The 288,358-nt window shown below is 42.7% G+C and overlaps 2 protein-coding genes and 1 long non-coding RNA gene across 13 annotated transcripts; 1 reads left to right on the top strand and 2 right to left on the bottom strand.

Annotated features, from left to right (window-relative positions):
• Positions 1-105,229: 105,229 nt before the first annotated feature.
• LOC309352480 (transducin-like enhancer protein 4) lies at positions 105,230-237,687 on the bottom strand. 6 transcript variants are annotated; one of them, XR_014161338.1, is made up of 21 exons: positions 237,419-237,687; positions 236,474-236,571; positions 235,106-235,169; positions 233,622-233,666; positions 199,320-199,382; positions 177,693-177,767; positions 161,161-161,365; positions 159,434-159,450; positions 121,720-121,839; positions 119,715-119,768; positions 119,287-119,439; positions 117,082-117,214; positions 115,977-116,170; positions 115,498-115,574; positions 113,767-114,016; positions 110,934-111,181; positions 109,355-109,502; positions 108,759-108,909; positions 108,428-108,504; positions 107,188-107,643; positions 105,230-106,068 (listed from the first exon to the last, which is right to left on the bottom strand). XR_014161338.1 is itself a non-coding variant. In XM_081880978.1 (20 exons), the coding sequence occupies exons 1-20, from the start codon at positions 237,461-237,463 to the stop codon at positions 107,536-107,538; spliced, it is 2,325 nt and encodes a 774-aa protein (XP_081737104.1). In that variant the 5' UTR covers positions 237,464-237,687; the 3' UTR covers positions 107,185-107,535. The 6 variants fall into 6 exon arrangements, 1 of the variants encoding a protein (XP_081737104.1); XR_014161339.1 differs by having other exon boundaries at positions 161,161-161,362; positions 237,419-237,686; XR_014161340.1 differs by lacking the exon at positions 177,693-177,767 and having other exon boundaries at positions 237,419-237,686.
• Positions 172,356-173,723, top strand: LOC309352571. Its single transcript, XR_014161384.1, has 2 exons — positions 172,356-173,083; positions 173,545-173,723. It is a non-coding gene; the product is annotated as an uncharacterized lncRNA (long non-coding RNA).
• Positions 237,688-263,756: 26,069 nt separating the features above from the next.
• On the bottom strand, positions 263,757-272,605 carry LOC309352448 (uncharacterized protein). 6 transcript variants are annotated; one of them, XM_081880877.1, is made up of 8 exons: positions 268,788-269,454; positions 268,273-268,634; positions 267,717-268,087; positions 266,906-267,357; positions 266,078-266,405; positions 265,769-265,831; positions 265,180-265,362; positions 263,757-265,090 (listed from the first exon to the last, which is right to left on the bottom strand). In XM_081880877.1, the coding sequence occupies exons 4-8, from the start codon at positions 266,996-266,998 to the stop codon at positions 264,966-264,968; spliced, it is 792 nt and encodes a 263-aa protein (XP_081737003.1). In that variant the 5' UTR covers positions 266,999-267,357; positions 267,717-268,087; positions 268,273-268,634; positions 268,788-269,454; the 3' UTR covers positions 263,757-264,965. The 6 variants fall into 6 exon arrangements, with proteins under 6 accessions (XP_081737003.1, XP_081737004.1, XP_081737002.1 ...); XM_081880878.1 differs by having other exon boundaries at positions 266,906-268,087; positions 268,788-268,930; positions 269,343-269,435; XM_081880876.1 differs by having other exon boundaries at positions 266,906-268,087.
• Between the last annotated feature and the right edge of the window lie 15,753 nt (positions 272,606-288,358).

The raw sequence follows: 288,358 nt of genomic DNA, 5'->3' as shown, positions 1-288,358 counted from the left end.
ATTGGAGGGGGAAACTTGTCCCCCACCAGCAGGCCCAGACAGAGGGGGAGCCATATGGGCCACTTGGCCCGGGCCTCCGATTCCAAAGGGGGCCTCGATCAGCATATTCACAATCTCAGATTTATATGCGGATACGGTTCAAGCCTTGAAATAAAATTATTTGTCAGCATAACTTTTGTGAAAATTATTTATATACTTACTTATTTATAAGACCTCAGTTATCCCCATGGTAAAAAAAGGGGGGCACATTATCTACCCGGCCCAGGCCTCTGCCTGGCTCTGCAAGGCCCTGCCCACCAGGACATAATTCCACAGCTTCACAGCATCAGTAGGATGTTCCTCAGGATTCTCAGCAGGTTTACAATGCAACGGTGTGAGGTTGGTCATGATATGCAAACTAGAAAACTTTCTTATTTCCTACTCAAAGTGATCCTGCAAAGATGCCCCCAAACCTAAAGACAGCCATTGCAGTTGCCTCAGTGCTGCTGTTATAATACTTGCTTTGGCCATCTCTGGACAAATAACCACTTTGCAGCATTCTTGAACATCTGTAGCACCCAGACAGTTATCAAGGCAGCTCTATAAAATACAATATGGAACGGCGACAGCATTAGGTGCACAATTGTCATGAAGGGTGGGGCAGGGGGGGAGAGTTCCCCTGCATGAATGCTGGCAGAGCATGTCTTAATGGTTTCTGGTGCATGAGATCCACACAATGCAGTTCAGTATAGGGCTCACGTCTATTTTACCACTGACTTGTGTCTTACATTATTTTTGCAATACGAGCCATTTTAGCACAATGAATTCTCACATATCTCCAGTAACGCAAATGCAGGATCCATGTGATTACTTCACATGCTATTGTTGTGTTGCTTGCAAAGATAGCATATGAATTGCGGCACAGGCTGGGATCTGATCACATAAGTCAGAGAAGCACATTTATATAAAATTAGTCCCATAGATTAAACATTGAAATGTTGCACCTTTGGCTAATGCCATGAAAGGAAGCAGGAATATGACTGGTGGGCACAGGGAGAGGAGGCCGCTTCATTGTCCACTGACCCCGTTTTTCTTGTATTTCTTTGATCACTGGATTATTACTATTTATTAGATCTGTGTACTGTCCTTCATCCGAATATCAAAGGATACAAAATGAGAACACAAAATACATAATAAAACAAGAACAAAAACCAGCCAATAAGCTTCTTGCCATTTGTGGCCTATTTCAGTGGCTCCTAATAAATTTTTCCATGGACCACTTGAAAATTGCTAAAGGTCTTGGTGGATTATTTTTCTGCCTGGTGTAATGTGCTATCTTACACATCACTTGGGAAGACAGGCAAACTAATATCAGTGTACTGGATAAAGCAAAGATGACCAGTGTTGAAGCAATGATTCTTCAACATCAACTTCGTTGGACTGTCCATGTTGTGCAGATGCCTGATTATTGTCTTTCAAAGCAACCACTCTATTCCGAACTTAATAATGGAAAGCGTAATGCTGGTGGTCAACAAAAGAGGTTTAATTAAAGACTGTCTCAAGGCAAATCTTTAAAAATGTAGTATAAACACCGACAACTGGGAAACACTGGCCTGCGAGCGCTCCAGTTGGAGAACAGCCTTTACCAAAGTTGTCATGGACTTTGAAGACACTCAAACTCAGGACGCAAGGGAGAAACGCGCTAAGAGGAAGGCACGCTTGGCAAATCCACACCGTGATAAACTCCCGCCCAGAAACCAATGTCCCCACTGTGGAAGGATGTGTGGATCCAGAATTGGCCTCCACAGTCACTTACGGACTCATTGTTAAAACCATGTTTATGGAAGACAATCTTACTCAGCTACGAGTGATCGCCAAAGAAGAAGCTAGATGCTGTATGATTTTTAACTGTTTTTATTGCTTGTTTTATTATATATATACTGTATGTTATTGTATTGCTATTTGATTTCCACAGAATGTGAATTTGCAACATTCACCTCCCAAGGTGAACTGGTTTGACTTTCTCTCCCATCCCTAACCAGAGCCCACTCAGTCCCACATATCTGAGCCCAGATGGCTCTTCAGCATTTTAATTTCATGCCAATAAAATACTGATAGCTTCGCCACCTAACAGTTTTTTAAAAAACAAACGAGATGCACGATTTGCACATTTATGAGGCCACCTTGACTCAGAAGAGAATTGCACTTGCGTTGCAACACATGCCAGAAATCTAGGCAAGTGCAGACACCCAGAAATGAACATGCCCTGCTCAGTTCTCAACAAGCTGCCTTCGTGCTTGATGGATTTCAGTACACATGTAAGTGTTCATTGCATTTTGATTCTGAGGGAGGTACTCTTTTTAGCCAAAGGACAGAACTCTCCCAGAAGCAATCTTCTGGGGGCCACATGGGCAGGGACAGAGGCAAAGTGGGTGGAGTGACAGATGTGACTTGTACCTGTGTACAGTTGACTGCACTCTGTGCAGGTTTCTGCACCAACGCACCTCTCCATCCTTTGCCCATCCAAGCTAGAAGCATCATTATAATTCAGGGACACAGCCCAGTCAGGCAAAAGTACGAAGAGGGCTCAGAGAAGGACCAGTGAGGAGAGTGGTCTGGGGAGAATCCCAAGGACCAGGAGGAGAGGCCAAAAGGGCTATAACCTGCCCCCAAGCCTGAGGTTCCCAACCCCTGTTGTAGAACTCAATACTTATAAAGTACATTTGAATACCTTTTACAGTGGTACCTCTGGTTACGTACTTAATTCGTTCTGGACGTCTGTTCTTAACCTGAAACTGTTCTTAACCTGAAGCACCATTTTAGCTAATGGGACCTCCCACTGCGGCCACGCCGCCGGAGCACGATTTCTGTTCTCATCCTGAAGCAAAGTCCTTAACCCGAGGTAATATTTCTGGGTTAGCAGAGTCTGTAACCTGAAGCGTATGTAACACAAAGTACCACTGTATTCAATATAAGACATATTGGTGCTCCCCTAGGCATTAGTAGAGTTCAGGACCTTTGTAACTTTCTTGGCTCCAACAGGCTACTAGGAGTGAAAACAGTAGGATTGTCACTTATGCCGCAATCCAGCTGAAAATACCCAGCAGCTCTTGAGCTGAGAAAGCTGTGGACAGCCATGCAAGCTGAGCTAAGTAAAGGACAGAATGATCTGTCACAGAAGCCAAAATGAAATGGAGAAGATCCACTTTCTGCAGCTGTGAAGTGTGAAGGTGCCAGAGGAAAAGCAAGGGAAAGAGAGGTCACACACGGGGGGGGGGGGGGGGAGTTGTGTGCCTTTCCTCCTGAAGAAGAGTCCAGCCAGCTACCCAAAGCACCAATCAAACTGCATGCTGTTAGTTTACATGAAAGACATAAGATAAGTCTTGCTGGATCAACCACAGCCCATCTTGTCCAATAATTTGTCTCTAAGAGTTATGCAAGCTTCAGAAAGTTCTACATGCTTGAGGACAAGCAATTGTTGCAGTGTGTGGAAAATACAGGGAAATCCCACCTTGCACCACCATGAGCTGCCTTCATTTTTATTTTTTATTTTTGGCACACCACAGCAAAGCATTCTAGATGTGCTGAACTGGGAGTGAATTCATTCCACGTGACACACACGGAACCAACTGGAAATCGGCGCAGGCTAAGCCATTTCCCACACTTTCCACACACTGAAACAGTTACGGAAATTGGCATCTTTTCCTGAGTCCCTGACAGCTTAATGTTGTTCTCACTTCTTGGGTTGAGAACTGTGAGTGGATTGATTGGGCTGGACAGTTTAATGTGGGCACTTTCATATGTATATTTTATTTGCTTATTTCTCACCTGAAAAAAGTCTTGTGTGTAATGACCCTGAACCTGTGGAATGCGGTTAAATGAATTAACTGGCAAACTACTCTCTTGCCAACAATGTCATACTTTGGAAAGCAAAAAAGAGGACACACACACACACACACACACACACACACACACACAATACCCCCTTTATTTACTTGTTACTTCCCGCCCCTCCTCACAGTGGCTATTATGCTTCACGACCACCCAGCACCCCACCCACCCACTCACTCACTCACTCACTCACTCACTCACAAGGGGCTTGAGGCTGTGTTATTTATTGTACATTGCGACCCAGCGTCCATCCTCTGTCACAACTTGATCTTGCAAGTTAAAAGCAGACAGAAATTTAACCCTGAAATGGAGAACGTGTCTGGGGAAAACCAAACTTGTGGCAAGCCTAATACTGATTCTACTACGTGTTAACATGCAAGGGGTTGATATACGAAGGGTCCTGCTTTTATGGCAACAAGTTGAAGCAGAAGGCCTCCTAAATCCCCCCCCCCCAGTCTTACAAAGAGTATATCATTTAATTAGAGGGACTGAAACAAGAGAGAATTTATGAAAATCTTCCAGAGCCAAGATGCTGCTGGACTCATTTTGTACATTGGCATCTGTTACTGTCACAGAAATGCATTCCATGAACAAAAATATGCCTGCTCACCATCATTTGGCAGCATGAATTATGACTGCATAATTTTACAGATGGGAAAAAATCCATCCCCATTTTTATTTGCATGTTGCAGGAAGAACAATATCAGAATAAGAGATTAGGAGGAAACCAAGAGAGTTAAATGCACCCTCCTCCTTTTTTCAACTCTAGCCACACCAAAATATGCACACTTTGTGTCTCACTGAAAGTCACTGTGGTCTAATGTACACTTGCAATCAAGGTCGCTGCTTGAAGATGTGGAAGTTGTTCCATGTGCAACAAACTGTTCTGGTGAAGACGTTGCCCATGTGGTTCTAGCCATGTTCACCACACTATTACAAGCCCTTTGAGATCTGGGAACCTACAGTAAAATATCAACTGGAATCACGTGTGGAGCTAAACACTTGCATTCACATTTCCAGGTGCATAAGAACACAGAACACATGAAGCTGCTGTGTGGCTTCTCAGAACGTTGGTCCATTTAGCTCAGTATTTTCTGTACCGAGTGGCAACAGCTCTCCAGGTTTTCAGACAAGGCCTTTCCAAGCTCTTCCTAAGAGATGTCAGGAACTTCGGACCTTCTGCATGCAAAGCACTGAACTACAGCCAATGCCCTTTAGCCATAGGTGACTATTATACCCGTGGCTGAATGTGGTGCAGTGTATGACTTAAACCTGAAGAGTTCTGGGTTCAGAGCACATCTCTACACTTAGATCACTGGGTGGCTTTTAGGCACATTGCTCGATCTTAACCCCAGCATTCTCAAAGACTGCTGGGCTATCAGAAGTAATGAATTTCCATTACATGCTACAGAAGCATAGAAATGAAGACCATGTGTAACATCTCATCAAATTGTGATGCTCTTTCAATAGCAGATGCCAGTATCCTTCACAGCAATGGACATCCAGTAACCCTATCTACGCGCACATCCCAGTAATCTTTCCAAAGCCTGCTGATATCTGTTACCAATCAGTGTTTGGATCCCGAATCTCCCTTCCATTTCCGAAAGGGTCCATGAGTCAGTGGAGCCTTCTGCTGGCAGAAGTGGGACGGCAATTTCCACTGACTGATTCTCCCCTGACAAGCACACATGCCACCTTCAATGTTCTGAAATGTCTCCCAAACCCTCCAGATTTGCAGAGGCTGCAGGGGCAGAAGAAGCAAAGATCAGTTCCTTCCTCTCTGGAACAACTTTGGAACCTTGCCATTGACTTCAAACTTGGTGTTTCTTCAAGCCTCCCTCCCCTTGGGATAGCTTATCTGGCCACTGCTCTCTTTCAGCTCAAGAGCAGCATTTCTTCATGGGTCTGGGAGGCACATGTGGGCAGGGATACAGGCAATAAGCAAATGGAGCAATAGGTTTAACTCTTATCCTTGCTTGGTAGGTTATATTCCACCCATTTTAAAAGCCAGAAGTTTCTACACACAACCTTCCAGTCTGTATCCAAGCAAGCAAGAGGCAGAAGCACTTGAGGAGAGTGCTAGTCAGGAGTGTGGCATAGGATACAGAGCTCTCTGGTCACATGTGGTCTCCAAGGCTGAGGTCCCCTCCTTTCCTTGCTCTACTTTGTTGGAAGCAACTAGGAAAAAAGAAATTTCCTGTAGCTGTCATATAGGAAGCCATGTCTCTGGCCTTAATCTCATACGTTTTCTTTTTTATTCCCTCTTACTCTGCTAATAGCCTACCCTTTGGTGTAATCAAGTATCTGCCAATTGAGCTGTTTGCATTACACAGATGTATATGCTTAGAGGAATTGTGGGATCATGGAGGCTTTGCCTCTGAAACAGAACACCAGGGGGGAAAAGTTAAAGCAGTTTTATTCACAGTAGGATTGTAAAAACTCTCTTCCCTAAAGACCATGCTGATAATTTAGGCTAAGAAAGGCAAGAAGAGTGACTCCTACCTGTAATCAATTGATTGGCAGTGCTAAGAGTTCTATATCAGGCCAAATCTGAAAAGCAAAAAGGCAAGAGAGAAATATATGGAAAGGAGAGAGAGAAAGAGGTTTATTATTCCCTTGCAGGCTATGGATTTATACACAAAAATCTATACAAGTCTAATGGAAATGCCAATAGGAACAACACAATGAAGGGAATGGCAAAGCACTAAGACAAAATGAAAAGGGAAAAGAGGATTAATTGTAATCTGTACTGTGGACAAATATATATTTAATATCTCTCATTTTACATTTCTGCTTCTCAACACACTGGGATTTCCAACTATTTCTAAGACTAATAGGCTGATGCTATCCATGTTTACAAAGAAAATCCATTTGATTTTAGTGGGTCTGAGTCCCAAAGCAGCATTCACAGGATTACAGTATCCTAAGGTTGCAATTCTGTGCGTACTTACTTGGGAGAAAGCCCTCCTGAACAACAACAACACTTTATTTCTTGTATCCTGCCTATTGACTGGGTTGCCCCAGCCACTCTGGGTGGCTTCCAATAGAATATAAAATAACACAGCAAAACACCAGACATTAAAAGCTTCCCAATACAGGGCTGCCTTCAGATGTCTATGGAAAGCCGTATAAACAGGGCCTACTTATAAAAAAGCATGCTGTAAATTTTGCATACTGGGGAGTATCATTTGGTGGTAAACTATCTAAGGTTCTGAGATGTCATCTTATTTGAGGGTTTCTGAATTCTGAGATGACACTTTCAGGGGGAAGAAAATAGGGTCACCAACTGACCAGAACAAAATGATCTAGCCTTTCTTTTGGGTTTCAGACCACTGCCAGAAAAACAAATGGGGTAAGGAAAGTTTGTGGGGTTCTCCCTCAGCATTTTTTTAGTCTCCCCCCGCCACCAGGGCTGCTTCCGCACACACTCAAGAAAAAGTGCACTTCAGAATGGGGAGAGGAAAGATGACAGCTGCCAACCAATCAGAGAAAAGGAGGTCCAGTAAGTTCCCCTTGTAAATATAGCCAAAATGCCTCCACTCCCATCCTGCAAAAGGGGCCAGAAAAATGGAAGAAACATTTTGTCCATGTCTGATTTTGGCATCCAGTTTAACAGGAATGCTGTCACTGAATTCAAGGTTTGGCCAATTGAACCCTTGATTTTTGAAAGGATTTCCCTATGCAGAGTGCACCCAGTTTCAAGGGCAGTGAAATCAACAGAATTTGCATTACACTTCACCTTCACAGACCAGGTGTGGCAGAAACATGAAGCACGCTATCTTTGGACAGTCTATATATAAGAGGAGGAAAAAACACCTACCTTGTGTCTCATACCACCTGGGAAATCTCCCTGTGCTGTTCACCACTAACCTCTAACCAAGGAAAGCAGACGGGAGGGTGAAGCACAGCAGAAGGCTCAAGTCCTATACAATGGTACCTCGGGTTACAGACGCTTCAGGTTACAGACTCCACTAACCCAGAAATAGTACCTCGGGTTAAGAACTTTGCTTCAGGATGAGAACAGAAATCGCATGGTGGCAGTGGGAGGCAAAAGTGGTGCTTCAGGTTAAGAACAGTTTCAGGTTAAGAACAGACCTCCAGAACAAATTAAGTTCTTAACCCGAGGTACCACTGTAGTAGAAATGGCCAAGAAGAATGTATGGATAGGTCTGCATAGTCCCATCTTGGTATTGGGTGCAGTGCCCAATAAAGAAAGAACAAATTCCAACTGTGTCAGGCAGGGTGACTGTTGGATACTTGAAGGACTTGGAGCAGAGGCCAATGGCCACTGGCGCTATCCCTGGGGACCCTTGGGTGCCTGGGCACTAACAAAATTTCTGTTGTGGATGCCTGGCCACCACGTTGTGCACACACTGCTCAGCCTCAGCTTGCTGCCCTCCGCTGCCCTACCTCCCCTGCCTTTCTAGCACCATGCTAACAAAGGCCCCACAGCAAAGACAGAGGCCCAACCCAGTTGCCACTGCCACAACACCAGAGACCACCAGCAGCATGCACATGCACAACATGATGCCATGACGTTATGGGGCATCCACAGTCTGGGGCCCAAGTTGGCCTCTGTCCATGGCACAAATTTTCATAAGGTTGCATATGCTAATTTATATTTATGCATGGCAGGTGCTTGGGTCTCAACAGTACTTTGCTTTGTACTCTACTTTAAAAATGCTAAAGGGAAGGGGTAGAAGATTTAGGGCCTGGCCAAGAGGCCTGGGACTTGAGTCCTATGTCCAACCTGCAGCCCTTAGCAACAGCTACCTTAATCTTCAATATACAACACCGAGTAACTGATTCAAAAGTAGAAAAGTGGAAACCATGGAACCAAGACTTCTGAAAGCAGAGGGTAGCTCACTTATTTTACTTTAAATAACAACAACGTGAATTATAAATAAGTGCCAAATACATAATGCACTCTGAGGATAGGAGGGACAATAAATAATGTTACTCAATGTTTTCAGAGAACGGCCGCTTACCTGGTCAGAAGGTTGTGGCCTGGTGTGGCAGCCTCCCCAGCTGGCCACCATCCCAAGTTCAAATTGCCCTGTCAGAGGCAAGTTGAGGTGTGGATAAAGGCCAACTGCTCATGAGCAGGTAACCACACCCCAAGATATTGTTGGACTAAACCCAAGCATGGGCAGTTATCAGGGATGATGGGAGTTGCAATTTAACAACATCTAGAGAGCCACAGGTTCCCCAACCCCTTTTTAAACAAATGCAAGTGAAGCATTTATGAACCTGCCCACAAGAGTGGAAAGAACATTCTTGGAGTTGCGGGCAGGAAACTAACCACATATTTTCTCTTAATATCCACGGGAGTTATGGAAGGCTTAGCAATTTGTTATCAGTTCTTACACCAGATTCTTCTGCAGCATCTATTTCCCTATTCAGGAGACCACAGGATAAACCAGTTCCTTTTAAAATATACCCAGCTGGGAGCACAGATGTCTTTTGACCTTTTTCATGTGGGAAGCCTCTTGCATTAAGTTTCTCAAAGGTGACGTTTTCTCTGCTTTGCACTTCTTTCCTCAAATGAGAAGAATTAAATCAGTATAACCTCTTACATGGCCTAGAAACCACAGTTTAAAACTGACTTTTCAACATTAATCCATCCTAGAGCAGGTTCAGCAACTGAACATCCTCTTAACCACATAAATTTAAGATTAGCTAATATGTTTTTGAAAGTGAGTTACACTCATGTTGACACATTCGCCGGGAGAAAATGTAGGCCTTGATTCTTATGACTGATGAAAATCCTCTGCAATCCCATTCAGCAAATTTTGCCTGGTGACCTATCACAGAGAGGTGTGCGCTTCGATCTAACATATGCTGGGGTGGGGAAAAGCAAATGTTGTGTGTGTGTGTGTGTGTGTGTGTGTGTGTACTTTTCTATCTTCAGTAGAAAAATTCCAGGTAACAGCAAGAAGAAAAAAGTACATACACACAAAATAGTGTCCTGGCCAGATGTGAAAGCCAGTAGTGACTTAACTCCTGAGGTTATCACAAATCCTATATTCTAACAGCAAGTAAGGATGGAGCTGAGCTAAAAGGGGACATGCAGGCACTGCCAGTTATCAACAAAATCCTGTGCATAGGGCTGTGCAGGACTCTCTGAAAACACCAACTATCAGCTGATCCCTAACTCTTGCAGAGGCCTGTGTGTGGCTCCTTGAAGCTCTGTCAGCTGATCATTGGAGCATCAAAGAGCCACATGCCACACAAGGTAAAAACAGGTCACCTGTGATGTCAGGTGTCCCAGCCAACATGATGGTCAGGGAGATGAAAGCTGTAGTTGGACAGCTGAAGGAGTACTGAGTAACTACTCCTGATCTATGGCCATCTTTTTATTTAAAAATTTCAAACCCATACACAAAGTTTGGACTCAGTGAGCTTAGGGGATCCTTATATTACCCTACAGGTTGCTAAATTCCTAACAGCCGTCCTCTCGTACAAGAGACGGAATGGAATGTTAGCTGATTATTGATAGTTATAAGAATTTTCTATAACGACATCAGATATTGATTTTAGTGTAGTGCAATTTTTTTTTAATTTTAATCTTAATCTTAAACTTTTCTTATGAATGGCTAATATTTGTCCTTGTGAGTTGTGAACTGTGTTATACTACTTGTGGCTTGTACGAGTCCGCTGTTTTATTTGATTTGTTTTGTTGTGTTGTGTTTCACGATGGGCGTAAAGCCGAATAAACATTTTGATTTTTTGATTTTGTAGAGACCCAGGTTATGATGGAATGAGAAAAGGTAAGTAAATCTCAGTAGGAAGCTCCCTAGCCAAAGCCTGATGGTTGTCTGCATCAGCGAAGGCAAACACCAATCCAGCTTCGTCCTCAATCTAGACATAACTACCACACTTAAACTACATTGGGCTTTTCCCTTTTTTGACAGGAAGACTGTTGTGGACTCACCAAAGTCCGGGTTGGTGGGGGGAGGGTCTGAATAATATATATTAACCGATTCCAAGAGACTTTTTAAATGACTGATTTGATGCCTCATTATGAGAGGAGGAGATGGCTAAATTGCCAAGATCAGCATTTGAATCTGTGATATATGGTTTGGGTTATCTTTGATTTGATTATCAATAATAGTGCCAGGTCTACTCCTAAGTACCTCCCCTGACTTGATCCTCTACACCTTGATAGCTGACAGAGAAGATACTTACACACTTTTTATCTAAAGTAGCCCTTTAACAAAAAACTGTTTTGCCCCTTTTATTGAACAAAGAGTTGACCTTTAACCAACAGATGCAACACCGTTCGCTTTTGTTCCAAAAGTATTTCCGCTGATGCTGGAACAAAAGCTCGGTTAATAATTCATAAGATCAGACATCCTGATTCTTGTAATTTCTTCTGACTCATCATGCTAAAAGAACTCATGCATATACATCTGGTGCGACACAACAAGCGTATTGATATCAGACAGAGTATAAAAGTTATGCCTCAGAGATTCACAGCTATAGGCTTTCACAGTTGTTTGCCCCCATTGGCTTTTAACAAGCATGAAGAGCAAGTTAATGCAAGTGTCAAATAGGGGCCCAAGTCTGTTGCAATTAAGCTGGGTGTAAAGCTCTTTAAAGAAGCAAAGTAGAAGAAAATGGGGGTTTGTTGATAGTTCCCATCATTGTTCCTGCAAATATTTTACAATTTCCATTAATTTATGGATGGGGTTCAAAAGAACACCAACTATTTCCAAGGCTTACATAATGATCCTATAATTCCATAATTCTAATTCATATAGAATATTGACATTTCCTCTACAACATGATATAAATTTCTCCATCCAGAGTTTCGTAACACTAAGCAAGCTTTACTGTTGCATAAACAACACATTCTTTGCTTGTTCGGAAGCATCATTTGCATTATCTTCTTAGATTGTGTCTCAAAATCCAGGAAATACGGCAGCCAGGATGTCTTTTTATGGAGTCTAATAAGAAAGAGTAAGGAAGATCTCCTTTTTTAAATGCAATAGCATATACTGTAGTAGAACTTCCAATCTTCTCAAATGTTCTAATAGCATAATTTAAATTCCAGTTATCTCATTCCACATCCTATGTAACTCTTGGTCAATATCATCGTGATTATTTTGACTGGCAAGATGTGTGCTACATAAATGCATTACAGTTGTAACTTGGATCTTGAATGCCTTGGCTCCTGAACAAATTGGCTCCCGAACGATCGAAACCCCAAAGTGACTGTTCCGGTTTTCTAATGGTTTTGGAAACCAAACGTCTGATGGGGCTTCTGCAGCTTCTGATTGGCTGTAGGAGCTTTCTGCAGCCAATTAGAAGCCGTGCTTTGGTTTTGGAAGTTGAACAGACTTCGGGAACAGATTCTGTTCGACTTCCAAGGTACAACTGTTAATGTAACTGACTTTTTAAGCTAAAATGGAAAATTGGGGAGAGAAAACTATTTTGGAAGGGGGGGGCTTTGACTCTTTCCTACCTGCTCCATCCAGATGAAAATGACATCCTCAAAGCTGCTACTTGCATTGGAAGATAAGCTCCCATGGATGCTAATGGGAGTTTCAAGCCCAATATAATAGCAGCAGCTGTGAGTGGGGGTGGATTTTCACTGAGTTGTTTTTGTTAAAATTGTTGCTAGAAATTGTATATCATCCTTCACCCAAAGATAGTGTGGTTCACAACATATAATCCATAATAAAAAGAGCAAAAACAAAAACAACCAATAGCCCCTCCCCCCAACACATTTTAAAGGACATAAAATGTTAATCAGTCAAAGGCCTGGTTAAAGGGAAACATTTTCAATTGGCACCGAAAGATAGGTAATGAAGGGGCCAGGCAAGTCTCCTTGGGGAGAACATTCCACAAATGGAAAAATACTGCAGAAAAAGCCCGTTCTCGTGTTGCACCTCCAGTCCTTGTGTGGAGGAGGCACACTAAGAAGGGCTTCAGAATATGATCTCGGGGTTCTGCATTCTTAGCAGGAAGGAAAGAGTACATTCCTCCCTGCTTGCAATGATTCTCATCCATTGCCCCACATCTGGCTTTTTAAAAAGTTACACTTAACTATAACAATGCATTTAACATAATGGATTGGCTCTGAGTTTGTTTGACTGCCATTTTATGGTACTCAAACTCAATTTTGAGAGAAACCAAAGTTGATAATGTTGCTTGGTTCCCATCAGAGAGGGTTAATTTTCCTTACACTGCATTTATATCCCAGCTTTTTTACACCATAGAATCCAAGACAGTGAACATGTGGTTTCCCAGGCAGTCATCTGTCAGCTTTACCAATCCCAAAAGCTTTAAGTTTTAAAAAGAGATGGGACCTTGGGATATCCCCTAGCTATCATTTGCATACCACTCATTCCAATGTTGAAATGCGTCGGCCAGAAGCTGTTCCCACCTGTCCATAGAATTTACGTGCATGGATTGGAAGGAAGACCATGTCTCTTGGCCCTGGATGTCCCCAGGTGTCTGTGTATTGATGTGGAGATTTGCAAAGCGGGTTTCTCCCTGCCTTTGTGGTTGTCAACATCAACAGGTGGCCACCAAGAGAGTACAGGGAATTATGTGTGATGTTAAGAGTGGTTAGAATCCCTGCAAATGGGGTGATCTCCCATTGCTCTATCCAGCTTGCCAACCTAGCACTTCGAAAGCATATCAGTGCGAGTAGATAAATAAGTACCGCTGTGGAGGGAAGGTAAATGGCGTTTCCGTGTGCTCTGGCACTCGCCACGGTGTCCCATTGCACCAAGAAGCAGTTTAGTCCTGCTGGCCACATGACCCAGAAAGCTGTCTGTGGACAAACACTGACTTCCTTGGCCTGAAGCGAGATGAGCGTCGCACCTCATAGTCGCCTTTGACTGGACTTAACCATCCAGGGGTCCTTTACCTTTTACCTTTACATGAATCTAGTCCTACACATGAATGGAGGGTTTAAGTGATTGATTGTTGTACTAGGCATATGCATATATTAGTGAAAATAACCCCCCAAAAAATGCATTCTATTAGGGGGTGCTGTTCTGTTTGAAAAAAATGTGTACATTAACAAAGATGTGCACTAAAATGCACATTTTTGTGAGGATTCCCCCCTCCACCCCCCAAAGTAAATTGCAAAGTGATATGGTGAATTGAATTCAAGTTTGGGAAAATGTGAAGGTGAGAGAAACCAAAATGGCAGATTCATCCATTCCTATTGTAAACCAGAGGACTATGCAAAGTCAACAGAAGTCTGGAATAACACTGGTGCAGCTGTGACAACACAGGGCTTAGACCACGCATAGAGACTTCTGCACTAAAACAGACATGCAATTCTGTAAGCATTATCTGACGTCATGGTTTTCTCTCCCCTGCTTCCTTATACCAGAAATAGTTGATTCAAGTTTTTTTTAATACAGACTGCATTCTCTGGATTGAGGTGGAAGGGGAAAAAAGATACACACAGAGAGAGAAGGGCCGATATGGTTGTGCCTCTTCTTGAATGAGTACAAATGCAGCAATGAAGAATATTTGCTTTGAAGCTGCAGAGTGAATGGGTTAGCCCCACACTATCATTTCCTCAAGTAGTATGTGCTCTGCTGGAGTACTTCTCTAAACCTTCTTAATTACTAAAGCTTGTATTTTGATCCTTCATAAATACCACCTAAAATCAATTCGTTGTCAGGCAACAGCTGCAGCATTCATCATGGCTCATTCCCTAGAAAATGGTTAATTCTAAGATATGCTAATAGCCTCAGCTTTTCAATGGAAAGATTTAATAATCAACATTTTAATTTGCCATATAGATAGATATATATTTGACTATATAATACGCCTGCATTTAAGACAGGTTAGCCTGACAAGGGCATCACTTTTGATCCAGCTGAAGGAGCCAAGAAGATTGTATATCCTCGTTAATTCCATAATTGGCATCTGGAATCTGTTCAAAAATTCCGATTTACTTTGTAACAGAGGATTAGGGTTGCATTTGGAGTTCTTTATGGTCCACAGAAGCTTGTGAAATTCAAATGTAAAAACTGTCAGTTAAACATTGTCAAGAAAAGTCCTACCTTATGCTAATCCACAGAAACAGGAGCAAGAGCTAGAGGGTATGAATATCCCACGATGTGTTTTGGTAGCTAACAACTTATGAGAGCATTAACATTCTCAGGCAGGGGTGATTGGTGAGCTTCTGAAGTAACTTAGGAGCTATCAGGCTTCAGTTTTGAACAGACTTCCAATACGGGGTTTTTTAAAAAATCAGAAGCCTCTAGTATTTATGAATTATTAATGTTGCCTTTCTGGGTTTTTCTTTTCTATTTTTTCTTTCTTTTTTTTTAGGTTTGGCTTTTGTGCGTGTGCTCAGCTGAGTAATTCAATAGAATGATAGAGACATGAATAGATATGCTAACTAGCGTGAGGGCTAACCTTTAAAGTTCGTTAAAGCTGCCAGAGAGCTTTCACTGAAATATTTGTAATTTTTATCTGAGCCGGAATATATAAATATTTTTTTGTACGCTTGGCAAGGGAGGGACGAAGCCCCCAAGGAATCAGCTTTTAAGATTTGAAAACAAGAAGAAGATGAAGCAAAAAGGATAGGTTTAGGAAGGGTGTCAATTTTACAGTCTTGCGTTTACAGGCCTTGTCACCACAAGATATTCATGTTGTGCCAGTTACCACTCTCGATTCTCATTACAATCATTGTCATCCAAACATGGTGACGAAATTTGAATATCTCCTACACACTCTCTATGCAATATAGTGTGATCAGAAAGCAAATAAATTGGTAGGTGGGAGGGGAGGAAATGTGGCGTCAGTGTGTGGGCTACTGATAGCACAAGAGTTATGTTCAGGCTAAAGATGGAAGTTAAAGATAGCAAATGCAGTTTTGACCTATTGCAAACAGGGGAAGCACAAGTAATCATTTTTAGAACTCCTTAAAAGTTTTCTTTTCTATTTTTCCTTTTGCTGGCATGCCAGAAACCAACAAATAACACACTATCCTAATTGCTTCTGTTTATGTTAACTGAAACAGATGATCGTATGGCAGCTGGAGTCCATACCTTCCAACATTTCTCCAATGAAAATAGGGACTTCCCATTCCATAATGGCAATTTTACTATTTATACCCCACACATCTTACTGTGTTGCCCCAGCTACTCTGTGCGGCTTCCAACATATATAAAAACATAATAAAACATTAAACATTTAAAAAAAAAAAAAAAAAAAAAACCTTCCCTATACAGGATTGCCTTCAGATGGCTCGGGAGTCGGATAACTCCATACCCTCCAACATTTCTCCAATAAAAATAGGGACGTCATAAGGAAAAGCAGGACATTCCAGGATCAAATCAGAAACTGGAACAGCTTCTCTAAATCAGGGATGTCCCTGGAAAATAGGGACACTGGGAGGGTTTGGGAGTCCTGTCTATATTTGATACACCCACCCAAAACATGTAGGAACATGACATGTGCCTAAAAGAAACCTTCTAAATGGAGATCTTTATCCCAGTTGGTATTGAATTTGAATTGATTTTTGTATGTATTGTTGTTGTTTTGAACTGTGAGTGGATATGTATGTTTATGTGCGTGTGCATGTTTTTAGTTATTTTGATATACAGATCTGCTAGTTTTTATATAAGTAACTGTTTACATATATTTTATTATAAAAAACAAAATAATAATAATAGCAATAATAATGCATTCTGTTTAAGACAAAATCAATGAGAGTTAAATGGAAAGTAAAGCAACAAATATAAGTTTTATCTCTGTGCAGTAAGCTAGTTTCTCACACAACCCTATCTTCTATCCAGGCAATCAAAAGGTGCTATAAGAGTTTAAGGTGTTAACAGACCTTGCAGCTTGAATGAATTGAATTGAATTGAACTGAAAGGATTGCTTACAGTTGTGGAGTTCAAAGGCTTTATTCATGCAAGATTTTTTTAAAGGATGAGTGGAAATAGGAGAGAAATAATGGATACTTGCCTGGAGAAAACAGCAAACAAAAATGGCTCCACTTTTTAGTGGTGGAGTTAACTCAGGGGAGTTACAAGCAAGTGATGTCTAGACTGCTACCAAAACAGTGTCTTCAGGTGGTTTAAAGCAACACATGCATTAACTAGAAGCTTAAGTGAAGGAAATGTATTTACTTTCCTGCAAAAAAGGACACATTCCAGCCCACAAAAGGAAGCACCCAAAAAGGGTATGAAGTAGATGTGGGGTGTGGCCTGCAGAGGATCCCGAGCTGAATCATTGTGTGAAGGTTCCCCACTGCCTAAATGTGCTGGCCCCGGGGGAAGGTACCGTGGGTGTAGGCAGAGTCCACACGAAGAGGGGCGAGGTCCAAGACGGGGAGCCGGGCGGGGAACAGGTACGCTGGAACAGGAGGCCGAGCTGGGAACTGGAACACCGGATAGTCAGGAACAGGAGGCCAAGCAGGGATCAGGAACACAGGAAGGTCCAAAGCCAACAACGACGTTGCTCCCGCAACCTGGGGCCAGGCTGACTGGGCTTTTATCCTCTTCTAAGGCCGGGGGCGGTCCCGACCCCCAGGAGCCCCGCCTCCTCTGGCCTTAAGGCGAGCACTCCTCCTGGGGGCAACCAGTTCCCTTCGCCTCTCTGCCCTAAGCCTCTGCAGATCAGGAGAGGCCGAAGGGTTACTGGGCCCTGGAGGAGGCTCACCTGTGGCCACTGAGTCGTCAAGCCCCTCTGGGGCCAGAAGGGCTTCACCTGGGGCCAGCTCCTGATGCTCTGTCACAGGTGCAGGCTCTTCAGCATCTAGGCCTTGCCCCAGTTCAGCCGGCCCTGGAGGCGGGGACTCCTGTGCAGGCTGGGATTCCTCTGGTTCATCCTCTGAATCGGAATCCCAGGCCATCACACCATCCCCCCTCCCAGCCCCCCCCCTCAACCGAGGGTCCGGACCCGGCTTGCCGGGGTACGTCGCATGGAACTCTCGGAGGCAGGCAGGTGCGTGGACGTTGGCCGCTGGTTCCCAGGAACGGTCCTCCGGTCCATACCCCTTCCAGTCAATGAGATACTGCAGCTTTCCCCTGCGGTATCGGGAGTCCAGGATGCGTTCCACCTCATACTCAGGCTCTCCCTGAACCAACACTGGCTGCGGACGGGGACGGTTCGGGTGGAACTCGTCGGGTGGGGCCACCGGACTCAGCAGGGACCTGTGGAAGACCGGGTGAACCTTCAGGGTTGCGGGTAACCGGAGACGGAATGCTACAGGAGAGACTTGGTCCACGATAGGGAACGGGCCGGTGAAGCGGGCGTCCAACTTCCGCGAAGGTCGAGAGGGGTGGAGGTGGCGAGTGGAGAGCCAAACCAGGTCACCGACGCGAAGTTCCGGCCCCACCCGGCGGTGGCGGTCGGCCTGGGCTTTGTACGCTTCCTTGGCCTGGTGCAGTTGCTCCACCAAAAGCTGTTGCTGGGACTGGAGCTCTTGAAGCCACTCCGTCACCGCCGGGACCGCGGATGCCGGCAGCACATCTGGAAACAGCCGTGGATGATAACCGTAACTGGCCTGGAACGGGGTCTGCTGGGTGGATGCATTCACCGCGTTGTTGTAGGCGAACTCCGCCAATGCCAGGTGGTCGACCCAGTCATCCTGCTGGTAGCTGCAGTAACACCGGAGGTACTGCTCCAGCACCGCGTTCGCCCGTTCCGTCTGGCCATCGGTCTGTGGGTGACGAGGCTGACGAGAGGCAGACCTCTGTCCCGAGGGTCTGGTGTAATGCTCGCCAGAACCGGGATGTGAACTGAACGCCCCGGTCGGACACCACGCGCTCTGGTAGGCCATGCAGGCGGAAGACATGCTGAAGGTACAGCTGAGCGGTTTCCTTGGCTGTGGGTACAGATGGGCAGGGGGTGCAGTGCACCATCTTGGTGAAATGGTCGGAGAACACTAGAAGGCAGGTACAGCCACGAGACGGGGGTAAGTCCACTACAAAGTCCAACGAAACCGTGTGCCAAGGGCGCGGTGGAACTGGCAATGGCTGAAGTAGGCCGGGGGGTCGCCCGGTAGGACCCTTGGCGCGCCGGCAGACATCACAACCAGCAACGTAGCGAGCCACGTCGGCCTTCAGGCGGGGCCACCAAAACTCACGACTGACCAGATGGGTGGTCCGATACCGTCCAAAGTGCCCCGCTGCTGGGGCATCATGGGCCATCCGGAGAACCTCCAGCCGCAGTGGCCCTGGCGGGATGTACAGACGGCCGTGGTGCAGCAGAAGGCCCTGATGCAGGACCAGCCCCGGATACTGTGGGCTGGACCCTTCAGCCAGCTCCCGGAGTCGTTCCTGGGCCCAAGCGTCGACCCGCTGCTGTTCCCGCACCCGAGCCTGCAGTGGTTCCGCCTCCTGGGTGGCCAGGAACGCAGCTGGAGGTAGGATCGTGGTGGGTTCTGCTTGCTGTACCGTGTCTGCGTTGTCTTCAGGTTTCCGGGACAGGGCATCTGCCTTCTGGTTCTGAGAGCTAGGGATATAGCGGATCCGGAACTGGAACCGGGAAAAGAACAACGCCCACCGGATCTGTCTTTGGTTCAGCTTGCGGGTGGTCTGGAGGTACTCCAGATTCCGGTGGTCGGTTCTCACCTCCACCGGATGTCGTGCCCCCTCAAGATGGTGGCGCCAGACCTCAAAGGCCACCTTGATGGCCAGTAGTTCCCGCTCCCACACAGTATAGTTACGCTCCGCTGGTAGGAGCTGGCGGGAATAGAAGGCACAGGGCAAGAGTGGCGCTTCAGGTCCATTCTGTTGAGACAAGACGGCACCGAGAGCCGTACTGGAGGCGTCGGTCTCCACCACAAAGGGTCGAGAGGGGTCAGGATGTTGTAAGATCGGCGCCCTCTGGAAACAGGCCTTCAACCCCTGGAACGCCTCCTCTGCCTCCTCGTCCCAGGAAAACGGCATCTTTGGGCGCAGTAGCCGGGTCAACGGGGTGGTGCGATGAGCATAATCTGCGATGAAGGTCCGGTAGTAGTTGGCGAACCCCAGGAAACGCTGTAGGTCCTTGCGGTTCCGGGGTGCCGCCCATTCTCGAACCGCTGCCACCTTCCCAGGGTCCATCTGCACCCCATCTGGAGAGAGCCGGTGACCAAGGAAGTCCACGGTCCGCTGATGGAACTCGCACTTGCTGAGCTTTGCGTACAAACGGTGCTCACGCAAGCGCTGCAGCACGGTCCGGACATGTCCCTCATGGCGAGCCGGGTCACGGGAGTAAACCAGTATGTCATCCAAGTACACCACCACGTACTTATCTAACAAATCCTGGAACACGTGGTTGATGTAGCGTTGGAACACAGCAGGCGCGTTGCATAAACCAAAAGGCATAACCAAGTATTTGAACTGCCCGTACCGGGTCCCAAACGCTGTCTTCCACTCATCCCCGGCTCGGATCCGAATCAAGTTGTAGGCCCCCCGGAGGTCCAGCTTGGTGAACACCTGTGCCCCTTGCACCCGCTCCAGCAACTCCGAAATAAGGGGCAAGGGGTACCGGTCTGGGATGGTGATTTTGTTCAGGGCTCGGTAATCATGGCAAGGACGGAGTTCCCCACATTTCTTCTTAACAAAGAGCACTGGTGCCGCAGTAGGCGAGGTGGAAGGCCTAATGAACCCACGCTCCAGGTTCTTGCGCAAGAAGTCCTGCAAAGCCTCGCGCTCTGGCTCTGTTAGAGAGTATAAGCGACTCACCGGTAGGGGCGCTCCGGGCTGGAGGTCTATGCCGCAGTCAAAAGACCGATGCGGCGGCAGCTGGTCTGCCCCCCGTTCCTCGAACACGTCTTGGTAGTCCCGGTACACGGCTGGGAGCGTGGGTGCTGCCTCCTCCGTGGGTGCGGCCGCTAGCATCTGCGACTGAGCATGGGAACATGGATCTGGGAAGTGTACGGTCCGTTTGACCCAGTCAATCTGAACGTTGTGAGCCTCTAGCCAGTCCATTCCGAGCACCAGGGGGAACCGGGGCATGGAGGCAATGTCCAAGGTTCGCACCTCCCGGTGCTGCTGGAGACACAGGACCAAGGGCTGGGTCTCCCGAGTGACGGCATCCGAACGCAGGAGCCGTCCGTCAATTGCCTCCACCTGTACCGGTTCTGGTTTGTTCTGAAGTGGCACCTGATGATGTGCGGCAAAGGCAGCGTCCATATAGGAGCGGGTTGCCCCCGAATCTACCAAAGCGTGGGTAAGAATCCAGGGCCCACCTGGAGGGTAGAGACGCACCGGTACCATGAGATGTCGCAATTCTACTGGTGAGGGCCCTTCTTGCATGGTTTGGGACCCCACGTTGCTAGGGCCTTCGGCTACCGAGGTTGGCGGTTTCCCTGCGACTGGTAGCTTCTCGGGACAGGAACGGGCGTAATGTCCACCCCCACCGCAGTAAAGGCACAGGTTCCCCTCCCGACGCCGCGACTTCTCCGAGGGGGAGAGCCGAGGTCGCGCAGCCCCGAGCGGCGTTGGCTCGACTGGCAACTCGGCTGTGGGCGTGGACCTGCTGGGAAGGACTGGCGCCAGGAGTCGGGAGTGCTGGCGGTCCCGGGTCTGGCGACGGTCCTCCAACCGATCGTCTATCTGCAGGCTCCGCTGAATGAGGGTATCCAGTGTGGTGGGACGATCCATCATGGCCAACTGGTCCAGTATCTCGTCCGACAGTCCCTCAAGATACTGGTCCCGTAGTGCAGAGTCATTCCAAGACAAGTCTTGCGCCAACAGCCGAAATTCTGTGGCGTAGGCGGCGGCTGTGGACTTGTCCTGTCTCAACCGACGAATCGCCCGATTGGCTTGGCTCTCCTTCAGTGGGTTACCAAACGCAGTCTCTAAGTGGTTACAAAACCCCACATAGTCCGTTAGCAAAGGAGAGTCTTGCCGGAGCAGTGGCAAAGCCCACTTGGCCGCCTGGTCCTTTAACAAACTGATTAAAAAATGCACCTTGGTGCGGTCGTCAGGGAAGTTCCGGGCTCGCCCCTGAATGTACAACTTGGCCTGGGCGAGGAACATGGGAAAACTGGCCTGGGTCCCATCAAATTTCTCTGGCAAGGCCACTGGGTACTTGCCTGGAGCTAGGGCGTCGGCCCCAGGATCTGGAAAGGCTTCCAACCGCTGCTGAAGCGCCGCAACCACATCGCTTAGCTGCTGAACGGTGTGGGTCAAGGCCTGGTTTTCCTGGGCCAATGCCACCAGCGCAGCCGCCTGGTCAGCCATGGCCTCTGGCTCTTCCCGAACGCACCCCAACGAAGGGGGAGTGCGGGTGTGGCGGGAGCAAACTGTGCTGGCCCCGGGGGAAGGTACCGTGGGTGTAGGCAGAGTCCACACGAAGAGGGGCGAGGTCCAAGACGGGGAGCCGGGCGGGGAACAGGTACGCTGGAACAGGAGGCCGAGCTGGGAACTGGAACACCGGATAGTCAGGAACAGGAGGCCAAGCAGGGATCAGGAACACAGGAAGGTCCAAAGCCAACAACGACGTTGCTCCCGCAACCTGGGGCCAGGCTGACTGGGCTTTTATCCTCTTCTAAGGCCGGGGGCGGTCCCGACCCCCAGGAGCCCCGCCTCCTCTGGCCTTAAGGCGAGCACTCCTCCTGGGGGCAACCAGTTCCCTTCGCCTCTCTGCCCTAAGCCTCTGCAGATCAGGAGAGGCCGAAGGGTTACTGGGCCCTGGAGGAGGCTCACCTGTGGCCACTGAGTCGTCAAGCCCCTCTGGGGCCAGAAGGGCTTCACCTGGGGCCAGCTCCTGATGCTCTGTCACAGGTGCAGGCTCTTCAGCATCTAGGCCTTGCCCCAGTTCAGCCGGCCCTGGAGGCGGGGACTCCTGTGCAGGCTGGGATTCCTCTGGTTCATCCTCTGAATCGGAATCCCAGGCCATCACACTAAATAGGCCAAGAACAGTATGACAGAGGCTCTTAAAAATATCTCTGAGAGAATCGGTTAGAGTTAGACCTAAGGAAAGTTAGAAATTTATATTCCTCATTGGCCAAGCTGGCTCCAGGTTAGGTTGAATTATTTGGGATACTTCTTCAGTTAGTAGGTGGCTTTTAGATTTGGTCAAAGACTTCCAAGGATGTGTTAGTCTCAATTTTTGGACAGTCCAGAAATTTATGCCACATTTGTTTTTGTCGGCATCGATTTCATGATCCACCAGGTGAAACCAGGGTAGCTGTCTACCTCAGAATTCAACATTCTGGTGTTTCAATTATAATTGTGGGAAGCCTATAATGCTTTCATCTTCCTGGTTTGGAGAATGGAATTTGTTCCTCTATGAGTAAGCACTAGCACTAGCTTACTCATTTTTTTCCTGTATGAGTAAGACAATCTTCATACACACACACACACACACACACACACACACACACATACATGAAAGTAAACACATATATAGCATTAAAACATAACTAATATTTCATTCAGATTTGTTACATTTGTAGCAGAAGATGCTTAGGTATTGTATTGTATTGTATTTTTGTTTGTTTAATTTATATCCCACTCTTCCTCCCAAAGGAGCCCATGCACAGGAATGTACATGTGCACACACATACACACTCATAGTATACATATATTCAGACATTCTGTACAAGCCCACAAATTAGAAAAAAATACTTTAAGAAATTAGCATCGGTTAATGTTGTATATTATCTGTTTTAAGAAGCACAATAGGTTCAACAACAGACACTGCCTTCTATGATGGCAATTTCTGTTAAAGAGCCACGGTAGAAGAAAACATCTCAGTAATTTATACAATTTTCAATTTCTATATTAGCTTTTTCACACTCACTTTGCATAAGGCAACGGGGAATTGAAAGTACAGAGATTAATTTAGGTAACAATTACCACAATTCACAATTGCATTAGCACCTATTAAGCTTCATTGTTCTGTGGAAATTTTAATGATATATCCCTGAGTGAATAAAAGCAGAAGATGATTAGAAGTAAAATTGTTTCTATGTATGCTGACAGGACTGCTGAGCATAATAATACATTTCTGAGACAACCTGTTTGGAGTTTACTCCATAATTTTATGTAAATTCCAAATAACTTCATTTTTTCCAGGTTAAATGCTAATGTGTTATTTTAACACATGGGGAGTACTAATGGACATGTATTGCCATTGATGGAGCTAGTGTCACATCAGAGTCCTGAATATCTCAAAATGACAGATATTTTGCTCCATCATTGATTTCCCCCTTTGCTCAATGTTTCAGTCTTGAGCCGGCTACAATGTTTACAGTTTTAAATAGCTGGAACCTAAAAACGGAACCAAGCTTATCTGAGACTAAAAATCTACTTTTTAAAAAATAAATCAATCAATAATACAAAATTGAAATCCAGCACATTTAGACATGCTTAAATCCATGGATTCAAATTAAATTAAAGCTGTGATGTGCTTTGGTCTGAGATTGCACAGTGGTTTACAACAGCTTGGAGTGTTTATTTTATTTATTATTAGTGATGTGCTGAAATGCCTTCTGTATTTTTTCTTGAGCATTCTGTATTCATTTATGAAGAAGGTCGCTTTCAAAATTTATGAAAAGGAAGAGAAAAATTTGGGGACAATTACCTGACCTCCTAGCCGCAGAGACACTGCTGCTTACCGGGAGGGAGAGTGGAAGAGACAAGGTGATGGGGTTGCTGCTGCTGTGCAAACACAGTGGTGCTAATATGGTGTCCCTGCTGGCACTTTTGCACACTGCTGACATCCCTCCTTGTCCTTCTCACTCTTCCCCCCAGTAAGCTGCAGTGACCAGGGCTGGCCCAATACATTTTGGCACCTGAGGCAAACCACAAAATGCTGCCCATCCCCTGCCAGGGTAGAAGGGGTGTGAGTGAAGATCTACAGTGGTGGCAGCAGAGGGTGGTGCATACTTTGGAGGCCGGGTATGCTACCCTGGTGGATCCTGACACCTGAGGCAGTTGCCTCACCTTGCCTTGTGCATGGGCTGGCCCTGGCAGTGACTCTGCCAATGGGAGGTCAGGTAAATTCGACCACTCTATCCTGCCATTCTGCTATTGTTTACATTACAGTGGTACCTCGGGTTAAGAACTTAATTCATTCTGGAGGTGTGTTCTTAACCTGAAACTGTTCTTAACCTGAAGCACCACTTTAGCTAATGGGGCCTCCCACTGCTGCTGCGCTGCCGGAGCACGATTTCTATTCTCATCCTGAAGCAAAGTTCTTAACCCAAGGTACTATTTCTGGGTTAGCGGAGTCTGTAACCTGAAGCGTCTGTAACCTGAAGCGTCTGTAACCCAAGATACCACTGTACTTTCAAGTCAAGAGGTGTTTTTGAGTGTTCTTTCCTTCACTCTGAAAATAATCTCACCGAGGTCTGCACTCTTCAGGCTTCAGCTAAAGCCCTGCAGAAGACCATCAACTCCTGCTGTGGAGAATGGAGATTGATTGTTCTAACCAGAGGCTGGAGCCCATTGCTTGCAGAAGACATTGGAGATTAGGGCCATATGTTGTGTACTATAACCTTCTCCTCTCTGGACATAAGGCCACAAAATTTGGGCCACTAGCAATCTGGGGTGGAATAAGCACATGTGTGCATGGCCAGGGGGGTTTTCAGCTAGAACTCACCAGAATTGTATTCCAGCACCTCTCGGCTAGGCCCCGAAAGTGGGGGAAGAGACCCTCCCCAGAGCATGAAGGGGATATCCTCTACAGCAGGGGTCCCCAAACTAAGGCTCGCAGGCCGGATAAGGCCCGAGGGACTTGTTTATCCGGCCCATGGCGACACCCACTGCCCACTCTTACCGACGCTGCACTGTGCGGCTGCCCACTTCCGACTTGGAAGTGCACAGGAAATAGCATATGTGCACGCATATGGGCACGAGCTCCCCCGCCCTCCAGCCCACCACGCGATTGGCGCTGGAGATACTGGCCCAAGGTGCAGTAAGTTTGCTGACCCCTGCTCTACGGACTCCAGAGAGGCATAGGCGAGCTGGAGGCACAGCAAGGCTTTGCTGAGGCTCTCCAGCCTCCCAGCTAACAGCTGATGTGTGGAAAAGATGTGCCTCAGCTGAGCAAGCCCCCACAGTGCTCTGGCTCACGGGAGTCAGAGAGTCATGGGGGGAGCTCATTAAGCTGTTCCGCCGAGGCATGGGTTGTCTCAGTTCTGTTGTTTGAACAAAACTTCACCTTCCTGGAATCTTCCATGTGTGGTTCTGTGCCCTTCAAATGTGCAATGTATGCATCATTCTGATCATCAGATGGGCAGGGTATAAATAAAAAATAATAATCATTATTATCAGCATTATTCCATTTTCTCCCCATCAGAGACATCTCCCGCATTAAAATACATAGAAGCAAGATAAATAGGATGACTCTTTGCAGCAAACAGACAAAAGGTTCCTGTCCTGCTTTACCTTTCCCACCACCCCATTTTATTCTAGAAGTTTAGATGTAGCACAAATATATAAGAAAGTGCAGGAAAATAAGTTACGAAATTAAAATAAAAGGGCCTCCTTGTGATTTCAAAAATGATCTCTGAGCTAAGTACGATAAAGAAGAAGGCAGATGCTGCTGAAATGGTAGAAACCACAAATAACATTTTTGAATTATTTCCCAAATAGGTCATCACAGCAAGAAAACAGCAGCACAATTGGAGATGCATAAATTGATCACCACATGTCTAAAACCCAGTGAATTTCTCTTATTTTTCCTGTTGATCCCACTTTAGAGAGCAGTTCAGCAAATTGCTGAGCCTGGGTCCTCATGATTTTCTCTCTCTCCAAGGTATCCCTTTCTACCAGACCTCATTTGTAAGCTTCAAATGGTTTGAAGCAGGAGTTAGTGGGCATGAGTTAGTAAAATATGATCAAACTTGAAATAGCCAGGCCTATTCTGTGGAGAGGCCTGAAATACACTTTCAAGTTCAATGCTGTAGACATATTTTTAACCAGAGTATCATGTTCATTATAAAAGGAATAAGACATTTGGCCCTTATTTGACAGAACACAGAAAAATTGTAGTCTATCATAGAATCACAGAATCTTAGAGTTGGAAGGGACCCCAAGGTCATCTAGTCCAACCCCTGCAATGCATCCATGGCAGATGGCCATCTGACCTCTACTTAAAACCCTTCAAGGAAGGAGAGTCCACCACCATTTGTGGGAGTCTGTTCCACTGCCAAACAGCTCTGACTGCCAAAAAGTTTTTCCAAGTGGTTAGTCGGAATCTCCGTTCTTGTAACACAAAGCTATTGCCTCTAGTACCCTCCAGAGCAGGAGAAAACAAGCATGCTCCCTCTTTGATGTGACAGCCTTTCAGATATTTGAAGATGGCTTTCATACCCCCTTTCAGTCGCCTCTTCCCCAGGCTAAGCATACTCAGCTCCTTCAAGCGTTCCTCGTAAGGCTGAGTTTCCAGACCCTTGATCTTCTTGGTTGCCGTCCTATGCACATGTTCCAGGTTGTCAACATCCTTCTTAAACTGTGGAGCCCAGAATTGGAAACAGTATTCCAGGTGTGGTCTGACCAAGGCAGAATAGAGTGGGACTATTACTTCCCTTAGGGACGCGGGTGGCGCTGTGGGTAAAACCTCAGCGCCTAGGACTTGCCGATCGCATGGTCGGCAGTTCGAATCCCCACGGCGGGGTGCGCTCCCGTCGTTCGGTCCCAGCGCCTGCCAACCTAGCAGTTCGAAAGCACCCCCGGGTGCAAGTAGATAAATAGGGACTGCTTACCAGCGGGAAGGTAAACAGCGTTCCGTGTGCTGCGCTGGCTCGCCAGATGCAGCTTGTCATGCTGGCCACGTGACCCGGAAGTGTCTGCGGACAGCGCTGGCTCCCGGCCTATAGAGTGAGATGAGCGCACAACCCTAGAGTCTGGCAAGACTGGCCCGTACGGGCAGGGGTACCTTTACCTTTACCTATTACTTCCCTTGATCTGGACACTATACTTCTGTTGATGCAGCCTACAATAGTGTAAGCCTTTTTTGCTGCTGCATCACACTGTTGACTTATGTTAACCTTGTGGTCCACCAAGACCCCTAGATCCTTTTCACATGTACTGCTAGTAAGCCAGGTGTCCCCCATCCTATATTTGTGCATCTGGTTCTTCCTGCCTAAGTGCAGAACTTTACATTTGTCCCTATTGAAATTCATTTTGTTAGCTTGGCCCCAGTTCCCCAATCTGTTAAGGTCATTTTGAATTCTGATTCTGTCTTCTACAGCATTAATAAGCCCTCCCAGTTTGGTGTCATCTGCAAATTTGATGAGCATCCCCTCAATTCCTTCATCCAAAACATTTATAAAAGACATTGAACAACAACGGGCCCAGGACAGATCCCCGCGGCACCCCACTTGTCACTTTTTTCCAGGATGACGAGGAACCATTAATGAGTACTCTTTGGGTTCCGTTGGTCAACCAGCTACAAATCCACCTAACAGTTACCTCATTCAACCCACATTTCACCAGCTTCCTCACGAGAATATCATGGGGAACGTTTTCAAATGCCTTACTGAAATCAAGATACACTACATTTCTCTGATCCACCATGTTTGTAATTCCATCAAAAAAAGAAATCGGATTGGTCTGGCATGACTTCCCTTGTATCGATGTCAAGCTCAGTAGTTACCTGGGTCTTCCTTTCCCCCCTTTTTGAAGATGGGGACAATGTACCCATGTTTGAATAAGCATGAGATTGTAAATATATTCTTCTTAGTTATATGTTTATGAAAGTAAAGTTCTTTTGAATATAAAGAATCTGGACATTGTATAGCCTTTACAAAGAAGCTATCAATCACCTAGAAGAGTTATTTAGCTTCCCAGCTGTAAGCTACTCTGCTACTTTGCATATCATCAAAATTTATTGTAATATACATAACAAATCAGTAATCAGTTATAAATAGAATATAGGTGGGAACTTGCTTGAGATGAGCCATAGGTTTCTCCTGATGTACTGGAGAAAATTAATCAGGTCTCACCCCCCCCCCCAAATAATTACACCAATATCATCTAGCCCAGCATCCTATTCTCCAATGAAGTCAGCTAGATTCCTGTGGTAAGCCCACAAGTAGGGCATGAATGAAGGCAATAGCCCTCTCCCATTGCTGCTTCCCAGTGATAGGTACTCAATGGCACACGGTCTCTGAACCTGCAGCCATTTCTAAACTTCATGATTGTTTCTGCTTCCCACTGAAAGCCATCTAATCTGCAAGCCATGGCTACATTTTGAGGCCCTGAATTCCATAAATTAAACATGCACTGTGTGAAGAAGTACTCTTTTTTTTTTTTGTCTGCCCTGAATCTACTACCATTCAAACTAATCTCAGTTCTACAAGCAAACAAGCAAAACAAAACTCAAACGGTTTATTCTGATCATTTTGCTTGACCCTTTCTGTGGACTTTTATAGGCTGGAGCGAGTGAGAGGGTGACAAAGATGAGCAGGCAAGAACCACAGGTTTGTGGGGGTATGGTAAGGTCCAAACAAACATTGACATCCAATATGGCTGTGCCATGTATTTGCATCACACTAATATAAAATTGGCAGGGGTGTTTTTCAGTCTCTTTCCTGATAATTCTTTGCATAGAATATGTCTTTTTTACAGCTGCTACAAAGTGAACCACTTTTTTCACCAAACTATCCAACAAAAACAAAGGTCCTTGTGAGTAAGAAAAACAACAGACAGTGGTTCCTGTGACCTTGTCAGTTGTCTTTTCATAAAATTATCCACCATAACTTCAAGATCTTTGTCTTGCTTAGCCACTAGTTCAGAGCCAAACAGTGAATATGTAAAATTAGATTATTATTTTTTGTCACAATGTTGTCTTTTGTTATTTTGCTGTCAAATCACCCAGTTTTGATCTCTCTAGAGGTCTTCACAGTGTTTCTTGATTTTCACTGGCAGGAATATCATCTACAAACTTGGCTACCTTCCTTCTCACTCCTTTCTCCAGTTAATAACCTGCTATGTCCTATGTCCTTGACCAAACTGCAGGAGGCAGTGGAAGACAGGAGTGCCTGGCGTGCTCTGGTCCATGGGGTCACGAAGAGTCGGACACGACTAAACAACAACAACAACAACAACATGTCCTGGAAAACTATGAAATAATCAAGAAATGCCTCAAGTAAGAACTCTCCTCCTCATACTGTCCATCGTCTGTAATACAGTCGACCCACAACTTAAGCACATTTAACTTGTGAGCATTCAGCTTTATGAACTTAGAAAAAAATAAAAAGGAGCATTCAAGGAAAAAATGTTTGGCAACCCCACCTACCATTGCACCCAATATGTTTTGAATGTTAACTCCCACATAAATTGCTGGTCTACTTTATTTGAAGTATTTTTTGCCTTTGAACTCACAATCAAAAGGACTAAAATTTTACAGTGCTATCATATGCATATCTATTAAGAAGCATGTGTTTTGACACCCCAACAAGGGATATTGTCATTAGGGATGTTGGAGAATTCCGATGAAAATGGAAACAGACATGGAAATTGCTGGTGTTTGTTTATTCATCCCATGTCCACAATTGGTGTTTGCGGTTGTTTTTGCTTTCAGTCTGTGAATGATAAATAAGTGATTACATTTCCCCCTATTTGCATTGTGTTTTCCTTTGCACTGAAATGAATGGGATGGAATAATGTAATGATACTGTAATATAATTATGATAAGTGCATAAATTAGATAATTTCAGCAGGGTGAACAATGAATGATTAACATAGGTCTTTGGTGGAAGATGAACTGCAGAAGAACAGAAACAGTGTTATATGTGAAGAATAGAGGGTAGAACAGATAGTGATGGTTTATTTTATCCCTTGTCATTCATACACACACACACACACACACACACACACACACACGTGTCTCTGTTTCTCTCTCTGTGTGTGTGTCCTAATAACAAGGACAGGGGCAAGGAAATAGGGAGCACCCCAAGACAATAGGGAAAGATGAAACATGAATTTTCATAAGCTAAGGGTTTTTTTTTTAAAAAAATGATATTTATTCAAAGTTTCCAGAATATATAAATACAATAAAGAACAAAAAAAGTACAACAGAAAAAAAATAAGAAAAAAGAAAAGAAAGAAAAATACACATCCCTTATTACATCTTTTCATTTGCCTGTTTCTTGGAGCTCCTCACACCTCCCTTTTTGTATTCTAACTTAATTCGTTGTTTCAGCAAATTCTTCCCATATTTCTCAATTTTTATTTAAATAATTTGTCTTAACAACCTATCTCATTAATTAATTCAACATATCCTTTCCATCTTTTACCATATTCTGTTATTCAATTTACCTTAATTTATTTTACCTTATCTTACCTTAAAAACCTTAAGATTCAAAGTTTAAACCATATTTATACATAACTCCTTAAATCCTTTCTACTAAAGCCAATTAGTTCCTTTCCAGCATTTTCCCTGATATTTCATTAATGTTACACTAATTCCATAAATAAAAAAAGGAATTTTTTCACTAATTATTATCCAACGTCCCTTCTTCCTGGTTTCGGGTTATGTCAGTCCTTTCTATACAGTCCATCCAGTCCATCAATCTGGTGATCTTATATCCGAGGCCCTTAAGTCTCTTCTATGCCCCAACCATCTCATCCTCTGTCGTCCCCTTCTCCTTGTGCCCTCCATCTTTCCCAACATCAGGGTCTTTTCCAGGGAGTCCTCTTCTTATGAGGTGGCCAAAGTATTGGAGCCTCATGAGGCTTAACAATCTACCTCACCCAAAGCCAACTTAAAAAAACAAGGGCAAAAGAGGGCACATATATTATTTGTTCATTTATATGTGTAGATGCAAACTTATAAATCATAACAACACATCACACTATAGTTGTGGGGACTGTGACACAATGACCTGTGTGCCTGCATAGTCAGCTGTCTGCTGATGGCCAACTTCAAGGCCCTTGCTTCTACTTCTTATAGTTCTTTACTTAAAACCAGACTTGGACTTAAAAGAAGGTAAAGGACCCCTGACAGTTAAGTCCAGTCGTGAATGACTCTGGGGTTGCGGCACTCAACTCGTTTCTCCGTAAAGAGTTTTTCTGGGTCATGTTGTCAGCATGACTAAGCCGCTTCTAGCAAACCAGTGCAGTGCACGGAAACACTGTTTACCTTCCCGCCAGAGCAGTACCTATTTATCTACTTGAACTTTGACGTGCTTTCAAACTGCTAGGTTGGCAGGAGCTGGGACAGAGCAACAGGAGCTCACCCCGTTGCGGGGATTTGAACCGCCAACCTTCTGATCGGCAAGTCCTAGGCTCAGTAGTTTAGACCACAGCGCCACCCACGAGACTTGGACTAGACAGCCCTTAAGAACAGAGGATGGTCCTTTGACAACCTTCAAAGAGAGTTCTGTAAAGTAAGACATGGGGCCACCTTTTGGAAAGCAACGATCAAACCAGCATGGTCATTATGGGGCTTGGAAAACTGGCCTTTTGACAGGAACAAGGCAGCAGGGAAGCAGTTCACTGCAGATCTATTAATGAACAGCCACATCCTTGTGTTGTCAGCTATCAACACTATGATTTTGATAGCACTATGAAGGACCTTATATAGTTAAAATAATTTAAGCAAAATGTGACGGACAGCAGAGCCAGACCAGAGTCTGGTGATGCAGTTCCTCTGAAACTCCACCCGAGGGCTGGAGCCTCTCTCTGATTGGCTACAGAGTCCGTTGGCCACAGAGGGGGTGGAGCCAGCACTTTGAGGGGGATATAAAAGGAGCCGTTTCTGAGGGAGCTGGTTAGATAGGGTTTGGTTTTGAGATAGGGCTAAGGTTCAGCTTAAGAGATAGGGTTTGATTGGAGTTGGGAAATAGGGAGTGAGATAAGGAGGAGAACTGGTTCTGAGTGAAGTTGAACATACCCACTGAGGAGTCTATCCATAGCGAGAGGACAGAGCCTCACAGCTTGGAGAGGGAGACCAGGTTGAGGGTCTGGGAAATGAATACAGACAGGAGTGTCCTGGGAGGGCTGAGTCTGAGTTGGGAGAGGTAGATCCTGTGGGAATTCAGGCTCCCTGGGTCTCAGTCTAGCCAGGAAGGGAGAGGTCTTCTAGGTACTGAAGACTCCCGACCCAGTGACAAGGAGTGAGGATGGTCAAAAGAGTGGGCAACTGAGAAGAAGTGCCCCCCCCCCCCGTGCATGAAACAAAGCATTAAGCTGTGAAGAAAGCTGTGTTGTAATAAAAGTATTTAAAGGAACCACCTGTCATAACAAAGTAACAGAAACTGAAGTATAACAACTGGTTTTGAGTAAAGAGAGGTTAAGAGAAGCTGTCACTGTAACATTGTGTTTAAGCCTGAGACATCCTATAGTTAAAGTAAATAAGTTAACTTCTACCTGAAAGATTGCATTTCTGGACCCACTTTGTTCCATAACCTTCTTTTTGTTTAATGAACTTTTCTTTGTTTGTTTGTTTGTTTTCTGCCTGAGACTCTAAATCATCACACAAGTCCCCCACTAGATAATATGTGGTAAATTGTAGAATAATGTGTAATTGGTATACTGTGAGGTGGTGCACTATATTTAATTGGGGGCAGTTAGCGGGAGTGGATCCACCACATTATTAATTGGTGGTATTAAGTGGTGGGTCCACTACACAAAGGATCTGAGGTGAAGGAAATAACCAAATGAAAACAAAAGAGAAGAAAGACAAGCACTTTGCTGCAGGCATCCTTTCTGCGCAGAGTGCAAACCACAGTGAGAATATCAACCAAGGCTCTCTCAGGTTGCTCTGGCTGTATGTGATGACAGACAGGCTTTGAGGAACATAGTTCAATGAGTATGTGAAAAGAGAGGCTTAAAAAAAAGATCCCCCCTTCTCAAATGGTGCTATATACTGTCTGCTGAAGGATTATGTTCCTTTTATCTTAACCTCATGCAGATGAAAAGTAACAAATGCATCATCTTCACACAGGGTTGGCAGACGTGTATATGTTGTAGATGAGATCAGCTTCACCCGACTGAGGCTTGAAATACACCTGCAAAATATATAAGCCATCTGAATAAATATAGTAGGCCTTGTGGGCTGATTCAGTTACTTTTGAGGATGAGGATGAAAACCAGGAACTCCAGCCCTATGTCACCTGTTCAGTAGCTCACCTTCCCAAGGTTTTCTAGAAAATCTCAGGGTTTCTGCATGCATTCTTAAAGAACATCAGGAAAGACCAAGGGCTGGATCTACATTGACCTTTTAAACATTATTAGAAACATTATTAGAACTACCAGACTTTTAGAAGACATCTGAAGGCAGCCCTGTTTAGGGATGCTTTTAATGTTTGATGTATCATAGTATTTTAATATTCTTTTGGAAGCCGCCCAGAGTGGCTGGGGAGGCCCAGCCAGATGGGCGGGGTATAAATAAATTATTATTATTATTATTATTATTATTATTATTATTATTATTATTATTATTATATTAGATATATTGTTCTAAAAAGTCATCGGGTATGCTGGTAAAATAAAAAAGTGTGCATGCACACGAAAGCTCATACCAATAACTAACTTAGTTGGTCTACTGGTGCTACTGGGAGGAATTTTTAAATTTAATTTTATTTATTTTATTTGGCAAAATAAAAATGTTCCTTACCTTATTTTTGCCCATTAAAACACAGTTTTCCTACTGCTGGTTCCTGGTTGCTCTGCAGTGCTCTCCGGTTTCACTATTTCTTTGTCTGTCACACCTTATTATATATTGTATTCTTTATTCTTATTGCATTGTTTACAAAATAGAACTTATCCTCTCTCAACGTATAAATAAGCCAAATGGCTTAAAGGCTGCTAGAATGTCTTATTTGTGTCTATTAAGAGCTTTAAAAAATGCTACTAATCATCTGAAAGACAAGTTTCTCTATACTCATAATAAACATAAACATTCTTGTGAAGCACCAATATAATGGCCACATGGATATTTTCTTTTGTTGCATAATGGATCACAATCCTATACAAGTTTGCTTGTATTGTTCCCCCCTTTCTGTACACCACATGGTGGTACATCATACCAGCGTGAGTTTTATGAGAACTGGATCAGGCCTATCTAATCCATCTAATCCAGAATCCCAAGACCATTGCGGTCAACCAGATGTCTATGGACAAAGCCCTTTGATGCTCTTTGCCCTCCATCAGTTGGTGTTCTGTGGCATTCTGTCTCTGATCCTGGGTACAGTCATCATGACTAGTAGCCATTATCTAGGCTAGCCTTATTCTCCATGAATTTGCCTAACCCTCCTTTTAAAGCCATTTGATAGTATTCACTACATACTGTATTGTGGTACCAAATTCCATACTTTAGCAATGAACTTTCTTTAACAGTTCTGTATCTCCCACTATGCCGTACCAACAGAGACAAATGAGAAGTATGGAGAGTCGAGGCCTTGAAGTTGCTCATCAATAGTTTGCAGCTGGACAGCAGACTGAGCAGGGAGACAAGCTTCTCTGTGTTGCATTTCCTTTTAAACTGCAGCTCTTATTTCAAATAACTGAAATACATACAATACACACACACACACAAACAGATTATTAGTGCTTTAGGGTTTGTGAAAAATGAGGTGTGGGTACTCATATATTGAGAAAAGCTTCATTGGTGCCAGCACAAAATGTGTTGATAACAATGCTGCAGGACTGAGATAAAATATGTGACAGATAAGAGTAAGTAACTATGTCCCACTGCAACCGCCTCATACACTAAGATTTTCTGTTAAGGCGCTTCTTCAAGGCCCCCAGAGCTGAGGTAAATGGGTGAAGACAAGGCCCTCATGCTACTGTTTTCTGAGCCTCCATCTAGGGATGGAGGAAAAGTCATGCAATCTGCTTTTTCCAGTGGATTGTCCCAATCTGACCCTCTCACATTTGCTTTCAGATCAGAACACAATTTTCAGCCAGATTGCACATTTATTTGGACTTCGTATTGTATTTTTCATGCACACTATTGTTCTTTTACTTTAAAATGCACACAGTTTTTTGTGGAAAATACATTGCAAAACACTGAAAAATAAGTATTTCTACATAAAAACTGTGGATTCCATGCTAATAGTGTGTCCAATTTAAATGTGAGTTTTCAATGTGTTATTTTTTTAATAAAAAAATCTGCACAAAATGAGATGGGACAGACCCATGATCGAATGTCAGTGAAACAGAAATGGAAAAGAATTAAACGGATTAGTCCATACATGCTACCAAGCAAAGTGCTATCTATTTTCCTGGGCTTTAAACACCTAGTGTATTTTTATTTTGACTACATTTCATTTTAGTGCTTTCCATTATTGTTGTCAAGTGTTATATCGATTACTGTTTCTTCATTGTTTGATGACTTTCAGCCTGAATGGTAGAGCAAATGTATTTTAATTCATTGATAGTAACTCAAAGCATTTTTGACCCCTCCTTTCATGACTAAGCTGCCAATCCAGCTGCTTATGCAGGGGGTGGGGAGTTCAGGTCAAGGGAGAAGATTCAGTCCTCCAGGCCTCTCAAAACTCCCTCCATGCCTGACCTTCACTCTTCAAGTGTTTCTGCCCGGCTGGTAATGTCTCTTGCAGGTGTGCAGAGAGAGGGGTGTGTAGCGGTGTGAAGAAACAAGACTCCTGTACAAAGGTTAAATTTACATTTGTTGCTCTGCCAACTTTTGCTCCTGGCTCCACCCACCAATGGCAGATGGTCCTCAGAAGGTTGCCCAGAAGGAAATATGGCCTTCAGACTGAAAAAGTCCAAAGCATCCACTAGAGAACTCGATGAATTCCAAGGCATTATGTCCATATGTGGGAAACCCAGAGGACAAGATCACTAGCCTGATTCTAGAGTTTTTCTAACACGTTTCCCAGAAATAACGGTAGGATATGAGTTTAGAAGACGAGTTGCATACTTTGAAGGACTCATAATATATTCTCTCTCAGAAAACTCTAAATATGCATATAGTGTGATTGTGAAAAGATTCAATGGCTGATGTAAGAAAATTCACACTGTTCAGTATGGGATCCTGGGGAGGAAATATTCAAATAAAGGACTGAAGGACAATGCTGCCTGTCCTGGATCGAAGACAATCACAATTTTCGGTTGTATAAAGCAACCTGGTCTCCAAGAGAAATTGTGAGGTGTTTGTTATCTCCAGCCTGTGTGCTACTGCTACTATGGAATGCATTATTCAAAAATCATCAAAGTTACAGTGTTTGTGTTAACTTCTACTTAGACTTCCCTGAGAGAATCAGAAAGAGGCAAACATATTTTGTCTCTTTGTCATTAGGAGATCTTTAGTCTCCACTCAGAATTACAGTTCCTAGAGTGGTTTAGCAATCAATTCCTCTGCCCAGGGAATTCTGGGAATTGTTATTCGGGAGGGATAGTGGTCTAACAGCTCTGCACCCTTACCAAACTACAATTCCCAAGAAACCATGACTCTTTAAAGCAGGGGTCAGCAAACTTTTTCAGCAGGGGGCGGGTCCACTGTCCTTCAGACCTTTTTGGGGGGGCCAGACTATATTTTGAAAGAAGAAGAAAAAAGAATGATTTCCTATGCCCCACAAATAACCCAGAGATGCATTTTAAATAAAAGGACACATTCTACTCATATAAAAACACGCTGATTCCCGGACCGTCCGTGGGCCAGATTTAGAAGGCGATTGGGCCAGATCCATGCTTTAAAGTGGTGTGGTATAAATGTATAGTCCAGGGGTATTCTATGTGAGGCCCCAGGATTCTGTTAGGCTCCTGAAACACACCCCACTTTTTCCTGCCTTCAGTCTATATTGTTCTGTGAGGTAAACAGGGAAATTTGCTGTGCCTGTAGGTACTGTTCTACCTTAGTGCTCAAGAAACCTAAAAAAAACAAAAAAACAAAAAAATCAGCCTGCTCCGATTTCTTTTCCCTTGTAAAAAAATAAATATAAGATCACACATCTTTAACAAGTCAATCCAATGTTTGTTCCAACCTAGGTGGAGTCCGTTTGTCTGCAAGAGGCTTTTTTAAAACTTTAAAAAAAGAAAAAAGGTTCCAGCATTCTCAATCTGTCAGAGGCTGGAGAGCATAAAATTCATCACCCAGATAGTTTGAAATATGATAATAAAGAAATAAGCAGAAAAGGGATAAATTCATCAAAGTGCAAGAAATATTCGAGAGGAGAAAAAGGAATTTCCTGAGGTAACTGTCCTTGACCTGGCTCTTTAATCGAGTGAAATTTCATCACTTTATCTAATATCATGCTTCATGCTTCAGGCTCCTGGCAATTCTATTTTAGTGTGGTCTAATGGGCAGCTGACACATCCACTCAGCACCAGACTGCATAATATGTGCTGACACACTGTGTGGTGAGCACCCTATTGAGAGCTGTTTATTTGTGCCTGGCAAGGAAAAAATTCATCCAGTAAAAGTCTCTTCATAACAATTTCAGTTTCAGCTTTCATGGCCTCCATGGGCTTCACATTTCAAGAGGTTCTGAAACGCTTGTCGGGGAGGGAGGGGGACGGTTGCTTATTTGGGTGGCTGTTCCATTATCTGACTTTAGGTGAGAGGTTGTGAAAGCACTGGTTATGGTTGTCTGAAACCTGTATCTAGATAGGGTAATGAAGAGTGTCATCCTAACTGCTTTGCAGGCAGCTCTCCTCAGAACCCTTGATTCAATTTGATATTCTGAGGTTAACGCATTGCATTGGGACTGAAAATAGGAAGGCGCATGAAACACTTTTATATTTATTCAGTTCAGTAAGCATGGCAAACTCATCAACAGCTATTTGTACACTGTAGGCATGGTGGGACTTTGATGTACTGATTTATGCTTGCTATTTTCATCCTGCAGTATTAGTTTAGAGTAGAAATGCTCTCTTTTTTATAAAAAAGAGTAAAAAGTAATAATAATAATAATAATAAACCAGTATGTGGAGGGGGAAGGGAGGGATAGGAAACATGGCTCTCCGCCTAACAGAGGACATTATCATAAGCAAAGCAACCCAAGAACATAAAGGCATGAGACAATAAATGATAAATGATTTCTGCCCTCCCGCCTTTAGGCAGCAATCAGTGTTTTCCCTAAAGGGAAATAAATTATTTCTTGTACATGTATGCCCATAGCTTTAGACTAACATATTTACAAATGTATTCAAACCTCAAACAGAATAAATGTGCATATGATTAATATACACAATAGAACTGTTCTGTATATTAATCTGTCCCAAGGTTTGTAAACCACATCTGCAATGTCCCTACAGGGATCCTTCCCTCCAAAGGTGTTTGCTCCTTAAATTTCCTAGATTTCGAAAAGCACCAAACTGAAAGTACAGGAAGCCCCTGTGAAGGAGCCTGGCAGAAAGAAATGTTGATCATTTTCATTAATCAAGTCCTGATCATTTTTTTCCCTAAACACTGGGGCTGATAGCCAGTGTTAATTCATACGCAGAGCAGACCCACTTAATTTGTTTCAGTAAGTCTACTCTACGCCTGCATTCAGTTTGTTGCATTACTTAGTCCCAGGCCATCTGAAGGACCGTATTCTCCCATCAAACTTGCCCAGGCTCTGAGATCTTTGGCGGATGCTCATGTCTCGGTCCTGCCAACCTCACAGGGATGCAGGACAGGGCCTTCTTGGTGGCTGCTCCCAGACTTTGGAACTCCCTTCCTAGAGAAGCTAGACTAAGGTTGCCACCTGTCCTTTAAAATACGTATTTGTTGTGCTTTGGGGGCGCAGAGTCCCCTGCTCTGTTTCAGATGCCTTTTTTAAAGTTTTTGAAGTCATAATAAATAAAAAAATTAAAGTTTGTGTACTCACTCTTGTCTTGCACAGCCTAGCTTGCTAGGCCCCTCAGAAGTTGAGCCCGCCCTCCACAGCTGGCTGATGGACGCTCCAGGCTAGCCAATAGAGCTTCTGGGTTGGGTGGAGCTCTTGCCAATGGCTCCAAGAGAACCAGCAAGACCTTTCCTGGAGCTGCAGCCCCTGAGAGCCAGTGTGGTGTAGTGGTTAAGAGCGGTAGTCTCATAATCTGGAGAACCGGGTTCGAGTCTCCGCTCCTCCACATGCAGCTGCTGGGTGACCTTGGGCCAGTCACACTTCTTTGAAGTCTCTCAGCCCCACTCACCTCACAGAGTGTTTGTTGTGGGGGAGGAAGGGAAAGGAGAATGTTAGCTGCTTTGGAACTCCTTAAAGGGAGTGAAAGGCGGGATATCAAATCCAAACTCTTCTTCTTCTTCTTCTTCTGCTTGCAAAGCTCAGCCTCACTTTGCCTCTCGCTGTGTGTTTAAGAGTCTCTTGGCTTATTTCCACCTCTAGAATAGATAGCGTGGAGGCTGCAAACAAAGGGCTTCTTGCATTTAGAGTTCTGTTGCTGAAATTGCCCGGATGAAGGGTGGTAGAAAAAATTAATAAATAATAATCCATCCATCTCTTGGCATTAAAGCATCATAACCTTCATATATTGGAGCCCTCAGGGGGATGAGGGGTCATGTGAACCCTGTTAGGATGTTGGAGGCAAAGCTCTGTGAGGAAGAGAAGCAGAATTTCTTGCTATCTCTCCCCCCCTTTCTTTGTTCTTTTTTGGCTGGCTTTCTACATTTTACCACCCCTCTGGCAGGCAGAAATTCAGCAGGTGGGGTGCATTTCCGTTCAATGTTGTTGTTGGAATGTTTGCAGTTATTGAGAGCTTCCATTTGATCATTGTAATGGATTGCTTTGAAGTAATTTCTGCATCAGGTAAAGGAATTTTTAGCCCCCAATTCCCTCCACCCTCGCCCAATCTGTCCCTTCTTTTGCCTGACCAAAGGTAGCTAGATGGGCTCCCTCCTTGTTGTCCCTCCACTGACAGGCGAAGAATGTTTTATTCCTACAGGCCTTTTGGAACTGACTGTGTTTTTAAGAAACGGCCTTTAATAGTACTGTGGTGTTTTTATTGTCTGTATTTTAATAGATCTGATTTTCATTTTGTTTTAGTTGTATTAGAGTTTAATTACTTTTTAATGATTAGCTTTTATATGTTTTGTATTTGATCTGTATTGTTTTAATTTGTGAAAGCCACCTTGAGTCCCAGTCTGGGGAAAAGGTGGTAGATTAATAATAATAATAATAATAATAATAATAATAATAGTTGTAATGCTAGCTCTTCTGTCCTGATTTATAGCATTCCATTTACACTGCAATACCTTGTTGCATTATGAAATTGGACATTTAAACTGATATATCTCCATGTCATTCTAAGTTTTAAATAGTGGGAAAGAACTTTATGCCTGTGCATCACCCCAAATTTCATTACAAAACCACAACAAAAAATTATATCAAAAAACTTCCACAATTTTCCAACTCAATGGGGTTGCAAACAGATTTTTTCTGAAAACACAGAAATAGGCACTAAACGACTCCTAGCTGCTTCTCAATTAAGGTCATTTAGCATACGTTTAAGATTGGATTTTATTGTCACAGCCTGTACTTTTATATTCAATTGTCATTTAACTCCCGGCTTTGCATATTTTTCTCCTTACAGAATGGAGGATAGTGGCAGCGGCAGTACAAGCAAAATGGTCCTTTGATTCCACTTCCCTCCATAGATGCAGTCCTCTCCTCTCGTCTCCTTCCATCCCCTTCCTCTTTGACTTCATGCACTTGTGGGGCGAAGCTTTGCTGCCACAAGTACAATCAAAATTTTCTTGCTTTGTAGGGCTGAACCAAACTGCCGGAAACTATACTTTATGTAGGGCAGATTTGAGGGTAAACCTTACACAGTACGGGTCTGTCCTTGTGGTTCATTGGAAGTTGAAACTGCCTCACATGTACTATTACGTTGTCGTCTTTATGAGGATATAAGTTTGACTTTTATTACACCTGTTTTGCAAAAGTCCAGGAAAGAATTGGAATACCATAGTTTAAAACTACTGTTAGAGGACAAGAATCCCAAGACTACATTAAATGTAGCTAAACTCTGTGCATCTGCAATCAACCGCAGGATAAATAAAAATGTTATAAATAATAAATGTTAATTACTGGGGATAAATAATAAATGTTAATTACTGGGGACACGCTAACAATTAATTTTAATTTTTATATTTAGAGCCTTGTTATATTCATATTGTCCCTTGTATTTCTGATATTTTTATGATCTGTGATATTGTGTGTGTGATGCTGGTCTGTGGCCGTATTAATAAATTCATTCTTTCATATACTTTATGTAAAGAAAGCAAAATTTAGAGGAGAACAAACATTCTTATTCTTATTCTCTTATTCATATCTTATTCTTTTTCTACCTTGCCCATCTGCCTGGGTTTCCCAAACCACTCTGGGCTGCTTACAGTACATAGAAAAACCTCAAACATAAAAACACAGGACCGACCTTCATTCTCTGCACTTCACCTACAGTATTTGTCTTAGCAACTCACACATACATTGTATACATTTTCCTTTCAGGGTCAATTCTATGCATTATTGAGCTACACATTATTAATGGATAGGGCCCAAGTTTTTCTATAGAGAACCAACAACTGTCTTTTAAGCCAAAGGTCCTCAATTAAGTAATTAACTGAGATTTTTTTTAAAGGGCTTGTTGACTTAATAATTACCAAATGAACATTAAAGACTTCTATGATCTAAGAGATTAACTGTTGTGTGTGGAACATCTGTTTGGCAGTTTTTAATTCTCTCTGCCTAATTAGAGATATTGAATATAACTTGCAGCAGTTTTTGCTACCCAAACAATTATGACTTTGCATGTAGTGGCTTCCATTTATCAAATGAATATGAATTAGTTTTATTTTTAAAGAACTTTCCAACCATCTGGTATGTGTGCTGAAAGACCAACAGTTTTTAAGTAGATCTCCCAAGATCACACAAGAACTTTAAATTTTATATCTTATTTTCAATGCAGCTACTTGGAAGCTGTCCTCCATCTGGTCATTTTCAACACTTGGTAATATAAATTGGCAAGGCTGGCAATAAAAAACAGAATTGTTTAAGACATTCTGCCTCCCTGCCCTGAAATGGCTCTCATTGTGAAAGGCCACCAACCAACTGAATGATGCTACCTCTGATGACCAGGCAGCAATGGTGTCTTTGACCTCAGAACGCCTCCCAGAGAGGAAGGGGGGGACAGGACATCTCTCTCTTTTTTTAAAAAAAAATAATTTTTATTGGTTTACAACAAAAACAAAAACACATAATAATTTCACATCCAATTTTTCACAAATTATTTCTTTTCTGGACTTCCTTCAGCTTTTCCATAAATCATCCATAGTCATTATTTAAGTTACGCATTCCTTAGGTTTGTATTGTTATTATTTAAACCTTTCTTTTTCTATTCCCTTTAAACAATACTTCTCAAATTTCACAGTGCTTCTTTAAATCCTTCTAGCGTTATCTGTCCCTCACTTATACTTTCCAGATATTCCACAAATTTTCCCCAGTCCTCGATGAACTTTTGGTCTCTTAAATATCTAATCTTCCCAGTCAATTTATCCAACTCAGCATAGTCTAACAGTTTCATTCTCCATTCTTCTATCGTCGGTATTTCCTGTTGTTTCCATTTCTGGGCCAGTAACACTCTTGCAGCTGTCACTGCATATTGGAAAAATTTACAGTCCTTTCTCTTTATCTCATTTCCTAATATTCCTAACAGAAAGGCCTCTGGTTTCTTTATAAATGTATATTTTAATATCTTCTTCAATTCATTATATATCCTTTCCCAGAAGCCTTTCATTTTCTTACATTCCCACCACATATGGTAAAAAGAACCTTCTTTATCTTTACATTTCCAACACTTATTACATGTTTTATACATTTTCGCTAATTTTACCGGTGTTATGTACCATCTATAAAACATTTTCATAACATTTTCTTTTAACGTCATACATGCTGTAAATTTTAAATTTTCTTTCCATAATCTTTCCCAATCCTCAAATTGTATATTGTAACCAAAATCTCTGGCCCAATGTATCATTACCGACTTAACTTCTTCATCCTTCAAATTCCATTCTAGTAACAACTTATACATTTTGGATAAAATTTTGAAGTCATTTTGAATCCTTATCTGCATAACCATGTTCTTTGATGTCCTTCCTAAACATTTCATTTATTTGAAAATAATGCAACCAGTCATATACATGTTCTTTAACCTGTTCATATGATTTCATTTTCCATTTTCCTCCTTCTTTAAATAACAGTTGACCATATGTGATCCAATTGCCTCTCATATTAATTTTCCTTACACTCATAACTTCTAATGGAGATAACCAGTGTGGTACTCTAGGTTGTAATAGGTTTTTATACCTATCCCAAACTTCAATCAAAGGACCTCGGAAGATGTGGTTCTCAACAGGACATCTCCTCTCATCCCTGACCACTGGCTATGCTGGCTAGGGCAGGTGAGAGTTGGAATCCAACAATATTTGGATGGTCACAGGTTCCCCACCCATGAATTGACGATGCCCGACAGTTCTCTGAATTCCCTTACTGGCGTCTCTTCACAAATATTCACTGCAAAAAGACAAGTCAGCTCCCAGTTTTGTGGGTTTCTGTTCATGTGGCTGTAGCTGCGGGACCTAACCAGATTTTTTGCCCCGAGTGAAGCCTCCAGAGGGGCTCCATTTAGGCTGTGTGCCACACTGCGTCTTTGACCTGATTGAAATAAAGCCTAATTTCACCCCTGCATTAAGGGTGCTTCCAGATGGGAGTTTATTGTAGATCTGGTACACCTTGTGACCACAACGTTCTTGCAGCATCCATATGATGTTGTAATCATCAAAATGGCAGCTCATAATTTCTTTTGCATATTGAATCCAGTTGCAAAGCAAAATATTCCCTAATTTTAGGCAGACCTAAACTGTGTGCTTGTGACTGAATGGTGCATATTGGAAACTGGTGCTACATACTGCTGAGAAGAGGGTGCCTAATTTCTGCCATATGTGTGACAGCCTGGTGGATAAACTGCATGTGTAATTCAGAGCTTTAAAATATAATACTCCCCTTTCTTTCGATTCTATAGAAATAAGTGCCCTGATTGTTCATGAGAGTGAATGTCAAGGTTAAAAATCAATGGGCAGTAGATTTCAAAAATAAAAAAAAGATCAGTGGGAGCTCTCAGATCTGTTGTGAGAGGATGTATTGAGCATCTGGCCGTATCAGCCCCACTATTTGCAAAGGACAATTAAACAAAATAGTCAGGGAGTTGTATTTGTTCACCAAAGAAAAAAGAAGAAAAAGAGGGAGGGGAGGAGGAGGCCTGGGCATTTGCCACTTAATGCACGATAACACCGTTGTTCCACTATGCTGAGAATAATAAGAGTAAATCTATTTAGCAGATTTTTGAGTAGCTGTTAGAAATGATGACATTAATAGAATCAGGACATCGTGGCTGATTTGGCAGCTACAAGAGCAGAGCAATTTTAAAATATGGAGAATGGATTGACGAACCTGTCTCCAGCTTCTCAAGCAGACAAGTGCTTATGCGATTTAGACAACACAAGAATGAAGCTGTCGATATCCAGGGCACATTTAACTTTTGTCCTTTGCAAAATTGATTACTAAAGATGTGGAAGCAATTTGTGTTGAATGAAAGCATTTGGACATGGGTCATGGATCTGAGTGTCCTAGTCAAGTAGTTATTTCCTGAGTGTCCGTGATGGAATTTCTCATCCTTTCTTTTGTTGAAGCATCAAAGACTGTGGATGGTTAGTTGCAGGAGTCTACTGGAGACCCGATGAATTGATCCTGCTAAAAATTCTTGCCTCTGTGCATAAGTGTCCATTTAAATAGTATTCTGGCCTCTGCTCATATGAAAGGTTGATACTGCTGTGGTCAAAGCTGGGGTGAGGAGGTCCATCATAATGCATTGCTCAGGCATCCAGGTCATGTTTTGTATGCCATTCTGCCTTACCTCACTCGTGATATGCTTTGTTATCTGCACTTTGCATTCCTGTGTAATACAGTGTATCTACATCTGCTTGGTGATTCTGACCCAATGTGAGTGTCCCCCGAAACAAATGTGTGTTCGTTCTCCAGTAAGCTAATATGCTCCTGTCATAGTACTGATTTCACCTTTATCTGTTCCGTCCACATATTGCAGCTACTAGAGATGCTATTATTTTCCATCAGCTCTCTCTCGTTCCTCTCACTTTATGCTGGGGCTTGTCTCATAGTCCCATTGCATGAAGAAGGAGGATTATGGAACATACTGCTTTTAATAAATGCTCTAGCAAACTATTTCTGGCCTTCTGGAACCATCTGCAATGTCCCTTTGATGCTGGTTGCATCTAGACAATTTGAGCTACTGCTGTATCTTCCAGGCATGCCTAAAATCTGATTTAACCTCAAAATGCTACTGATAAAAATGTGAATCCTCGTGAACGAGGAAATTGCAGTTATTGTCCTTTCAATAAAGCACCAGTAAAATCTGAGTGAAGACATGACCCTAAGAATGGGATTTCGAAAAGCTATGAAACAATTTAAGTGTTCTACTCTACTGTTCCTTTGATAGCAGCTAAGTCCAATTAGACATATTGAAAATCTCATCCCACATATTGCTGTGTTGGATTGTTAAGAGGGTTATAGGAAACTATGCCTGATTCCCAGAGACTTCATGGCTTAATTAATGGCTGCTTTCAAAGTACACCAAGAACCTTTAATAAAAATGCTAGAGAAGTAAAAAGTGTTATTACTTCCCATTTGTATTGTAAATGAATACAAATGCTATTGTGGAAGCTGACATTTTCACTGATACTTTCTGAATTGCTCCAAAAACCAATCCTTTGCTGTATTAAATATTTAGCAGAGCTGCGTCTCCCCACCCCCTAGTATATACACAAAAATGTAAATATCCTATGGCTGAACCTTATTCATTTGTGTTGAGCCTTTATCACGCAAGCAGAAACATAGGCCATAATGTGCAGAAATGAGATTTGCTAACCCCTGCTCTTCCCTAAGTTGACAATATTGTTGTTTACTTGAGGAGGTTTCTTTTATGAAAGTTTGCATCAGTTAAAAATTACTTTGCATGCCCAAACCACTTTGACTACACTCTCTGATCTCAAACACTCAATTTAAATGGCTTGGTGCAGTAAATATAGTTCTGCCCTGTCTTAGGTTATAAGACCAGTTCCCAGAAGACAGGGCATCTGTGTCTCTGTTGTTCTCAGCAGATGCCTCTACAGGTCAGAAAGAAGAATGTCATTGGGCTGGAATAGTTCAACCCTAACTTGCTGCCAGCATCTTAAAAAGCAGAGACATCACCTTGCCAACAAAAGTCCGTATAGTTAAAGCCATGGTTTTCCCAGTAGTGATGTATGGAAGTGAGAGCTGTCCATAAAGAAGGCTGATTGCTGAAGAATTGATGCTTTTGAATTATGGTGCTGGAGGAGACTCTTGAGAGTCCCATGGACTGCAAGAAGATCAAACGTATCCATTCTTAAGGAAATCAGCCCTGAGTGCTCATTGGAAGGACAGATCGTGAAGTTGAGGTTCCAATACTTTGGCCACCTCATGAGAAGAGAAGACTCCCTGGAAAAGACCCTGATGTTGGGAAAGATGGAGGGCACAAGGAGAAGGGGACATCAGAAGACGAGATGGTTGGACAGTGTTCTCGAAGCTACCAGCATGAGTCTGACCAAACTGCGGGAGGCAGTGGAAGACAGGAGTGCCTGGCGTGCTCTGGTCCATGGGGTCATGAAGAGTCGGACATGACTAAACAACTAAACAACAACAACAACTTGCTGCACTTCTGAGCGATGCAAGACCATCCAACCACAGTCAAGTAGTGCCAGCCAAATCTCCCAGCCGATCATTTTGCAGACCCTATGTATCAGTCTGGGGTCCCCTTCACCATATCACACCCTCCAAGGAAAGATGTCAGACCAGACCAACTGGATGGCAGGCAAAGGCTTCCTGATGATTTGGAAGTCATGTCAGGCCTGCAGAAATAGGGCCTTACCCTTCAGTAAACGAAGGTCATTGCGGTCCCAGTCCCAGTGCCTCCCCTCCCTGGCCTAATACTATGTGAGGTGTGAGAGTACAAACACAAGCAGACAACTATCTGGGTTAAAAATGGCCACAACTTTATTGATTACAGGTATAGGTGGAACTTTGGCTCAGGCATTGGGTGTATATCAATTCCATCCTCCTACCAGAGGGCTGGAACTGCTGCAGGGCCATGCCACAGTTTATAGCCTCCCCAAGATGTCAATCTACTGAGGTGGCCATCCTAAGGCCATTGGTGGACACCCTATTGCCTATCTGCCCTACGCTTGTCTTCTGGACAGGGACTTCCACCATGAATATGCCGCTGGTACAGTATTAGGTGATGCAAACTTGAAGGCTAGGATTCTACCCAACGTGACTGAGATAACATATCAGCCGCAGGGCTGATGGGAATTGCAGTCCAAGACATCTGAGGCTGAGGAAGGCTGGTTTAAATGGTCTAATCACACAAGTAAGGGCTAATCATAGGGATCTTTTCTAAAGAACTGCTGCCCAGCCAAGGGGAGGGAAATGACAATTCTATGTGAAATACTCATTGATCACTCATTTTTGTGGTTGGGTTATTTAAATGTTACCTTCACTGTGCCTGAGTCATTTAAAGCTCTTTCAACCACAAATTAGGATTGTGTGCATGAACACAGGCTACACATGCATGCACATGTCACACAGATGACTTTTACAGCATTTTGAGGGGACTTCTGAGTCAATCAGACAGTTCATTTCTTAAATGTTCATAAAGAAAATCCTGCCTCTCTCACCCTAGGGAAGGAATTATTACTGCAATCTACCATCTGAGCAAGAACATACTTCCCTAGCCAATTAACCTCAACTCAATTCCATTATTAATTTCCAGACATTATTTTTCACTGAAAGATTTTGATAAGACTTATGTCCAAGTTTCTGTGATCCCATCTGTGGCAGATATTCCCAGGAGGCCTTTCCTTTTTCAAACTACTTATGTTTTAATTTTATTTCTGATTGTCACAAAGATAATCTTAATCCTGGCCAATTCATTAAAGATAATTTTGTACAATCTCCTCTGATTTTATACACCTATTTGTAGTCAAAAGTGCTGGAGTGGGATTCAGAAATCACTATGGCATGAATTAAAGATAAAACAGATTCCTTGTCTCTCTTATCAGCAAGACAATACATATAAAACTGAAAAAGAGCGTGGCAGATTACGCTAAAGTATACGAGCCAATGTGGAGCTGTAGATGTGGAGATATATTTGTTAGATTTGGACCAGAGTGCCTCGGATTCAAATCTCTGCTTGGCCATGAAGCTCACTTGAATTTGTCAAGAAACTATGTCCCAGCCTATCCTATCTCACTGTTGTCAAGATAAAATGAGATCATTGGGTATGGGTTGCCCTGAGCTCTTCCTAGAAAAACTGGAATGCAATATTGATAAATAAGTTGTTGCTGGCACTGCTGAAGTGGACCACAGAGCTTCTCTGTTAGGACTCATTTATGATTAGCTCTATGGCAAGTTTCCTGCAGGAATCAGTGAGACCCATTTCCAAAAAAGGATTATCCATTTGTAACAATTAGTGGCACCAACTTCCAGATCTCATACCAACCTGCAGGTATCTATACTAATGGGACTACAAATCTGTGGAATCAGGGCATGTCCAGATGTTTATATATATATATAATAAATAATTTCCTAAAACAGAATGGTCCTGCTGCTGTAACACCCAGAGCAGTTTTTGCTATTGCAAATAGCAGAGTACTGGCTCACACTTTTATTTTCACTACAACTGTGCTGAAAGTACTTTGTTTTTCATGAACATTTTCAGTAAGCATGAAAAAGTCTCCACTTTTCAATATTTTGTTCTCACTGGGAAAATTTGAGTGGCCACATTACCTTGTGACAGTGTTCCTTTTCCTGTGTTGTCCCTGTTTGGGTGGGAGCATTTGTGTGAAGAATCTCAGAAGGAAAAAGAAGCAGTTAAAGGAAGGGAAATGTGATGAAGGAGCAATAATTGGGAGAAAGCAGTGCTTTTTTCTGGGGGGCGCCGGGGTATGCATAACCCCTATACATTTTGTGAATCTAAGTTTGGCCTCATTGAGGGGCAGTATTTCAGTATGAGTAGGAAAATGAGAGTACCCCTAAACTTGTTGTTGTTATTGTTGTTGTTGTGGTTGTTGAAAAAAGCACTGGGAAAACCATGATTCCCAACAGGATGGGAACAGGGAGTGGTTTTTCACATAAAGTGTTGCATATTATTAGTAGTGGTCGTAATTGGACTTCTCTAGTCACATTACACCAAAGCTTCTATGTGATGTACAATGAAAATGAGTTTAAAACATCCAATACAATCAACTACAAACTACAAAATAAATACAAAAGAGCCAATAAGAGCAAACATAAAAAGAAGGAAAAGAGCTACAAATCCGCCACCCCTAGAAGCACAAGCACAACCAATGTTGGACTGATCAAAAGCAGGAGATTGCATTGACAGCATTAGTTGATCAATGATGTTAAAATTATTAATGGTTGACAGAAACTGCTATTTGATCCCTCTTTGTGCTGAAACTTGGAGGTCATCTTTGCTCATTTTCCCGCCCTGCTGCCATCCTCTCCACTATCTCCCACGTAAGGGTCCTTCAACCCTGTGGAGCAGATTTAGGGTTTTAAAAAACATAGTATAAACACTGACAACTGGGAAACACTGGCCTGCGAGCGCTCCAGTTGGAGAACAGCCTTTACCAAAGGTGTCATGGGCTTTGAAGACACTCGAACTCAGGACGCAAGGGAGAAACCTGCTAAGAGGAAGGCACGCTTGGCAAATCCACACCGTGATCAACCCCCACCCAGAAATCAATGTCCCCACTGTGGAAGGAAGTGTGGATCCAGAATTGGCCTCCACAGTCACTTATGGACTCATGGTTAAAACCGTGTTTATGGAAGACAATCTTACTCGGCTACGACTGATCACCGAAGAAGAAGAATGGGTGGGAGAAATGCCTCAGTCTCTGATATCCCATGTGATCAGATACAGGACAGTTCATACCTCCCTCTATACATGATTCATTGATTTATATGGTGTATTATTCAAACAGAGGTGAAATTTTAGATCCAACCTCAGTGCATTGCTATAATCTGGTCTTTGAGGCTGGCAGTGGGGGAAAGCAGCGCTTCCATCTCGCTCCGTCTCACTGTTCTAGCTTGGGGATGGCTGCGCAAAGCCTGCACCCCACTGCCCTGCGGAGGCTCCAAAGGCTGTCCCCGAAGCCTGAAACCTTTGGATCGCAGCGGGATCTTTGAGACTGGCGGTGGGGGAAAGCAGCGCTTCCCCCCACCACCAGCCCCACAAGCTCGGGGAGCAGCGGGAAGACGGCTCGCCGCCTTTGCGCTGCTCCCCGACCTGGTCTTTGGGTCTGGTGATGGGGGAAAGCAGCGCTTCCCCCCTGCCAGCCCCAAAGAGCAGGTCAAAAGGAACCTGAAGCCTCCGGAGCCCAGAGGGAACTCCCGCCGCGCTCCAGAGGCTTCGGGTTACCTTCACTGAAGCCTGGAGAGTGAGAGGGGTCAGTGTGCACCGACCCCTCTCGCTCTCCAGGCTTCCAAGGTAGCCGCCTGAAGCCTCCAGAGCTCCGGAGGCTTTGGGTGAATGCACCTTGAACGCACCTTGTTTTAGAGGGGGAGAACAAGGAAAAAAAGTTTTTCCCATTCTCCCCCTCCTATGGTCCAGTGCGTCCTATGGTCCGGTGCGTCCTATAGAGTGAAAAGTATGGTAAAACAATTGGTTGGATGAAAGTTTTTATTTATTTATCTTTAGCTTTCTTTCTAAACTACCAGTTCGTTGGGGGGGGGATACCATGTTGGCATACAATAAAATAATTAAAACATCATAAAAATATAAAATTATAAAATACAGAACAAATGAGCTACACATAGCTCCAACTGAAAACAACAGAACTTCATAGAACCATAGAATCTTAGAGATAGAAGGGACCCCAAGGGCCATCTAGTCCAACCCCCTGCAATGCAGGAATCTCAGCTAGAGCATCCATGACAGGTCTCCATCCAACCTCTGCTTAAAAACTTTAAAGGAAGGAGAGTCCAACTTAAGGGATGGATAACTGGTCCCACTGACTTCAGTGAGACTTAGGGCAACTGAGTCTGGGCCCCATCCAATGTATTCCTCATGGGATAAAACCCTAGGTAAGGGCCCTCCAAATCAGTGGAAATGGTGTTGGAACCTGCTTCAGTTAGCACTCCAGAATCTGGTAATTACTTCCAGCTGAGTCACATATTGGGAAACTTCAAGCAAACAGATGTTTTCCCTAACCATCATAGTTAACATCCGTTGGCAACACTATTTTCCATGAATTTGGGCTTAAGTGTGCCTAACTCTGTGTGGGGATTGTGGCCTGGGAACACCAGCAACTTGCATTTGTTGTCCCTCCCTGTAGCCTAGAAAGCCAACCACAGCCTATACAGTCTATCCACGTTGTAGCAATTTAGGAAAAGACTTTAATTGTAAAGCTATGCCCACCCCCCTCCACAGTGCACATAACTCAGCTAAGCGACAGAAAACATATCTGAACTCCTGGCAGCGAGGCCTGTGCCCCCTTCCATCAGGAAATACGTACTGTACTGATGCAGTGGGGAAATGCATAGCTTAGGAAAAGCAATTGCATGTGTGTGTTTTCCAAAAAGGTAGACAACTGCCTTATACGAGGTGAGGCAGTTTGCCCATCTAGTCCAGTTTTGCCCACTTTATACTGGAGTTGATCTACAGACAAAGGTAAGAACATATGAAGCTGCCTTACACTGAGTACTATTTTTGTGATTATAAGCTGCTTTAAACTGTTTTTAAGATCGTGTTTTAATGTTGTAATCTGTCGTGGGACTTTAGAAGGCAAAGGGCAGGTAATCAATAAAAAGCAACACTAGTCGTCCAGCTAGTTCAGTATTGTCTACAATGGCGGGCAGCAGTTCAAGCAGGAGTCTTTGGCAGCCCAACTGGAGATGCTGAGAAGTGAACTTAGGACATTCAAGGTCCCTCCCCCCCCCCCCCCGTCCATCTACTCCAGAGACTGGGAGGACACCCCCAAAAAAAAACAGATTTGGGGAGGCTGCAGGGGCTGCGAGGGGAAAGGAAAATGATGCTTGGGCAACATGGCGGCTCACCCTCAGAGTTTAGATAATTTAAAAATATATATATAATAAAATCCCCACTGAATGTATAAAGCCTAAAAGGAAGGACACACAGTTTGGAAGAGTTTCATTTAAAAGCCAAGAGCCTTCTTACATTGACAGATTATTCTACCTTGTCTAAACACTCAGTCCTCATTTAGTCTCTTCCATGATAATATAATAACAATAAACACAGAGTGCAATCAGCAGCAGTGGCATTTCACACCCCCCATTAGTTAAGAGGCTTGAAAGAGGAAGCACCATTTTCCAAATTGCAAATGTTTGGATGGGCTGTCAAAAAGCCTCTCGGTAAATGCGCTTCCATCCAACAAAAACAAACCCTGTGCAAACAAATCAAGTGGTGCAGAAATCCTTTGCACAAGATGATAGGCGAGGCCTCCATGCTGACACTGTACGCAAGCCAAGTTTTCATGTAGTTGGATGGCTGACCTCCAACTCCTGACATATTCATTATATTCCAGCATGTTGGGCGCAGATTGCATTGAAGTGATGACAGCTACAAGACAGCCAACGAGGAATATGGGCATTCTGGCAACAGGTGCCCTTTCGCTTGTACTGGGGAAAGTTAATCTAGTTTATCATCAAAGTATATTACGTTCAAGGAGTGTCATGTTTTGAAAATTTTAGTGACAGATCAAATGGAGGGAGCACATTTCCACAGAATGTGACTTTCTCCCCCACTTTTGAAACCTTTCAGACTACTCTAGTGTTTACGCTTGATCTAGGTCATTTAAGAAGTTATCCTGCTGTTTCAAGTCATACATTACCAGTTCCAAATTTCAGGTTGTGTCTTCTGTCAAAGAGAAAGAGATGTGTATTTATAAGACGATCCATAAGGTGAAACTTCTGACTGGCTGTACAGTGAGTCAGTTATGAACTATAGAAATTGCATAGTGCCCTGTATGCATGTATCCCCAAGTACATTCCTCAGGATACCAAGTTTGAAAGCATCTTACACCTCCTCAAAATTTCGCTGAGCATATCTGAAAATGTTTCCTAGGAATAGGTCATCAATAGAGGTGACCTATGTATACCTGGGAGTCCAGGCTCAGCACATGAGATCAGTGAAGGAGTGTGTTTATGCAACTGGAGCTGGAAAAAAATTGAGCGCACCTCCCCAGTTTATTCTTCAGGTAATGGCAGGAAATAATTGAATGGCTTTATTACCCTGATTAGTGGCAAAGAAGCAGTCTGAATATCTTCCTTAGAGATCCTTAAGAGACATAGAGAAATGGATTGCAAGATAAAATGATGCAAGGGACTGAACAATAACATGAATAACAGTTGCAAAAATTCATGAAGGAAAGTTCTTAATTATACTGAAATTGATGTAAATTGGAATTATATTGAATTTTCGTATGCAGCCTGCTTAGCATGTGAGATATTTCTATCTGGCACAAGACTCTTGCTGACTGGAACGCCACCAGGCCACAACTTCTCAGCACACTAGTTGGATAACTCCAGTCCATTCCAGCTCTTGCATTACCATCTGCCCAACCAAGAACAAAATGGGGCCAGCCATAATAACAGATTGCTGGCACACTCAAGGAGTTCTGTTTGGGTGGATCATTGTGTCAAGGCAGAAGAGTAAATCAAGCTCAATCCAATTTGAACTGAGTACATCTGAAAACACTCTTACTACCTCCCTCATAAAAAAATTGTAAGTTTAATGTGGATTAGGAAAATGGTGCAATTGCAGCCGACGATTCAGCAAAGCACTTATTAAGAAAGCTAGCTGTATTCATCCACATCCCCTCCCCAATTGACTACAATGGAATAATGTTTTGCTGAGAGATAGAAAGATGTTTAAATAGCTTTCTGAACCTGGTCTTCCTTAGGAATTCAACTGTGTTAAGTGGGAGAGTGCAACTCATTACAAAGCACACATTAATGAAGAAACAGTAGGAAGCTTTTACTTGGCTTCGTTTCATAGGCATTAACAGGGCCTGCTTTTTGAAAGATGCTGATGATGAATCACCAGAAGGGAAAGCAGCATTCACCACCAAACTCCAAGCTTTCCAAGGAACAATTTTGCTGGCATCCTTTTGAAGCTAAAACATATTCAGGGGAAGTAACTTTTCTACTAACAATGCCTTTAAGATATTTTCAACAAGACTGAAAAACTATTTCTCACCCCGCCCCCGCCCCTAAACTGATCAGGGAAACTTGCTTATTTGGCAGTACTGTATATAAATATTGTAAAGAAATAAAATTAATAAATAAGATTATGGTGGCATGAAGAATAGGCTAGCCACCTATGCCGATTTAAAAGGGTCTTTCCTTAACATATATATATTTTTCCTCCTATATTGTTCTGGCTAGAAATTTATCTTTTGAATAGCTTTACACACATTTCTGTTCCAAGAAAGAAAATATATATTTCCAACCCCCGCATTTTAAAAAAGTGGCTCTAATAAAGAAAAAGATACATTTCAGGCTTCAGGAAATTGAATAGCAATGAATGTCATCAAAAGCAAAGCCAAGAAACAAACATAAAAAATTGGGAGGAAGAGAAGATGAAGCCAAGCAAAATATCAACTTGAAGGAAATATATTATTTGAGCACTTATCATGTTTGAGTAAAATGAAACAGAGGATTCTCTAAATTGAAGCCCAGTTCACTTGAGGACTGACTCAAAAAACAGCCGATTGGTGACCTATGAAACTCACTGTTCAAATGCACTTGCAACTTGACTTCCAATCTTACCATACTTTCAGAGATGTTCCTAGATTTGAGCGGTGATGCAGACCAGGGACCTGCCTTCCAAGGGAACTTCCAGCTCTGATTGCTCTGAGGGTCCCTTTCTCTGGCCGCTCTGCTCATCTCTCACCTTAAATGCATATCATCATCTTCTTTATTGGTGTCGTCTTTGTCTTCCTCCCAAAGGAGTCCAGGGCAGCAAACACATAAGTGATGAAACAATTAAAACATCTCAGAGCAATTCCGATTCAGAAACACAGGCTGGGAAAGACCTCTATTTAAAAGGCTTGTTGAAAGAAGAATGTCTTCAGTAGGTGCTTAAAAGGCAACAGATGATGTCTGTATGACGTCTTATGGGAAGGAATACCAAAGGGTAGGTGCCATGACAATAAAGGCCCCCTTCCTATATGATGTGAAATGGACTTCCTGGTGGAGGTAGAATAATTGATTGGGTGTATAAAGCATAAGGGGGTCTAGAGTTATTTTGTGGTTTTTTAAGCTTTAAAAGAAGGGACTTGAGCTGCTCACTAGAAGTGGTTTTAGGGTAGCATGACCAGTTTGGCTGCACTGGGCACCATGCTGTAGGGGTCACCACAACAATGCTGTAGAACAGAGCACTGATTTTAGCGTCTCATAGGGCGCTGCTGAAATTACACTTTCTAGAAGGTCTTCAGAGCAACACGGCACAATACAGCATCACATCACTCTGAAGCCAGGAAGTGCGCCAAGCCAGCTACACTTGTTGTAGTGGCTCCGGGGTGACATAATGCTCAATTGCATCTCATTGCTCTGAAGACCTTTTGGAAAGTATAAGCACTAGTGGAGGGGGAAGGCATAGAGGGACTCATACGGCCCCTTCTTTAAAGGTTAAAAAACAGCAGATAACATGCACTCACCTTGTGCGTTTAAGGTAAGGGGCAACCCTCCATCCTTCCCTTCTCTGTCAAGGGCCAGCTACCCACGTGTATGCTTTGATCCCACAATATTCCTAAGAGGTCAGTCACTATTACCCTAATTTTCCAGATGGTGAAAAGTTAGAGCTATAGCATCACCTGAGGCTACAAAATGGAACTGGTGGGACTATGGAAAGGGACAGGGCTGATAAAAGGAAAGGCTTTCATCCAGCTCAACTAAAAGCAATTTTCCTTGTACCCAGGAGTTACTCCTTCATGGAACTAATGTGGCATATAAGCATGGCACACATGAATCCCTGTTATGGCAACTTTTGCAGCTTGGAACGTACAGTTTGGAGCTTCTGAGATCGCAGCACATACATCCTGTCCATTTGTCTGAAAGCAATGAGTGAACTGACACTAAGAAGATGTGTGTGCTATACCTTCAAGCTGTAGTAATCCCCTTCTGAGCATGCTCCAGTTGCTTTATTCCCAAGAAATCTCCTAGCCCTTTGACCTTTGGACTCATAAACCTTCAAAGCAGTGTATTCACCTTGTCCAGTGCCCTGCTTTAGATCAACTGCAGAGACGTCTAGTCTGGATCAGTGATCAAACAGAGAGTCTGTATTTTTACACATGCCCTCTGAGCTCTATAGTAAGTACCTCCCTAGGTCTCATAGCAGGAAGTAGTCAACTACAAGCAGAGCAACAAACTGTTTACACTTAGCAGAGTGGCAGCTTTACCACATTAGAAGCTGAGAGAATTCTTAAGAATGGATTGAGGAGCATGAACAGCATTAGAACTCTTTTTCACACAGTCTTAGAACTGCCCAAGGAAAATGAATAGCGCTTCAGTTTAGGCTTAAAATAAAAACCATGGACATATGCTATTTTTGTCAGACACTGTGTAAAATGGTTGTAGCTGTTTGTGGTGCTGCTATAGTTCCCCTGACATTGACAGAGGTTAGTCATAGTAAGACAACTGGAGCAGACGATATATAATCTAGCACTGTTTGCTAGATTATATATCGAGAACAAAACAAAAGAAGTTGAAACTTGTGCAGGCTGAAGCCGTGCCTTGCTCAGGAGACTATTTGCTTTAAGATCCTGTTGAGAATTGAGGCAAAGGATGCGTATATTTGCTTATTTTGTAATGGCCATTGGTTTAAGTACATAAACTGAATTGTAGAGTATTCAGTGAAATAATGCCATAGTTCTCTACTACTGTTTCTAGAAGTGTATGAACTGCAGAACTAGTGTACAATAACTCATTAGATACAGCATGTCCCTGCTTAATTTACTTCCTGCTGGTAATTGCCCATCTAGTGAGATTTAAATGATGCCACATCAAATAATCTCTGTCTCACTATGTATAGGCATGATCACATACAGTTGGAAGATGTTAATGTTCGGGGACACAACTTTCTGTTGTAAGTGGAATGGGTTTTGATAACAAAATACAATGTGAGCATACTTCATTACAAAAATTGGGACAATTCATGAGGATCTTACAAAATTGCTATCAGGTGGGAGCAGGCAGACAAGGGGAAGAAGAAATGCCAAGTCAAATATGACAACAATCCCCATGCCACTAGTGAACTAAGACCCATTTATTTTTACTTATGGAAAATGCATAATACTATGGAGATCAGGTGTGGGAAACATTTTTTTTTTCTCAAGGGCCTGATTAAGAACCTTCCAGGGACCACATTCCAATGGAAGGTAGCGTCATAGGCAAGTGTGTATGGAGCAACGGATATGATTTTTACCTTTTGCGAAGCAAAAACCAGTTATTTCTATATCTTCCCCACACATATTTCTCCATCCACCATCTTGGCAAGCTAGAGGCATTATCACAATTTAAGGACACATTTCAGGCAGGCAAAAGCTCCTGGGGAGGTAAGCAGCCGGCCAGTTGGGGGTGTGGCCAAGAGAGGGTCCTGAGGGCCAGATAACTGGGCCTGAGGTTTCCCGTTCCTGATGTCGGTACTTTTGTGACTGTTAAATTATATATGATTTAACATAATGTATTCTTCAGCAAAACCCAAGCTAAGGAAGCTATGCACCATAATACCAATTTTATTGGGGTGAGGAGGCACTATGAAGAGAAACAAAGTAATGTGATTACTTGCAGAGAAGTATTACTAGGTTTGCACAGAGGTATTTGTCAGCCAAGAAACTTCTGTTCAGGGCTTAAAGCTTGCCTTTCCTATCGCACTATACATTTGTTTCAGCACTAGGGTTCAACAGATAGGAAGTTTGCTGGTTGTTACTGGCAATGTGCATCCATCTTAGATAAATACCCAACTGAAGCAGGCTGATTAGGAAGTACGTGAACCTCCTCCAAAGCAAAAAGGGTCTTTTCTGAATTGGTCCAAAGAGAGGTGGGTTGCTCTCAGACTAGAGAGGAAAATGGGAGGGTGTTTGAAAACAACGGAAGTTCTGGTGTTTTTAGTTCTCTTTTGCTTTGTGTGAGCTCCTCTTATTCTATTCCAGATGAATCATTTCCTAAAATCCAGTGCCTTGCATCCTAATTATTATATACTCTTACCGTTTGTTTATGCCTTTAACTGTTATTTAGTTCACTTCCCTCTAACTTCTGTGTTCAAAATTTGAAGGTCTGTGTAAATGTCAGGTTCTGTCTGTGTTCTTTGGTGTGATGATGCTGAGTGAAACTGTGTTGTGCACAGATAGATAGGGGAAGAGCATGCATGATGTTCTAGTGTGCACATTCACTACATCAGTGTACACTTTCAGATTTCACTTAAATATCCATTAAGGTTGAAGCAGAAGTATGTTACCCAAGGCAGTTTCTGGACCCGAGGGATACAGAGATCAGTCTATTTTTGGTCCCTGCCAGTTTTGCATGTATTCATTCATAAATCTGTTCCATCTGGTTTCTGCTTTAGTTTACAACTTTTTAAAAATAGAAAGTGCACAAAAACAGGTTTAAGTACTTATTTTGTCAGAAAATACACATTTTCATCAATACTTTATCTCAAAGTAGTAATTTCTAAATATATTTTGTCCTAAAATACTTCTCTTGCAATTACTTTGTGTTACAGTTTTTGAGTCATGAACAATATCACACATTTTGGAAAACTGAGAGACTCAAAGGATGAGTACATTCCAATCCATACATTAATCTGGGAGATGAGGATAGGTCTGTTGACATGGAAATTCACAGGCATCGAATTAGAATTTATCCCTGCTTCCTCTTGTCCTGCTGCTTTTCCCTGGGGAAACTGTTCTTCAGTGTTCAGTTGGAGGAAATGGCAATTCAAGATTTCTCTGGACTGAAGTTTGCTCCAATTTGGCCCTTACTCAAGGCAGAGGTGACTTCCCCCCACAAGACACTGAGCGCAAAACCCAATCGGTGTGACATTTGGTAGGCTTCATCCCCTCGTGTAGGTTGCCGTATCTACAAATTTCTACAAAAAGAGAGAATTATATCTCTTTGTTGATTTCCCCATATAGTCTAGTGAGCAGACACAAGAAGTTTCATAAGTGAGGTTCCACTTTGGATCTTGTCCAATGCAGCCTGAAAGCAGGTTTGAAGAAAAACAAACAAACCTGTGACACCACTACTTGCCTCCATCTGTACTGGTAAGGCCATCATTTCAGCATTTCATCTATTTTGGATAGTCAGAGGTGAGCAGTATTACTTATGTAGATAAAACGGCACCATCTACATTCCAGAAGGAGAACACAAGGAGATCCCTGCTGAATTAGGCCAGTGGCCCATCTAAAGGCAGCATCCTGTTCTCACAGTGGCCAACCAGATGCCTATGGGAAGCTCACAAGCAGGACTTGAGCACAACAGCATCCCCACTCCTACGGTTCTTAGCATCTAGTATTCAGAAGCATACTGTCTGACAGCGGAGGTAGGTCAAAGCCATTAGGGTTAGTAGCCATTGTAATGTCAGCAAGCTTGAAGGAACCCTGAGGTTTCCAAAGGTAAAAATCATCATCATCATCATCATTAATGGGGGGGGGGGGACCTAAAAATACACCAGGGAGGACTGAGCCTATGCAGGGGCCAAAGAATGCCGACTGACTATTTGGGTGGGTGAATGGAAATCCTGGTGGGAAGAGAGCTCTCCACGTCACACTTTGTTGCAGGTTCCACTTGTTTTCTTCTGTTATTTTGGCTGCAGTCTTAGGTTAACAATGGAGGCATCAAGTATACCTGAGCTACCGCCTCCTCCTTCTCCTTGAAGGTACCAATCAGAAAAAAAGTTTCAAATCTGAATTAGAGTGCCCTAATCATGTAGTCAAAGAATACAATAATAATCAATGAGCTAACACATTTTATGTCAGAAAACTGACTGTTTTAATTCTTGAGGTACACAACAGTATTCACTATGGACTTTCAGATCTAGCTTATTATTTTCATTGTTATTGCTTGCTGTGAACTTTAGAATGAATTAAGATCATGAACGAAAAGCTTGTTACTGCCATAATATTTAACTGCATCATAAAGTATTTGCTATTATACTTCCAAACTAAAAGCGCTGTTGATGATGTGGCAAGCTTTCATATTTTCCTGTGGACATGAATGGGCACAATGCTCTTTTTGTTCCATTAGGATTAATGGCTCTCTGTCTTTGGGGTAGGATTTTCTGTTAAAGGAATGTACTTCTGCTTCATGAAGTCTACCCATCCATTGTCTGTAACTGGTTTGTTTACATTACAGTTGGCTCAAAATCCACATTTTATTATAGCCCAAAGTCCAGTGCTTGACCTCCCCAGGTGGAGTGGCATAGCCTTTCTGCTCCTTCGTCTGTTCAAACAGGCCTTAACAGCAGGCCTCTGAGAATGGCTGCCATTGTTCAGAATGTAATCTGTCTTGTATAGCCTCTTTCCAGGGTCTGAAATTCAATGTTACCTACTTTAGCCTTCACTTTAATTGGCCTGTTTACACTCTTTGCTTTCTGCTTAGTGATTTGCATGTATGCAATAAAGAAAGGTTCTCTTATGTGCTACAGTATTCATCATCAAGTACTTCTTCAATTGCAAGAAGGTCAATGGTACTCCTTTCGTCCTTTATTTGACAAAATGAAGGGGAGTGGGGTATTATAACAGTTTCCAAGCTAAGATGTGTCTATATTGACTTCAGCAGGTTAGCATCAGAAATCAAACCAAATTAATCTATATCTTTTTAAAAAGCAACAGCAAAAAGGGACCATTTAAAATATTGTGAAGTTCGGAGAGTAATTTGATTCATTTCACATTTAAAGGTGAACCTACCTAAAGGTAAAGGTAAAGGTACCCCTGCCCGTATGGGCCAGTCGTGTCTGACTCTAGGGTTGTGCGCTCATCTCACTCTAGAGGCCGGGAGCCAGCGCTGTCCGCAGACACTTCCAGGTCACGTGGCCAGCGTGACGAAGCTGCTCTGGCGAGCCAGCACCAGCGCAGCACACGGAAACGCCGTTTACCTTCCCGCTATAAAGCGGTCCCTATTTATCTACTTGCACCCGGGGGTGCTTTCGAACTGCTAGGTTGGCAGGCGCTGGGACCGAGCAACGGGAGCGCACCCCGCCGCGGGGATTCGAACTGCCGACCATGCGATCGGCAAGTCCTAGGCACTGAGGTTTTACCCACAGCACTACCCGCGTCCCTATGAACCTACCTAATGTGCACTTTTTGAAACAATACGCAAACTGGAAGACAGGCATCCTTCAGAGTTCCCACTTTTGCAGTACAGTTAGTTCTCCAGCCAAGTAATGTAAACAAAAATGCATGAAATGGGATGAAGTGAGCACAAAAACGCATAAAAATAACTTACACAAATGCAATGTTAAGGGAAATTGCTCTGTGAAAATATAAAATTCACACTAAAATGCAGATGGATTTCATGAGGACTTTTTTCTTACAAAAAAAATCACAAACTGTTGTGTAAATGTGGAAAACTGAACTTAAGATGGGAAAAATGGGAAGGGAAACCAAAAACGACAGTTTTGCCCATCCCAAAAGTGAACCCAGGAAGAAATATTATCCAACATTGACAAGTCTCATTCTTAGTGTCTTGCTCTCACTTCTACTCAGCATTCACAAAAGAGTAGTTCTTAAGTTATGTGATGTATTGTTCTCTTCCAGTGTCAATTTCTTCTATGCTTGTTTGATTTCTTGATGATGCATTAACAGAATGTCCTCTTTCTGCTTCTTACTATGTGCTATTAGCAGTCATGCAACATGTACTCTTTGAAATCTGGCCTTTTCGGAGGAATTAAATGTGCCTCTTGCTCCCACCCGCCCCCCAACTGCATTTGTCATGGCCTTTTCTCAGATTTATGTACCCAGTAAGAGATTCAAATTAAAGGGGACATTTAGAATATGTTCTCATGGTGTTATGTTGCTAACAGACATTAATCATGTTTACTGAGAATCTAGAGCAAGAGGCTAAGGATGCAGTTCTTAGACAGGGAAGAGAGAGGGAGAGCTAAAGGTGAAGATAATTGTATCATCCAACATGGCCAGGCCATGTTGGCAGGCTGAAAGTAAGAGCAGAGCAGTCTGCTCTTCTGTCCTTTACCATGTATTTCCTTCCCCCCTTTTCCATTTTCCTTCCTAACAGCAACACCTATACTCTGTTGCCAGGACTGGGGAGGTTTTTGTGACACAGCATGGAGAGTTTGGGTCCCCCCCCCTCTCTCTGGGGCATACCTCTTTCTGCCCATCATTAGCAAGGGAGATCACATTCTACCATATGATAGGAATGCCCTCACAGGGACCATAGGATTGCAGAGTATGAAGAGAGGACAGGGTCTGTCTGAGTACATATTATACTAAATAGATCTTAGTCCACACGCAAACAGGAGTCATGGTTGGGCTTGGGACTTAAGTGGGTGAGGAAGGGGGCCTGCAGCAGTGCCATTGAAATCTCCACCATGGCCAACTCAATGCTGCTCTTTGCTTGAGGAGGAAAGCTCCCATTAGTGGCTTTGAATTGGGGACTGACCCTCCAATGAAAAGTAGCAGGTTGGGCTGAGTGACAATTTCCATCTGGTGAGGGGAATGGTTAAACTCCCTCGGTTCACCTCTTGAGGTTCCAAGTATAATTGACCTTCCTTCCTGGTCAACTCATTGACCTCATCTTCAGTGGTGTATTAAGCTGAATCTGTGCACAGAACCTTCCAAAATTCCACATAATTTATATCTGTTATTTATCTTCCCCCCCCTTCAAATTTGGTGGCTTACAACATAAATAGACAAATAACCAAGGTAAAATGCTAAAAATCAGAAATATGCTTGGTTGTATCCATAGACTATGGAAATATTATAATAAAAATATTAATAGAAATATTATTATTATTTATTACATTTATGTGTCACTTACTACTAAGCCACCATCCTGATTAGCAGCACATGCCCAGCCATGAGTATTGAGAGATAAGTCCTGCTGAATTCAATGGGCCAGTGGGGTTAGGATTCCATCTTCAGTTTCCATTTGTCCCACATTGCCAAGGAAGTTCCACATCCATCAATCATTTTCACAAGAGCTTTGCTGCCTCTAGCAGAAATGACAACATTCTGCCAAACTGCTTATCATTGGACTAATGTAGTTATCAAGTTCAAGAACTGCTTAGGTTGTAGAATCAGAATCCTGTGTGACAGGTACGTTATGAAGTACCTGTCTCACCCCAAAGAGCAAGCTACCTCTTTCATCTGACAGAAATATGAACACTGTCGATAAACACTGAAGCAAAGCAATGAACACCACAGCTCTGGCACAGGACATTCTAAACAGTCAAGAGCTTGAAATAAATTTTAAATTTTTTTAAAATGTCCAGTAGCCCCTTAGCGACCAACTAAGTTTGTTCTGGGTATAAGCTTTCGTGTGAAAGAAGTGTGCATGCACCTGAAAGCTTATATGGCCTCGGTCCAGTATACCTGAAGGAGTGTCTCTGCCCCCATCGTTCTGCCCGGACACTGAGGTCCAGCGCCGAGGGCCTTCTGGTGGTTCCCTCCCTGCAAGAAGCAAAGTTACTGGGAACCAGGCAGAGGGCCTTCTCGGTAGTGGCACCCGCCCTGTGGAACACCCTCCCACCAGATGTCAAAGGAAAAAACAACTACCAGACTTTTAGGAGACATCTGAAGGCAGCCCAGTTTTGGGAAGCTTTTAATATCTGAAGGACTATTGTATTTTAATATTTTGTTGAAAGCTGCCCAGAGTGGCTGGGGAAACCGAGCCAGATGGGTGGGGTATAAATTTATTATTATTATTATTATTATTATTATTATTATTATTATTATTATTATTCCCAGAGCAAACTTAGTTGGTCTGTAAGGTGCTATTGGACAATTTTTAAAATTTGTTTATTTATTTCAACTGCCTCAGACCAACACTGCTACCCACCTGAATCTAAAGTCAAGAGCTTGATGGCTCATTACATTTTAAAATCTAAAGGCACAGCGCTCTTGGATACATGATAAGTACTGGACAGTATTGAACTCTTCCATTTATACCACTAAAAGAATAAGCATGGTAATGCATAAATTGTTTTGAAAATACTGTAGGGATTAAGGTGCTACTCTCAATATGCCAGCAAGTTTGGAAAACTCAGCAGTAGTCAGAGAACTGGAAAAGATCAGTCTACATCCCAATTCCAAAGAAGGGCAATGCCAAAGAATGCTCCAACTACCTCACAATTTCACTCATTTCACATGCTAGCAAGGTTATACTTAAAATTCTACAAGGCAGGCTTAAGCAGTATGTGGACCGAGAACTCCCAGAAGTGCAAGCTGGATTTTGAAGGGGCAGAGGAACCAGAGACCAAATTGAAAACATGCTCTGGATCATGGAGAAAACTAGAGAGTTCCAGAAAACATCTACTTCTGCTTCATTGACTATGCAAAATAATAATAATAATTTATTATTTATACCCCGCCCATCTGGCTGGGTTGTCCCACTCTGGGCGGCTTCCAACAAAACACTAAAATACAATAACCTATTAAACATTAAAAGCTTCCCTAAACAGGGCTGCCTTTAGATGTCTTCTAAAAGTTTGGGAGTTATTTTTCTCTTTGACATCTGGTGCGAGGGCGTTCCACAGGGTGGGTGCCACTACCGAGAAGGCCCTCTGCCTGGTTCCCTGTAACTTGGTTTCTCACAGTGAGGGAACCGCCAGAAGTCCCTCAGCACTGGACCTCAGTGTCCGGGCAGAACGATGGAGGTGGAGACACTCCTTCAGGTATACTGGACCGAGGCCATTTAGGGCTTTAAAGGTCAGCACCAACACTTTGAATTGTGCTCGGAAATGTACTGGGAGCCACTGTAGGTCTTTCAAGACCAGTGTTATATGGTCTCAGTGGCCGCTCCCAGTCACCAGTCTAGCTGCCACATTCTGGATTAGTTGTAGTTTCCGGGTCAGTTTCAAAGATAGCCCCACATAGAACGCATTGCAGTAGTCCAAGCGAGAGATAACCAGAGCATGTACCACTCTGGCAAGAAAGTCCGCGGGCAGGTACCAGATGGAGCTGCGTACCAGATGGAGCTGATAAACAGCTGCCCTGGACACAGAACTGACCTGTGCCTCCATGGACAGCTGTGAGTCCAGAATGACTCCCAGGCTGCACACCTGGTCCTTCAGGGGCACAGTTACCCCATTCAGGACCAGGGAGTCCTCCCGCCTCCTGTCCCCCCAAAAACAGTACTTCTGTCTTGTCAAGATTCAACCTCAATCTGTTAGCCGCATTTGTTAGCATTTGATTGTGTCGACCACAGCAAACTATGGCAAGTTCTTAAAGAAATGGGAGTGCCTGATCACCTCATCTGTCTCCTGAGAAATTGCTATGTGGGACAAGAAGCTACAGTTAGAACTGGATATGGAACAACTGATTGGTTCAAAATTGGGAAAGGAGTACGGCAAGGCTGTATATTGTCTCCCTGCTTATTTAACATATGCAGAATTCATCATGCGAAAGGCTGGACTGGATGAATCCCAAGCTGGAATTAAGATTGCTGGAAGAAATAACAACCTCAGATATGCAGATGACACAACCTTGATGGCAGAAAGTGAGGAGGAATTAAAGAACCTTTTAATGAGGGTGAAAGAGGAGAGCGCAAAATATGGTCTGAAGCTCAACATCAAAAAAACTAAGCTCATGGCCACTGGTCCCATCACCTCCTGGCAAATAGAAGGGAAAGAAATGGAGGCAGTGAGAGATTTTACTTCTTGGGTTCCATGATCACTGCAGATGGTGACAGCAGTCACGAAATTAGAATACACCTGCTTCTTGGGAGAAAAGTGATGACAAACCTAGACAGCATCTTAAAAAGCAGAGACATCACCTTGCTGACAAAGGTCCGTATAGTTAAAGCTATGGTTTTCCCAGTAGTGATGTATGGAAGTGAGAGCTGGACCATAAAGAAAGCTGATCGCCAAATACAGTGGTGCCCCGCAAGACGAATGCCTCGCTAAACGAAAAACCCGCAAGACAAAAGGGTTTTCCGATTTTTAGCGGCTTCGCAAGACGAATTTCCCTATGGGCTTGCTTCGCAAGACGAAAGCCCATAGGGAAATCTCCGGGGACAGCGGGGAAGCGCAGCGTGCCTTCTCCTCTGTTCCCGGACCTGTATTGAAGACTTGCGGTGGGAGGAAGGCTGTTCTGAAGGCTGGCGGTGGGAAGAAAAGCCCTTCTCCCCCGCCAGCCTTCAGAAGAGTTCCCCGCAGGGCTCTCCAAGCTGCGGATAGCAGCCTGCTGCCCCTATCCACAGTTTGGAGAGCCCTGCGGGGAAGTCCTGCAGGGCTCCCCAAGCTGCGAATGTCTGCCCCGCGCGAGGGGCGCTCTGCTTAAGAGCGCCCCTCGCGCGGGGCAGCAGGCTGCTATCCGCAGCTTGGAGAGCCCTGCCAGGAAGTCCTGCAGGGCTCCCCAAGCTGCGAATGTCTGCCCCGCAGCCTAGGCAACCCTGCAGGAACTCTTCTGAAGGCTGGCGGCGGGAGAAGGGCTTTTCTTCCCACCGCCAGCCTTCAGAAGGCTGTTCTGAAGGCTGGCGGTGGGGAGAAAAGTCCTTCTCCCCCCCCCCGCCAGCCTTCAGAAGAGGTCCGGGGACAGACTGTCCCCGGACCTAGTCTGAAGGCGGTCTCCCTAGGAACGCATTAATTGATTTTCAATGCATTCCTATGGGAAACCGTGCTTCGCAAGACGAAAAACTCGCAAGAAGAAAAAACTTGCGGAACGAATTAATTTCGTCTTGCGAGGCACCACGTAATTGATGCTTTTGAATTATGGTGCTGGAGGAGACTCTTGAGAGTCCCATGGACTGCAAGAAGATCAAACCTATCCATTCTGAAGGAAATCAGCCCTGAGTGCTCACTGGAAGGACAGATCCTGAAGCTGAGGCTCCAATACTTTGGCCACCTCATGAGAAGAGAAGACTCCCTGGAAAAGACCCTGATGCTGGGAAAGATTGGGGGCACAAGGAGAAGGGGACGACAGAGGACGAGATGGTTGGACAGTGTTCTCAAAGCTACCAGCATGAGTTTGACCAAACTGTGGGAGGCAGTGGAAGACAGGAGTGCCTGGCGTGCTCTGGTCCATGGGGTCACGAAGAGTCGGACACGACTAAACAACTAAACAACAACAAGGGATTCCCACACAACACACCCTCAAAGTGCCAGGGGGGAAACCTGTGAAAGGTTTGGCTGGGTATTTTATGAGAACTGGACTATTAGAGGTCATGCCATTATTGAGCTCTTCTCTCTAGAGACGCCTGTAAAAATGTAAAACCTTTAAGCAGTCAACATCTTCGCTGCCTCACAAATGTCCATGATCAAGCTTTTTCTCTTTCTTTCTTTCTTTCTTTCTTTCTTTCTTTCTTTCTTTCTTTCTTTCTTTCTTGTTTTCACAGTGGGGGGGGGGGAGAGAAATAACATGCCTGCTCTATGTTATTTAAACGATATTTTACGTATAGATAAGTATTGTGCCAAATTTCATCCTTGAGTAAATTAATTTTTATTATGAACTTTTATATCCTGGAGAACAGTAGTAAATATAAAGGGAACATTGCCAAAGCGTTAACAACATTGGTGTTAACACGCATTGCTATAAATACATGCTTAAAGTCTGTGGCAATTAGCAGCTGACCGGAAAGATTAATACGGGGGGCCCTTTGCCCACCTTTACGGGATGTAAATTAACTCTCTTATCGATCTTGTATAAGCATAGCAATGTGTTAACTGTTAAAAATACTGTAGGGTATAGGAAATTAATTAGGGCACTAGCCTCGGAAGTCATGCTAAGTAAGGATTTGTAAGCATTTTTAAAGTGAAACTTGTTTCCAGAGGTTTGCACTGCCAGCCATAAAAGTGTGATCCTAATAAAACCTTAGGCTGACATGATAAGGCGGAAGCGGGACCCTGCAGCTGAAAAACAAATATTTGTTTTTAATGGTAGGCTGTGAGAAAATATGAACTCTTAATGGCTTCCACCTGTCTTGGTTTAATTTTTATTTTTATTTTTACTGTATGTGTAGTCTAATTATTAGGCTTCTGGTATTTGGGTATATTTGAATGTTGGGAATGGCAAGCAGAAGCTGGAAACTTCTTTCTTGTCCTTGGATGGGATTCCTGCTGCATATAAACAGCTGGTAGAGTTACAGATAGGTAGCCGTGTTGGTCTGCCATAGTCAAAACAAAACAAATTCCTTCCAGTAGCACCTTAAAGACCAACTAAGTCAGTTCTTGGTATGAGCTTTCGTGTGTGTATCTGAAGAAGTGTGCATGCACACGAAAGCTCATACCAAGAACTGACTTAGTTGGTCTTTAAGGTGCTACTGGAAGGAATTTGTTTTGTTTTGACAGCTGGTAGAGTATCTTTGCAAATTGATTTGCAGTTCTGATTAACAACGAAAGGGTGCATTTGAACTGGCTGAAGATCTTTTGTTAAATTTCAATATGTTTTACAAGTTGAACCAATACAGTCAGAAGCAAGCACCGCTGAGTTCAGATTATATTCAGGAGACCAGGCCTAGGATTCCAGTTATGCCAATTCCAATAAATTGAGTGTGTGAGTCTGGGTGTGTGTAGCAGTGGATCAGTAAAGCTGCCATCAACTGATGCTGTCATAATAAGCTGCTGCATGTCAAAATTACACCACCCAGAATAGCTGTGAAGCATCTTTCATAGAGTGGGACACAAAAGCACCACAGCAACTGTGTCCAAAAATAAAATGCAGCCAATACCCATGGCAACATATCTCGCACACAGTTCCATGTAGTAGGCTCAAGACAAAAAGACAATGTTTTACTAAAGGACAAAGAAGTTGCTTTCTTTCCCAGATTTGTTGCTGTAAAACTACAGGAACATTATTTCATATGTAGTGGGGCTACTAGCTGAATCAGCAGCAGGAGAAGTAAATCATTATTGCAAAATTATATGCATCAGCAGTGCAATGGAAGTTGCTCTCATGCTTCTGCATTATATTCATAAGTGTAATATTTCTGAGAGGATGTAATAAGTTCATTTGTTGCTAGTAGTAGGCAAGATGCAGCTAACAAATCAGCAGAAGCACAAGAGCCTAATTTTTTAAAAAAATATATTTATTAATATTTTAGAGGAATAAATGGGTTGCAAAATAAATGTCGGAAGAAAAAATATGACATATAAAGCAAAAATACAGAATTACAGAAATACAAGGAAAAAAATTACAGAATACAAAATAGGGAAAAAAACAATTAAAAACAAGTCCATCTTTTCATAGCTTAAACTTCATTTACTAAATTCCCTGACCCCCTCACACCTCCCTTTTCTGTATTCCAATTCACATGTTTAGTTCAGCAAATCCTTTCCCTCTTTGTTTTATTCTTAATCCAATATCTTAACACACTGTAACTATATATTTTCATCTATTTATCAATCTATTTTTGCGAATTCATTCTAACCTTATTGCTAAAACCAGTTCGTTTCAATCCAACATCATTTTAACTCTCATTAATTTTACAATATTTCTGCAAGTAGTCTTTGAATTTTTTCCAATCTTCTTCCACCAACTCTTCTCCCTGGTCTCGGATTCTGCCAGTCATTTCCGCCAATTCCATGTAGTCCATTACTTTCATCTGCCATTCTTCCAGGGTGGGTAGATCTTGTGTCTTCCAAAGAGCCTAAATTTTTTGGAATGGCAGGACAGAGTTTGGGATTTACTGGTAGCCAAGGCAATTGCTCACCAATTAGAGTTGCAAGATGTAACATGACTCCAACTTTCTGTGTGCCTGGATACTATTCTCTCTATCATTGGTATCTGCCCCAATACATATATACATACATGCATGATTTTATTTGTATGCCGCCATTCCACAGTGCAAACCACTCAAGGTGGCTTACAACATTAAAAAAAACCCCTAACTACAACATAAAAATAGTTATAAATAATAAATAAAACATTAAGAATACAGAACCAAACTGAACAATTTCCACATAAATCACAATATCTAAAGAAAGATACAACCCCCCCCCCAACATCTACTACAAACAACCCCTCACAACAAAACCCACCAAACAACGCCCCCAACTGAAGAATCCATTCAGCTTCTGTAGCTGGAGTCAGTCTGGGCCACGTCCCCTCAGGCCAGATGGGAAAAGCCAGCAATGCAAGGAGCAGGGTATTCCAGGACGCAGGGCCAAGATGGTCTCCAGTAGTACTGCATGCATGCCTACATATCATTTGAAGCTCTATAACTGAAAGTACACTATAATCTAGGAGTAGCCATAAGTAGTTGGAATAAATACACTTTAATCCATGGTGCACTGAAGATATTGTGGACTTCAACGCCCACCATCTTTGGTCTTCTGTATGAGCTTCCACCATGCTAGGTCTTCCATTTGAAGCCCCATGTTGATGTATCACTTCCTACTTCAGCACTATGCTAGCCCAGAGAGATGTCTTTTAAAAAGTAAAGGTAAAGGTACCCCTGACCAACAGGTCCAGTCGTGGCCGACTCTGGGGTTGCGGCACTCATCTCGCTTTATTGGCCGAGGGAGCTGGCGTACAGCTTCCGGGTCATGTGGCCAGCATGACTAAGCTGCTTCTGGAGAACCAAAGCAGCGCACAGAAATGCAATTTACCTTCCTGCTGGAGCGGGACCTATTTATCTACCTGCACTGGCATGCTTTCGAACTGCTAAGTTGGCAGGAGCAGGGACCGAGCAATGGGAGCTCACCCCATCGCGGGGATTCGAACCGCCGACCTTCTGATCGGCAAATCCTAGACTCTGTGGTTTAACCCACAGCGCCACCCGTGTCCCGTCTTTAAAAACACACATACAAAGAAAGCTACTCACCTCCCCTTCCCTCAATTTTTTGAACCCCTCCAATGCTATTGTTTTCTTTATGGAATGTGGAGAGTGACATTTTTTTAACATGGCTGCCAGATAGGTCAGCTATATTCACAGGAAGATGAAGAACAGAGGGCAAAGAATTTTGAAACTGGGAGGGACCACTAGGGGCGCATCAGAAGATGGCTGACAATAACATCTCTCCGACCCACACGAGGTAAATTGGAGGCTGTGATGGGAGTAAATAGCCTCCCTACCCCCCCCCCGGATTGTGGTGGGGGACTGCCCTTGCCTGCTGTGCCCCATACCACCCCCGAATTTGTGGGGATGGGGCACAATGCCCTCCTGTGGGATTTCGGCGCTCCTGGACGCCGTCTCTGATCCGCGCCACTAGCTGCAAGAACTTCCAAAGAAACAATTTGGATGAAGCGAATGCACATATTTCAAGGAAGAAGGGGGAATAAAGACTGCTAACAGAAGTGATCTCTGATAAAACAAGACGAGTCGGAGGAACAAGTATAAATCATGAGAAGATACGCCAAGACTCGGTATGGCAAAGGGACTGATGGGGGAGGGGGAAACTTTCCTTTCTTTCCCTTATGTGATTAAACAAGAATCCCCCCCCCCCACAAGTCAGAAATGTCATTTTAAGGACTTAAGCTGTGGATTTAAGGCTGTGTGGAGATAAACTTTCGAACCAAAGCATGTTTTAAGAAGAGTGTGGAATGTATAAGGGCTTTGGAATGACGCAGTTAAAAATTCCGTCGCCATATTGGGAAGTTCTGTCGGAGGACTTAAGTCTGAGAGGAGAAATAGAGAAATAGAGCTGTTTTTATATTGTGGGTGAAACTCCTCAGTGGGATTTAAGAACGACAGTTCTGTAATTAATGATGGAAAGAACGCTGTTATCTATGAAGGCGATGATATATGGAAACCATCTCGATTTGAGGAATGGAAGAACGGAAAAATTCACACAGGATTATTATTGGTGTTTATCAGCTTAAGGAGACTATCAGAAGAGATCATAAAGAAAAAAGAGAAAATATATGAACAAGATGTGATGTGGAAACAGCAAGATAAGACTGGATAGAATTATGAACTTTGTTTGGACTGATTTGGACATTAACGCAGTGGCAAGAAGATGATCAGAATCCCCTTCGGATCTTGAAATATGGGTTCCCTCAACAAAATTTAAAATTCGGCTTTGTAATTCGGAATTTATGTGATGTGATTTGATTTGATTGGCCGGTTAATAAAAAATAATTAAAAAAAAAGAATTTTGAAACTGTGTATGTAATATATTAACATATGGTTGAGTTAAGCTGTTCTGCTAAAACAAATGTTTTTATTTTAAAAATCAGCATGTCCTATGAGTCCGTGAAACTATTGAGTGAGGATTGTAATATTAGTACTCACGGGATCTAAGATGGTTAATAACTCTAAAAGGATTACTAGTGTTAGTACTTATTTTTCTTGGCACACTGGAATTCCAACAGTTCACACCATGAAAGTGCTTACACATAAACTGTGGACGGTTTTTAAAAAGAAAGGCTTATGCTAATAATATTTGTGATTTCTGAGCCTATTGCTGGTAGCAACCATTGAAAAAAAATGACATCATCTTTGACCCCAGCAATATGGGTGACAAATGTAAGAGGATTAGTAACTGTTTTCTACTGGGCTTTCATGCAAGTTCTTAGCTTGTCAGAAATGATTGCCTTATAAGCAAAGTGGTAAATATTAAAAAGTCTTAAGACGCTGGCAATTTTAAGAACTGCTGTTAAATGTTGTTCAGCCACGTATCTGGAAGCCAATGCCACAGAAGAACATTCCAGGGTGTTAGGGGACTGTAACATTTATATTTTCCAAAACATTTTAAGCAGCTAAAATTGTTGCCGTAATGCCATAGCTTCTTGTTCTGCCCCTTTTCACAAGGAATAGAAGCATAATAATACTCCTTCATGTTACTCTACATAATAATACTCTGGCATAGACTGAGTGTGAAAAGTGTATACAAAAGACACATCCTAGATGGCACTTCCATGTCATGTTTTCACTTCTCTCCCCATAATGTGTGATTCCCTGTGGCATTTTGGCATTGCCCGCCCCCTCTAAGAGCAGCCAAGGATGTGAAAAGGACATGGGGAAATGCATGATCTGAAATCGTCATAAAGTAAATATAACTGTATCTATTGCAAGAAGAGAAAGGGTCACTTAGCCCATAAGCAGCTGGCAACATCCTTACAATAGGCTATATCCAGCCAAGTCATACTCAGTGAAGACTCATAAAATCAATGAACATAAGTTACTTAAGTCTGTCCATTTCAGTAGTTCTGATCTGAGACCTACTAACATAGCTGTCAACTTACAGATTTGAAAATAAGGGACCAGCAGCCTTGAAAATAAGGGACCAGCAGCCTTGAAAATAAGGGACCAGCAGCCAAAATAAGGGACCTGCAGCCTCAACTGTTCCAGGCACTCCAGTCTTCCTGTCCTCCTGCAGTCTGGTCAAACTCATGCTGGTAGCTTCGAGAACACTGTCCAACCAGCTTTGTAACCAGAGGTTCAGCTGAATAGAATCTGAATCACATGCACCACAAGGCCTATGCAGCCTCAACTTAAGATGGCTCCCCGGCCTGGCTTTGCACTGCAAAGTTTGCAGCAGCACGTGCAACAAAATGGCGTCCAGCATTCAAAACCCCCCTCAGCTTGCATTAACTAGCCACACACAAGGCATTTAAACTCCACCCCCAGTCGTTCTTAGACTTCTTTTTGGGTGAGCAACACAGCCAAGCAACACAGTTGGAGCCTCCCTCCTCCCTAGCCGGCAGGGAGGGAGGGAGAGGAGCTGCTTCCTTTGAAATTTAAGGGACATTCTTTAAGGGACATTTAAGGGACATCCATCAATAAGGGACAGCAGCGGGACATGGCACTGGAATAAGGGACTATCCCTTCAAATAAGGGACACTTGACAGCTATGCCTACTAATGTCTCAGTGTGCTTTCTGGCATATAAAAACATTAAAAACATGCTAAAGAATATGGAGTTATATGCTTTGAATTTTATTTTTATTTTTTTAAAGAAAAGTTTTAACAGAGGTGGGTTTTTTAATTCAGGGAAAAAGAAACATGTACTAATAAGTTTATTTGCTTTTAGAAGAAAGAAGAAAAAGCTCAAATCATTATTTTGCTTACCACTCTTTTTGAGGGGGAGGAGGTGGGGAATAGGACCTCTCCTGGGAGTTAATATTTTGCTGCATTTTCTCTAAGTACAGTGGTACCTTGGGTTCAGAACTTAATTTGTTCTGGAGGTCTGTTCTTAACCTGAAACTGTTCTTAACCTGAAGCACCACTTTAGCTAATGGGGCCTCCTGCTGCCGCCACGCCGCCGGAGCACAATTTCTGTTCTCATCCTGAAGCAAAGTTCTTAACCCAAGGTATTATTTCTGGGTTAGCGGAGTCTGTACCCTGAAGCGTCTGTAACCTGAAGCGTATGTAACCCGAGGTACCACTGTATTCTTTTTCATTTTATTTATTATTTATTAAATTTGAATATTGCCTTTGATCCAAAGCTCTCAGGGTCGTTCACAGCATAAAAACACAAGATAAAAACACAAAATACATAATAAAAGCCAGAACAAAAACAAAGCGAACTAATAACCCCACCCCCCTCATGATATAATAATGATTTCTTAAAACATAGAAGGGTCACAGATGAGCCATCGGGGGGGGGGTATTTTTGTTTTTGTTTTGTTTTCTTCTTAAGCCAAAGTGCATTACTGAGAAACTGTCAGCTTACATACCTGATTGATTTTCAGTTCTAAAATCACCTCTGATATGACATTGCCATTCAAACAATTGGCAATCAAGTCTGAGTCCAGTTCCCCTTTCCTACTTTTTAAAACAGCTGCAGCCCTGACAGCCTAGTTGGCAATTTGATCCTAAACATCTAACTCTGCTAACTTTCAATCTAGTGAATTAGAAAAAAATATATTCTAAATATTCTCTAACTAGCAGGGTGCAAGTGACTGGGCTCAAGCAGTACAACAAATGCTTTCCCAAAAAGCCTTTGAGTTAATCCACATACGTTTCAAATTTAGGGAGCTGTGGTGTTGTTGATGGCTGTATTCTAGTGTGCATTACTTTCAGCACGTTTAAGTGCATTTAATTTTGTGTTGCATTGCAGACAAAGAGACACATTTTGAAAGTGCTTTCATTTTTGCAGCTACATTTGTTCATGAGGTACACAATCTGTAATAAGGTGCCACATCACATATATTTCTACCGGTGTTGGGGCCAGGAGTCGGCTTCACCTGCTGAGCAGCAGCCTGAAGAAACAGAAGAAGAAGTGACTCCACCTGCTGCTCATCAGTCTTCTTGCTCCTGGTGAGAAACAGGAGCTTCCAGCCTCAGCCAGTTTCTGGAAACAACATTCGTCATTCTAGAAAAGACCTTGATGCTTCTTGCAGCCTTGGACCATCAGCTTTCTTGATCCCTGGAACATCTGACTACGTGAACTGAGATACCCCTGACCTTAGGACTGGACTGGACCTTGTATACGGACTCCGCCTCCAGGCAAGTACCCCCCTGAAACTCGTCTGGTTGGCTGACTTCTCCCTCCCCTGAGCTCTGCTGTGGCTGGACTATGACAACCAGAGCCTTTTACAATCTTCTGATGCACATCCTTTGAAGAACACATTCAAATCTCTTCTCATTCAAAGCTAAGTTTAGACCAGTGAAGAAATGCCGGACCAGTTCCTCAAGTCAAATGGAAGGTTTTGACTTCAAGGTGGAGAGTGGAGTGTTCTCTTTCACCAGTAGAACAAATAAAGTCCTTGACTTCAACTACACTCCCCAGAATTATTAGAGAAAAATAATGTGCTCTGTACGTGCTTTAAAGGTATAGTGTGTATGCACTCCTAGAATTCCCTGCCAAATGCCACCCTCCAACTAGCAATATTAAATTTAATTTCTGTAATTATAAAAATATTTAAATACCATCATAAAATATCATGATTGTGTACAACAATATAAAACAATATAAAAACCATTAAAAGCTGTACAGAACAATAATTTAGATGACTGGTGGCTACAATACTGACAAATGCTGAACTTACTCATATGTAGCTAAGGCTTAGAGTCCATGTTTTGTATGGCGATGGTCCTCAGTAGCACCTCCCGTTTCAAAGGTCTTGGGTAGCAGGGCTCTGGCCAAGATCTTGATGAGCTGCTACCAGCCAGAGTAGACCAGTGTACGTAGTTACATGGGCTAATGGTTGGACACAGTGTGAGGAAGCTTCATGAACTGGCTGCGTGAGCAACTCATGGACAGTGGAGAAGACTGGGCAGCAGAAGCATTATTTGTCCAAGTCTGTGGCAAGTAAAGGATTGTGTTGGAAAAGTAAATTGTTACAGAGCAAAGAATAATCTCAACACTGGTTAATTTTAAGATGCAGTATAGCCAATTTAATATGATGACAGCTTCAACCTAATTTTCTTGCTCTTTCCATTTGAAAGGGATAAATTGAGGCACTTTTTCTTAGAATAGTTTTAAATAATTGATTATTGTTTACCAGTGTCGGGTTTCTTTTTTGATGTTTGTCACATTGTTTTTCAGGCAGAAAGTGTTCAGTTTCATAGGAGGATTGTTTTGTCTTCCCTAAATTGACATCTTTCCGTTATTTATATAAGGCAAACCCTAACCTGACTGCAGTTGATGGGGGGGGTGTCCTGTTCCTTCGTTAACATCTCTGCATGATGTCTGTAATCGTGGAGCCTCGTTAACATATTCATTAACAGTGGTGGAACCTCTATATCATGGACTTAAATAGGCCCACCATGACTTCCTAGTTGGCTTGCAAAGCCACTTGGAACAAGTCACAGCCACCTGGACTATCACCTGATGCACCTTCTACATTCCTCAAATGAAAACAGGGACATTTCTCACTCCCCTCAACTGACCCTCCGTGATCCCTCATTTTTGACCCCACCACATAGCGTTTCCTATCAGAAGAAGGGCAAGTGTCACCACCGCTACACCAGTGGGGCACAGCACACTCACTCTCCACCATCCTCAGATGAGATGGAACAATGGGTCCACTTGGACAGAGACACCATTGAAAATATCCCCACAACAGCATACACATTTCTCCAAAGAAAACCAAAGAAAACCCCCACAACACTGAACAGCTTCACACAAAGGAAAAGTAGGCAAACTATCCTCATCCCTATCCCCACAAACAAACAAACAACCACACCCTGGGCCCCCAATCCCTCTCACTACCAAGGAAATGTAATAAACGAATAGAAAGAGAACCTACCCAGTTGACGCTGACACAAAACCCCATATGTACACTATAGAAAAGAATAGAAGCCTCACCCCTCCTCTTCCTCCCCAACCTTATACTGTACTCAACACTAATGTCTCACAACAAATGTAACTGATTTGTAAAAAGGACTGTACAACCTGAAAAAAGAGACAAGGCATGTACTTTTGTAAACCAATAAAATCTTTAATAATTTTTTTCAAGGGGGAGGAGTGCTAGCTTTTACATGTCAGCATTGCAGGGGGTGGACTAGATGAGCCTTGTGGTCCCTTCCAGTTCTACAGTTCTAGGATTTCTTCCTACATGTTCAAATAGAATTGAAGTAGATTCGTATTCTGATGCGGATTTGATTACCTGTGTAAGCAAAGCACCATGGATCTACATACATTGAGCGGCATCAACTGAATCTATTTGTACACTCGTAATTTGTTACAAAAACTCCACTGACTACTTAATGTGTGACTATGGTGCTATGTGTTGAATTGTAAATATTTATTTAGGGGGGAAATATGCATAGTAACCAGAAGTAATATCTTCCCACTTTAGGTATGAACTTGGGTTGGTTTGGGGAAGCAGCAGGAGATGGGCAGACCAAGAACAGATTTATCCCATGGGATTGCAAATTGTGGACTAATTATACTGATTGTATTGTGATGATTGGTTCCAAGCAACATGGCTATACTTCAGGTGAAGACCTTGCCCTACCTAAACATTTATTAAAAATGAAGTTATTCGCATGATGAACAGGAAGCATGAGCAGAGATGAAAAATGGGAAGATGGATGCTTTATTCTCACCAATTCAAAATGGCCCAGCATATAGTCATCACTAAGAGAAAGTAAGTGACTTTCAAGAGATAGGCATCTGAACGGATGGAAGAAAAGCAGCTTGTACTCAATTTGTGTTAATGTCTGCCATCCGCATCTATTGTTTGGTGTCGCCATTGATTAAGTGCTGTGAAGTGGAGAACTTGCAAAGTGCTTCAGAATCAACTGGGATGAAGTACAACAGTTAATGGATCTGAAGCCTGCATATGCCACATCTGGTGAAGAGCTGTAGACTTATAAAAAATGACAGATTGCACAAAAGAAATAAAATATAGTGCAAGGGTAAAGAGCTTGAAAGAGAACGCTGACAACTCACAGTTAAAGAAAATGTACATTGACAAGAAAAATCTCAGGTTTCTACATAGCCAAAAGGGTAAAAGGAGAGGGGCACCTCTCAACACAACAAAACAAAGACTGCGGGACAAAGAATGAATAAAAAGAGGTATTTTAGCAAGTATGGAAGACCAGGTGCTGCAATAGCATCAACTTAGAAATGAAGATGGCCATGGCCCAAAAGGCTGGGGCTTGCTTAAACTCCCAGGTTTGATATTTGGACATTTATTGACAGATGTCCTTTGCCAATGCTCACATAAGACTATGTTACAAAATGCAAAAGGTAAGACTTTTTTTTATCCTACTGGTAACCTATCAAGACTCTCTCTCCCTCCCTCCCTCCCTCTCTCTCTCTCTCTCTATATATATATATTCTGTAGTTGGGAGAGGAGGGAGGAACAGTTGGTCTTAGAAAGTATTTAAGGCAGACTATTAAAACCACAATACCTTGTTTTTCGAAGGCCTTCCCTACTATGCAAGAAGAAGTGCACTTGATTACACCCATAAAAGACATAAACAGTCTCAGCAGTCTCTTAACCCAAATTAAACTGAGCTGAAATGCCTGATTGGAGGAGGGAGAATAAGAGATTGTGCAGCTCAGTCCAATTAATGCCCACAATGTGCTAGAAATTGTGCACAACAGAGAAGTGCCATGGTATCAAGCCATGCTGGGACAGTGGACAGCCCTCCTGACATGGTGCAAATGGCAGATAGAGTGCTAAAATGCAGCAGGCCGTGACTGTTAACCTTTAGTGGGGCAAAGACAAAACAAAGCTCCCTGAATTTATACCAGACTTGGCCAATCCAGAGGTCTGCTATAACCCATCTATCCTAGGCAGTGATGTTAAAACCCTTGCCTGACAAATCCTGAACCAAATCAGACAGATTCAGAGAAATTTGAGGATCTTCTGAGATGAACTGAGTCATCCTTCAAGGTCTCTCAAACAAAACTGAGTTGTTTCTGAAACCTTGAAACTTTGGATTCCCAGAGAATTCAAAACCCTCTCCCTTACATCATTACATTCTGCCAAGATCTCTGTGTAAGTTACGTAATGTGAGCTGCAGGGCAAGTGGGTGCGGCTTGTCCAAAATGGCCCCATGGGTGAAACAGGGAAGCCTACCAGACCTAATTAGTCTCACAAGCTGGAGGTTCCTCACTGCTGGTTTATAGGGCTGCAGCCTAAATCTCCTTTTTAAATAGGGTCTTCTTTGAACTGAATGAGATGCTGCTGCTATGAGCTCACTTCTCATCCAGGTACTGAGAAGACATATCAAAGGGGAAGGAATAAGGCAGGGTTTCATGGCTGGGTTGAAGGGCTGTATTGGAGAAGGGATTATAGGTAGCACACACCAAGGAAGAGAGAATGCTGTGGTGATCCAAAAGAAGAAGTGGATTGGGGTGGCAAAGTAAAGTTGGAGAGAAAGTTGGCTCCCAGCATTCAAGGTAAAAACACTTTCCAGCAAAACGAGATGCATGGAGAAATGAAGAGAACAAAGGAAAGTTGAGGACCATGCAGACACCCCAAAACCTGAGTACAAAAGAGTAGGAGAAAGCATGTTGCAATCAATTCATCTGAGATGGTTTTTCAAGTAGGTCTTCCTGGAGGTACATCCAAGGTCCTTTCTCACCCTAAGAGTTAAGAAACAGATGGGCTGAGAAAAGTAGTACAGGCCAGTCTGATCCCCAGTTGTACAGGAAGAGATGTCAGGAAGGTCATGGTATGCATGTATAAGCTGTATTTATTAGTCATGTAGAATGCAACTGTTTTCTGCTTTGACTGCTATGCGAACGGATCACTCAACTCATTAATCAGCAGTACATAATCATACCTAGAATCATAGAATCATAGAGTTGGAAGAGACCACAAGGGCCATCGAGTCCAACCCCCTGCCAAGCAGGAAACACCATCAGAGCACTCCTGACATATGGTTGTCAAGCCTCTGCTCAAAGACCTCCAAAGAAGGTCTAATTTGGCTTGCTGATGAAATCCCTTTGGTCTAGGGATGGACAAATCTGTCAGTTTTGGTTTCTCCCTGATTCTCATTTTTCCAATCCAAAATTCAGATCACAAATTTTCATCACTTTGGAATTCATTTATTTTAAATCTTCACAAACATTGTCCAGCATTTTAGTATGCATTTCTCCTACTACAAAATGTTTATGCAATTATACATATTTTTGCATGCAACCTTCCCTACTGTGCTGTATTTATATGTTATTTTCTCCAATATATATGCATTTTTGTACACTTCCCTCTATTATGCACATTTGTATACCTTCTCATGTTGTAGAGCTGTACTGCAAAATTCAGAGAACTGCCAATTTAAAAGTATACCTGCATTTCAGTTTGCACATTGTTATAGAAAATTGGAATGAACTTGCAGGAGATCATGGGGTCCTCAATAGGCCCCAACGGTGAAGGTGGTTCTGTTAGATTATGAACCACCTGCAAGAGTCTCCTGGTGCTGTTTTCTGTAGATGCAATAGCAGCGGTGAAGAAGGCCCTCTTCACCATTGCTATTGCCATTTAGTAGGCTCAACGTTGAGCTCTAATCCGTGTTCAGTCCTATTCAGAATGAGTTTTCCACCACCAGTGCTCCAGCCATCTTGTTTATCGCCCTCAGCTCTAAGAAACCCATGGGGCTGTCTGGGCTCCATGCAGTCGGAGAGGGTGCTTCAGAGCCAGTCAATAGCCCTAGTTAACTCTGCATTCATGTCAGCTGAGAGGCCATCTTCATGGGATAAGACATACCCTACCACTCTCTGGAAACCATTTGGATCCATTAAATGGCAGGGGAAGACCACATGACCTGGGCTGCTGCGCGTAACCCACAAGCAGCAGCAGGAACAGGTACATCTGCCATGTCCAACCAAGTCTCTGTTACAAATGCCAGATCAATTCCTCCATCCATTATCAAGTCATGGATGGCAGTGGTCTTGTGAATCTAAATATTATTTACTCTTGGCCAATATAACTCTTCATAAAGGGATATGCAGTCTAATAAAACAATTGCCAGATAAAGGAACACAAAAAATATGATACACATATGTTTTGTATGTGTGAAGGAATCCTTTGAACATGTACTTTACTTTTGGGTGACCGACATATTCAAAAGGCTCATTTCAACACACTTAATGGGACATGGTTTGTTGAGATGCATGAGAAGGGTCACAAAAGAGCTGTGGGTGAAAGCTGTGAGATGGTCAGGCTTGTGAACTGAAAGGAGAAGGTGCTTTACAAATATCATTCAAAGTTCCAAGCCTTTTACATGGAGTGTTCTAATTTGTGTGAACTTAGTACTGCAACATCTGTTTCAAAAACTTCCATTAAGTGATGTTTGCTGGCAAGCAGTAGAAGGAAAGAGTTAGCAAAGCTGCAAATATTACTGAGCTAGGAATAGGGATTTGTCTGTTTTGCTCAGGAAAATAAAATTTGTCATTTCTGCAAATCCATACTGAAATGACATTTTTATTTTGATTGAGTGACAAATAACTTCTTATGACTTTAAAGCAGAAAATTATGTGTATTCTCCTGGGTTATAAAATGCTCTCAGTGAGCATTCAAGAATAACAAATGTGCTGCACAGTTTCATGTCACATCTAAATCTATAGCAAACAAAGAAAAGAGAGGATGGCAGGGAAGGAAATTTGAAGCATTTGATAATTTAAGTGAATATGGGTATTCAGTGTAAAGAAGGGCAATTGAAAATGTAGGATTGTGAGCTTCCAGAATCACAGGGTAAAATTAAGAATGTAGGGTTAAGCATACCAAATGTTAGGGTAGAATGCAGACCTAGCAATACCTTTCAATATACTGTAGTTGGGGAATATTCCATTTTATCTGAACAACCTTGCAAAGTAGGCTGGACTGAGATATACTGCTTGGGTAAGACCATAGTTCAGTTGCAGAGCATGTGTCTAAAGGTCCCTGGCATCGCCAGATAAGAAGACTATCTATTGAGATAGACGGGCAAATAGTCTGACCTGGTATAAAGTCACTTGTGTCACTCAGATTGAACACAAGTGTTCTCCTTGGTCCCAAGCATGATACTCTGTCCACTGTCACCACACTGGTTCCAAATGCATGCATTTCAACTGCCCATATTTAAGCATAGGAAAGATATAAGTGTGAGTGCCACGAAAGAAGAAAACTGTGCACACAACTGCATCTGGCTTTGGAAAGCAAAGATCTGCAAGTTCAAATTATTCCATAACTAATAATGGTGAAGTCTCGTTGAACTGGCTGCACTCAGGCACTGAACTGTGACCCTTCAGTCTAATCCTTTGTGCCTAGCAGTGCATGCATAGAAAGCTCTAGTGCATGTGGGATTTTTTGTGAACTTCAGAGGGCTAAGCTCCAAACTCACATACCACCATCAACAGCAATGGTCACCGTTGCTCTCACAGTCACATCAACTGATGCTGCTACACTGACAAAACAGCCTGGGTTAGCCCACAATTCAGGTGCCATTTCGTTTGCTTGGACTGACTATATATTTGTTGTAAATTCTGTAGTTTCTGGGAGCAAGGAAATTAAGTTTTAATAAATTAATTGCAGTAGGATGTCATGAGCTGTCCCACTACAGTGACTCTTCGTGTCAAATCCACCTGTAAGATACATCAATTCCATACACTTTTTTGGGGGGGGGTGGGACAGGACACAGCTCTGTCCATAGGAGACAGGCAGACGATGGTGGATTGTAACAAAAAATGTTCAGTCTGGCAGGAGAAAATAGCATCTGTTTCACATCTCTATTTCTCATTCTTATTTTAACAGTCATAAACACTTCCTAAAGCTGAAAAAGAACAGAGCTGCAATTCAGACAAGGTAAGATTTCTTGCAAAGTGCATTTGGATACACATACCCAATCAAAACAAAACACATTTCATGCTGAACATGGCTTGTTGTTTTTTTCTCTCTTTGAAGCCCACAATTGTGCTGATGGATTTGCTAATTCTTTGGCTGTTCTAGCCCTGGAAAGTCTGATGAGAAAGTAAGTTCCAGGCTCTTCTAATAAATAGCTGTCATCTATGTTATATACCTGGAAGGATCACATTAGTAAGGGAATGTTTCAAGGGAAGAAAAGCAAGTCATAATAAACAAACATACGGGAACCTCTACGATCAGCAATGTAGGCAACAACTGAGCCCCAAAGGTAAGATATACAGCAAGTGTATATGTGTGAATATATTGATACACACACACATGCTCCAAGTTGCAACTGCAGCAAACCCGGAAGTAAACACTGGGTTTGCCGTGATTCGAGCATGCGCAGAAGCGGCTGCTGCTGTCTGCACATGCGCAGAAGCAGGCTGCTGGCAAATGCACCTGAGCACAACGGCGCTTCTACCAGCGAACCTTTTCGCCATAAGGACGGGCCTCAGGAACGGACTGTGGTCATGAGTAGAGGTTCTACTGTAGTTTCACAACTACTAAACACTGTCTTACTATCTAAGCTCAGAGACTCCTTTTAATAAAGTATTGCACTTGGGGGAAAAAAATGAGAGGCACAAATACAAGATGGGTGACACCTGGCTTGAGAGCAGTACATGTGAAAAGGATCTAGGAGTCTTGGTTGACCACAAACTTGACATGAACCAACAGTGTGACGCGGCAGCTAAAAAAGCCAATGCAATTCTGGGCTGCATCAATAGGAGTATTGCATCTAGATCAAGGGAAGTAATAGTGCCACTGTATTCTGCTCTGGTCAGACCTCACCTGGAGTACTGTGTCCAGTTCTGGGCACCACAGTTCAAGAAGGACACGGACAAACTGGAACGTGTCCAGAGGAGGGCAACCAAAATGGTCAAAGGCCTGGAAACGATGCCTTATGAAGAATGGCTAAGGGAGCTGGGCATGTTTAGCCTGGAGAAGAGGAGGCTAAGGGGTGATATGATAGCCATGTTCAAATATATAAAAGGATGTCACATAGAGGAGGGAGAAAGGTTGTTTTCTGCTGCTCCAGAGAAGCGGACACGGAGCAATGGTTCCAAACTACAAGAAAAAAGATTCCACCTAAACATTAGGAAGAACTTCCTGACAGTGAGAGCTGTTCGACAGTGGAATTTGCTGCCAAGGAGTGTGGTGGAGTCTCCTTCTTTGGAGGTCTTTAAGCAGAGGCTTGACAACCATATGTCAGGAGTGCTCTGGTGGTGTTTCCTGCTTGGCAGGGGGTTGGACTCGATGGCCCTTGTGGTCTCTTCCAACTCTATGATTCTATGATTCTATGATTTATCTTGCTGTCTACCACAATAGGCCAAACCACAGTGAACGCAAGGTAGACCATAGGGCTAGAATAGCATCTAGAGAAGCCCACACTATCCTTGTGTTGCTTAACAGGACTTGGACCAAAAAGCCTTTTTAAATAGAGATCTGCCTTCTGTAAAGTAGGGCACATGTCTGCCTTGCAATTATGCCTAAGGTTTCTGGCGAGCAAGTCTGGGAAAGTCACCTACACTGTTTGCATAAGGAGGAATTGGCTTGCCACTGTAACTTCCCTCATGCCATCGGCTAAATTTGCATAAAATTGGGAGAGGAGGTTGCTGTTGTCAGGGGCAGGAAGAAGCAGTTCGTAATGACCTGGGAAAGTATCAGGACAGTAGTTTTGGTGCTGGATTCTTGCCGTGCTTCTAATGAGATACAGGAATGAATGAGGCCTGTAAGGGTTCAGTTCCTGCATCTTTTAATATTTATATCCCATCTTTCTGCAAAAGAGTTTGAGGTGACATGCACGCTTTCCTCCTTCTCCATTTTATCATAGAACTATCATCCACCAATCCCTGCCTTCTGTTCCAGGCAATGGCACCACATGTCCCCTCAAGTCACAAAGGCAGGCAAAGCATGTAAATGTGTGTGAAACAGGTGTGCGCGCATACACACACACACACACACACACACACACACACACCCCTATGCCTTTGTACTCGGAAGTGCTGCCTGTATCTTCTTGTCAACGACAGCTTCACCCTGTCCAAAGAGGAAGTGAGTTCTTTCATCCAATGCCTCTGTTTTTAAGCATGATCTGAGCAGGCTCATTTACCACGTCATTCAGAGCATTGCCTTACTGGGCATTCGTATCTCTGTCATTTTCCACTAAATTAACAGTTCCCACTATCACTGGCACATTCTTATTGGAAATGAGTTCAGTATCTGACTTTCCGCATGGCAACAGCACTCCCTCGCTCTTTGCAGTGTAAAGTGCTTTAAAAGCAAATAGTTCAAAGGGGTTTATATTAGAATCACTTTCACCTTACATTGTATACCAAGTTCCCAGTTAGTACAGTCTGACATCTTGCTGTAACTTTACACTTCTCTCCGGTGTGGAGTTGAAGGCTAATGGAAGTTTAAGAGTATCATTCCAAGGCATTAGTGAGCCCGCGTTCTTTTTTAAAACAGAGGGCATCGTGGTTTGCCAGGCTTAGAATGTCACCAGAACAAGCCTTGCTTCCAAAGAGAAATTCTAGGAGTGACATACCATCCGCCTCTAGCTTCGTCACTGCAAGAAATTAAACTAGACCGTGATAGACAAGATTAACTGACTTTGTAACTGAAATTCAATTCAGTTGTGTCGCTCCGGGGGGGGGGGGGATGTCCTTCTGCCTGCACATGCATATTTTTATTGGGGGGGGGTAGCATGTTAATGAACCTGCAGAGACTGAATATGTGCAGTCCAACTCCCCTACTTGCATATTGGGATGCCTGAACAAAGCTTTGATGTCACGTTCACTGAATAGTGAACATGCATGTACAAAGACACTGTCCAATTGCATTTATTTGTCTTTGGGTTGTTGGTTGCTAATCTCATCAGGTATTAACCCTATTCTTGGCACAAGGATCAAACAGAATTATTCAATGACTTAAAATGTGTTTAATTTTCCATTGGATTATGCTCCATACATTGAAGAAAGGATGGGCAAACTGTTTTCTGTTGCTGGCCACATTCCGTCAGGGTTAATAATAATAATAATAATAATAATAATAATAATAATAAATATTTTTATTATTTATACCCTGTCCATCCTGCTGGGTTTCCCCAGAAACTCTGGGCAGCTTACAGCATATATAAAACATAATAAAACATCCAACATAAAAAACTTCCCAATACAGGACTGCCTTCAGATGTCTTTTAGAAGTTATCTAGTTCTTCTAAAAGTTATCTAGTTCTCCTTGACATCTGAAGGGAGGGTGCCACTACAAAGAAGGCCTTCTGCCTGGTTCACTGTAACTTCGGTTCTTGCAGTGGGTGAACCACCAGAAGACCCTAGGAGCAGAACCTCATTGTCTGGGCTGGACGATGGGGGCGGAGACACTCCCTCAAGGTTAATGAGTTTGGGGCAGCCCAAGGGGTGGAATTCAATGTAGCACTGATTGGGGTATGCATGGGGAGGTGAAAGGTCTGCTCACGCAACAGAACTTTCTTCCTCTCCTCTGCCTCCTCTAAACTTGTTCTGTGTTTCATCCCCCACAACCTTCCAGAACAGATTTAGGAAGTGTTGGGTGCACAGGTGTGGAGAGCGAGGAAGTCCCATTGCACATGCAGGCTTTGTTCTGCACACACCTTTTGCTGAATTTTGCCCAAAACATTTTGTTGCCTGAAGCAAAGGACAAGCTGGTGCCTTTTGCCTTAAAGCACAAAAGCGAACTGCAGTTGACTGACAGTTGAAGATTGCTTTTGCACTGTCAGCAGGTCAACAATCACCCTAAGGTCCCAGAGTAGGTCCAAGCAATGCATTAAAATCACTTGAAAACAAATTACTATTACAAGAATAGAGAGTCCTAAAACATGCAACTCAAGTGTCAAAGGCCTAGGTGAAGTGGTATGCCTTCAGCAGAAGATGAAAACTGCACCCTGAAGGTGCCAAACACACCTCGGGGGTTGGGGGTGGGAATTCCGCAACTTAGAAGCTATGACAGAGAATGTCATCTCCTGACCTACCCACCCCCAGCAAGCTCTTGAGGGCATAGGAACACCCAAGAGACCCCCTCTGCTGATCTTAACACCCAAGAGGGTCTTGAGTCATTAGGGCTTTAAACCCTAACACAAGCACCTGGAATTGTGCCTGGAAAAGAACTATTGCAGCTGTTATACAAGATCTAGATGGAACCCCAGACAGTAACCTGACCATTGCATTTTCTGCCAATTGAAGTTTCCAAGTCATCTTCACCAGCAGCCCCACAAGGAGTGCATTGCAGCAATCCAGTTTGCAAGTTACTAGATCATGGAGCACATCATTTCTGTCATAAGGGTCTGTAGCTGGCAAAACAGCCAGAGCCGGGAAAAGGTACTCCTGGCTCTCAAGGCCACCTGAGCCTCGGGTGACAGTGTTCCTCTAATCATGTACACAGTAAAGTCATACTCTGTTCCCCTAATCATGATAGAAAGAAAGTAACCATAATACTTTTTCTGTATGCACATGGGATAAATTTATTTATGAATGCTCTGTGCCTTGAGATCAAATCAATACAGGTATACTAGTGGACCAAAATGGATTTGCTAAATGAGACTAGGAACTGGGTATCATCAGTTAAGCTGAAAAATGGCCTTGGTGTATCTTTACTATCTGTCACAGTTGGATACTAGTAACCATCTGACACACACTCAGGTAACTCCCGAAAGTCAAAGGAAAGAAGTTGGAATAGATTGCATGAAGTTCATGCCCTCAGACCTGAAGGTATTGTATATCTATGCAATTGAAGGAGAGCAGATCAAAGCAGACATGTTGCCTCCTGATCACTTCCTCTCAGCATCAGTTTCAGGGGTTTGTTAAGTATCCGCTTTCTCTTTTTAGATTAGCTTGTCTGCACCTCTCCATTCTTCTACTTCAGAGCATGCACTGCAACATTCAATAGAAGTGGGAGGAGGTCTCTTCCCCCAGTCCCTTTGGTCTCTCTTCTGTATATATTTGGGCCTCTCTCACAACCCCCAGTTTTACCACATTTTGCATCTTTTTGATTACCACAATCTCAGCGTTTTTGATACAGCACTCCATATTATTAATACAGTGGTACCTCTGGTTGCGAACAGGATGCGTTCTGGAGGCCCGTTTGCAACATGAAAAGAGCGCAACCTGCAGAGGCGCATCTGCGCACACGCGGGTTGCAATTCGCTGCTTCTGCGCACAACGTCATTTTGCGCTTCTGCGCATGTGCGAGCTGCGAAACCAGGAAGTAACCCTTTCCGGTACTTCCGGGTTACCACGGGACGTAACCTGAAAGAACGTAACATGAAGTGGATGTAACATGAGGTATGACTGTAATGATGATGCCTATTGCATCAATTGTGTTCCAGGAGATTTAATCAAACTAAACTAGGATTTATTTTCATTTTTTTAAAAAAAACATGCTTACAAAGAGAGCAGCATTAGCCTTTAAGGCACCACAAGACCATTTGTTGATTTTACTTGGCAGTGGGGAGGAAACGAGGCATCCATTTCCATCCCATCCTGTGCTCATGGCAACCAGGGCTTTGTCTATTCCACTGCAGTTCAGCTTCTGCTGAAAACTGTTATTTGTCTCGCTATCTGCTGGTGCTAAAACTAACACAATTAATGACATAATTAATCTCAATGTAAAGAAAGTGTCAAAAACTATGGAGAATGTAACATAATTTCCGTTCCTGACCTCAGACAAACATGCAAAGTGTGGCAATTTCTACGCTCATTTCCATTTCCAACATCCCTAAAAGGAAGAGTAAACTTTATTTGGGGGTCGGAAGACTGTGACTATCAAAAAGAAAGCAAGAGCTAGTTTGATACAGTGTGGGGGTGGGGAGTGAGTTTGTGGGATCTGTGTGCCTACGTCGAGGTTATTATCCTTACCTGGTCATGAAAGCAGCTGCCTGTCACTGCTCAATGTTTCAGGGCCACTTTAGACAACCAAGATTCCTACATTTTCAACCTGAAGGATGTTATCTTGCATTGATAGGGAATTCCACTCACAATTTCCTTGGACCACCCACAGGAATGATGTTGCACTGTGGAATAGTGAACCCAGAGATAACAGTGCTGCTTTTGTTTACATGAATGCTTATTTCAGGATCAGAGAGCGCTAGGTCAGGAACCTCTAACCTTGATAGGAATTATTGCACACTTTGACCTCAGATTCACTCCTACGAACAAAGCTAATCTAATCCAGCTCAGAAAGATGGCACAGGGGAGAACATGAGGGCTGCATCATACATCACATTTTGAGGTGTGCACACACAAAAAACAGTTTTATGTGTACACCTACTAATGGAAGTATGACTGCAACAAGCGTGTTTGCATTCTTCAGGGAGCCAGGATTGCTTGCCAACCACCATACAATGCTGTTTTGCGGCCCAAAAAAATGAATAGATTCCAGACCTTGCTGAGTTCCTCTAATGGTAGGTGAAAAGATGTATTAAAAAGTAAGCTAATGAGCAATGATGACAAGACTCTATACGCACGATTTGCCAGCATTTCCCAGACTGGGTGTCAGATGTGAGGAAGTGTAGGCACCCTCTCCAGTTTGAATTCCTAAAATAAATATGGCAGGAACAGTTGTTGACAACTTGCCCAGGAAACTGGAGCCTTCACATGTCATCATATAAATAGGAAAACGGTGATAGCATCATCCATACTCTGCCTAAGTCACAGAGAACTGCTGATTCCTTGGGTGATTATGGGGACTGACTCAGCCCATATTGAAAGGTCACAGCTAATTTGTGGAAGGGACACGGGTGGCGCTGCTGTCTACACCACTGAGCCTCTTGGGTTTGCCGACTGGAAAGTCTGTGGTTTGAATCCCCTGTGACGAGGTGAGCTCCCGTTGCTCTGTCCCAGCTCCTGCCAACCTAGCAGTTCAAAGCGTGCCAGTACAAGTAGACAAACAGGTACCACTGTGGTGGGAAGGTACATGAGTGCTCTGGCACTCATCATGGTCCTCTGTAAGCCAGTGGCGGTTTAGTCCTGCTGGCCACATGACCTGGAAAGCTGTCTGTGGACAAATGCCGGCTCCCTCGGCCTAAAAAGCGAGATGAGCATCACACCCCATAGTCGCCTTTGACTGGACTTAACCATCCAGGGGTCCTTTACCTTTACACTAATTTGTGGTGCCCCTGTTGCTATTTTATTTTACCACTTCTGCACTATTATACCAAAGAGCTTACAATCTAAAATCAGACAGAAATGAGCATACAGACATGAAATCATAAGAGCTCTGCTTGATCAGAACAAAGTGCCATCCTGTTTTCAAACAGCTGTGAGAAGATAGCTGGGACTGGTGTACTGACTGATAGTGTCACAAAAGCATTGAAGAATTTCTGCTCTGTAGTTGTCAGGGATAAAGGGACATTTGGGGAACTCTCTTCCAGGTGAAATACCACGTTCTACAAACACCGTTTATTTTCTTCTCCTTTCTCAACTATCTCAGTGTCGCCTCTCCTGGGAAAAGAAGCAAGCAAACAAGCAAAACTTGAACATATGGGAAGTTTTCCAAAGGTGCTTGTGAAAGTAAAGGAAAACAAAAAACTAGACAGGTTTTTTTAAAAAAAATCAGAAGAATTATAGAAACAGGCATATTATACAGTACCAAAACATTGGGCCATCTAGCCTAAAGTGGTTCAAAATGAATGGTGGCAGCTGAGTATGGCTGTATTCACATGGCAGTTTATTCCATTTTCACAACTTTCCCCTAACTGTTAATTCATATCCTCTAGATGCCTCAAAAATGTCAGTACCATCCTGAAAGCCCTCTAGCCATCACTGATTCCCAAGGTGTCATGGTGTCCCCTTGAGTGGGGGAAGGGGTTGCAGCAGCAAGAGGAGGGGTCCCATCGTCTGAGAAGGGTCAGCCGCTCCCTCCCCCAATGAAATTCACCCACAATTGCATGCTGATGTAGATTAAAATGACCCTATTTTCATCTGATGAATGTTGGAAGGTATGTTAATTTCCACATTATGCATGAGCTTTCCCGTGATGTAAAAGCCACTTCTGGTGCTATAGTGAAATGTAGTGCAAGTTTAGCCCTCATTTCCTCATATTATTTGCAAATGGATTTTTTTTCTGAAGGCAAATACCACAGAAATGAGCACTTGTTCATTTGGGTGACAGAGACTGACCCCTGCAAAACTATATTCTGCTATTGAGCTGTATCTCTTCCCTAGTACACCTGTCTTGAAAATAATAAAATAATAGTTATTAAGAACACAGCATCCCAAACGCTGCAACACCTGTGCATTCATTTCTCCAATACCCCTTCAGTATTTACAGCTTTTGAACATTTCGCACATGGTGTGTTGTAGAAGAGGATTAGTTCATCCTGGCTACAATTCTTTTTTTGTTTTTGTTTTTGTGTTACTCTTAGAAATGTTGCTAATGCAATTAATGCTTTAAAAAAAAAAGCAGACGGGATCAGTGATTGTGTTTAATTGGGTTTCCACACAGCAGGATTTATATTTCCCAAGGCTAGTCTTACGTGTCTTGTGGTAACAGACTTTCTTTTGTGGATCTCTTTTTCAGAGCTGCCAAGAAACGTTTGTCCCCTGGCAAGCAGCCAGCGCAGATATTAGGCCCATTGTGAGAGGTTGCTCTCTAATGTGGCTGCTTGCTTAGGCGGAGAGGCAAATTGAAAGGTGTTCTCCCAGCACAGCTGCAGCGAATATTACTGCACTTAGCTATTGCAAGTTTGCATAGCTTGTTTTGATTAGGGACGGGATGAGCCGTGGAAGGGTCTGAAGTCTGGCTCATTTCTCCATAAGCCAGATTTTATGAGGCCTGGAAGTTGATGTCGCCAGAGCTCTTGGTGATACACAAAAGAGGAGATCCTATGCTCACCAGCAGATTGACAGAAGGGCGTAAGGATGAAGGGGAATGTTGCCAAATTCAACATCTCTCTCTAATCCAGCTATAAAGAAGAGGGATCGTGTGGTTTTCAGTTTCTCTCATGAATCATCATAGAAGCTGCCTTCTACCAAGTCAGAAAATAGAATACCAAGTCCATAGAATCAGAAAATCTTAGAGTTGGAAGGGAGCCAACAGCTATCTAGTCCAACCCCCACAATGCAGAAATCTCAGCTAAAGCATCCATGAGAGAGTACACAACCCCCTGAGAGAGTCCATTCCACTGTCAAATAGATCTTACTCTCAGAAAATTGTTTCTGATGTTTAGTCAGAATCTCCTTTCTTGTAACTTGAAGCCATTGGTTTGAGACCTACCCTCCAGAGCAGGAGAAAACAAGCATGCTCCCTCTTCCATGTGACAACCTTTCAGATATTTGAAGATGGCCTTCATACCCCCTTTCAGTCTCCTCTTCCCCAGGCTAAGCATACTCAGCTCCTTCAAGCGTTCCTCGTAAGGCTTAGTTTCCAGACTCATCTTGGTTGCCCTCCTCTGCACATGTTCCAGCTTGTCAATATCCTTCTTAAACTGTGGAGTCCAGAATTGGACACAGTATTCCAGGTGTGGTCTGAGCAAGGCAGAATAGAGTGATACAGTACTATTACTTCCCTTGCTCTGGACACTATATTTCTGTTGATGCAGCTTACAATAGTGTTAGCTTTTTTTGCTACTGCATCCCACTGTTGACTCATGTTAAGCTTGTGGTCTACCAAGACCCTCAGATCCTTTTCACATGTACTGCTGGTAAGCCAGGTGTCCCCCATCCTATATTTCTGCATCTGGTTTTTCCTGCCTAAGTGCAGAACTTTACATTTGTCTCTATAGAAATTCATTTTGTTGGCCTGAGCCTACTGCTCCACCTAGTTCAGTCTTATCTACACTGACTGACAGCAGCTTTCCAGAGTCTTCCCCATCCCTACCTGGATATCTGAACCTGGGACTTTCTGCATGCAAAGCGGACTCTCTAGTACTGAGCTATGGCCTTTCCCCAGTCATTTCCAAAACAGAATGGCTGCTCTCCTAACACACATGTACATTCCATTGATTTAACACGCAGAGAGTGACTTCAAGAGGATTTACATGCATGAAATTGGGGGTACAATGCAAAGGGACAAAACAGATTCGTCTTCAAATATGACAACTGTAGTTACATAGGCCCAGCTGTAATTATCTTCATTTTTCTTTCACATTTAAACACATTCCATTAGAACAGGAAGATTATGAATCACATCCTGTCCAGGCTGTCGAACAAGTAGTGTCAGTAATTAAAACCACCATTTTTCTAGCTCAAACAAGAATGCTTTATAGGAAGCATTAAATGTGATTGAATTATTTTATAAATGCATTCATTACATTATAAGTGTCTGCACAGAGGCTTCTGCTGCTGGGATTACAACTTACTTAATTGTGGCTTTGCTGAGAAAGGGGCAATGAAGAAAAGGGGGTTTCAAAATGTGGCGTCCCAAAGTATAGAGAGCGAACACAATATAAATTGTAAGTGGTTGCCCTTGAATATGGCCTGGCACGGGATATGATGTTAAGATTGCTAATTTGGACCAGGCGTTATGAGCACATTCACACTGAGCCTTGCCCATGTCCACTGGGCCTAATTCAAAGTGCTGGCTTTCACCAACCATAGAGGCCTCTCATTCTGAATTATGCAAGGTGGCAACAAATGAGAGGCACCTTTCAATGGTAGCCCCCAATCTGGGATGCTTTGCCTATGTTTCCGAACACAATTCAAAGTGTTGGTGCTGACCTTTAAAGCCCTAAACGGCCTCGGTCCAGTATACCTGAAGGAGCATCTCCCCCCCCCCAATCATCCAGCCCGGACACTGAGGTCCAGCTCCAAGGGCCTTCTGGTGGTTCCCTTCCTGCAAGAAATGAGGTTACAGGGAACCAGGCAGAGGGCATTCTCGGTAGTGGCGCCCGCCCTGTGGAATGCCCTCCCATCAGATGTCAAGGAAATAAGCAGCTATCCTATTTTTAAAAGACATCTGAAGGCAGCCCTGTTTGGGGAAGTTTCTAATATTTAATGCTGTATTGTTTTTAACACTCGACTAGGAGCCTCCCAGAGTGGCCGGGGTATAAGTAAATTATTATTATTATATTGCCTAAAGAGTCTCACCCAGGGTAATCATCCTTTTCTTTTTCTAGGTCTTTTAACACTGTGTACATATTTTTAACATCAGTTAACCAGTATTAACTTCATCATCTCTTGAAACTGGCGTTAATGGATACCCGCTTGAATAGATGAGCTTTTCCATTTTGATTGGCAGCTAAGAACTGGACCCATGTCTGATGTGCATACTTGTTGACCCTGCAGGGTGGCAAAAGGTGAATTGGGGGCAGGCAGCACTGGACTGCTTGAATGTTAACCTTCCCACTGGATTACAGCTGATGCCACAGTCCCTCGCTGGAACTGAAGCTTCTTGTAAATTGTTTTGTTTTCTTTATTAATAAGCTGCATTTGGCTGTTCAAATTCTTGAATCTGTTTTATTGTGTGTCACCCAGAGGCTTCTGCATGAGATGACAGACAATTTATCTATGAAAAGAGACAGCTGCAATGCTTATAGGCACCACAGACTATCAGGCCTTCTTAGGGTGGAGATCGCTACATAAAGTTAAACCTGTGTATGTGTGACGAGAAATGATAAACTTTCCTTTTATCTTGGCAAGAGTAAGTGATTTATGGTAAACTTTAATGTACTGACGTGACATACACAATTTGTCACAGATGAAGAGCTTGAACCACTTTCATGTAAACAAATCATAGCTTTTCTTCCTGGTGTCGCTAAAAGGCTGTTTGACACCCTTTGTAAGCAGTAGAGAATCACACTGGATCCCTTATCAAGTTAATCTCACAGCTGGCTTCCCACCGGCAAACCTGCTCCATTATACATTGATTTCAACTTTGAAGCCTTAACTCTCTCATATTTGCCTATTTACCTAATTGACACTGTCTGACACTCAACTCCATACATAAACAAAGCCTGCAATAAGCCCTAGCATATTTCAGTGACCCACGTAAAAAACAACTATCAGGGGCTGGAGCAAGGAAGCTAGCCAAGGGTATGGATTATAATAAGGAAAGCATCATCTGATACCTGTGTCTCCTGTGCCAGAATGTTTTCAGTCAAGTGCTATTCTTACATTAATTCACTGAGCTGGAATTTTAATGGACTGCAAAAGTCATATGACCAGCAGAAATCCAGAGTTAACAAAACCCATTACTTTAAGTGATGAATGCAGACTGGACTGGAAAAAAGACATGATTATAAATTTGCTTTACACCCACTGTCCTTGTGTTCGTAGCAAGTGTGAACTTCATGAACCAGAGCAGAAATACCTAAAGAGCAAATCCTTGTAATTCAGTTGTAATGAAATTATTCTAGTGATAGTCCATCTGTGACTAAGGCTGCAATCCGATGCACAATTACGTGGCAGTAAATGTGGCTGATCTCACTGAGATGGACTTAATAATTTTTTAGCATTTCGGTAGCACTTTTGAGTGTCCATAGCTCCACATATATTCTGCCAGTAGTCCTTACAACCATCACCACCCTATAAGGCATATCAATAGTGAGAAGCCATCCCAACAAATCAGAGAAGCCTCATGGCAAAAAGGGCACTGTCTGCAACAGACAGCTGAACTCCATCTCCCCTTTGAAGTTGCAGAAGATGGTGAGGAATGCAACCACACGCCTGCTGCAGGAAACACCTCTTTACCTCGGGTGACCTGGCGGTGGGCCCTATCGTGTTCCTGGGAGGCAGGTGTTTAGGTGTGGCCACAACACAGTAAAATGCAACCACCACAAACATCCACAACTATGTATCGAAAAACCAAAGGACATAATGCAGCAGACCATGCTACTAAAACTGTTGGGCTATGGAATCCATTTATGTGATCTTATTGAGATGCAAAGCCCCATGGAAAGCTCAGTGCTCCATTATCTTTGACCTATGACCAGGTTAGGGGCCTGAACTTTGATTTGTCTAAGATTGCAATGGGTTGTTTGACTCCAAGTCCAAAGCAGACCACTGCGTTCAAATAATTTTTGCCTACATGAAGGATGAGGGTATCAGGAATGGGACTACTGGATACTAGGTTTTTTTTTTACAGCACTCAGGGTGTTATTATCGTTTAAAGGCAGAGCAACTAACAACAAATTACAACAGCAATGTTCTTTTTGAGCTTTATTTGGCTGATGCACATATGTGCTTCTGGACACTAGTAAAGCACTTCATGAAAAGGAAGCACTATTGGAAGACTTCTTTCGGTTTCTGAACTCTAAAACACTGTGGTCTTCTCACCAGGCTAGCTGGTTCACAGCTAGCTCTCTCATCTGCTCCCAAAAAACATGCAAGAGGGCCGCACTGGGCCATGGCAATGATGGTCTTCTATGTAATTTGTCTATGGCCAGATAGGACCTATAGGTTGCCCCTTAACTAGCTCCCCATGGAAGAGTGGAATGGAAATTTCAGTTCCTGTTATGCATATCTAAACCTGCCTATGTTGCAGCAATTACTGACACTAAAATGGAGCCTTCAAGTAGTTCCGTCACCATTTTGTGTCTTTTGAAGAAAATCCCCATGTTTTATTCTGTTGAAATTTTGTGCTTTTAATATATTATGAGCTGCTCTCGGAGAACTTGCCCTGAAAGGTGACATACACATGCTGAAATAAATAAAATTAATGGAATGAGGATAATTTTGGAATTAATTTACATGGGGATACCTGAAGAAAACTTCTTATGGACTCATGACATGAAATCTAAGGTGGCTGACATAATAAAGGAGAAATGTGTGAGATGGGGGTTGAATAAAATGTGCAAAGATGCAAGCATTACAGTCCATAATAATTAGAGCTTAATTGTATGCTAAATAGGCACACCTATAATCTTTTACAGAAGCTGAAAGGTAACAATTGGCCAGCTAATGGTATTTATGGGGCAGGGAACCACTTGCAAGGGACAGTCATAGATGGCACAGATATCCTGGCATTGGTGAACTAACTAACACAGATACTATGATTAAAAAATCATTTGTTTCAATTTAACCCAACAAGTGACATTAGATTTCTAGAATTGCAATTTAGCTGCTTCACACTGTGAAGCTTTGCTCCACAGTGACAATTTTCAGGTCAGTTACACAGTGTTGCTTTGTCTCCAAAAGCTTATGCTGTTAGTCTTTAAGGACCACAAGGCTCTATGATGGTTTTTGCTGCAGAAAACCAACATTGCTACCCCTCTAAAGTGAAGTAGCCCCCATGAGATTTTTGTTGAAGGAACAAGACTAGAATTCAGCATTGCAAGTAGGATCAGACCCAAAATACAAACAGCTTCAACGAGCAGCGCAATAGACTTTGAAACTCCCTGCCTACTGACATAAGGAAGATGCCTGCACCAAACTCTTTTTGTTTTTGTTTTTTAATAGATATTTATTGAAATTTTACATAATAAAACAAATATTCCACATAAACATTTAAACACAATAAAAGGTATAACAGAAAAAACAAACAAGAAAAAAAACCATAAAAATCCAATTTTTTACTAACCATCTTCATAACCCTCTTTCCTGACTTCCTCACATCTCCCTTTTCTGCGTTCCCCTTTACACAATCAAATTCAGCAGTTCCTTACCCTCTTTCCAATCTTATTTAATATTATACATTTCAACCTACATTTCAACCTATTATGTCTTCGATTTTCCTTTCTTTTTAAATCCATTTTTACATGTTCTTTATAGCTTAATCCCTTATATCATTTGTTTAGTTTCGACATAATTTTACTCTGGTCTTTTCACCCTTTTTTCTTAAAACATTTTTGCATACTTCTTTTTACTATGTCACTGATGCCATATTATCTTTATATCCAACATCATTTTAACATTCAAACATTTTACAATGTTTTTGGAGATATTCTTTAAACTTCTTCTAGTCCTCTTCCACTGACTCTTTTCCCAGGTCTCGGATTCTGCCAGTCATTTCTGCCAATTCCATATAGTCTATCACTTGCATCTGCCATTCTTCCAGAGTGGGCAAATCTTGTGTCTTCCAATACTTTGCGATAAGTATTCTTGCTGCGGTTGTTGCATACATAAAGAGTATTCTATCTTTCTTTGGCACCAATTGGCCGACAATGCCCAAAAGGAAGGCCTCTAGTTTCTTAGGAAAGATATATTTAAATACCTTCTTTAGTTCATTATAGATCATTTCCCAGAAAGCCTTAACCCTTGGGCATGTCCACCAAAGATGAAAAAATGTTCCCTCAGTTTCTTTACATTTCCAACATTTATTATCAGGCAGGTGATAAATTTTTGCAAGCTTGACTGGGGTCATGTACCACCTATAGATCATTTTCATAGTATTTTCTCTTAAGGCATTACATGCCGTAAACTTCATATCGGTGGTCCACAACTTTTCCCAATCAGCAAACATAATGTCATGACCAATGTCCTGTGCCCATTTAATCATGGCTGATTTAACTGTTTCATCCTGAGTATTCCATTTTAACAGCAAGTTGTACATTCTCGAAAGTATCTTAGTTTTAGGTTCTAACAATTCTGTTTCTAATTTCGATTTTTCCACCTGGAAGCCTATTTTTTTATCCGAATTAAAGGCCTCTCTAATTTGATGATAGTGTAACCAATCTCACACTTTATCTTTTAGTTTCTCAAAACTCTGCAATTTCAATGTGTCTCGATCTTGTTCTAATATCTCCCAATATTTCGGCCACTTGGCCTCCATATTGAGTTTTTTCAGAGCCTTAGCCTCCATAGGTGATAACCACCTTGGAGTCATGTTTTCCAAACATTAAACACAGCTTTCCTGACAATATGGTTTTTGAATGCTCTGTTAGCTTTTACCTTGTCGTACCACAAATATGCATGCCACCCAAAAGCATTGTTGAACCCTTCCAAGTCCAAAATGTCAGTGTTCTCAAAGTTGCCAATCTTTCAGCCAGCAAAATGCTGCTGATTCATAGTATAACTTCATATCTGGCAGAGCAAACCCCCCTCTTTCTTTAGCATCAGTCAATATTTTAAATTTTATTCTGGGCTTTTTGCCCTGCCAGACAAATTTAGAAATATCTCTTTGCCACCTCTTGAAACAGTCCATCTTGTCCACAATCTGCAAAGTTTGAAACAAAAACAACATTTTTGGCAATACATTCATCTTTATAGCAGCGATCCGACCCAACAAGGAAAGCTTCAATTTTGACCAAATTTCTAGATCTTTCTTAACTTCTGACCAACATTTCTCATAGTTATCTTTAAATAAATTCAATTTTTTAGCCGTCATGTTAATCCCTAGGTATTTCACTTTCTTAACCACAGTTAAATCTGTCTCCTTCTGAAACCTTTCTTTTTCCATTATTGTCAAATTTTTCTCTAAAACCTTAGTTTTTTGCTTGTTCAATTTAAATCCTGCCACATGACCAAATTCTTGAATCAAATCTAACACCAAACTCTTTTTGATGCCTACTTGTTCAGGCAAGCCTATCCAGATGTATAGAAGATATATGCGTCATTATTATTATTTTAGGTAGTGTTTAATCATAATAAATATTTTAAATAGTTGTTTTTAACTGTTTATCATCCATAATCTTAAAACTGTATATTTTTGTAAACTACTTAGAGGTGTTGTGTGTGTTTCTTTCTTTCTACAATTGATGAACAAATAAATAATCTGGGTAGACAAAATACTGAGGCAAGAATAGGCAGCCATGAAAGGAAACTGAAGGGCCTTCAATTGTTGAATCTCCATGTCTTGCTCCCTTAGAAGTCTTACTGGAGTGGAGAACCTGTGGCCCTCCTGGTGTTCTTGGGACTCCCATCAGCCCCACTTGCATAGCCAGTGGTCAGGGATGATGGGAGTTGTAGTCTAGCAACAGCAGAAGGCAAGGGACAGATGAGATTTGGAACAAGGAGTCAGCAACTCAGCAGACACCAATGTTCAACTCTCATAAAGTCTCTTATATTCTGAGTATCTCTGCATGCTAACATGAGAGTTTGGTCTCCACAACTTTGCATCTTCTCAGAAGCTGAGCTCAAAGAAAGCGGCAACCTTTCCTCCATTTTTCACATTTTCTTGCACTTCCAAATAACCCTTTACTTCCGCTCTAAAAGTTAGCATTGGCTGGAGTTCAAACAGAGAAAACATGGAAATATTCCCCTTCCCACCTCTTTTTTTCCCCCTTGTCAAGGTCTTTGGACAAAATGGGGCTGGATAAATGTCATTTTTTTATTGTAGATGACACATGTGTGTGTGTGTGTGTGTGTGAGAGAGAGAGAGAGAGAGAGAGAGGGGGAGAGAGAGAGAGAGAGAGCTGTCATAGTGACATGGTTAGCGGCTTCCTTTCACAAGTCAGGACTGTATAAAGTGAAAGAGGGCAAGAGATTATAGTGCTTGTTCTAACCAAATTCATCAAGTCTGCCCAACCCCATCAAACGTGAAAGCACTGGAAGGCCATTGACATGGAGCCCAAGAGGTCTTTGGCAAAAATATAGCAGCTGCCAAACACAAGCTTGCGCACTCTATGATCTCTACTGTTAAATGCATCTGTCGCGCATAACATGAGCAATATGCATTAAGAATTATTTGCCTGCTTCTCCACTAAGTTAAAAAAAAATCCTTTTACCTGCCTCCACTTTCCACTTCTCCATCAGCTTGGCAAAGAGCTTTCCACTTCAGTTCCAATCACCTAAATGCAATGGCAGCCTACCCAGGAAGTCTATTTAGGATGGAGAATCATATAGTGTGGCTTGATTTTAATTATACAAAACCCTGCTCTCCACGGGAAGGGAAGCTTGATTCTGAAGGAGTCTCTCTCAGCATATTACCCATTAGTAGAATGACTCTACATACTCCTGCACTATTGTTCAATGTATTTTAGGAGTCAAAAGTGCACTACATACCTAATTTTTCAAAAGCAACCCATGATTTGGGGTGCTCAATAGAAGAGAAGCATTAAGGCAGCAGTTTTCCAAAAGTATAGGGATCCACCCTTAGAAAAACAACAACAAGGCTTTCTTTTAGTAGCTGCGTATAGATGTTACCCACCCCCAGAGGAGCCAATGTGAGGCAATTGAGCATACTTCAGAAGATTTATTTAGAGACTGTGAAATTACATAGTTACGCAGCACTCTCGAGACGCTGCACAGTTCTCTCAATATGCTTTTAAACAACTACTGATTTTCATCAATGATATATTTTAAAGTCTTATTGCTTACTTTAATTTTCTTTTAAAAACCTTTTTCTATTCACTGAAAAACCTTAGTTGAGCTTCATCCCCAATGCTGGAGATTCATTTACTTGACAAATTTTTAGCTTCATTTCCCCAGCTAAATACTTTTGCATGAAACGCCACCACACTACTGAGAAGGAAAAACATTTTCTAAGAATAGTGTTGTCCCACGGCATACATTTGAAAATATAGATATACATGGGTGGTGCTGTGGTTTAAACCCCTTTGCCACTTGGACTTGCCGATCAGAAGGCCGGCCGTTTGAGGCCCCGTGACGGAGTGAGCTCCCATTGCTCAGTCCCTGCTCCTGCCATCCTAGCAGTTCGAAAGCACGTCAAAGTGCAAGTAGATCAATAGGTACCGCTCTGGCGGGAAGGTAAACGGCATTTCCATGCACAGCTCTGGTTTGCCAGAAAGCAGCTTAGTCATGCTGGCCACATGACCCGGAAGCTGTACGCCGGCTCCCTCAGCCAATAAAGCGAGATGAGTGCCATAAGCCCAGAGTTGTTCGCGACTAGACTTAACTGTCAGGGGTCCCTTTACCTTTAAGCTCTACAACTCAACAAATTATATCACATGGTATGCTTTAAGTGTGTGATCGTACATCCCTTGGCTGGGTGTCCAAGTGGTCATAGGATGGATTGGATTTACAGCTGCAGTGTCAAATTTGGCATGAGGTGATTCAAAGGGATCCAAAGAAACATGGAAAACTGTCATATACTGAGTTGGACTATCTGTTCTGACACCTTAGGACTTCTGCCTTAGTTAAGAAATTCTACTTCTAAAAACACCTCATCACATTTGCTCTGCAAACCTTGATTTCTGCACTTTAAATTTCGCTTCAAGTTCTGAACACTATTCAGTTGTCTAGTAGAACAATATGAGGATATTTTAATAATCTCTCTGATCCCACACATTTATACTTCTAAGAGACCAAAAATAATAAAAATCCTGACTTGACTAACAAGATAACTCTATTGGCCACTACAAAGCATCATAGCTGTATAAGAAGTGAAAAATAGAGGCAATGTTTTTGACTGAATCCGCGTGAAGTCAAGTGACCCACAGGCATTCTTCACTGCAGTCAACAGCAGTTTTATGGACACATTGTAAATGTCAGGCTACGCCTTTTTTAATAATAAAAAAGACACTATAATACTGTTTCCTTGTAACCAGGACAGAAAATCTTTTGGTAAAAGTAAAAACATTTATTGGTTTTGACATTAAAAAAAACTTGCTCTGTTGGGTAGAGATGCTGTACTCCAAATACCGGAAGAAACGTGAAGTCTCGAGGGTTATGTTCAGTAACTCTTGGTTCAAAAGCAGATGCGGCAGGTGCATTATTTAAGAGCTTGTCAAATATGATCTTCTACAGCATATTTCTTCAAGCTTCATCTCTCCCACTGATTGTGAAGGGGGCACACGGTGGAAAATGTGGGACTTAGGACTTCGCCTCTACTCTCTTTTCAGTACTACCACCCACTGGCCCAAACCATATTACATACATTACATAAATGAGCAACCCATTGGAATCTTAGTTCACATGACCTTGTCACATGACAACTAATCCACAACCTTCAAAGGTATGGCTCTGATCTGACCCTCTGCACCCTGTGATGTGTTGCAGACTTAATGTAACATAGGGAGTGCAATCAAGGTAATATACTGTGTGCTATCCTTGCAGAAGGCTATCAGGCACTGTTTGCTACTTGTGATTCAGAGGCCTGGATTTAACTGGATTTTGCTTTTCAAAGCATCCCAGTTAACAGAATATAAGAAATTAAGTACACCTCAAACAAGGACATATGTGAGCTGATACAGCAATAATCAGATCCACAAGCTGAACAATGACAAAGGATATTCACAAGGGAAGGCCATGCAAAGCAGAGCGGCCTCATCGATGTTCGGAATAAAGCAGTTTGAAGGACTGCTTTATGGTCAAGGCTTTAAATTCAATGGCAGCAACAGGGCAAGATGGGACAACTATCACTTAACTATCATTGAGAGCTGATTAGCACAACCCTTAAATGTGCAATAGGCTACTTTCTGTTCGTTCTGATCACAAGTCAGCCTTGAAGAGTGCAAATGCATAGAGATGGTGAGAGTATGCCACCCAGATCATCTTGCCATTGAATGTGCCACCTTAAACAGCCCTAGAACAGTCTGACCAGTTGCAAAGTGGACTAGAGCACTCATACAAATCACTTTGCCCCAAGCAAGCTTCAATCTAGGCTGTCAACCCAGGGTTTTTTTTTTAAAGTTCCCCACACATGTGATCATGTCAATTACACATAATGCCATAGAACCAAAGGGAAGAGGATTGCATTCTTCTCAATACAAAATTATATCAGAGTTCCTGAGGAGAGAAGGGTGAGGATTGTTCTTTGGGTGTGGAACTTTACCTGCTTCCACACCCAATCGACAAAATTACAAGAAAGAGATAGAAAGGGTGGATTTCCACCACAAACCTCTATCCATTTTATACAACTGGTTTTACTGTTGTGCCTTCCCGCAAATGATGACAAATGTAAAGAATTGTTAATTTGGTGAGAATGCTGAGAATTTTCTAACAGACACTTCTAACTCCCTCTTACAAAAACTGCAATTCCTAATTTTCCCTGGGGAATGACTACTGAACCCTTTACGTTTGCAGTATAGAAACTCCCTGAAAAAGGGCACATAAATGGGAGCTGAATCCTGCAATGCTCGTGAAGTTGGCAAAAACTGCATTTCATATCTCTCTTCTGTTCATAAATGAGAAAACAGACACACATAGGTGAGAAGTTCTTTCTAACACACACACTGTTCATCGTGTAGGCTTTAAAAAGCTTTTATGCCTGTCGGTTGGGCTCATTTTTGTCACACACAGAGGGAGGGAAATTAGAAAAACCACATCTTACAAGTTACTTATGTTTAATGCTTAAAAGTTTGAATGCACAAACGATAATCTACCATTATAGAAGTACTTGTGGTCAATACAATGCATTAGAACTATGTACAATGACACAGTTTAGTATCAAAATCTTTCTACACTGTAGAGTATTACGAAACTGTTAATGACATCAAACACTGAGCACTTAACACAATTATTATCTTTTTTTTTTGCTACCACATTTGGAACTTCAATGAACAGTCCATTTCAACTTGCAGCATTAACCCATTTCTAGTATGAAATTAAGTAAATTTCTACTTACACAATAAAGATTTATCTACACAGTTCTTTTCATTTTGATCCATAGCAGCAAAGGCACTGTACATCAGCAGATCCACAGACTTAAAAGATATTTTTTTTAAGCATTCAAAAAAAAAAAAAAAAAAAAAAAGAGTCACAGGTCATAGTTTAACAGCAACAACAACAACATAAAAAGATAACACAATGTTTCTGGCACAATGGCTCAGCCTGCGTCCATTTCAGGGACGTTCAACTAAGACTTCGGTAAAACTGGCGGTAAATAACGCAAGTCCTTCTCCCGAGTGAAAATCCATTCTGTTCTGCACTTCAGAATGAGTGCTCTTCTAAATCCTACCTCTGAGGTCCTCGCTTTTATAGTTTGTACACTTGTAGAATCCTTTCCCTTCTCAGTGCCATTTCCAATGAATATATCAAATATTTTTCTGTAATCTTTGTAACTGCAGAATTGCCCAAAGACTCACATCTCCCCTTTCAAAGAAATGTGGCAAAAATGTCCAGAAGGGATGAAGGTCATTCTTGGAGACACATTATTGTACTTCTCTCTGAAACATACAAAAGAGAAGTGATATTCATCATTTTGGGCAACACACTGCACTTGTTCCAAAAGAAGAACAACATACACAGAACTGTTTACAAAACACTGTAAAATGGCAGATTAATATAGCAATTCTATTTTGGGCGTATTTTTTGGATACCCTTGTCATATGTCACTTGAACTTGCCGTTGATAAATCAGAGTTACTGAATGAGCCCCAACATACAGTAGGTGCAACAGGCAAGACCCCACCGTGTGTAGCCTACTGAGATTAAACCAACACCCGTTTGAGATCAGAAGTGGCAATAATATAACCCAGTTTTGAAATAGAACTACCAATTTTTTCCCCTTTCAAATTTCCAGTCAGCATGTTTGTCCGTATAAAATTTCAAGACAGCCAGAAAAACTTATGCTTGACTATGTCTAGATTGGCCTGGGTCTGGAGAAACATCTAGTCTATGCTTGGTGGGGAGGTGCCTTGATCATTTTGTGTCTGGCTCTGACTTGCCTCTGGACCTGCTATGCCCCCACACAGGCGCAAGGTTTGCATAAGGCCTATGCATATAAAATCAAAGGAGCACAGCACCAACATATAGGGAAAGAAGCCCGGATCATGCACCATGCTTTGAAGTTGGCTTTCTTCCCTAATCCATAGTCAACATTGATCAGTTTATCTGGATTTGGACTGGGAGGGACAACTGCAATTTGTTAAAAACAGAAGCGAAAGTTTCCACCAGAGGTGGAGTGAGGGAGAACAAACAAGCCCTCAGGGCTGCAATGATAAATCCTAGTTTAGTTATAGTGCAAATTGGACCATTGTCTGTTTTAACACGTAGCGGACCTTTCAAATATCAAGGCCATCCATGGCTGTCTGGCAAGGCCAAAGGCGAGGCAAGTCAGGCGAGATCTTCTGCAGTCCCTGTTTCCCTAGACTTTCATCTGAACAAGTTTATCACCTCTTATAATAAATTATGCATTATTTATTAAACAATAGAATTTAATGAAGCACTCATTTGAGATCAGAATTGGTGCAGATGTGTACACTAGGTAATAAATGGCAAATTCCCATTCTTCCCCAAATAGCCTCATCCCACACAAACAATACAAACACTGAGAATGCAACGTACCTTTAAATCCAAGGCAGAAGCAGGCTACTTTATTTAGTCAGTTGCTTGTTAAAAAGATTTTCTTTAAACAAAATAAATACATTACAGCTATGATACATAATTGAAAGAGTCAGTTCCCTGTTAGGTATGCTTATTCCATCTTCTTCCAAGTAGACAGCTGGAGATTTGGTATTACAAGTCCTTAATGGGTGCCTGATATTAAATAGCAAGTCTGGTGGGGAAAGTCCACAATTGTGATGAACAGTTTCTGTCCTCACTTTGGGAAGGAAAGAGAGAAAGAGAGAGAGAGAAGAAAAATATACAGCAAAGTGCTACAAGGAGGAGTACAGTTCTCATTCAGATTAGTCTCTAATAAATAACTTCATAGACTGTAGCCTTCTTGTCCCCAGAACCGGTAACAATGTATTTGTCATCCACAGAGATATCACAGCTAAGCACAGAAGATGACTCTTTGGACTGAAAAAAGAAGAGAGAGGGAAAGAGAGTTAACCATCCTTTGCACAAAAAATTGCAATATTAAACTTTTCCCTTCAAACAAGACTTTTTCAGAATGGTCTAGCCATTTTTGCGTCCTTCCTAACGTCATTTTTTTTTTGTTTCTGCATCCTTAAACTTAAGTTCAGTAAACTCTGCAGACCTGATCATGTTATTGTTTACATGAACTGTCCTCTAGAGATTAAAACCAAGATAACTTTGTTACACAACACCCAATTAATTCCTTCAGTAGTTAATGGGGAAACAGAAACAGCTAATGTGCTGACATCAAGTTAACCAACAGGCTAAAAATTAGCCCCAAAGCAGGCAATTTGGGAAGGAAATGGGCAGAACTTCATGAATTGTATTTAACATATACCCCCACAGCACAAAAATTAGCCATAGACTTGAACAATGTGCTAGCTTGTCTTACATGTATTCTGGACAATCATGTTACCCAATCACTATTTTTCTGACTGGTTGTGAAAAATAGCCTTTGTGGCAAATGAAGGCATGCCGAGCCAAAATGGCAAAGAAAGGAAAACTGTGTATCTAAGGAGAACACTGAAAAGAAACATTGAGAACTGCCAAAGTCTGCAGCGGAAAGAAAAAATAAGGTGGGGTTATGGAAAAGGGTGGTAAAATGTCGCTATGCAAAGGGAGGTTGCTGAATGTTTCCTGACAGAAGCTCTACAGAGTCCTACGGCAAACCATTGGTATAAGGCCGCTTCGTATGTGGTTAACATCCCACCTCTATGATTTTTACCTGGAATATGCTGGCTCCATAAGGTGTTCTCCAAGCATTCAGAAGGTTGTCTTTTCCAGTGCTTACAAACCATTTGCCTGAAATCAGATTTAAAAATTATTAGAAGCAGTTTTCCAATTGATTAATCTGCACATCAACAAAATCTATTCTCTTCTCCCCTTCCCACCCATTCTTTATCCCTGGTTGAAACAATGATCTGCAGCTGAATGGCTCACCAAAACAAAAGTCAACCATACATGTACAATTAAATATTTGCCATTTGATTCTCCCTTCTTGTTTTTTACGGGAAGCAGGTTTGGAAGACGGCGCTACTGTATACTGAACTGCTTACCGCAGTGAGCGAACTTCAGGGATAACACACAGCTCTCATGAAGATGAAGTTGATACTTGTCTGGTTTTGTGACATGCAGCACTTCAACATTGCTGTTCTCCATTCCGACTGCCAACCATTCTCCAGTTGGGCAATAACCCAGTGAGAAGATCTGCAATTAAAATAGTACACAGGTTGATGCTTAATGAAAGCTTTACACACCTGTCTCAGTGTCGCAATTTACTGCTGTTGGGAAGATAATTTGGTCTAACACAGTTTTTTATTTTTCAAAGAGATGCTAATGAAGTGACAGCACTAGTTCAAGAGACAGCAGCTCATATAAACAAAACTCAATTAACTGTGTAACTTACGGCACTAATCGAGACCTACATCTTAATTCTGAGATGGGCTGAAATAGTATTTTCATACAAGTTATCTTGGAATAGGACCTATAGATAACTGATCATCTACAGGAGCCCTACACACACCAGTTAAAGGATGCAAAAGCCAAAGGAAAAGATTATTCTGTGGCTGTTCTTCAAGCCTGCTTTAAGGATCTTGATTTTTAAAATATAAAAACATCACAGACTGCTTTTAACTTGTCGTGAATTCTTCACCTGTGATGTGAAGTCGTGTTGCTGTAGCTGCCTGCCTTCTCTTAGGTCCCAGGATCTCACTGTATTGTCCAGGCCTCCTGTCCAGAGCTTAGTGCCGTCATTTGAAATATCAATACAACTGGCTCCGTCTGTGTGGCCCTGGAATTGCCTGGAAATGTCAACATAAGGTAAAGTACTTTCAAAAGAAGTATGAATTGAGGCAGGAATTTCACACACACACAATTTTAAATTTTGGATGTATCCTGAAAACAAATTACATGATCCATGTTTTTGCATCAAGGTAATGCGAGAAAGCACCAGATCCACAAATTGTGCTCTTTAGTCAGTAGAGATAGATGTGATCTGCGATATGATGGTGGTTGGTGAGGAACCCATTAAAAGAACTATGCAGTTTCAAGAAAATCCTTTTTAAAAGATCCAACATATGTACACCTTCTTTCTCTCTCTCTGGCAACCCAATCATTGCATTTCCTGTACCCCTTGCCCCCCGGTAGAGTGGCTTCAACACAGAACATGATTATTAGCTGAGGACAACCCATGTTTTCCATGTATTATTACCCTTCAGACTTTGCATAGGCTATTAGTTTTTGTTTAGCCTTCTTTTCCACTGGAGGTAACAGCAAACCAATGCATCTCAAAGAATTCCCAGCTTGGAGGTACTTAAACTCTCATCTGTATTTAATTAGGTTTACTGCCTGCCCTGCCCTCAGATCTCAGGAGCAAAATTAATTCATTTTTTTTTTTTTAAATCAATTTTTCCACCCAAGCCCCAAAGGACTCATAATGAGCCAATGAAGAAGAAACAAAGGAAAAAAGAAAGTATAGGAATTCACATGACTGGTACTTTCTAACAGCCACTCAAAATCAAATATACATGTTCACACAATCTAATTTCAGAGACTACAAACACCAGGGTCTTTTATTCAGCCATTAATGAATATACATAATTTTGACAGGAAGCTGTTTTAAACAGAATCAGACAATTTACCCATCTAGCTCAGTATGGTCTGACTGGAAGTAGTTTTCCAGGATTTCAAGACAGGTCTCTTCCCCAGCCCTGAGCTACAGCCCTTGTTTCCACTATGTCTGCACAAAAATAACAAATTAGAAGGCCACTTGAGCCATACTGTGTATTTTAATACTAATACTCTTCGTTCCAGCACCAATCAAAAATCTAATTCTAACCTTTGGAGGACACACACAGTCTGCAATGGCTGCTGCTTCACAGGTAGCAATTGCCTAGAAATGTCTCCTTTGACAGAATGGGGAAACACTGGCAGAATGGGTAGTGGAAGGCTGAAATAGCCCCTAGGACTCTTCCCATCCAAATAATCCAGCATTAAAGGTAATAATTCATGATTCTGGAAGCCTAATGCGCAAACAACTATTGACCTTTCAAGTTTATGGCTGCTTCATTTGCTATAGCTCCAACCACATGACACCCCCAGTGCAAACACAGAGTATGGTGAACACATTTACAGTGCAAACACAGAGTATGGTGAACACATTTACAGTGCAAACACAGAGTATGGTGAACACATTTAGAGTTGGCTTGACAATCCGGCTTAAGCTGACCTACCTGACCAGAGTCTGATTGTGCAGATCCCAGACTGCAATGTTCCCATCGCTACAGCAGGAGAAGCAGACCTTGGAATCAGGGCTGATTGCCAGAGCATAGCAGGCAGGAGCCGAGGACGTCAACTCTGCTTTTATACGCGGAGTTGGAGCTGCCAGGTCCCAAATGGATAACGTGCTGGCTTCCCCGCCAACAATCAGGGTGCGGCCGTCGGGGAGCAATCTGCAGGAGCGGATGTAGTTATCTCTGTTCTGTAGAGACAGAAGCCATCAAGAGATTACTCATGAGGAAAGGAAAACAGCATTAACACGAGAGCAGGAATCCATAAAAGTATTGTATTCCCTCTTGGTTTTAATGAGCCATTTATACTTATGACAATGATAAAGTGGATTAATGCCAGAAAATTACACGACATTAGGGAAGTACTTAAACTTGATCTACAAAATTCAGCAGTGAGAGATATTTAATCTTAATTAGTATCAAAACGCACATGCAGGCCTGCGCCCAGCCCCAAACAGTTCAGAGCTTGCGAGCCTTTTGAGTGCTTACGGAAGCCTACATTTTTGGGGGAGGAAGTTTGTGTTTCTGTTATTTTAACCCCTTGAAGGAGACCAACGTCACTCTCAGCAGACAGTGACTTATCTACCACCACTGCCAAGAAATAAGAAAAATCAAGAAACAAAGATCTGGCAAGTATTTTCAGTATTGTAATGTTTCATTACCAACTGATAGTTGGTAGTAACAGTAGCAATACAGGGGAAGAAAGTATCAGGTCAAGAATGGGGAAAAGATAACGAACCAAAAGCTAGAACAGCAATGCTTCTCAAAGATTTATTTATCATCATCTTCTTACATTTATATTCTGGCTCTCTTCCATCATGGAACACAGTTCTCCTGAAGGTCTACTATCTAGCTTTAGCAAGTTGATGGCCTCATGTGCCATCAGACCACGGTTTAAATCTGAACTCTGACTAGCATGGCTAAGGAAGCCATTACCCCTCAAGCCGCAGCATTCCTATCCCCAATATGGGAATAAAGACTTACAGGTTTTTGCAAAGATTGTCGGGATAATCTAGTCCAGCTCACACATCATGCTTAACCAAAGTTCACCATGAATGCAGAGTTTGCTCCCACTTTACTTTTCCTCCTCTAGCCAGCAAGAGCAGCAAGCAAGGATCCCTAACTTGGGTGCTTTGTCTTAACCAAGGACTGCATTATTATTTTTTTGGTTCAAATAAACTTTGCTTGTTTGTATTGTATTTAAAAATTGTTAATAAATATTTATAAAAAAACAACAACAAATAAACCTTGCTTGTACTCCTAGAACAAAAGTTGCTTAACACTGTGGTTTGTTTGGAGCAAACAAACCAAGATCTCAGTTCAGATGCAGCACTGGATTGTGGGTTTTTTGTTCCCACTAGTAAGAGGAAAGGAACAAATTGGAGCCTTCTGTGTTCACGGTAAGCTATTAACTATGGTTTATTTCAGCTAACATAAAATCAATTAAAACATACAATCAACTGAAGTTAAGAACATAACAGAAACCCGTCTGATCAGGACAAAAACCTCTTTCTTCCAGCATCCTGTTCTCACAACGTCCAAGCAGATGCTTATGGGAATTGTGCAAAAAGCTCATGTGCTCAACACTGCTCTCCTTACTTGTACTCCTGAGCAGCTGAGATTCAGAGCATATGCCTTCTAGCACTCAGCCTTATCCTCCATGAATTTGTAAAACGGAAGAGAATTATCATGAAATGCTGTTAAGTCTAAATGCTCCTCATTAATGACAACTTTGGTAAAATGCTACCCTGCCTTTAAGCCAATGCATGGCAATTTTTGGACTGTTTAAATCATGGCAAGGCAAACTAAGGCCTGGGGGCCGTATCTGGCCCAATCACCTTCTAAATCCGGCCTGCGGATGGCCAGCATGTTTTTACATGAGTAGAATGTGCCCTTTTATTTAAAATGCATCTCTGGGTTATTTGTGGGGCATAGGAATTCTTTCATTCCCCCCCCCCAAAAAAAAATATAGTCCGGCCCCCCACAAGGTCTGAGGGACAGTGGACCAGCCCCCTGCTGGAAAAGTTTGTTGACCCCTGGTTTAAATTATCAATTAATTGTTTTTAAATTGACTTTTAAAAGTCCCAATTAATCAGGCAATTTTTTTTAAAAAAAATGATTTTAATTCAAGTGTTTATAAAAGCTTCAGGTAGCAAGCATGCTCTTAAATCTGACATTTTTTCTCTTATTTATTAAAATCTTGTAAGATTATAGGTGTTATTGTGTGCATCATCTTAAAAAAACAAAATATGCTTCTTGCGTCACAATTATTGCTTTTACTCAGATGCAAATTCATGTTAACCTAATAAAATGATGAACTAGGTAATCTCCTAACATCATGATTAGCCAGTTAAAATTTCTTTAACTGGATTGCAGCCACAATAAATGTCACTTTTAACAAATGCAGGTAATAATTTGAAAAATATCTAATGTTTATGTTTTTTCTTGGTTAAGCACCCAAAACTGAAGAGTTATCCTCTATAGAAAATGTACAGCCTAAATTTAGAGATACACAAACAGCAACCTCTATTAAAAGTTGACAGGTTCCTTTGAAATTCAATTAAATCCCAGAGTTTAAAATATGTGATTGATGAATTAAGCAGTTGGCAAAATTACTGGGTTTTAATACTACTTAAACTACATGCAGAAACATCAAAGTGGATGACTAATTTACAGATGCCCCAACCACCCAGCAATGGTCTCTATGGCTCCATGGCCACCTCAACACCACCAGCAACAACAACTCTCTAAAGACTTTTTGACTGCCATTACTCACCAGGCAATCCAGCTGAGAGACAGGGCTCTTGTTCCCTGGATGACTGATATCCCAGACCTTGACACATCCTTTCCCACCAGTGTACACATGCCTTGTGGGGTTGCTGATTGTAACTGCACATACCACTTCCCCGTGGTTCAGGGTGTTAATCTGCCGAGCGTGACGTGGGATTCCTGGCCCAATGAGGGCATCAGGGGGGAAAGGGACAGGCTGCATTTGGCCATCTGCACTTACATGAAATGAGTATGCCCTAGGGAAAGAAGAAGAGAGAAAAACATGTTTCAATGAGCCACACGTGTGGTATGCACAAGAAAAAAGGGTTTACATAGATGCAGAACGTCTCTCTTAACTTAGAAAAAAGATCCAGGCTAAGGCACAATTTGTGAAACATAGCTTAACATAGTTGGGCTTAACTCATTCTAGCCCCTTGCAATATTTTTTCTTGGACACAAATACCAAGGAGTTTTATATATTTTTTTTCTTCAGAAAGTATTGCCAAAATGGCAGACCAATAAATGCTGAGCCAACATGGCAAACAGTACATCTCATCAGGAACAACATGTTATATGACTGCCAGTTACACCACCTGTGAATAACCTATCAACAACTTCATCTCAAAAGCTCTGCTAGGGAGAGCGCTCCACTGCTCAAAACAGCTTTGTTCTAAGATGCAACATGTTGGAGTGCTTCTGTCATTGCTCACAACTTTATTGAAGGCTCAGCTGGAGTACATTATATGGAAATATATGGCTAATGGAAGGGATGGGGGAGGCTAGCAGATTCATGGAGGTAGTGCGCAAATGGAAAACTCACACAGGCCACTGAAAATGGATCACAAATCTTTCCGGAAGAAGAAATTCTGCTGCCTTATTTGCTGTAGCTTTATTCTAAGACATACTGGCATGTGAAGAAGAATAAGCCTTTTAAATGTTTTTCTTTCATGTAGTATTTATTCCTTAGAAAGTGCAAAAAATAAACTGATTGGGTTTTTTTTTAAAAAAAAGAAAACCCAAATAAACATGTGAAAAATGACTACTTATCGTCAAGAGCTCTGCCACTTTTTGTTTTTTTGCTTGCAAAAGGGGATTGTAATGCCGTAACTATATGCACAAATGAATGCCCTCGGATCACTGTGTCTATTTTCACTTCATTGAAGAGGAATGTGAGTGAAAACTCAGTATTAATTATATAATTCTTTCATGCCCAGCTCCCAGTGAACCAAGCTTGTTAGAGTAGGTCACCTTTTCTGGTCAGTTCCATCAAGGATGCATTTGTACATTACAATACCATAATTCTTTTAGTATTTTCAATCAAACAGAACATTTTGCTGTTTCTTTCTCTGCAAAGTGCTGTTTATGGAATCCAGTAAGTCTGCAATTGATTGCAGGGCTTCTTTTGTGCACAAAGGAATTATTTTTAAAACGGAGAGGCAGAACACTGAAGACATGCACACTAGAGAGCCCTTTGCAATTTGCATTTTTGTGCCAAGTTGAGCTACTGTGGTCCAGCACGTCCCATTGCAGAAGGATAACCCCTACCCCATGGCCTCTTTTATCCACAGCATCCGATACCCTTGGCGCATATTCACCTATGGGAAAAACTGCCAAATAGGCTTTTAAGATTAAAAGGAGGATTAACCACCCTCTGCCACGCATCGAATTCAGTATCACAGAGGAAGCAAAAGGAACAAAAGCTTAATAATATGATTGAGTTTGTACGTTTAACACTCACGGTTTTCCTCCTGGGATGCCTGTCAGATTGGGAGGGATGCCTGGGACTCGCATGTGATGATGTGGATCAAAACCAACCTGAAGTTTTCCCACAAACAGAACAAAGAAAGTTCAAAGCGTTAATGGGAAATGATAGAATTCTAGCCATTAGTTTTAAATCTCAGGGGCTCACAAACATTTCTTTAAAAGAGTCATCCCTAAGGTTGAAGAACATAAGTAGAATCCCTGCTGGATTAAGCAGAGGACCCTTATTCCCAAACCCTGTTTCCAGGCATGGCAAGACATCTGTCATTCCCACCAGGTGATATTCAGAGGTATACTGCCTTTAAACATGGAGGCCCAGGCCTCTCCTGGTTTATTTTGCTTCTCTAGGGCAGCCTACCTCCCTTTTTGTGCTTCGGCTGAAAACAAACCCCTTCCACTCAGGAACACAATGAGCACAATGAGCATGGGATACAAACCAGGAAGAAAGAAACTCACCACTGGAGATCTCCCATATGCTGCGGCGGCGGCGGCAGCAGCTGCTGCTGCACTCATTTGAGGAGAGATGTTATGGAGACCTGCATAGGCAGCACCAGGGCTGGTCAGCTCCCCATTCATCCCAGCGTGGGGCACTATTCCAAACGGGGCAGGGTAAGGACAAGGTACTGCCATGGGCGTTCTTAGGCCTGAAGCTACAAAACATAGATTGGGGGGGGGGGAGACAGGTGACACCATTGTTTAAACAGCCGCACCGGCTGCCCATCTGCTACTGAGCCTGAAAGTTCTTGTACTGCTTTCCAAGATACCTGAGGGACTACCTGAACCCTTGTATCCCAGCATCTTTGGCCATTCCCAGAGTTGGTGAGGCTGATGGCATCTGAGAACTGTAGAGCTGGAAGGGACCCCGAAGCCCAATGCCTTGCAATCTTTTTGCCCAATGTGGGTCTCAAACCCATTAACCTGAGATTAAGAGTCTCATGCTCCACCGATTGAGATACAATGAGAAATTAATACTTTAGTGTCATTGGCCCAGTCCTGTGGAACACTGCCCATAAACTCAGTGGGAGCCTTCTGTGCCCACTATTAAACACCTGCTGAAAACCTTTCCATTGTGCCAGGCCTATGTAGGCAAATGAGAGTACACCCCACAATGGTCTGTTGATGTTTGTTTATTATTTCTGCTTGCTTTTAACTTTTTAAAATAACTTTTATGATGTCATTTCTTGGTTTTATATTGTTGTAAACTGCTGTGATATGTTTTTATGCTACAGTGTTACATAAATGTTTTTATAAACAAGCAAGCAAGCAAACAAGCAAACAAGCAAACAAACAAACGTCATTTCTGCACAGGTGAATAATCTCAGACATAAAACAGAAGGCAAATTTTGACTGATCACTTGTAAAGGCCAAACTGCTTCATTGTCTTGACCTTTGCTGCTGTACCATGAAATGAGTTGCTTACGATCATCTAGCAAACCCAGGGCAGGTGTGGAATCTGAACCCAGATCTTGAGCTCAACCACTTTATGGGCGAGAGAGTGCAAAGTAGCAATGTGATCTTTAAAAAAAAGGAGGGCAGCCCCTCCTTCAAGTGGTCTACGAACCTAATGGGTCGACTCCTGGTGGCTTTCCAGGCACAGGCCTCAATCCTGGTGTAGAATTACTGCCAGGAGTTGGAGCGTCAGTCCGTGGAGTGGGGGTACTCGATTTAGACACAGGGGTGGTGGACTTCTCATTCTAATGTGGAAAGAGACAGGTAGATTATTTACATTTTCAGCAAAAGGCAATCAACAAAAGCGCAATCTAGAACGGGTTGACTTGTGTGGTTTCTCTTTCAGCTTTTATCTGCTCTTACTGGCATCTAAGGGTGCAATCATCCAGCTACAGCTTGTGCAAAAACAACAACGAATGCAACTTGCAGAAGTTCATTTCAGTGGGATCTACATAGGCAGACTTCCCAGCAGTCTGTATTACAAAAAATCAAGTACTTGCTTGCTGTAATTAGCATTAAAAGCCAGTCTTGTTTGGATCATTAAGGTGTTTCCAGGAAAGGTAAAGGGCAGACATTAAGTGGTGTTATTTTTAGGCCCTCCTACTTATATAATCATTTATTTAGTTACAGTACATATCGCTTTGGAAGCACTAAGTCATCCCCCCCACAGACAGAAATATGAAGCTGAGGAACCGTAACTTCTAAGATAGGTGCCCAGTGATGGGATGGGAAAGGATTTAAACTCAGCTATTATATTTCCAGTCTCCACATTTATAGGATGGATCAGGCAATGGTATGTTCCTTCTCTGTCCCAAAATGTGCATAACTGAATGAAGAGATTTGATGTTTAATGGATCCCACTGCCAACACTCCTTCAACAAAGTGTAAAAACCCCTATTATCAAATTACAATATCATCATGCAGTGAATACTTTAAAATAGGGGTTACCAATGGGGTGCCTGCACGTTCAGGTACGCCCATAGGAGCCCTCCTTGGTGCCCACGGGGTCCTGTGGGTCACCCCGATGAAAGTAGGTTTGAAAGTAGCATTATATTGTAGTCAACAGACTTGGCTGCCGTGTGTCTGGTGCCCAAGACAGTCCCTCTGCTTTGCCAGTGTGCCAACGAACCCAAAAGGGATGGCGACCAAACTGCAAAACCTAGTTCAGTCTGTCTGAATTATTTAAGAAATTTCTATCTTGCTTTTTGCCACGTCTTAAAAGAGCTTACAGAAAAGAAAAAAAAATATGAAGTACAAAATTTACGACATTGGCTAAAACAGCAGAGAGTAAAACATCAGAACAGCATTTCTGCAGCACTTAGACAAAAGAAGTCAAGGAGTACGGGTGGAGAAGTCTGAATCTGGTTGTCTGAATCTACCTTTCTGCAAGGCATCAGTGACATATGCAATGTTCAATGGTTATTCAGCCCAGAACTTAATGTAATATATGGTAATGTCTCATGGAGGAGGTGAGGATGAGACACGGTGCTTGCCTAAGTCCTTCCTCCCCTACCTTTGCCCTGTAACATAGAAACAGGGATGCAAAAATGCATATAGCCTGTTTCAGGTCACTAGTCACATGCCAACTCCTTATACTGCCTGGGATTTTGCACAACCAATTTTGCACTAAGGGCTACTACTAAATTTGCCTCCAATTCTCTGCACCTTCTAGACAATAGTGTGAGAAGAGCAAGAACAGTCTTTCTGAGAAAAATGTGAGCAAGGCATGGCATTTTCTAATCTCTCTCTCTCTCTCTCTTACACACAGTGCACATATGTGCATATGTATGTACGAACACAGAAACACATTATTCTGGCTTTGCAAGCAGCCCTTTTCTGAATTATGACTTGTTATGCAAGTCAAGAAAGGCTCTTGTAAATGACAGATTACTTTTTAGATAGAAAATGATTGTAGTTGAACATAGCCCAGTAATACAAATAAAGCCAAGAAGCAAATCACGTCCAAGTAGAAAGCTGAATTTACTGTAAACTGCCATAGAAAAAAAATATTCAAAGAACCCCTGTGTGCTCTTATTTATCCACAGAATGGCAAGCTTCCTGGCATGAAAAAAATATATCACAATAAAGGCATATACATCATTTTCAGACACTGCTAGCAGAACAAACCCTCTCTATCACCTAAAAAGAGCCTGGGTTTCAATGTGCTTTTTCTTTTTTTAAAGTAGAAATGCACTGAAGGCAGTTTTGTATCAAGATGTGCAACTGGGGCACATCTCATTATTTCCCCCTCTCTAGTTAGGCACCCAGCAGTGCACACAGGGATACGAGCACGGGCATAGATTGTATAGTCACTTACAAGGCTAAGTTCTTTGGATTTGGAGGAAGGAGTGCTGCTGGAAGATGCTATTGAGGCTGGGCTAATTGGTGCATCTTTCTTGAGTAGACGGGTCTTGTCCAAGCCATTTTCCCTTGGAGAATGTGCTGGGCTTCCTCGTGGTGATGAAGGATCCTGAAAACAAACTGTAATTATAATCAGGGCATCCTATTTGCTGTAGGTTGGATGAGCGACATATGTCTCCTTTGACTATTGCCTTTGGCAAAAATGGCCAAAGAAACATACTTCCAGCCAAGAGGACATGACAGTGATGATGCTTTCCCATTGGGTCTGATGAAGAGAAGAAATTTCCTTCTCAAAACAGAAGCAGAGCAAAACAAAAACAAATTCCTAAGTATTCAAGAAGCAAGCCCAATAAATGATGGTAGCAAAAGTGATACTGCACATACCTCATTGGAAACATCAACCACTAAGTTGTCGTCACTCTTTTCACCATCACTGTCCTGCAGTGAAGAAGAATGAGTAAGTATTCTATAGGTCTGTAACTTCTTGCACAACCAATATATCTTTTATTCAAATACGAAGACTGGTAGTGCTGCAAAACGATTATGACAACAAAAATGTAAGGGCCAACGATGAACGAATGACATGCTAGGTGGGCCATACAGAAGAGCCCATGGGTCACAGCAGAAAAAATAGCTCTTGGCCTCTTTTAGAAGGTGACTATTTACTAAAGCTATGCACATTATGTATGTGTGTGTGTGTGTGTGTGTGTGTGTGTGTGTGTGTGTATGTGTGTATATATATATATATATATATATGCAGGTTTTGGTGTCCTCGGGAGTCTTCCCGTGTAAAAGACCCTCATGTTGTGAGGGTGTTGTGAGGGTGTTTCATGTTGTGAGGGTGTTTCAGTTATTGTGGGGAGGGCTAATTTCCAGATGTCTGGCAAGCGGGATGTGTCGTCACGCTTGTTCATGTTGTGAGGGTGTTTCTCTATCTCGATGGCTTCCATGATTATTCTCTTGTGGTGATGTTCCGTGTTAAAGAGCAATCACCACAAGAGAACATCACCACAAGAGAATAATCATGGAAACCATCGAGATAGAGAAACACCCTCACAACATGAACAAGCGTGACGACACATCCCGCTTGCCAGACATCTGGAAATTAGCCCTCCCCACAATAACTGACACCAGATCCAGAGGCACACAGAACGCCAACACCAATCAACCACACCAGACCCAAACCCAGACCCTCTCCACAGATGAATTACAGACACCAACCAGTAGCCAATCCATGGTGGCACCTCCGGATGCTGCACCCCCCTGCAATCCCTACACAGATCTGGCTGACACAAGCCACAAAACCACAGCTCGCCCCTATACACGAAGCCAAGCCAGAGCACAACTAAGTACAGTACAGCCATCTTCTCAGGAAAACTCTTCACAAAGTTCAAGAGGTCAAGACACAAAGACTTTAACAACTAATCCACACCTAATGACCCACCTAAGTGGTACTCAGGATATCACTCAAGAAATCACTCAAGATATCTCTCAAGTAATTAAGGAACAAAAGAAGAAAAGGCACACTAGCCTGGGAACTTCCTCTCTGCCCAGAACATTGGAGGCTATACACCACACCCCCTCTACAGTATTTATAGGAACTCAAACACTGAGATCCTGCTCTGTTCCAGTAACAAGAAGCCGAAAGCACCAGCCTGAAGATGACGAGTGAGACCTCGTCGAAACGTCGCCTAGACACCCCAACTTTTACACGGGAAGACACCCGAGGACACCAAAACCTGCATTCCTGTACCCGTGAAAATCTACGAAAGCATATATATATATATATATATATATATATATATATATATATCCTGTTTTTTCACCATAGGTCTCAAAGCAGCTTACAACAAAGATAGAAAATTAAAAATATTAAACCTCCAAAATTTAAAATCCAAAGAACATAAAATCTCATTATTTTTTAATGTAGAAATCTGAGAAACATTCAGGGTGGAAAAACCTCCTGAGATAAAACAATTTTGACCAGTTGTCTGAAACTCAGTACTTCAATTAGGGGCTCACAATTAGGGGTGTTGTCAGAATTCCATAAAGGCAAGTTTGTAAAAGCACAGCCCCCCCTTACGAGGAAGTGCCTTTGCGGCTCTGCTCATAGTCTACTGCCTATGACACCATCTGCCACCTCTGCAACTGCAACCCATCTCCCTTCCCTGGTTCCTGAAGGGCCCTTACAGATGATCTAGAACAGAAGATATGGCACAGCTGCCTTCACTGGGAACACATGCCCAAGCATGCCCCAGCACGATCCTTCACTGAGGAGCTGGAGCCATCTCTGCCCTATCACCCTTCTCGGGTATGAGAAGGAGGTGGCAGTAGATGCAGAAGCCTTGGTGCATTTGGGAATGTTCAGAATACAGACGGTTTCACTCACGTAGCGAGTTGCTATTTCCTTTTCTTCTGTTTTCTGTTTTTTGCTTTCAGAGGAGTAGTCTGTTGAGTTTCTGTGCTTCTCAGAGGCTCTGAAACTGGCTGATGGAGACACAGATGAGCTCTGAAATCAGAGAAAAGAGGAGGAAAGGTGACTGAAAGTGTTTATATCTCATCCTTGAGAAGATCACCAACAACTAATGCTCTATCTCCACAAACAGGGTCTCATATTTCCTTCCGCAACAAATAGATGCAAACGGTTCCGCTCCTGGCACAGTATTAGAGTAGCACATGAACTACTTGGAAATAATCCAGCCAGCCATGTCAAGCATCAGGCTGTGTGGAACTGATTCACAAGCAGATCTCTGCCTGTCTTCCACTGTAAGCAGTGGGCTGGAGGGCTCACTTGCAAAGCAACCCCATTATCTACTTCATGAGACAGCAGGCTGCAACAGATCTTGTGAACAGGCTCTTGTGAATGGGGAACAGTGCCAGGCGACCTTTCCAAACACCAGGTCTCTCCCAGAGGACCTAATCTTTGATGAGCACTTTACTATCCTGATGGAGGGAAGCGGAATACAAGGGTGATTACTCTCAAGTTGGCAAGTTTCTGGGTGGCTGCACCAGTGTGCCCCTTGAAAGAGCAGGCTGGGGTTATCACTGCATGGGCAGGTCTTCTTGCTAGTACGTCTGCTGTCATTTCACATTGAAAACACGGGGGGATAAGCCTTCTTGCCGTCTCAATGGTGCAGGAAAGTTAGTACCTCATAATGAAAGGTAGAAGTGGAGTCCTAATAAAGGGAACACAGCCTGTAATCCCAGTGTTTGCATGACTTCAAGCAAGCAAGCAGCCCTCTAGTAAGAATTTTATTTTGTTAAGTCACACAAAATCCAGATCAGGCAAAAAAAGGGGGGGGCACTACTCTGAACTATTTTACTTAAAAAGAAAACTTCAACGTTAACGCTTCTTTTAATGAGTAGAATGCTGGGTGTTCTTTCCTATGACACTTTAATCTCAGATGATCATCTTGGTACCCTGATGCTTAACACACTTGCAGACAGCCCCACAGAAATCACTACAACTTGCTTAGCAGTTAAAAACAGACAGGATTTTATACATGTTTTATACATGTTTTACCTAAACAGCCTCAGGGAGTTATTCATTTATATGTTTACACACCAAGTGCTTGATTTTATTTCCCAGAGTCAAGAAGAATATCATGTGTGAACACCTATTGCAGATTAAAAACAGAAGGCTAATGTTGCACTGTTTTGCTCAAGGAAAACATAAGCTGCATTATACAGTGGTACCTTGGGTTACGGACGCTTCAGGTTACATACGCTTCAGGTTATACACCCCGCTAACCCAGAAATAGTACCTTGGGTTAAGAACTTTGCTTCAGGATGAGAACAGAAATCGTGTGGCAGCGGCGCAGCAGCAGCGGGAGGCAGTGGCGTAGCGTGGGTTGTCAGCACCCGGGGCAAGGCAAATAATTTACGCCCCCTAACCCATGGATTTGTGCCCCCTAACCCGTGGATTTGCGCCCCCTAACCCTAACCCCCAGATGTTGCGCCCGGTGCGGCCGCCCCCCCTGCACCCCCCACGCTACGCCACTGGCGGGAGGCCCCATTAGCTAAAGTGGTGCTTCAGGTTAAGAACAGTTTCAGGTTAAGAATGGACCTCCGGAACGAATTAAGTACTTAACCCGAGGTACCACCATATAGTCATTTGTGTGTTACTGCTATGCTACAGGAGCAGTTTCTTAACTGCCCAGTCCCATGCTGCTCCAGCAATGTATGCAAATAGAAAATACATGGGTAGGGGCAGGGAAAGTAACCACACCAGAAAGAAAAAGAGTTTGGATTTGATATCCCGCTTTATCACTACCCGAAGGAGTCTCAAAGCGGCTAAAATTCTCCTTTCCCTTCCTCCCCCACAACAAACACTCAGTGAGGTGAGTGAGGCTGGGAAACTTCAGAGAAGTGTGACTGGCCCAAGATCACCCAGCAGCTGCATGTGGAGGAGCGGGGAATCGAACCCGGCTCACCAGATTACGAGTCCACCGCTCTCAACCACTACACCACACTGGCACACAAATCTGGTCTAATCTTGCAAATCAGGATCTATGCATCCCATTATCACACTAGGTTTCTTTGCTCCACCAATAATAATAATAATAATAATAATAATAATAATAATTTATTATTTGTACCCCGCCCATCTGGCTGGGTTTCCCCAGCCACTCTGGGCGGCTTCCATAAAAACCAGAAATACACTAAAATATCACAGATTAAAAACTTCCCTGAACAGGGCTGCCTTAAGATGTCTTCTGAATGTCAGGTAGTTATTTATCGCTTTGACATCTGATGGGAGGGCGTTCCACAAGGCGGGTGCCACTACCGAGAAGGCCCTCTGCCTGGTTCCCTGTAGCTTTGCTTCTCGTAATGAGGGAACCGCCAGAAGGCCCTCGGCGCTGGACCTCAGCGTCCGGGCAGAACGATGGGGGTGGAGACGCTCCTTCAGGTATACCAAAAGTGCCCCTAGTTACCTTATGATGCAATACACAGGGATCTAGTTAAGGATCTAATGAAAGATTCATGGTGTTGGGAAGTGGGCTGGGATCAGTATAAAGAAGTTGCTAACTACCTCTCATCTCTAAGTAGCAATATTTATCGTTCAGGGGCAGATCCTTTCCCCTTTGTCCTAATACTACTAGAAACCTAGAGCTTTCCCAGCAGCTTTATGCAAATACCCTTATGCATGTCTTAAAAATACCCCTGCTCCATTTATTTTCATTCCACAAATGGAGAGAAGGCAGATTATAATTTGAATTCAATTTACTATGACTCATCTCTCTCTCTCTCTAAGTAATTGGCTGCAATAAGGAGAAAACTAATTGCTGAATGACAATTAGAATGATGGCTAAAGAGGGAGGAGTAAACCATGGTACTGATATAAACGAAAGTATTTGTTTTCATAAATTTGAAACCACATGGTTTCAATTTTTCTCAATCTAGTTAGCCTCAGTGCTACAAATACCCTTTTAATCTTTGATTCTGGTGCTTAATAACGTTATAATTTAGAGCACCCTAGAAGCATGATAAAGCAGCTAAATTATGGCTAGCTCTTTAAAGGGTGATCCATACACTGGGACAATGTATACTGCCTAGCATCTGTCTATACATGACCTAAAAAATGGTCCATACATACACTTGAAAATATTGTTCTATATGACCCCACTTTATCCCAATTTTAGAGTGTAACCTAAATACAGGGATTTAGAGAAAGTGAACCACTGCAAACCTACAGCATAAACTACTTTAGTAGTCACTCTGTCTCCCCAGGAAAGTGCTAGTCTTGGATGGAATTGGGAACTGGAGATCTCTTAAGCATTGGCACCGACACAAAACCAGAGGCAGGTGGCATGGTGGGACACTGTCACTCACTTGGTGTCCAGTTGGTCACGTTGCTGTTGCTTATCAGGAGGTAGAGGATGAGGCAAGAATGAGGCTGCTGTGGTGCAAACACATCTGTGAAACCAATCCAGTGCTTCATGTCAACCTCCGCACTACCTTGCCTGCATCCCGGTAAACAGAAGCAATGTGACCGACTAGAGGTAACACGGGTGGTGATGATCCACCACATCAATTGCTGCAAAAGACTAATTCTCAGTGGGAGTGAGGGCAATTACAGTGTTATCAAACTAATTTTTTTACACACGCACACGGTTGATTCACATAAACAAGTATTATTCAATGCAGTTGGGTACAGAAGTGTAAGGAGAAACTTTAGTGTGACCAAGTGGATGAAGTAGAAAGTATTTTCACTTAATCATACCCTAAGTCTGATAATAAATGCGTGCCAGTGGACAATAGAAATTTTGCCTTAGAACTATACAGAATGTTGCTTGCTTCCAATTTCAAGGAGAAAGGTTTTTTGTTTTTGTTTTTTAAAAAGACAAGCTTGGGACAAGACCTTGAAATGTCAGTACCATTTGACATCTGGCTGTACACACGAACAGGTGTGCATATTTTTTGGTTGTGCCCTAGTTGATGTTTTTAAAAGGTGTGGCTGGTGTTGGGAAGGGAGTTCATTTGCACACCTTTCAAAAATAATCCCTAACCCTAAACAGGATGGTAGAAGGGTGAGGCAGAGCAGTAGTGAGGTTGGGGCCGCTTGTAAAATTTAAGCATCAGAAGATGAAAATGTAAATCTAATACTCAAGGTATCCCCCCCCCCATTTATGGTGGAAATGCAAGAAAGCAAAGAAACTCCCAACACAAATTAAAAGTAAATAGAAGCAAAACAAATTTATAAAAACAGATAAATCTGTATTAATATTTGGAATACTAGACCATGTTATTTAACACCTAAGATATTTGAAATATTGTAAAATATATACCCACTAAATATGTGATTGTACTTATTATGACTTTGAATTTATGGAATCCAGAGTAGTTATTATGAAAAAAGATGTTTAACTTTGTTATTTGTATTTTATAATTTAAGGAAAATCAAACAAAATTTGAAGCTAAATATAAATATCAAATCAGGAGGAACTTTAGAACAAAATAGGGACACTGGAAGCTAGATCAGTCTCTATATACTGATTTAGAGGTTTTTCTAATTGATTTATTTGACATGACTAAGACCTCTTTAACACATAACTTCACAGCACAGCTCCCCACCCCACCCCTCTATGCTGATATGCCTGCCTGCATCCATATAACATGGTATCTCAACCACATGCTTTGAATATCATTCAGGTGACACAAGGCCCCCAGGCCTTAGTTGGGTGGTATGCTAAGCACACTCTTGGGAGAATCATATGGATGGAAGCTTTTACACACAGCCCCCAGCTGGAATGGAAGTGGAGCAGAGGTAAAGTGGGGTGCGTGCTGGAAAAAACAGTAGCAACCAGATGAACACACTGCAGGGAGTTGGCACCACGTCCCTTAATGCAATTGTGGGTGTCAGTCACTGTTGGAAGCCGATGCCAACTATGGCCTGCCTATCCTAAAATTTACTGATCACAAAGGGTGAAACCCTCCTGGAAAGCCATAAATATCTCACCAGCAAGAGGGCAAACATCAGCATGCTGCCTGCCTGCAGTAATTAGTACTTCAAATTACTGCAAACCAAGAATTATTATTACCCTTCCACCCCCCAATGTCCACTGAATATTACTTACATTAGCATATGTGGGTCAAAGTGCAACAAGGGAGGAGACGGCAATACAGTGGTACTTCGGGTTACATACGCTTCAGGTTACAGACTCCGTTAACCCAGAAATATTGCTTCAGGTTAAGAACTTTGCTTCAGGATGAGAACAGAAATCGTGCTCCGGCGGCGCAGCAGCAGCAGGAGGCCCCATTAGCTAAAGTGGTGCTTCAGGTTAAGAACAGTTTCAGGTTAAGAACGGACCTCTGGAACGAATTAAGTACTTAACCCGAGGTACCACTGTACAGCAAAATAAAGCTCCAGTTAAAGCAAGCTTTCCATACTGTTCAACCATTTGGCAAAGCGTCTTAGACAGTTAACCTCAGGCGGACCAAATTGGAGGGGGGGAAGGAATTCAGGAAAATTAGAGCTGGAAATAATGACTAAGGACAACTGAGAACCCTCCCACACAATAAGGCTGAGGACTCAAAATGTGATCATTCCCTTGTGAAACTTTACAACACCGGGACAATGATGTATTTTGCGTGCAATAATTAAAACATCAATTCCCAACACAGTGGGGATTATGAGATAATTGACCATCCCGGGGTTTTAAACAAACCATAGTAAAAGCCAAGGATGCTCATCGCGATGGTCAGTTATAATATAATTATCTGAATGACATTATTGGTGTTATAAAGTCTGCTCAAAGTACAAATGCAACAATAAAAAAATTGATAAAGTATGCATGGCAGGAAAATGACCTAAGAAAAGGTGACTTGGCTGAATATGCACTTGTGCTGAGTCTACTATGCTGCCTCTCATTTCCACTCTGAAGATATTCTAGGAACTGCTGCTGCACAAGAGGATTCTGGGCCATTTGGGTATAATCATTCAGCATATGCAAAGCCACATGCTTAAGAGTCTAAATAGCAACAAAGAAAGAGTGCGAACTCATAATATATACAGTAAAGGAGTTCAAACTGAATGTCCCTTTTATGCTTGCAGTGTGTCATCATAGAATCAGTTGGAAGGGATCCTGAAGGTTCTGTAGTCCAACCCCCCAAGCACTGCAGGACTCTCCGCTGGATCATCCAGGACAGATCGCCATCCAACCTCTGCTTAAAAACCTCCAAGGAAGGAGACAGTCAAGCAGCTCATTGTCAGAAAGTTCTTCCTGGTGTTTAGTCGAAATCTCCTTTCTTGTAACTTGAATTGGTTTGGGTCCTAGTCTCCAGAGCACAATCTTCCACAAGACTTCCAGAACAAGCCTAGACCTGCTTACTCAGAAGTAAATCTCACTTTCTCCAATGGAACAGACCTCCTAGTGTGCTTAAGAGTGCAGTTTTTGGGTTCTCTCCAGAGAAAGTAGACACATTTAAGCCTCAGTTAATTCAATCAGACTTGTATGAAAGTTCTATGCATGTTTACTTTGAAGTAACTCATACTACATTCAATTGTGCTTAATCTCAGGAAAGTGTTGCAGGACTGTAGCTTAACGTATTACTTGTGTAGAAATCTCATTGATTTCAATGAGGCTTTAAGACTGCCCATTTCTGGATTGCAGCCTTAAGAGTTGTGCGTTTTACAAAATTCAAGTACAAATCACTTTGTCTCACATTGGCTCTTTAAGATAATTGGTTTGATATTAGTAATGCAAGGGTTCAATCATTACTTTTAATGAAAATTATGATTTAAACAGGCAGTGTTTGATGTTTATATGCCATTTTACCCGCTAATTAATTTCACTAATTGCTGATTAAATGAAGTTAATTAACAGAAAACAGTGTCCTATATAATATAGCAGAATACAAATGTTTAGTTCTGGTAGTTAACAATAGAAGTAAAATAATTTTGCAAAAAACATATAAAGTTCCTTTTTCTTTTCATCAGAAGTATACATAAAGCAAATCACTGACAAAATGGCAGTATTACACAATGGGAGAGGAATCCTAAGGATCCATGGTATTTCTGCTATATCAAGAAAGGATGCTCTATGCCTAGATTAGCCCATATAATCTGGATGATTAATTGCTGGATTAAATGTACACCTTGCACCCTCATCCACTGGGATCCCCAAGGCTGTCCCTGTTCTGTGGAACAGCCTCCTTGCTGAGGCACAACAGGAACCCACTATTAGCTCTACTTCCATTAGCATCTACTTCCATTAGTAATTGAATAGTTAAAACATAGAGGGTGGAAGCATAGAGTGTCAAATTCAACACTGTGCTGTGTTGAACGTTCCATCTGCACAAGCATATCAACTTGCCAGATGGATCAGTTCCTCCCTTGCGCCTGCATGCCGTTCTGGGGGTTCACACGACCCCTTGAGAGCCAATTGTGGGAGTACATGGGATGCAGGGAGGGAGGAAAGCCCCACTGCACAAGCAGAAGCCCTCACACAGGTCTTCTAACAATGGGTTAGGCCCCAGGAAAAGAGAGAAAAGGGGTGGGAGGAATCAGTAGAAGCAGAATGCAGCTTAGGAGACATTAAACATGGGAGGGAGCCTGTGGCCCTCCAGATCTGTCCGGACTCAGATTCCAGCTCCATCAGCTGCAGCCAGCATGGCTGATAGTCAGGGGTGATGGGAGCTGGAGTCAAACACCATTTGAAGAACTGCAGGTTCTGTATTGCTGCCTTAAATTTAATAGAAGTATATAGTCTTATTGACTCAGTCACCCTTGGAACAACTTGCCATCAGAAGCACATCAGCAGCTCTAACTTAAAAAACAAAACCCCTGGCTATCAATTTATCGCCAGACATGAGATACCAGGCTACACAGGCCATTTTGTTTACCCATAAACAGCAAACTGAACTAATTAGACTATTCTTACCTAAAACAAAGCAGAGTGCTGTGAAAAGGAAAACCGAAAGCGTAAATGCTTAATCATAGTTGTAAGGCTGGCGATATATAAACATTTAACTAATTTGGAGGGTCTTGTTAAGCTGTCTGCAGGTTCGCTTCAATGTGTGCAGTTAAACACGCACACAAACACACACAGCATTTGTAGAGACAGATCAGGTTACACAATGGAAGCCAAAAAATACCAGCCAATTTTGCAGCATAGGCTGCTGATTCTCTGGCCCCTCCTGATTCACAAGTGCACAAAGGCGAGCTTAACAGGTGTTTAAAGCAACAGCAAGGGCAGCTACCTTGCGCTACACAGGTGGAAGTTTAAAATTAATCCTTTAACATACAGCTTCCTCTGCAATCATTGACTAAGGGGATCTAACACAGGTGAGGACTTGCTGCTACTGAACCTACAAGGGTCAATGGAGGGTGAAAGTAACCAACCATGCTGAAGTACAGTCAGTGAAAGAAAATGAAGAGCACAGCAGCAACGCTTAGGGGAAAGATCACTGGAATAGCATCATGGGAAGGCTGATAAATATAAAGGCGCAGGGTATGATAAAAGGCATTTCTTAGCAGGAAGATGAATACAGACAGAGAAAATAAATGTATAGACTCTTCTGTTTCTTGGCAATGAAGGAAGTTTTCGTTCCAGGCAGAAAATACCAAAAATTGATTAGAATTAATAATACAGTACACTATTGCACACACGGGTCTCCATGCAAGCATGAAAGGAGCTGTATTGTAGCAAGAGACGTTTAGGATAAATATGCAGCCCATAAACCATGGGGCTGAAATTTTCTATCTAGTCTTGGTTTTGGTGACCAATTTTGAACTAGCTATGGGCATCTTCTTTATTTTCTGATGGATATTGCCCCACAACTACTAAGAGAGAAAAGTTAATATTCTAGACTCACAGATGATAAACTGAGTTTGACAGAGACTGAAAGCTCACGACTGAGCTGGGATACATCTTTATGTTTTCAGATAAACACTGAACATTTGGGCGCAAGAGACACACTGGATAAACAACAACAAAAAGTTATAAAATTTATATTGGGATGGAATCAGAATTTATATTAGCATTTGAAAGGGAAAAACCAGGCAGAGTAGCTAGTCTGATTTAATTATTCCAGAAAAAAAGGACTTGGACTGTGAAGGGGATAGTAGCAATAGCACAGAAGGGAGGAGGGAGTGAAGTGTTGTATCAGGAAGATCAAACAGGGACAACTACAGAACAACTTTCCTTTTTAAAAAACCTAATTGCCGAGAAGTTTGGAAACTCTTTCAGTAGTCATTTTGCAAGGTGTTTTGGCAACTGGCACCTATTTTAATGTAATGGAGGTACAGAACATATTTCAGGAGAAAAAAACACAAGGTTTAAAGGTTGTGACCACCTTGAGTTTTCAAGTGATGGCTTTTTTCATTGCAACATGCATCCTGTGGTTTTTTTTGGGGGGGGGGGGGCGTTGAGTCTCCTGTTCTCCACCTCAGTGATTCCATGATAGCTTGGTGCGTATCCTCCTCATGACATAAGAGTAAACACTTATATGAAGTTTACATGGCACATAGCTCAGGAAGGTGTGAACTGTCCACCAGAGCAATTTGTACAGAAGTCAGAATGGCTGTTTTTGTGGAGCCAATCCAGCCCCTTTTCCCTCTATGGTTGGTACTATGGTTGGTACTAGTACTAGAATGGAGGCAGTGAGTCTACATTGACATATTTGTAAAGGGCAGACACCACACTGCTAATAATGCTAGACAGGAAATGAATCCCTGGCACAGTTGATTTTTAATAGCAACTATAGTTGACAATAGAATTATTTTTTATGACACTTCTCACAAGACTGTCTAGAGCAAGCATGGCCAAACTTGGCCCTCCAGATGTTTTGGGACTACAACTCCCATCATCCCTAGCTAACAGGACCAGTGGTCAGGGATGATGGGAATTGTAGTCCCAAAACATCTGGAGGGCCAAGTTTGGCCATGCCTGGTCTAGAGCAACCTTACAACTCACTACTCAAGGCCAGTAGTTATATGTGGGTGTAACACAACTGAAAGCAAGACTTTAATTCTCTCCCTCCCCACCAATAAACAATAGTCAAGTTCCCAAGAATGTGAGAAGCGTAACATTTTGATTAGGTTTACCATCAGGGTACTTTCATAGGATGCCAAACCAATCCCTATAAATTGTAACAGTGCAAACTTTTGTTTGTTCACTTGGAAATAAGTGCCTTTGTATTCAGTGGAACTTACTCCTCAAAAGAGTAAGTGTGTTTGGATTGCAGCTTAAAGGAAGTAAAGGACAATAACACTAAAAAAAAAAAGTGAATAAACAAAGCCAAAGCTACAGTAAATGTTTGCTACATATTTTAGTAGCCCCCTAGTGGGCCTGATTGTGAGCTGCTTAGAAGCTGCAGGGGGAAAAATCAGTGGAAGCAGAAATTAAGAAAGGCTGGCGTGTCTTACTAAAACATTTACTAAAGCTGCAATCTTATCTACTCTGAAGTGGGTGTAAGTCTCATTGAACTCCATGGAACTTCCTTCACAGTCCCCATGCACAGGATTAGGCTGTAAAAATGCCTATTCAGAACCAACTGTATTCATGCAAAGGACAATATAAACAATCATTATCTACTTCCTTGTTTCTAATTTCTTCTAATGCGGCATGAGGTCATGCCCTGTCTATAGATCCCCAGAACACAGCAAGAGAGAAGGTCACTAGGGCTGCAGTGCAGAGGATAATGCAGCAAAACGAAGCCAAGGGAAATTCTCTTCCAGGTCAGTAATTTAAAAGGATGGGCTCAGTCATGAGACCAAATATGTATTATGTAACAAGGATCACCAAACTCTATCGTATAAACCACACCTGAGCATAACTGAACCCTACATATAATGCTTTTTTAAACAAATAATATTTATTAAAATTTCAATGAGAAAAAGATTACAGAAATGATAAACAGAAAAAACAAAAAATACAAATTACAGAAAAAATAAAAACAGTTAAAAATAAATCCCTCTTTCTATATCTTACAATTCTTTTACTTATTTTCATGACTTCCTCACACCTCCCTTTTTTGTATTCCAGTTCAAATAATTAATTCAGCAAATCCTTACCCTCTTTGTTTTATCTTATTTCTTAATCCATTTTTACATATTCCTATTCAACCTTATTACTAAAACCGCTTTGTTTCATTCCAACGTCATTTTAACATTCAATAATTTTACAGTGTTTATGTAAATAATCTTTAAATTTCTTCCAATCTTCTTCCACCAACTCTTCTCCCTGGTCTCGTCTACATATCATGCTTTTAAACTGGCAGTTGTTATCATGCGTCTCGCAAGAGACTGGGATGGAGAATTGTTCTGTTTACATCAATGGTGTCCAAACTTTTTTCAAAGAGGGCCAGATTTGATGAAGTGAAGGGCTGTGAGGGCCCACCAAAGGGCCAACCAAAGGTTGCTGACCTTTTTTTAGGATTGAAGTTGTTGAGGTTTTTTTTTAGAATTTTACCCCAGGAAATGAGCTGCCACAAGGGTCAGATTACACCAACCAGAGGGCCGGATTAGGCCCCCCCAAATGGACTTTGCTTATGCCTGGTTTACATGGATAGGCATGCTATAGCAAATGACTATACAGTGGTACCTCAGGATGCGAACGGGATCCGTTCCAGAGCACCGTTCGCATCCCAAACAGAACATAAGACGTGACGGCGCATCTGCACGTGCGCGGGTCGCGTTTTGCCGCTTCTGTGCATGCGTGTGACGTCATTTTGAGTGTGCTCCATTACTTCCGGGTTGACGCGGAGCGCAACTTGAACGCACTCAACCCGAAGCACATTCAACTCGAGGTATGACTGTAGTATTCACAAAATACGCCACAGAGCTGTGGGTGGGTGGAACACTACTGCTCTCAGGTCTTGCTAAGTCAAATGCTGTCTCCCAAATGCTCCTGACCCAGTTGTAGAACCTTGTTGGCTTCTTCAGATTCCAGGAAACTAAGGGTAATGAAGTGGCAGGGACAATGACTGGAATGTAAATGGGAGAAGATTCATAATGAATATGACTCAGCACAGGTAAGAACACACTGCTGGTCTTTCCTGTGGCAGCAACAAAGAAATCTTCGCCATCATTTTATCCGCTCAATTTCATCCAACGGAGCAATTTCATGTGGTGAAAGGCATAGACTAGAGAAGGCAAGGTCTGTAACTCTTAAAGACCTGCTGTGATGAGTTGGCTATACATCCTCGGAGAAGGGAGTTTGCAGAGGGTGCAGCTTCTACCTTCAAAGAACCAGCATATCCTTTCCCTTGTTGGGCAGGGATACAAGCCAACAAAAGCCAAGAAGAATGGTGAATTTACCTCTGGCTGGGAGGTTACAGGCCAAGGCAGAGAGAAAGACTACCAGTGTGAGGCTGCTGCACTTCCAGAACCAGTTCTGGAAACCACACTGGACCTGCCCAGAGAAAGAGAAAGACAACTCCCAGCTTTTGTTTGTATTTCTTTTGACTCACTCCTTATTAAAGCAGAGGAGCTACTCTGTGAATGGGGCTAAAAAGCACCTTTATCAGATTCTGAGGACCCAGTAAAGGTCTTGTATAATTCAGTCCCTACACATCATCAATGCAGGAGGAGCTTCTGGCAATAGGGTCCATTTTGACTGGCCTGTAGTACATTGGTTCCCCCTCTCCCCATTGTTGTTCTGTGTCTGTTCTAACCACTTTTAGCACATTCAGATATACATTTTAATGCTTTATTTTTCAATGTCACCTTGTATTTAACCTAACAGTTAGTTGATATCCTGTACTTTTTAACTCTAATACCTGTTTTCAGTATATTTTTTTTACAATTCCACCAAATGTACAAGTAACTGGTTCTTAAAACCTGACATCTCCTAACAATTATATGTTGAATTTACAGATATTTTCTTTGAATTATGTGCAGTTGACAGAAATTTACTTGTATAGCTTAGCTTGCAGTTGATACTACTGATCTTCTTTGAGGATAGTTTTCAAATCTTTCACAGGGAAGGAAGGGAAAGCTTACTTTCAAAGGGTGCCAAGCCTCATGCCTACTTCAAAATATGCTAGAGATTTGCAACACAAGCCTCCTTATTTGTAAATACTGGTAATGGTGGCACTTTTAACGTAGCTTTAGAAATGTTGATTGAAAGAAAAAAGGAAGCTTATCACTTGGCATTGCCCATATGTGGAGTGTGGCAGTGGCAACTAAATCTATTGGACCAGTTCCACCTGAAAACCACAGGTGGGGAAGAGTGCTCCATAATTTATAACCCTGCATATCCCATTTGCAAAGGAACTCAATATTAAAATATCCATTTTGCCTTTTTTTTTTAAAAAAAAAAGTCATGATTTCCTACACCTAATTTTTTTGCAGCTCTGTGAACAGCTCTTGCCTCTTTCGCTTTCTATTCTTGGTAGGAGAAAGAGTGCTCAGTTAAATTTTTAGATGTTAAAAGCACGATCAAGCCTGGCTAGAAATGTTTTAATGTCAGCAACGAGTGGCCAATAAATTTTTAATTCAAACTAGAGCAGCTGAAAAACAGGTTTCGTTGTCTAGTGCTCTCCCACATTCTGCCAACGTGTTAAGCGTGATAACTGTTATTCAAACATGCAACCTTCTGTTTTATTCTTTAGATACATTGAGAAGTCTCTATTTTGGGGGGTGGGGTAAGTACTTCATAATGGAATCCATATTTCATTTTTGTTAAAAACAGACTACAGTAATCCCTCTAAAACAGTGTTCTGGCATGCACTCCTAAATTCACCAGACTCAACTCAGCTGTTAGAATCACTTTCAGGGAAAGGGGATATAATATATTATCATTATAGCTGTATAGAATGAGCCAAGCTCCCCCCCCCCCCTTGGCTCCATTCCTAACATTTTCATGCTGAAATTTATCTATTTTAAAAAATATCATTTGAAAGGTTTCTGAACACTATACATGCTCAAGCTCTTCATTTTTAAATGGTTCAGAAATGAAATGATATAAACAGAAGGGGGGGAGATGCTTCTGTTCTCTAATCTAACATTAAGTACCATTTTAAGGAACAACAGGCATGTTTCCAAACAAACTATTGCAGTGTACAAATTACCCAGCAGGGACGGAGATAACAATGTCTCTGGTGTGGGTTTAGATCTTTGCAAAAGCTAACATTTCATCAAGGTTGTCTAGGAAACCACATCCTTAGATATCTATCTTCAAATGTGAGCAGTATGTATCCTAGTTTGGGATGCTTCTCGAGGTGCTACTACAATGGCAATTCAAGGGTGATTGCTATTTACGAGGCAAGGCCCAACTTCCCCCTTTTAAATACCAGGAGACAGTGGCCTTGATCAGGAGTTATGCTTCTTAAGGACTCACGGCTCAGACTGCCCTTGACCGTATGTCAAGGAAGAAACTAACTTGAACTCGAGTCCATGTGACCCTCTGCAGGTAAAAAGCTATTGCAACTTGCCATTCAAACATACCGAATTCTACGAGTCGGAGTCCAACAACTTCCCACCCCTTTCTATACATTAGCAAGAGCACAGATAAAACCCTTGCATCTGTCTTGGGCCCATTGTTGTTCAACACCTTTATACATAACTTGGATGAAGGAATTGAGGGGTTACTCATCCAATTTGCAGATGACACCAAACTTGGAGGGGTAGCTAATGCCGCAGAAGACAGAATTGGGATTCAAGATGACCTTAACAAACTGGAGAACTGGGCAAAAAGTAACAAAATGAATTTCAACAGGGACAAGTGTATGGTTCTGCACTTAGGTGTGAGGAACCAGCTGCACAAATATAAGACGGGAGACACCTGGTTTGCCAGTAGTACATGTGAAAAGGATCTTGGGGTCTTGGTGGACCACAAGTTTAACATGAGTCAACAATGTGATACAGCAGCAAAAAAGCTAATGCTATTCTAGGCTGCATCAACAGAAGTATAGTGTCTTGATCAAGGGAAGTCATGGCACCACTCTAGTCTGCCTTAGTCAGACCACACCTGGAGTACTGTGTCCAGTTCTGGGCACCACAATTTAAGAAGGATGTTGACAAGTTGAGGGTGATGAAGTGACAGGAGCAATCAAGATAATCAAGTATCTGGAAACTAAGCCTTATGAGGAACAGTTGAGGGAGTTGGGTATGTTTAGCTTAGTAACGAGGAGACTGAGAGGAGATATGATAGTCATTTTCCAGTATGTTAAGGGCTGTCACATGGAAGATGGAACAAGCTTGCTTTCTCTGGCTCCGGAAGGTAGGACTCAAACCAATTGATTCAAGTTACAAGTAAGGAGATTCCAATTAAACATCAGAAAGAATGTTATGACAGTCAGAGCTGTTCAAGGGTGGAACAGTTTCCCTTAGAAGGTGGTGAACTCTCCTTCACTGGACGTTTTCAGTTAAGATTCCTGAATTGCAGGGGGGTTGGAGTAGATGACCCTTGGGGTCCCTTTGAGCTCTACAATTCTATGGTGCTTTGATCTCAGAGAAAGACCCCCTTTACTGGAAATAAGTCTCCCTAAGTGCATTTGATCCTTTGTCACACCATTCACACCAGCCAGCGCCGTTTGAAATCTACCCAGGTCTACTGATTTTCCTAAGAAATTGCCACTCTGAGCTTTTTCCATAACTCCCAGAAGGAAAACCCAACTAATCGTGCAGGGGGGTTGTCCCAGTCCCCTCTGACTTTGCAGAGCATAGGAGGAAAGGAAGAGGGGGAATTAAAATCCCATCCTCCTTTCGGAAGGCTAAATGAAACTGTCTTTGCAGGAGGACAGCCGCTTCCTCATGCTCAGTCATTCGCAGTCACACTATGCTGTCCAGTAACCTGCATTGATAATTCCTCATGAATAAAAATTCCAGCATTATCATCCACAGTTATGTTGTTGACATGGTTTTCTGCTATTTCACTAAAAAATACCATTAATTTTCTGGCTCCACAACAGCTGAGCTACTCCCCATTTGAATATACAAAAGAGCATTTTGTTTAAACCAAATTAAAAGCGTTCCAGTAAATGACTTCAATTTTGCTGGCTATACCATTCTGGTGGATACTAGTCTAATCCTGCACCTCCCATTTCTCGCCAATCCTCCATCTCCTGCACTTTCCCAACTCCCCCTCCTCTCTCTTAAATGCTTAACCCTTGCCTGCCACAAACCGGATTCTCTCAGAAGGGAAACCAGAGTCAGAGCAGGAACTCCATCAAAGTAAAACACATATAGTTCAGAAGTGGTAGAAGCGATTCTTCTTTGCTTTGTTACCACCTTTGTTTGCAAACAGCAACTGAAGGGGGGAGAGACAGAGAGAGGGAGCAGGGAAAAGAGAAGTCAAACATCCTAGGCACCTTCTAGACACTTTCCCCATCCAGATTAAGTGCGACAGCCCTCATTTCAGTCAGCCTGTAAACCTCCATGTCTGCCAAGCCCTCCTGGCACCTCACCACTTTATTTGTTCCCATTTGTATCTAATGCTTTTGTCAACAGTTCAACACAAGGCAAAGCAAACAACCCACTACAAACAGTGAGGGTAACAGCAACAAGCAGCGAATCCTTCACAATTATCCAACCCCAGCTGCTCAAGGCCTGTCCAGGCCGCTTTCATTTACAACAATGTCAACAAAAGGCTGAAACCCAATAACTAGGGGTGGGTCAATACTACCACTGTAAAACCCTCTGGAGGAGGAAATGCTCTTCTCCCGCTTTACTGCTTCAGCAAACATGCAGAATAATTCAGCCAGATAGACGAGGGCTTGTCTAATCATTTGTCGTGCATGAATTATTCAAGGCTCGTCACATAAACTGCTTAAAGGAAGGCTCCTCAAATATTTCAGAGGAAGTGCCAGCTGTCCAATTTGTTAAACGGAAGGCGCATTAGGCAAATCCTGACACAGAGGACAGAAGTAAACTTAGGCCCTTACTTTTCTTTATAAAAAACCACAACCTAATGCCATAGCTTATAATTGATTCTATACCCCCCCCAGCAAAAAAAAAAAGTCTTCTTGCACCATTACAAGAGAAAGGAAGGAGGGATAGGTATGCACTACTGTGATAAAGAACATTTATGCCTCTGAGGTTACATTTGTACGCCACAGTTTGATGAGAACACACACACAGTGAAGTCTTTCATATCCATGTTAACCTGCAGGGGTGAATGGTTGGCAAGAGCCAATGTGACAAAGGGGTACAGTATAAAAGTTTGGAGGGTCTGGACCTCCGCTCCACCTGGAAGCTCACAAGAGAGCCCATCAATATTAACATAAGGGGTGGTACTCAACTAAGTTCTACTCAGAGTAAAGCTAATAAAACTAATGAACCACCTATTCACATTAACTAATTTCAGTGGGTTTACTCTTAATAAAACTTAGCTGAATACTGCCCAAGGTGAGGGAACAAGGAGATTACGACAGAGCATAATCAGATTGTTTCAACAAACCAGCTTTATAACTCATTGTTTGAATGTGGCAGGCTTTGAAACTGATAACAGTTAATGTTAAACCACAATTCCCAGTTTTCAGGAAACAACCAAGCAAAATATTCCAAAGTCTTCCTTTAAGCAAAGAGGTGGTGAGAGGAGGAGGAGGAAGATCACATTCACATAGTGCTAAATCATGACTCAGCATTACATGTGAATGCTCTCTCTCACTATCTTTTGGCACTTTCATAAGGTAATTTTTATGCCAAGCAGCTCCAAGGACTAAAAATTGGGGCTCTAAACCTAAGCACATTTGTTATGAGAGTGGCCAAAGGCAGGAAAAGTGGACTTGGTATTGGTTCGCCATCTACCAACTGATCACGTATCACCATCACAGGTCCCCGCCCCCCCCACCTGATTCCCCTCCCCTGTATAATTTAAGATGTAGCTATAATATTACAATACCTTTTCATTTTGTTGCAGGGAAAATAAACAATTGTGAATTGCAAAATAGCTTGATGTTGGGCATCACAATTTGGGTATGAACAGAGGACTGAAGATGCTTTTTAAGAGTTCATGTCATAAAATCAGTAATGGTACTCCCACAAAGAAGCACTGGTAACAAAGGCATTATGGATAGATGCAATTTATTTCATGTTCTTCCAGCGTTCAAATGCTAATTATGGGCAAGGACTGAGGACTGGCATGGTGCACCCTACCCCCTCTTCAAACAACCACAGATTTCAGAAAAAAATGGAAGTGGGAAATATTAGGGTGCAATCACTTCATCTCAGAACATTTCCTTGTTAGTGCAGGCAGCTTCAAACTGATGGGCTATCCTGGCTGTAAACTTCTATACATCCACTAATTGTAGTCTACCTTTGGAAAGAGGTCGTCTGGTATGTTACAGAAAAAATATTATTGATTGATTGCTTTCACTCACGTGCAAACATAATCAAATACTTCTGAAGTAAAAAAAACCCACAGAATTTTGGTTTTTAGTAGTACTTAAATTTAAAATTGTATATTCTAAAAATCTCTTGCCAGTTTTTAAAAAGTCAGAGCAACTTTTTAGTCAATTAATAGGTTTTAGATCAATTAATCCAATTTATTAAATGATGTATTCCTATTTCATTGTGTTTGTATTGTGCACACTGAACACACCATAACTGCCTTTCAATTAATTTGATCCCTAGTGACTCTGGAAAAGAAAATATGCAAATAAAATTTTCTGTTTAAGTTTGAAATGAGTGCTTGATATAACCATGGTCAATGTTGGCATCCATCTGTCTTGAGAGACTGAAGTGACGTCCCTGGTGTACAAGCCTGGGCAATGTGTATGGAGGTCCTGGGTTGCCCGGACAACAAGATCTGCCTCTCAGCCTCCTTGATGTTGTCCAAAGCAAAGCAGAGAAATACATTTGACACCAGCTTGGCTGTGGAAATTGCTGTGTAGGGTTTATTCCCTCGCTTTTTCTTCTCCCAAAGATATCCCACAAGGAAGCAGATATTTAGGATCAGAGTTATCCTTCTCCTAGATGGGCTACCCTCCCCAGTTAATGAACCCCATCTGCCCCTCACTTCCCTCTACAGCAGTGTTTCCCAACCAGGGGCTATATGGCGGCCCCCAGGATATTCCAAGGGGGCCACAGGTGAAAAATGCATAAATGGGGGCCACAGCATGGTTTGTTTATGGAGGGAGAGGGTGATTGCTGAGCCTCCCGCTTTGACCAGTAGAGTCCATGGTCCAGAACCCCCAGGTCAGGTAAGGGCAGTGGTGGGGTGGCAATGGGTAGGGTTGGGTGAGCCTGACCTGCTTGGCAGCCTGGCCTGACTCTGAAATCTGAAACCCACCAAGCACCTAGCCAAGCAGGGTCGCCTGGTGCTGGTGCTGACGTGCATCTAGTAAATAACTGTCTACTCAGAAGAAAGCCGCAGTGAGTTCAGTGGGCCTTACTCCCAGGTAAGGGTGTGTGGGACTATAGTGTTTTATCTAGGCAGCCAGGGCTCCTCCAAATGACAAGATCTTTTTGCACTAGGGCAGTGAGGAATACTTGCTTTTAAAAATTCTCCCATATATACTGAACTCCCTGTGTGTGTTTTGGACTATATGTGTAGGTTTCCCTCTCTGTGTCAAATAACTGGGGTCAAATAAGTGTTGCTTACTTTTTATGATACATGGAAGATGGATCTCCCTTCAGGAGGTTCTGGACTCTCCTTCCTTGGAGGTTTCTAAGCAGAGCTTGGATGGTCGTCTGTCATGGATGCTTTAGCTGAGTTTCCTACATTGCACGGGGTTGCACTAGGAAGATGGCCCTCGGGTCCCTTCCAGCTCCATGATTCTGTGTTTTTCAGCTTCAACAATATTCCATTATTTTCCTATCAGTTTATGTAATTGTATTTTGTATAAATTATAAAAATTATAAATAAAACATGTTCTATTTACAAACAAAGCATTTAAATAGCTACCTTTCTACCGTATGTTGGTGGGGGTGGGCGCATTAGCTAGGAATTTTTGTTAGGGGGGCAGGCCCTCAGATCTTCTGGAAGCTATCTTAACTCTATATAAGGCTCCATAAACATTCAAATGATGGTCTTTAATAGTTGTACAGAGCCAAAGTCTGTAGGGGACAGATTTAACATCTTGAATAAATATTCAACAAGATGATGACTAAGTGGTAAAAAGGTGTGGTACTCATTTAGGCACAGAAAAATCACACCATTTACCAATCAGCTTATAGTTATCTTACTGCTACTTGTGGAATAGGTAAAGGTAAAGGTACCCCTGCCCGTACGGGCCAGTCTTGCCAGACTCTAGGGTTGTGCGCTCATCTCACTCTAGAGGCCGGGAGCCAGCGCTGTCCGCAGACACTTCCGGGTCACGTGGCCAGCGTGACAAGCTGCATCTGGCGAGCCAGCGCAGCACACGGAACGCCGTTTACCTTCCCGCTAGTAAGCGGTCCCTATTTATCTACTTGCACCCGGGGGTGCTTTCAAACTGCTAGGTTGGCAGGTGCTGGGACCGAACGACGGGAGCGCACGCCGCCCCGGGGATTCGAACCGCCGACCATGCGATTGGCAAGTCCTAGGCGCTGAGGTTTTACCCACAGCGCCACCCGCGTCCCTGCTTGTGGAATAGACCTAGCTAATTTTAATGTATCATTTAAGAGTTACTCAGTTGTGGTTAAAAGTTTTGAAGCAGAATATATAGCAAAAGTTTATATCCCATGTCTCGGGCTTTTTTAGGAAGGTTTTTTAAATATATTTTTTAATTCATTGTAAATTACTTCCCAGAATTCCCTGATTACTTTACAGGATCACCACATGTGGAAAAAAGATCCCTCTACTTCACTGCATTTCCAACATTTGCCTTTTTCTTTTTTAAAAAAACATTTTCGCTAGTTTGGCAGGTGTTAAGTACAATCTATGGGTCATTTTCATCATATTTTCTTTTAATGCGTTACACACTGTAAAATTCATATTTACTGCCCATAAATTCTCCCATAGCTCATAATTAATATTATGACCCACATCCTGTGCCCACTTAATCATATTTGATTTCACAAATTCCACTTTTGTTTACCACTCTAGAAGAAATTTGTACATTTTTGATAATACTTTAACTTTTGTATCTAATAAATCTCTTGTAAACTGAGATTTTTGTTCTGCAAATCCGATTTTTAATCTATTGTAAACAGTTCGTTAATCAGATCTTTCTGTAACCAATCTGTTAATATATTTTTTAATTCCTCAAGATTTTCCCACCTTGGTTCCTGTCCTGTGAGATCTAGGGTTTCTTTATATGTTAACCATTTTTATCCATATTGGTTCTTTTCCTTGCAGTGGCTTCACATTGATGTTTTCTTTTTTAATAGATTTTTGTACTTTTCCATATTTTGTATAATTTTTTTCTGTTGACATGGTTTGTAAAGGTTTTATAATTTTTTGCCTTCCCATACCATAGGCAGACATGCTCCCCAAATTGTACATTATGCCCTTCCAAATTCAACACTCTGATATTTTCTAACAACATCCAGTCTCTTATCCACCATAAACGTGATGCCTCAAAGTAGATTTGGAAGTCCGGTAGAGCGTTGCCTCCTTTTTCTTTTATACCAGTCATGACTTTATGGTTTATTCTGGGCTTCCTTCCCTGCCAGATAAACCTTGATATATTTTTCTGCCACTGTTTGAAGCATCGAGTGCTGTTAATTGTTGGGATATTTTGAAATAGGAATAACATTTTTGGAAGGATATTAATTTTAATAGCCGAAATCCTACCCAGTTAACATCTTATCTGAAGCGATAAATTATTGTCCTAGTTCTATTTATGTGAAACATTTCCGTTTTGGATTTCTTTTGAAAATCTTAAGGTGGCTAATTTTAGGTTAAAAACAAATAAAACTATAAGTAATAATAATAAAACACATTCTCCAGTAATTATAAAAACAATTCCGTGCAGAGGGTTAAGACACAAATCAGTGTAGGAGCTTCAAAGCATTATGCCCAAAGCCCTCCTAAATAAGACACACCAATCACCTGTCTCCATGGTTTAAACTGTGGGGGCAGTTGAATCAGAAGCTGCAACTACCAACTTGTGTTTGTTAACTCCTCTTCCTCTGTGCACAGTGTAATTCCACCCTGCATCGCCATGGCAGAATCACTCCCTGGTCTACAATATGGGGTTGTTTCCTCCATCTACTATAAGTGACTTATATTACCTTAGGCAGTGGTGTCCAAACTTTTTTCAAAGAGGACCAGATTTGATAAAGTGACCAAAGTGGTTGGCCGTTTTTTTATTATTGGAGTTGTTCAGCTTTCTTTTTTTCTTTCTTTTTAGGATTTTGCCCCAATTTTTGTTGAGCTTTTTTTAAGGATTGAAGTTTTTTGAAGTTTTTTACCCCAGGAAATTAAACCGAATTGAAACAGACTTTGGACATGCCTGCCTTAGAGTTAGGGATCAGCCAAATTTGTCCCCCAAAATTTGTCCCAAAATATTTATTCCTTAAATGTAGCCCCTGTAGTCTTTGAACTTTAGTTTTCAGATGTGAAAACTAACAATGCCTGAAATCCTAACTAGACTTCATAGGGAGCAAGCCCCATGGAACACAATGCGACGGACGTCTAAGTAAATTTGCCTGCAAATTCACTGCATGGGCACAAATCCTAGCGTAGCTGCAATCCCTCCCCCTCCATTTATTAAGCAAATAAAAAGAATATTTGCGCAAATATGCTGCTAACCTCTCAAGAGATACAGAAAAGCCAGGAGGTACGGCTTCAATCAGCCAGTATTTGAAAACAAATGGTTCTGGGCTGACTGGATATAATATGCTTCACTTAAAAGCACCTCAGTATTCTTTGATAAGCTCATAGCTCAAAAAGAAGTAGAAATATGGAGCAATCTGTTGCCCTCTTAATGCAATTAGCAGATTAAAGCCGTATTTCACTTCATTAAGATACTGACTGCACGCAGCATTAACTGATTATATGACGTACACAGTGTTCCCCCTACAGTCCTCTCAGAGACACAGTGGAAAACAACAAGGGTAAGCCAAGCAGTTTACAAGTGAGCATTTGGTATTGACATTAGGAGCTGAACACAAAATCTACGCTGTAGTGTGCCCAAGGGGTACGGGGAAAGAAGCACTACATTTCAACACTCAGGCTCATCGGAGGAGCTAACTGGTGGCTGATGTGTGTATGCTTTGTAATAATTAAGTGCCACACTACAAATTTCAGCAGCACCAGAGTTATACCCATCTCCACTATTTTGGCTCCCAAATAAAAAAACAACAACCGATGCCTGGAAATTATACTGGTACTATAGAACTGGATCACCCCTCTTCCGTGTTTACATCCGGATTTGCTCTAAACCATTTTCCTTCTCTCCCTAACCCAATAAGAGCCAGGCAGGGGAGTGGTAAGGTCCAGTAAACTGCAGTATAAACACAAGCGATTATTTCAATTTTCTCCTCAGATTATGCTTTCGTGGCAGACCAATAAACCCAATAATGCCTAGATTTACTAGAAAATTTTTTATTCATTTCCCCAATGCAGCAGAAAGTAAGCTAATAACGTCCCACCGAGAGGGCTGTCAGACTAAATCCCTCAACTACTGAAAGCACTGCCTGGATAAATCTCACTTCACTTTCCATTCTGCCAAGCACTTAGGGCAGGGCCCAGGGGAACTCTTCAGCTTATCCCTCCTCACGCAATGTCACAAGCGCAAGCCAGAGTGGCCCAATCAGTGCCAAGAAAAGAACAAACTTAAAAAAGATTAATTCACAGATGTTCATGCATTTCACATACACTGTGCCCTATGGCCCGTTGCTAGGGCAACAGGAGACCACCAGTGTGCGCTTTATTGGCTTTATGAAGTGTGTCTCGGGGACTATAGTCCGAGAAATGCTGCATGATAATAGCAAGGCTTTTCAGGAGGCTTGTTTTGTGTTTATCCACATTTAACCCTCAGAGTATTATTAAGCACATTGCTATGCACAGCCACGGCACCCCCACCGCACACAGATAGCAACAGGGTGGGAAAGATGCTCAGCTTCCAGATCTGAGATATGCATTTCCTGAGGTTAGCCTCAGATAGGCCTGTGGTAAAATTCGGCTGCAAGCTATTTTTTAAAAACCTCTTTGGCATGTTTACGGAATCGTGAAGCAACATACTTTCCCTACCAGTTGGATATTTATATATAGCACTGGGCACTCGCCTCCTAATTCTCTAGGAGAAAAAGAATGCCTCTGATCTAAACCAGGTAATAATTAGTCCAAAATAAGGCGACTTTTCGCCAAGCTTCTTCAGCCTTTGCCGTCCTATAGCAGGGAGGAAATTTTGGTTCCTGCGACACGGAACCATTTAACCGAGGCTTAGAGAACAAATCTACTCAACAGTCACACAAATAACCTGGCTCAATGCTTTTATTCAGAAAGCTTTCTACTCTTCCTCCATCACACTTTGAGTTCAACACCTCAGCGTTTGTTCACGCTCAACAGGCCAGCCAATGCTTAAGATAAAGAGGTTTTGTCTGTTCCCTTCTTCTTTGAGGGGCTGAGGGTTAAAATCACAAATGTCACAAATCGTAGAGTAGCAGCACATATCAAGTGTTAATCCAGGAAAAAGAGGGGGGCAGAGAAAAAGAGAGGGCGAGCAGAATAGATCAATAGAAGTAACGGCTTACATTCAGATTCACAGGAGAAATAACATGCAGAGACAATCATTTCCTGGGAAAGCTAAAGCCTAATGAGAATTTACTCTGTCTCTTTTCTTCAGACAACCAGCCCTTTTGTGGCAGGGGCTTCCTGACTGACAGGAACCCAGGGCCCCTTAATAGGATTTCCATATTATTTCTAACACCTGCCTAGAAGTTATTTGTTTACATTGAAGGAGGCAAGATTCTCAAATCAGACATCTGCTTCTAGTTCAGGCATATCTTAGGGAGCCATCTAGAAAGCAGCTTTGTTACCATGGTGACATTTTTATTTTCTTCCCTTAGTTGGCCGAAAAAAACATTAGCATTTCCTATTTTATTTTGTTCTTCAAAGGCCAAATGTAGCTTAAGAAAACAGAACTTCAAACATTGCTATATGCAATGGGTCATCCAAGATGTATTTGTTTTATCTAATTAAATGAATCAGGTATGAAAAGGTGAAAAGGAAGTAACTTAAATTTATTATAAGATTTTTCCATTTCCCACTACTTCTTTTTTTTTTTAAAAAAAAAAACATATTTATGATTAATATATAAATTTTCCAAAATAATACCAATATTGAAATTAAACCTTCTTACATTAATCAAAGTCAGAGTTCTACCTGGCATTATTTTAACAAACACTTGGCATTTATTTACAGTGAGCACACATGCACACCAACTTTTCTGAAAGCTTAAAAGTATGGGGTATCTGCAGTATGAAATTTGACAGCATCATAAAAACATTTTTGGAATAGTGTTTGCCATAGGACTAGAAATATGCAGAAGGCTATCAAGTCCTCTCTCTTAGACACACAGATCCATCCATTATCTACTTTAATGAAGTGGTAAATATTGAAAAGTCTTAAGACACTGGCAATTTTAAGAACTGCTGTTAAGTGTTGTTCAGCCACGTATCTGGAAGCCAATGCCACAGAAGAACATTCCAGGGTGTTAGGGGACTGTAACATTTATATTTCCCAAAACATTTTAAGCAGCTAAAATTGTTGCCCTAGTGCCATAGCTTCTTGCTCTGCCCAATTTTACAAGGAAAAGAAGCATAATTGGCAATTAGCTAAATACTGCGGACCCCCGTTTTTCAAAAGCCAAGTCATAGGCCCCCTACTTTTCAGAATTTTGTTATCTCTATGGTGGTTTTTGTTATGTGAATGGTGCCATGGACACCCTGGGTGGTTTACCCTCCACCCTTGCAGATCATCAATTGGGAACCACTGGTATTGTACTTTGGTTGATCTCTGCAACACAGATCTCCTGAATAGACTATGGAAGTGTTACATTAACAACCAGAGTTTAGTGATGGAACACATCTCCAGGCAGTGCAGGGAAACACCCTAAGAAACACTGCCAGTGCAAGCAACTCCCCATTTATGCAGGGGTTGTGTTCCAAGGCAGCTGCTAGTATTGAGATGGACTAATTAGTGTGTTTCAGTGTAAGTAGCTTCCTACATTCTTCCTAGAATATTAACAATTTCCAGACTCATTGGGAAGATGGATGACCAAGCCTATTTTCAGCTACTCCAGCACCATTTACAAGAGTAGAGTGATAGTTGCAGTAGGGACCAGGAAGACAGTTTAAATATATATTCAGGCACGAAGCAAGACAGGTTCGCTTGAGCAAGTCACAATACCTCATCTAACCTATCTCACATGATGGTTGTGCTTTCTTAAATAAAATTTAAAAAAATAAACTTGTATATGTCATTTTGAACTCCTTAGTTATGCAGTTATACAACTGTGATAAATACATGCATAAATTAGTAGCATAAGGCCTTTTGTTTAAATATGTTATCATAGAGTTCCTTAAATATGTACCGTAGGTTTCAGACGGCACAAATGTACTACAGATTACAAAACTATTTATAATTAAATTCAAGCATTTACCAGAAAAAGCATGCAAGACCGTGAGGGTTTTTTTGAGATTCAGCTTTGGTGATGTTTGATTAGCACCCATTTCCGCTTGCGATAATACTAGAATTTATTTGAAATTTAAATACAAGTCTGCTATTTTCGAGCCATTTCTGTTAACTATGAATAAAGTGTAGAACTTCTTAATACCATCATATAAAATTGTGATAGCTAATTGTGATAGTAAAACTATATGACAGCTTGGGAAATCTCAAAGTACATAATTCAGTAATTTATTATTCTCCATTTTCTCTGAACTGTATTAGGGATTGATAAAACTGAATTGCAGAATAAATGGACTGGACAAGACCTTGTCCATTTTTACAAACACCACCACCACTTGGACTTCATTCAACAAATTATCTAGTTTTCACTAATTTGGTAAACTTATGTCTGGGCCATATTACTTCAAAATGCAGAGAAGGGCTGACATGACTGAATGCTTCTCCATACAAAAATAAACATTTTTATGCCCATAGAAAGCTAGCATGTCAGGGAGTTAGTTAGACTAGATCTCTGTTACATCCAACATCCAGCTATCGAGTAACAGGTTCACTCTACATGAAACACCACGTTTTGTTTCCAGTAACTCGTTAAACATTGGAACATATAACCCATGTTGCTGATTTTACCTTGATTTTATTCTGCTTTGGGGGGTTTTGTTTTCGCCTCATCTTATATTTGGACTTTAAAGGTGGCATCGACCTACTTAAGTCCACTGCTTTCAGTGGGTCCACTAAGTATCACTTAGTTGTGTATCACCCTAGAATTTAATCATTTTATTTGTAAACCACCTAGATAACTTCCTATTATTGGGTGGTATAAAAATAGTTAAAAATAAATAAGTCCATAAGATTTTTGCCTTCTGGGAGACTAGAACATCTGGAGAAAGAAAATTCATGTTTCTCTAAATCATTAATCAGTCAGAGATTTAGTAAAGTAGGCATCAGAGGATTTTGTCTGAAGTGTCTTTATAGGGGCTCTCCTTACAAGCATAAAGCAATTCTTCAGCAGGCAAAGCTGGGAGCAGATACTAGATAAGACTGCTTCTAGCACTGAAATATGGACACACATGTCTATATCTATATCCACACACACAGGACACTGAGAGATGGAAAATCTAATTTTTGCAACAAGAATACATGCTGTTATTCTCAAATGACTGTTCTATGCTGAATTAAAAAGCACAAGATGACTTCATTAGAAAGGAAACACTGAGTGTGGGAGAAAAACGTAGAAATCTAAGAAGAGTTTAGGCAGGGAGAAGTCCCCTTCTGAAGGCATTTACCAGAGTATCAGGTTAATGATGCAATTTAAATACGTATATGTATAGTCGCAAAATGTTCATGACCCAACAACAATATAGGGTATTATAAAGAACAATGCAAAATCAGCCACTTAAGACAGACCAAGACAACAAACAGGGCCTTGCTAATTAATATTTGCTTTGCTTCAGCAGTCACTGGATGAGATTGCAAACAAGCAAGCCTGTCTCACCCAATCACATCATCAATCCACTCATGTTTCACCACCTGAGGACTGGCTCTGCCCCACAGATATTTATTCATCTGCTCCACAATTGCAACACATTTTCTGGAATTACAGCACCTGTTACATTCCCCACAGCTTACACGTCCAAAGCCAGGTATCAATTAATACTGCACAAATTGCTGTACTGCCAGACCAACAAAAATTTCTCGTCATGCTACAATGCGGTGACCTTCCTCCCTTCTACAAAAAATAAGAGGAAATAAAATAAAATACCAAGCGTCTCCATGGAATACACCCTTGTGAAACAAAGGAAAACTCACACTGCATCTCTTTATAAACGTTATCCTGGAAAAGCTAATCGAAACTCATGTCAACCTCTTTGAGTGGAAATAGGTAGTTGCTGCTTTCAAAGTCTTGCTGTTGAGATTCGGAAGATTACCCCTGCCTCAGTCCCGCCTGAGTCTTGGTAGCAAGGAAGATGGGGTGACTCCCAACTCACCATGCAAACCGAGTCTACAGATCCAGAGAGTGGGGAGAGGGAAGAGTTGGGGAGCGCTGGCCTTGTAATAAATCATCAGTCTCAAGTCTTGTTCACACATTCAGTAAGTCAGAGGCTGGCATGAGCTGATAATTTTTTTAAAAAATCCTGATAAAATGAGTGGCATACAATGTACATCTCCTTCAGCAACGTGTTGTGCTTTTTTATGAAAGCAAACTGGGTCCCCTCTCAATACAAAAGTGCTACAACGCTATACAGCGGTACCTCTACTTATGGAAGCAATCCGTTCCAGAGTGCCGTTTGCACCCCGGAAAGTCCGTAAGTAGAGTGCCGCTTCTGCGTGTGTGCGTGATGCAATAGAGCGCTCCTGCGCATGCGTGAAGCACGCAGAACGCTTCTGTGAATGCGGCGAAACCCGTAAGTATACACTTCCACGTTTGCAGTGTTCGCAACCCGAAAATCCACAACATGAACCTAAAGCAACTGGAGGTATGACTATAAATGACTATAGCAATTGAAAAAATCAACACACATAAACAAAGAACAAAATGTGTACATGTATATACCTTTCAAGTGTTTGCATAATAACTAACAAGGTTCTCTGCTACAGGTGTCTCTCCTTATTCTTTTGTATCTAAAGGTAAAGGTAAAGGTACCCCTGCCCGTAGCGGCCAGTCATGTCCGACTCTAGGGTTGCGCGCTCATCTCGCTCAAGAGGCCGGGAGCCAGCTGTCCGGGTCACGTGGCCAGCGTGACGAAGCTGCAACTGGCGAGCCAGTACCAGCGCCGCACACGGAAACGCCGTTTACCTTCCCGCTATAAAGCGGTACCTATTTATCTACTTGCACTTAGGGGTGCTTTCGAACTGCTAGGTGGGCAGGAGCTGGGACCGAACAACGGGAGCTCACCCCGCCGCGGGGATTCGAACCGCCGACCTTACGATCAGCAAGTCCTAGGCACTGAGGTTTTACCCACAGCGCCACCCGCATCCCTCTTTTGTATCTACAGTGGCCTTAAAAATGCTGCTTTCAAAAGTATTTTTTCTATTACAACTTAATATTACATTGCCAAATAAGTCCACCGACACTTTACTAAAACTGCTGAATTTGCTACAATTTATTCCCTCGCCACAAAGCTACCACAACCCACAGCGCAGGGAGAAGTCTTAAGAGGAGGTGTATTCCCACCTCACTATGAGACTTGCCAGTAAGCAAGCAAAAGGCATCTATAAGCAAAATTCCCCATTTTCACTGGCTTAATAAGTCAATATTACAGGAAACCAAAGACAGACTGCCTGCACCTCTCAGTCTGGTAAATTCTTCCTTACTTCCCTTACTTTGAACATCACCACTACAAATGGTTTCTATCATTTAAAAAAACAAAAACAGAACAGAACTATTCCCTATGTTGGAAAATGCAACTCAGAACTACCCACTGTTAGCAAAGTCACTTAAATAACGCAGACGGAGTTGAGGAAAGAGAAAAGAAATCCTGATAGCACTTTAGTGAGCAAGATGAAGCAGTGTACAGTTTGAGGAGAAAGAAACAGAGAGCTTTTCTCTTTCTTCCTTCAGGCTTTGTACATCGTTTGTAAACATTCAACCAAATATACAGAGGAAAAAGTCACTGAAAACTACACAGCCAATCAGTGCATGTGTTACTTCGGCAAAGATCATGCCATTCTGCCCAGCTGCTAAGCAATATCCCCTTCTTTATTAGTAGACTTTAATACTAACAGAATTAACCGTTAAGCTGTACACAGAACGATCTCTGGTGTTTCACGTCAAACATTAGGCCCAGCATACCTGAAGGAGTATCTCTGCTGCTGCATTTCAAATAGCCTCGGCCCTGTGGAACGCCATCCCATCAGATGTCAAGGAGATAAAGAACTACACAACTTTTAGAAGACATCTGAAGACAGCCCCATATTGGGAAGTTTTTAATGTTTGGCATTTTATTATGTTTTTACATTCTGCTGGAAGCCACCCAGAGTAGCTGGGGAAACCGAGCCAGGTGAGCAGGGTATAAATATTATTATTCGTGACATTAAAGGTCTGGGAAGCCCAGCAAAACAATCGCTACTTGTGGCATGTCAGTATAGAAGTGGCAGACTGCACATTGCTATCAACAACAATGTTGCGAAGGGTACCATATTATCTACACCAGTGTTTCCCAACCTTGGGTCTTCAACTGTTTTGGACTACAATTCCCATCACCCCTGACCACTGATCTTGCTAGCTAGGGATGATGGGAGTTGGAGTCCAGAAATAGGTGGAGACCCAAGGTTGGGAAACTCTGATCTATACTAAGCTTTAAAAAGTATAAAGAATACAGAAAAATAAAGATTTTCCATGGCTAGTGGGACCAACGAAGGCCACACAACTTCTTTGCTTTCCAACCATGTATAGAATCATAGAATCATAGAGTTGGAAGAGACCACAAGGGCCATCGAGTCCAATCCCCTGCCAAGCAGGAAACACCATCAGAGCACTCCTGACATATGGTTGTCAAGCCTCTGCTTAAAGACCTCCAAAGAAGGAGACTCCACCACACTCCTTGGCAGCAAATTCCACTGTCGAACAGCTCTTACTGTCAGGAAGTTCTTCCTAATGTTTAGGTGGAATCTTTTTTCTTGTAGTTTGGAACCATTGCTCCATGTCCGCTTCTCTGGAGCAGCAGAAAACAACCTTTCTCCCTCCTCTATGTGACATCCTTTTATATATTTGAACATGGCTATCATATCACCCCTTAACCTCCTCTTCTCCAGGCTAAACATGCCCAGCTCCCTTAGCCGTTCTTCATGTGTTAGTTTTTGCATTTGAAAAAACAAACCAAAATCATTATGCTTAGCTCTCTGTAAGTAATAATTCATGGGGTTCAAAACCACATAGGTTTCAAGGCCTACACACAATGCATGGATCCGGGTTGTTGAGTTGAGAAAGTTGGAGTCTGAGTGAAATATGCCTGAAGAGGGCTGTTCCAAGTGAATTCTGTGCATATTTATTCAGAATTAGGGTTCCCATATTTTGAAGGGCAAAAAAGAGGACACATTTGCCGACTTCTACTTTTAACTATGGATTGCTATGGTGGCTCTTATTTTACATATTCATGAAAATGTGGCAACCTCCTGTTCGCCGTGTCCAATGGGCTTACAACCCTAGTTCAGTGTGCTTAGGATTCCAGCCTAAATTACTATTACTCATTTGGTTGGCTAGCACTTTAAAAGAAACATGTAATTTCACCGAGCAACATAAAGAAGATTACTCAAGGGCTATTTAAGTTCATTTGTTGTGGTCTGCAGTTGCCTCTTCATCATTTCAAAGGATCTGAACCTTTGTAAATTATTTTTCTTCTACACATCTGTGCAAAGAAATGCTGTACCCCTTTCTCACTGATGCTCTTTACTGCTGGCCTATGGATCCCCCTTTATGCATTGATCTAGTCCTCTACATTTTGTGAACCCTTTACGGAATGGTGGTCACATCTTTTCAAAAAAATATGGGAATAAAAATACAATTGGACATATTTCTTTCCTGTTCACACCAGCAAGTAGGCTACCTTAATTATCTCATTCTTACAGCAACACCTAAATTTACATTTTATGAGCTATTCTAAAATCTGCCCTGCTTAATAATCTGTATCTTCAAGAAAACACTTGAAAGCGTCTCTCACAATTAAACCCAGCCACAACCTTGTATAAATCAAACTTTTGCTACCATATCAAAACGTTACACTGGGGCTGCATAACATTGCCCACATCCTCATTACATGCTACACTAATTACTACCAGCAGATTCAGAATTTTCTGCACATTAGAGGCTTTTAGAGGAGCTATAAAAAATTTCAGGCACCATTAATTTAAATTTGTATTGAAATTTCCTTTTGACAGATGGCCAAAAATTACTTATTATTTAGAGCACCAGAGCTGCCTGTTTGCACATTAGAAGAGGAAAGGGAAAAATTAAAAGCAAGGAGGAAATTTATGTCACGTTCATTACCTGTTAAATGTTAAGGAGCATTATCTTGCATGAATAAATTATTTCATACAAGCACACAGTCTCCAGCTGCTAGCAACTGGCACGTTCTGGCTGATAAAAACCATCTCAAGTCACACAGTAGACAATCATAAAAAGCCTCTCTTAACCAGGAGCCACTTAAGAGAGGGCAGATCAATAGAACAAGCAACTAACTGCTACTCTGGGCATCACGGATCACATTAAGGAAATTAGCAAACTATTTCACCTTGCAAAGCTGGCAACAAGCCCTAGATGCTGACACAACCCAACTTGCAATTTGATGGCTGTACAAGACAAACATTTATTTATAGCTATCGCTGTCTAATAAATCAGTGCAAAAGGAGCTGCACCCTTGCATGCTGTCATCCCAGATGTCTACCTAATGGCTTAGAAAAAAAGTAACCCCAAATTAATTGCAGGTGAATTAGTTGCATCTACTGAACAATGACACACCTCATTGGTTAATCTCTATTGCCCTTTCTTCAGTTTTGAGCAACGCTGGCCATCCTGCAATATCGTTTACACACATTCATGGTTCACACAGGATTTGTTAACATGCCATTCATCAGTTTACGATTCAGATCCAAACCCCTGTCTAACCATAAATTCTCCGTGTTAAATTGCTGGAAGACTTTGTTATAAAGAGATGAATAAGTTAAATAACATAAAAGCAACCAACAAACAATTAAGTGTTCATAGGATGGGGTAAAGTAAAAGCAGTAACATTTTAAAAAAAAATACTTAAAAGCTTTGGGTAATGATGCAATCTTTCACAAATTATGGGAAAACTCATGGAGATAGCCATGACTATTTACACTCCAAACCACTAGTAAAGGTAAAGGGACCCCTGACCGTTAGGTCCAGTCGCAGACGACTCTGGGGTTGTGGTGCTCATCTCGTTTTATTGGCTGAGGGAGCCGGCGTACAGCTTCTGGGTCATGTGGCCAGCATGACGAAGCTGCTTCTGGCGAACCAGAGAGGCACGGAAAGGCTGTTTACCTTCCCACTGGAGCGGTACCTATTTATCTACTTGCACTTTGACATGCTTTGGAACTGCTAGGTGGGCAGCAGATGGGACCGAGCAACGGAAGCGGGGATTCAAACCGCCGACCTTCTGATCGGCAAGCCCTAGGCTCTGTGGTTTAGACCACAGCGCCACCAGCGTCCTAAACCACTAGTATACAGGCCCAATTTACTTTTATTTTCCTAAATCACATGCAGCCTTCCAGCCATAAGCTATATCATAAACTGCCTTATATTTGCTTGGGCAACCCTTTTGGTTTTGCAGTCCCAAGAAATGGGAGGTTTGCCCCTGCAAGGCCACCATACATGGCTGAAGACTGCACCTCTTGGAAAGATCACAAGTTGCTTCCATGCATTCTGTTTAGGTTCATGCAGAGAGAGAAACTAATAGAGCCATAACTGCTAGTTGAATGAAAACTGGCTGCAAATACAAGAGAAACACATATAGTCTTTGTTGTATATTTCTGTTTTTCAGCTTATGCCTCGCCTTTCCTCCCACTGAAGCAGATCTGAAAATCAGTGCACAATCATATTAAAACCAACTTAAAAACATACGGAACACACACACACACGAAGATCACAACAGAAATATGCAAAGCAGAAACACTAATGCAAGCAGAGAAAGCTTTGCAGCCATGACACCTCACCACTACATCTCTCGAGTGGAGCTGATCCCTGCTTGCACTCTTCCTTTGCATCCCCTGTTTGAATCCAAGCCAGGCCTTCAAAGGAAGAAGGGGAAGCATCAGGAGTGCACTCTCAGTGTCTGCTCCTGATTTGTTCCTTTCACGTTAAGTCATCTGGCATCATATAGGGATGTCAGGAAGGTGACTGGCAGGGGGGTGACCTTGCCTACCTGCAACAATGGCATGCAGCTGAGGGTGGGAGCCATCAGGGATGGGAGCAGCTTAGGATGCAGCCCACCAGTTCGATCTTATTCCCAACCCATGATTTACGGAGACTCTGTTGTAGACTGGAAATGCATTTAAAGGGAACCCAGGGTTTTATGAGAAAGGGCAAAATCAAATTCATTATGGACCAACTGTTCTGGGTTACTTTTTTATTGTACTGTTATAGTTCAAATAAGAAAAACAACAAAATGGATTGTTTTATTGGGGACTGGGGTTTTTTTGGGTGAACTTATTTTAACAGTTAACAAGTAAATTGGTTGGGTATTTTAGGGCAGAAAGGTGGGGCACATATATCATACATAGACATGGCTTCCTTCCTTTCTTTCTGAGGGGTAGGTTTTTAGGACTTATTATTTGGGAAACTGAACCATGTGTAAACTGATTTAATGCTGGCTTCTTCAGTCTGCAGAAATGCCGTTATCCCGCCACTGCTGCACACACTGAAAATTATTGCAGATGGAAAACTGACAGTTCTTGTCAGTTTGCAGCTGTTAAGAACCCTGAGGGTAACTGTGAAAGTGACAAGAACACGGTCAAATTCACTCTGTTGCAACATGACAAAGCTGTGAACAGCACCAGCAGAGGACTGGGATAGGGTTCAGACTGCAGACCTCTCCCATTTCAGGAAAGAGAGAAAAATAGTTGTTAACATGAAGCCATTTCCTTCACTCTCCAAGGTGGACTTCATACATGCAGGTTTATGCTTTCCTGTTATTTTAATGCTAAATTGCATCTGCACCAATGATGCAAATCTGGAAATCACATCTAAGAACACATCAAGATCAACTGTTTTTAGTAGTAGGAACATTGCACTTGGGAGTGTGTCTCTGTGCACATCAGGAAAAAAACTTAATATGAAATGTACATAGGAAAAAGCTTTAGAACCATTAACTGCAAACCTGAAGAAGTATCTGAAGAAGTGTGCATGCACACGAAAGCTCATACCTAGAACTAACTCAGTTGGTCTTTAAGGTGCTACTGGAAGGAATTTTTTTTATTTTGTTTTGACCATGGCAGACCAACACGGCTACCTATCTGTAACTGCAAACCTGAAGTCACTCTGGCACTTCACTGTCATCACTGGAGACAAAAGGCTTTGAGCATGGAACACTTCCAATTGCTCAAGATTGTTTTTGCATAAAACCTTAAGTCCTATATACTTTAGATCAGAGGTGAGGAACCTGTGGTCTTCAAAATGCTGTTGGATTACAACATCTGCTGTCTCTCGCCACTGGCTATGCTGGCTGGAGCTGATGGATATAGGAGTCCAACTATGTTTGGAGGGCCATAGGTTTCCCACCCCTACTTTAGAAAATGCCTTCTTGCTTACATTCTTCATGGTTAACTGAAAGTATGCATCAACTACAAATAGGGAGGGAGAGGGAATCAAATTGGCTCCAAGCCAAAGGCCAGGAGGATTGACTCTGTCTTACAGGCCCTGCGGAAAGAAATCAGATCCTGCAGGGCCCTGGTCTCATGAGACAGAGCGTTCCACCAGGCTGGAGCCAGTGTTGAAAAGGTCCTGGCTCTGGTTGAAGCTAATATGACTTCCTTAGGGCCTGGGACCAGTAGGGTGTAGCTATTTATGGACCTTGAGGCTCTCCGTGGGGCATACCGGGACAGGCGGTCCCGTAGCTACGAGGGACTAGAGCTTGAAGCCATTGAGAAGTGGAGGTATTCTGGCTTTCCCTATAAGCACCTGCCAAGCTCTTGGAGCATCAACTGTTATGCCTCCACCTTGAATATGGAGTGTTTTGGTACTCTGCTTGAGCACAGCAGGCTTCCAGTTATATCTGGGGTAGGAAAGAGGCAAGAGATCATCTGCCACCACCACTCCTGCAACTCTGTAGTGTTGAGAGAAATCCTCAGGCTAGTCATATTCAGCAGACACCCTTCAGCTGCTGCTGGTCTACAAGTCCCATCATCCATGACCGACTGCCATGCTGGTTGAGGCTGATGGGAGCTAGAGTCCAACAGCACCTGTATGGCACGGCCATTGGCTACTCCTGCACCAGAAGATGGCAGAGCAGTTTCTATGGTGAAGATGCCAGCCTTGTTCCAACCCCCTTCTAGAAATACATGAGAAGCTCATGAATAGCAAAAAATCCATTCAGGATGTGTGTCTATTCCAGAGTTTTGGCAGCAGGGAATAAATGCATTTCATACGCGTCCAGAAATGTTCTGGAGTGGTCGGGTACTGGCCAACCTTATGCTGTGGGAGTTGGCTGGTTCACTGATGACTTTTAGAGAATTAATTTATAGACTTTTTTTGTTTAGAATAGCTTTTAATTTACTTTCTGGTTGAAGTTATTTTATCATGTTATAGACAATACTATTGTTTATTTTAATTTGGTTTTTCTACTATCATCAATTGAATCTGTTTAGTACTGTGTCATACAAGCAGCCACTAAACTGTTTTTGGCTAGTTGGCATAATGTTTGTTATACATAAAAAATAAAAATAGAAAGCATATTATATTCTGGGCTATTAGATCAGCTCTAATATTCTATTTTACATAGCATACCAACTTAGAACCTGGGTTGGAGAATGCTATTAGAAAGACATCTGTCTTAGTTTCTGCTTGACAACAGATTAGCGCTCACATTTAGGATGCTTTTCATACCCAAAGATCTGAAAGGCCATGCTTCGGTACAGCTAATTTGTGTTAAAATATCAAAAAGCCTCTAGGCACCAACACTAATTCCAGTGAAAATATTCATTACTAGGCTCAAAATTATGGGAGTCACTCCAGACAACCATTTAACAGATGGGAGACAAGCCCATAGTGAATTCTCTCTCTGCTACAGAGCTGCACATTGGAACGAAGGTCCTCTTGGGATTTAGGAGTTGGGGAAGCAGGAAGGCTCCCTTGTGTGTTGTCTCCCCTGCAACCCAAAACCTCTCAAAAGAGCCAGCATGCATCAGTTCATTCATCCTGAAAAGTTCCTGATAAGAAGAGGAGGATGTATTTCTCAGGAATCAGCCAACAAGCAAAGCACACATAAATAGTTCTCACAGCAGCTACTGATCATTATCGTGGGACCGTTTGAAGTTGTCTTTATATGTAGCACCTTTGGAATAGCTGACCCAAGACTCTGATAATCAATACAGATTATATCTAGCTACAATCACAACACCTCCTATGCTTTACTTCAACTACAATAAAAAGTACTGCATTTCTTCTAAGCTAATCCTTCCAGTTGTGACATGGCGTCTTACCTTTATGGAGTCTCTATCTTCATGCACAACAGAAGCACCAACATGGCCGAGAAAGACAAGGGGGAGGGAGAGAGAGAAAAATGTTAGCTTACATCAAATTATGCATTTCTTTACCCTCCCCCCAAACCTAATCCCTGCTAAAATAAATAAATAACACACATATAATCTAATATGTGCAGTTTCTTATTGACACCTGTATTGTACAACTAATTTTATAAACTGAATTTATCATCTGAATATATTGGCTTACCGACACTTCCTAGCAATAAATATTATAGCAATAATGTAGGAATCTACAGTACAAGGTATAGCTAAATATTTGCTTTTCAAAGAGAAGAGATAGGAGTAAAGCACACTGTATTCAATCCTTATCTCTTAACATCATCGCCCACAGCAAATTTCTTAAGTCCAACAAGAGTACACTTCCAACATTGCCATCTATACACCATGCAAATCAAGGGTTATACGCAGAATATTATTTTTATTTACCCAAATATAATGCTTAACCTCTGGCTTTATAGCCCTCCCTCTCGATCCTACTATGAACACACAATGAGACTGAATATTTCCACTTTAGAACTAACCACTATTCTCTGTGATATTCACACTCATGGAGCTGTGGCTTGTTGTTTTATTAGTTAACACCAAAGAGAATCAAGTTAACTCTTCTAACAAGAATCAGAACTAATAGTTGATTTAGACAGTTCTAAATCAAAGGCTGAAGCCTTTAACCTCCTTGTGCAAAGGAGATGTGTGCCGCCCAAGGCTGATACAGGCTTGTTCTTGCAATGCTATACCATGGTTTAGCAATACAGCTGAACCAGGCCAGTGCTATCAGCAGATCACAAAATCAAAGTGTTGGAAGGGAGCTTGGAGGTCATGTGCTCTAAACCACTGCTCAGATGCAGGATTTGTGGTGCAGGATGCAACTACAGCATCCTGGACAATGACAGCCCATCCTCTCCTTAAATATATCCTGCAAACGAGAACCTTCCACTATCTCTTGAGGGAATCCCTTCCACTGCTGAACAGCTCTTATTAGGTGGTTTCACCTAATATTTATCAGAAATCTGTTTTCCCTGCAATTTCCATCCACTGGTTCTAGTTGCTCCCTGTTTTTCCAGACGGCAGAATTCTGCTCCATCGTCTGTGGGACGGCCCTTTGAAAGCCACCTGACTCATGGTGCCTTACAGAATTATTGGCATCCACCTGTCTCGAGAAGCAATGGAATGCACCTCCGGGGGTGAAGTCAAACTGCTGTGTTAGCAGCACTGAAGTGACCTCCCTGGGGTGCAAAAGAAATAGATCTCTGGCCCCAAGAAGCTGAGAGTATGAAAATAATAGAGAGGTGGGCAAAAGAGGGGTAGGGAGGGAATAATGTGGGCAAATGCAGTTACATGTGCTTCGGGATTGGTTACAGTAGGGAATAAATTTTAGGAGACAAGCCAAAGGGCATATGGAAAATGTGGATTCTAATAAAGGCTTTCAAAGAAAGGAGATGTATGCCACCATGCCACCATGTACATGTTCCACAGAGGGGATTCTATGAATAGGAAAACAGAATGAGTTCAATTCTTTAAGGCTGCCAAACCTTCTGTGAGTTCCAAGATGACTCTTGCCCTTGCATGCTCACCAAATCCTTTGTTACCCACTCCTCCCTCTCCACGAAGAGGCAGGCTGTATATTTTAAAACTTCTTTCCCGGAGGCCAGTGAAGCATCTCCTACCTCTTTGGTGGTCATTATCATGATGCTTCTTTTCGTCTTTGATCGGGAGATGGGACTGACCCCCAAGGGCACTCGACAAGGCTAAAAGGCCAGCGCTGCTGCCAATGGGTGGGATGGCTGGTGGTTGCAATCCTGAAGGGTGTGGAGTGAGAGGCACTGGGAGACCGTGTCCATGTGACAAATGCTGGGCCTGGAGTTGCTGCTGCTGTGAAAAATTAAACACAGATATTGAATTTGTTCCAGGAAAGGGAGATTTAAATGCAGTTAACTGTGCACTGGACTGCGCTCACGTATCTTCAAGGGCTGTCAACCAGTCAATGGCCTTGCTTCACAAAAAATAATTAAAGACAGAACAACATCTCGGTGCAGGTGGAGACATTTGATAAATGAAATTGGCTGAAATACACAATTGTTTGCTGCAAGAGTAGCCAACGGACCACCCTCCAATATGCTGTTGGGACTCCCAGTTGCTATCATCTCCAGCCAGCACAGCCAATGGCCAGGGATGATGGGAAATGTAGTCCATTAAACATCTAGAGTGGCACTACGTCCTATAATGTCTGGAAAATTAGGGGGTAGGACAGTGATGAAGGCTGCACATCATGAACTTTATTAAGCTATTTTTAAACTGCAGTGTAGGAAAGAACAAAACCAAAATGATAAGCCTGGCCTTTCAAGAGCAGCTCTTCCGGGAGCAGTAACACACATATATACACATGTCTAATCAAAACACACAAGTTAACAATGAAAGCAGCTATAAAGTTTTGCGCACGCACCAAAAAAAGGGAGAAAATTGAGAAAATTAGTGTTAAACAGTTCTCCTAGAGTTGCTGCGCAGCGTGCAGTGAGAGTTAATTTGAAAGAGGAAACCTGAATTAACAATCCAGAAAAGGAAACTGGTTGCAGCCACCGTTTTAAGTCCTTTAAGTGTCCTCAGCGGTACTTGAGCAAATTACTAAAGAAAATCTAATGTAGCAAAGCTTGGGTCCTCCTGTAGGCTTGCTCAATAATGCTGAAATAATTGGGCACTCTGTGCACGTTTAGTGATGCTCGAATGAAAAGCTAGAGGCCTGCCCTTGTACTCTTCTCTAGCTGCTGACTCTGTGTTGTGACAGGTTTATTTGAGTGGGACTGTGATGCATGCACCAGTAACTGCGCTGACAAGAGTTTAAAGTCATTTTTACCAGTACACTGGCAACACATAGAGAAAGCCCTTGAGAGGTTAGAATTGGAGTGCTTGACCTCAGCCAAGGCTGCATCAAGCTTTCTACTATACTAACCATTGTGGGGTAGATGGTTTGTTGATGCTGCTGAGTGAGAATCGTGCGGGGGGGCGGGGGCGGGATACAGTGGTAAAGGGAAGAAATGTGTCATGCTCAATCTATCCTAACAGGGAACTGCTTCAGTTCACACTTGCCCAGACAATAGCCCACTCCCCCTGCCCCCCACCCCTTTACTTGAGATTCACAAAATGACTCTGAAATCAGCTTTCACTTTCAAAAACTATGCTCTTTAAGCAATCTCTCTCTCTCTCTCTGTGTGTGTGTGTGTTCAAGCCGGTAATAATGTTTACAAAGGGGCCGGAACAATTTGCATTACCACCACCAAATTTCAGAAACAAAACACCACATCAAAACTCCCAAGACTTACCTCTGCCTATTATGTAAATGGGCAACACTGTACTATGTGCAAATCTTATTACCTTTCAATTAAATTTATCATTTGAAAAAGGTATATATTAAGCTACCATCCCCCCACCCTTTCACCCTGGATTTAAATTAGATGTACAACCAGCTGCATCAGTTATTTTATTGCAACTTTTGCTTCTAAACCGTTGGGAAGATTATACTAGTTCAACTTCTGCTCAGATTAAAACTACAGTGGTGCCTCGCAAGACGAAAATAATCCGTTCCGCGAGTCTCTTCGTCTAGCGGTTTTTTCATCTTGCGAAGCAACCCTATTAGCGGCTTAGCGGATTAGCGCTATTAGCGGCTTAGCGGCTTAGAAAAAGGGGAAAAAATGGGAAAAAACCCGCAGGAACTCGCAAGACATTTTCATCTTGCGAAGCAAGCCCATAAGAAATTCGTTTTGCGGAGCACCTCCAAAACGGAAAACCCTTTCGTCTAGCGGGTTTTTCGTCTTGCGAGGCATTCGTCTTGCGGGGCACCACTGTAGAACTTTAGCCAACAGTTGCTGCTCAATATGAAATGAATACTGAGGCCACATCAGTGTTACAGGGTGAACATTTCAAAATAAAGATGTTTCTTTGAGAAGTGTGATCCAATCAACTGTCCTACAAGAAATATGCAAAATAACTAAGCAAGTATTAGAAGTCACCCCAGAACTGGCCCTACTGAACGTTTTCCAAGATGATAATGCCCACTCACATTATAAAGAGCTTATGACACACCTACGCTCAGCAGCCAGAAGCATCATAGCCAGACCTGTCAGGCGTGAACATGGACCAGTGGTACCAAATCATATGGGAAACAGCCATACTAGAAAAGCTAACCAATAAACTGAAGCTGACGCTGGGATAAATAGAAGAGGACACCTTCGTCCCAGTATGGCTCCCCTTTATCACGTACAAAGCCCAAAAAGACAACAACAAGAATCCACCAACAGCATACAAATCAATATGGCTAACTTGATCCAACAATCATCCCCCTCACAAATGCAAACAAACCTCACTGCAGCCAAACACAGGCAACCAACCACACCCTGGGCCCCCTCTCAATACCAAGGAAATATATTAAGCGAATAGAAAGAGAACCTACCCAGTTGATGCTGACACAAAACCCCACACGTACACTATAGAAAAGAATATAAGTTTCACCATCCCACCTCTCCTCTCCCCATTTCTTCAGCAACCTCATACTGTATACAACATATCAAATGTAACTGATTCTGTAGAAAAGGCTCCACAACAATGCACAGCTTTTCTAAACCAAGAAAATATTTAATAAATTGTTATCCAATAATTCTGTCCCATCCTGCTGTCAGCTGTGCCTCCCCCTTGACACTGGCAACAAGGGAAGCACAAGGCTCTTGATCGCAGCCTTCCAATGCAAACACGACTTCCAATGTCTGCAGTTTAAAACACGGCAGGACAAAGATCTATTCTTTCTGGCTTTGTTATTTGTCTTCTCAATCTACCAAGGATATCTCAGATAATCTAAGAATTGCATTTCCCATAATGCCCAGATGCCTTGGATTCACCACATACAGAAGGAGGACCACTGCATCCTGCAGCCAGGCTCTCAACCTGTGCGTCGCAGTATCCTCTCCTCCTGTTCTGCACATAGTCTGTAAAAAGGGAAGGGAGATACTGTAGTAGGTTGAGATGCAGAGGCTCTAGATAGGCATCTATTCTGAAAAGGCACCCAATGGGTTCTAGAGGCCTCACTCTTTCTTAGAAAAATCTGGGGAAAGAACCAGATTCATTTATGATTGGATCATTAGTGTAATGGTTCTAGGGGTTGCTCGTGTGTAAGCAGGTGCCTATCTCCCTGGCTGGGTGCAAACACCTGGCTGGGCTGCCAAAGTGAACCTCTTCTGTCCGGACAGCCACTCACCCGTGGCTGACTCAATCGCTGGCAGAATCCGTGGGTGGGCGTTTCTTAAACTTCTTCCAGCAAAGAAGTTCTTTGACGCCTAGTCTCCGCCTACCCTCTCTGCGCGAAAGCCTTCAGCGCAGGGAGGGCGTGGGCAACGGAGGACCCCTACTCTCCCCGCTGGTCCCAAGCAAGGAGTCATTGGACCGCCTCGTCACTTCCCCCACCTGCCCCCCTTCTCCACTGGTGCTACGCTGATTCTCTCCCCCAGAAGATGGGCTGCTCCTCCCGATCCCGGGACACTCTCTGGAATCCCTCTGGATTTTGCTCTCTCCCTCCGGCACTGGTGGCAGTTCCCTGACAATTAGCAATCACCAACTTTTTCAAGGAAATGCAACATTGACTTGAATTATATAATCAATGCTATCCTACCTTCCAACTATCTGGCTAGCTAATAATAATAATAATAATAATAATAATAATAATAATAATAATATATTATTTATACCCCACCCATCTGGCTGGGTCCCCCCAGCCACTCTGGGCGGCTTCCAACAAAACACTAAAACACAAAATCTATTAAACATTAAAAGCTTCCCTAAACAGGGCTGCCTTTAGATGTCTTCTAAAAGTTTGGTAGTTATTTTTCTCTTTGACCTCTGGTGGGAGGGCATTCCACAGGGTGGGTGCCACTACCAAGAAGGCCCTCTGCCTGGTTCCCTGTAACTTGGCTTCTCGCAGCGAGGGAACCGCCAGAAGGGCCTCAGCGCTGGACCTCAGTGTCTGGGCAGAACGATGGGGATGGAGACGCTCCTCCAGGTATACTGGACCAAGACCGTTTAGGGCTTTAAAGGTCAGCACCAACACTTTGAATTGTGCTTGGAAACATACTGGGAACCAGTGTAGGTCTTTCAAGACCGGTGTTATATGGTCTCGGCGGCCGCTCCCAGTCACCAGTCTAGCTGCCGCATTCTGGATTAATTGCAGTTTCTGTGTCACCTTCAAAGGTAGCCCCACATAGAGCACATTGCAGCAGTCCAATCGGGAGATAACCAGAGCATGCACCACTCTGGCGAGGCAGTCCGTGGGCAGGTAGGGTCTCAGCCTGCATACCAGATGGAGCTGATAAACAGCTGCCCTGGACACACAAATTAAGCAAATAGTGTCACCAAGGCAAATATATTCTGTAATGGAGTATGGCATCATAAATTGGGCAGAGTCCTTTGGGCACTACTATTTCTCTACAAACCTATACCAACCCTGTTATCTTAAAGGTATTCAAATAATATCGCGTCAACAAGCATATGTGAACTCTTGAGCGTGGGATAGCAATATATCACCTTTATTATTTAATTGTAATTTAGATGGCAAGTGAAATTAAGGGAGCCATTTTTTAATTGTTTTTCTGGAATCAAATATCCTAATCAGGATTTCTGAGCTGAGGACCAGTTCTCACTTCATATTTTGTAACCTGAAAGGGAACGCCCAAGCTTTTCCTTAAAACAAATCATATGAATGTAGGAGGCTTTAAAAACCTCAGAAACATGAACCCAATCTTTCAGAATGTTTTTAAAAAGCAGGTAGAGTTGCTCTCTCTCACACACAGCACTTGACCAGAAACTCAGGTAATTCATCTATTAATAAATATCTATGGCATTTCTTGTAATTGGTATTAATCTCCAGGTACATAATACAAAATGAGAATCAACCTGCCTTGGTGTGTTTTAAAGAGGAAGTGGGAAAACATGGAGGGAGTCAGAAAAAGTTTACCATTGATTCCATTACCATTTCCTAACTAAGATATGAAATATTGATGGCAAGCTTAAATCTCCCAACTACATATCTAAAAAGGATCAAATTAAAAGCACAATGTGCTTATAAACCATGGACAAATTAGCTTCTAATGTTCTCTTGTTAGAGTCAGCACATTCAGAAGCCTATTTTCCTGGAAAGGATTCAGGTTTCTACTGGATATCATCCAAGCAGTGCCATGCCAGAGTAATCTAGTGCTTTTCCCCTTACAGACCCTGAAAGCTCATTGCCATTATCCAAACAGCCCTAACATCCTCCTCCAACCCAGAGACATTTCTAATGTTAACTGACAAATTAATCTCTCTCTCTCTTTTTTAATTTCTCTTTATTAATTTTCATACACACATATACACACATATGTACAGAAAATAAATTCTTCACGGGAAAAAAAACAATAATAAGAACAACATAACTTAATTATAAGAAGAAAAAAAAAAAACAAAGACAAACATGTAAGTTATTGACTTCCCTCCACCTCAGTTTTGGGTTATGTAATACATTTTTCCCCGCAGTTTTTCTTTAAAACTTTTGTATGTCGAAGGGTTATATTAAGCCTACTGTGATCTTTGGATTTTTTAAATCTACTTCAATATAGGTTATGAATTCATTCCATTCTTTAATAAACTTTGTTTCTTTCTGGTCTCTAATTTTTTGTGTTAATTTTGCCAATTCTGAATATTCAAATAATTTACTTTGCCAATCTCTTACTGTTGGGATATTGGTTGATTTCCAATTTGGGGCGATTAAAATTCTAGCAGCTGTTGTTGCGTACTGGAATAAGGTCACAATCTCAAAGACCTCACTTTATATCTCAGCCCACATGCATGCTGTACGTATATCCTTTCAACGCTGCCTGGAAAATAGAGGCAACATCCAATTAAAATATTCTCATTAGTATTACTATTCAAGTCACACTGCATACAAAAACAGCTACAAAGTGGAGGAAATAGAATTAGAGAAGAAAGAGAAATAAGCAACCTAGAAAGTTACAAAACCTAGAAAGGGAAAAAATAAATTAAAAATATCAAGACATAGAAATCCTTAATATTAAATTAACAGTAAATCAGCAGCCAATATCCATTTCACTCACCCCAAAGCCCTGCTTCTCTCTCTCTCTCTCTCTCTCTCTCTCACACACACACACACACACACACACACACCCTTCAAAAATCATATTCCTTATAACATGAGCTGGTATGTTAAATATGCAGGGTTAAAACACACAGACTAACTACTATTCCTGCCTCCCATACTAGTATTGACCTCTTGGACTTTATCATTAAATAAGAAATGTAAGGGGAAAAGTCAGTAGCATGTCTCTTTTCAGGAAAAAGAGTATACTGAGAACATTAGCAAGAGAGGGAAATCACAGGTTTAGAAGGCAGCCATTGACGTTGAACAAGACATAATGGGTTTCATATGATGCTGGCTATAACCTCCCCTCCCCCAATACAGACTGGATTTTACTTGTTATCCATTAAGATTTTGTCTTCCTTAAACATATAACACACTTTTGGAGCCAGCAGGACAAATCCATCCCTCATGTGCCATGGCTTGGATTCCAGTGGACATGTGTCCTGTATTGGAAGGTCCTAAATATGTCCATCAACTGTTAACAACTGGACAGCACACCAGTCACCTGGCCACAGTCTTCCCCACTGTGGTGAGATGTATTATACTTCTATTTAGAATATGGTAATTACTTCTAATTTTACATCTATGAGTCTAAATTAACATGGTGCAAAGGACAACTGGCCAAAACTACCCAAGATATGAGAACAACACATCTATAGTCACTTTGCCAGTGGCTCTCAAGATGTGGGTTAATTAATAATAATAAAAAAATTTTATTTATATCCCGCCCTCCCCAGCCGAAGCCGGGCCCAGAGTGGCTAACAACATTAAAATGATAATTAAGAGCTTCTGCAATGCCTACACTCACCCGAGTAACTAGGGTGTGCCCATATGTATTGACTAGGAAAGGAAATTAACTTATTGGATGCATCTTCCCACTTGTAACAACGAACCAACTAAGCAGTCTGCCATTTTCCCCAGAGAGTTTTGCTTCCCTTCACACGTCCCTTGCGAACCTTCAAAATGGCCAAGGGATTGAATAATCCTGTGCCCACATTTTCTTTTAGTGCTTCTGCATTTTAAACGTTAGGCTTTGGAATATTCGTCACACCCAAACCATCCACCCTACAGGTTCATTGCAGGATTACTTTGCCCTCCTATAACTAAGTTTAGATTGCAACAAGGATAAAAACGAATAAAACTAATGTAGACAATAAAACAAACAAACGGTAAAATGTACAAAAGCAGCACAAGAGCAGTGGCAAAAACAAAGGCAACGAGTGAGAAAGGCCTGGAAAAATAATAAAGATCTTTCCCGGTGGCTGAAATTTCATCAAAGCAGGTATTATATTGTTCATTTAGACTACCTTTGAAATGCAGCAAAACACGCCCCAATATGAGAAGACCTGGAACTGTCTTGCCTGGGGAAATGGCTGATAACCAGAATTCTTCTGAATTAGTATCGCTATGTGCAGAGCCTATTCAGAAGTCTTATTCCCAGTAATTTTGGCAAGACTGAAGCAGAGGATGAAGGGGGGAAACCCTTCATGACAAGTACTATGATCCACCAAGAATTTATTAAGCCTATTTAGGCAGTGTACTAAGCTACTGCACCAAGTGAAATTTTCATACTTTAATTTAAAATCTCCAAATAGGACAGTATAATATCCAACTGCAGACACTTTGAGCCATGCCACTGCACCTGTTTCACACTGTGATGAAATAAGATATGGTATATTTCAGCGTTTCCTAAAACATGAAACAAAAGACAACATGAAACAGACACACCATTATGTCAACCCCTCTTATGCCTTCCTGCCATAGCAATCTGTATACAGTATACAGCAGGTGGCCAATTTGTTTTACAGCCTTTAAGCTCCAAGCACACCTTAATGTAGGCAGAGCCTTTGATCAAACAATAAAAAGCCAGAAAAATAAGTGATTGCTGCACAGAGGTCACAGTCTATTACTAATTTATACAACACCCTCCCCGGCTCTCAGAGGTTGGCAGCTCTGAACACGCACACATTCGGTGGGAATGACTTTACTAAACAAACTGAAATTGTAACCATCCATAATTTACAGAGAAAATGCGACTTTCCCCTCCCTGCGCATTAAATCAAAACGTTCAGAATCAACGGGGACAGTCAAATCCTCTTCCCTGTGTAGATTCAGGAGGAGGCACTCTTGGCTGCCATAAATCAAGGTACTCAGTGGAGCTGCGCCAAATTATGCCATCCCAAAGCCTAGCCCTTATTTCTTAACCTTTGTTTCAGATCAAAGACCCAAAGAGTAAACTCATTTGAAAGGCAAAAAGCAGCCCCTTCACACAGTCAGAAATTCCTCCTTGCGTTCAGCACCAGTGCAAAAATGCATTAGCATTTAGCAGCATGAGCCATGGACCAGTGGCGCCACGGGGATAATAGCATGCACCGATGCTAAGTTTTTATTAGACCTTGTATGCACTTATCTGTACCACATGGCTATCCAGAGATTTCCACTTCCCTCTCAACCCCAAATATCTCAGAAAACATAGAAAAGAGGTGGCACGTTAAGTACTAATCAAAAGAATAAACATTATATTCCAAAAAGCTTTAACCAACGTGCTGCCCACTCTTTAAAAATAATAAAGAAAAATACTGGAAAATGAGGAACGCAGAGACATTTCAATCTCAAACACAGAATGGATTGTTTTTACATCAAGAGCATTAATGAGAAAAAAATTAAATCTACTAATTATATGCAATCTAAAAGGTTTATTATTCTAAAGCTTGCCATTCACTTTTAACACATTTTTAATTTTCCAAAGCAATTAATATAATTTTATTAATAAAACAAAATGCTTAAAGATTAAACCAGACTGTTTTAAAAATTATACACATATATGTATACTATATATATATATATGTATGAGAGAAACAGTAGAGGCAAAATCATTTAAATCATTTCCTTAGTAATACAAGTAATATTTAAATAGATTTAATAGTACTGCTCCAAACCAGTGAATTATGAGTTTAAAACCTATTAAAATGTAATGTTTTTTTTCCCTGAGCTGAGGGGAGAGAGATTTAAATCCACTGAATTTTAATATTTCAGCTTGAGCTGCAGGAGGTAGAGAAAGTCCAAATGAACTATTCCATCAGCACCATTCAAGCATGAACATTTTAATCAGTTTTACTTCCTTGGAGTTCTCTAACACAGTTTACGCTGTCATTCTGAAAGCACTTAACACAGAGAGTGTGAAAAACCACCAAGGCTTGTTATTGCCTTCACAATTGATAGCAAATAATTTTGCAGGCTTCCTATCATTAAAGTGTCACTGCTAAAAATTGAGGTTCAGCACTTCTTGTGCTAAATTGTATTTTTTGGAACATCGCTGCATACCTGGTTCTTACATTTTTGCTACATTTCCCTCTGTGATAAACAAGCACAAGTGCACAGCTCCACTTGTATGCAACATAAATAGGGGTATGTGGCAACGGTGTGCGGTATGCACACACATAAATGTATGTGTGTATGCATATGAGGATACACAAACACATTTAAAGACAAATGATCACTACCTCCAGAACTGAGGGAAGGGGAGCACTGAACAGCCATCAATTTATTTAAGTTCCAACTTACTACTCCCCTTTTAAAAAGTGTGTCAATTACTAGTCCAGTGGATTTCTGCTAGCCCTGCCCGCCCCCAAAAGCGTTCTGTCTACATAATAAGTAAAAATGAAATCCTTATTTTAAAATGGAAATTATTTATTACAAAATTTTGTTTGTACCTTTGATTGCTGACATCACAATCTATTCTATATGTCTTTATGGAGCCAACACCAGATTTATTTCGTGCTTTACATACATTTCAGTATAAGACTGTAATTAATGGTCAGCCGCTGTCGCTCACATGCAGTAAATTAAACCTTGTATGTTAAACCTCTATCCATCTGCCATGCATGCTTTCGCTGAGATTCCTGCATTGCAGAGCGTTGGACTAGATGACCGTTGGGACCCTTCCAATTCTATGATTCTAAGTAAACTACAGCCATTCAGTTTCAGATCCCAATGTCTTCTCACAAACTGCTTTTGAAACACCCCTACGTCAAAAGCAGTTTACAATGGGAAATAGGGAGCTGATGGACAGCTGACATTTTTGAAATACAGTTTGGTAGTTCTTTGATCCAGGTCAATGTGTACAAATAGTTTTTAAATTGTTTCCCTCTGACTTCCACACTTACTTCCACATTCTTCTCTGTCCATCTCTATTACTCTAAATCAGGGCTCAGCAAACTTTTTTCGCACGGGGCCGGTCCACTGTTTCTCAGACCTTGTGGAGGGCCAAACTATATACAGTGGTACCTCTGGATATGAACGGGATCCGTTCTGGATCCCTCTTCGCATCCTGAAGCGAACGCAACCCGTGCCTGCGCGTGCCGCAATTCGCTGCTTCCGCGCATGCATGTGACGCCATTTTGACCGTCTGCGCATGCACAAGCGGCAAAACCCGGAAATAACGCGTTTCAAAAGTGCTCAACCTGACACACATCTAACCCAAGGTATGACTATCTATCTATCTATCTATCTATCTATCTATCTATCTATCTATCTATCATCTGATTCCTATGCACACTGCGGGGGGGGGGGGGGCAAGTAGTGCTCCTCCCCAGCCTCAGCTGCCTTCTCGGTTTGCCACCTGCCCCATTCGCCGAAGGGCTGGCGGCGGTGGCGCGAAACAGGCTTCCTCCTGCCTAGAGAAAGAGAGAGCTCGTCCGCTCTTCTCTCTGGCCCACAGGAGCACCAGGGCGGCAACGGGAGGAAGCGGCTGAGCGGCGGTAGCTCTGCCACACCTAGTTTACCCCAGTGCGGCACGGGGACGTCTCTGCCAATCAAACGCCACTGATTGGCATTTGTTTAGCAGAGCTGCCGCCGCTTGGCCTCTTCCTCCCTTTGCCATCGCTGGGAGTCTCGGCTTTGTAGCGGGTTCCAGCTTCATGGCGCGGGCCAGATTTAGGACCAGGTGGGCCTGATCCAGCCCGGGGGCTGTAGTATGCCAACCCCTACTCTAAATCCCTTTCTTCACCTGCCCATTTCTCATTCTAATGATACATTAATTAGAGTTTAAGACTGTGTTCTTTAAGATGCTGCCCCTGCCTCCTTGAGAGGAGGGTAGAGCAAACAACGTCTCACCCTGTCTTCTCCTTTCTATTCCCAGTTTATATTATTATAATCACCATGAAGGTCAGCACTATCAATACTACTGATGATGATAGACACCAATCTTTTACCTCACCGTTTCCTTTTCTTCAACAACTTCTCTCTGGTCTTTTGCCCTCAGAGAAGAAAGACCCCTTCCTTCTCTCCCCCTGCCAAACTTCTCTGCCTCCTGACTATCTTTACTCAGGAGTTGATGGCCCTGATCCACTGAAGAAGCCCCAGCCCCAGGCTGGAGAAGCACGGCACAAACAGAAGGACAGGGGGATCTCGGGATACTCAAGGTATGAATGAATGAATGAATGAATTTATTAATACGGTCACAGACCAGCGTCAACATACACAATATCACAGATCATAAAAAAATATCAAATATACAAGGGACAATATGAATATAACAAGGATTTAAATATAAAAATTAAAAATTAATTGTTATCGTGCCCCCTGTAATTAACATTTGGGGGTTTGGTCATTATGGGATACCACATGGTTCCTGCGATTGATTGCAGACGCACAAAATTTAGCTACATTTAATGTAGTCTTGGGATTCTTGTCCTCTAGCAGTAGTTTTAAACTATGATATTCCAATTCTTTCCTAGACTTTTGCAAAACAGGTGTAATAAAAGTCAAATGTATATCCTCATAAAAACGACAACGTAATAATACATGTGAAGAAGTTTCAACTTCCAACGAGCCACAAGGACAGACCCGTGCTGTGTATGGTTTACCCTCAAATCTGCCCAAGGTAGACTCTAACCTATTTTATGTAAAAGTATACCAGAAAAAAGGAAAGAGTCGTAGACCAATGGCATTTAGCTGCACAGAGAACTCCAGCCAAGACATTTCAGTGAAGAGCAGTATCTCTGGAGGGGGCATTAAATGTTTCTATATGTGTAGCTTGGAATAAAAACTCTGGAATGTGAACAGTGACAAAGTAGTTTCATCTCAAATGGGTTCTGTTATAATTATAATAGTGAAGTTTCCCCCAGAAATCCTTCTCCCCACCCCCTTTCATTTCCCCTGAAAAACAAATTTTAAGAAGGATGGCTAATATTTAACTTGTGACAATCTGTCAGTAATTTTCAATGGAACATGACCTGTGAAAGAAGTCATTATAAGTGTTTCATTCCATTAAACACAACTAGTTTACTGTCAAGAGAACAACCCGTCTCTCCGTGTTTCAAGTTCACTTCAGCATTCCACATTTAAATGGCATGGATCAGTGGTTTGGTTCATTTACCAATGAAGGAAGAATATTGCAAAGTTAACAAGGTGTTTCATTAGGTTTCACAAAATCCTAGCATCAAGGTATGAAGGATCTACAACGTACTACAAATACATGTTCACAAAATCCTGAACTACATCACAGAACTCCTTTAGATCAATCCTTGATGGCCCCGCATATCTCCCATGTATATTTTATTCTACAAAGCACTGCACTTTCTTTCCTAACATTTCTATGTATGTATGTGTATCATTTACAGCCTGCCTTTTTCTACCGAGATATACTCAAGATAGTGCACCGCTTGAGGAACCCCAAAATATGGATATTAATGAAGCACTATTATTTTGTATACAGAGATTTATTTTTTAAAAGAAGGGATGAAAATGACTGAGGGTGGGCACATGGGAGAAGAATGAGTTTCCCCACAACCCTGTGAATGTCCAAATTCAGTTAAAACAGCCACCTAGCGAGGATAAACTCTCCTACCTGCTCAGTGAAATTAAATGCCTTTTGTAAGACAATGTTATTCTCATATTTCTTCATTTAAATACGTATAACCATGTAGGGTATCTAAATTAGTTTGAAAGGCTGTAACTCCAGCTGGTAGCAAGGAGCCAGAGGGAAAGCAGTCATTTGGTGCAGTTTGAAGTTCACAGTAAAATTAAAAGGGAGATTTTCACTGAAACGCCACACAACACTTAAAAAATGGAATAAAACAAAAACTACACACACTGGACTACAAGATGCATGTCCATCAACTAAAACAATGTTGAGTGGTTTTAAAAAATGTCTAACAATCAGAGTAAAGCAAGGCTCACACTCTCATAACTTTACATAAAAAGCACTTACATTTTTTTAAAAAAATCAGACCTTTTGCAATTTATTTTATTCAAAGAATATTTAGATAGCAGTAGTTTTATTAGGTAATGAAAACTAATTGGGAAATTATTCATCTTCTAGTCTCCCCACTGGAGCGTAAAAGACATATAACAAATGTTATTCATGATTCGACACAACCTACTCTGTCTGATTCATCTCTTCCTTTCTAAGGGGCACTTCAGAGGAAATAAAGGTTACTCTTTCCCATTTATATTTTTTAATTGACTGCTGGTATTTTCTTGTGGTCAGAGGGATTGGAAAGAACACTCAAAATAGCCTATTAAGAAAAACAAGCTACAATCAGACCACGCTCTACACTACTGTCAGCCAGGATCAGAGTGCCCTTACTTCCTTGTTAAAAGATAGAAGCATAAATGAAGGAATATCTTCACTACAGATTGATTATTCCGCAACCCTTATCCACATCTTCACTCAGCAATTTGAATTTTAATGAAAGTAAATGGAATAATTAGCATTTCAAAGCGTGTTTGATACAGTGCATTTTTAAAGGGAGACTTTTATGTATATTCTATACACAAAAGGGAAAAAAGCATTTGCGAGTGGGCAGAGAAAGGAGAGGCACACGGTAAGGTCTTCATTAGAATAACTTAAACAATTGCTTGAACTAACTGAATAATTACAGATGTGAATAATGGGGCTATTAGTGATTTTTCCTCACCTTTATTTTATATGGTACTTCTGAACAACCAACTGTTTTATCAGCCTTTAGAAGTGAATCATAAAAAGTTTTCTCCTCCTCCTCCTTTGTTTAAAGGGAGCCCATTAAATGTTGTTACTATGTGCCCAGTTACTGTGTGAAATTCAGGAGGCAGCATTTAACATTTCATATTAAATTTACTGGGACAAAATCTTGTCCCAGTTAATGCCAATGAGGAGCCCACCAGTTCTCAAGAAAGTAAAAAGCCAACTGAAATGTAATGATAGATGGCCACTACGAGTCATATTACCCAATCCCTTATTCCTAGATAATTCTGCAAAAAACCCCAACAACCCACCTTTGCCTTGGAATATTACTTATGGCTTTCCATAAAACTATGTTATGTATTTGGGATGGCAGAGACTTGGAATTAGCTACAAACAAAGGAACTAGTAAAAGTGGAAAGCGATTCCATATGAGCAGATTTTGCTTCTTGTGCCACACTGAATTTGATCTAAAATATCAACCTCGAGCTCTTTGGAGTACAAGGGGCTGGTGGGGAAAATCTCCTAGGTGTGGACACAGAACCCTGTGTGTGGCACTTTGAGTCCTTGCTACAAAATACAATTATCTCAGGTCAAAACAACCTGAATGATATTTGCAAAGAGGCCCCAAAGGCATGCTGGAATTGTTAAAAGGAATAAAGGCAACATGAGAAAACAAGGTGCTCTACTCTAACTAAAATAGGGCACATGTGGGGGGGGGCGCTTTGTTTCCAGAATTCAATCGCACCATTTCTTCTAGAGGTGTTTTAAAAAGAGGTGCGAAAAACAACAAGCAAGAAAAGGTCAAAGGGTGTACACTATGCAAAGTCAAGACACAATCAGTGTGCAGTTTACTGATCATATTTGGATAGCTTTGAAATGCATCTTGAGGTTTGCACAGATGTTCCTTTAGCCTCCTCCTTCATGCACAGAAGCCATTCTCCACCCTAAGCAATGAGACGTGCATTCAGAAAATAATCAGATCTGATGGTCAATTTTGAAAATACCTATTTCCTGTGGCTGATGACTTCTTGTTGTTTTCTTATATTTTGTTTAATGTTTAATGAATGATTACTAATATTTTACATATTAATTTTTAATTTGTAAATGATATGACTTAAAAACAGACACAACCTTTTCCCACTATTTCTTTACAACCACCTTGAGAACTCTGGCCTGCTTGAGAGGTGGGTTACAATTTTGAAAAATAAGTAAAATCAAATGCATGCTTTGCAGGAGCACATGAGATAAAAACTACAGTTGTACCTTGGATCCCAAATGCCTTGCGAGTCAAACGTTTTGGCTCCTGAATGCCGCAAACCCAGAAGTGAGTGTTCCGGTTTGCAAACCTTCTTTGGAACCCAAACGTCCGAAGTGGCTTCCAATTGGATGCAGGAGCTTCCTGCAGCCAATCAGAAGCCGTGCCTTGGTTTCCGAATGTTTTGGAAGTCGAACGAAATTCTAGAACAGATTCCATTCGACTTCCGAGGTAACACTGCACTGCAAATCCTACACCTTCTGCATTATCCTACTTGTTCTTCTACGATGGCAGCTTCCACATCCTCAAAAGAAGTACATTTCAGATTGTGGAACTTGCTACAGCAGATGTCTCAGTTCACACATTACATCTTGATGCCCGTAGATACTTCCAGTGAGTAAATGAGGGTCTGAAAGATCTTAAAATATAAGGCTGGCAAAGCTCTCCACCAGATAGGAGCATCTTCTGTCAATTTGGTTGTCAGTCTTTTGAGCTTCTGCACATTTAAAAAGAAATGAGTTGGAAAAATGAAAATGTGAAATAGCTACATGGTCAGTAGAATTCTTTTGTTTACCAGCTGGCTTGTTACGAAGTTTCAAAAGCACAGCGTATATGTATATATTGTTAGGTGGGCTGCAACAAAGGGACAGCTTGACCAATTTGTAGAAGCACAGATTAACCAGTGCTTGGATCCACTGCTGTCCAATTTATTTCTGACCAGCTGAGAGAACTAAACTTCACAACAAAAAGCAGAGTTTGGAGGAAAAAAGAAAGAAAGTGAACTAATTTTAAAAAAGACTATGAAAGCTAAAATGGAAAGACGACATACCCCAATGATTGCGTTCAGTTCTGCCATGGTCACTTGTTTGGCCCGTTCCACAGCCTGCACCACTTGTTGCTGGTGCTATAAATGAAGATCAGAAACAGAATAAAATTATTTGCTTTCTAGTGAATTAAGCACAGAATTTCCTTCTCTCCTTTAAAAATAAGCTTTTTTTAAAAAAAACCCTCTTTTAGATTGCATGCAGGCCTGAAATAATATGTGCCTTACAGAGCAAGAATTCTGGGTGGATTTGTAAGATAGCTCGAGGTGAGGGTTTATTTTATCCAGACCAAGTAATTAACTGGAATTCAGCTTTCATCTCTCTGCCCAGAGAGAACTCTCTACTCCAAATGGGCAACAGCAGCATACCAATCTGTGACTTAAGAGGACAGTGCTGTCCTCAACTGCAAGAATCGTTCTCTAGGAATAAGGCAGCAAAATGTAGTGAACAAAGTGATGCATTTGAAAAACAAGGCACCCACCCACTAGCCACGCTATTTCCTTGTCAGAAAAGCAAACGTTAGTTCTAATTCTCTCCGACTTGTGCACTTGACTGCTTACTTTGATATAAATATATCCCTTAACTTGCTTCAGCTTTAATTTTATTTATTCCAACAAAGGGGTTAATCCAGACTTGAAGCAATTAAATGAGAGAGAGAGAGAGAGAGAGAGAGAGACAGAGAGAGAGAGAGAGAGAGAGAGGGGATAGGGAAAGAGAGTAAGCTGAAACACCCTGGCCTTTCATCTGTATGTAAACAAGGCAAAGACAAGCTTGCTAATTTAGGATTACAAGTCTGGAGACAGAAGACACAGGCGTCGGCACATTTTAAAGAAGCTTTGCTATAGGGAAAAATACATGTTGAATCTTTGTTCATATTTCAATCAAAATGTGAAAGCCTTTGGCTGTTTCGATCACCAGAGCCATGATTAAGGCTAAGGCTGAGATTCTAAACATGCTTACACTAGGGGAAAAAGCCTTCATGAAACTCTCAGATAAATGTCTGAGGCTTGAAATGAGGTGGGCTGGCTTACCGGCGCTATATCATCACACAGCTTTAACTATCATGACTCCCCTGGGCCTCCAAGAAGTCAAAAATGGGTAGTTTGGGGTGAGGGTGCTGAAATGTTTTTGCTGTTTTTTTAAAGATATCTCTGGCCCCTCCCAAAGAACCATAATTCCCAGCAGCCCTTGGCTTAGAGCCATGGTAGTTTCAATGCAATTTGTTTCATAAAGATCAGGTAGACTGAACATATTGTTAAAGTCTCAATGCTGTTCAGCTCAGCAGGTTTGAAATTTGCTTGCCCTCTAGAAAAGCAGAGTGGTGCACAAAACGGAATCAAAAATGTTCTAGACTGGAGCGCCACAAAGTTTTCCCGTTTAGGGGAAACGACACTCCAATAAGTAAGATGGAGCTCTAAGGAAAGACAAAGGGCAGGATACTCTAACTTGTAGGAACACTGGAGAATGAATTGCCAAATAGACTGTTGGTGAATCGATGCAAGAATCAAGATTTTCCTTACTCTAGACCAGAGGTTTTCAACCTTTTTGAGTCCACGGCTCCCCTGACCAACTACATTCTTTCTGTGGCTCCCCTGTGGGGAAACGCACTCCCGAGTCTCAGGAGCTCGGCCCCTTCCCTGCCGAGCTGGCAGCCTCTCACCCCTTTTCGATCACCTTCCCTTGTGGAGGGTTCCCTCAGCCTCCTCTCCTCTCCCCTTGGGCTCCCTCCCTCACTTGCTTGCTTACTCTGAGGCCACCTCAGCTCCTGGCAACCAGCACCCCCTGACTGACCCCAGAGGCACCATTCGACTGGAGAGCTTGTAGCCAGGCCCACTGCAACAAACAGCTGCACAAACCTCTGGAGACAGAGACATGGGAGGACATCAGAGGAGGAAGGGAAGGAAGGAAGGAGGGATGGAGGCTGGTGCTGCCCGTGGCATCCCTGGCACCCCAGCTGAAAACCACAGCTCTAGACGTAATGATGGAGGACACCAGCATCATACTACCACCACCAAAGAAGTATAAACATACTCAAAACTCCCACGCACAGGGCTGTCCTGTTGCTTCTGTGCACAGAGAGAATTCTTACTAGGGTTGCTGAGCATTCAGCTGCTTTAAAAGAAAACGGGAAACGAACTACAAACATGAAGAGCTTTGTGCAATGAGTGCAAAACAGGAAAACAGAGGGCTGCAAAAATCCAAATCAGCAGTAGTTTTAAAACTGGGCCTGGTGACTGGGACCAGGTTTGCTGGCAATGCTTCTTGTGTGCTGCTGTTTGCAGGTGCTATGAGAAAAAACTGCTCCTTTTCCCTTGTAGGGTACCCAAGAGCCCATATAGAGTCCTTTTGTAGGTTGTAGGAGAAAACAACAGAGACCAACCAGAGAATATTGAGAAGCAAAGCAGCTAGTAAACCTGATCTTTATTAAAGCTGTGGCAAAAGGGTGCTCCCCCTCACACACAGGTGGGGGGGAGGGACCCAGAACAAAGGTGTGCCCACCCTTATATAGACATTTTAAATTGCCCACCCTCAAACTCCAGACCACCCCCAGAAACATCATACATACATCACAGAAGGGGTGTAGCCCAAGACCACCCTCCAGATATATCATACCTACATCACAGAAAAGGCGGTCTACAACAGAAATCTGAGTGCGATGTTTATCTCCTGTCTGCCATTTACCTGAATGCATTATCTGGGTTTTGGCCACTCTTTTGTTATTATAACTATTTAATTCCTGAATCCAGGTCACAGGCTCACCCTATTCACACTTTAAATGTGCCGTTAAGGCAGGATTTGTGAGCACAGAGACAATGGGGAGCTTTCCCATTTCCTTAGACCTTGCAGAGAAATATTTGAGGTCATTTTGGGAGAGAGAAAATGGTTTCTGGACTTTTCTGTGGGTTTCAGACAGGTGGTTTACATATTTGCATGTGTTTAGTACATTTATGAACATCTATTTTATATATACAAGACCTTAAACATCTTCTAACACAGGACTTGGCTATTGCCTCCCCTTGTTCTCTGTTTTGTTCCTTTCCCACTCCCGCCCCCCCACCCCCGACTCTCACAACCACTTGGGTACTCTATTCCCTAATGTGAAGGTGGATTAGCAGGAAAAGCAGAGGGGCTGGTCACTATCTCCTCCCTTCCCTCCTCAAGTCACTCATAAACCAGCTGAGTCCCGTGAGCAGCAGCTGCTAAGTTTGGCTCCAACAACTTGATGATGATGACAATCCAAAAGGTGACCTGGGGCATCTAAGAATCCGGTGGGGCCTCAAAGGAAGAACGCTGGTGGGCTGGGAATGGTCAAAATTAACCCTCCTCCTCTTCTTTTGTTCTTCCATCTTTTAGCCTTCCTTCATTTCATAATTTATTCCTGCTCCCTTCCTTTCTCATCAATTCGCCTCTTCACATTCCTCATCACTTTCTAATCCTGGAATCCTTCTTCTCCCCTCTGCCATTTTCTTCTTCGTTCTTTTCTTTCTTCACAACTATTAGAATTCTTCCCCATGTCCTTCTTAGACCCTGATCATTCCCCACCCCAATCCTCTTCCCCACTCAACTACTTTCCCCCCAGGTATGCAGTGGGGCCTTAATTTCTTTCTTCACTGAGTTTCATCTTTTCCAACTTTGCCTTTTTACCTGAATGAACTATAATGGAACCAACTGCTGGCACCCAAGATCACAAAAGCTGTATGTGTAGCATCTAAACCAACTTCTGGGGAAAGTAGACCAGGATTACCAGGGCCCGATTACCAATGTCTGATCTCACTCACACTCACCAGGGGATCATGGGTTTCACGTAGAGGATAGGGAATGAACCCCACCTTCTCCCCAGTCCAAAATGTTGGTTAAACCTGGGATTGGCTTTGACTTTTCACTTTCCTCCCTGCTCCCAACTCCAGGCTCTGAGCTGCAAAAGAAGGGCACTCAGAAAGCTGCCTAAAGTCATTGGCACCATCTAACTCACTACTGCCTACCGTGGTGGCAGCAGCTCTCCACGGTGATCTATGCATGTGCTCATGCGCACCTTCAGCTATTTGAGTGCATGCCCTGTGCGTACTTAATTGGCATATAGAATCAACAAAATAGAAGGAGGCGACAAACACAACAGGGATCACTTGCTGGGATGAACATGAAAGACCAAAATTGCTCCTCAAGTACAAATTCAAATGCGTGTGGTTGTGGACTTCTCCAGACTAATTCGAAATGGTGGTGGTGGAGGAAACGGATTAACAGCTAAGTAATTATCAAATGTGGACAAGCCGGGGGGGAGGGGCCAGAATCAGAAGCGTAGAAGAGCAGAAAAAAACCAATAGGATATTGTTATCCCTGGATACAAAATCCTTGGGACATATTGGAGTACTGCTATGTCAAAAGAAGCACACAATCCCAGCTCTTGCAGGAAACAAGTTTATTCACAGAATCACTACAGGTAGAAGTTCAAGCCAAAAAAAGCAATACAGTATTAGGGACATATTATGCTACCTGACCAAAATTCTGATGGTGATCTTGAAATGCGAGGAGGCATCAGGAAGGTGGAAGAAGGTAGAAACTATAATAATGAATGCCATAAATATATGAGGGTAAAATGTAATTTCGGGCCTTACAGAACTAGACAAATTTCCCTGATGTAGTTATTTATAAGTCTACAAGGAAAGAGGCGACTGTTGATTTAATCACCAGTGGTGCCAAGAAACTGATTCAAGACAAACAATGTTGAGCTACTTAGAAACAGTGACGATAACATTGAAAATGAAATATGTTTAAGTGGAAAATTACTCCAACCCCTCTCCCCCCCCCCAAATAAACTCCAAATATGCTTTTTCAGCATCGCATTTTGCAAAAGAGTGAAAAGGGAAGTTGAAGAATGAAGCTAGAGGGTCACATACCTTCAACAAGCATGAAGCCTAATTTTCCAAGCATACACATACATTTGTAATAGAGGCTTAAATACAGTGTCTATCACAGACTGTATGTGAGTCAAGGAGGCTACAAAATGCAAGACATATAACTTTAAGAAATGGAAGATTTGTCCCTAAGAACAAAGAGCATAAACTCGGATAAATCAAACCCAAATTCACCAGAAGGAAAGACAGGAAGTCTGAAAAGCAAAATAATTAATAAGAAGGTGTGTGTCCAAGGAACACCAAAACAGACAAAGATGCTGAAAGAAGTATTTGCATCAATCTCTACTGGGAGGTTCTTGTTGAGATAGCAACTTGCTGGTGGTGGTTTCTTTCTAGAAGTTTTAAGCTGACAAATAAAGGCCACAACCAATGAAGTTTGGATTTGATCAGCTTAAAAGTTGCTAATATGGAAGTCCGCAGCCTTCCAGTTGTTGCTGGACTGCAACTCCCATCATCCCTGACCACTGACAGTGCTAGAGTTCAAAATCTCTGGTGGTCACCAGGCAAGGAAGGTTCTTGATTGAACACAAACCAGAAGGATGCCACCACTTCACCAAAGGTGCCTCCGGTGAAGGCGCTCAGATGCTTTCGATTCCTTGTTGTAAGTGCTATAGTTGGATTACACATGAATGAGCTCAAGAGAATACATTTTAAAAACTTCCTTCTTAATAAAATCACTCTCACACATACGACTAAAGTTTCTGAAGCCAGCTAATACCTTTAAATGCAGACTAACATAAGAGTATGGCAATTCACTCCATCATTCAGAATGAAGTACAAAGTGAAGGGATTCTGTCTGGTTCTACAAAAACGACAACTGAAGTATTTGGGGGGGGGGATTACAATATATTAGTCTAATATGATCATGCTCATCAGTAATCAGCGCATCAGACAATAGGAAGCTCCATGTGACGCCATTATCAACACCATCCAAATAGTTTTTTTGCTAATGTAGGTCAGGCCTATTTTATTTCCCAACATCTGAGCCGTGAAGCCTTTAAAAATCCTCTTTTCAAATAATTTCCATTTGCTATTCTGCCCAGAAAGCATAAGAAAGGAATGGAGTGCTTCAATATTAAACATTTACTCCAAGGCATTAATACATGTTTCTGCGCACACTCCTTCCTAGTAAAAAAAAAGAGAGAGAAAAGGGGGGGGCATCCAGATATTCTTTTGCTGTTAAATGTATCTTTATTTCAGTTAATCCTCTTTAGGATGGGCACAGAGTCTGAATTTGCAAATGCTCTGGAGATAACATTTACTTTTAAAAGATTTAGAAAAGTAGGTTTAACCAAAAAAAAATAAAGTCAGTGCCACCCCTCAGAGCACTAGCAGAGCATTAAAAACTCTCTTAGTAGTACACACTAACTGAAAAGAGATTTAAGAACTGGAGGATTTTCTTTATATTGATGGGAACTGGGGAGAAGGGGTGGGTGGGAAGAGCAGGTCTTAAGTACAGTAAGAGGCTTTTTAGCCATTATAAAGGACCGGACAAAGAAACCAAAGACATTGTATTCAAAACTGGGTGGAAGCCAGAGTTTCCTTGAAGCATCTCCTTACTCTACTGCTACATGAAATACTCACGGCTTCTTCCATGGTGTAATGTACTATCACAGCACCATTTCCTTGGAGGGAAACACATTCACACACAAACACACACAAGTTCAGTGGAGGAAAAACAACTTGCTTTTGAATGTCTCAAGATAGCAAGTAAAGTTTTAAATAGATTCAGGCAAATACTACAAGCTCGAGTAATTCAGGTTGGGTAGTAAAAGAGAGAGCATAGTTAATACTGGTGCACATGACCAGTGGGGGATAGCGGAGGCAATTTCTGTATGAGTGTGTAGAACAGGCATCATAAATAAAATCTGTGTAGCTATTACTTCCTATAATCCACTTTGTTAACCCAAGTTTACTGGGAATATATTTCATTCTATTGCATTATAGCAGGAGTGGCCAGTGTAGAGTCCAACTTCCATCAGTCCAGCCAACCTGAAAAATGGTAAGAAATAATGGATGTTGTAGTCTAACAACAACTGAAGGGCACCACATTAGTGACATAGGCTTTGGAACAGGGTGGGTTCTGTAATTGGCTATACACCATCTGAAAACCCTAAGTAGGAAGAAGGGTAGTATATAGTTGTTTTTAGTGCACATTAGGGTTGCCATATTTCAAAGAGTAGAATTGCTTTTCTTAAAGAAACCCACTCAAATAGTTGAGCTTTTTTTAAGCTTTTGGTGCTGTTTCCACTCCTTCTACCATTGCGTTGCCATACATCCAGGTTTCCCCCGACATTTTGCTGATTTGGCAAAATTCCCCCAATGCCATTTTTACACGCAAAAACCAGAATTTTCCTGACGTATGGCAAGCCTAATACACATAAATAGCCCATTGTTCAGATCATTCTTTTGAGAAATATCTAGTATATCTTACTAATGGTTCAGTAAGAAATTGCTGAATCGCCCGTTTTCTTTACCATAAAATCGTAGAGTTGGAAGGGATCCAAGGGTCATCTAGTACAACCCCCTGAAATGCAGGAATCTCAGCTAAAGCATCCATGACAGATGGCCATCCAACCTCTGCTTAAATGCTTCCAAGGAAGAAGAGTCCACAACCTCCAGAGGGAGACTGTTCCAGCGTCAAACAGGTCTTGCAGAAACACTTTCTGACAGTATCTTTAGTTGAAATCTCCTTTCTTGTAACTTGACGCCACTGGTTCAGGTCCTACCCTCCCGAGCAGGAGAAAACAAGCTTGTTCCCTCTCTGTGTGACAGTCCTTTAGATATTTGAAGATGGCTATCATATTTCCTCCCAGTCTCCGCTTTTCCAGGCTAAACATACCCAAATCCTTCACGCCCTCCTCGGGTCTAGTTTCTGATGCTTGATCATCTTGGTTGCCCTCCTCTGCACACCTTCCAGCTTGACAACATCCTTCTTAAATTGAGATGCCCAGAACTGGACCCAGTATTCCATGTGTGGCATGACCAAGGCAGAATAGAGTGGGACTCTTACTTCCCTTGATCTGGATACTATACTTCTGTTGATGCAGCCTAGAATAGCATTAGCTATTTTTTTGCTGCTGCATCCCACACTGTTGACTCATGTTAACCTTGTGGCCCACCAAAACCCCTAGATCCTTTTCACTTGTACTCCTAGTAAGCCAGGTGTCCCTGACCCTATATTTGTGCATCTAGTTCTTCCTGCCTAAGTGCAGAACCTTACATTTGTCCCTATGGAAATTCATTTTGTTAGCTTGGCCCCAGTTCTCCAATCTGTTAAGGTTATTTTGAATTCTGATTCTATCTTCTACAGCAGTGTTTCCCAAGCTGTTTTTGGACTACAATTCCCATCATCCCTTGCCACTGGTCTTGCTAGTCAGGGATGATGGGAGTTGTAGTTCAAAAACAGCTGGAGGCACAAAGTTGGGAAACACTGTTCTACAGCATTAGTAACCCCTCCCAGTTTGGTGTCATCTGCTAATTTGATGAGCATCCCTTCAATTCCTTCATCCAAGTCATTTATAATTATGTTGAACAACACTGGGCCCAGGACAGAATCCTGCAGCACCCCACTTGTCACTTTTCCCCAGGATGACGAGGAACCATTAATGAGTACTCTTTGGGTTCCGTCAGTCAACGAGCTACAAAGCCACATAACAGTAACCTTATTCAACCCACATATTACCAGCTTCCTTGCAAGAATATCATGGAGGACTTTGTCAAAAGCCTTACTGAAATCAAGATACACTATTTCCACAGCATTCCCCTGATCCACCAAGCTTGTACTCAAAAAAGAAAGAAATTAGCGTCATCTGACATAACTTATTTTTTTAAAACCTATGCTGAGTCTTAGTAATCACAGCATCCTTTTCTAAGAGCTCACAGACTTACCATTAAATTGTCTGTTCTAGGACCTATTATATGTTCTGCAAGCTAAACAAGTAGTTTTACCCTACAGTGGTGCCCCGCAAGACGAACGCCTCGCAAGACAGAAAACCCGCTAGACAAAAGGGTTTTCCGTTTTGGAGGCACTTCGCAAAACGAATTTCCCTATGGGCTTGCTTCGCAAAATGTCTTGCGAGTTCCTGCGGTTTTTTTCCCCTTTCCCCCCCCCTTTTCCTAAGCCCTAAGCCGCTTATCATCTGATCCGCTGATAAGACGCTTATCAGCTGATCCGCTAAAAGCCGCTAAACCACTAATAGCGCTAATCCGCTAAGCTGTCAATGGGCTTGCTTCGCAAGACGAAAAATCCGCTATACGAAGAGCCTCACAGAACGGATTAATTTCGTCTTGCGAGGCACCACTGTATTTACATCATAGGTCAACTAATTGCAAAGCATTACCATTAGGACACAATTTTCAGAAAATATTTTTCTACTGAGATTATTGATGTAAAGAAAAATCACTGGTGCAGAATCACTGTGGAACAGAATTGTGCACATAGGGAGTGCAGCATGAAACAGAGACCTTCTGGCATCAACAAATTAATGTACAAGTCAAATACTAGCCTTTGCTCATCAGTGCTTATGATGTCCATTCACCTCTATGAGTGTCTCAAAGACAATAATGATGGCCATTTCCCAGACAGAAGATGCTAGTCCCATGGAAATTGACAGTAAGTCACATTCGAAGGTTACGGTTGGCAAAGGAACACAGCACAAAAGTTCTGAATGCAAAGTCTCCAGGATTTCCATGTGCCTCAAAAAAAGCAGCAGCATGCATTTCCTTTATCAGGAGGGAAATGGATAGTTCTCGTATCATATTGTTCTTCTATTGATAAGAAACCATGAGTAGAGGTGGAAAATAAAGGCAAAAAGAAAGTGGGGAAAGACAGGAAGACTGAGGGTCCTCCCAGATAAATCAGTTTGCAGTGTACTAAACGTACAATGTACTAATGTATGGAGTAACAAATGTACATTTGTTGTTCCTCAAGGTAGAACTTCTATAAAGTGGATATCACATTTTTCAAGCACTCAAACAGTGTTTAGTGACTGGGAAACTTACTCCTCACCCCCAGAGCTGCATGGTTACTGCTAGAGTTGCATTTTAATAGTTGAACAAGATTCACTGACGTCTACTGAAGAATGCCTGTAACACCTCAAATGTAGAGCAACACCAATCTCCCCACACCAAGTCCTTGGGTCATCTTGTAAAAATGTTTTACCGTCTTCTAAAACTCAGCACTTTTTAAATTTAAAGTTAAAATGTGTAGAATAGCACCGTCACCCTCCTCCTGCTCCAGGAAAGCAATAGAGCAAAGTTATATTGCTCCATCTATCATATGCCAATGGAGCACCATGCCATTAGCACTGGACGATGCTAGAATGAGCATACATTATGAGGAAACTTAGTTCATTTGTCTAAGCCTTTGGGAAACATACTCAGAAAATAAAATGGGTCAACCAGTAAACTAAGGAACTAAGTCTTTCAGTATTGGGGCCATTTCACACACTGCACAAGAAGCAAGCAAGGAGTTATTATGTCATAGCTTCCTGCAAACACACAATTGCTTTTTTCATACATTTTAGCTGCAAAGTTATAACTACTTAAGTAATCTTCCACCTGTTGTGCCGTTGAGGACTTTTTGGGTCATTCTTTGTCTAGCTCCTCCCCTTTGACCTTACCGCCTTGGGTGACCCTGCTTGGAGTACGAGACTCCTGACAGCTTCACTCACAAGGGTCATAGGAACATGTAAGCCCACTCACCACGGCAAGGTGATGATCCAGCGAGTGCAGATATAATCAACACAGTGGCCTGCATGTTGTGGCCAGGGATAGTGGGAATAGGAGTCCAATAACAACTGGAAGGTCATCTCAGAAGAGGCCCTTGCCACAATACTGACAGATGGGTTAGGTAGGGAAAAGAGAACAAGACTTGCATGAAAATACCCAGCATGCTTTGTAGCAGAGAAGGAATTAGGCAACCCATATCCTAAGCCAACCCCTGGCATCTGTCAAGGGCTGGCATGGGCACTGGCCCAGACCCACCCTGGACCTGCTGCTGCTGCTTTTCTCCACTGTTAGCCACCCAACTACTGGCCAGCTCAGAAGAGATGAAGACAAGAGTGGTGATAGTCCTGAGGAAAACGAGCAACAGTTGCTACAATCTGCTTGCTGACCAGTTCTCTCCTTGACAAGCGAGCCCAAGCGGTGAAGAGCAGAAGGACTCACAGGGGCCGGGGGTGCCACAGAGAGTGTCTAGTTTAAGCCCCACCCCCTCTGTGGCTACACACTCCCACAACTCACTCCCATGTGAGAAGCTGGGGTTTTACTTCTGCACCAGGGACCGTTTTTGCCTCATGATATCCTAGGGCAGGCACAGGCAAACCCGGCCCTCCAGACGTTTTGGGACTCCCATCATCCCTAGCTAGCAGGACCAGTGGTCAGGGATGATGGGAGTTGTAGTCCCAAACCATCTGGAGGGCCGAGTTTGCCTATGCCTGTCCTAGGGCTCGAAATCATGTGGGGATCCTACATAATTGCTGCATAAGTCCAGCCCCCAATGCAAAGGACTGCAGGAACAGTAACGTTAATGCAATAGAAAGAAAGAATGGGGCCAGAGAGACCCTGCTCTGACACTCCCACCACCATGATTAGACCGGGGGAAGAAAGCCTAAACAGGGTTAAACTGGTTTTCTTTATGTGGCTGCCATTTTCAGAGGCAGCCCTGCACTTAGCTTTACATCTAGTCTGACCCTACGCTGCATAAATATACAAACTGATTATCCCACTTAATAGCCATGATTACTAGAAATATGCAACACACCATATTAAGTATTATAAGGAAGCAAGAGTTTCCACGGTCTTTAGCTGGTTTGCTGCTGAGATCATTTATACGGCAAGGTCAGAATGTTCTTAGGCATGCTGATTAAAGTGCCCTGCATATCGCTCAGACAATGGTGGCACACCACAATGATAATCTTAGTAAGAAATCTCTGGTGACTTAGACGATGATCTCTTCCATCGAACCATGTTAGCGCACGCCATTGATTTCTTACGAAGTTAACAAGCAATCAGATGAGTTAACCTAGCACGATTATCAGGCTCTAACACCGCCATCCGTGCATGCAGCCACTGCATTTTGTTCATTTTCCCCACAGGCACAATAAATAAATGACTGATGACATTCTCCAGCCTTCCCTTTTATTTCTTTTTTACATATGTGCATAAAAGGAAGGATACAGACTAGAGCATTTATAAGTGTCAATGCCTTCACATGGCTGAAACAAAAGACAACTTCTTTAGGTGTTTCTGTTTTACACTGAGAAGTAAAGTGGCCCAGGATATGAAAAAGCAGCACTTACTTGTTGCTTCTGAGAACAGCAGGATCTCTAGTGCATCCTGCTCACAGATACCCACCCTAGTACAGTGGTGCCCCGCAAGACGAATGCCTCGCAAGACGGAAAACCCGCTAGACAAAAGGGTTTTCCGTTTTGGAGGTGCTTCGCAAAACGAATTTCCTATGGGCTTGCTTCGCAAGACGAAAATGTCTTGCGAGTTCCTGCGGGTCCCCCCCCCCTTTTCTAAACCACTAAGCCGCTTATCTGCTTATCCGCTAAGCCAATAAGCTGCTAAAAGCCGCTAAAAGCGCTAATCCGCTAAGCCGTCAATGGGCTTGCTTCGCAAGACGAAAAGACCGCTAGACGAAGAGACTCGCGGAACGGATTCTTTTCGTCTTGCGAGGCACCACTGTATGATTATAGGCAGTTGCAACAATTGTTCCCTAGGCAAAGGTCAGAAATCAGGTAGATTGTTGCAGGTGCTCGAAGACTACTCTGAGTCTACCATCTTTTGCCAAGGTTCAGATCTGTACAGCGCCGTTATGCTTAAAAAAAAAAAAGTTTAACAAAAGAAAACGAGGGGATGTAGATTGGTTTGGACTACAGAGAGGGGGTGCCATGCTCTTTCCAACTGGTTCCTAGTTTTGACTCTTCCGCTTATCAACATCATCTCCTACAATGAGCATTGATGTATGTCTATATTTCCGGATTCTGATATTTGTGTTCCAGTCAGGGTGTACTACTCATTGCCACATGGTCTCAGAGTATAAAGTAATACCACAACTAGATACAAGTTGTAGAGTCTAATGCAGGCTTCCTCAATCAACCTTGGCCCTCCAGATGTTTTGAGACTACAATTCCCATCATCCCTGACCACTGGTCCTGCTGGCTATGGATCATGGGAGTTGTAGGCCAAAAACATCTGGAAGACCAAGGTTGAGGAAGCCTGCTCTAATGGATTTATTTCTCAATAAAATGGAAAATGGAAAAAAATCTGATGAATTATTCTTCTACAACTCAACATGACTGATCACCGTAGCTAGAGTCAGAAAGGATTCTTTCCCCCTGGGTTGTATTGGCTAGTGACTAGGTTGCCTTTTTCACCAGCTCTTAGTGGGTCTTATTCACAGAAGTCACAAGGGAGCTTTACATTCACTAAAAACAAGATGTGTGGCAGCTTAAAGAGTAACAAATGTATTATGGTATCAGCTTTCATGGACCACAGTGCACTCCATTTATTAGGCACAATTTCATTCATTTCCTCTGCTGGCACATTATGGTCTGGATAATGTTAGAAGATCTGCTCAGGTTCTGATGTGCAGGGAGGTTTCCTGCAATGAATTATAAGGAAGAGTGCGCTTGATGGCATCCAAAATATGTATCTTTTTCTTGGAGACATAAGGACAAAGAAAATCATAAGCACATACACACCAAGTTACTTCTTTTTAAGAAGTATATCCCCTGCCCACCTGCCCTGCCAAAATATCAAGCAACATAGGAGACAGCATACTAGAATCATACTAGTGGCCCACATAACATAACAGTTATTTCATATCAAATTTTGTGTGTGTGCTAGAGGATTTGATTTTTCAAAACTTTAGCATGTACTGAGTTTTCTCCAATTTCCCCAATCACAAAACTCCACAAAGGTGAATGAATTGTACATGTAACTCCACTCTTTATTGCTACACAGAAAGAAACCCAACAATTTTTGTAAAAATCCTTTACCTTGTCAAAGAGGACCATAAGCACAACTTAAGATTGCTCTAGTCAAGTATGATGCCTATTTCACCCCCAAGATAAATGTAGTTTATGAGATGGGTTCCTTCTATCAAAGAGCTCATAAACCTGGACAAATGTTTGAGTAATCTGCTCAGTCTTGTATGAACTGGCTGAATGAAATGAATGGCTTAATTTTTATTTTTATTTTGTCAAGAGGAGCCATATATAAGTTGGTGTTTGGAATTTCAAACAAATGGCTTTCAAGAAGAATGAAGCTAAAAGAAGACCTAATGCTTCACAAAGTTATAGAAATGGAATGGCAAGCCAGTAAACTTGGTTGATCTAAATTCAGATCAGAATGTGATATTAATAAGTTTATCATGTTTATAGAAAAAGATGTACTTCCAGTACAAGAGGACCTTCACCAGAAAGTGGATGTCTCAGTCCCTGTCGAATTTGGTTTGCAAGGAGCAGAGAAGGGAAAAATCTTGCCCATAAGCCAGATCAGCTTCCCCACCCAATCCATGACATATCAGAATGCAAAACAGACTACATTTATCACAACTTTTGCAAGATTCTCTTTCAAGTCCATGCCATTTGGAAACACCAGGGGCAAGGTTAGGCATTATTTAGCCAAGATCAAAGATCCAGTTTGGCACCCTCCATGCACATTTGTGTACACACACACACACACACACACACACACACACAGGCTGGAAGCCTCAATGGCGCCCCTCTGGAAGCTTCACCCAGGGCAAAAAAACTAACTACCCTTCCCTCCCCCTGGCTATGGCACTGGGAATCACAAGTATTCCTCCAGATATCTCAAGGAAGATGACAGAACTCCTTACGTCACAAGAGCGCCACCACTTTTGCGCCATATTTGGCCTTTCTCTGGTGCCATCTGCACCTTGATGCTACCACCACCACTGCAGAAGGAACAGCAGACAACCAGGCAAACTCATCCCTCTTTGTGGGCTCTATGTTGCCTGGAAGTCCATGCTGCCACTACCAGAAAAAAGGAATAGCTATCAGATGTGACTACAGAGGAAAAATGGCTAGAATGATAGAATGTCCCTCAAATGCAACCTCTAGGCATCATATTGCATGGTTTGACCTCCAAGTTTACATGTGCACCTGACTACCTCCTGACATATTAAGAGTATGAGGAATCAGACTTTTATACTTTACTACCAAAGAGCAAACAGAGACAGCCTAATATTACTGAGCAGTTGACATAGGAGCAGGAGGGGAAAGCAGAATCCTGGAGACATCAAGGACAACACGGATAACTGAACTGAGGGGAGCAGGGTCAAAATGACTGGAACTGAAAGAATTGGACAGGTTACTAATGAAAGATATCCAAGCCCTTATTTACCTAGACAAATGCTGCAAGTGAGCCAAGCAGAGAGCAATGAGGCTTAGTACTGGAAATGACAAAACATAAACTCGTATCCTTTGACTACTGCAAACAAAATAGCATGCCAATGTTGTGCCCTTCGGATCTTGCTGGGATCCTTGACCATTGGCCATGCTGGATGGACCTTGATGGGGGCTGGAGTCCAATAAATGCTGAAAGGCACCATGTTGCTGACCTATGCAATACATATTGGGGGGGAAACTAGTAGATGGCCTGTGAACTGGGAAGTCAACGGACTTTTGTTGTTTTGGACTACCATTATATCAATATCCTTCCCTTCCCTATTACCCATCAAAGCTTTGTTAATAACTGAATACCATTGTTTGCTTTGGCATTCCAGATAGATTCACAGTGATATTAAACAATGTTTTACTGAGAGGAGACCTATTGAAATTAATAAACCTAACTGGGTCATGTTCATTAATTTCAGTGGGTCTACTTTAAATAAAACTTAGTTGAATAAAACCCATAACCAATAATGCAACCAAATTGCAGAATCCTACTTGTTCTCAACAACTTACCACTTTTACCATATTATCAACAGATCTCACTGTCTTCAAGTAAATAGCGAGACAGAGAGAGCAGTACAGACTGCAAAGAAAATATTGAGACAGAATGACTGACATATTGCTCTTTTAAAGCTACAGGTCAACATCACCGATAGCTACCGGATATAGCTCGGCAGAATTGCTAATGGAAAGACAAATCAGAGTATCCATTCTAACTCCAGAGAAGAATCTCATTCCAAAGTGGAATGAAAGAAACTGCCTCTTCAAATTACAAAGCTAAAAGAAGTTATACACTTTTTATAACTAGTGTAACTCAGTGCAAAAACAATGACATTGAGAACCAAGGAGAGTGAGCTTATATCAAACTTGATGGAAAAAAGACATGGCAGACACTAAATATGGTACATGGAAAAATGGAACACCCAAATCATATTGTTGAGGGAACATGAGATATTTAGTAGAAACAGACATCTTTCTATTCTTGCACCTCCAAACCCAACTTTATCTACCACAGGGATGGGGAACCTGTAGCCCTATAGATGTCATTTGGTCTACAACTCCCATCATCCCTGATACTTGATCTTGCTAGCTGAGGCTGATGGGAGCTGGGAGTCCAACAACAACATCTGAAGACTCCCAGGTTAGCCACCCATGATTCACTGAGACTTTGCCAAAGGCATCTTATAGCACTGACTGTGACGTTACTGCTCAGACCACCACTCACTTCAGTCAAGTTATTTGGAAGTCTTTGAGGTGTAGAAGTAAGAGACTGATGACCTAAACTATTAGATGTTTTAATGGTGGTGACTGATTAAACTGTTGTCAGCTGAGGTTGTAAATAGTGTAAATAGTGCCATTTTATACCATATAAGCTCCCAAGACATATGTTATGGCCATCCAAAATTTGCATTTTGAAAATTTTTAAAGATATTTTCAAAGGCTGTTCCTGTAGATCTCCTGCTATAAATCCATGGTGCTAAAGACTTTTTGTGCCACCCCAATCCCCCCCTTTTTAAGAATAGCACCTAGTCATTGTTATTATTTATTGCATTTATATCCCACCTAACATAGCCAGAAGTTGCCTGTTTTTATAAATGTTCTCAAGTAATGTCACACTTCTTTTAAAAGCCCTCTTTTTATCATCAATCCCCCAATCTGCCTCCTCACTTGAATTTTAAAAAAATCATTTTTCTCAGCCCTGAAAAAAATCACCATATAAAATGAATGCCAATTTGACCTGTAACTGAATCAACTACTAAAGCTTTAATAGATTTATCTACAGAGACTGGTTTTCAATTTCTGAATTAAAAAATGTGGTATTCCATATCAATACAAAAGCTGAAATAGATTATGTAAAATAAGAAATATTCAGACTTTAGCAAAATAGGAGAATGCTTGGAAATATACCATATTTATTTACTTTTACAGGTGCAAGCTTCAAGTTGCCTTGGTGTAGATAGAATTTGGAGTTGTGGAGTACTCTCACAAGGACCTATTTCCACCAACTGAATGATTGTGCTGAGAACTCACACATTGAGTGTGGCACCACGTTTAACCAATCCTTTCTCTCACCCTTATGAGTTTACTCCTCCTTCTGCCGCTCTTTTATAACTATTTGGCACTCCTGACCCACCCCCTAAGACACACAGACAATGCTGGCCCACAACATTTTGCTATCTGGAGCAGAGCGCAAATAGTCCCTCATCAAAACAGTCCCTCAATGAATGGCAAAATAGTCCCTCAATGAATGGCAACATTTTTTAAGGGATTGGGGCTTTCAGGCAGAAATTTCTGCCTACCACGCTTTCAGTGGGTTATTCTGTCACATGGCAGTGCCAGTTCTATTTAGTGGTTCATTATTTTTGATACCAAGTTTATAGTCATGGGCCAGAGAACTTCATTCTTGTCTCTTAATTCATGAAGGTCCACTTTTTAAAAACTGTAATCCACCATACAACAGGCCCGATGTGGTGTAATAAAAATAATATCTCATATGGACATGGCAGACCTAGGCTCACTAGCTCAATGCACCACTCACTCACTGGGTGGCCCTAGATGAAACATTTACTGCCAGGGGCAGTAAATAGCTGAAATAATTAACATTACAGATACAAATGATCTGTGCTCCCCACCAAACACTGCGCATCTCAGCTGACTGCTGCACAAAACTGTGTAATCCTACCTGTGATTTCAAAATATTGATAAAGAGAAATGACCTTCTTAGAATCTGATACACTTCAACATTATTGTCCAATACACTGTCGGGTTACATACGCTTCAGGTTACAGACTCCGCTAACCCAGAAATATTACCTCGGGTTAAGAACTTTGCTTCAGAATAAGAACAGACATTGTGCTCCGGCGGCGCAGCAGCAGCAGGAGGCTCCATTAGCTAAAGTGGTGCTTCAGGTTAAGAACAGTTTCAGGTTATGAATGGACCTCCGGAACGAATTAAGTACTTAACCCGAGGTACCACTGTAATGAGCACAATTCTGGGAAGGCATTGCTTAAACGAAAGTATGTGGTTACTGGCCTTTAAATCTTGCTTCCTGTGGCCAAGCAGATGCTAAGGTGGTGAGAAGAGAACACAGGGTAAGTGGAATTAAAGATGAAACATCTGTCTCAACATCTGGCATATGTGCTACTTTGTGCATGGCAAGAGTGGGCAGACTTGAGGCCACTAGGATCTACTTTGGTGTTTTTTTAATTAGAACTCCAATATTTACAAGCCAGAGCCAAGTGAAGAAGACATGTGCTAGGTACAAGGTGCCACTGAACCCAGGAAATTGTTTTCAGTACCAAAACTGAACTGAATTTGCAATCCTCAACCAATAATTCTACTCCTAGTTACTTTCTTCATGTGAGAAGCCTAGTTTTGGTGGAAAAGTTGTACTGTTCATGAACAGCTGTGAGTTAGAAGCCCCTTGCTGATCTGACAAGAGATCCAAATCTATCTTCTGTCCTCCCCAATGTACGATACAGAGGAATGGAACTAATTGGGGTGGGGGGGTGGGGAGATAAATCTCCTCTGAGCATCCCTTTCTTCTAGCATTCTACTTAAACTCTATATGGAAATTCTGACAATTATTTTTCTTTTGGAATCCTGTTGCTCCCTATCAGATACAAATGCCAAGAGGATATGTAAGACTAGAAGCAGAACAAACCACTGTTTGTAAAATTACAACCCAACAGGATAATCACAAGGGTTTAGGGTACCAGGGATTTGTCTTTACACATCTGCTTATGTAACCAATGAGATGATAAAAGAAGCAGCAGGATAACTCATTCCATACTGTTGATCATTTGCCCCAACCACATTTGTAATTCCAATGGGCGACTCCATTGTAAAAAAGACATTTTCATATTTGCACTGCCAGTGAATAAAGAGAGGAAACTATTTTTGTGAACTGGAATGCTATATGGAAAATGGAAGAAGGAAATATTGTGACCGTGTTTCAAAGGAAAACATCTAAGCTACAATCACAAAAAAGGTAAGTATCATAGCACACCTGAAAGCAGATATTAGGCCTGCTACTGGCATTTGCACTATAAATGTCAAATACTTTCCAATTTTAGGAACCAATTTTAGGAGCCAAGGTTTCCTACAAGAAACCTTGCAAATTCCCGGACTGTTTTAAAAAATCGTGACCAAATTAGGTTTGTAACACCAACATGCTGTGTAACAGAGCATACACTGTCTTCAGAATCCAAAAAAAGCTGATATTATTTTGCTAGTGTACATTGCAGCAACCCATCTTCTAACAGGGTTGGAGGAACTTACCCCAGTGCAGTACTTGTTCCAATCTCTGGGGTCCCCAAGAAGACTCTTAACAATGCCATCTTGCATCAGATTTATACATCGGTAGAATAGAAAGGGTGGTATTTTCAGAGGCTACTCCACTCTAGTTACAGAATTTCCTCCCACTATAGCACATGTGGATACCTTTGGCCTTCCAGATGTTGCTGAACTGTAACTCCCATTATTCCAGGCTAATGGCGGTGCTTGCTGGGCTGATAGGAGTTGTAATTCATCAACATCTGGAAGGGCCAAAGTTTCTCACCTCAGCGCTATAGACACAAAACCCAAATCCCATGAAACAACGCTGTAAGGCCTACTCAGTTGGGCTTGCCTTAAGAGTGGGGAAATCACTGCACAATGCTATTTCATTTCATCCTGCTCTATGTGGGGCAGTGCTTTCTTTTCAGGGGCTACTCAGTACTCAAGTACTGGCATCCCTCTTTTGGGGGGGGGGCGGCTAAAAGGGTGTGACACTTACTATAACCATGGTGAATACCAGCACCTATTTTTCTAGGGGGAAAGCACTGATGTCGGGGTTGTTGTTTTTGGTGGGAAGGAGGGCTTTCTGCCTTTGAAAAAGTAGCTTTCATTTCTAGGTCACACTCCATTTCTATCCCTGGCCATACTCAAAATACGTATAAAGAGGTTTGGACCCAAAGGCATCAAGCCTAGCTATGTTAAGATGCACGGAACCGTCACTCAATATGAATCATAAGCAAATCCTGATTATGCTGTAAACAGAAGTCCCCTAGATCCAGATTGCCTTTTTTAGGATTACCGAGAAGAAGTGAGAGAGAAACAACCATGCAAAAATAAGGAATGGGCGGAATGTGAAAGGTTCCATGATTCCAGGACAAACTGAGTCTACTCTCTCCTCCCAAATCCCAATGAACATTAATCTACGATTAAGCCATATGATATTTTTGCATGCCCTAAGAGTCATATTTATTTCCTCCCTAGCCAAAGGTAAAAAGTTACCAGCAGCCTATTAGGAAAGCATAATTTTTCATTTCAAGGAAAGCGTGAGATTTGGAAAACTAGCTCACCAAGTCAATACGAATTTTCTCTCTCCAAGCCTAGATAGATTTATTTTTTTTAATCCTTGGTCAATAATCAGGTTGAAGAAAGAGGAACCAAGGCCAGATGGCGGGGAGGGAGAGACCTGCATTAGCCTGTTTACTGTTTACTCTCTAGTACATCAGCAGTTGATGGCTCTTCTTCTTTTTCTGCCAAGTTTAACACCAATTGTCAAGAATGCTGCACAAATCATGCCTTTCCAGCAATTTTTCAATATATCCTATTAGATGCCAGCTTGACAGAGTCATTTTTTTTAACACCAATGTATCGGAATGACAGGCAAACATTTTTATATAACTAGCGGCCCGATCCTAATGCTTACACTGCAGCAGGACGAAAGCAGAATAGGACGCAGGCTTTCCAGCTGCTGATGCCGCAAACCACAAATATGGAATTTCACTATTCCAAAAACATGGTGATGGAACTAACTTAGATATATACAGACTAGGTTTATTCATGGAGGGTAGGACTATTAATACCTTTTACCATTACCTCTAACTAGAACCTACATGTTCAGAGACAATATGCCTCCAATTACTACATTTGGGGGAGTGTGGAGGTGGGCAGCAAAGCAAAGTTTGATGGCTATGCTATAATTCTCTTTCCTCTTTATAAACTTCCAGAGGCACCTGGCTGGAAGAAACAGGATGTCAGATTAACCTTAAGGTCCTTCCAATATCACATTGGCACCAGGGCAGAGATGCTGTAGGCACCAATATTTAGGATTATTGATTTAAAACTGTCTCTTGCATGAATATTAAACCCAAGTGATGATGGACAAGGAATGAAATGGCAGAAAAATGAAATATAAACACTGAAAGCATTGCACTGCCAGAGAGACACCTCATCTCCTCTTTAGTTAAAGCAATTATCCTGCAATTTGAGGCTAGCACGTATAAACAGCCCCCCTTACCTCCTGGGATAAGAAAGGAATGACCTGGGCACATATGGCATTCAGCCTCTTGACAATTTCTGCCTGTGGATGAGAAAGGGAAAGTTAGTGAGCAACATATTGCAAACATACCATTGTGATCACAAATAAAGAGCAAAACACATTTTAAAACAGCCGTTTTGCCAGATAGGCAGCTCAGTCCTCTAGACTGGCTTCAGGTGCTGCACCAAAGCAGCTATAAGCAGGAAAACAGGAAGCTCTGGTGGGTTGAGACATAGAGCTGCCCCTTTTTCTAACAAAATAGCCTTACTACAGGAGGACAGTAGCATGCGGTTGTGCATATCCTCGAGACCGATAAGCAACTCTTAAAACATGGGATGAAAGATAATTGCAGCTTCTGTCCCCTCACCTTCACAGCCTAACACTGATGGAAGTGGATAGGAACAAGCTTTTTTCCTTCCCATACAATAACAGAACCTTAGGTGATGCTGCAGGACAGGAGAGTCAGGACAGACAAAAGTACTTTTTCATGCAGCGCATAAGATGATTAAATTCACAACCACAAGACGCAGTGACGGCTACCAACTTGGACAGCTTTATTCGAGATTAGACAAATTAATGAGTAAGGCTTTCAGCAGCCTCTAGCCATGATGGCTGAATACCCCCTCCAGAATCAAAACAACAGTGCTTTAATACTACTGCAGTGGAGGGGGGCTGTTGCACTCATGTTCTGCTTGTGGGGTTTCCACAGTCACTTGGCTGATCACGGTGGAACAGAATGCTGGCCTGGATGGGCCTTTTGGTCTGATGCACCAGACCTCTTCTTGTGCTTTCTGCTGCCTCAGTGTTTATGGCTGGACCTCACTGCCAGCCCAAGCATAGAGATGTACTGGTTTAGCTAACTCTGTGCAATTCCAGCATCTGGATTGTACTGGATGGTCCAACGGGGCGTGTTAGGTTTGGAGGATCTTGCATCACTCATGTGCATGTTTTAGACCTACGTGAACACTGGATTCCTTGGAACTCTACAATTACCCAGTTGTATTCATCCTTCCAAAAGGAAATCAAATGTAAGGAACAACAGTGGCAGACCCAGTTCAGCAATTAGGAAGCGAATAACGGTCAACAATAACCACTTGCTGCTCTGAGAGCTCCTCATAATAGCAAGCACTTGAGCTTCAATGCAGAACAGAGAATTGAATTTCCATTGGTGAATCGGACTTTCTTGAAAGATTTTGGGAGCCTTTTGTAGCACAATAAGCAGGTTTTTATAATATAAAAAACAACCTCTGAGATTGGCACACACTTTTCCCTTCTTAAATAAGATTCCTCACACCCCTGCAACCCCCCCAAAAAACAAGTGAAAAGCAAAACTCTTATCTTTCAACTGCATATGGGATCAAGTGTATGTTTTGCTTTTTTTTTTTTAAGTGAAGTTTCACACTGAAGTGAGCACTTTATTTACAAACAACTACCGGACGATTAAAAGTTTTCATTTGACGGATCAACTAGCATCAGAATAATCCATTAAAAGCAAAACGTTTGCACACCCCACAGATAACACCTCCATTTTTAAAAACACCCCCTACATGGGCACAGCTCCAGTTAAAAATGAACGAAGGCAGGAATTGGGATCTGAATGCCTCAGGAAGACTTTAATAAAAATGTTGTTCCTGGTGGGGGGGGGGCACCACCTGGGCTCCACTTCAGGGCGCAAGATGCACACATGATGATGTGTGGGTGCTTGCTTTTTGATAAACTCTAGCCTCAAGCACAGGGTGAACATTAGCCCCACCACACCCTGGACCACCCTGCTTGCAAAAACACAACAAGGTTGCTAAGGTCCCCAATCCAATGCCTCTGAAATGAGCCCTGTTATCAGGGCCACTCCACACAACTGCTGTGATACTTGCTTGACATTCCTGCATACATGTCCTTTCACACAGGACTATAACTTCGACATAATTACAGAGAGAGAGATGTATGTTGTGTTTGTAGCAGTGCGCAAAATACCTAAACCCTGCACATGGTAGTGACCACATACAAGCAACTGGCCATGGCAAGAAACCAAAATGCACAGGAATTTCAAGCAGTTAACATCAGCTCGAGGGTCATGTAAATTGGCATCCCTGAGGGATCTGTAAATAGTGTGGATTTGAGAAAGGGCTTGTTCCCGCAGACTTCCAACTTCACCATTAATAAAAGCAGACCCATGAGCCTCGGTCCACATACCAGCATCCCTAGCTGAACAGGATTCACACCCCTAGTTTGGAAGCCCCATCAAAGGATGGAGCAGTCATCCTCTTGACTTCAGCTGCCCAAACCAACTGAAGACAGAAAACCTTTGGTCCTACTAACATATTGTCCTGAAATAAGAGTCCCTTCAGCTTGCTTTTTGTTCAGAGGCCGATGCATTAGTCCATTGTAGTTTAAAGAATAATACTGTATATTGTTACATGAGCTTCTCCAGGCACTTCACCAGATTACAACGCATTCTGATGATAGGCATTTGTGTCTACAAAGGCTCATCCCGTAGCACAGGTGCAGGGAACCTTTGGCCCTCCAGATGATGCTGAACTACAACTCCCCTCATTCCTAGCCATTGGCCAATGAGGCTGATGAGAGTCAGTAACATCTGGAGGGCCAAAGACACCTGCCACAGCAAATAATGATGATGATGATGATGATGATGAAGAAGAAGAAGAAGAAGAGTAGTAGTAGTAGTTTGGATTTGATATCCCGCTTTATCACTACCCGAAGGAGTCTCAAAGCGGCCACCAATCTCCTTTCCCTTCCTCCCTCCCCAAACAAACACTCTGTGAGGTGAGTGAGGCTGAGAGACTTCAAAGAAGTGTGACTAGCCCAAGGTCACCCAGCAGCTGCATGTGGAGGAGCAGGGAATCAAACCCAGTTCACCAGATTACGAGTCCACCGCTCTTAACCACTACACCACACTGGCTCTCACCTGGATACAAAGAAGTTCAAACAGAACTTTCCCACCCTCTACTCCTTGATGCAGCCCTCCAAAAAGCCGGTCCTGAGGGTCAAGGGACCCTCCAGAATGAAATGGGATGTGCCAAAGAGAGATGCAGTGGGAAGGGAAGGTGGGGGGGGGTTGGAGGGGGGAGCATTGTTCATAAGTGGGAACATTGTCCACTCATGAAAGGGTGGGTTGAGATTCAATCCTTCTGACTTCGGACTGTGCCACAAGTCTCAGACATACTGAGCAACTGGGACATGGCTTCAACACCCCCACCCTGACTTTTTGAAAACAAAGAATGGTTATTCAAGACTAAGAGTTTTCTTAACCAAGAGCGTCAACACTGCTGCATATCTCTAACTGCATAAATACTGTAAATCCCTTAAAGGGGGGACGTGGTGAAGGGTGCTGGACCCTCCTCTCCCATTGAGTTCTTGAATTTGTTACTGTACTTTGGAGGCATCAACAGGTTTTTGCTGAGCATAAAGTGTCACCTAAGCACCACAATTTATACCAGCAGATCTGTAAATAAAACGTTTTAGCTAGTTAACACAGAATAAAAACAGAGCAGCTCAACATGAAACTGAGCGCTTTCTGTTCTCAAAATATGATCCAATAGCTCGCATGGCGCACATTCAGCCCCTTCTGTTCTGTAATCTACTCTACGTGCTTTGCTTTAATAGAGGGAAGGAAGACAGACCACCTCTAAAGGGAGATTTTAAAATTGCATTCTACTTTGGGTCAGTTTGTCATTACATTCAGTGACAAAATGCTCTTTCATGCAAAGTCATTACCCGAAGGACAGATACACTCATACTTGTCTAATTTAGGTTTCCTTCTTTCATCAGCAACCCTTTCGACCTTCTCACTATGCAATCTTTTAAAAGGCAAATACTTCAAAAACCTGTCTAACACAGAAAAGAATACAGAGTGACCAAGAAGAAGCCGTTCTTCCTGAAAGATCCTTACTAAGGAAACCCCAACAACGTCGCCGAAAACCAGGAAATGCAAAGTTGCTTTTTTCATTACGAAACTGCAGGATCAGACTATTTTTCCCTTTAGAGCAGTGTTGACTACTCTGAACAGGAGCCACTCTCCAGGGTCTCAAGACAAAGATTCTTTCATATTTCTTGCAACCTGAACCTTTTAACTGTAGATGCCAAGAACTGAACCCAGGATCTTTGGCACCACAATATGTCCTCCTCCACTGAGCTATGATACCCTCCCTATGTAGCCCTTAGTACATGGAAAATTTGAATTTGCTTGGAAGGGAGCACCAAAAGTTCTATTTGCAAGCACAATTCACATTCTTGCACACTCCAATATGCACATGTGTGCAAAGTTACAAACACAGAATTATACAAGTGAAGCTAGAATTTTGATCACACCAGTGGCAGCAGTCTCGCTTGACAATAATGCTCAAACTGAGCAGTCTACACATCTGCTCAAGAACACCAGATTGTTAAGCTCTACCCTATAGCACAATTCAAAGGGTCTTTGTGCAATAGCCCTGCCCTCACTGGATGAGCAGTAACTGTAACTTTAGAGACTACAATAACATAAGGTTACCAGATTTTTTTCAATGAATCCGGGAAAACTTTTCAACTTCAAGGGATTTTGTATGGGGACTGATTTGTAAATCCGGGAACTGTCCCCGGGAAACGGGGACGTCTGGTAACCTTACCATAACCCCCACGTTGCTGTGACCTCCTGTTGCCCAACCTCCATGATCTTCAGGTTAATCTGTGTGGTTCTATCAAGGTACAATAATTAATGAAATCCAAATGCGGCAATCTCCAAATATCAAAAGTAAGGTCCATTTCAGAAATGTATCGGGCCGGTGACGTGTTTCATATTAAGATTGGCATTTGAATGGCAAAATAAAACACCACCAAACAAATTGACTAGTCAAGACAATGGTCGATAATAGTCAAGCATTCAAAGCACAATTGAAACCAGCATACATCAATCAAGAGAGGAAAATATTTTTGTAAAAAAGAGTGTGGTCCCATTGAGCCATGCTGGCTGGGGCTGACGGGACTTGTGGTCCAACACCACCTAGGGACCCAACGTAGGGTCCACATGACTCCAGGCCCCCCACAAAGTTGATGACAGACCACATGAAATTGTAGTGGACTTTGACCAACCCTACGTCTGGTGAGCTATACCTATAGCATGGAGGTTACTACCTTTGTTTGCATCTTATTTCTTCCTGAACCTTGTGTTCCTGTTTAGAGATGGTGTTATATATATACAGTCATACCTCGGGTTAAATATGCTTCAGGTTGAGCGTTTTCAGGTTATGCTCCGCGGCGACCCGGAAGTAACAGAACGTGTTACTTCTGGGTTTCGCCGCTCATGCATGCGCAGATGCTCAAAATGACGTCACGCACATGTGCGGAAGCGGAGAAACGTGACCCACAGACGCATGTTACATTCTACTCAGGATGCAAATGGGGCTCCGGAACGGATCCCATTCGCATCCAGAGGTACCACTGTGTATGTGTGTTTGGTTGTGTGCGTATCTATATCTAGATATATGTATACCACCCCTTCAACCCAAGTTCTCAGGATTGAATGGAAAGGATACAGTAAAGTATAACATAAAATAAACACTAAAATCATAAAATTATCCAACTCACAGTTGAATTACAAAATAGCAGTAGTACAGAAGTGTACTTTTGTATACAATACAAACTGTCCAATCATCTCTTTGGTCCCCAGATAAAACATATATGACTTCAGCAGATGTCGAAAACTTCTCAAAGATGGGGAAAGCATTCTCTCTCATCCAGCAGTCCTGGCTGGTGAACTATTTTCTTGAATAATAACTACTGAACTATTTTATTTTAAAAAACAAGATTCCTTCTCACTCTGCTTCCCATTGCTTTCATTCTACTATTGGCTGTACTCTCCCCTCACAACCTGGTCCAAATAACTTATCAGATTTTCATTATATGCTCCTTGTTTTGCTCCTCTGCTTTTGTTGTTATGTTTTTAGATATGTTGTAAGCAGCCCAGAGTGGCTGGGGAAACCCAGCCAGATGGGTGGGGTACAAATAATAAAATTGTTGTTGTTGTTTGCACTTCTTTCCAGATTTTCTGTGCTGCCATCACCTACAAGGATTTCGCCTGAAATCAACATCCTGAAAAAAGTGAAAACTTTCATAATATTCTGCTTGATGACAAGCAGGAGTAATGGAAACGTTTTGTGGCTTTAATTACAGTTGTCTATGCCACTCCCAAACTACCAGCTCTTTCATGATCCTAGGCTGGAAAATCCAGTTTCATGCACTTGTTAAGACAGTACCTTCCGCAAGGATAAAAGATCAGATGGAAACATACAGAAGAAAACAAGGATTTAAGGCCATCTTCCTGGAAAACATTGAGATATGGTTTCCCTTGAGCTAAAAGAAGATATGTGAAAGGAACAGAAGTTGGCCAAGGTCAAGAAGCAAAAAAAATTAAGAAAACAAACAGAGCATGTTGAGATAATAACATGTTTAGAGTCACTAAATGAATGTTCTTAATTTATGCTGCAACTCCACAAACACCCTTTTTAAATGCAGCCTACCGGCAGAACTGTAGATCCCATAATGCTCACCATTGTGTAGAAGTTGCAGCATCTTTAAGATCTATAACCACTAGGAGAAGATGACCACAGTAATAGCAAGTTATAATAGATAGTAGGCGTTACGTAAAGAAAACATTGTTTGACTGACCCATTTTTTTAAGCGCACCTTTAATTGCAAATCATTATCGACTTATTGGACCAGCTGGGATAAAAGAAAATAGAGGTACAGTTCTCAATAAAGTTACTACTGACATTTCATCAGAATCTAAATTCAAGGCTAATTTGATATTCCCCTTTAGGCTAGACTAGCTATGTTTTCCCCACTAAAGGTTCCAATATAAAATTTAAATCCAGTATGGGTGTAGAGAATGGCTATCATGAAGATAATTTTGTGCAGGCCTGGTCAGTACCTGTATGGAAGTCTACCAGAGGAGTACCATGGGCACTTGATTCTGAGCACCTTTACAGCTACAATCAAATAAAACCAATTTTTAAAAAGAATACACACACTTCAAGATACTGACCATAATAAACTTGGTACACTCATTTGTACAAAAGTCTACTTCTGCTTCCACGATGCCAGGGCATCTGGGTGCTTGCACTGTGTATTTTGAAGGCCTCACATTTTGGCTAAGCAATATTTTGTTCCTTTAACTGACCATACAAGAAATGATGTTGGTGACAAACCTTCAAAAGAGACTAAGGAACCCTCCAAAAAAAAAAAACCCAGAAGGGATTCAGGGGAGGATGCACTTGCTACCCACAATTTGCACTGGGCAAAACGTTTTTTTATTTAATTCACTATGCTCAACAGCATTAGGTTCTGTGGGTGGCTTACACTGCAAGCTAAATCTGCCAAACAAGCAAATAAAATAATAAAGCTAGACAGTCCAGCATAGGCTAAAGGAAGTTCTATTGTGGGGAGGGGGAATTCCACAGCTGGAGTGCCACTGCTAAAAAAAAACCCCTCTCTCCCTATTAGCCATCCAGCACACCTGGGGGGGGGAGAGGCTATAGCATAATTTAGTGTCAGAACAGGTGTGATTCTTCAGGTAACTTGGCCCCAAGCCACTTCAAGTTTTTAATGTTAATGCCGGCACATTGAATAGGGTCAAAAAATGAAGTTGAGGTCAGAACAGATGACAGAGCACTGGCATAATATGGTCAAATCGTCCAGTCCCCATTTACAGTCTTGTTGCCCTATTTGGTGCCAACTGAAGTTCCTGGTAGCTCCAAGCAAAATGCATTTTGCCAGTAAGGCATAAATAAAATTTAAAAATGCCACTTTCTCATGATGGTAATAACCAAGATTATGGCTTGTTACTGTTCAGCTTGTGACACCTGGTTTTGTTATGCTGTGCAAAGATATAAAATATCATAAAAGTAGAGACTCCAAGTCCAGCGATCGAGGATCTTCAACCTTCCAGGTGTTGTTGTACTCCAACTCCCATCATCAGCATGGCCAGTGCTAAGGGAAGATGAGAGCTGTAATCCAACATCGTCTGAAGGGCCAGAGGCTTCCCAACCCTGCTGTAGATTTTAGATCACCTACAAACATGACAGCTAAGGAGTTTGAAGTAAAAGATAATGTGGTTCTTAGGCAGGCCTTAGGAAAAACCTACGTGTCTCCTAGGTGAGTGGGAGAAATGCAGACAGAAGCACTACAGAACACTGAAAGTTAGATAATGAAAACGGCAACTAAGCTTTATTTTATTCTCAAAATTCTCGTGATTATGCAGGGTGGCTGACTCATTGTTTTTACAATACTTAGGGCTGGCCACCCAGAAGCCTGTGTAAATCTTTCCCTCAAAGCCAAAGATTTATCTTAACCATCAAATAAAAGTTTATTGCAAATAAGCGGGTTGCTCTATGTGTTCACCCAAAACCTGCTGTAACCTGCCACCTGCTAAACCAGATAATTATGAGGAGGATGAGAATCATACAAAGGGAGAACACAAGGTAATTTCCCCTCCCTGAAAATATGAGCCTCACCCCAGGAACAAAACGAAAAACCCCTGGAACCCAGATGCTCTGGCATCGTTATACTATAAAAGTGGAGCAAAAGGATTATACAACTCTCCGGGCACAGCAGAAACCTTCATTTTGTTCTGTGTGTACTATCCGTGCAAAGGTATTATTAGTGGTATACAAATTATTCTTGGTCACAGGCTTGTTGAAACCATTCTTCAATCGTTTCTTCACATCCCATTAAAGCAGATGACAGAATCGCCGCACACATCTACGGCTTTCTGGTAAGCGATGTTTGGTTGTACTGTAATCACACATAAAGGCAATTCTCAGTTGCAACATGCCTTCAACTCTCGGGCGAAAATTCCAAACAAGTCCTTTTACATGCCAAGCGTTTGCTACACGTTCCCCTTTGCAGCCAGTGGCAGATTCTACTGACTCAGGACTGAATTTTTACATCTGTTTGTATTTTAAGACAGGAAGGACACTATATCCAGAGGCAGTGAGCGGTGGGTGGAGATGCACACCCCTGGGGCTGCCAGCTCTTGAAATAAAACAGTCGTCTTCTTTTTAACGTAAAAAACCAGTATTTAATAAAATACTGGGACATGGGCACAAAGCCAGCTGGGACAGGTGGCAGGCCCAGGGGTACAGCCAAAGGGCAGAGCCCACAGTGGGCCCAAGGATGGAGCACCAGTGGTGTTTGGCAGCACAAGCCATCTATTCATCCATGATACACACAGACACAAAAGTGGCAGGGAGCAGAGAAAAGGGCCCTGCTCCGCGCTGTCCTGGAAACTGGCCAGAAAGCAAGCAAGCAAAGCAAAGCCAATCCTGGGGGTTTCCTTTAGTTGGTTGGCAACCTCTCCTGGGACTCACTGTGATTTTTTCAATAACTCTGCCTACCACTAGCAACAACCTCCCATGTACAGTGTATGTCTTGGGTGTGGGAAGTTAGTACAGTACAGTGGTACCTCGGGTTACATACGCTTCAGGTTACATACCCAGAAATAGTGCTTCAGGTTAAGAACTTTGCTTCAGGATGAGAACAGAAATCGTGCTCCGGCAGGACGGCAGCAGCAGGAGGCCCCATTAGCTAAAGTGGTGCTTCAGGTTAAGAACAGTTTCAGGTTAAGTACGGACCTTCGGAACGAATTAAGTACTTAACCCGAGGTACCACTGTACAGGTTTTCAAGCCACAAACGAGACAATGATGAAGTGAGCCACATGTAGTTTTCATGGCTCTCAAGTAGCTTCCTACGCACAGGGACTTGCCCATGACTAAAGGCCTATTTATTGGTTCCACCTCCTTTGTGTCAGAAATTAAATTTTGTGCTACACTTGCACCCAGTAACACTTACTGGGAATGTTCCTGCATCAACTGCATTAGTTGCTTTCAAGCCACCATTACAGTAAATACCATAATATAGAGCTTTAAGACCTAGAATATGTTTTTATTGTAATTATCTGTACATACAATCATCCCTCGGATGATGGGATGTGTTGTCTCTCATATGGCGGGTGGCACATTGGCTACACCAGATCTGGAATATTTCTCCCTGGCCCCCAACTAGGTTAATATGAATGACATAATTTCTTGCCAGCATTTGCTCAACTCTGTATACAAAGTAGTTGCATTGATTTATTCATTCTTTTTTTAAAAAATCCATATTGCAAAACATTTAAGGAAGCTACTTTCGCTTAAGATGCTCTTTTTCTTCATTCAGATGCTTTTGCCAATAGAGATTTTATGATCCCCCTAATTGGCAAGAGGAAGCAGAGAAAGAGACCAAGAGAGGGGGAGAAGCAGGATTTCACAAAATTAAGTGGCCAATTCTTCACTTTGAAAGCTAAAGTTGCCTCGGAAACACTGCTGCTTCCATGGTCCTCTAATTTTGCTTCTTTTGTCCCATGGGGCCATGCTTTAGAGAGGCATTTATTTACAAGGCTTTCCAGTGGGCTTCAGTTATCGGCCAATAATACTGTGGACACACACTTCTAATGGCCTCTGTTTTGAAACCGAGTCTAATCTAATGGCACAGAGCCCAAACTCCTTTTCCAGCACAGCCATTAAAGGATGTAGGTTATTGCTGTTGTCACCATTGATATTTGTCATTGTAATGTAATTAGGGCCCTAAAATGATGCATTACAGCCCTTGGCACAGCTTCTATTAAAATCTTTTCTTCTGCTCACTGAACTGCGACCTGCTTTCTGATGAACAACAGTCAGACAGCTTTAGGGTGAGGAGCAGATTCATCAAAGAAGTATTTTTCAGCACTGGAAATGAGGGGGGGGGGGGCAAGAGAAAGAAGGCAACCTACGAAGAAAAGCACAAAGGGGGGGGGGAGAGAGAAACCACACGGCACATTTGAATTTCATCTGACCACTTGAAATTCTGATTGCATCTGATGAATCTTGCTTAGACAATATATTCCCAGCCTGCGAATCACATGGTTAATCAGGGTTCTAATCTGCTATCCATCAGCCTATGCCAGCAATGTAACTTCCAATCAAATTTATAGGTTATGTGGGTCACGCATCCCTGAGCAACCACATTCACAGATCTCCCATTTAAAAACAGGCATGGATTCTAAAACGCTGATGTTAGGGTGACTGAATGTTAGAAGACTATTCAGGGCTTTATGAAAGCCTCTGATAAACAGCTGCTAAATTATTGCCTGCGGATGCAGCACGATGTTCCGAAAGAGCATTAATGGCCCAATAAAAGGGTGATTGTTCATGCCAAAACCTAAAAAGGATAGCCTGTGCTGCCATACTTTGTCAAAAATGTTAATAAATACTGACGTGTCTACCGCTTCCTTCCTTAACATGAAAAAGCATTCCCCTTGCATAAAAACACACCAGTGATGACCCAGAGAAGACAGGCTATTTCCATTTCTTAAAATGATACAGCCTAATACTGAGTCCAAGTATAATTCATTTTTTTGTATATTTAAACAAAGCACATTGTTGTACATTTGTGTTGCTTTTTTTAAAAAACAACAACACATGAAACATCCTCCCCCAATCAGCTACATAACAATGTATTCTAAGGTTTTGATATGTTCACTAGAAAAATAATTATTATTTATGCATTTACAGCATTGCCTTGCTTATTGATTATGGAGCCAGACTACCTATGAGCAGAACTGTGTCCAGTGCAAGAGAGGTTGCTCTGGGGGCCCCCATCCCTTCCTTCAGTGGGAGCCTCCGCTGGATTTCAGCAAAAAGAGCCATTCTGTTTGTGAAGGGCAAAGCTGGTTCCAGCTCAACATATATACATATACCAAATATAAATCACTTTTGCTCCAAAGAGAACAAGATAGAAGGAAGAGGAACCATGTTCACTATTTTATCTTCACTATAACCCTGGGAGGCAGGTAATACTGGGAAATATGATGTCATCCACAGTAACCAGTGATCTACATGACTGGGTAAGGATATGAACCAGGGACTCCCCAGCAGTAGCATAGCATGGGATGGGGGGCCCGGGGCAGCTGCCCCAGGCAAAAAATTCTTAGGGGCGCATAATTTCAATACACGGTGCTGCCTTAGATAGCTGTGTGCTTCCATCGCTGGGCTCCGTTGAAAACGGCTTTTCTATGCAAACCAGGAAGTGACCTCTTCAGACAACGGAGCGACTCTCCTTTTCTTACCCCTGCAGCTGCAATCTCCTGGGTGATGCAGACACCATTAGGCAGTTGAGTGTGTATGCAACTTGCCCTGGGTGCTGGCAACCCACAATACGCCACTGCTTCCCAGTCCTTGTCTGAAACCTGAACCACTATAGCACAGTTCTAGCCATCTCAAAGACATAAATCTCCTCTTTATCCAGGAAATTATTATTCACATGGTTTTTAATCCTACCCCACCAGCACTGGGATAAGAGAAGCTAGGCCACAGGACAAAAAGGAGATGAACTGGTGGCTGAAGAATGGTTGTTCCTCAGCATATGCAAACACTCTTCAGTCACATGAAGTTATGCAGCAACACCATCCCAAAACCTTGTTATCCAAGACTCTGTTCTTTGCTGTGCTTTTCTTTCTCTTCAGGCCCAGATGGCAGCAAGCAATCATAAACAAAATCAATAATCTAAAAACTAGATTTAGTTAGCCAAGTTTAAGTCATTCTAGGATCCTGGTGCAACAGCACCAAAAATCAGCAAACTTTGAAAGTGAACAAGGCATGCATGCAGATCTGAACTATCTAATCTGGTTCCATCATTACAAAGAGCCAATGGTCTCTTGCAAGGTATCTTTGGAACATATGCTGAAGGATTGTGACCAGCTATGGGCAGGCAGGCAGGCAGGAAGTCTCTACATCTAGTTAATAGGTTTTGGAAACAGTCTGCATGTTTTCATTTATTCGTGTAATTCTGGGCTATTTTCTATCTATTTGGGCTTTTACCAATCCCTGACAAGTTTGGCTGCAGAAGCCTTTTGGAGGCCAAGCAGTCTGTCTTGAGCAGTTGAAAACCCAAAACCCCCTCGCCAAATATGCAGCTCAGTAAATGAGCCAAGGACCCTGGCAGTTCACAACAGGGTGGTATTTATATTCCAAGTACATTTGATCTCACTTTTTAGAATGCTTTCCTCTGTGTGTGTCTTTAAAAGGGTCCTTCCCACCCAACATCAAACACTTACGTATATAAATAAATTTATTTCAAAACATATGCCTGCATTTTGCAGCATTATAGAAGCAATGGACAAAACGTGTAAAATGTGGCCAAAACAATCAACTTAAGAAGTTTGAAATCACAACAATCACCTTAGTATTCCAAAAGCTCAATTAAAACACTATAATTTGAAAAAACAGATCTCTCTCCAAAGGACAAGTGATGTTTATTAGGGTTTTCCTTATTGGTTGGGCTGCTATTCAAACTTTGCATGTCTACACCTTCCCAGCTGTAATGCTCTGATCTTTAGTGTCTTGGTTCTTAGCCTTCTTATACGATTATATCACCTGTGCCACACACAATTTCCACCTGAACAAGCAGCTTCTGTACAATGCAGCCTACGTTACACAGCAATCTCTGAAGAATACTACAGAAAGTTAGGGTTTGCACTGAAATTCTGCAGAAGACATGACAGCACACACTGACCAGGACATCATTTCACATACTTGCTACAAGGTTAGACAGCTGATAACTCACTATATTGCTTTGAAGTTATCTGCATCTGTTACAGGGTGTGCAAGCATTGCTCCAGTTTGTTAGTACAGTGGTACCTGGGATGTGAACGGGATCTGTTCCGGTGCCCCGTTTGCATCCTGAAGCGAACGTAACAAGCGACAGTCGTGTTTTGCCGCTTCCGTGCATGCGTGTGACATCATTTTGAGCATCCGCGCATGCACGATCAGCAAAACCCGGAAGTAACACGCTTCATTACTTCCAGGTTGCCATGGAGCGCAACTCAAACATGCTCAACCCGAAGCACATTCAACCGAAGGTATGACTATATATACTCTGGTCTATGGGCATTCAAATGCATCTCACAAAGATAAAATCTACCATGCTTAAATTCAGAAAAAAAGGGATGAAATTTCATCTGTGGCTACTAGCCATTATGTTTATGTTCTACCTCCACTGTTGGAGGCAGGATACAACTTCTTTTTTATGTGAAACCTCACCTTTATTTTATTTCAATATAAATATTTTTATTGGCTTTTACAAGAACATATTCCAATTAATAAAAAGAAAAAACTTTTACCATATCCATATATGAGATTCTCTGAATCTCTTTATTTTTTAAAAAAATTAATTTTCAATGCAGAATCATAACAAAAATTACAAACATTGAATCCAAAATAATACTATACAAACAAAAACCGAACATGCAAAAAAAAAGAAAAAGAAAAAAAGCAGAGGAAACAAAACAAAACAAAAACGAAAAGGCACACATCTACAGAAGAAAACCATATCATCATTATAATCTAGTCATTACATACATATACACATATTGACTTCCTTCCTTTGTTCTAAGACCTCAAAAAAATTACTCTTACTGTATTGTTGTGTCTAATTAGATTACTTCCATCTATGAATCTCATGACTTCCCCCCATTCCCTGCATGGGTCTTTAACATAATTTTTCTAAAACTACATGTCATTACGTTCTCCAGTTTTCATCTCTATAAATTATCCATATTTTTTGTTTCTTTACAAGTTGTTTTTAAAGTCCAGCTATCATTTTTATTTGTTTACAATGGTCTTCTAAGTAAGTTATAAATTTCCCCCATTATTTTTTAAAGTCATTATCTTCTTGATTCCCGAGTCTCCCAGTCAGTTTTGCCATTTCAGCATAGTCCAGCAATTTGGCTTGTCATTCTTCCTTGGTTGGAACTGTTGGTTCTTTCCATCTTTGGGCTAGTAGCATCCTTGCAGCTGTTGTCACATACATAAATAGTCTTTTCTGGTCTTTTGGGATATCGGAACCTATAATTCCTAATGGAAATGCTTCTAGGGTTTTTTAACAAATGTTATTTTAAACATTTTTTTTCAATTCTTTATATATCAGTTCCCAAAAAGACTTTGTTATCTTACATGACCACCACATATAATAAAAGGTACCCTCCTTTTCTTTACACTTTCAACAAATATTGGTGCTTGTTCTATACATTTTGGATAACTTAGTAGGAGAGGCAGGATACTTCTTAACGCCAATTGCTGGGAATCACAAATGCAGATAATACTCTGGCTCTCGGTACCAGGAAGCTGCCTCATGTGCAGGAGCTGGTTGTGGGGACGCCTGGTTGCGCCCCCTCCCAAAAATGTGCCTGGGGATAGGGCCACGGCCCCCTCAGCCAGAGCATATGTACCCTAAACCTCTCTACAATCTTGGGTCAACATTATAGGATCAACGAATACCCAACACTGTTATCCTGAACAAAGCAACCGAGAGTAAGATAGCTCTAACTATCCTTTTTTATAACTCATTTTCAATTGGAGCAGAGGCAAACTAAGGCTGTAGCGGTCATCAATAGGGGAGGGGGGTCATGCACCTTCAAGCACACAGGGATTCCTTGAACATGTGAGATGGGCTACACAGACCATGTCCCGCCTCTGTTAAGAGTGTACAGCTTTTATGTATTTTAGAACTAACTAAAAAACAGTAAGCTTGCTGACAGGTGTGAGAGGGAAGAGCCTATTCTATCAGTATTAGCCGTGGATCCTATTACTGCCATCTACTCATAAGGTGCTGTTTCTTGCTCTTTAAGATAGCAAGGGATTGACAACAATATATCTGTTATGATGACCAGATGCCAACCACACAAAGAAATGAGGAGGGCTTAAGGAGTACATGCTCCTGGAAAGTGGTCACATTCATGCACAGATGAGAAACTGACTCAACAGCAAAGTTCACGTAAGAAATACTTAAGACAGAGGCCCATTACATAATTCTCTTGCATAAGATGTCCATAAACATGAATGTGCCCGGGCAAAGGCTTTCTGGCGGTGATAAAGTTACTGGCAGTGACGGGCTGAACTGCCTTAGGTCACAAAGGGATGAGGGCGTTTTGGTCAACGTTGGCCCAGTTCACCTGCCCCAGCAAACCACAGCTAAATGGGGAGAATACATTCTCAAACAATTTCTCAGGTGGCACTCATTTATTGCCCCAGTCCTATTGTAATTTGGGCCATTGGAGGGGATGCCCCTCCAGTCCCCCCAAAAAGGACACATTTTGGCTCAGCTCTTGTTTATTCAAGGAATATCCAGCAGGTGTCACAGTCATCCACATTTAAATAAATACCCTCCTGCCTGCACACTAGACAGGTGTGTGGTGTAGTGGTTAAAGGGCTCATCTCCCCACTCAGCTGTGAAGCTCACCTTGGGCCAGTTATTGCCTCTTGGGTTAACCTGCTTCACAGTGTTGTCATGGGGACTAAGTTGGGGGGGGGCAGTACTTTTTTTTCCTAGAGAAAAGGTACCACTCTCATCATGATCCTCTTCCCCAGGCGTGGCCAAACTTGGCCCTCCAGCTGTTTTTTGGGACTACAACTCCCATCATCCCTAGCTAACAGGACCAGTGGTCAGGAATGATGGGAACTGTAGTCCCAAAAAAGCTGACGAGCCAAGTTTGGCCATGCCTACTCTTCCCCCTCGTTTCTCTCTCTCTCTCTCTCTCTCCTGCCCCACTTTGCGTGCCCCTCTCCACTGGAGTGGAGGGCGGTAGTGCTAGAAACAGAGGCCCCTGTCTTCTCCCACTTCTCTGTCTCTCCTCCCCACAGACATGGAAACAGCAAGTAGAGATGAAAGGAAAGCCAGCTCTTGCACTTGCCCAGCTGTTCACAGAGCAGTGAGGAAAGTGAGGCAGCGCCATAGCAACTTGCCCAGGGGGAGAGAGTACATTGTGAGGCAGACGGGGGGGGGGGGGAGACTGAGAGCGGAAACCGCAGCCCCAAACAAGGGCCTCCTTTTCCTCGCCACAGCCACCACTCCTGCTTTTCACAATCCTCCTTTCAGCCACTGTTGCTTGCATGCTCTCCCAACCCTCCATTACCTTATCACAAGATTTGATGGGGTGGGGGGTGGGGGTAAGTGCCAGTTCTATGTACAGTGGTACCTCTAGATGCGAATGAGACCTGTTCCAGAGCCCCGTTCGCATCCCGAAGCGAATGCAACCCGCGTCTGCGTGGGTCGCAATTTGCCGTTTCCGCGCATGCGCGTGACGTCATTTCGAGCGTCTGCGCATGCACGAGTGGCGAAACCCAGAAGTAACGTGCTCCGTTACTTCCAGGTCGCCACAGAGCGCAACCCGAAAATGCTTAACCTGAAGCACATTCAACCCGAGGTATGACTGTACTGTTTACTACTGCCAGAAAAACAGCAATGGGGAGAACCAGGTTCGCCACCTTGAGTTCCTTGGAGATAGGAATACAATCAGTTCCACTCAAAGCCATCCAGGGAACTTCCTGCTTGAACCCTGGTTTAACTTCCCAGTTCCAAATAGTCTCACCACTGGAGCACACCAGTTATCCTGTGGCAGTGGATGGCAGATCACTTCAGTCACTTACTCAGGGAGAGCGTAGATATGCAGAGAAGCGGTGACAGGATAGGCAAACTGCTCTGTGTTTCCAGCCTGGCACAGAAAGGAGGAAAACTAGCATCTCTGCTCCACCTGCAGCAGAGATATGTGAATTCCTCCTTTGCAAGTTAAAGTACATATCACTCACAGATCCTCTGCTACCGCCTTGTTGAAAAATTTGTTGCCTGTTCTTAGAATGGGGAAGACTTCCTTCCTGTCCTAACCACTGCGGCCCCAAGAGCAGCTGCAAGTATAACACCGAAATCTCTTTACATGTCAACGAGGCAGACACAAAAGCAGCTCTGATTATGCACGAGTCTCCCAAAAGTCAAAAACAAATTTATCTTTATGACTTAAAAACAGATAAAAGGGAGGGGCATGTGGGGGTGAAGCATTATAATTCACCATAACATCAAAATGGATGGAGGTATGTGAGGGGAAGAAAGAACCACTTTCGTCAGACTTTGGTCACACTAACCATGAGGCATCCAGAGATGAGAAGACAGACAATCAGAAAACCACATTATTGCTTGTTTAATGTTTTTAACTGCCGCTGTGATTTCTGCTACTACGCAAACTGAGACTTACTGCAGGCTTTCCTGTGAGGCCCCTTCCCACGTTACCTGGTGGACAGAGGATGGGTAATAATAATTCTTCCCTTACCAGTTTGGTCCCCAAGAGCTCGATGTGGCAAGTCACATTATTATCCCCAACTTCTTCTTAATTATATTCTTATTCTTAATTATATCTGCACACCGCCCATCCAACCAAGTTCACAGGGCAGCTCACACAAACAGTGAAGTTAAGAAGTGATTCAGAAAAAAATATGATTCAGAACCAAAATAAAATACCACTTAAAATAAGCATAAAACCCAGCCATGAAAACTAAACCACCTGAAACCACAAAAGCCAGCAAAGGGGAACTTGGTGCAAGAAATGAGGCACCTGGTGGATTGCTATTCAAAGGCCTGGGAGGACAGGAAGGTGCTCATCCAGCGGCAGAAGGACAGTAGTGTGGGTGCCCAGAGAATCACACCAGGGAGTCTCTCTCCCTCTGGGTGCTGTGACTGGAACAGGAAGACTTCCTGAAGCCCACACACATGGCCAAGACCTATAAGTTGAACCCAACTTGCAGAGGGCCAAAGCTGACATTTCCCACAAGACAAGCCTGGGAATGCTGTGGAGACATTGCCAAGTTCCCTGGAGAGACTCTTAGTCATTTATTTCAAAAACATGTGAATAAGCCACAAAATTGGAAGTCAACCACGCATACGACGCCTCTCTTAATAAACATGACAAAGATGTAGACTTAAACTTTAGACGCACACAGTCATTTTAAACTCTGCATGTGGTAGATTTGAAATAGATATATATGTGCTTGAACCGTTTTTGCCTGCCACCGCGGCCTTGTCCAGCTCCGAGGTTTATCTTCACAGTAGCTATCTTAATTTGTGCCGCGTCATATGTGATCTAGATCATTCATATATATATATATATATATATATATATATATATATATATATGTAGATATATCCCCTCTCTCTTTAAAAAGAAGAAGAAGAAGAAGAATGCAGACAGTGCCACTTGCTGTGGTGAACTCTCTCCCCCTTGCACTCAGTTGTCTCACATGCTAATACACTGCCATCTTTCAAAGGGAGTACTGTGAAATGGGAAGGCTGTCATACAGAGTGAATGGTACTGCGGGGAAATCGGAGACGTGTAGAGAAAACTAATTAAGTAATTTCTCCCCATTGTTCCTTGTTCTCTGCAAGCCTCCCTCAGACCACGACTCCAGTGTAGACTTTGATTGACTTACGCCTGATGCGCGCTGCCTTTTGTGCCTGCATAACTATGGGGGCTAGTTTGCCAAAACTGCTTATAGTGGCGCAAGGAAGCGCACAGGCCCAAAATCAATAAATAGAAGGTTTTATTTCTCTCTTGACCACCCACCCACCATGCTGCTTATCTCCATGGCATCCTCATGAACACAGAATGGGGTGGGGAAAGAGCGCTTTCAGGTACAGAGAAAGGGGTGGGCCTTCTTCCGTCCAATCCGTATGTATCCGTCCAATCGCTCTCCTACTTTCTCCTGTTCTTCTAGGTTCCCTCACCCCCTGTACAATGCATGTGGCTCTCTCTCCTGCACCCACTATCTATCCCCCTTTTCTCTTTCCCTCCCCCTCCTCTCCATTTACTCCATCCTTACCCACAACTTATTTCACCAGCAGTAGCACTCTGCAACATCGGGAAGGTGCAAATCTCAGCGTAAGAGTAATGAAAGGTGAAGGCCACAGCATCCCTGCTACTGCGACAGCCATGCCTCAAATGGCTTGGATACATTGAATGGGAGCATGTAAGCGCAGCTGCATCTTTCTCCCTGGATCTCAGTGGGCGATGAGACTCGTCAGCTGCCAGATCTTGCACTGCTGATTACAAATACTTGAGGAGCAAGTTCACCAGAAACTGGGGTTGGGGGTAGGCAGGTAGGTAATGCATCTTAAGCACATTGTCTCTCCCCCCTCACAGAAATCCAGAAGTGCTTTGGTCACTCCTGTGAGATTAGGATCCTCCCATTTATCTGAGACTCCCCCCCCCCCTCCATTTACCCCTGTTTGGTGTCTGCATCCATTTCAACATTCACAATTTCCTAACTTTGGGCTCTGCTTTTTTTCTGCTAGGCCAGTTCCTAGCCAAGCTTCTTCCGACTGGCCGATTCTGGCATGGCTGTGAAGTACAGAGGAAAAACCACTTGGCCCTAATACCGGCTCACAGAAGCCTTTGGGGGCATTTAGAAGTAGCATGTTAAATTGCTACCTATGTGCCAATCAAGTAGAGCTTGTGTGCAACAAAAAAAGTAACATTTGAGAAACAGGTTGAAAATTATTACTATTTGCCAACCCATAAATTGCTGCCTTGGGCCACAGATTTCTCACTTGTGCTATTCAGTGTCCATTCTGACAGTGTCTTCTGGTCTGCATTTCACACTTGTGACAGAAAACCTGCCATGGCTTAGTTAGAGAACCACCAGGGATTAGCAATTCCCCACTGGCCCCCACCCCTGCAGTCACATCCCATGCTAGCCTCTTCCCCAGTTGCCATCCACAAGTTGGGTGTGTGTCTGCAGTAAGGAAGCACAAAGCCCCCGCCCCCCCACCCCCGCAGCAATTGTTAATTACAAGACAGCTGTGTCAGGTAAAGGCTGATGGCGCAAGGACCAAATCACCACCCCAGTGAGTTAACAAGGCCCATTTTGTTTTTTATCATGACTAATAAGGCATAAATATATAATTACATTGCACTAAACATAATTCACATATGCAAACACACAAAGAGACAATGCACTTAAGTACCTGGGAACACTGTGATCTGCACAGAATCACTTATTGCAGAAAAGTCCTACACATACTACTTTAATTGTAGAGATAAAGCAAACACTGCTTTTCACTCATAGTCAAAATATTCATTTACTTGAATAAAAACTCCTAATTTATCAAAGATCTCTGCCAATATTTGTTTCAGATCTTGTTTTAAGCTTGAATAGTATCACTTAACACTCCTACTCCTCACATCAACCTAGACTCCTCCATCCTTGTTATTTCAACTGATGGGTTATTTTTATCTTTTCATTCACAACCGTCAAACTACAATATTCTTCCCTGATCAGATTCTCCTTTCTTGCCAAACCATTCCCTCAAGTGCTTTTCTCCACACTTTCTAAATCCAGTTGCAATTTCTATGTTTTTTTGAACTAGAATACAGTAAAAACAAGAATACCCCATGATTGTGTTCTCAGGTATTTTGCTGGCTACAGAAGTAGTTCCTCAAAGGATTAATACATGAGATGGGAACAATCACTTGGAACTAGAATTCTACTATGCATGTTAAAACATTTTTTTCTGTGGCCAACAAGAAACTACATTTTAAAAAAACAAACACAGAAGCAGAAAAGTCTCAAGCCAGGACTCAAAAGTAGCATTGACTTACAATACTTAATGTACTCAATGCATTTCAACATATAGGGTTGGGTTCAAAAGATCCTATCTCAATTTAATAAACCAAGATATGCTAGAGTCCTTTCCCAACACGCACAATATGTTCTCTCCTCATCTATATGAAATGAGAAGTCTCCACCGAACCATTTCAAGCAAACTTGGAAACTATGGTTACTAGCTATGAAACAAGCCAGGATCTTAAATCATAGTTTGAATGGTTTTTTAAGACAGTGGACCTCCAGATGTTGTTGGACTACAACTCTCATCAACCCCAGCCAGTGTGGCCAATGGTAAGTGGGGTGGGAGTCCAGCAACATCTGTGGCATCAAGGTTCCCCTTGGTTTACGACCATAACTGGAGACTTATTTCATTCAAGTACACATGAAGGAAGAAGAGAAGGGGCTACATGCAAAGCAAAATGACTTCTGCCCAAGTTGAAATATGGTAATCTGAACATAGCCCATTTTATCTGTGCAACACAAAAACCCTGACAAGGCCCAGTGGCCTTCAGCTCTATCTGCTCTCCCCTCAATAGGTAGCAATCACAACTCATAACACCCCCCAACTGCACTTCTATCGTCAACACACCGCCTCAACCTATAGCTGGTGGGTTGTTTTTTTATTACTCTTTTTTTTCATTCTATTTCACCATCCCTCTGCAGTATTAAATTTCCACACAGCTTTTTTCTGTCAGTGCCTACAAGTACCAAAATGTTTTATTAAGTCTTTGCAGAGAGCATATGCTGCTCTTGTTGTATTTTGATTTGTTGATTCTGGGTCCAGACTCTGAAAAGGCAAGGGGAAACGGGGCCCTCAGCTTTCAGAAATGCTTTTCTAAGACAGTAAATCTGCATCCCTGGCCTGAGGATGCAATTGAAAGCACAGTTGATGGATTAACCACAGCATTACCATATGCCTTATTTACTGTTTCTATACTGGTGATGCTAGAGGCCAGTAGTGGGTTAGAGGCTTCTCATCATCGAGTTAGCCTTTCATTTTTGTTCAATACCTTCCTAAATAAAGTGGCAAGGGGAACTGCAAGCTAAAATGAATATGGGGATTTGGAGACTCAGGCATACAAGTTGAAAAGAGAAACATACCACCAAGGAGAACATTTCTCTAGAAGGTTGCAGTAAAGCTTATGGCACACAGGGATGCATTGCACACAGTAATATGTGGGGGGTCGGTGGGGTGGAGGCTCTGGCCTAACAGCCACAAAGAGAACTGGCATGTGTGATATTTTACACTGCACACCCCAAGAGGAAACAGAACACTCATGGTATAAAAAGCCAAGCAGAATGTATGTCGGCCCATCATGCTACCCCAGAAGGCAAGTGTGGAAACCGTATAGAGTTATGTAGAGTTAAGTAATAGGAATGCAGTCGTGCAGTTGAAGAAATTATCTAGTTTGATTGAGTTAAGGCGCCAAGCTTTTTCACACTTACCTGTGAGTAAGTTCCATTTAAACATACATGCATAAATCTGTATGAGGAGCAAGCCTGTGCACTGATTCTTGCAGTGCTCTTTTTCTAGAAAAAGAGGTGCCGGAACTCACCATGAACTTCTCCCTCATTCTCTTAGAATGGCATTGGTGCCCACCTGACAGGTGCCAGAACCCACATGAGAGGTGGTGGAACTGAGTTCTTGTGAGTTCCAGCTGAAAAAAAGCCCTGCATAGTTGTATAATATAGTGGCAGTCTTTTATCATCCTTCTAAGAAGGGCTCAATTCTTGAATGCAGAAGCAGGCATTGAAAGCATTTTGAGATGGTTATTATCAAGTGTATTCACTGGAGAGGAAATACTTCTTACCCTTGTTCCTATTTATTTATTTATTTAAAACCATTCAGGCACCACCCATTATTTGAAAACAGTAAGGCAGTTTACAGCCAACTAAAATAGAAGTTCATTAACAACAGTGCATTGAAAACAAGAGCAATAAATACAGTCACATACATAATTAACTAAAATGCAACAAGGCATACTAATGAGCTCCAAGGCCTGAGTCAAGAAGTTGGTTTTCAACAAGTGCTGCAAACACATCACTGCCCTAAACCTGGCCCAGTAGCCAGCTGGCAGCCAATGCAATTCTTTTAAAAGCAGTGCTTCATGCTTGTTGTAAATGGCTGCACTTAGCAACCCAGCCATGGCATTCTGTTCTAGTTGCAGCCTCCAGACTAGCCTCAAGGGCTTTATAAAGCACTAATGCATGAGTTGCAAGGCTATTGCAGATCAGGCATGGTGAGAGCTACCACACCTAAAGCTGGTGAAAGGTGTTCCAAGTCACTTTAGTCCCCAGTGGTGACTTTGAGAGCACTTGTTCCTTCAACCCTGTCTAGAGCAAGCAAATTACCCAATTCTCAGACCCAGGAACCCACCACCACCCACAAGGTCTTTGTCTTAACAGGATCCAACCTCATTCAGTTCACCACTGCGCCAAACCTAAGAACAGCCTGGCCCAGAATTTACATGACCACTCCTGACACAGACGACACCAAACTGCATTTTTGGTTACATCAGCATACTTCAAAATTTTCATGTATAGAGAAAACCTGATTGCAACAAGTCAAAGAACCCAAAATGAAACTATCTATCTATCTATCTATCTATCTATCTATCTATCTATCGAAAACCTTCTGACCTTGACAATCAAGTTCAATGATTACTACAGCCCAGGATGCGGGTAGCCAAGCCCAGCTGACCAGGCCCAACTCAACCTTGCCTTTGGTATAAAGCAGGAAGGGAGAACACAAGTTCAGGAAATGTAGCCTCAAAAGGAGAAGCATCACCAAAATCAGAACTAGTATCTCTACGGGTTTTTTAAACCTGCAATAAAATCCCTATTTAGAAGGGGAAAAAAAGCTTACATGAGAACTTCTTTTGTGGTATGTAAGCATGGGGTGTTTTCGCACATCAGGTAACCACAGACAAGGAGAGGCTTTTGAGCGAATATAGATACACAAAACACACTCAGAGTATTCATGCCTTCAGTGCTAAAGCAACTACTGAAAACAAGAATGAAATGAAGGAAGGAAGGCTCCATTTTGTTCATCATCAGAGCCCTTCAGACTAACACACAATCACCATAGGGGACCTTGAAACGAATCAAGTATTTCCAAACTCATGTCAGAAATGATTTTAGAACCTGAAAAGACTTCATTTTAGCAGGCAACACTTTCATGATTTTGAGTTATTTATTTCATCTATTTTTATCCATCCTAGGATCTCAGGGCGGCCTACAAATTAATAAAAATGCAAGAAACCTAACAGACAAACAAGAACAAATAAGAAACATGCCTAAAATAAATTAAAGAACCATCATAGAAACCTGTTCAGGGAAGTTTTTAATATGTGACATTTTAGTGTATTTTTTATCTCTGTTGGAAGCCGCCCAGAGTGGCTGGGGAAACCCAGCCAGATGGGCGGGGTACAAATAATAAATTATTATTATTATTATTATTATCTTCTGGGACCAACTCAATGCTTTCCAAACAATAAACACTAATGCCAGAAGCAACTTGGAAAGGCCTGGTAGGTGCCAAAATGTCCTGGGGTTGTGGGTGGCACTGTGGTCCAAACCACTGAACCTCTTGGACTTGCCAATCGGAAAGAGCTCTCGTCGCTCTGTACCAGCTCCAACCTAGCAGTTCAAAGGCATACCAATGCGAGTAGATAAATAGGTACAGTGCTACCTCAGCTTACATATGCTTCAGGTTACAGACTCCGCTAACCCAGAAATAGTACCTCAGGTTAAGAACTTTGCTTCAGGATGAGAGCAGAAATTGTGCTCCTGCAGCACGGCAGCAGCAGGAGGCCCCATTAGCTAAGGTGGTACCGCAAGTTAAGAACAGTTTCAGGTTAAGAACGGACCTCCAGAACGAATTAAGTACTTAACCCGAGATACCACTGTACTGCTGTGGCAGGAAGATAAACGGTGTTTCCATGCATTCTGGCGCTCGTTACGGTGTCCCGTTGCACCACAGGTGAGTGGTTTGGTCATGCTGGCCACATGACCCGGAAATCTCTCTGCAAACACCAGCTCTCTTGGCCTGAAGCAAGATGAGCGCTGCAACCCCATAATCACCTTTGACTGGACTTAACCGTCCAGAGATCCTTAATCCTTATCTCCTAGGGGAGATTCCACAACTGGGGCACCACAAACCAATCAGATAATGACCAAAGACGCACAACTTGGGAACACATGTGCAGTCAAATGGAAGCCTGAGAAAGTGCCTGCTTAACCTCCCCAGATTTTATCTACCACAGTCTACAATTCAGATCACATCTGGCTACTTTTGCCTTATCAAGATGAGTATTGTTAGTCATATTCTACCTACTTCCTAAAATCTCTCAAAATGTCAGAACAGAGATGTAACTTTAGATATGGCTATGAGGAACAATCATGGAATCAGAGTTGAACAGGACTCCAAGGGTCATCTAGTCCAACCCCCTGCGATGCAGGAATCTCAGCTAAAGCATCCATGACAGGTGGCCAGCCAACCTCTGCTTAAAAACCTCCAAGGAAGGAGAGTCCACCATCTCTATTGAGTCTGTTCCACTGTTGAACAGCTCTTAATGCCAGAAGCTTTTTCTGAATGTTTAGTCAGAATCTCCTTATAACTTGAAGCTATTGGTCTGAGTCCTACCCTCCAGAGCAGAAGAAAACAAGTATGCTCCCTCTTCCATGTGACAGTCCTTAAGATATTTAAATATGGCTATCATATCTCCACTCAATCTCCTCTTTTCCACGCAAAACATACCCAATCTCCTTCAAGTGCTCCTCACAAGGCTTAATTTCCAGTCTTTTACCATTAACAGAGCCAAAAACTGAAAGCAGTCCAGGCTATAAATATTTGAATTATCAAGTGAATGATAAGCTGAAGATGTTCCAAAATAGTTTAAGTTAGTAGGAATAAATGTGTAAATATTTGGAGTCTATAAAGGAAAATAAAGTAAACTTCCTACATTTATTTTTAGTGATACATCAAACCCCACACAAAAGGACTATGAAAGGACAACTTGAGTTTGGGTTGAAGGCAAGCGCATTCTAATTTGTACCAGACTAATTGAAATGAATGACCATGACATTACATAACCCCTAGTGGTGTAGCAATAAAACTGTTAGCACATCTGCAAAGCTAAGCAGGGTCCAGTATGGTTTCCTGTTGGATGGGAGACTAGTGTGTGCATTGCAGCTGGTTGGATTAAATGACCCTCAGAGTTCCTTCCAGTTCCAGATTTCTATGGTTCTATAAGCTAAAAGAGGGAAATGTACACATGAATACTTTCAAAAAACAAAAATGTCCTGATCACCGAGTTAAATAGCATGCAGTATGTTTTCTCCATCAAAAATTTCACAGGCACTGCTGAAGGACAGATAAAACTGTATTGTGATCCACAAATCCCTAATTGGCCACCCTGCTCTGGAATATGACCAGCTGCTTTGGCAAAACCACTCTGGATATTAACCTGGAGGACTCCAGCCCACATGTCTGCAAAGGAAATCAGAGAAAGAAAAAAGTAAGGGGGGGGGGCCTTAACTGTTCAGAAATATTAGAAGAGAATCTATATTCTTTTTCTTGGTTAAAAATCACAACATAGGACACCAGGTAAACAAAAAACAAAATGATCCTTAATATGGCTTTTCTAGCTGTTGATTATAAATGGAGCATCCAAAACCAAAGACTTGCTACCCAGTAGAATAAATGTTTAGAAGAATGGTGGTCACCAATTGTTGCAACAATGCAATATAGTAATATGATGTTATGCCAGCCTCATGGGCTGTTACTCGCAGGCTGCAACGCTGGCATAAATATTTAGGTCTTAACTTCAATGGACTGACAATTGGTCCAGTGTTTACACTCTTCAATTAAGAGGAATATTAGAGGCTTTGTTGATTAGAGGCTCACCATTACAAGCTGACCTATGTTTGCCAATTAGCATCAGACCTGCTGAGATCAGTTCTGCTTTGTAGTGCAAAAAAAAGCATGGAATAAATGGCATTCACTACACGTCACAGACATCAAATTTTTCAGAGAGCCAATAGCATGACTTTCTCCCAACGTGTAGCCAAACACTTTCTGAAGCAAATGGTGCGCTCAGAACTATTAAGTTCCAAATGGGCACTGAGCTCATACAGTCACACAAACTCGTCTCTCTTACTTTTCAAGTATGGAGTTTAATTGCACCAGAGTAATTAGAACAAATCAAACTCAAACAGCCCTAATATTTCTATTTATGAATACGCAGCAATTAATAAGAACATGGGTAAACATGATAGAAAACTCACTCGTATCATCAAGAACATCCCAGACTGTACATAGCCATCACGTTTGACAGAGGTAAACATCATATTGCTGTTTCAAGGTGTGCCGCTATTCACACTCTGTGTGTTTACTATGGAAAATGCCTTGCGTGCAGCCTAAAAAGTAGCATGAGCCAACTTTTTACCAAATGGGCTCAATTGCTACTGGTACGCTGCTGCTGCTGCCACATCAGTTTTTCTCCCTCACGGTATGTGAAGTGCGGATAAAAGAGCTAAATCTTTAGACATCTGGATTGTGGATGTTTAAGGATGTGGCCATGTTAACCCATCTCATATGTTTTTGCTTTGCAAAATGTCAATGTAACTGCATCAAGGCAAAATAGGTATCCCATTCGCCATGCATACCTGTGGGGCAATGGAACGTTATATAAGCAGTCTTTTTACTATTATTTATTTATTATTTCTCAAATATATGAAAATCTAATTATACAAATGATTCTGTTCTTTCCAGGCAGTGCAGGTAAATGAGGCTTATGCTAAACTGAGTGATACAGCATGGAAATTAGTGCCTTTCAAAAAAATGGGAGGGAGAACAAATTGGTATTTAGAGCATATCAGCCTCAATCCAGCTATCCCAAGAGCAACTGATCCCTTTCCTGCTACAGCAATGAAAGATACTATGGAACTACTAAGGCCTCTGCAACTGAGGTCCTGCAACAGCAAACGCTCATTTTATTAAAGACATACATTTTATTTTAAATTTGGAACAATACAAACCCTTGCTTCCCCCATCCTCCCGTGTCCAAAGAGCTGTGGCCATAGGAGGGCTCTGTGATCCAAATATCACAGATAGGAAGGTGTGGTCCAAAATGAGCTATTTTGGCTTAATCAGTTTCACAATACATGCTTAACAATCTTAAACTAGGACACATGAAGTATGGCCTTCATACTGATTTGTCAACCCATTTTATATTTTAAAACTTGATGGAAAATCTCAAGGTTAGAACTCAAGGTTAGAAAATCACACGGTTAGAACCTTAACACTGTGAGACACCACAATCTTTTACATTTTCACTTCTAGTGTATCTGATGTTAAACCTCCCAGTTCTTCTGCCAGCTCCTACTACATTGCTGGTATCTCAATTAAATCTTTCCTACTGTCTATAAATGGAGAGAAAACTCAAGAGGTGCAATTCTAGTGGGTTCCTCAGCTTTCCTCCAGAATAGCGGGCAGCATCTCTCCAGCTACGGATCAATATAGTACACATACATTGTGCAACCTTGTGCAATCCAAAAACATTTCAGGTAATCAGAAAGATAAACAGAGAGAAATGTCATTTAAACAGTTACACTCCTTTTCCTTAATTTCCACAGATCACAGAGTTGTGTGTTCAGAATGTAAAGAGAGATACGCTCGTCCCAACAGAGAGGATCCTTGATCACGTGCGAGTTCTGTCCCACACATGACATTCCTCTGCAGTTGGGATCTGAACACCGATCAGAGTATAAGTGGAGGCAGCCACTACTTGCAAGGAGAGGCTGCAAACCAACAAACAGCAGCTGCTTCTGTTTGCTTGCTGCTCACCTGCTCAGGTAGACACACACTGCCACTCGGGACAACAGGCCACCAAGAGTGGCTGGGAACAGCTCCAGTTTGCTTGTCAGACAGACACACAGAATGTGGCGGCAGATCTCTCTTTTGTCCCCTCTAGCAAAAAGAGGGAAATGTGCATACCTGAGGATGGGGCGGTGAGCAGCCCTGATCTGGTACCAAGACAATGGCATCCGGCACTGGCTTTCCACTACGGGTGGGTCAGGGGTTGACGTGAGCCCTCCTTTACGTCAGAGACCTCAGCAACCCACTGACCCTTCATTACATTAGAGAATATACCAGTAGTTCTCAACAATAGGAGCATTCTGTGGCCCCAGAGATGAAAAACAGTCAAAATTCAGCTCTAAATTAAACAAATGGATTTCCATCTTTGGTCTTTTACCAAAGTAATTTACTGAAGCACCAGCAGTAAGCAGGCTCAAGGCTAGGATGTCATACGAACCATACATCAACCCAGTCGGCAATAAATCTGCTCCTCCCCTCCAAGCTCTATGCTACTTTCTTAAATAGCTCACTATAAAGCCCCAACCTAATTAAAAACAGCTTCCTCTGCAAGAGCTGCCTTGATTTCACTTATTTACACATTAACTGCAGCCTCTGTTTGGCAAATCCAGCCTTATTCCCTGTACTATGCGGGGCCTTTTATCTGCCCTGGACAGCATTTTCTCCAGCAGATGAAGTAGATGCCGATTGATTTGCTGTCGAGCATGGTAAATTAATAGCAACAAATTGCTGAGGGCCCCATCTCACTGCACCACCATGCTTCGGCAGTTTTGCTTTATTTGCTCCATGATGGGCAGCAGTCAGGCCTCTTCAAGTCAATTTCTTCTTAACAACCTGCAATACTTTTCAATGGTGAAAATAGAGCTGTTCCTTGTAAGTCAGAAATCAATATCCTATTGCCCTTAGAAAATGCTAAACAAGCAGTATTGGCAATCCACTTGGTACCAGAGGGTATCAGATATAATGCAAATCCATACCGCTTCCCTCCTTGTAGTTATTACAGTTTGCTAAAAGGTTCCTAATGCCATTTATCATCATTTACCATCGACTACTGCAGCTACGATTATGATATCCTATCAGCTGGCCAGAGCCCTTTCATTTCTACTCAATTAATATTTTAGAAGCACTCAAATGGTTGTTGCCTAAGACTTGTAATAAAATTTACATGGATTGCAATGAAAGGGAGGAAGGAAAGAGGGGAGTACAGTGATGCTTCTGAAAACGCACGCAAGAAAACAAATCATGCCATTCATGTTCCTGTGTCCAGCTCCAAGGTCTGATCTCCTGAAAATATCCATAGGAAAAGGAGTCAGTTTATCTGAGAATGCTTTCAACTAGGAAGAGCTTTGCTGAAAAACAAAAGGGCCACTGTAATCTCAACTCAGAAAAAAAAAAAACACGCAGAGAATGATATTTGCCTCCTATTTAACTTCCCACTGGTACTATTCATAACTGTCTTATCTGCAGCCAAGGGCTAATTCTTATTTTAATAGTGAATATTGGAGTAAAAGCACTTCAATTCCCGATTGACTAAAACGATGAGATTATTATACCCTATCATTATCAACTAATTAAAATAACAAAAATACAATCCAAAGAGTCAGAGAAATAGCACATCCATATGTTTTTGAATTTATGTAGAAGTGCTAGTGTGTGTATGTGCTTTTAAGAAGGTTTGGCCCATTAAAAAATCCAAACATTTTTCAGGACACTAATGCTGTTAACAACACAATTGCATGCATGCTTGATTGGAAATAAATCCTACTGAATACAAGGCATTTTCTTCTTAGTAATATTCAGGACCATAGCTTTATCAATAGCATCATGCCATAGAGAGCAAAGCTTACATTTTTTTTCACATCTCAAGGCAAAACCAAATTGGGGGGGGGGCGCGAACACCACATTTTAATCTGGCATCTCCCAACACACTTACCCTACTCTTTTGATTTTAGCAGAGATTGCAAAACAACAAAACAACAATTCTGTGCCACACGCCAGGGTTGTTGGTGTTGGGTGTCTGTTTTTTAATAAACCTAAATAATTCAGAAAACTAATTCTATCAGTCTAATGCTATTTACTCAGTTACCAAAATCTAAATTAATTATGTTCTCAAACATAATTGTTAAAAATTGGCAACATTATGCAGGCTTAATTAAGATTAAATCCAATTTGCTAAATGTACTTTAATTGGTACTAATTACATTAGCTTTCCTTTCAGAATGACAAATTCCCCATAGGTTTCACTTTAATAGTCTTCTATCAAAATCAACACAGGATGACTGATGATCAGCCTTGCGAAAGGGGAGGAGAAAGAAGGGGGGGGGACCCCTTGCCACATCCTCTTCGCCCCCACCCTCAAGGCACACACACAGCGCCAGCCAGCTATGTGCATTTATCCTTTTATCAATTTGCTAAATCACAGAGTCATGACTCCATCACAGCCATCATTTTCTGTTCCAATGAAAAAATTCTCTAAAAATAAATACTTGGTGGCTGGGAGCAGCCAAGAAGAACAGACGTTTTAACAGAAAAATACACAAAGGTTTCAAATACCAGGGCCACCAATTACTAGGGTACTTCCAGGGACTCCAGGGAGCCCTACTTTTGAACCCGCCGAGACACAAATCTAATAAGCGAATAAGCCTAACCTGATCTTGAGAACTAGGCCCAATTATGCCGCAGGGCAACTTCGCTCCATTATTGCCTGCTTTCCATTACAAGGGCATCCAGCAACTACATCTGGAAAAGGAGCTACGAGAAACCAAGGCTGTCTGCCTAGGAAAACAAATAAAGATAGATAGGCCTCTGTGCTTTTTTCTTGGGGGCGGGGAGAAATGGAGGAGGGGCAGGAATAAAGGAAATATAATAAGTAGGTGGCTTGCAGAGCTGTCTGTATTCCATAATGTGATAAACTGCCCTCAGGATTTTTGTGTGATTGAATATAAGAGCAAAACCCACAAATAATCCCCAAAGCAGATCACTCTGCCTCAACTGGGTAAAATTTGGGCGGTGGGGGAGGGCAGGACAAAGAGGCGGAGGTCGGAAGGCTTTGTCCCCTTTGAAGAAGGTGGCTTTCAAAGCAAGGGAGGCTCTCAATATTTCCATGATCTCAGATGGGGAACTTTACTGGACGGGGTTGCAGGCGGGTGGGGAAATGCTATGATCCACATTACCAAGCCCACATATTACACTGCAGAGGAACAGAGATAAGACAATCAGATTCTTCAGAATGATAATGCTGCAAATAACTTTCTTTGTTGCATTTCATTAGAGTCAGCAGCATGTGATAAAAAGTATTAAAAGAAGTGTTTTCTGCAAAGGTGGAGTGTTGACACTACTAATCTGAACAGAAATGACAGCGATGGAAAAACGATACTCTAATTAAACTCAATCCTTCAAAATCAGCACATTTTCAAATTAAATATAAAATTTACTCAGAGCACCCTGATGCAAGCAGTTTTCAATGTGAAATATTTGAAATAAAATTAAAGCCCACTTTTCTTTGTTTTAAACTGAGGCAGTGCAATTACAGACTTTACATCTAGACTTTTCCACCTTCTAGGTTCCCCATGCCCAGAAGAAGAAAAAGATTACATACATATATTAAATTATTCTCAATGTGTTCCTGAACAAACGGCTAATGGCCCTTTCGGTACACATACCAGAAACCACATAAGCTAATCCATGAGGATTTTGGTTACCAATTTTGTTTAGATACAAAAATACTCTATTGTCCTTAAAAAAGGTAGATGGATGAGTTTTTACATCAAATTCAAGACATAACAAAGTTTTCCCGACTTCAAAAGGTTTTGAACAATTCCTCGCGATGGACGCTAACAATTCTTCCCAATAGCTCACAGCACTAATTAATTTTAATATTAACCATTAATCCTATGGATACTTGCACATGTCCTCAACATCTGAATTGGCGCAATTAAAATGAACTGAATTGCAGGAAAAACCTGTTATGCCACAGAATAGGAAATTTAAGCTAGTAGACACTAGACAGTGTTACTATTATGCCCAGTTTAGCAGGTTAACTATTGCGACAAACCCGTAGAAGTGTAAATACAGGAACAAACTACGAAGCCGTTACCAAAATTCTGAAGTCAAATTTTCTCACATACTGTACAGAATTCAACACTTGATCAGAATTATGCTGCAGTGCTATAGGATTTCCATTACCACCTTGCCATAACTTTCAGCAATACACAATTCTAAAAAAACTTTGTTTAATCACACTTCTTCACCAGGAAAGGTTAGCCTCATTCAGTGACTTACCTAAAAACAAAAATTAACCTACCAGTCGTAGCCTAACTGCTGGTGTCTACAACCAGGGAGGCACATCAGTATAAGCTCATCTGCCATGGAGTGTTTAGCACTGAAGCACAGGATTTCCTGAGGTGGTCCACATAAAAGGACCCAGAGGCATGCTTTCTCATTCCGCATCAACTTCCTTTTTTCATTCTACAGATCTCAAGAAGTTCACCAACTTACACATCCAACAACTTTAAAAGACAACTGGCAACTTCACCATACACAGACTGGTCTCAGGTCCACTGCCCATCAGCTCATCTACAAGGCAGTAGGCTTCAACTCAGACAGCTCGAACCTAAAATTCTGATTTTGTTATCAACAGGCGACAACTGGACTACTTGCAGGCAGAGATTATTCACACAACTGTTACCAAATCCAACAGCATTTATCCAACACAAATCCAACGCAGGCATTTTAGGGAATGTTCGCAAAATATTAAGACCACCTACACCTGCCTGCATAGTTTGTCCCGGTGAGCAAAAAAATATCAAAATCTTGTCTACAATTGAATGAAAGAAGTGCTGTAGTTTAAGTGGATTAAAAATTGAAAAAAACAGTAACTTTACAAAAAGAGGGAATGTGTTGCCTACCTGTTTATGCATTTCTATGTTCAACCCGTAGGACATTTCATAATACTAAGAAAGAAGAAAATGAACTCATTTTAGAATATGTAATCATACAAACACACACAATTTGCAATCTTTTGAAAGCATATGCAGCATAATGTAACTAAGCTGAATCTCCTCAAATCATACACATTCCTAATTTGTGTTAGTCTGTTTTTAATTCTACATTTGTTTAAACTACCACTCAAAAAAAGGAGGGGGTGAAGGAAATCACACACATGCATACCAGAAAGGAAAAATGACAAATACAATTATTAAAGATCAGACAGAGCCCAAGTATACATTTTGTTCCACAGCACCAATTTAAGATGGTAAAATGTTGGAAATGCTAGAAAGCAGACAGGATCATAAATCAGCAACGTAGAGGAGACTTTTCTTTCGATATTTTAAATTAAAAACATGAAATGACTACAAGCAAATATAGGCTTTGCAAAGAAATAAAACAGCAGAGCGTTTCAGATTCAAAGCAGACACACAATTGTGTGTGTGGTTAAAAAAAGAAAAGGAAAACCCTGCGTTCCTGTATTGAAGGATAGCTCGGCTTCGCCAGTTAGTACCATATGCACAAGCAACATCAGAACATGTGAAGGCCAGAATAGAAGCTTTGATGGATAGCTTTTACTCTGGCTAGAAGGCGGCATATCTCAAGGTTACTGTCCTCCTTAAAGCAGTCACTCCATCACATAAAGAAAGCAATTATTTCCTCATATAAACAGATGAGCAGATAGAAAACAGCTCTTTGGGTGTCATCACAATCCATCAGAAAATTAGGTGTTTAGAGACTTCATCATATGCCAATCATTGCTGCAGGGAGTCCACAAATACATACTGGGGAGGGGAGAGGTCCTTTCTACAAAAACTCTGGTCACCAACGTCCTCAATTAACCATGAAGCCTTTAATTGGCAGCTCTTAAGCAACAGGTTTAAGAACTAAGACTTTTTATTAGAGTGCTGGTTCTCTTTGTCTTGCCTCTTAAAATGTAAATATCTTTCTCTGAAAGGACAAATTTATTCTGCAAATCAATGGCAGGTGGAAGCATAGATTGGAAGCTTTTGTCTTGAAGACTACATGCAAACTCGGATACGCCTCTGACCAGCTAATCATATTTTCATCAATATGTCAAAGGGTGAGGAATTCTTTATACTTAAAGCACCATGAATCTTCAAGGACCTTCTGCCATGCAGGACCCGTTGGGTGCTGGAGTGAACACACTCATTTCACACAAGAAAGTCCAAGTGGATTGTTCCACTGAGCAGGAAAAATTATGTCAAAGCGCCTAATAACAAGCAGGCGCAAAACCTTCAGGGCCAAGGTTTCCTAATGCAACCTTCATCACAACAGTGCCTCTTATCACTAGCTAGCTGACTGCCTCCAGCAACCTTCGCGTTCCTCTCTGTTCGTATACCACCCTAATAGACATTTTGAATTCGTTATGCCGCTTGCTTACCATGACATAATGTCGCTGCATCTCTGTCTTTTCACTGGCCAGTTTTTCACATTCTAGCTTTAAACTGTTCAAGAAAAAAAAAAGAAACAGGCACACACACAGCCATGAGTATTTAATAACGCCCCTTTGCATAGCCTCTCGATATATGAAAAGTCCCTGCAGGTTATCCTCTGTAATATTAATAAGAAGCCAAATTCAAGTAGTTAGAGTGAATCTATGATTTCCCTTGTCGATAAGATCCACTTGTCCTTTGCTCAAACCAAAATGCAGGAAAGTTTTCAGGCAAATGCATCTTGCGTGGGTGAGGTGGTGGTAGGGAAAGAGGTCAGAAAATGGAATTCTTAGGCAGACGGCTTGACTGTCTTTGAAGGATAAATATCACCTGCTATTGTAGAATTCTTTCAAAAAGACCACTACTTAAGCTGCCTTTACGTGTGATCTCGCTTGCCCTTAAACGGGCAATATAACTTTGAGTAACCACTCAAGATAGAAAGGGTTGAAAGGTTTTAGGCTTTTAAAGGAAGCAGCACAACAGCATCTACAAGTGACATCTTCTGAGCAATAAAGCCTTCTTTGCAGTCCCCCACCCCCAACACACACACACTTAAGGTTGCAACAATCTTGAGAGTTGTTTGTCAAGAAGAGTATAAAAGTACTTCTACCCTAAGGATAATGAGAGAACACTCCAGCTCCAATTCCATTCTATCAGCACCTGACACTGCACATTGTCACGCAAGATATGAAGGAGTGGGGTCAAAACATTTAATTTAAGCAAAGATGTGCATGGGTGGGCGGGGGCGAGATTTCAAATCCTGTTAGCTTACACCCCTAGAACTGGGGGCGGGAGGGGCGGAAATCCTTGCCCAGCAGCTTCCAAACCTCCTGATTCGCAAACACTTTGCGCCCGATGCTTTGCCCAATCCATATGAGCACTTTCATTTGTGTTTTGCTTTTAGATTTGCCAAGACTAACCTTTTAAAGGTGTGTTTCCTCCACCTGGATTAATTTCAGAAGAACTTAAAAAAATAATAATAAGTACCTTTGATGAAGTGTTTATGAACATATTCAGGGATATGTTTAAAAGCACACTCCTAGCATTTGAAACCTCCCTCAGTCAAGTGGGCACAGCTCCTTGCCAAGATAAAGGAGATTGAAATGACACCGTTCTATCAGGGCTGTGACCCGGGAAGGCTGCGCTTTGTTTTGTTTGGCAAGAGTGGCGGGGAAGATGCCGTCTCTTTGTAATGAAGACAAGAGTATGATTTTTTAAAAGGAGAAGAGAGACACCATGCCCATGCCTGGAGGGGTAGTAGGGGGAGTGACAAGAGATAAGCAAACACAAGGATCAGGGAAAGTAAACATCATTACCTGTGGTACTGAGCCTGTAAAAACTGAAACTCCTCCTTAATCCGATCACAGGATTCGGAAATGGTGAATTTGAAGGGTTGAGCAGGCTGATGCGGTGCCTAGAAGCGGTCATCAGAATGAAATGTTTTAATTACTCCGCAGCCCAGCCTCGCCACTGGCGCGCACAACACATGCCCACCTGCCTGCCGAGGTCACCCAGACATCCATCAGGAAAAGAGCAATTAAAACTCACTCGGGGCGCGCGCGCGCACCGACACGCCGAGTGTTTTTGTCTTGCAATCCTGCCCGTCCGGCTCGCCTCCCGCGCCCACCCAGCGGAGCCTCCTCGGCTCCTCTCCAGCATTATAGCCAACCAAGAGCAGGACCAAGGGCTCCAGGAGGGGGGGGGGAGTCTGGCGTTGCCCCACGGAGGGAGAGGAAAGGGGGCAGAGGGCGGGCGGGGAAAGGGAACCGCAAGGCACAAATGGACAGAGCAGCATCGCGCTGGGCAGCTCAACCGAATTCAGAGGACGGCTCCCTCTCCGCTCCATTTGCCCGTGACTCTTGCAAAGGCGAAGCAAGCCGGAAAGTCCTAGGAAACCAGCCCCTGGCTGGCCCCGCAAAGCCGCGAAAGCCAAAGACAACAATAAGAAAATGGCTACAACTCAATTGTTTCACCCAACTCTCCCTCCCACCTCTTCACCCTCCTCCTCCTCCTCCTCCCTCGCTCATTTGCCTTCTGCAAGCAGAGGGGGGGGGGGGAGAGAGAGATCTGTCTTTATTCTCGTCCACCGGCCCCAGCCTCCCCCCCCCTCCCCGGACCCACCGCACAGTTCCGCCCCTCCCATTTGGTAAACAAGACTTTCGGGGCTGGAGGAGGAGGAGGAGGAGGGTCGCGGGGGGGGGGAGAGATGCTGCTGGACCCCCGCCTCGCCCCCAGCCCCCCCCCTCCCGCCCGCTACTCACCGGGTGTCTGCTTTGCGGGTACATCTTGCTCAGATCGCGAATCATCCAAACCGATTTAGTGGGTGCTCTGGGCCAGGAAGAAAACTGGGTTCATTGATTGGAATGGCAGCGATGCCAAGGAGGGGATGGAGGAGGAGACGGGGCTGCCCGGCGAGGAGCGTCTCCGGCTCTGCCCGCACCTTCCCACCCCGGGAGGGACAGGCGAGAGGCGGCGGCGGCGGCGGCGGCTGAGTCCCCGGCAGAAGGGGACCCGTGCCACATTCCCCGGGGGCGTCCCCGGCCACTGCCCGCCGCTCCCCCGCCCCGCGCGCACTCCGAAGGTCCAGGCGCAGCAAGTCCCGCTGGCGAGGCTGTCCCGGCGGCCGGCGGGAGGCTGCTGGTTCGCGGCCCGCCCGCGGCGCTGGCTCGGCTGCTCCCTCCTCGCCTCGCTCGGTCTCTCGCTCCGGCGGTCCGAGGGTCGACGCTGCTCTGCCTTCACCGCGCCGGGCCCCCTCGGGGGCGAGCGAAGCAAAGGGAGAGGAAAACTCCGCGCGCACCAGGCGCGGTCCTCCCCGCAGCAGATGCCTCTCGCCGCCGCCGCCGCCTCTTCCGTTTGAAAACTTTTATTGATCTTAGTTGTTGGCCCTTCGCGGCGAGGCAGATGAGAGAGAGGGGGGGGGGGGGAGAAAGAGAAGGAAGCCTTTTTTCTTGCAAGCCACCAGGAACTCCCGAGATGGAAAAGAATGTGTTGCTTTCACTCCCGTCTTTTTTCTCCCCACCGAGTAAATGACACGCGTCTTCCAAGCTCTAAGTGCAAGAACCCTTTTGTGGTGGTTTTGTTTTTCTTCTTCCCCTTTAAATGGCTCTTGTTCTCCCTCCCCTTGGATGGGAAAAAAAAATGAAAAATGAAAAAAGAAGAAATGCGATCTTGGTTGGTTGAGTTGTTTATTTCCCTCTTTTTTATCCTCTCCTCCTTTGCCTTCCAAACTCTTGCAGAGAGCAAGACGGAACAATATCGCAGGAAACCGCAGCGGCAACCCAAACCCACCGCTCCGAGCAGCTCTAACAACGCGCTCTGGCGAGGTGACTCCTGTGACCAAATTTAGCAGCAGCAAATCATTAACATTCTGATACATATTCACAACAATCGGAAGACAAGGTGGCTGCAAAGCACCCTGGGAAGTGGAGTCCTTGGCGGAGCCATCCCCCCGCCTTGGCGCGCGCGATGTAGGACAAATAAACTACCGCTCCCGTCGGCCTGCGCCCAGCCTCTTTAGCCGCCTGTCTATTTCCCCCCCGCCGCGACAGCTCCTCCTACGGAGGGCGTCGCCAACGACCAATCAGCGACGGCCACTCATTAATCGCCGTTCTGTATTAATGCCCATCATTTCGCCGCTGACAAATGGGCTCACGGCTCTGAGGCGGGGGGCGGCTCCGCTCCGTCTCCCCCACGTGGGGACCCGACGTGGCTCGGCGGGGCGGCCAACCAGGAGGCTCCGTCCGAAAGGCCCCGCCCCCGCCCCGCCCTCCTTCGCTCTGCCCGAGGTGGAGCTTTGAGATGGCTGACGTTCGATTGCGCCGGCGTTCGAACAGGGGAAACATTTGTTCAGCTGTCAATCAAAGTAACGTGGGGTGCTTGCTGCTGCCGCCGCCGCCGCTGCTGCTGCCGGCTCTTGTGCGCTGGGTGGTGGCACAACAAGGGAGGTGCGCGGCTGGAGGAGCGGGGGATCCGCGGAACCTCCCCCCCCCCGCCCGCCCCCCCCCGCGCCCGGTGCCACTCAGCGCCGCCGGATCGCCCACCCCGGGAGGAATGCGGACTAATTAGGGGCCAATGTCTCCTTAAAGAGACAAGCTCGGCCTTGTGCAACGCGCCGAAACCCCTGTTGAGACGAGGAGCGAGGGGGGAGCCCGCTGATCCCCCTTCTTTCAGTTCACATCAATTTTACGCGCCACTGGAGCTGGCATAATTTCCATGTGAACGGGACTGAAACGCTGCAGAGAAAGAGAGAGAGATGGGGACACAGACGCCCAGGGAAGGGAGGAGATGGGGGGGGGGGCGGGAGAGATTGCGATCTTTTCATTTTCTTCCATTTAGGGATATGTCAGGATTTCCCTCGGTAAAAAAAAGGCTGGCTGCTAATTGGGCACCCAGACGCCTGGCACGGAGAGGGAGAGACGGCAGAAGGCAATGAAGGCTGCTCAAACGGATAATTTATCCGGAGATGATTTACTCAGCGCCCCTGACCTCTGTCCAGGGCGGCGGGCGAGCAGTAATTTCGGGGCGGGGGGGGGGAGAGGGAGAGAAAGACCTAGGCTGGGCGAAACGGGCCGGGACTCCCCCCCCCCCCCGGTGCCAGAGAGGCTTTGCGCGAGGTTAATTGGGAAATCATCGCACATGGCATCGCTTTTCCTTCGCCGCCATCACCCCGATCGCGGATGCTCCTTTCGAAATCCGAGGGCGTTGCGACGGAGTCGGGTCGCCCTCCTTTTCTGATAAGCGGGTGAAGGTGGTTTGCCTTGATTCCAACAGCAACCAAGCAATGACCCCCCCCCCAAAAAAAAACAACAACCACCCTGGTAGTTTTGCTTACATGCACAGAAAACCCAGATGGAACACGACTGCATTGTGCAGGCTACGGTGAAAAACAAACTGTTTGGAGACTGCGGGGTAAGGGGAATATTGGCAAACGCTGTAGTTTAAGTGCTAGAGCAGGGACAAGACGCCGTGGCTGAGCCGAGTGTCCATCTGCAATGGACCCTGAGCTGTACTGCCGGCAAACGCATTGCTCTGAGAGCCTTAGGGTTGCAATTCGACGGGCAGCTCTGGGAGTAAGCAGAAGAGCACATAATTCGGCTTCTTAAGGAATTGCAATGGTGCAGGGAATTAGTGCGGCTTCAAACTTTACACAGCACATAGGATTGCTGCGCGCATACAGCTGTTCACACCAGGGCTTCCCGCAACATATGTACATGCCTTATATACATGCCAAGTGATTCCTAAATGCATGTAGTGTTTATGACAATGCAATTACTCCCATGTGTATTACGCACAATGTCTCCATTTTAAGTAACGGCACATACAGTACCAGCAAATTCAGGCCGTGCAGTTAAAGCGGATGTGGCACTATTGTGCCACATTCATATTCGGCCTTTCTTCTGTCGTTACAACTACTTTACAAGTCGTCCCCCTACCAGACCCGGATCTGCCTGACTTTGACAAGATGGTGGCCTCAGGTACCGTCAGACCATGCCCTCTGACCCAAGGAAGACTTCCAGGCATGGGTGTAGCCAAGGAGGGCAGGGAGGGGCAGCACCCCCCCCGCGATAATCCATAAAAATACATAGTTAACTGACAGGGGTGCCATCTAACCCTCAGTGGGTGCCCACTGCCGAAACAGATGTGCGATGTCTGTGTTGTGGCGGTTGGCGGCAGTGGCACCTCCTCTTCCTCTCCACAGCCAGCAAGGCACCCTTTTCCATAGGGAGGGGCTGAGACGCAGAGGCAGAGAGACTCTGTCTTCACATCTGAACCGCCCCCCCCCCCCCGCAAGGATGCCTCGTTGGCTGGCTGCAGAGGGCGGCGCTGAATTGCTTCTCTCTCAGAGGCAGTGCCACTGCCTCCTGCCAGCTTTTCGCATTGACTTTGTGGGTGCCCAGTTCCCACAATTATATTATTAGGGGTGCCCATGGCCCCCTGGGGTTGGCTACTATGCTAACTGCGGTTCTGTCCGCCCCCTAACAAAAGGCGTGCCCCCACTAACAGAAATCCTGGCTACGCCCATGCTTCCAGGAGACCTGTTTCTTGAGCATGCATTCTGATTTGTGCATTGAAAAGTGTAGGATAATAATTGATACCATGGTGTGCTACCTCACTGCAAACAAATCAGAACAAATTCTTTTTTAAAAAATAGCCGATATTGTCTAATCTCCCTGCAAGCAAAGAAATCTGGACAAATGCTTTTTAAAAATGTGTTTTCTGGGATCCTCCATTGAGTCCTGGAGTGTGGTCTGAAGGACATGAGGCAAGCGCCACCTTCCTGAAATGCGGCAGATTTAGATCTGGTCAATGCCTGGATGGGTAACTACCTGGGTTCCAGTTTTATGCCATTTTGTTTACCAATTTGGAAGAGAGGCAGATATAAATGTAAGAAAATAAATAGCATAGGTGTCCAGGTTATTGTTAGGGTTTGCTCCTACTAAGAACCCTACTAAGCGCTAAGATCCATGAACTAGATGAGAGGTGGTGACCCCTTAAGGGGATCTGGCTGACAAAGCAATATTACCTTCTAAATTTTAATATGTATGACCAGGCCTTTTTTTCAGTCAGAACTCAGGTGGGTGCCATCGACATAAGAGAACAAGGGAGGTGCCCATGGTGAGTTCCAGCACTATTTTTCTAGAAAAATAGCACTGTGTATGACCCCCTCCTCTTTTTTGCTACTAAGTAGAATAAAGTTACTTTCAAAAGCAAGAGAGTACACATTTTGAGATACAGTATTAGCATATTTCCTTGAGTTTTGTATGAAATGCACCATCCATACTCCAGTGCACATACTTTCAAAGCTTTGCAAGCTTTAGCTCTTGGACAGTAATTGAGCTGTGTTAAGATCCCCAAATTCTCTGGTGGGATATGCCATGTCAGTTCCCAGACCACCAGAAAGTGGTTCTCTCTCTCGTGGTGTTTGCTCAAAATCTTGTTCTGAGGAGGATTAGTTTCCCATGCGGTGTAAAACAAGTGTGCCTCCTTTCATCTGACAGAGGTAGGATGCTATTCAGTCGCCAACACTCCTTGTCCAGAATAAGCTAAGCTCACAGGACTGATTTAAAACTAGGCCCAGTAAAATATATTGCAGACAATGTGCACCCCAGGCCACCAAGCGAATGCTACTGCTGAAGTATACATCTTGATTTGGGCCTCAAAAATCAATACAATCATAACCAAAAAAAGAAAGCATCTCTAGCCCACTGTAGGTACACTTCTTGTCCGTATCCATGTGCAGGCACACAACAGAATGTGAACAAAGAGAACATTGTAAGGCTGCACAGCTCATGTGGAGCAGATACAAGCGGGCACCAGCACCACACACCAGGAGTAAAAAGCAAGAATGGTGTTAGTACTGCACAGGGAGCATGTGCACAATTAAATAGCACTGGTGATATTTTTTTTTCTTGCCAAACCAACACTCCTGAGTAGCTATTTCAGCTTTTTAGGAGTACCAGTAAGCACTTGTGAATTATAGCAGGTGGCAGAAAAGATATTACCAGTAGAATAATACCCATGATGATTAAGACTGCAGTTGTAACCCCCACTTACCTGGGAGTAATCCCACTGAATTCAATAGGAGTTACTTCTGAATAGACATAGTTAGAATTGTGCTCTAAGATAAGACACCAGTGGTCTTCTTTTGTCACTATTGGTGTGTGAGCATTTATATCAGGGAACTGCTCTTGTGCAGGGGTCAGCAAATTTTTTTAGCAAGGAGCCAGTCCACTGTCCCTCAGACCTTGTGGGGGGCTGGACTATATTTTTGTGGGGGGAAAGAATGAATTTCTAAGCCCCACAAATAACCCAGAGATGCATTTTAAATAAAAGGACACATTCTACTCATGTAAAAACACGCTGATTCCCAGACCATCCATGGGCCGGATTTAGAAGGTGATTGAGCTGAATTGGGCCCCTGGGCCTTAGTTTGCCTTCCCATGCTCTTGTGCATACTAGTAATTATTATCACCATTGTGGTTTAGTTCTCAATAGTATCCCCAAGTGGTAAGCGCACCCCATTGCACACGGCTAAGCACACAGCTACCCTCGTACAACTCCCATTCCTTTCCATGTGACTATCCCATAATATTCTTTTGGATTGTGCCCAGGATGTGGAACAGCCTTTGCAAGTTTCTCCCTTTCATGATCAATCTGGAGCTTTCTGTTGTATACACACCTGCATTGCTCTGTTCTACGGACGGTGTTACATAACTAATGGCAGTTTGAAACTGAATTTCAGATTGACACAGAAAATTCTGCAGAGCTTAAATACAAGTTCATCCGGGCATCTTCCCCCTCATTGTAGCAAGACGAAATTAGACTTCTGATTCTTCAGTGCTGAAATGATGCCTCGTGAACAAACCTCTCCTCTGCCAAAGACGCCTTCTCAGCCAGGCATCATATACTTTTAATGTAAGTCATTAACCTGAGAAATCTTTCTAAGCCATGAAACTGAGTTTATCAAGCAAGTACAAAGCAATCCCACACCACTGAAAGCCTCCTGCATTATTATCTGCCGACTGATCCTAATTATGGTGTCCCACAACTGGGCCTTGGCAAGTCGAGACATACAAAGTAGGCAGTTACTTCATGCAGTACAATAATTGAGGGTGTGTTCTTGAGTCTTCTGTATGAGTAATTAGTAGTTTTGGCAGCGGTAACACTCCCACAGTAAAGGCCTCTTCCCATTAATGCAAACATTAAAAACCTCCAAATGATGCCTTTGAGGAGGCAACTCCCTTCATCACCTAAATATCAGAGGAGTGTTCCCCTCCAGGTATTTCATTAGACATTCTAGAGCCAGCAGGGAAAGTATTCTACCCTTTTGCACTGGAAAACAGGGCAAAGCCTTCCCCATATCAAGTACCCTCGTTTTCCTTATTCATCGAAAATCCATTCGCCAGCATTGGGGGGAAGGGTGTTCATATTGTGCAGGAGAGTGTTCCATTCACAGGTGGCCAGAGAGGCCGCAACTAAGTTACCTTTAGTGATAGCCTCCATTTTTTAGAACATATGAGCCAGAAAAGTCAGTCAACCTACTCAGTCCTCCCCAAACCTAATTTACTTTGTGCAGATGGTCTCATTTTGGCTGCATAAAGATTAGAACTTAGATAACAGAGTTTGCTGTAAGACTTCTAGGAAGTTCAGAAAGCAGCCCAGGGCTGTTTGAAAGCCCTTTTGCAAGCAGTCCTGCACTGTGCTTTGAAATACCAACAACCAGGGCTTCAAAGAACAGCATCACCTGATGTCGTAATGACATGAGGTGCTTGGCAGATGAACAGTCTCGCCCACTTGTCAACTTTGATCTGCCATGGTTGAGGAGATAAGGATCTGGCCTGCTGGCCAGAAAAATGTTCCTCACCACTATTGAGTATATAGGATAGGGGAAGTCATAATTTGGCTGAAACTCTGAGGAGTTTAGGGTGGCATTTGCAGAATTCATTCAGGGCACTCGACTTCTAATCTGAGCATCATTACAGAATTGCCTACAAACATTCCTGCCTTTTCATGACTGACGTTGTTATGAAAATACCACAGAAGGAATTCCAAGTTGCAGAGGGAGAAGCAGTAATTGCAAGCCAGATAACTTTTGTAGTAATTAGGCAATTGTTGGGTAGCAGTCCCAGGCAACAACACACATACACCATGCAAAATGTTTGCAAAACAAAAATAAACATGGTGCATGCTCAGATGTGACACCCATTTTCTCTCACTGAACGTAGGTAGTAACATCCTGCGAAAACATGGTAGTCATGAACAGGGGTCTGCCGGTGATGTCATGAAGTCACAGTTTAATTATTTAGTTGACATTTTGTAATTCATGACCAGCTATTTATGGCATATTAGATAGTAATTTATTTCCGTATTTCAAATCCGCACCATAAAGGTTAATTTGCTAAATAATAAGCCACCACATCACAATTTTTGAAGTACAAATTATGAAGTCAAGAACTGCAAACTGAGAAGCCACAAATTAATTAATTGGGAATTAAAAGATTGCAAAGCGAAAAGCCAGAATTTGTGATTGCAAATAATAAGCAAACTATTTCAGATGATATTTAAAGTCAACATGGGTCCGGGGGGAGGGGAGTTGAATGTAGATCTGATGATATGCTGAACCACAGGTGACTCCCACTTACACAGGGGTTATGTTCTGCCCTCTCCCCCCAAGCGAAATTGCATAAAGTGGGAAACGCCCTTAAAACGCCCTCTCTGCCACTCTCTTCAATCCAAACCAAAAATACGGTACTCTATCCAAATATGTCCACAGCTAGAACTGAAGCTCTGGGACCTGCAGGAAGTTGGAGGACAAGTGGAAAATTCGTTGCTGCTGCACATTAGCACATCAGCTGTTAGATGGGGAGGCTGAGCAGCGTAAACAAACCCTCACTCTGCTTTTTCCGCCCTCCCTGATGTTCTCTTTGGATTCGAGAGAGGATCTCCTCATTAGCCATGAGGGCTCTCCAGCACTCTTCCACCATTTCCAGGTATGAATTGAATTACACATTTAATTATTTCCCAGCACCATGTCTATATGCGGTTGTGCATGAGTAGAACACTCGTAAGTGGGGCGAATACTGTTTTCCTATCGAAATCTCTGGTACTGAAGTGCTTAACCTTGGCAGAGCTGTAGCTAGGGGGCATCTAACCAAGGTTTCTGCCCCGGGTGAAGCCTCCAGAGGGGCGCCACTGAGGCTCCCAGCCGGGGAGAAAGATGAAAAAGTGAATAGCAGAGGCTGCATGGCTCTTCCCAGTGAAAAAGAAGTGAAAAGGATCCCCTGTGGGTTTGCTACTGTGTGAGAAAGAAATTATGGAGGGACAGAGGGAGGGGTGGGAAGCTGAGGAAGAGAATCAGTTGGAGTAGAATCTGGGCCATCTTTGCATCCAGCGCTGTGGTGCAAAGATCCCTCCGGTGCTGCTCCACCCCCCCACCCCCGTTTCCCAGAGTTGCCGACCTTTTTACAGAGCTGCGATGCCCAGCGTCCACCTCTTCCCTGGCACCTGTGCTGCGGTGGCCATGGCAGGTGGAGGCTCCGGGCGTGGCGCAGCTTCAGCGTGGCATGGCGGAGGCAGGCGAGGGCAGCGAGCTGATGTTGGGAGGCGCTGCGTCCAGCCTCCGCCTCTTCCCTGGTGCCCTCCAGGCCCTGGAGCCCTGCACCACTAGCCTCTATGGGCAAGACGCCCCTAACTAGAATGATCCTTGTGGTCCCTTCCAACTCTACAATTCTATGATTCTATGATCCCTTCAGAACTTTGAATGTGTTTAAATATCTAAGGTTGATTCATTTTACAGACTATACATGATCTACACACAGGAAAGTAAGGGGTGTGTGAGCATTTTCCTGCCAGAAGCAGTTCCCTGGCAAGGGCTGGTCAGTACGGCTGCATTAGGATTGTTATGGAAGGGCACTTTATACTTTAGACTCACAAAAAGCATTTCTTCACCTTACTTGGAACTTAAAATTGCTCCTTCGTCGCTCTCTCTCCCTTCCTGGCCTTGGGAAAGAGGATGGGGGACTACGCACAGGGCGGGCGGGCGGGCGCCGCTTCTCTGCGCTCCTGGCGCTGTTTGCCCCGTACTCCTGGCTGCATACTGTAAGGTCACAAATATAAGCCGCACTTTAACTTTTCAGGATCGGAATTTGGGGGAAAAGTGAGGTTTATATTCAGGTCAATACAGTGATGATGATGATGATGATGATGATGATGATGATGATGATGATAATAATAATAATAATAATAATAATAATAATAATAATAATACAACAACTGTGCATGCTCTATAGTTTTCTACCTCTTCCCCTTGTTTTCATTGAGGAACTGTGAGACAACCCTGAGCTACTCAAGGAGAAAGTATGAGATATAAATAAAATAATGATAATGATGATGATGATGATAGTTATTATTATTTTATATCCTGCCCATCTGACTGGTTGTCCCAGCCACTCTAGGCAGCTCCCAACAAAAACCACAATAAAACATCAAACATTAAAAACTTCCCTATACTTGGCTGCCTTCAGATGTTTTCTAAAAGTCAAAATAATTATATATATTTATATCTTTGCACTGCATTCAAAGCATTGGGGCTTCAGGTGTAGATGGGAGTCATAGTGTGTCTCTAAGAAAGGAAATCAGAGTGCTGTCTTGTCCAAGAAGCCTTTGTCTAATCACAGAGCATTAGAGGCTGCTTGTGCAAGAGTAGCGTAGAATCATAGAATCACATAATTAGAGAGTTTGAAGGGGCCCACAGAGGCATCTAGTCCAACCCTGCAATGCACTGCCAACAGGATAAACACACACACAAACATAGACTCTAGTATAAGCTGCCTTAGGCCAGGACACACACTGTTTGTCCACCAGCACAATACCGTAGGCTCTGGCTGCCAGTGATTCTCTAGGTTCTCTGGCCGAGGGCTTCCATGACCCATTCCCCCTGGTCCTTTGAAACTGAAGATGCTAGACACTGAACCTCAGGCCTTTTGCATGCACAGCAAGGACTTTACCACTGAGATTTCCCAATTCTGCAAAATGAGTCATTTTATTACGGCCATTTTTATCAGCTGTGGTCTCATTTTCAGAAGAGTGAGCCTTTAACAATGAAGAGGAATGTCAGCAATTATACTGAAGTCAGAGCAGTGTGGCTGGAGGTTTTCCATACACACATTCCAGAGAAAGAGCAGCTGTGGTAGCGCCAAAATTTCTGTCTGGGAAGCGACCAGAAGCAGTATTGTTGAACAAATTGCCCACTAGCTTCCACTTTTTATACAGGGCCAAACTTTGGAAAGAGGGGAGTGGTTCATTTCTGCAGTGAAATCTACTGGTCCAGCATCAAATTTGTACCTGGAAGATGCACACTGGGTGGAAAGCATCCTTTCATAATCTCCAATGGGGAAGACTTAGCTGTGGTTACTCAGTGGCAACAAAGGCACACCACACTGCGTGGAGGCCTGCTCTTCTTTAGCACTATCTCACATTTGTCACAGCTGGAACACAAATCAGGAAACAAAGGCTTCACTTTTTCAGCACCTTGAAGGAAGAATCAGTTCTAAAGCACAGATCAATATAGATAGCTTGTTCTAGCTGGGGAAGCTTGAGGAACTACTAATTCTTTGTGAGTTCGGATGCAAAGTCACCTGATCCGCCTCACCAAGACTGCAACGGATTTTGCATGCACATCTCTGAATTTTGCGGTGCAGCTGTTGGCTAAGACATATATCAAAATGTGTTTAAAATGCATATTTTTAGATACAATTTATTTAGATAGTCTTGCCTGCTGGTGCTTTTGGACGGATCTTTGTCATAACTCTGTGGTTAGGAGTCCAGTCCTGTAAAAGGAAGCTTTTAGGCCTGGTGTCTCGTTGTGTTCTTTTATATTCTGTTGGAAGCCGCCCAGAGTGATTGGGACAACTCAGTCTAATGGGTGGGGTACAACAATGATGATGATGATGCCAGTTTCATCTGATACACCACCTGTGGCCAGGAATAATCTAGTCACTGTGGCCCATGCATTGGTAATATTGGAACTGTATTACTGCAGTGTGCTCTGGGTGGGGCTGCCTGTAGGCCTGGCTGCAAGTTCTAGCTAGAGTGAGTAGATTGCAGGTAGCCAACAGCAGGCAACACCTGGCTGCCCATATGCTATTGGGCCTGGTTCCAGGCTCTTGTATTAATATACAAATCCCTGAACCACTTGGGACCAGGATGCCTTACAGACTACGTTATATCCCAGCTTGATCCCTGAGATCATCTGGACGAGTGTTGCTAACTGTCCCCTATGTTTACAGGGGCTTGAATGGTCTCCACTAGAAGTTGGGTATTTAGTGTCACTGGTCCCATGCTGTGTAATGCTCTTCTAGCAACGATTCAGCAGGCACTTTTGCTTTTGATTTGCAGGTGTCTCTTGAAGACCTTTTTATGTCTATGCAACTCTTTGGATTTTTTCTTCAGCCACTGAACCTAAGCATTTTGTACTATTTTTATGGGATTTTATTATCTCTACTGTTGTACATCACCATGTTACATTGAATTTGTGGCACATAGATACTTTTTAAAATAAAACACCTTCCAATATTTTATCAGAAAATTCTTTCAAAAGTTTTTTTTAATTACATATTTACAATCTCATGTAGCTGATCTTTCTTTAAAAACAAATAACAGATAAATGCAAAAATATGGCAGAAAGGACATGAATATGGACCATGGACCAGAAATATGGTGATCCATTCATCCTTAGAGCTAGCTGGGCTGCCACTGCATCTCTGTCGGGAATAGGAATCACCCCTGGCTTTTGCAGTCACAGTATGAATTCAGTTGAACTCTGCATCCAAACATAAAACCATTTGAAGCATGTATTAATGGGTGCCTTTGAGCAAACCCATGCAAGGAATTCCCTATGGATTTGAAATGTAATAGAAATCAGGTCCATACTAATTCACATTTAACTATCTGAGAACTAAACAACCTCATTTAGAGGTGAAAATTCATCTGTATTAATAGTGCAGCTAGAAAACAGAGCAGCAGGAGACCTTGGAAACAAGGCAGTTGAGAAGAACCTGGTGGGAGGATAGAACTCTGAGCACCACCTTGCGGTGAGGGCGCCAGCCAGTATTGAACATACACTGCAAGACCAGCATGTTCATTCAGCTACCATTCCATTTTCACCTTCATGGCATCCACTGTGAAAGAAAAAGTGGGAAATAATTTTGTGATTCAGAGTGTGCATTTCTGTCATTCCAGATGCTGTTGGACTCCAGCTCCCATCATCCCTAGGCAACCTGGCCAATGGTTAAGGATACTGAGAGCTGCAATCCCTTTGTCATATCAATTAAGCAAATCTATCGGACCTTTGCAGAATTGGTTTCACCCATATTGTTCTCACCCTGTTGCTTTCTTCTGAAAGATATTATCCAGGAGGTAGGAACAGTCACGAGGAAAGTAGGGAGTAAGTCACAAGTTCAAAAAAGAATTGAATTACCATTAAGGACCATTTAGCCTTACCAACTAAGATGGAATGGCAGTATATTAAATATTCTATATAACAGTATTGTAATAGTTATTTGGCCATACCCAGATTCTTCAGAAGTGCTCACCCCAACTTAGCAATATAGATCTACATGAGGAAATGAGACTCTATATGCACAGTCAATGTAGAAACACAGCAGGATGTTCTCTAAAACTGGTAACGACTCAAATGAAGTAAGTTTCTATTGTTTTACCAGGGAAGTATGCCCCAAACTTGTTGGCCACATGACCCGGAAGCTGTACGCCGGCTCCCTCGGCCAATAAAGCGAGATGAGCGCCGCAACCCCAGAGTCGGTCACGACTGGACCTAATGATCAGGGGTCCCTTTACCTTATGCCCCAAACTGACTCTGTGTAAGGACTGCATTAGTACCACATAAAACCAAGCATCAGAATCAGTTCTAAAACGGGGGTTTTTAAACAAAAGAATGCTTCCCCCCACCCCACCCATTTTTTGCTTTGGCTCTCTAATTCTGAAGCAAGAAGGGGAGAAAACATAAACACACACATACACCAAACTAGGACAAATGTTCTTTGTAAAAAAGAAAGATATGGAACTTACCGTATTTTTTGCACCATAACACTCACTTTTTTCCTCCTAGAAAGTAAGGGGAAATGTCTGTGCGTGTTATGGAGGAAATGCCTACGGGTGGCATGCCTACGGATTTTCCTCCTCTAAAAACGATGTGCGTGTTATGGTCGGGTGCGTGTTATAGAGCGAAAAATACGGTACTTTGAAAGTATAGATAAGATTTCAAACTTCTTTTGCTCACGCCGCTTGCTGCAGATTTCCTGGTTTCTCTTAACAGTGTAAAGACACCATTTCTCTTTTAATCTTCAATTCCATATTGAAGTTGACTTACATGTTATTATGGGTCTGCTAACTCAGCAAGAAGTTCAAGACACTAGTTAGGAAAAAGTTTGTGTATTTTTAAAAAAGTTTTGCTCCTGTTGATAGCTGCATTAGGCGAGAGGGTTTTTTTTGTCCTTATTGCTTCCCTTGGTGAGAATATCATATATAAGTAAGAATATATATATATGTATCTTTGTTATGGAAAAGTTATTCATGAAAGGAGTTTAGCTATGAAGGACTGATTTGAAAAGTGGTTGCTCCACTCTTATTTACTGCTGTGTGCAAAAGGTGGTGTGACTTCCAATCCATCTACATTTTTTCATGTCCTAATGAACAATTTAATGCTTTCTCTATAAATATTTTTTTCATATCCCCAAAATCCTGGTTGAAAGTGAAGCATGAAAGTGAAGCATGTGCACATACGGGGTGGATGCATGGAGTTTTCAGAGATAATATGAAGCCCCTCTAGAAGGACTCTCAGGTTACAAGTGAGTGCCTGTTCCCAAATAGATTTCTGGGACTTTTTATTCTCCTTTGTTTTTCTTTTCACTTGTTTTATGCTGATATGCTGCAAGCCCCTTTGGGCAGGAGTCAGCATTGTGTACCTGGCTGGTGCTTATCTAGTTTTGAATGTGTTGATTTTGGATGACACCATTTGGTTATTTGTGAACACAGGTCTTACATCACTATTTATATGGGTATACATTGGGGCATGGGAAATCCAATGAAGCAAATGGATAGGGAGACATGATTGAATCTGAATTATATTTGACTCTTAATCCATTTATATACGAAAAGTATCTCTGGACCTTGCAGATGTTAGTTTATTAAGGTGAGAAGAGACTAAACAGTGATTGCTCAGATCACATCCCATCAACAGGTGGTTTATCAGGAGTGAACTCACTATTTCCCACTGCTAAAACTGTATTCCAATTGCTTAGAAATGGTGATTGTTGCCCAAGCAAGAAACACAGTGATTTGTTTGTTTGTTTTAGGACAGTAAAAACAGTAGTACTTGCTTTGAGCACCTACAGGATGGTGCCAATGATATAGGCTGGCTATATGGCCAAGTTTTAAAAGGCCTCTCCTTAAAAGACTATCAAATTACAGTCCTCTGTTTGAAGGCATCCTCTCTTTGAAGGGTTGTCTGGTCCAAATCCAGTTAAAAGAACCAGAATAAGGGAGACCAGAGCCTTGAAGTTGCCCATCAACAGTTAGCAATAGTTAGTTACTCAGCCACAGTCTTTTCCACTAAGGTGAGATTCATTGCATATTTCTGTTTAGATTGTAGTAAACATTTCTAAATTTGCATCTATACAAATACATTAGTGCATGCAAAATTTGTGCAGATTCATGTCAATTGTTTTGTTGATGGAATTCCTCTTTTTTGGCAATGTGTAACTGGCATCAGATAAGGCATAAACACAACTAACTTTCTGGCCTGTTTCATCTGGCCCTTGCAATCTTTGTCTCTCTTCACTTGGGATGTTTTGTACTCCTTCTCTCCAGCAGTGGAGAGCACATCTCTTAAAATAGGGAAGCAGGATAATCCTCATGTATCCACTGAAGGAAGGCCAGGCCTACTCCCTCTCATTACTTGGAAATGGCTAGTGCAAATCAAATGTTTTAAGAAAGGGGCAGTCTAAAAAGGCCATCACTGGCTTTAATAGCAGCACAACAGACTTCCCGCAGATGCTTTGGCAGATGCACACACATAAATACACACACAGTTGTGGGATTGCCAGGGAGTTGTATGTGTGTTATTTTAAAATAAAAGCATTGGGGAAGTTTATTGGGCTGGATGACAGATTACTGAAAACAAACTGAGAAACTTTGCTAGCCCTTCTTTCCAAGAAACAGAACAGTTCCCATCATATCAGCATCCCTATCGGGGGTGGAAGGGGGGGAACTAAGCGCATCAATAAAACAGTATCCTCACAACCACTCACTTCCTGCAATCAAAACCGCACTAGCGTGTGGCTTTCCCAAATAAAAATCACTGGACTGAAGCCAAGGAAGCAATTGATGAGTGTGTGTGTTTGTTTCAAGGCTTATGACACATCCATCAAATGTGCCACTCTTTTATAGTGTTTTATCTTTGTCAGAACATTCCTTTACATTTAAGTGTGTGCATTTTTGATTCTCTGCTTGGGGTTGTCCTTTCATCGCATTCCTGTCTATTTTTCTTTTCTAATCGCTTGGGTCATTTGCTGGAAGCTTCTGCTACCTCTAAACAAAGTATCTCTCCTGCTGTATCAGCTTGCCTTCTCCTTGGACGATGGTGTGCTGATGATGCCTTTGCCGTTTCACTGACTTCAGCACTGGCATATTGTAGCCAGAGCAGCGCTAAGCAGACGGTAACAAACAGAGTCACTGGGCCTTTCTCGGGGCTGCATCTTATTAACTAATCTGTGGGAAATGCTCTTTAGGCTGTTGAAGCACATGAGCTATTGCAACAATAAATTAAAGTAAACTGGAGGCAGCTCTGTGGCTGCTAACACAATAACCCATTACAAGTAGCCATTGCGGGGGGGGGGGGATATTCTGTAACTGAACAGAGGCATCTTGCTTTCAGATGGCATTTAGACTTTTGCTATAGTTCATCTCTCTTACTTATCTTTGGCATCAGCCTAACAGCCTTAAACTCTAGATGCAAGGAATAATGTGTTTCCCTGATACTATCTAACAGAACAAGTAGTGAAAAATAACAGGGAGCATTCTCCGGCATTGTCAAATTTCTACATCTTCCCCTCTTCCCCCTCAGGAGGATAATAATTGACCTATCAGAGTAAGAAGAATTTCTAGTAAATGTTAGAAATCACAAATATCAGGTTGCCGAAAACATTGCAGATTTACATTGCAGGCTCATATGCTAATAATATAAAATCAAATGTCTTCTTTACAGTGAATTAACTCCTAAGAGGAACTTTAAGATTTCCACATAACACAGTTGTCTCACTTTATGGCTTGATTATACATTTTAACTTATAAAATCTGCCCAATATGTGAAGGCACCCTGCAGGGCTATCAAAACACATGAGGGGGAAAATGGAATATCTGATCTGGTTCTCTGTTCTTCATTTATCCCATGAAAACAATGAACTCCTATCACAAAGCAATAGGAGCCTTTATGAATATATCAAGACTTTATGAATATATCAGCCGCACAATGTTGACAACTCGGTCCAGCAATGCCATAGGTGGCAAGAAGGGGGCTATTCCCTCTGTAAGGACCCTAGGGAGGCTCATATCCATGAGGAAGGGTGGCTCTCAAGTTATTTGGCAAGGCAGCTCTCAGCCAATCTGGAGAGGCTTGTGGTGTTGCCTCTGCCTGCCTTAGTCCATCAGGATCACATAGACTTGAGATACCACAGTGGGTAATAATCACAATAAAATATTATGATTTCGGATTGCTCAAAGCAATATTTTCTGATTAGCTCTAAGTACCAGTGCTGATATTTTATGTCATTTCCATATACCCTGATTAGTTTTTAAAGTAATGTTTATGTCAGTTTAGCTTTTCAGAAAGTGTGCATACCACAGGGACAAGGAATATCGAATGTAACTTAGCCATTTGGGATACCCGTTTTTTATTATAATTACTTCTTTAAAAGAGGGGTGTAATTTTTAAAACAGACATTCCTACCCAATAGGAAGATAATTCAAGTGTTTTTATTTATCAGAGCATTTTGTGCTTACTTTAAAACACATTTTATAGTCCTTAGAGAAATTCATAATGCGCTCAGTGAAAACATTTGCAAATGATGTAATCAAGAGATCGGTGGGTCGAAAGGAATAGTTTAAGCTTTCCTTCTAATGATATTTATGATGCTGTACATTAATAATAACCACAACACTATAGAAAGAGAGACCCAGAGATAGTGACAAGGTAATAAAGGCCATTTGGCAGAAATAATGTGCAGAAGAAATAACTGTGTAAGAAACTTTGCCGTTCTTGGAATAACCTGGCTGGACACTCCCTCAATGAATGGGATAAGAGCTCCTCTGACACATTACACAAATTAGGTGATAAAATTCTAGACTGTACCATTTTAGATTGCAATTGGTGGAGGTGGGGGGGGTCATAGTTTTGAGTGTTTTCCTAAGGAAAAAAATTCCTAAAACATTAAGGAGAAGTTTTGTTAAAGTACTTATAGGGTACTGGGGGAGTATTCAAAAAACTATGACCTGAAATGGTATAGTTCAGAATGCAGCTACTTTGCATTGTGTCTCATCCTGCGTAAAGGATGAGGTGCAATGCAAAGTAGCTGAATTCTGCACTATACCAGAATGTAAAGGTACCCTTTTGCATTACCTTCCAAGCTTGTGACTGACAACCAGGGGCACATGTTAAACATTCCTTGAAGTTATCTCTGAAGAAGCCAACTAAGCACAATCCTAGATTAGCCATATTAACCTGCCTGCGCCATAGGTAAACAAACTGGAAAATAAATAACAGTTTTAGTATTGCTATAGCACAATATGCAGTTCTGCTAACAGTTCACATTGGCAAGAAAAGACTGTGTTAGGAAGGCCTTTTTCTTTGCCAGCTCTACATTATAGGTGGCAATGGGTGTTGTCAGACAGGTCAGGCTGAAAAGTGGAAAAATTCAAATTTTAAGAAAAGGGGAATTAGACTTTTTAAAAGGATTGCATGGGTATAGAAAGCTGAAAGATTTGCCTTCATTATCTAAACTCTTTTTTTCTCTGATACCAGAAGTAAATTAAACTGGGAGAAAAATCCCTGTGGGGAGGGGTTACACAGAGGTAAATGACAGGGTTGGGGTGAAAGGGAAAGGGTTCAGTTTTAGAAATACAGCTGCCTGTATTAACTACTGTTTCCTAGCAGGAATGAGATTATTTTTGCAAATATACCAGCTAATAGTCTCACCATTGAAACAAGCCAGTTTCACCAATGAAATTAGTGGTGCCTCGTACTTCTTAACATACAGGAGGAGCAGATTCTGATCAAATAATGTACCATTCTAATTTGTTTCCTGAATGTGAATAAGACAAAAACTAAATAAATCTGCGAATTATTTATATCTGTCATTGAAGCAAAAGGGAGCAGCTGTTGAATAGTGCCCAGGTAATTCTATCTAAGAGTTCCAGCTAGGAACAATATTGTCTCCAAATGAGGTAGCAAAGAGACTCTAGAAAAACATGAATTAAAGTGTTCAGAATTTGAGATTGGTCAGATAAATTGAGTCAACATCTTTTTCAACATCCGTTGCAGTAAGGCTTTTGACAAAGTCCCCCATGATATTCTCATGAGGAAGCTGGTAAAATGTGGGTTGGACAAGGTAACTGTTAGGTGGATTTGTAGCTGGTTGACTGACAGAATCCAAAGAGTACTTGTTAATGGTTCCTCGTCATCCTGGGGAAAGCGTCAAGTGGGGTGCTGCAGGATTCTGTCCTGGGCCCAGTGTTGTTCAATATCTTTATAAATGACTTGGATGAAGGAATTGAGGGGATGGTCATCAAATTAGCAGATGACATCAAACTGGGAGGGGTTACTAATGCTGTAGAAGACAGAATCAGAATTCAAAATGACCTTAACAGATTGGAGAACTGGGGCCAAGCTGACAAAATGAATTTCAATAGGGACAAATGTAAGGTTCTGCACTTAGGCAGGAAGAACCAGATGCAGAAATATAGGATGGGGGGCACCTGGCTTACTAGCAGTACATGTGAAAAGGATCTAGGGGTCTTGGTGGGCCACAAGCTTAACATGAGTCAACAGTGTGATGCAGCTGCAAAAAAAGCTAATGCTACTCTAGGCTTCATCAACAGAAGTCTAGTGTTTGGGTCAGGGGAAGTAATAGTTCCACTCTATTCTGCCTTGGTCAGACCTGGAATACTGTGTCCAATTCTAGGCACCACAATTTAAAATGGATGTTTACAAGCTGGAACATGTGCAGAGGAGGGCAACCAAGATGATCAAGGGTCTGGAAATCAAGGCTTATGAGGAGCCCTTGAAGGAGCTGGGTATGCTTAGCCTGGGGAAGAGGAGACTGAGAGGAGATATGATAGCCATCTTCAAATACAGTGGTGCCTCGCAAGACGAAAAGAATCTGTTCCGCGAGTCTCTTCGTCTTGCGGTTTTTTCGTCTTTCGAAGCAAGCCCATTAGCGGCTTAACGGCTTAGCGGATCAGCTGATAAGCGGCTTAGCGGATCAGCTGTTAAGCGGCTTAGCGGATCAGCTGATAAGCGGCTTAGCGGATCAGCTGTTAAGCGGCTTAGCGGATCAGCTGATAAGCAGCTTAGCGGCTTAGAAAACGGGGGGGAGGGGAAAAAACCCGCAGGAACTCGCAAGACATTTTCGTCTTGCGAAGCAAGCCCATAAGAAATTCGTTTTGCGAAGCACCTCCAAAACGGAAAACCCTTTCATCTAGCGGGTTTTCCGTCTTGCGAGGCATTCGTCTTGCGGGGCACCACTGTATCTTAAGGGCTCCATCTTAAGGATGGAGAAGGGAGCAAGCTTGTTTTCTCCAGCTCTGGAGGGTAGGACTTGAACCAATGGCTTCAAGTTGCAAGAAAGAAGACTCTGACTAAACATTCGGAAAAACTTTCTGATAGTAAGTTTGGGTGTAATCCTTGACGCCTCCCTTTCCATGGAGGCGCAGGTTACAGCAACAGCCAAGGCGACATTTTTCTACCTTCGCCGCATCAAGCAGTTGGTCCCTTACCTTTCCTGCGCTTACTTGGCCACAGTGATCCATGCAACGGTCATCTCCAGGCTTGACTACTGTAATTCGCTCTACGCGGGGCTGCCCTTGAAGCTGTCCCAGAAACTCCAGCGGGTACAGAATGCTGCAGCGAGGCTCCTCACAGGGTGTGATGGCCTGGGATTCCGATTCAGAGGATGAACCAGAGGAATCCCAGCCTGCACAGGAGTCCCCGCCTCCAGGGCCGGCTGAACTGGGGCAAGGCCTAGATGCTGAAGAGCCTGCACCTGTGGCAGAGCACCGGGAGCTGGCCCCAGGTGAAACCCTTCTGGCCCCAGAGGGGCTTGAGGACTCAGTGGCTACAGGTGAGCCTCCTCCAGGGCCCAGTAACCCTTCGGCCTCTCCTGATCTGCAGAGGCTTAGGGCAGAGAGGCGAAGGGAACTGGTTGCTCCCAGGAGGAGTGCTCGCCTTAAGGCCAGAGGAGGCGGGGCTCCTGGGGACCGGGACCGCCCCTGGCCTTAGAAGAGGATAAAAGCCCAGTCAGCCCGGCCCCAGGTTGCGGGAGCAACGTCGTTGTTGGCTTTGGACCTTCCTGTGTTCCTGATCCCTGCTCGGCCTCCTGTTCCTGACCATCCGGTGCTCCTGTACCCTGCTCGGCCTCCTGTTCCAGCGTTCCTGTTCCCCGCCCGGCTCTCCGCCTCGGACCTCGCCCCTCTTCGTGTGGACTCAGACTACGCTCACGGTACCTCTCCCCCGGGTCCAGCACACAGGGTCTCTGCCATGGGAGCATATTCACCCAGTGCTTTTCAAGCTGCACTGGCTCCCAGTGGAGTACAGGGTCAGATTTAAGGTGCTGCTTTTGACCTTTGAAGCCCTTCACGGCCTAGGACCCTCGTACCTACGGGACCGCCTCTCCTGGTATGCCCCACGGAGAGCCTCAAGGTCCATAAATAGTAACACCCTAGTGGTCCTGGGCCCTAAGGAAGTCAGATTAGCCTCAACCAGAGCCAGGGCCTTTTCAACACTGGCTCCAGCCTGGTGGAACGCTCTGCCTCATGAGACCAGGGCCCTGCAGGATCTGATTTCTTTCCGCAGGGCCTGTAAGACAGAGTTGTTCCACCTGGCCTTTGGCTTGGAGCCAATTTGATTCCCTCCCTCCCTCTCTCTCTTTTTTTCTTTTCCTTCTCCTCCTGCGATGAGGCTACATTTTAATATTTTAATGTTCCATTATTTTAATGTTGTATTTTATTTTTGTTTTTTAAGTTTGTAATCATTCATCCTGTTTTTATTATTGCTTGTAAGCCGCTCTGAGCCCAGCCTTGGCTGGGGAGGGCGGGGTATAAATAAAAAAATATTATTATTATTATTATTATTATTATTATTATTATTATTATTATTATAGTAAGAGGCCTTCAGTAGTGCAAGAGACTCCCACGAGAGCTCGTGGACTCTCCTTCCTTGGAGGTTGTTAAGCAGAGGTTGGATGGCCATCTGCCATGGACACTTTAGCTGAGATTCCTGCATCGCAGGGGGTTGGACTAGATGACCCTCGGGGTCCCTTCCAGCTCTAAGATTCTATGATTCTGTGAAAAAAGACATGTTTGGATTTTATTTTATTAGAAGTTTTAGCAAGCTATTAAAATACATTTTCTTACACACACAAAGTTTAAACCATTTGTCTTCTTAACATGGAGCTGCTTCTGGTATTTCAAATCCTGGACCGCAACAATCAACCTATCTCCTCCACCCTCCATGTTAGAGCATCACCCTGATTATATTAGAGTTGCCAAAACATCCTGAAAGTTGCAGGGCTTTTTTAAAGGAAACCACCGAAATGGTTGAGCTTTTAAAGGAGAGACGCCTACATTATTGACAAACGCCAGAGTTGTTGAGCTTGGACATCAGTTCCACCCATTGAAATCCCAGCACTGTCCAGGAAAATCCAGGTGTATGGCACTCCTACATTATATGCAATAAATAAATGAATAAATAAGTTTTTGTCCAACGTTTCTGTCACTGGATGCTATGTGATAGTATTATTTCTTTGCATTTTGTATTGCTGAACACACACACAAGCAATGCTTGAAACTTCATAAGAAATGTGTCCGTGTCTGCGTAGGTGTAAAGAAGTACAGTGGTAGATATTTTTACAGCATTTTCACAGCATTTGTGGCCTCAAATTCTTCCTGAACGAGGCCTTAAGAAATTCACTGGTTGTGCATTAAATTCTTTTGACCCACATCCAAATGCAAGCTCAGCCAGGCCCACATTGTGTCTCCCACCTCCTGGTAAAGCAGCAAGGATCATAACAAAATTGGTACTGTACAGCTGCAGGTCACCTGTCCATATTGGCACATCAGACTCAATTTATTATATGCCTTTGGGCATGAAGAGGTAGAGGTTTTTGTTCAGAAATCCTCCTTTCTAGAGAGAACAGCACTGACTGAACATAAATTCCTTCCCAAAGACCAGCTAGCCAATTGTCACAAAACGCAGCATTTTTCCAGGATGACATTTGAAGTTACAAATTGTATTTCTACTGGAGGTGGTATAGCACAAATGGTCATTTTGACTGAAATCCTGCACACACTTACCTGGAACTAAGATTGTGTGCAATAGTATGGCAGTAAACATGCCAAGATTATTCTGTTGGTTGTGCATACCTCAGAAAGTATTTCTTTCTCACTGCTGGTATGTCCATTGATATGCCTGTCGTCAATAGAGCAGTCTGACTAGGAAAGCAGAACTTCCCTCTGCCTCACCAGAAAAGGGGACATTCATCACCAAAAAAGGACGAGAACTACTTTCATAAAATTTAAATATGCTAATATATATATGTATAAATGCAAATATACAAATGATTGCTACAATTTAAATTTAAACACATCTCACCATAGTGGGGAAGACTGTGGTCAGCTGAATTGTGTGCCTGCTCAGTCTGCTGTCAAGGTGGTCACTATTGATGGGCAAATTGAATACCCCTGGTCACCCTGCTTTTGGTTCTTTATATTTAAAGTAGGCTTGGACAAGTCAGTCAATAAAAATGACTTTTTCAAATAAAGGACTGTCCTCTGACAGCCCTTCAGATACAGACCTGTCCTCTGTAAAGTAGGGCATGTGGCCACCCTATGGTTGAATACAATGTGCAGGCCAGTTCAGGCCTAAAGGGTTGTACCCAACTAAGCCCTGCTCAGAGTAGACTCAATGGAATTACTGGGTCTAAGTTAGCCATGTCTGCTAAATTCAGTGAGCCAAAGATACAACCCATTGACGCGCAGCGTAAATTAACACAGTGGTACCTCTGGATGCGAACGGGATCCGTTCCGGAGCCCCGTTTGCATCCTGAGTAGAACGTAAGACACGACTGCGCGTCTGCGCGTGTCACGTTTTGCCGCTTCCGCACATCCGCGTGATGAAATTTTGAGCGTCTGCGCATGCGCGAGTGGCGAAACCCGGAAGTAACACACTCCATGACTTCTGGGTCGCTGCAGAGTGTAACTTGAAAACGCTCAACCTGAAGCACCTTTAACCCAAGGTATGACTATAGTGCAGAGTTTTTAAGTGAAAAAATAAGAGCTTTACTGAGTTAAAATAAACTTCTCCATAAACAACATTGACTGAGATTACATACTGGCTCTGCTCATAACTGAGGCAGACTGACTCTGACTGAAATCTTACAGAGAACACAGAGAGAAAATGGCTGCTACTTATAATAAGGAGAATGAGCCACATGTCAGTTAGCAGTTAGGCCTGAATAACTTTAGTAGGCCCAAATGATTGTGCAGTCCCAGCACTTCCCAGCCTGTTTATATTTCTGCTCTCTGGAAAGACTTTCTGGGAGATGATCTATAATGAAATGAAAAAGGTATTTAAATATACTTTTCTGAAGAAACCAGAGGCCTTTCTCCTGGGCATGGTTGGCCAATTGGTGTCAAAGAAGGACAGAACTTTTTTTATGTATGCTACAACAGCAGCAAGAATACTTATTGCAAAGTACTGGAAGACACAAGATCTACCCACCCGGGAAGAATGGCAGATGAAAGTAATGGACTATATGGAACTGGCGGAAATGACTGGCAGAATCCGAGACCAGGGAGAAGAGTCGGTGGAAGAAGATTGGAAGAAATTTAAAGACTATCCACAGAAACATTGTAAAATTAATGAATGTTAGAAGGATGTTGGAATGAAGTTATGCGGTTTTAGCAGAAATGTTATAAGGGTTTAGGAACAAATAGACTGTTAATAGGTGAAAGGAGGGAAAGTAAAGTTACATTATATTAAGATAAATTACAGAACAAAAAGTGGAAAAGATGGAAAGGATTTGCTGAAATAGTTAACCGAACTAGAATACAAAAAAGGGAGGTGTGAGGAGGTCAAGGAAACAAGCAAATGAAAGACAAGTTATGGGAAGATTAGCTGTGTTTTTTCTTTCTTTTTTTTTCTTTTTTCCCCCTTCTTTTTCTTCTTCCTTATTGTGATGCGTTGTTTTGTTTTTGTTTGATATGGTGTTTTTATTTTTTTTATTTTTGTAACCTCTAAAATTTTAATAAATATTATGTTTTTTTAATATATATATATATATATACACACACACTGCTCTCTAGGTCTTTGGGGAGTGTCATGTGACAAAGACACATGAGAGCAGAAGCAGCAAAGCAGGCTGGGAAGTGCTGGGCCTGCCCAGTCATTTGGGCCTAGTCAAGTTATCCAGGCCTAACGGCTAACTGCTGAGTCACTCGGACATGTGACTTGGCAGCCATTTTCTCTCAGTAAGTTTTCAGTTAGAGTCAGCCCGCCTCAGTTATGAGCGGAGTCAGTATGTACTGTAATCTCAGTCAAACTGCTTGGAACCACGGATAATGTTTATGTTAACTCCGCAAAGCTCTTCTTCTTTCACTTAAAAACTCTGCATTATTAATTTCCGCTGCACGTCACCCACGGGGTCCAAAGTACCTGAAGTTAGTGGCTGGAGCTGTGAGGAATGGTGGGAAAGAGGACTGGCTTGGGCTTATAGTAGAGTTGGTATCCAGCAATACCTGCAAAGAGAGTTTTGTATTAAGGAAGCAAGGTATTTATCCCAGACGAAGCCGCCTTCATAATGCCAGGCCTGCTAGTAACCAACATACTTCTTTTTCAAGGACTCCAAGTCCTTTTCTAGGCCAGATCCCAACCCTTAGCTATGAGGTTCCTTGTTCAAATGTTAGAATCTCTGATAATGTTGAATATTCCTTCATGTTAACCACACTGGCCTATGGAAGTCAAACAACTTGCCATGCTAGCTCTCTCTTCATAATAATAATAATAATAATAATAATAATAATAATAATAATAATAATAATAATTTATTTATACCCCGCCCATCTGGCTGGGTTTCCCCAGCCACTCTGGGCAGCTTCCAACAAAACACTAAAATACAATAACCTATTAAACATTAAAAGCTTCCCTAAACAGGGCTGCCTAAACATAAATCATCCCTAAACAAAAAGTCTGCTCAGTTGCAGGTGAGATGCATTTGGAGAGAACTGAGGAGGAAGTGGGGCAAGATGCTGAAAAGGGACAGTTGTGAACATCCCATCTCTGAGCGGCAGACGACTCCAGGGCTGCCTGCGCTTAGCCTGGGTTCAGTTTCCTTGGAATGAAGACGGGGGTTTCTTTGGGATATTAGGCTTTGCTTGCACATAGATGCTAACATAGATGCTAGGATGAAGCCTTTCACGGCAGTAACCCTCCAACCGATCTTGCTTCCCCATTAGCTTCCCAGGGTTGCCCCAGGCCAAAGCTCTGGGTCCAGCTCAGAGCAAGACAATCTCCTGCCTCTCCAGATTCCAGCATCCTCCCAACTCACCAGACGCAACCCCTGCTGCCACTAGCCTCTATGTCTCCATCTTGGGATGACGGGGCATCCCTCCAGGGAAGTGTGTAGAGATTTCCCTTACTAGCTTACTTTTCACAAACCAAAAGACCTATTTCTCTTTTTAACAAAAATATTATTCATTTTTTACAAAATGATTTTTTACACATTTTAACATAAACCATAAGATCCATATTTACCCTTTAAAAATATATATTTTTAATAAAATAATTACAATTATAAAGAAATAAAGTGATGGGAAGGGGGAGAATGAGGGGGGAAAGAACAAAGATGTTTATAAAAGAGAAGGAACAAAAATAATATACAAAATACTATCTAGCATAGTGTTACCTATCCTTGAATGCTACATATTTTGCCTATACTATTCTATACATCCATTTTAACCTATCTCACTAAAAAAAGTCCTGTTTGCTGTTTTAAGTCCTGAAAGAGTCAATAAAAAGTGTCCAGTCCTCAAATTCACTGCTAGATGGAGGGTCGATGTTGCAGGTGTTGTCTTCAGGGCAGCTCCTTTCCCGGCTGATGACATTCTTGCAGGGGTCTTCTTTTCTCCGGAGGTCTCCCCCCAGGCTCCAGCAGATAGGCCGCCATTTCCCATCACGGTTTTGTTCCATGCAGGAAAGAGAGAAAAGAGATTATGTTAGAAAGGGTATTAAATCTTATGAATGTTAGTCCCTCTAGTTGTCCCCAAGATAATCCCCGCTGTTGGTGAAAAGAAAAATTAAAAAGGGGGAGGTGTTTTCTAACAAAGAAATGGAAGAAAGTTACTGCTTGGGGGTTGCCTGCCACCCCTCACTCAAGAGGACGGCAGAGAGTCCTGCAAGGAACCGGATCCTGGGCGTACACCAGCAACTGGGGGAGCCTGCCTGTCCTGGGGGTGGGACCCCTAACAAAGGGGAAACAACAAAGATAAGATTGTCCCTTTGGGGGTGGCACTTAGGGGGTGGGACCAGATCGTGGGCCAGCCCCCTTGTGTTAACATGACTGTTTTAATAAAGATGGGGTTTTATATTGGGTGGGTGCTGTTTGATTTACAGGGCGGGGTTGTTCTAAACGGTTGTTAAATGTGATATGTTGATTTAGATTTTGTATTTGTGGGCTGGAGTGTTGTTTTCGGGGCTTTTGTATTGTTTATTCGTTGTGCATATGTTTTTTATTATTTTAATTTTTATTATGTTCTGATATTTTTATCATTAATTTTGTGCAGTGATTATTTTTATTATGTATTTTGTGCTTCGTATACTGCAGCTTGCTGTTGTGAACCACCCTGAGATTCAAAATCCATCAATAAAAACAACAATCAAGAACAACATCAACAAGAAACACAACAACAACAAAAAGGTTTCCTACCGCTATGTATGGAGGGTCGTGAGGGCAGCACCACTCCTCTTCATCGATCCTGATGGCGTTGATGTTCCTGGTGCTGGTCCAGACTGGATCCTGCGGAGAGCAGAAGATAGAATCTCAGCAGCACAACTCTGATGTCCACGTTGCCTTGGCCTGGCGCTGGATGTTCTGCCAGGAGGAAAAAGGGGCTCCTTGAGAAACATCACATCCAAACAGCCCACCAGATGTCCAAATAGCCCATCAGATGCCTCATTCACCTGGCATGCAGCTCAGAAAGTCCTGCGGGTAAGGTTCCCTGTGAACACAGCGGAGCAGCCTCCTCACAAGGCGCTGGACCCTGCCTTTCTGCCGATGTTTACAGGCCCGCTGCATGATGTTCAGGCAGCTCCTCCCTGTCCTCCTGAGCCCTTCTTCCTCATGCTGCTGCATCTCTTCCAGCCCTGAGTTGAGCAAGGTGGAGATGCATAGGAAAAGAGCCATCCATCAGAAATATTAAGACAGCCATCGGGTGGCAATCGGGCCGGGGAGGTACGCTGGTTGTAGGTGGGGATGCAGGAGTCTACAGGGTATCCTCCCCAACCAGGACATAAGCAGTGGTGGTTCCCCTTGAGGAGGAGGAATCAGCTTTTCACAAGGCAAAAACTTGCAAAGCACCCCCACCAGAGCTCCTCCCAGGACCAGGGTGTGGGGTAGGGGAATATTTGTGTGTGTGAGAGAGCATTCCAATCCTCTTTGCATGTTCATCTTGTGGCACCTCTGTCTGCACATACATCTGGGAATCTGCCTTCCCCTAAAGCCCTTTCTCAGCAGAAGCATCCCTCCCTGGCCTCCGTACATATCACTTACATGTGCCATAGGATGCCATGTCTTGGCTCTGGATGAAACTGGCATCCCGGAAAGCCAGATGACCTAGAGAGACAGGGCAAGAAAAGGGACATCATTTCGGTGCAAAGCAGTGGAGACAGAGGCAGCTTGACAGGGGGACAGGTATGCTCTGATGCCTCTAGAGGCCTCCACCCTCGTGGAGCACTCAGAGCAAGATCTGGGCGCAGATAGGGATCTAGCAAGCGGCCTGGGGACATGCCCATCCTCCCTGCCATTGTTTCCAGGACATTTCTGTCCATCCCTACCAGGGAAGGACGTTGCTTGACTTACCCAGAAGCAGAGCTGCCACCCTGGAGACTGCTGGCAGCCTGTTGGCAGACGGCTTTGTACATGTCAAGGCAGCACTCTGAAGGATGTTCTTGCTGAAGGTCTTGCTCTGTTGGCAAAGATACAGGAGAAGTGGCATCAGACAGGCTTGAGAGTGCAGCAGAAGAGCCTTGCACCCCCAAGGACATCCCTGGGCAAAGTTGCCAACGAAGCAGAGGGACCTTACCAGATGCTTGGCAGCCTGGTGGAGAGCAAAGTGGAGGCTAAATTTGTTGGGATGCACCCACCACTTGACTTGTGGGGCTAGATGGGAAAGAGCCCTCCTTGCGGCCTGCAACACAAGAAGAGAAGAGGGTTACAAATTGCCGTAAAAGAAATCTTGGAAGCTCCTGAGAACAATCCCTCCCTCCTACTGTGTAAGTCCACCTCCTTGGCGACCTCATCCTCGTCTTCGAGGTGAATGAGGACGATGACCAGTTCATGAATGGCTTCTTCTGTTGTTGTTATGGGAAGCCTTTGGTCTCTCACTCAGCCCCGAAGCAGCCCCAGATGTTGGATGGCTGAGGCCCGGACAGAGTCTTCCTCCTGTAGGCAGAAAACATCAGAGATTGTGTTTCTCACCAGAGCAGTTTCCTTTTGCCTGCCCACCGGGGTGTTTTGAGGCTGCTTAGCCCCCTATCCTCCTCCCCTGTGTGATTTCCAGGCAGGCTTCCAAGAGAAGGTGCTCCAGAGGAACACCCTCCTGAAGCCAGATCTCCACTGCATGCCAGTCTAAACACCACTCTTCCTCTTCCAAAGCATTCCTCCTCCACAGTGTGTGAGGATACTCACATGGGCAGCCAGACCGCAGTAGGTTGCCACCAGCATCTTCATCTCTTCCTCTCCCAGCTCCCTGGAGAGGTAAGCTTGGTCTACCAGGTGCATCAAGTCTGGGAGGACATTGGTGTCTGCACAAGGGAGGGAATCGAGCAGCAACAGCCGCAGAAGCGAAGGGTCCTACACAAAAGAGAGCATCTTTTCAAAGGTATGAAAGGCCCCACGTTTTTTCTTTTAGCACAGGCCCTTCAGCATTATGTCAGCAAAAGAGTGCTGGGCCATGATTAGAAATGGGATCTGTACCCCCCTCCCTCCCTCTGAACATCACTTGCCATGTCAGAGTCCAGAAGCAGGACTATCCCTCTGACGCTGAGCTTCCGGACTTGCAGGTGGTCATGTTCCAACCAGGTGAGGAGCTGCTCCAGTGTATCCTCACAGGGATAGATCTGCAGACGGCAGCTGAGCAGCTAAAGAGGCCCAAAGAGAAAGAAACTCTTCAGTGATGAGAGGTTGAGGCAGGTTCTCTTTTTATCCACCATCTATAGTTCTGCACAGAGCAAAGCCACTGAAGTGAATGGACCCACGTTTGTCATGGACATCAAATCCAATGGGTCTACTCCGAGGAACACTAAAACAGGCAACAGTCCTTGACAAAAGCCACAGAATATGGAAGCTAAAGACAGCTGCAAGGTCCAAATTCTGATGAAGGCTGTTTGGGGAACCAAGGACACAAAGGGAGCTGAGGAACACAAAGCCCAACACTCGGCAGAAACCAAGCCAGGGCCTCCTTGCTGCACCCATTTCCTCCCGCGTAAGTCCCCCTCACCTCGATGTAGATAGCTGCTGCTACTTGTGGCATTCCGGCAAACTCCTGGTCCTCAAGAGCAGCAGTGATGTTTTCTACCATGAGAGGGATGGTAGTGACCAGCGTCGCTTTCCGACAGCTCTGGAATGGAGAAGCAGATATTGGTAAGGAAGGGAGAGACACCGCAGGAAGCAAACATGGGCACAGTCCGATCCTGTGCCTTCAACTCCATTTGCCAGACCATTGGAAGGTCACCCTGTTCTTCCTCTTGCCTCACCATGGCAGACAACCCCTGGCTGAAATTCTCCAGGCAGAAAAGTTGGTCTATGATGGCTGTCTCTACTGCCTCTCCAGTGGTGCCGAGAAGGAGGTACAGAACTTCCTTAGCCCCTCTGTAACAAAAGCAAGGCCAGTTTTACCAGGAGGGTCATTGCCACACACTCACATTCCTTCCCCATCCTTCCTCCCTAACAGCCGCCTGAAGGAGAGCCTCCCTTAGAAAACCAAGTTGGACTGGAAACCCCCAGAGGCTGAAGGGAAAACAACTCCATTGGCCCCTTTGCAACATACTACTCACCCAAGGAATTCCTGGTCGTAGTGGAAGTTGACAACCATCCCCAGGAGAGCGATCAGCAGCTGTGGGAAATTCCGGCGCACAGCTGCCTTGTATTCCTCTATCCTGAGGATGGCATGGAACAGGCTGGTGAGATGTTGTTGTAGAAGAGAGAGGTGCAAGTCACTTTCCCTGCTTTTCTGCAGAATACAGAAACCCCTTGATATTACCCTGGGAAGAAGGAAGCCAGAAAGCAGGTGGTTCGTTCTTACCACTTAGGTGGCAGATTCTGCCAAGGGCTTTGGTAAAGCTGCTCAGCCATGAGATGGAGCAGTTGTTCTTGGTTGGCCGATGCCAAAACCTCCTTCCATACTCTCTCGCAGTCTCTGTGAATGCAAAAACAAGAGCAATGGTCAGATTCAAGTCTTCTGCTTGCTGCCATGCTCCAGAGAGAGGAAATGGCAGCTAGGGCTTTCTGAACAAGCCCTGCAGCTTGCCAACCTTCCCCTTAGCCCAGTAGAACCTGGAGGGCTCCATACCCAAAGGGAAACTGGAGGAGGTATTCAACCACTTTCACCAGGTGGTGGTGTAACAAGATGGAGAAAGTGAAGACGGCCATGTTTCTGCCCTCCACTGTAGGCCCCTGGGTGATTTTGTAGAAGGCCTCCAACAGTACCTCCACCTGTCAGAGAAAAGGAGAGGGTTGCTTGGAGAGTACAAGGAAGCGGGGCTGTCTGCAGGCGGATCCCTCCATCCCTCATAGAAAGAGGGACCCTTGACCTGTGCCACCACAGCCATCTTCCTTCAAAGGTACCAATCAGGGTCCTTGGGAGTATTGGACACAGGCAGCTCCAGGGAACCAGTTCCCCTCTCCATTGTGGGCTAAGAGAAAAGCTTACCAGTCTGCTCCCAGGAGGAGGAGGATTCCTCATTCCTGAACCCATGTTTCTCAGGACGCTTGGCTGAGCTTCTTGTCCTGACATTGCCAGGGCCCTCTCAACAAACATGTCTCCTGGCCACCCAATGGCATTAAGTTGCCTCCCCTACACCAAATTGGAGATTCTTCTTCTCTCCTACCTTTGAAGACACCTTACCTCTACTGCTTTGCCGCTAAACTGCTTGATGAACTCTTGCAGCAGGTGGGAGATATCCAAGGGGTCGAAGCTGCTCTCGACAACCAGGTCTCTGGCCAGGAAGCACATGGCCTCCAAGAGCTGCTCCGCAGGGAGAAAGGCGCCAAAGACCTGAAGCAAGAGAGGAAGGTCAGAGATGCCCACAGGGCAGGGCTGGGGAGCAGAAAGCCCAGGTGCTTTCTCTGCGGAACCCAGAACATGTGGCTTGAGAGACCGCTGTGCCTTGTGTAACAAGCGACTTACCCTGGCAAGAGAGTAGCAGTCATTGATGAACAATTCAGGAACCGGTCCTCCGGTGGAATTCTGAGCTCTAATGATGAGTGTTTGGTTCCTTGACGTTTGTGCCAGCATCTCTGCAAAGGAAAGCCAAAGTTAGTTCGGGTCTTGCTCGCCCCACCCCATGCTGTGATGCGTTCTTCCAATCTTACCTTCGTTGCGCCGCAGGATGGGCAGAAGATGGCAGAGGGCCTCTGCTGCCCGCTGCCTGCACTCCGGGTCTGGATCCAATGCACACAGATCGGAAATCGCCACCAGTTGGCCAAGGGAGGATGCAGGAAGCACTACCGATGGCTGAGAAGAAACCCAGAGAAGGGACTGATAAGAGAAGCAACCCTTCACCATTTTTCATAAAACATTTTTATTAAATCTTCAAAACATTCCAAAACACTTAGCATCCTATACAGAAAATATCAATTTCTTTTTGACTTCCCACCCCTCTTTTCCTGATGTTTGCTTTTTACTTCTTTTATCAGCTGTTTTACTCACTAGGATTCATTCTGCTATGGCCGAGCTCTGTTCTTAAAATTGGGTATGTGCTGGGATGCCTGATTGTCCCTTGGGCACCTTGCAGGGTGGGCCTAGAAGGAGCAGCCTGAAGGCCTTGACAGCCCTGCATGGTTGCAGTGCTTTGCTTCAGTAACTCACATATTCCTGAATCTTCTGCCGGAGGTTGGAAAGCTCTCAGAGCACCTTCCTTCGGACCATCTTTTTCCCACTCTTCATCGTGGTGACGACATCTGTAAGTCTGGCCTTCAGCTGGTCCTTGCTGAAGCCTTTGGGAGGAACATCAGCCGCATCCGGTGAACCTGTGGTTGGGATCCTGAGGGGAGAGAGGAGTAGCACTTGTGTAAAAAAGTTTTATTGCCTCCCATCCTTCAAAGACCCCAAGCACCACCACCATAGAAATGGATTGGGGGGGGGGCTTTTGAAAGCAATTGATGATTGGTGGGAGGGGATTAGCACAACATTACCTTGGAGGAAGATCCTCCCCTTCTTCCAGGCTGATTTCTGATATTTGATCCTCGTCGAAATCAATTCCCTGTCCACAAGAAAAGAGAAACAGGAACGTCAGAATGTGAGGAGTGGATCAGACCCATTCATGTTTTTGTGTTGATCAGGAAAGTGCAGGCAAGGTAGGTTGGGAAAGAAACTGAAAATCTCTGCCCTAAATTTCCTTAGAGACCTTATTCATCCATTCATTCCTTTAGAGCATTTGTACCCCTCTCCTAAGCCAAAAAGGCTCGAAGAGAGACTTCCATGAAATCAAATGCAAGAAACTCCCTAATCACAGACTTCTATTGTAATAAACAATCTGACCAACAGAAATATAACACACAAGGAAAGGGGGCAAGGAGGGCAGAGGAAAAGACAACTCACAAGCCCTGGCCCCAGGGTCTAGAATGCTGTTCTCATATCTCCCACTGAGGCCATCTGATGAAATGGCTGCCGCCACATGACAATTGGGGGACAGGTGGGCATTAGCTCTGCAGAAAAACCAGATCCATCCGGCACCCCCTTCCCCTCCACTGGGTGAGCTGCTCACACTCTTTTCTTCTTCTGTTTTCCCCTTTCCCTCCAAACTATAGTACAAAGATAACATCCAGCATATGTAGAAATAGAAATGAAGCCTCTCCCAGATTCACATGTACATAAATCAGAAGGAATCCTCTGTTCAAAATAATATTTAATCGACTGCAATATAGAACACTAAATTTTCCTTTTCGGCATTCCTTCTCCCCTTCCTACAACTTGGGCAAAGCTCAACCCTTTCTTTGACTTTGGATAGCTCTTTGCCAAACTTGGTGAGACCATTAATCTAGGTTCTAGAGTTAAGTCCTCTGGCCATGGCAACCTCCACTTACCTCCAGGAATCTTTGGGATGCCATCTTCTAATGTAGTGACTGAGCGAAGGTCACTACAGGCCACCACTGCAAACCTCGAGATGCTGAGAATGCAGGAACCTCAGTTCAAATGGTCACAAGTTCCATTGCTAGGCAATGGCCCTTGAGAACATGGAATTCCCGGCCTCAGTGCCAAGGTTCTAGGAGAGTCCGTGTGGCCTAGTAGACCTCATGATTAGACCTTATGGATAAGTTAGCTAGCTAAATGGATACTTTTGTGCCAATCTCAATAATGGTGGAATTTAATTGATAGGATGTTGTTTTGTTAACTGGCTAATGTGAAGATAAATGCTATGATTTCTGAAATGTTTTAATAATGGATTTCATACAGTATGCTTATGCCATTTTATATACCTTTGTTCTATTGTTGTATTGATGTTTGTGTCGTAATGTTATTGTGAACTGCATTGAACATTGCTGGGAAAGCAGCATATAAACAAATTTGATAATGATAAAATATAATATAATGATAAATCTGTATTTTACATAAAAGCTGCCGAGGCTGAGATTGACTTGCCCATGGCCACACAAAGGTTCCATGTGATTCAACCTGGTTCTCCCATATGCAAAGCTATCACTATCCACTGCCTCCAAAATTGGAACATTAAAGCCCACACTTCCTGTTGTCGGTGGTTCATTTGAAATGATTCATGCATTGTAGTCATTAAAAAAAAGTTTGAAGGGTAAAGCTAAGATGCTGAAAAGCAGGAGAAAATTGCACAGATTTCTTATCCTTCATTTGAGTGAATGTGTATGTTTTTTGATCATCTTGAGAGAAAACTGTTGACCACATGTGTTGAAATACAAGGCACACCATATGGCTGAAAGCATTTCCTTGTGGCTGTTTACATCTTCACACTAGTTGTCTCTAGCTTTTACCTGAACTTTCCCTGAAAAACTAATGTGGTAGCATTTTCACAAGACAGAGACGGTGAGTCAGGCCTCTTTTAATCACGTTGATTGCCCAGTTTGTCATTTGCCAAACTTCTGTTCTTATCCTCAAGAATAAAATTATGTTGTTATTATAGCAGTTCTCCTTTCTGCACTGACTGTAAAACAGTACGCTCTAGTGGTAGAATACACACACACACACACACACCAGTTGAGACTGAGTATTTTGACATAAGGCTAGTTCACACATACAGGGCAAATCTGCCCATTTTAGTTTCTCTTAGTTTTTCATTTTTCAGACACAGGCAGTCTGGAGGGAGAGACTTAGGCTATGCATGAATGACCCTCAAAGGTGGACACAATGAGGCAAAATACTTGTACAGTTTTAAAACAAGAACAATGGGAGTTGTTCCACTGGTGTCAAGGTTCATCTTCATGTAACAAGAAACCTACACAAAAAGGGCAGGATGGTGGAAGCTTCTAAATGCCTAGCAAATGCTTGTATTTTCATATTGAAATGCCCTCAGCTTTTGGGAGCCCTGACTAAACATGCCATTGCCAAAGCATCCAGGATTTTATGCATTTAACTCAAATCTTGCAGACCCAAACTAGAAGCTGAAGCGCAAAACATGGGCTTGGAACCAGTGCTGGTGGGCAGGACAGAAGGCAGGTGAAGGCTGAGCTAAATACAGCGGTACCTCTGGTTGTGAATGGAATCCGTTCCAGAGGCCCATTCGCAACATGAAAAGAGTGCAACCTGCAGCGGTGCGTCTGCGCACGTGCAGGTTGCGATTCGCTGCTTCTGCGCATGCGTGTGCGCGAGCGGCAAAACCCGGAAGTAACCCTTTCTGGTACTTCCGGGTCGCCGCAGGATGTAACCTGAAAGAATGTAACATGAAGCAAACGTAAACGTATGACTACAGACAAAGGTATTTTGTTGTAAATAGGAAGGTAGGGTGGCAGCTGGCTGAAGGCAGTCTGAAGGTGGTGAGGCAGTGACCCATTTGCCTTAATGGAACAGCCTCCACTGCATAGGTGTAGTTTGACCACCTTCAGTGCAAAGAACTCTTGTGAATGTCATGGGGAATCTCTCAGAGGCCATGTGGTATTCAGTACAACAAGACCCACCAGTGAGATGTGACTTATCTAACTTAGAAAAAAGAACCCCATTGCCATTATCAAGAGCAGGCATAGGCAAACTCAGCCCTCCAGATGTTTTGGGACTCCAACTCCCATCATCTCTAGCCAACAAGACCAGTGGTCAGGGATGATGGGAGTTGTAGTCCCAAAACAGCTGGAGGGCTAAGTTTGCCTATGCCTGATCAAGAGGCCCAAGAGGTGAGGCTCCACCTAAGTGTCAGCAGGTACTATAGGGCCATAAAGCTCTCCCTAGGAGTTAAATAGCCATGATGAGATTAAGAAGCCTTACACTTGTCATGGTTTATTGTGGGCAGGCCTGGAGAGAGACCTGCACCCCAGAAGCTATATCCTTTAAAGCTCCAGAGCTTAATGAGGAAAAGAGTAGTCTTACAGAATGGTATGCATCCAGGGGTAGGGTAGGAAGAAACTTTTTTCAAATCACATTAAATACAAGCCTGCCTAATTGACAGTATCCAAAACAATGAACAAACCAAAGCACAGCCAGCCTTCCATTTTGCACTGCAGTTTTCCAGCTAAGTTATATTCATAAAAAATGTACAAACTCAGGTAAAGCTTCGTAAAAATGCATATATTGGTGAAAATAATGTACACAAATGCATTATATCTGGGGAAACAGCTTTGCTAAAGTGTTATATTAGGATAATTTCACACTAAGAATACAGAGTTTTTTTAATATAAAAACAAACAAACTGATGTGGAAAACTGAATTTAAGATTAAAAAAAAAGAAAAACTGAGATAAACAAAAATGGATAGATTTGCCTATCCCTAGGTATTGATCAGCAAGGCCTTCAAAACTGGCTCTTCCCCATAAACTCTTGGTCATAATAAGAACAAGACATCTATAGAGCAGGGCTGGGGAAGGGGAGTGGCATTCCTGAAACCTAAGAGTCCAGCTTTGCCGCAGGGTATTCTTGGTTTTCTTCATTTTCTTCCTCTTTATGTCTGTGATTGCTTTGGGGCCTTTCCCTCTTCATTTTGTTCTTCCTAGTGGGGGAAAATGGCTTCGTTGTAATGCAGAACCGGTTTGGTGTGTTTCTCCCTTGCCCAATTGTCCACCTTAGGCTAATGTTAGTAAACATGCATTAAATACAAGCGCTTTAAATCTTGTCAGGGGTGTGCGTGTTGCAAGGATGAAAATTAGTTATTAGCCTAGCTTTTCATCCACACATAATAGGATGCTAGAATCAGAGCTGTTTGCTTTGGGCCATGGGAAGCATCATGCTTGAAGATGTCTAGTTCTGAATGTACAAAGTGTAATATGTTTAAAATAAACAAACACAACGCAGAGGACCATTCTACATAATGAAAGCAAAATGTGGGCTCTTTACATATTATCCATTACATTTTCTGCAATAACACAAGGCGGAGGGAGAACAGATGTTCTCTCTGTTTCTTCCATTTTGCAAAAAAAGGAGGAAAGAACTTATCACAATAAATTTCTTATTCCACCTAAAAATATCTTTTAAAAAACCAACTGCCATAAACCCATTATTTTGCACCTTTTCTCTCTCTGTCTGAAGTCACAGCGAGATTACTTCAATAATTCTGCATCAGAAATATTACAGATTCTGAAAGCAGAATATGTTATGTGGTTTACTCATCTAAGTATTCAAAACTCCAACAGGAAGCTCAGATTAGGAAAAACGAATGCAGAAAGTTTGTAGGTATGAAACTTGGTTGAATTTACATTGTGCAGGGCTACTTGTTTCTTCCCTGGGTGTGGTTCCAGACTACAGTGGTACCTCGGGTTAAGTACTTAATTCGTTCCGGAGGTCCGTTCTTAACCTGAAACTGTTCATAACCTGAAGCACCACTTTAGCTAATGGGGCCTCCCGCTGCTGCTGGGCCACCAGGGCACGATTTCTGTTCTCATCCTGAAGCAAAGTTCTTAACCTGAAGCACTATTTCTGGGTTAGCAGAGTCTGTAACCTGAAGTGTATGTAACCTGAAGCATACGTAACCCAAGGTACCACTGTATTGCCATGCCCTTAAAATCAACAAGGCAGAGTGCCACATACTGCGTTGTGTCTTTTCTATGCCTCAAAGGCTCATGGGATGCCTCTCCTTTCAGGTTATCCCCTTTCTGTCAATGTCACCTCCTCCTTTTCAGGGCCCAAGCTGTTCAGACAACCATTTTCCCCATTACATGCAGTTGTTGCAGCTTTTACTAAAGTGTAAGGCATTCCGTGATTGTGGATTTGTATTCATATTGTTAGGGTCACCCTTTTTACCAGTAGCAGATGGCATGGTAGGGTGGCCGTACTCTCCTGACCTCCCAGCAGCTGAGTCACTGCTGCTTACTGGGAAGGAGAGGGCTGAGGTGGCAGGGAGGTCAGCATGGTGGAAAACTGAAAGGAGTGCTGGATTAGTTCTCTGTGTTTGCACCACACAGGTTCCCTGCCACAGCACCCTTCACCTTCACCTTCCTGGTAAGCAGTAGTGTTGAAACAATGATTCTTCAACATCAACTTCATTGGACTGGTCATGTTGTGCAGATGCCTGATGATCGTCTTCCAAAGCAACTACTCTATTCCGAATTTAAAAATGGAAAGCATAATGCTGGTGGTCAACAAAAGAGGTTTAAAGACTGTCTCAAGACAAATCTAAAAAATGTAGTATAAACACTGACAACTGGGAATTACTGGCCTGCGAGCGCTCCAGTTGGAGAACAGCCTTTATCAAAGGTGTCATGGGCTTTGAAGACACTCAAACTCAGGACGCAAGGGAGAAACGTGCTAAGAGAAAGGCATGCTTGGCAAATCCACACCGTGATCAACTCCCACCAGGAAACCAATGTCCCCACTGTGGAAGGATGTGTGGATCCAGAACTGGCCTCCACAGTCACTTATGGACTCATTGTTAAAACCATGTTTATGGAAGACAATCTTACTCGGCCACGAGTGATCGCCGAAGAAGAAGAAGAAGAAGAAGAAGAAGAAGAAGAAGAAGAAGAAGTAGTGACTCAGCTGTTGGGAGGTCAAGTGAGCACCACTGTCTCACCATACAATTCAATACTGCTTTTTATTCTGAAAATGTGAAAAGTGGAAGCAAATGCAGCCTTGGATGTTCTTGCCCATTCCATCTGTGGTCCTGTTTCTGTTTCCCTTCTTATCTGTTCTGCAGCAATCTACTAAACCTCCTCGTCACTAGCCATTGAGCAGGAGACTGGGAAAGAAGACACCATGTCCTCTCCCCCCCCCCCACTTCAGCTAGAGATTGAGGGGGGGGCAACACCTGATGATAGTGGGTACAGCATAACATTTCAGTGATATGCCAATGAGTACGTTCATTGTTGTCCTTAGGGAAAAGATGGGCATTTGTTATCCATTCTCTTGCCCCACTGTGCTTTATTAACGAAGCTCTCTCCAACCCCTGCGTTGAATCTAACTCACAGAGGGGCAGGGAACACCTGAGCGTACACCATGCAGAGGAGTCAGCCTCAAGCTTATCCTAGCCACTTGGCAGTTGTAGTGAATATTTAAGACTGTAGCGCACAGGACTATTTAGAAATACAAATGGCAGCCACACAGCCTTCCCCTGGTAGAGGTACATGGAGGTGTTTAATACTCCTCCCACAGCTGTTTGCATTGAGTGGAAAGCTGTCATTGGCATCAGCAGCAGTATCCCTCTAACTGGAAACAACAGCTTTAGATGAGAAGGAAGGGAATGAAGAGATGTTTCATTGGGACCTCCCAGATCCAAGTCAAATCACACACACACACACACACGGCAAGTTAGGCTGACTACAAGATGGCAGCTTTTAACAGCTGTATTGGGGACTAAACTTGGGAGCAGCATTGCTGGTTTGAATTCAGACCTCAGCAGCAAACTTGAAAAAGCCAGCAACCTTCGGGGTTTTCTGTGGCCAATGGTGCAAAATTGCTTGCTTTAAGCAAAAAAATAAAATAAAATCCAAAACACTCTCCTTTGACACTACAACAGACTTCTACTAGCTAGTAAACTGTATCTATCTGAACTGTACAAAAGTAGATTATGTCAAAAGGAAATGTTCTTTCTAAATACAATCAGAGAGAACAGACTTCCTTTAATTTCCAGGCCCTATTTGTGCTGTATTTCATTCAGTGACCTTCTGAGATGCAAGGGCACTGTATGCCACATATGAAAATGGAAACTTCATTAAGACACAATAGTTAATTAACAGTATGTCATATCAAGTTCAGCTTGCTTAGTAAGCTTTTTTCCTTTTCTTTTTGGAGGCTAGTTTCCATTTAAATAAGTGGAATAAAATCCATACGTGTAAAAAAGTTACCCATTATGTTTAGTTCTAAGACTCAAATCAGAGAAGCATGTGCTGTGGGACACTTTCTTTCCATTACACTCTCCAGATCACATTGCTACATGCTTAAGAACATTGTGATTTTTAAAGAGGAATGTGTGGTCTGAAGGAGAGGTTGGAAATGTTTGGTGTTGGAGAAAACCCCCATTCTGTAAGGGTGTGTGTGTTGACAAGGGGCATGCGACTCCCGTTCCTTTTGAACAGAAGAAGCTATTTTATGTTAAGCAGACCACTGGCCCAGGAATCCCAGTACTACCTAAATGTGATTGGCAGCAGCCATGTCCTGTGATTCTTCTAACTGGAGATGCAAGGGGTTGAACCTTAGACCTTGTACATTGAAAGCATTTGCTCTACCACCAAGCTCTGATCAGGAGAACTAATGCAACAACCCCCATGTCTGAATGCACCCAGTGAATCCTGACCATGAAGGGAACAGGAGATTGTTCTCATTATTCTGACTGCACGAGGTGTCTGGGGCCATCTGGCTTCAGAGACAATTGAAACAACAAAAATCACCATCACATCTGAGGTCCTGCCAGTTCCCGTTGGTCTGGGTGTGTGTCTCTTTTAATTTCTTGCCCTACAGTTGATAGCCTTCACATGTCAATGGCCAGCTTAGGAACTGGCAGATCACTGAGGGACAGGGGTGGAGCAGCGATGGCCAAACTCCTCATTTGGGGGTTTGTGAAGGCAACCAGCGCTGGTAGCTCGTCAATGATCCACACTTTTGGTTACCATAGAGGAGGCTTCTATGGTGGTAAAGTGTCTTCCCCCATTAGAGGAGCTGGAGGGACACCTCTGCCCTATCCTAATCCCCTCCAGGAATGCATACCAAGGGTTTGGACAGCTAAACCTTATGCATGTTTACTTGGAAGATGGTCCCATTGTGCTCAGTTGTGCTTACTCCCTAGTAAGTGTGTTACTCCCTAATAAAGACAGCAGCCTCAGAAATGTAGGAATAGCCAAGTCTATAGCTAAGGATTGAAATTACTCATCATTAACAACTCAGAATGTCTCATGACCCCCCTGAAACTGGTAAGCAGTTAAAAGTGAGAAACATTCTGAAACATTATCTGTGAGTTTGCATAAATCCCCCTTTATTTTCTGATGAAGTCTCTCTCTCTCTCTCTTTCTCTTTTCCCTTTGCTAGGAGTCTTATGAAACTGAAATGTCAAGTGAGGGTTGCTTTATATCGTGTTCTGTCAATCAAACAAACGGAGGCTTTATGCATCTGTTGCTAGTATATTGGCACTTTTTGAAGAGTGTTTCGGTGGGAGTGAGAATAAATAAAGATCCTTCAGGCACTTTCTCATTTATGGATGAGGAATCAAAGCAGTCTGAAACTTCATTTTCAGCCTGATACCCTGAAGATTGTTGGCTGATAATTCTGGATGGAACAGCTTATCTGGGTGGATTAGGAAGAACATGGGCTTCCTATTACTGCTGGCTTCAGTCTATTCAGCCGCACAGACTTTGTCACACAGTATCTGTGCCTTTACATATGTCACTAATCTTATCTATATCTTTTCAGCTCCTTCTGTTGGAGCTGTGCTTCCCTGGGCCTAAACCTCCCATTTCTTCATTACACTGGCTGTATAGGCATTAGCCTCCCCTTAACAGCCTTTTCTGTACCATGTCATTCAGAAAGGGCTAGTAATGCAAAGGCTGTAGCCTTCACAAGAAGGTAATGGGTGTGCTTTATCTCAGGTCCTGTAGGTCACACACTGGTATATTAAACACAAACTCCTGCTCCATCTTTTTCCATTCTACTCCTCCAAAATCTTACCTTTAAAAAACACCACCACCACCACAATATGATCAAGTAAAATGAATTACTGAGCACCAAAGAAAAGCAGAGGTAATCTACTTCAATTCAAGCACTCCAGCAAGATCCCCAACATTTACCGTATTTTTCGCTCTATAAGACGCACCAGACCACAAGACGCACCTAGTTTTTGGAGGAGGAAAACAAGAAAAAAAATATTCTGAATCTCACAAGCCAGAACAGCAAGAGGGATCGCTGCGCAGTGAAAGCAGCAATCCCTCTTGCTGTTCTGGCTTCTGGGATAGCTCCGCAGCCTGCATTCGATCCATAAGACGCACACACATTTCCCCTTACTTTTTAGGAGGGAAAAAGTGAGTCTTATGGAGCAAAAAATACGGTATAAGCTTCTGACAGAGGTGGCAGGATTTCCTTCCTTGGAGGTTATTAAAAAAAAAAGTAGAAGAAATAACTACCAGAATGATTGGGATTATGACATTCCATCTTTGAACTGGTGACTAAGCTAGATCATGGTTTTCAAAGTTTCTTTCTACCTAATTTGCCTTCTGCGGAAGGCCTGTGCATTTGCCACAAACCCTTGTTCACTGCAAGGGATTCTGGGAAGAGTTCCAAGGAGCAGTAACTTTAGGGAGGGACCATAGCTCAGAGGTAGAACACCATTTCAATTCCTCGCATCTCCAGTTAAAAAGGGGTAATGTAGCAGGTGGTAGGAAAGACCCTGAGGCACTACCAGCCTCAGTAGACAATACTGAACTAGACAGACAAATTGTTTGACCTGTTATAAGTCACCTTTCTACATTTATTCTGGGTCTCATGATCACCCAGCACACTATCTCTGCCCTGCAACTGCACAGTGCAGATAATCAGTAGTCTTCCAGGAACTGTATCTAGTGGAAGCTTACCAACCATTAATGACCATCTCTCTGACAAAGCCCCAAGAGGTTTTTGAGGAGACCCTGCACCTATGGAACACGGTTTGAAGAAAAATAATCCTCTTTTCCAGTCCAAGTCTATAATGCCATGTTTAGTCAGGCTCACATCATGAGTTACATGATCAAATACTTGTGACCATTTCAGGCAGTGAAATGGGCTTGGTTGCCCCCATATGCATCTAAGCACAGAATTACATTGAGAAATTCAGTAGCATGAAGTAGCCCACTGATTATTAATACGGACATAAATAGCAGAATGATCTAGTTAAAGAGAATAGTCTATAACCATTCAGATTCTAGAGTAGCAGAAGGTTGAGCAATGTAGGATTAATGTATTCAATGCAAGCCAGTCCAACTGTGCTTATAACAGTAGCCTAGACCCAGACTTTCAGCAGCTGCTTTAGATACAGAAAACCTACATCTGCTTTTCTCCTTTTAAACTTAACTAGCAAAAGGCCACAAATCATGTTTCATACAACATTTGGCAACATTAAGCTGATGTAGACTTGTATAACTGAACACAAAATCATCTAAATAAAATACATGTATGGTTTCTGGAGATCAATGAACCAAAGCATTTTTAAATGGCTTAATATTTTTTAAAATTTCTGTGTGGTATACAAAAATACAACATAAAACTCAGTAAAACAGTATCATAAAACAGATAAAGACAGGAATTCAGCAATAACAGGGTCGAGTCTTATCAGTCATGGAAAGCCTGGGCTAAGGTATATCTTTGCAAGGCATCTGAAACACCTGGTGGATAATGCTTCATGTATGATAGAGAGAAGGACATTTCATAGTGCAGGGGCAATTTTGCATCAGTCCATCCTGAATAAAACCCAGTGGATAAACCTTGGCTACATAGATTCTAGTCTCCCAGAATAGTTCTCTGGGGACTGTTAATAATAGATCAACCTCTGTTCTTCATCAGGTGACTCGGAGCATGGATAAAAATGTCGATGCAGGGTCCAGTCTGTTTGCCATGTGTCCAGCTGCCATATTGAAATCAAAAACCTTTTATCTCTGCTTCTTCTGCTTCTTCTTCTTTTTGTTAGTAGTTGATTTTAATGCCATTTCCCTGTCTAACTTATATGAATCCAGATGCTCAGCCAATCCATCACTGGAATCCACTGAGTTCAAAAAAGGAAATTATTGAAATACAGGAAGATTAGCAGGTTTGAATTATGCTCAAAATGTGCACTTCTTCTTTGAAGATGTTGCTGACTTTCAGTCTGGAGAAGATGCAAAGGGTCAAGACAAAATGTTATGAGTACACTCTCAAGAACTTCCATAGCAACCAGAAATGCCAGTGTTAGAAGACACAGTGCTAACCTAGGCATTGTGTGCCAAGAACAGCCTTTGTAGGCTCATATGTACCATGAGCATCAACTGGTTTCTCTGACATTGTGATATGATTGCAGTGTGCATATGCAGATATAGATTCCTTCCTCCATTTTATCACACGACCTCATAGCAGGCCTGCTATTACTGTGTAAATATTAATGAAGAACAATGATCAGTTTTGCATCCTGAATATCTGTCAGATATTCCTCCTCCCAATTATTTGAAGCTCAGGTATTTGAAACTCCAATGTATATGAATTCATTGTGTGTGTCCTTTGTAACCCCTATTAGTGTACCACTATATAAATAGCATGCCCGATTATCTGAATATTTATCTGAATTCTTCAGAGGTTCCCCAGGCCAGTTGGATAAATGAGATTTCACTGTAACAGGGAATTCAATCATCTCGCTATACCGTTAATTCTAATCACTTTTCAAAAAAACCCTTCATGGTTTTACTGCCCTAGATTTCTTCTTCTTCTTATACCGCAGAGTTATTAGGGATCTGTATCATGTCTGTTCCCTCAAGGTTGAAACAATAAGCTTTATCTGAAACTGACAAATTTAATTTTTCTTCTTCATATGTGAATCCCTTGAATGTCATGGTGTGCTTGTCCTGCAATAATCAGCCCAGCCAGGGCTGTGTCATTTAACACAGACCCATATTTTATTCTTTGACAGGACCAAGCAACATGGAGTGCTAGCTCTATCCCAAAACTGAAGGCTTGTTGCTGAATTATGTCATGGGCACAGACATGAAATACCATGCTTCTTTTGGTTTGTCCGAAGGACCTCCATGCTGGAAAAAACCTTGGGAAACAATTTGGTCCCATAATGGAAATGTTTCTTCATTCTTTGAAAGATTTAAAACATTCCAAAAGCATCTTCCCTGCAGGGATCTGAACCCTGGGACAGTCAGGGTTGCTCTCAAGGTCTATAAGAACAATAAATTACAAACAGCCCTAGGGAATGCTGTTTTCACTATGCCATTCCAGCTGATTTATTTCTTCTAAGCTTTTCCTTGCAAAAGATAATCAAAACATATTGGCATTGTGTTATATTGGTAAAGAACAAGTAGTTCTTTACCATTCATTCATCCTTATGGAAGATTCATAAAACATTCTACTGGCTAGAGCAGGATAACATGAAATGCAAAAATACTGATTGATTGATATACTAGGTATTTTGAAATTCCACATTACCCCTCTTAATAGAGCACTCAAGGCAGCTTTGAATATAGTAAAAATCCAGTTCAAGGTATTACACTGAAATCATAATACATTTAAAAAAAACAAAACAAAACAACCCACCACTAATCTGCAGATCAAAACAAATAGAACTTGGAGACTAAAACCACCATAGAGGAATATGTGCCCTAACTAACTAACGTTAGCAATGAAATTTAGCAATGGCACAGGTGACTTTTTAGTGTTCAGAACCATGTGTGCGCACACTGTTTCTCATTCAACTAGACCCAACTAGGGATTCAGAAGTGGACGTCTTCTGAACAGATGCTTCCATAACTGGATGAGGGAGTATATGTTCAGCATGCGTGATACTGGTGAACACCATCTTGTGTACAGAGTAGCCCACATTGTGACATGCTATAGGCCTTGACTAATTCAAAGGTGTCATCACTACCAGGCGTGTCAGCTCTAGGGGGCCAAGTTGTCTTCAGCCCCCTCAATATTTGTGGAAATGGGGCTGGGCCCTCTGAATGTTGAGGGGGCAGAGGAGGCTGAATGTGCAACCGAGCACCCTGCAGCTTCAGTGGCCGGCTCCTCCTGAGCGCTCGGCCTCCTCCAGACAATGGGACATTGCACACGTGCAGTGCATGTCAGACCCCCCTCAATCTTGGGGGCAACGTCCAATGTAACAATATCCCTAGCAGATAAGTACGGTATATGCACACACAAACCCAAAGGAAGGATGGAGAAGTAGAAGCATACAGGATACATCCAATATATTTCCCAAACTGCTTTTCTTAGGGCTCAGCTATGCAGCTGCAAATAAAACATTTTAAGTGTGTTGTAAAGTGCAATATACAAATGTGACACTAGATGGTGGCAGTGAGCTATGCAAAATTCAATGTATTTTTCAAAATGTTTTTTAAAAAAAGCATTTTCACAGCGGGCTTTTTTATATGTGGGTAGATTCCACCTTGGTAATGTTTCCAAAATATATCCTGAAAATAATACCAAAGATCTGTTAGGACATAAAATGCCAATACAAGCAAGACCTGCAACAGTTTTGCAGTCAGCTGTATCTATTCTGATTTTTCATTAATGTTTTCCCCATTTGCATGCTTATTTATTTCTCCTAAGAATGTCCTTCAAAGAACATTTGCTGTATATTTTTTTATACAGCAAACTATTACTATACCCTTTTACACACTCCTCTAATCTATCATTAAGAAGACTGATTTACTGCATTTAGGAGAAGAGAAAAACACTTAGAGATAATGCATTTGAATAAGAAAAATAGTATAAAAAAAATTAAAATTAAGAACTTTGGTGCTGAAACAGAGAGCAAGACATTTGAGATAGTGGAGGGGAGCAGATTAGGGATCTGATTGATAGCTGTCATAGGTATAGGAGATGATCACATGCAACTGATTGTACACCTATTTGTTTTTGCTGAATATTTGTAGTAGTATGTAAAGGTAAAGGGACCCCTGACCATTAGGTCCAGTCGCGGACAACTCTGGGGTTGCGGCACTCATCTCGCTTTACAGGCTGAGGGAGCCAGCGTACAGCTTCCGGGTCATGTGGCCAGCATGACTAAGCCGCTTCTGGCGAACCAGAGCAGTGCACGGAAACACCGTTTACCTTCCCACCGGAGCGGTACCTATTTATCTACTTGCCCTTTGACGTGCTTTCGAACTGCTAGGTTGGCAGAGCAGGGACCGAGCAACGGGAGCTCACCCCGTCGTGGGGATTCGAACCGCCGACTTTCTGATCGGCAAGCCCTAGGCTCTGTGGTTTAACCCACAGCACCACCCGCATCCCTTTTGTAGTAGTATAAAGCAGCTTTAATACAGTTTCCCATATTTCTATGAACAGTTTCATGCTTCATCCTCCCTGAAATTGTTTTACATACTTCACAGCCCTGGCTTTCTATTTCTGTCAACTACTTCATGTGTTCTACAACAAGTGAACATTCCACATACTCACAGAACATTTGGAAGGAAAACATCTTTTTTTCTGAATGTGTATGTGCACATTATTGGTTTTGGGGCCCTGCAATGTATACAACTCACAAGGCCTCAGTTTGAGCAAGTTGTTCACATGGAGCTGTCCATGATATTGCAGCCTGCCTTGCCCCTGTGGGTACCTGATAGGGACAGGTTAGAGGAATTTGGATCTGCAAGCCATTTCCACAGATGGAAGCATACCCCTATCTCCACCAGTGGAGCAACAAAATTTTGCCTTAGGCAGCTTCCAGTGTTCATAAGCATATGAACCAGTTGACCTTGCCATAGTGAAGGCTACTGCATTTTTGGATTAATTTTCTAAAAATGGCACCATCGGTCAACTACCATCTCTTCCAGACATTCTACACAAGGCAAAATTTTGCAAAATGGAGAAAATGGCAATGAAGCACATCTTGTGGAATGGTGTTTCGAAGGTTTGGCCAGAGGGATGGCAGGTGGGATTAAACGCAGCGCACCACTATCTAGCTCTGAATAAAGCAGGGCACTGCAAGGAAGCCAGGCCCTTCTATCAATGCTTTTTATTTATGTATGTATTGTTTTAATACAGAAAAGTGGAGCATTATCAAAATTAACGAAAACATGGCTAAGCCTCAAATCAATAAAACACTGGATGCTAAACAATACAGTTAGATTTCTGCAAACCTGCGAGTCTGAAAATGAAGAGAAAGAAGAGCCCAACTTTTGCCATACTGCCTAAAGGAGAACAGGGTTGGGCCCTGGTGAATCTGGAAGACAGTTCACAAAGTTAGCACCTGCTGCTTCAAGTAGACGTCCAACAAGCTTTCTTAAGCAGTTAAGGACACCTTCTGCCACTGCTAGGTAAGTGAATGGTGCTACATGGCCCCTGCAGAAGCTCACTCACTGCTCTACATAGCTAGGAGACCTGCTCTTGCTTCATAAAAGTTGTCACTTTCCTCCCCTTCAACCTTTGCTCACCCCACACTCAGCTGCACAGGGATGTGGCTCTGACACATAAAGTTTTCACAGCTGTTCACATAAGCACAGGTGAAACAGACCTGTACAGTACACATAAAGCCCACATGCCCAGCTGCATTCCTGTGTGTATTTTAGCATGAACAATAAGGACCAGGGGATTCCACCCCCTCATCCTGCCCACACACAGCCGCCCTGGGTGCCATGAAGCCACCTCTGCTTCCGATAAGCTCAGCCATATATTTTTAGTTTTTTAGTTTTTTACATACACACATTCTGATTTTGAAAATACAAAGCTGATGTTCTGTAAACGTCTGTTTTGAGCAGTTTTTAATGTTTGAAGTTTTATTCTGTTTTTAATGTTCTGTTGAAAGCCACTCAGAGTGGCTGGGGAAACCCAGCCAGATGGGCGGGGTAGAAATAATAAATATATTATTATTATTCAAATATATGCTTCCATTATTTTAAGCATTAGTGGTTCAAATGAGGTATTGCCTTATTTGCTCAGCTTTTCATATTGGGGCCCAAAGGGCTGGTGTGATTGAATGTAAAGGCAAGATTAGGATTTGAATGAAGCTTTTACAATCATTTCGTGTAGAAAGAATCAATGAATACTAAATGTCAGACATGGGAAATGAAGCAAATTTTGTCATTCCCTCACCCGCTCCGCTAAATATCAGAGTAAGCACCCTACTTGTAAGAAAGTCCAGTTATTGTTCAAAGAGTCAAATATTACTGTAATGTTGCTTCACCAAATCTTTGTGCATGAATTCTGCTTTATGAGATGGAAAAAAATACCTATAAAGATTATGCAAAAAGTGTGTATATGTGTGTGTGTGTGTGTGTGTGACATGACACATTTGCTTTCTGGAACTAGTTGTGACAATGAAAAAGCAAATATTTGATGAACGCAGACAATATGTGAGTGCAATAAAACCTTGGCTGTGATTTTAAGATGTTCTTAAGTTTTGAATATTAGAATTAATTGAAAAGAGGCTGTTGAATCAGGTAGAGCTTAAAAGGAAAGCTTAAATAGTTCCTGGTGTACCACATTATTTCTGTTGCTGTTATCTCTACAGCTAAATGCTTGCAGTTATCCTTTCATTCATGTGGAAAATAGTTCTTAGGAAGTTACAGGATAGACCCACTTCGGTGGCGAGAAATAAATATAGATCTTCCAAAAAGATTAGTCAGTGTTTTGCTCTCAAGCTTCAGTTGGCTAGGCAAGGATTTGGCTTGATCTGGAATTTGGTTTGTCAGATTCAGTCATCTGAGAGTTATAGAATTAAATGGTCTTATGATGTAGAAAGACAAGAACCATTATTCTTGCCTTTTCCCCAACAAACTCATGGAAAGCTTCCAATTCTCTCCGCTGGTTAGGACTTCACTTAAATGTAGTCCTAGATACACAATGCTTCACTTGCACCCACCCTGCTCCCATCCTCTTGCCTCTGCTCTGTGGACAAACCTTCTGAGTTAGTAACCTCCAGAGCCAGTTGCTGTTGCACAATTCCCCAGAAAGCACACATATAACAGTAATCTGCCTGCCTCCCCTTCATTATAGATAATGGCTTCAGGTGGTGAAGGCTTCTTTTCTCTTATATAGGTATTCCTTCAGTTCAGCCACATGACATTGATACACAATCTAGATTTGGGTGACAGTAGAATGAGATGTTTGGACCAAAGCAGCCTTACCCAACCTGTTACCTACCAATTTTTAACAACAACATCCGTTAGTTCCAGTCAGTAGGGCCAATGATCAGGGGATTGTAGGCCCAAACACTTGGAGGGCAGCAGGTTGTAGTGGGGTGGTAATCATCTAAGTTTTACTCAGAGTATACGTGTTGAAATAAATGAACTTTAAAATCAGCTCTCTGCCATGCTCTGCCACACAGAGCCAAACCTACCATTCATTTTACACGAGGGGCAGATGGAGGAAGGAACTGATGGCTGAAAAGCACAGTGAGATTTTTAAAAGTCTTGGCACTGGCAGCCTATGTTGGATCAGCACTAAAAAGGTAAAGGTACCCCCTGACCGTTAGGTCCAGCCGCAGACGACTCTGGGGTTGCGGCGCTCATCTTGTTCTATAGGCTGAGGGAGCCAGCGTTTGTCTGCAGACAGCTTCTGGGTCGCGTGGCCAGCATGACTAAGCCGCTTCTGGCGAACCAGAGCAGCGCACGGAAACGCCGTCTACCTTCCCACCAGAGCAGTACCTATTTATCTACTTGCACTTTGATG

Source organism: Podarcis erhardii (assembly GCF_964252035.2).
Source record: "Podarcis erhardii genome assembly, chromosome: 11".
Taxonomy (NCBI): domain Eukaryota; kingdom Metazoa; phylum Chordata; class Lepidosauria; order Squamata; family Lacertidae; genus Podarcis; species Podarcis erhardii.
The sequence above is the reverse complement of the archived record's forward strand: the minus strand, read 5'-3'. Positions and strand labels throughout refer to the sequence as shown.

Coding starts and splice junctions, on each gene's coding strand:
- LOC309352480 (XM_081880978.1), bottom strand. CDS start 237,463: ATGATTCGCGATCTGAGCAAGATGTACCCGCAAAGCAGACACCCG. Junction 236,572..237,418: donor ACCCGCAAAGCAGACACCCG/GTGAGTAGCGGG, acceptor GACCGCTTCTAG/GCACCGCATCAGCCTGCTCA. Junction 119,769..121,719: donor AGGAAATAGCAACTCGCTAC/GTGAGTGAAACC, acceptor TCTTCACTGCAG/GACAGTGATGGTGAAAAGAG.
- LOC309352448 (XM_081880874.1), bottom strand. CDS start 269,732: ATGCTGGCACAAACGTCAAGGAACCAAACACTCATCATTAGAGCTCAG. Junction 265,832..266,077: donor GGTGGCAGCTCTGCTTCTGG/GTAAGTCAAGCA, acceptor CTGTCTCTCTAG/GTCATCTGGCTTTCCGGGAT. Junction 265,363..265,768: donor CATGGCATCCTATGGCACAT/GTAAGTGATATG, acceptor TGCTCAACTCAG/GGCTGGAAGAGATGCAGCAG.